Source organism: Phodopus roborovskii, unplaced genomic scaffold (genome assembly GCF_943737965.1).
Source record: "Phodopus roborovskii unplaced genomic scaffold, PHOROB, whole genome shotgun sequence".
Classification (NCBI taxonomy): domain Eukaryota; kingdom Metazoa; phylum Chordata; class Mammalia; order Rodentia; family Cricetidae; genus Phodopus; species Phodopus roborovskii.
This window is the reverse complement of record NW_026126541.1, coordinates 18,079,299-18,350,883: the sequence shown is the minus strand read 5'-3', so window position 1 is coordinate 18,350,883 and position 271,585 is coordinate 18,079,299. Positions and strand designations below refer to the sequence as shown.

The window sequence follows — 271,585 nt, the reverse complement described above, 5'->3', positions numbered from 1 at the left end:
TCCTCAAAACCAAATGTTCCAATACCATGATTTTTGATTGAGAGTAACTATCACTATTAAGGGCTGTGGTCCACACTTGGCTGATCCCCTGGTCAGCTATAAGGCCATCCTTATAGCTGATAAGTATGCTTGTCCAGCAGAGATTTGTGACAACTTGTACAAGCACCTGAGCTAAACGAAAGGCCATAAATGTCCTCAGCCCTCATTGAGTTCACAATATGAGAAGACAAAATGAACACAAGGAAGTCGCACACAGTGCTGGGTGGGGGGAGGGGGTGGGAAGCTCAGCTGGTAAAGTGCAAACATGACGGCTTCAGAACCCATGTTTTTAAATGCCAGGCAAAAGCCAGTCAGTGGTGGCTCACACCTTTAATCCCAGCACTTGGGAGGCAGAGGCAGGCAGATCTCAGTGAATTCCAGGACAGCCTGGTCTACAAAGCAAGTTCCAGGACAGCCAGGACTGTTACACAGTTAACCCTGTCTCAAAAAACAAACAAACAAACTGGCAACTGCTGTCATCCCGTCTCTGGGGAAGCAGCAACTGGAGGATACCTGGAGTTGGCTGGCCAGCCAGCCTCGCCTTATTGGTGGACTCCAAGCCAATGGGAGATGCTCTTTCAAAGAAACAGAATGTATGACCTGAAACTGTCCTTTGGCCTCCACATGTACACACACACACACACACACACACACACACACACACACACACGCGCGCGCGCGCGCGCCCAGAGAAAGCCATATGTAGCAGAATGTGCTCAGAACTGTGGCATACTAAACATCAAAGCAGAAAACGGTCTCACAGAAGTACAGAAACGTGTCGAGGGGAAGGCCAGCCTGCTGGGGAGAGTCCTACAGGCCTTAGGTCTGCCTGAATGGCATATCCAGTCCATCCAACCACGCTTTAGACTGTTGTGAGGGAAAGGTACTGCTCTGATCCTCTTCATGTTTCTAGGCTCAGCCTTGATGGAGGGGAAGGAAGCAGAGGACTGAGCTGGAGGGATTTGCCACCACCTCTGTTTTTGCTTTCACCCCCAAAAATGTGACCACCTACAGCCCAAGGGGTCTTCCTCGTTAAATCCTCTACTGTGCAGTTTTTGTTTTGTTCTCAACATGGTCTCCTGTTTAGCCCTGACTGGCTTAGAACTCACAACCCTCCTGTTATTTGGGATTACAGACTTGCTCTACTATACTTACTATCCAACTTTGTCTTACATGTCTTGTTACTCTTATTCCTCAAGAAAACAACACAAGCAAACAAGAGCTACAACTGCAATGCTGTATTGCTTATTGTTTGTTTTTGGCTTTTTGTTTTGTTTTTCGAGACAGTTTCTCTGTTTAATCCACTCGCTGTCCTGTAACTTGCTTTGTAGACCAGGCTGCTCTAAGACCCGCCTGCCTCTAACTCCCAAGCGCTAGGATTAAAGGTGTGCGTGTACCACCACCACCTGGCATGACAAACTCTTTGACATATCATTCTAAGGGTTTCTTATTTCTCATTGTACATTGTCCAGCTATACAGATAACACACAAAAGTATGTTATTGCTAAAATATCCCTTGGTATATGAGTGTAATTCCAGCATTTGGGAAGTAGAGGCAGGAAAATCGGGAATTCCAGGCTATCTTTGGCTACAGGATACCTTATCTCAAAAATGAAATTAAAATAATAAAAATTTAAGGAAACTGGACACCATGGTGAAGTCTTGTAGTCCATCACTTGGAAGATAGCACCAGGAGGCCCAGGAACTTCAAGTCATCTTTGGTTACATGTAGAGTTTGAAACCAGCCTGGGCTATCAAAAAAAAAAAAAAAAAAATAAGTTATAAGTTAGACATGATAGCATATACTTGTAACCTCAGCACTTGGGAAGTGGGTCTGGATGATCAGGAATTCTAGGTCATTCTAGCCTACAAAGTGAGTTTGAGGCTACATGAGCCCCTGCCTCGATAATAAAACAACAAAATCCTGTTTTACATTTAGAAAGAGTTGTATTTATCTCTGTGTCTTAAAGATCAGACAATGAGTCTAAGGGGGAAAGAGCCAATCCTTTACAATTACAAATGACCTAAAGCAGGGCTGGAACACCAGGAGGCCACTTCAGGGGTCATTCCCCTGTCACAGTAGGGAACAGCCAGGTCCTAGGCAAAGGCCAGCAGAGACAAGCAAGGTCTGGAAGCCCTGGGCACTTCCCAGGGCTGAGCTCAGGGTTGACACTAGGAGCCAAGTGAGCCCTGCCTCTTGCCCCAGAAAGCTCACACTGACCCCAGGCTGGGGCATCCTGCCATTAGGGCTGTCACAGCAGAGGTAAGACAGCCAGAGCTCTGCCAAGCGGCCAGGCCTAGCACAGGGGCCAGATCTGAGGGAGGATGGGGTGATGGGCACTGTCCTAGATTGCTTTCTATTGTTATGATAAAGGCTGTGATGTGACCAAAAGTAACTCTGGGAGGAAAGAGTTTATTTGGCTTAGGTATCCTAGGTCACAGTCCATTGAGAGAAGCCAATACAGGAACTCAGGGCAGGAACTGAAGCAGAAACCAGGGACCAACCCTGCTTACTGGCTTGCTCCTTGGGTCAAGTTTCTTTAACCTCCCATGAACACCTGCCCGGGAGTGACATCGCCCACGATGTCTGTGCCCTCCCACATCAATCACTGATTAAGAAAACACCACAGAGACTTGATATGATGGAGGCATTTTCTCAATTAAGGTTTCTGTCCCAGTAACTCTAGCTTGTGTTGACAAAAACAAACTAACAACTAACATGGCACCTTTCAGTGGCTGCAAAAGACCAGACCCTTTGAAGTGGATGTCTGTGTTCTCCCATCAAAAGCAGACAGTGGGCCCATCATGTTGCTGGTGACTTCCAAGGTAGTAACACACATTCCAGGCTCCAGAATGGACTGAGCTATGGTGAAACCACTAGAGGTGTGTCTTTGAAAGGTAGATCTTGTCCCTGGACCCTCCCTGCCCCTTCTCTCCCTCTCGACTTCCCTCCTTGTTTCCTTCTCACCTCCTTGTTCTATCAGGTACTCCCTTGCCAGGACCTCCTGCCCCACCTAGGCCCAGCTCTTTGGAAGTATGAGCCAAGATCAGGCCCTTTCCCTTTAAGTCATTTCCTCGGTGTCTTAGGAGACAAACATAGCTCAGTGGTGGAATGTCTTAGTTACTGTTCTGTTGCTGTGGGAGACACCAGGACCAAGGCAACTTACAGAAGGAGGCATTTCATTTGGGAGGTTTGCTAACAGTTTCAGGGGGTTAAATCTGTGAGCATCGTGGCAGGGGGCAGCCATGGAGCTGGAGCGGTAGCTGAGAGCTCACATCTGATCCGTAAGTTGCAGGCAGAGAAAGAGAGGCTGGCCTTTTAAAATCCCAAAGCCCACACCCTAGTAACAAACCTCCACCAACAAGGCCACACCTCCTAATCCTCCCTAAACAGTTTCTACCACTGGGACTCCAACAGTCAAATACATGAGCCAGTAGAGGCTATTCTCATTCCAACTTTGCCAAGCACATGCAAGCCTTTGGCTATGACCCTCCAACATCACAAAACTACAGAGAAGAGAAGGAGAGATGACTCAGTGGGTAAGAATGTTTGCCACAAAGGAAAGAGAATCTGGATTTAAATCCTGGAAGGCCACACATGCTGGTAACCCCAGTGTCGAGGGACAAAGAAAGGAAGATACTGAGAGCTCATTGGCTAGCCAGCCTAGCTGCAATGGTGACCTTCAGATTTAACAAGAAACCCTATCTTTAAAAAAAAGAGGGGGGTGGGGAAGCAGTGCAGGAAGATGTCTGACTTATTGCTCTGGCTTGTGTGTGTGTGTGTGTGTGTGTGTGTGTGTGTGTGTAAAGGAAGAGGAAGGAGAAAGGGAGAGGGACTAAAGCCACCCCCCATTCACCCCATGCACTGGGAGTTTGTCCTCCAGTCCCCTAGGCTTGTACATCCCCATTCATGGGATTTATCTTCTTTCAAAGTGCTAAGAGAGAAAGTGGCCTAACTCCTTTGTTTACACTTCAGTATAAATGAAGCCCAAAGGCACCTCTTCTGGAACTTGTGAATTTAAAGGAACACCCTAATTATGAAGTAAAAACCTTGTCCTGGTTACAGTCATTCCCACTAGGAAGCAGAACACTTTCCCACCACTCCATCTTTGAGTCCCAGGTTTGCATTTTACATTTGCTGTACTTCTAGATCTTTCTACATGACTGTCTGATTGATGTTACTGTCTCCCTAGGTTAAAGACCAAGTTATGTTTGGCTCACACAACTTTTTTTCTTTTTCTTTCTTTCTTTCTTTCTTTTTTTTTTTTTTTTTTTTTTTTTTTTTTTTGGTTGAACAAGTGAATTAAATCAAAGAATTTAATAAAAGTTAGGGACATAACTCAAAGCAGAACACATTGATGAGACCCTGGGTTGGATCTCAGCAATGAAGAAAAAAAAAAAGTTAACAAAATGAAACAATGCTTTTACTCAGGCCTTATGGAAAAACATCCTCCCATTCACCATGTTAGACATGGTTCTGTTTTGATGCACCCAGCATCTGTCTGGGGATCCTCTCTTCCTCTGACCTCAGTGCATGTATTTTGCACAGGAGCGGAGCAAATGACCCAAGCTGGGCCAATCATAAGCAGTCACCATAAGAGAAGCCAGAGTCACTAGGCAAAAGAAGTGAGCCTGGGGAAGTAAAGGGGGCGGGGGCGGGGAAGCAGAGGTCCGGGAAATGATTGGCTGCTGGCAAGAGCAGAGCCAGCTTCATGGAGAATTTGTAGCCAGAATGGGTAGGATTTCATTCTCTAGAGACTGGGCAAAGGCATTTTCAACACAAGGAACAAGGCCATGCACAGAGGGACAGGAGCATGTCAGACACATTTGGAAGCTGGCATGGGCCCAGCATGACATGAGCAAAGGAATGATGTGGGAGTGGAAGATAAGATAGGTCCAAAGCTATGGGATGCCATGCGAAGGATCTAAGGGGCGCCCGGGAAACAGTCTAAACCTATCCTGCATGGGAGTGGTGGGTAACCTGAGCAGGCCTGGGCAGCTTGAGTTGATCTGTCAGCACTGGATTAAAGGAAAAGTCTGGGCTTGGACACAAATGGCACAGGGCTGGCCAAGGAAATGCAAAGGGCATAGGCAACTGGACAGAAGGGGCATGACTGCTGGCCAGGGCACTGGAGGAAGCCATCATCAGGCCTTGGCAAGTAAGAACAAGGCAGAGAGCTCTGCCCAGCTTGCAAGACCCTGGGCTAGATGTCCAGCACAGACAGAGGGAGAGAAGGAGAGGGGGAGGGAGGGAAAGAAAAAGGAAAGAAGGAAGGAGGGAAGGAAGGAAGAAAACTCTTTTGGTGACTTCCAATCATCTGGGTTCTGGGTAGTGGCTTGAAAAGGCCAGGCTTTGGCACGGGTTCAATCTGAGTTTAAACTGGGCATGAGATGGTACATGCCTATAATATCGGCACTTAGGAAGTGGAAGACAGAAGGATCAGGAGTTCAAGGTCATCTCATCTTCAACCACACACAGAGTTCAAGGCCAGCCTGAAAGATGAGAGACTCTGTCTAAAAAATAAAAAAATTGAAAAAGCCAGGCTGGGTAGTGGTGGCGCTCACCTTTAATCCCAGCACTCAGAAGGTAGAAGCAGGTGGATCTCTGTGAGATCAAGGCCAGCTTGGTCTACAGACCTACACAGAGAAACACTGTTTCAAAAAATAAATAAATAAAATAAAATAAAATAAATAAAAAAATAAAAAGGCAGGTGGTGGCCCATGCTTTTAATTCTAGCACTAGCACTAAGGAGAAAGAGGTAGGCAGATCTCTGCATTCTAGACCAACTTGGTCTACAGAGTGAGTTCCAGGACAGCCAAGGCTATGCAGAGAAACCCTATCTCGAAAAATCAAAAGAAGAAGAATACTGGAGAGGTGACTCAGGGGTTAAAAGCACTTACCACTCTTCCAGAGGACCTAGATTCAGTTCCTAGCACCCATACAGAGACTCAGAACCTTCAATAACTCCAGCTCCAAAGAATCCTATGCCTCTTCTAACCTGTATGGGCACCAGACACATACATGGTAAACAGACATACAAGCAAGCAATATACCCATATACATTAAACAAAAATGTAAAGAAGAAGTATATAAAATAAAATACAATCTGAGTTTGAATCCTAGCTCCAGCACTGAGTTCTGTGGGGACTAGAAAGATGGTTCAGTTCAAACGGTTAAGAATATTTACATTTTTTTTTTTTTACAGATGACTTGGGTTCTGTTCCCAGCCATGACATGGTAGCTCCATTCATCCATAACTTCAGTTCAAAGGGGTTCGGTTCCCAAAACCTACACTATGCAGTTCACAACTTGCTTGCAACTCCAGCTCCAGAAGATCCAATGTACTCCTTAAATATCTGCACTGGTGTTCATAAACCCACACAGACATGCATCCATACCCAGAATTCACTACTTTAAAAACTGAATCTTTTAAAAAAGAAAGAAAAGAGATAACAGTACCAAACTCAAAGGTTACTGAAAGGTTACTCAAAGGAAATGATTGAGGTAAAGCACTTTCCAGGGTGTCAGGAAGAGAATAAATACATACCTAATATAGCTAAATGGGTAAAAAGTTTCCTTTTGGGGAAGTGCAAATGTCCTAAAATTAGGTTACAGCAATGGCCACATAACTTTAAACATCTAACAGCCACTGAACTGCAGACTTTTAAATAAGGGAAATTTCTAGTATGTAAATTATATCTCAAGAAATCTCCTAAAAATAATGTGTTTTGTCATGACAGTTCTTGTCTGTTTCCTACTCGGGAACTCTGCAGGTGATTTCAAACCACTCTGCAAATGTCCTGATAATGGCATTTTCTTTTAAAAGGTCCTGGTCAGCCAAAGCAAATGGGTTGCTTTGTTCTCACATAGACGAGACCCACAAGCGTCAGTGTACACTGTGTTGTCCAGACTTCATTGCCATTTCATCTTAGCCTCAGAGCTCAACATGCCTTCGAGAGTTTACCATCACATCCACATTCCAGACAACAAAATGAAAGAAGAAACCTGGGTGGTGTCACCTGTAATAGAAAGACTCTGACCGCAGGATGCAAAGTCCAACACCAGCCTGAGCAATTAGTGAGACACTCTCTTAACGACAAGCAAAACGATAAAGGAAAAGAAAAGGCACCAGGGGGTGTGGTAGGGTGGAGGGTTGGGAAGGTGGGGGATGGCGCAAGGTGGCTCATGCCTTTAATCCCAGCACTCAGAAGGCAGAGACAGTGGATCTCTGAGAGTTCAAGGCCAGCCTGGTCCACAGAGCAAGTTCCAGGACAGCCACTAATGTTACACAGAGAAACCTTGTCTTGAAAAACCAAAAGAAAAAAGGAGAGAGAGAAGGCTTGCCTCTTAGAGGGAGATGTTCCTAAGGGATATTATATTTCATTGTCCAGTACTTAATCACACGGCCACATCTGTTTGCAAAAGGAATTGATATATACTGTCTTTTTACTCTTTTGTCTTAAATTTGTATTTATTTTTATGCATGTGAATATTTTTCCTGTATATATGTGCAGTACTTGTGTGTGTGGTGCCCACAGAGGCCAGAAATGGCCATTAAATCCCTTGGAACTGGGAGCCACCCTGTGGGCAATGGGGAGCTCTTAACCACATAGCTATCTCTCCAGCCCTGATACATGCAGTCTTGTAGCTCAGATGTGACTACAGTTCAGTTTATTAAAGGCAGAAATGGTTATTGGAGATGAACAACAGTCCCTGCTATACCTGCTGCTTATCTGACAGAGAGGCAGCATACAAACAAACACAAAAGTAAATAAGTGAACGAGCAAAGTTCATAAACTCTTTGAAAGAAATAGGCAACAAATACTACAGCTGCTCTTTGTGAGTCATGTTGTGGTATTACCTATTCAAATTAATATAACTGGAGTTTGAAAATAGATACTGAGCTGGTGGTGGTGCACGCCTTTAATCCCAGCATTTGGGAGATAGAGGCAGGTGGATCTCTGTGAGTTAGAGGCCAGCCTGATCTTCATAGCGAGTTCCGGGATAGCCAAAACTGTTACACAGAGAAACCCTGTCTCGAAACCCAAAGACTAAAGTAGATACTGAACCATGCGGACTGTGTGTTTCCTATCTTACAGACCTGTCTATACCGAAACCAGTCAGGGTATCCAGACAGGCACTAAACCTCTGCACACTGAGACCACCTCCCCTCAACAGCGACAGCCAATCACGATGCTGCACGTCACAGCCTTGGCTTCCTGGCTGCTCCTTTAGCAATGCAGTACAATCCCATGCACTTCAGCCTGTCTGTTATCTTCATGATCACTGAGCCAGAATCCTCACATGGCTAAAATGGGCATGCCGACAGAGATGTACCTCTTTCTCTTGTCATCCTGATCCCTGTTCTAAGGGGACACCTGACCGGCCTGGTGTGATCCAATGCCCACTATCAAAGCTGTGGAACCCTGCCTGAGCTGCCGATCTGAGATTTTAGCCCTGAAAATAATCCAGTGTCTGGGCTACTGTTTGTGTGTGCCTATCCACATTTTTCTTATTCTATAAACACGCCAGTCACAGTAGTAGGGCCCACATTCGCCCAGGGAGAAGGTCAAGTGTACACAATCTTGGTTTTAAGAATTTGGAGAGGCACTGTTCACTCCAGTTCCACTACGTTTCCCACCCCAGATAGCATCCCTCTAGACCTCCCCACCCGAGTGCTTTCTCCTTGTATTAATAAGGAAATGTTCTACACCGAGGTAGCTGTGTCAGCCTGAAGCCATATGGCCATTTTAACCTCTGTGCTCGAGATCCAGGGGCTCAGGCACCTGTTTGCCCAGTGGCTCTTGCTCTTTCCCAGCCTAACAGCCTCTTGAAGTCGCAGCGACTTCAGCTTCCTCAGCAGCTCCCCTGAGAGGCCTTTAAAACCTCCTTCAGACCTCCTAGCAAGTGCTTGATTCCCCGGATCTTTTGCCTTGCTGCTTCTCATGCAATTCAGGAACCCCGCTGGCTTTTGCAACAGTCTCACCTCATCTTCTGGAATGACCACGCAGTTGAGAAGAATTTGGTCAACTCACAGCAGGCCAGGGTAGTCCTTTCATCCTTGAAATGCAAACTTACACATTCCCCGTGTGCTTGCCCACCTTGTAGTAGGTGTTGGAGTGCCCCTCCCCTCTACTCCCTTCCCTCAAACCCCCCCCCCTTCCTATCCTTGCCTGCACTGGGCACACAATTCTCTCCGCTTTTCTGAGGTTGACCGATCCTAAAGTTCTTTTTTGTTTGTTTGGAGGTTGTTTTGTTTTGTTTTGTTTGTTATTGGATTTTTTGTTTGTTTGTTTGTTTTTTGTTTTTCTAACATTTGTTATCATAGCTTTATCTTTTCCTTTTTCTTAGACAGCTTTTTCACTATGTCGCTCAGGATGGCCTTGAACTCATAGAGATCAGCCTGCCTCTTCTTTCCGAATGCTTTTTAAATTTTGAGTCCGAGGCTAGATTCACATTAGAAATCATTTAACACAGCATATGCGAGGCCTTGGAGTTCAGAGCAGTCACAAAAGTAGAGGAGAGAAGGATAAGAAAGAGGCTGACTTCCCATAACATAGAAGCCACCATTCGAAAATAGGCACTTCTATGTTTCTGAGGGTTTGTTTACTCAGCTTAGTCCTGGAGATGGCACCCATGGTCTCAAGCATGCTAGACAAACCTTTTGCTAACAGAGCCACATCCTCAGCCTCCTCCATGGCCCTCTCCTTGCTACTTTGTTTGTGGTGGGTTTATTTGAGTGGGGAAGTTGTTTGTTTTTTTCAGACAGGCTTTTGCATAGACCAGGCTGGCCTTACATTTACTATGTAGAGGACCTTCAGTCTTCCTACCTCCACCTCCCAAGCTCAGGAACTTTAGGCAATTACCACCATGTCCATCTCTCCAGTGATTTTAGGTGTATTGTATTTTACAAATATCACCACTAATTCCAGAACATTTTCATGACCTAATTAGTCCTATTTCCCTTCTCCTCACATGGCCTGACAACAGTCAATCACTACTCTTCTTTGTCTCTCTATGGGGTCTGGAATTCCCAATGTAGACCAGGACAGGCTGGCCCCAAACTCAAGAGCTCTGCCTGCCTCTGCCTCCCAAGTGCTGGGATTTCAGTAAATCCCTCCATTTTCCCAGCCTCCTCAGCTTCTTTCACTGGACATCACATTTTTAAGTCTCACCTGTGTTGTATCAAATTGTCATTCCTTCATAGTGATAATAACCCAAATTATGGCTATGCATTTCATTCATCAGTTACTGAACATGTGAGAGGTACTGCTATTGATGTCTGTATACAAGTTTTTGTGTGGACATCATTTTTTTCATTATTTTAAGTACATGCCTGAGAGCATCTCACCCACATGTGGGTCATATGATAACTAACAGTTTCTGCTGTTTTATCATACACCTACCTGCCTAGCAGACCCTCTGTCTTAACATTAATCCATCTCGAATTTTAGTGCACTGCAGAACAAAGTGTATGCCTCAACTCGAAACTCAATAGCATGCTTGTTAGTAACCAAAATCTGGTATTTTTTTTAGATTTTAACCTATTGTGTAGAATTTTCAGTGAGTCCTGAAATACACCATTTGTTGAATTACTACAGAAGCCTATGAAATCCAGAACAAAGACTAGAGATACAGAGTGTTATGAGCAGTTTTACCGACAACCTGGTCCCACAGCTGTGTCTGCCCCAAATAACACACAGAGATGCTGTATTAGATATAAACCTGTTGGCCAGTTACTAGTGTTTCTTATTGGCAAGCTCTGTATTAAATATTAATCCATTTCTATTAATCTGAGTGTTTCCACATGGTCTTATCTTACTGGAGAGAGGGTCCAGACATTCTTCTCTCAAATCCCTACATCTTGACTCTTCTCCACTACAACTCCCAGAATCCTCCTTGTCTCCTAGTCCCGCATATCTTGCCTTCCTATTGGCCAACAGTGCTTTATTTGTTAACCAATAAAAGAAACATATTTACAGAATGACATCTCCCATCACCAGAGTATTACCCCTCCCACCAGGTTCCCTCATGCCTCTACAGACCCTCTCCAAAAATACCAGTCCTCTCTTTTGTCCCCATTGAAAATTACTTTGTTTGGTGTCCATAATGATGCATGACTTTAATGCCAGCACTTGGGTATAGGAGGATTTTTCTGTCCCAACAGCCAGCTCCCAGATAACTACACAGAGACATTATTATTAATTATAAATGCTTGGCAGGTAGCTTAGACGTGTACTCAGTAGCTCTTACAACTTGAATTAACCCATATTTCTTACCTGTGCTCTACCATGGGGTGGCACCTTGTTTCAGTAGGGCAAATTCATCTCCTGTTTCCTCAGCATCTTCTGACAACTTGACCCTCCTTCTTCTCAGCGTTCTCTTGGTTTGGTTCTCCCACCTAACCTCTTCCTGCCTAGCTATTGACCAGTTGACTCTTTATTAAACCATATTCACAGTGTACAAAAGGATTATTCCACAGCACTTGGGAGGCAGGGGCAGGCTGATCTCTGTGAGTTTGAGGCCAATCTGGTCTATTTAATGACTGAGGACAGCCAAAGCTACACAGTTAGACCCTGTCTCAAAAAAGGAAAGAGAGTTACTTTGTCTAGTCCAACACTTCACTATGGCATGACTCTTTTCTCTGGCCCTTTCACTTAGTATACTGTTTGGAAACCTCTATCTGCCACCATTATGATATGAATATACCTGAGGTTGGTTTTCCATTTCCTGTAGAGGACCACTTGGGTGGGCCAAGTTTGGGACTGTGATCTATAAGGCTGACCTTGATGTGGCCTGGGTATTTGTTTCTTTTGGGTAAACACTGACTGGAATTGAGCTACATCTGTATGTCTTTAGTTGTACAAGAAACTAACTGCCAGACTTTTTACCAAAACAGCTGTACCATTTTTCATTTTCATACCTACAATAATGTACCAGGCTTATATATTTTATATATTTATTCATTCTATTTTATGTGTGACTGTTTTGTCTTCATGTATGTATGTGTACCACATGCATGCTTGGTGCCATGGAGGACAGATTGCCATTGGATCCCCTGGTACTGGATCATCGATGTTATAAACCACTATGTAGGTGCTGGGAATTGAATTCAGGATCTCTGGAGGAGCAACAAGTACTCTTAAGCACTGAGCCATTTATTCAGCCCTGTGAGCTTATATATTTTGAGCTGGGAAAAAAGCCTATAAATTATAAACTGCTACTATTTAAATCGTTTCATATTCCCTGCCTCGTCTTATTTTACTTTTGTTTTTTGAGACAGTATCTCATATAGTCCAGGCTGATCTCTCACTTACTCTGTAGCAGAAGCTGCCCTTGAACTCCTGACCTTCTACCTGTCTCCCAGGTGCCAGGACTATGAGCTTGTATACCACACCTGGTTCCCTATCTCACCTTAAAACTTTAAATAATCAGGCGTATGAATAACACAGTTGGTAAAGAGCTACCTTGACCATACTTTCATATGAACACTGAGTAAAAATGAGGAGGAAACTTACTCAATAAACTAATTAAATAAAATTACTTTTCCGTGATTCAAACCAATTTCCAACAAACCAGGAATACAAAGGAATGTCCTCAGCTTATAGCAGACATCAGTTCAAAACCCACAGCTAGGGCTGAAGAGGTGGCTCAGCGGTTAAGACCACTGGCTGCTCTTCCAGAGGTCCCAAGTTCAATTTCCAGCAACCACACGGTGGCTCACAACCATCTGTAATGAGATCTTGTTTCCTGCTCTGGCATATATAATAAATCTTTTTAAAAAATATAAAAAATAGCCAACATCACACCTACCATCAAAGACAATTACTTCCCTGACTGCTCTCATCATTTCTAAGTAGAGCAGTAAATAAACATAAAATAAATGGCATCTAAATCACAAGGGGAAAAAATGTTGGGAGTGTGCCAAATGCTTGCAATCCCATTACTCAGGAGGCCAAGAGAGGAGGGTTATCAGAGATTCTAGGCCAGTCTGGACTACAGAGTGAGATCCTGCCTGGTGGAGAGGTGGAGGGTGGCAAACAGATGCCCTGCCAACAATCAATTTTAATGTTATAACACTGTAGAAGTCCAGATAACCTAGATTTAGAAGTTCAATGACTTTCTCCAAACTGGCTCTATTACAAGCAGGGAGCTGTGACAAGAACTTGGGGCAGAGGCAGGAGGATCAGGAGGTCGATACCATCTTCAGCTTCAGAGTGAATTTCAGGCCAGCTGAGGCTACAGGAGACCTTGTCTCAAAAATCAAAATGGGGGGGAAAAGGAAACTGACTTTTCCTCTGTTCTGATATTCTCTCCTCTACACTTAACAAAAATGAACCTAACTCTCTTTAAAAATGTTTAAAGCTACATTTATTCATTTAGTGGGGGGGGGGGGTTGAAGAACAATGTAGGCAGATTTTTCTGTCCTGACAGCCCACCCCCAAATAACTACACAGACTTATTATTAATTGTAAATGCTCAGCCAGTAACTTTGGGTTGTTTCTAATTAGCTCTTACAACTTAAATTAACCCATTTCTTATTTACATGCTGCTACGTGGCTCATGGCTTGTTACCTCCTTTTCTACACACACACACACACACACACACACACACACACACACACACACACACACACACACACACACACACACACTGTCTGGCTGGCGACTCTGCCTTTCTTCCCAGTGTTCTGTCAGTCTGGTTCTCCAGCCTAACCTCTTCCAGCCTAGCTATTGGTCAGTTGGCTCTTTATTAAACCAATGAGAGCAAAGGATCTTCACAGTATACAAAAGGACTATTACATAGCAGGACAACCCGTGGGAAACAGTTCTTTCCTTCCGTTCCCGGGTCCTGAGGAATGAACTCAGGCACTCAGTCTTCATGGCAAGCAACTCTCCCCCTTAGCCATCTCACCAGCCCCCAATTCTTTAAAAACTGTTTTAAATGTATATGGGTGTTTTGCAGGCATGTATGCCTATGTGCCACTTGCTTCCCTGATGCACATGGGGGGCAGAAGAGGGTATGATAGCCCCTGGAACTGGAATTACAGATGGTTGTGAGCTACCATCTGAGTGCGCAGAACGAGACCCAGGTCCTCTAGAAGAGCAGCCAGGGCTCTCAACTGATGAGCCATCTTTCTCATTTATTTTCTTTTGAGTTCAGTCTCAGTAATCTTCAAACCTCTGCCTACCCAACCACGTGTGAGCCATTGTGCTTGGCTCTGGGTGAATACTAGAAAGTACCTGCCTGCACACTGTCAGACTCTCCATTGGTCTCTGTGTGTCGGTGTGCAATGCTTTATGGCTAATTAAAAAACAAAAACAAAACAAAACTTTATATTGTACAATTTACACATTACAAAATTCACTGGTTTTAAGTTTATACTTTTTTTTCCGCCCCAGTGGTGGACCAGAAACCAGGGCTATTCAGTGACAGGGACACAGAGTTTCATGCAAACAGGCTGGCTTCAAATTTCCTGTTTAGCACGGAATGATTTTGAACTTGTGATACTCCTGCCTCCACCTTCCCAGTGTTGGGAGCACAGATGTGTCTCACCACACGGATGTCTGTTGCAGTCAATTTGAAGGTTATCGATTTTCTAATGGCTCAGAAGTAAATCACCCCTATCATGTGCAAGGCCTTGGATGTAATCCCCAACACTTTAAAGTAAATCATTGAACAAACTCGACCTAGTGCCGCACAACTGCAAGGTGGAAGCAAGAGGATCGAGAGTTCAAGGTTATCCTCGGCTACACAGCAAAGCCAAGTAGAAGCACAAGGTTCTGTCGCAAAATAAATAAGTATTAAAAATAAATAAAGACTTGGTTAACTATTAATTCAACAATGAAATAGTTAAGATGGCCGGGACTCTGTTTTCATATAAACAGTTCACTATGTGCCTTCCTTGCTACTATTGTCCATTTGGCTGGTGAATTCCTTTAACACACACACACACACACACACACACACACACACACACCCTTTGCATATTACAGTTCCTCCAAAAAGGCCATAAGTCGAGGCAGTGCCTACACTCCCTGGCGAGCCCAGCCAAGAAACACTCATCTGTGGCTGTTTTGCGCAGTTTCCAACCCAGCCATCCACGTCAGAAAAGCGCTTTTCCATCTTTGACAACATCCTTTCCCTAATCACCACACCAATTCCTAGCCTCTGCCCCTCTCAGTCCTCGCCAGAGGCTGGCACCTAGACCTTTAAAAAAAAAATTCCACAGCCTAAACCAAGGCACTTGACGTGCTGAGGGGAGTGTGTGGAGGTGTAAATGTGTGGAAGTGACTGTGTGTGGAAGAAACCAATCGCGTCCCCCAAGGTGTCCATCTTGTGGAATGCCAATTAGCCCCGGCTGAACGAACCAGAATTAGCTTTCTAGTACATAAGTGCACACCGTAGACACTACAATGAGGCTCGGGGGCAACTAGGCTCCACTCTGTCCCCTGGCCCAGCAGGCTCCCCGCTGCCAAGGACACAGCATCCCCCGGCCGCGCGCAGTGGTAGGAGCCGCGCGACGTCACCCATTGTTTACAAATCAACCCGAGCCGGCAGCGTTCCGGCTCCCGCGGCTGGAAGGCGCGCGGTGCCACTGCCCGGTGGCCCCCGGCTTCCGCGTCTCAGGCCCGGCCCCGGCCCCGGCCCCCGCCCCGCTCCCTCTCCCTCCCCAGCCGCGGCCCGCCGAGCCCGCGGGCAACCGAGCCGCCAGCGACGCCCGCACAGCCGCAGGGGCCCGGGCGGGGGGCCATGCCGTGCCGGAGGGAGGAGGAGGAGGAAGCCGGCGACGAGGCGGAGGGGGAGGACGACGACGACAGCTTCCTCCTGCTGCAGCAGTCGGTGACCCTGGGCGGCTCGGCCGACGTGGACCGGCTCATCGCCCAGATCGGCGAGACGCTGCAGCTGGACGCGGCGCACGACGGCCCGGCCTCGCCGTGTGCTGCCCCGGGGCCCCCTCCCCCGCGGGTCGTGGCGGCGCTGCCGGCGGACAAGGCCCGGGCCCCGGCGAGGCGTCTGCTGCGGCCGGCCGCGCCTGCGGAGGCCGGGGACCCGGCGCCCCCGGGAGCCGTGCGCTGCGTGCTGGGAGAGCGCGGGCGCGTGCGGGGCCGGGCGGCTCCCTACTGCGTGGCGGAGCTCTCCTCGGGCGCCAGCACGCTGTGCCCTCTGCCCCCGCAGCCTGGCCTTGAGGGGCCCCCGGTGACGGGCAAGCCCAGCATCCCGCAGCCTCTCTCGGGCCCGTGCCGGCGGGGTTGGCTCCGGAGCGCAGCCGCGTCCCGCCGCCTACAACAGCGACGCGGATCTCAGCCCGAGACCCGCACCGGCGACGACGATCCGCACCGGCTCCTGCAGCAGCTCGTGCTCTCGGGAAACCTCATCAAGGAGGCGGTGCGGCGGCTACATTCGCGACGGCTACAGCTACACGCAAAGCTTCCCGCACACGCGTTCCTCGGGCCTCTGTCGGCCCCGGTGCACGAGCCACCTTCGCCCCGGAGCCCTCGAGCGGCCTGCAGCGACCCTGGCGCTTGCGCGAGGAGGGCGCGGCTCAGAACTGGGGACGACTTTCTTGTCCCTGGCAGCTAACAACCAGGGTGGCCATCGCACCAGCCTGTACCTGGGGACCAAGGGATTCACCCAGGACTGCACCGGGTTGGTGGAGGACTCGAGCCTTTGAAAACGGGATAATTAGCAAAGGAATACAGCAGAAAAATCGCAAATATTTTCATGGGGTAGCTGAAGTTGAGAGCCCCAAACTATTTGAAATCCAGGACTTAGGCTTGTTTAAAGCAGATTTTATAGAGCGCACCGCAGGCTGTCAGCAGGACTCCTTTTTTGGCGTAATTCAGCCAGGTCGCTGCAATTCCGCGCAGACTCTACTGTGGCAATCCGGCGACCACGTGGCCATGGTGCATGCTCTCAGGATCAGCCAGCCATGGAACGAAGGACGATGATCACAGTTACTTGCTGTACTTTTCAGGGCTGCTTCCTGATCCACTTTGGGGGAGGGGGGAACAAGAATGGATATAATTTTGGGGAGCACCCCAAAATACTACACTTGAACATTTTATGGCAGTTAAAAGACCGTCTCATTTCTTTGAGGTGCTGGCTTTATGTAAAACATGCGGTACCACGACAGGACCCTCTTGGGACTAAATAGAAGTAACATTTTTAGCCCCTGTGTGTACCCTTCTTTGCAACTGGTTGCTGTTACCGGAGTGTTGAGGAAATGTTGTAACATAAGTGGGGGTAGGAGGCGACAGTGAGTGGCAATGGAAGGACATAGCAAAGCACGGATTGAACTCTCCCGCCTTCCTAAAGTGTTTTTAAAGGCGACCGGTGCCTGCTTGGGTTCAAGGTCGCTGTTTCCTGGGTGTGCACCGTGTTATGGGGCACCGGCACAAAGACTAGCCTAGTTCCCTTGCTGGGAGAAGAGAGCACTGTTTTGCAAATGTTGGAGTCCCTTAAGGACACGCGCGCGCGCGCTACCTCCCAGAGGAGGGGTGAGGGGAGCGAGGTTGCCGGGTGTCTGTGCTTCCCGCCTGGGGCCACCGCCCCTGCCCATTCTCTCAACTTGCACAGACACTGCTTTGAGACAGTGGCCCCGAGTACCACCTTTCCCCCTTGGCTCTGCTGCCCTACTCAAGCGGAGGGGCGCTGAGCATCCTAGGGGCCAGGGAGGGGACTAGGGGAGGCTCCATACAAGGGGCACTCCTGAGACACAGTCTCACACAGCCGCCTATAATGGGCTCTCGGGGCCATTTGTAATAACAGCTGCAATTCCCTGGATAGAGGGAGTTGATTTCCTCCTTCTGACCCTCCCCCAGCTGTGCCAGCTCGCCTTTGTAAGTGAAGGAAACCGAGTAGAAAATGTGACCCTCCAAATGGAAAAGCTGCAGGCTTTTTGCTATTGTGACTGTGAAGTGCTTGGAAATACTGTTCACTCTGAGCGACCGTTTCGTTTTAGTTTTATGGAGTCAGTGGCTTGTTCAGCATCCAGATGTGGCTATTGACAAATCTACACTTCGCACCGAAGTGACTGGAATTGTGGCTGTCCTGATTATAGGATTTTAACTTAACTGAAATAACTGTTTTTGAATAAATGTGTTGGGTTTTTTTTTTTTTTTCGCTTTTATTTTGTACTTTCCTCCAGTGGGAAAAATGTACAGAACACATTTCTCTGATCTCCATAAACATGAAAACACTTGAAATCCCTGTCAGCCTGGCTTGCGGATGGTAATTAGAGGCCTTTGTGTCTGAGCAGCTCACTAGTTAGACGAGGTCTGTGCAGCTGGGTGTGTATCGTTGCTGGCATGAAATTAAATGAAAGTGAGGTCAGGTTTTGGATCAATCCCATTCACCAAACCTCAGAGCCTTTTGGGTGTCCGAGACAGCAGTCTTGGGAAGACGCCTGGCAGTGAAGAACATCAGGTTCTCAGGGCTGCAGTCTGAGACGCTTACTGCCCCTCCCCCTCCCATACTGGTGCCATTCAGTGGGCCGCTGGTCAGGGGCTACTCAAGATAAGGACCTGACCCTAGGAACACTGGTTGAGATCTTATTAAATAGCTCCTCCTCTTTTGCTCTTACTGCATTTGCTGCCGTTCTGACCCAGCCATGACACAACCACCCATCTCTGTTGCTGAAATACATAAGTCTGCTCCCTCAAGGAAGGAGCTGAGTTGAGTGACAGGGTGGAAGTGTTGGGGTTCTGTGTGGGGTTTTTTTTGTTTGTTTTGTTTTCCTTTAATCTGGGCAGCAGATTTGATATATGTGATTGATGGTAGGTGGCCCTTAGTCCTTCCTTTCCAGAACTGGCTATAAGTAGCCAAGTGACTGGGGTCCTCAATTTTTGACTCAATGTGCCATTACCTCTTAAATACATAAGACACAGTCTCAGGGGTATCTGCAGAACTCCAGCAAGGGGAGAGCGATTATAGAGGTTCACAGACAAGGGAGGGGCAGTGCTGAGCATGTGTAGACACTGGTCCAGGGCTCTCATGTGTGCATAGCCCTGAGCTGCTCAGCCAGAGCTCATAGTCATGATGGACTTCTCAGAGATTGAGGTCTGAGCATTCCAGAGCTTTCTGTCCAACCCCAAACTGGCCAGGATTGAATGCTGATACACTGAAGAGCTGGATTTTTTTTTTTTTTTTTAAATTGGTTTTTTGAGACAAGGTTTCTCTTTGTAGCCCCAGCTGTCCTGGAACTCAAGTTTTAGACCAGGCTGGCCTTGAGCTCACAAAGACCTATCTGTCTCTGCCTCTGGAGTGCTGGGACTAAAGATGTGCGCCACCACCAGCCAGTAAGAGCTGAATTCTTATAGTAAGAGTGCTGCCAAGCATGGTAGCTCATGTTTACATCCCAGCACCTGGAAAGCTGAGGCAGAAGAATTGCTACAAGTTCCAGGCCAACCTGGCCTATAGAATGAGACCATGCTTATAAGTAAGCAGTCCAAGCTCACCCTGGAAAAATGAAACAGAAACTAGACTTGGTACATGCTCATAATTCCAGCTCGGGAGGCACAGACAGGGGTTCAAGGTCATCTTTGTCAGTTACAGATTGGGACCAGCTTGGGCTCCATAGGACCCTTTATTTCTAAATGGGTATTAAGGAAACTAATAGATACTATACTAAAGTACTTAAAATGCAGAATAGTTCTACAAACCTTTCTATAAAAATCCTGTCAAGGACTGAGGACCTAACTCAGTGGTAGAGCTCCTGCCTAGGATATACATGGCTCTGAATTACACATCACACACACACACACACACACACACCTGCCAAAGTAAGCACAATGGCATGCAGGTAATTCCATCTACCCAGGAGGTTGACGCAGAACAGGTGAGTCAGCCCTGGAGTTTGTTTATATCCTTAAGATTTACTCTGTTTTATAGCCTTAATGTATATATGTGTTGTACATCCATGCCTGGTGTTCTCAGAGGTCAGAACAGGGGTTCAGATCTCCTGGAACTGAAGTTACAGATGGTTTTGAGCCACTGTGTGGGTGCTGGGAATAGAATTCAGGTCCTCTACAAGAGCAACAATTGTTCTCAGCCACTGAGACACCTCTTCTGTACCAAGCCCTACAGTTTGAGACTGCAGCCCATTTTTCTCTCTCCTAAAATTCTTCAAAAGGTACTATACTTAATAGAAGGCAAGTAAGTAAAAATTACAATCCTTGCCAAGTTCTACTACTCACCCTTAAATCCTTTTTTAGACTAGAATAAGTCAGAATCTGTTATCAATGATTAATGGTGTTAGAACTGCATTGTCTAGAAGATTGAACCCCAGAGTTTCATGAAAATTAAGCAAATACTCTACTACTGGAATACACCCAATCATATCAGAGCATTCTTTAAACAGAACAACAGCCCAGGAGCATGGGCAGGAAAGAGCGATTCTCTAACAGTCATTGATGAAGTCTATCGTCTAGAAGCCAGATTTCTGGGCTCTCAACTCAGGCCTCTTTTCAGGTACTCCATGCCACCATAAAGGGACCAACTTTATTTACTGGGCAAGCCTATATGTAAATGGTACCTCGGTGGTTGTCCAAATTGGCAACCTTGACATCAGAACCCTGGAAAATTCTGTCCCAACTATCCAGATTGATCTATGGAGTGCAAGGCATACTATCAGGATTTGATTTTCTGAGATAGGGTCTCATGTAGCCCAGGCTGGCCTTCCACTTGCTTCATAAGAGAGGATGACCTTGAACTCTCAACTTCCTAAGTCCTGGGATAACAGGTATTATTGAGTCCTGGGGGTTGAACCCAGAGCTGCATGCCTGCTAGGCAAGCACTTGACCAACTGGGTTCCCTCCCTTGCCCTTTGTAGCCACTCTTTTTATAAACATATTCTGCAAACTATGAAGACAGCTAGCTACAGAAGACGCCCAGGTGAAATAAAAGACCAAAGCTACAAACTGAAACAAAAAAAAAAAAATCTAAAATTAATCAATGGGAAAATAAATGGTTTGGATAAAAGACAGGCACACTCCAAAGCCTGCTACCCTAAGATCATCCTAAACCAGACTTAAATGCTCTTTGAATTCAATTTTTATCTCCACACACCACCACCCTCCCCCAGTTCTTTTTCGAGCTTAGAAGCAGGAACATGGAGTGAAGATCAGACACTTTCCTATCCAGCAAAGTCTGTGTTGAACCCTGTGATCCCTTCCTTCCAATCAGAAAAGAGTTACCTTGGCAACCAAATTACTAACTCACTCAATTAGCGCTTTCCCCTTTCCACCAATGCTAGGTAATCACAGAACGTCAGCCCCAGAGAGCTTGCTCGGGCTTTGCCTCATCTAGAGATGGAGGTGCCCTCCACTTGATGCTGTGAAAGCTGGGACAGGCAAAGAAGGAAAACTCTTCCTGGCAGTGCTTCCATCCATAGTTAAAGGGAGTACAAATGACCTGCCCTTGACTGTCTCCCAGACACAGGGAGAGTTGGGCTCAGCAAGCAGTTCTCGGAGGCTAGCTGTGTGCTTCAGGGCAGGGTCCACAAGCTCATTACGTCAATAATTCATCTGCAAAACGGGATAAGCATGGCGCCTAGCTTGCTAGATGGTGGGAGAGAAGGATCTTGTGCAGCCCAGGTTGACCCTTGCTCATTCTCCAACCAAAGCTCACCCTGAATTCCTAATCCGCTTGCCTCTGCCTCCTAAATCCCAGGATTCTAAGCATGTACTACTTCTGGCTCAGGAAGCTATTCTACAAAATTACCAATTCTGTCTCTTTGGTATAAAAGTCTGTCTTAGTGACTTCTTTTCTTTTCTCTTCCTCTCCCTTTTCCTCCCTCCCTCTTCCCCCCTCTTCCTTGTGAGGCCTCATGCATAGATTGCATCAGAGAACCATACACTCTGATCTCTCTTAGAAGGACAGGGAATGGAGGGCTGGCAGGATGTCCCAGTGAGGAAAGGTGCCTACTGCCACACCTGAAACTTGAGTTCAGTCCCTTGGACCCACATGGTGGAAAGAGAAACCAAGTCCCATTAGTTGTGTACCGTGGCATGTGCACACATACCACTCACATATAACATAAAGTATAGGGAAGAAAAAAAAAGTATAGGGAAGCCAATGAGGGGATTCACACCTGTAATCCCAATACTTGGTGAGGTAGAAGTGGAAGAATGACAAGTTTGAGGTCATCTTTATTTACTTGTTTGTCAATGTATTTATTTGGATTTTCAAGACAGGGTTTCTCTGTATAACAGCCCTGGCTGTCCTAGAACTTGCTTTTCAGACCAGACTGACATCGAACTCACAGAGATCTGCCTGTCTCTGGGATTTAGGGTGTGTGCCACCACTGCAGAGCTCAACCTTATTTATATAGCAAGATTGAGGCCAGCTGGTGTTACATGAGGTGCTGTCTCAAAACACAAACCAAAAAGGCACAGAGACTGTCTATGTGTTATAGCTCAGGGGTAGCATGCCCAAAACTGTCCCCTCTGAGGTCAGACCACTGGATCTCAAACCTAGTTGCAACTTCACCGGAAAAGTGTTAAAGGTAGCTGAGATCAAAGAAATCATCTAAATGTTCACTAAGGATAAGGTAGGGGTCACCTGGCCAAGCCAAGGGAACAGCTTGAGGTTAGAACTTGTAGATCTGGGGCAGTAGAAATATCACAAGTGAGGGGTAGAGTGTATGATGAAGCCAGCCTGAGACCCCGCTCTTACGACCCCCTCCTTCCTTATTAGAAAACCCGCCCTCATCTAATTCAATTTCTATGCTCAGCTGAAGTTCAGCTTGCCTGCCCTCTGCACTGCTGTCTCTAATTTGTGCTGAGAAAAATCCTGCAATTGTGTCCTAGGAATTGTGTTCCAGTTCATTTTGTTCCCCTGTTCATCTTATTTACTGTCATTACAGAGTTATCTCAGGGACTCACATGTGAGTGCCTCCTTCCCAAAGAGATTATGTATTTTTTGATGGCAGCGAAATTACAAAATGAAGAGGATGTTTTAGGCAGATTGTTGAGCCTCGTGGCATAGGAAATGGACTGGTGCTGAAGGGGACTATTTATGGCCTTCCAAAACCATGGCTGGCTATTATAGCATCCAGGCACCAGGCGATAAAGGCCCCGGATGGGTATCAAGAGGATAAGACAAGACATTTCGAAAAGAAAACCCACAGGCTTGAGTACAGTACTGTGTGGCCATAAAAATGCTGTGTTGGAGGCAGACTGCCTGGCTCCTGCCTATAACCCTGGGTGGGTTTCTCACCTCTCTAGTAATGACAAGAGTTCCCACCTGATATGATTGCTGTGAGAATTCCTTGAGCTAATACTAGTAAAACCACTCAGGCCCCTGCCTGAGACATGGCTGCATTTAGGACTACCACTTGGTATTGACATTCAGTAAATATTTACAGAGCAAACAAACGGGAATGATGTCAACTTCCTGACACAATCTTAGGGTGCCTGGGAAGGAGATGATGAGCTGAGTCACCTACAAGTCTGAAGATGGTGGAGAGACAGGAGTTGAAAATGGAGGCTGGGAATGGGGCTGAGGGGCAGTGTCTTGGTCTAGTAAATGTGAGGCTCTGAGTTTAAAACCTGGCATTGTAAAACAAAACTCATAAAAGAGAAAATGGTCAAGAGAAGGATTCCTCAGCCAGGAGAAAACCACGCAGATTGGAAGGTAAATAGAGGATGGGGAGAGAGCAATTATGATCTACCTTCCTTCCTTCCTTCCTTCCTTTCTTCTTTCCTTCCTTCCTTCCTTTAATTTAAATGGGTCTCATTATGTAGCCTTGGATGGCCTGGAGCTCACTGTATACACCAGGCTGGCCTTGAACTCACAGAGATCTACCCAGTGCTGGGATTAAACCATGTGCCACCACATCCTGGCTGGGGAGAGAGCAATTAAAGGGAGCCACAGTAAAGGATCACGCTCCTGGAAGAGGTAGAAAGAATGGGCTTCCCATGTGGGCAGGGCTCAGAAGGATTATATGTGTGGATAGTTCATATGGCAGCACCCTGGGTCAGAAACTGACCTACTAGAGAGAATCCCAGAATCTGACAAGGGGTTAAATCAACTTTGTTTATAACCTTTCAGCCTGAAAGGCTGGGTGTTTCTGTGAATGAACTGCCAGTACCTGATGCTACAAAGAATACAAACTAAAATTGATACCAAGGAGTTCAGTAACTGTTTCTCCTTATCAGCTGCTAACTGACTCACAGGAGGTAACATGCATAAGGCCAGCTGATAGGCTGGCCAGTGTGTTTGACTTATTGATTTGGGTGGGTTAAAAAGGCACAAGCTGGCTATCATCCTGTCACCTTGGACTGCCTCTGCCTGTTTCTGTTTAACTGTTGGAATTAGATCTCAAAGCCTAAGAACGAACAAGACTTCCCTGGATTTCTCCTTACCCAAACATGGAAGCCACGTTTGCAAGCCCTTTTCTTCTCTCCTTTTCTTTTTAAAAATAAATTTGCTCTTTTATGTGAGCAGTACACATGGCCTATTCTTCCTATGTACCTTAAATAGTCCTTTTTTTTCAGCTGGGGTGAAGATGGGAGGAACTCAGTGCAGGTGTTCAAAACACACTAACTGGGCCTTCAAGATGGCTAAGTTGGTAAGGAACCTTGTTCCCAAGGCTGACAATATTAAGTATAATCCCTGGGACCCACATGGTGAGAGGAAAGAGCTCTACATGTTGTTCTCTGATTTATATACACAGGAACATGCACACACACACACACACACACACACACACACACACACACAATAAATAAATGTAATGGAAAAAAATATTTTTAAAAGGGCTGGTGAGATGGTTCAATAGGTAAAGGTGGCTGCTGCCAAGCTTGAGAGTCTAAGTCTGATTCCTGAAACTTGCATAGCAGAGGAGGATCACTGACTCGCACAAGTTGTCTTCACACACACACACACACACACACACATCCAGAGAGAAAGATGCGCATGCACACACACACAATGACACTACTTAGCTGGTTATAATGGTGTGTGTCTGTATTCCCGGTACTAGGGAGGCAAAAACAAGAGGATCAAGATATCAAGACTGGAACTGGCCAGATGGCTCAGTGGTTAAAGGCACTTACTGTTCTTGCAAAGGACCCAGGTTCAATTCCCAGCACCCTCATTATGTCTTATAACCATCTGTCACCTCAGTTCTATGACTTCAGAGTCAATGCCCTCTCCTAACCTCTGTGGGTACCAGTTCCACACATAGTGTACAGACATACATGCAAGGGAAACACCTATAAAATTAAAAAAAAAATCTAAAAAAGAGAGTCAAGATTATGTTCAAAAGCATGTGGTGGTGGTATAAGTCTTTAATCTCAGCACTCAGGAAGCAGAGGCAGGTTGATCTCTGAGTTCAAGGCCAGTTAGTGGTCTACAGAGTGAGCTCCATAGCAGTTGTCTTGAAAACAACAAAGACAAAAACAAGGGCTGGAGAGATGGCTCAGCGTTTAAGAGCACTAGTCACTTTTCCAGAGGATCCAGGTTCAATTCCCAGCACCAGGTGGCAGCTCACATGGCAGCTCAAGTTCCAGTGGACTGACTCCCTTACAAAGACATGCAGATCAAACACCAAAGCACATAAAAATTAAAAAATCAAAACAAAAGAGATCATGTTCAAAACAAAGGAATCAAAAGATACTACTTAATGGTGCTAGTCAAGGGGAATTGAACTTCAGTGTTCAAAGATTATCAGTGCAAGTCACTGACCAAGATCTAGTTCCAATTGCCTGGACATCTGTAGCCTCAGGGCACGTGCATAGAGGTAACATGAACACAGCTTCTAGGCCAATGTGTTCCTCAGTCCAGCAGCTCTTCCTTCAGTGTTCTGGCTTCCTGCCCTTGGTTCTGCTGTTTTCTGTCTGCTTCTGAGTGTATTCTTGTCTTGCTCCCAGAAACTGATGACCTGCTCATCAGGCTTGGGACAGAGCCTGGCTCTTGGTGAGCACTTTGTACATTAGCTAGTGTTTTTATTCTTCCTGACACCATTTTCCAGGCTTTAGCAAGACATCTTAAGTTCAACTGCCAAATCTTTATCACCATCCCTTGTCATTCAAGTCATGTCCTGTGAGACCCGGGGCTGCTGTCCCTGTAACTTCTCTCCTGAGTCTCCTAACCATCCCCACCAACAACCCGAGTCACCAGACACAACCCAGCTTCTCCTTGTCACTTCCCTAGAGCTGCGGTCCCCTGGCTCAGCATTGCCAAATATTATCAGGGGAACTTAAGACACCAGTCCTTTCAGAAGATAAGGGCCATTTCAACTCCGCCTCTCCTCACCATTCTTTGGCCACCCACTCTAAAGGGTGAGTGTCCCTGCCCAAGTCGTTCCTGGGCTGAGTACTAGGAATGGGCCATTCTGAGAGGCAGTATTTTTAGAAATGGCCTTGGCTTGCTCAGGTGACCTCACTGAGACACTTCCAGGCCAGAGGCTGGGTCTAGGCATTTCTAGCTTTTACAAATGGCTGGATCAGTACTAGTGACTGGAGAGCTCGGGTCAAAGCTCAAGCAGCTGTGAAGACCAGTGCCAATAGTGAGCACTTTGTCATCAAACCCAGAGAAGTCTAAGGGGTTTTCTGGGGGAAGGCATCAAGCACTCTAAGAAGAAGGGATTGTCCCTTAGTAAAAATCATGCAGGTTTTTAAAGGCCTTCTTGAACACACATAAACCTGAGATTGTCTATTCTGTGCTGGCCTAAATGAAACCCATGCTCCCAGGGTTACTGGTGTCACAGAATGAGGAGGACTAATTGTTGGGGAGACAAGCTATAGGGTGTTCAGGGAAAGCAACCCTCTGGACCCCAGGCCTGGAACCATCTGGAAGAATTTTGTATCCAAGTTAGCAGGACATTTTTCACAGCATGTGGTGTGTTGCAAAAGTGGCTTTTGAGAGCTGCGTTCAGGACTGAATCCACAAGTAACAGAAAAGCGCCTATAATTCTTTCCTGCCTCCCCTCCTGCCATTGCGGAGGATCAGCCTAGAAAATCTAGTTATTTCTAGAGCTTTCTTAGATTCTAGAGGGAAATTGTTGAAGCTGTAGAGTTCCCTGAACAATGTTAGGTGCTATCATTATGAAAATGTGTCAGTCAGGCATCGTGGTCCAGGCACTTAATCCCAGGATTCCAGCAACAAGAGACCTCTATGAGTTCCAGGCCAGCCTGGTCTACATAGAGAGTGCTCTATGTAGGAAACACAGACTATCTGAAACAGGGTATGCTTCTTTTCTTAGTCTGTAGGGTCCTGTAGATGTCTTTGGCAGAAGTCACCATTCCAACTTCATCCCCATTCTGTTCTAGTCAGGCTGTCAACCCTAGGATGTCTGCACAGTACAAAACCTTTGTCATGGGTCCTGGGCTCATTTTACAGAGATGCTTATGGCAGGTCTCAGCTATCAGACTGGATGTTCTTCAGGGGCATCTCAAACTGTCTCATCCTCAATCCCCAGCAAATTGTACCTATGTAGCTGATGTACCAAAAAAAAAAAAAAAAAAAAAAAAAAAAAAGGTGTGAGAAAGGGGTGATCCTGTGTATACCTGGTTAGCCAAGGCTTGCAGGACTTACTAAACTTTATTAATCCAATTTGGAAAAATATGGTGTCAAGAAAGTGCATGCCTAGAATCCCACTGTGGAGGTTGAGACAGGGAGATTCCAAGTTTGAACAGATAAGCCTTGGCAATTTAGCCAATCCCTGTATCAAAATAAAAAGCTAAGTGTGATGCCATATACCTATAAACCCAGCATTTAGGAGGTTGAAGCAGGAGGATGGCAAATCCAAAGCCAGGCAGGGGGTGGGGGAATGGGGCTGAGGGGATGTCTCAATAATTAAAGTACTTGTTGCACAAACATGGGGAATTGAGTTTGCATCCTTGGCACCCATACTAAAAATAAAAAAGTCAGACAGAGTGGTACACGCCTTTGACCCCAGCACTCAGGAGGCAGAGGCAGGAGGATCTCTGTGAGTTTGAGGGCAGCCCTGTCTACAGAGCGAGTTCCAGGACAGGCTCCAAAGCTACACAAAGAAATCCTGTCTGGAAAAACCAAAATAAAGCAATCAATAAAAATAAATAAATAAATCGGGGGAGATGGGAGGACACACTTGTAATCCCAGGACTTGAGTACTTTCGAGGCTGTGACAGGAGGATCCTGGGAGGTGGCTGACAAACCAGTTAGCTGAATTAGGGAGCTCCAGCTTCAATCCCAAAGATAAAGTGGAGAGCTATCAAAGAAGATACCTGTTCACCTCTGGCCTTCAGATGCATGAATACATCTACTCATGTTCAACTGCGTGCGTCACACAGACACACACACACACACACACACACACACACACACACACACACACACAATTTTTTAATATAAAAGGGACAGGAAAGACAGCTTATTAACCAAGTGCTTGCACTTGTCTGGCATCTGTGAAGCCCTGAGTTCAGCCTACAGCAATACACACACAGTCACAACCTCAAGCAAAATGGATTTTTTGTTTTTTGTTTTGTCTTGTTTGAAATTGTTTTTTCTCTGCATAGTCCTGACTGTCCTGAAACTAGCTCTGTAACCAGGCTGGCCTTGAACTCACAGAGATCCACCAGTCTCTGCTGGGGTTAAAGGTGTGCACCATCACCAAAGGCTCAAGCAAAATGTTTTATGGCCTGGACTTAAACATCCTCATAAACCCCTGTGGTAGAACCAAGTGTGAGCAGTTATGAACACTGATTCTCCCTAACACTTAAGAGCTACACAGATGAGAGAAGGGAGCGTGTGTGCCTGCCTGTGTGACTTGCTCATCATAAATCGTGGGAGGCAGTAGTGGGCCTGCAGGCAAGTGAGCTAGAGGCTGGAGTCCTTCAGCACTTAGTAGCTGGGAGTGGCACCCAGCAGGAGAGAGTTAAGCTGTGGCAGGCCAAGTGGTTTATGTCTATAACCCCAGCATGGGGAAAGCTGAGGTAGGATAGCTACAAATTTGAGGCCAGCCTGGGCTAAAGAAACAGTCTTTTTATTTTGTTTGTTCGAGACAGGGTTTCTCTGTGGCTTTGGAGGCTGTCCTGGAACTCACAGAGATCCGACTGCCTCTGCCTCCTCCTGAGTGCTGGGACTAAAGGCTTGCGCCACCACTGCCTGGCTAGAAACAGTCTTAAAACAAACAGAAACAACTCCCACCCCCAGGCAAAAAAATGTTAGGCCCGATGGCCGGAACCTGTAATACCAACATTGGGGTGCAGAGGCAGAAATATAATATTCAAGGTAAGCCTGGAATGAATACAGAGATCCTGCCTCAAAAAGGAGAATCAAAAGGGTGAGACAGGGTACAAGCCCAGTGTGGACCCTGCCCAGACAATATGGGGCTGAGAAGACAGGGACTGTCAAGAATTTCAGTCTGATCCTTTTGACTCACAAGCTTTTTTTTTTGGTTTTGTTTTTTGAGACAGGGTTTCTCTGTGTAACAGTCCTGGAACCCAACTCTGTAGATCAGACTGGCCTCAAGGTGACAGAAATCTGCCTGCCACTGCCTCCTGAGTGCTGGGATTAAAGGTATTAGCTACCCAGTTTGGCTCTCCCAAGCTATTTTACAACTGCCAAGTGCAATAAATAGTACAGGTCTTTAATCCTAGCACCCAGCACCTGTGAGCTCAAGGCACCAGCCTGGTCTACACAGTGAGCTACAGAGAGCCAGGGATACTTAGACCCTGTTTAAAAAAATAAATCTTGTTTTTCTTTCTGTAGACTATAGCTCAAGGCTGGGCAGTCTCAAAGAGAAAAACAGGCTATATACACTCCGATTCTTAGAAAAAGATCACAAGAAAAAAAATCTCAGGTCGGGACCTGGAGAGATGGCTCAGAGGTTAAGAGCACTGGCTGCTCCTCCAGAGGTTTTGAGTTCAATTCCCAGCAACCACATGATGGCTCACAACCATCTGTAATGAGATTTGATGGCCTCTTCTGGCATGCAGACACATGTAGGCAGAATACTATATTCATAATAAATAATCTTTAAAAAAAAAGAAAAAAGAAAAAGAAAACCTCAGGTCTCTCCCTCTTACCAGTATCCTCCTTGCCGCTAAGCCCAAAGAGCATTCTTACTACATGATTGACAGGAAAGCCCATGGAGCAGCTTCTCAAATCCCAGAAAAGGGGCAATGATGGTCCCAGGTAATAAGGGCATTTGCCACCAACCCAGACCACCCAAGTTTGATATCCAGGACCCAAATAGTAGTTATCACCGAATTTCCATAGGCTTTTCCAATCCATGTGTGAACCCTCCACACATACTGACTAAATAAATGTAAAATAAAAACACCTAAATAGCTCGGTGAAGGGTGCATGATTTTAATGCCAGCACTCAGGAAGTAGAGAGAGAGGAGCTCTGTGTGAGTTTGAGGCAAGCCAGATCAACACACACTGAGTTTTAGGTCAGTGAGAACCTGCCTCAAAATGTGTGTAAAATAAAAATAAAGCCACAGGCACTCAAGCACAATGCTCTAAGAGTTCAACTAAGCATGTCTATGGCCCCAGTCCTAATGACCCCAAATATACACTTCGCTTTTGAGGGTGCACCCCATATGGCCTTTCTTCCCTTCCACATCCAATCAAAAATCCAGATCATGTTCCAAAACAAAAACCAAATTTATTCAGCAGACATTTTAATTGAAATCCTATAAATCAGGACCACCACAATTTCAGACACTCCGTTGCGAAGTGTACGTCAATAGCTACATCTGGAGGATGAACAAGCCATTGAATCTTTAAAAAAAATGGTTTAGCTACCATAAAGTTCGGGGGTGGCACCTCAAAGGGCACCGTCAAGTTTCACAAGGGTTTTAAAAGCCTGCAGTTTCTCCTCCTGGAGTCACGTTTTAAAAACGGTTCCACTCACTCACAAAGAACCAGCAGGTGAGGGAACAGGAGAGGGCCCCTCAGATTCAGCAGAGGGTCAAAACCGGGCAGAAAAGTGTGTCCAAGGCTTCCACCCAACCCCACACACCACAAACAACGGTGGCTGCAGAGGGCGGGGGGTTGTTTATGGCTACTTCTGAGAAAAGGTTGGTGACATGGCCAAGAGTGGTCTAGCAGGAGTTCTGGAAACAGAAAAGCACGAAAAGTGCAAATAACTCTCCCTTCAAGGCCCTATCGGCCTGCGTGTCCTCAGGAGACTCCAAGCGGTGGCAAAGCAGACAGGTCTGCACTTGGATCAAGAAAAAGATTCTTTAAAAAAAGACACTGCGGTTAGCTCTCCCAAGAATCCCACAACACCCCACTAACAAGCAACCTGACCTTGAGTCAAAGTTGGCAAGGTCAAGTCATTTACAAATACACATTTAAACTCAACTCTCCCCACTCGGAGAATTCACCAACTGGGTCCCCCTTCGCTGTCACATATTAAGTAGGAGAAAGCGGGTGTCGCCATGACACTCAACTGCCAAGTTTTAACATTCTTCACCCCAGAACCTCTTCGATCTGCAATTGTAGCACCATATTCAGGAAGCTTCTCCACGCGAAAATAACGACACCGTGTATGCCTACTATTCGTTTTCAAGTTATTGTTAGAAAGCCCTCCCGATTCCCGCCCCTGCGAGCCACATCTATAAACAATCCAAAATAAACGACGTCCCCACAAGGGCTAAGTCAGGTCCAAGTCGATCAAGTAGCTGCCACAGTTCTCCCAGTAAATCCCAGACCTCGGCTGCCGGTGCTGCTCAGTCGAGTCCGTTTTCTCTTAACAGCCCTGCGCGACCGGTAACTTTGGGGCTATGACGGACGAGGCTTCAGCTCCGTACTGTCTGAGCCGGACACTGCTGGGTCGGTGTAGCTGCGTCCTCTTCTTCCCCCGGGACCCCGAGTCAGAGCCAGGCACCCGAGGGCTGCAGGGTGACTGAGTCCGTTCCGCCTCGGCTACCCAAGGACCCCGGGGCACTTGCGGGGCTCGTGGCTGCGACCGCCGCAACTGCTCGCTGGAGCCTGCGCACCGCCTCTTTGATGAGGTTTCCCGAGAGCACGAGCTGCTGCAGGAGCCGGTGCGGATCGTCGTCGCCCGCGCGCGCTCCACCTGGGGCCCATCGCCGCTGCTGGATTCGCCGAGATGCCACCGCACCCGGGAACCACCCCCGCCGCCCTGGCCCGGGCAGCGTGCTGGCGCCCGAGGAGAGCTCCGCCACGCAGTAGGGAGCCGCCCGGCCCCGCACGCGCCCGCGCTCTCCCAGCACGCAGCGCACGGCTCCCGGGGGCGCCGGGTCCCCGGCCTCCGCAGGCGCGGCCGGCCGCAGCAGACGCCTCGCCGGGGCCCGGGCCTTGTCCGCCGGCAGCGCCGCCACGACCCGCGGGGGAGGGGGCCCCGGGGCAGCACACGGCGAGGCCGGGCCGTCGTGCGCCGCGTCCAGCTGCAGCGTCTCGCCGATCTGGGCGATGAGCCGGTCCACGTCGGCCGAGCCGCCCAGGGTCACCGACTGCTGCAGCAGGAGGAAGCTGTCGTCGTCGTCCTCCCCCTCCGCCTCGTCGCCGGCTTCCTCCTCCTCCTCCCTCCGGCACGGCATGGCCCCCCGCCCGGGCCCCTGCGGCTGTGCGGGCGTCGCTGGCGGCTCGGTTGCCCGCGGGCTCGGCGGGCCGCGGCTGGGGAGGGAGAGGGAGCGGGGCGGAGGCCGGGGCCGGGGCCGGGCCTGAGACGCGGAAGCCGGGGGCCACCGGGCAGTGGCACCGCGCGCCTTCCAGCCGCGGGAGCCGGAACGCTGCCGGCTCGGGTTGATTTGTAAACAATGGGTGACGTCGCGCGGCTCCTACCACTGCGCGCGGCCGGTAGGGGAGGGACGTCCGCGAGAAGACATCGGGGCACCGGACGGTGCGCAGCGTGCGTGATCGCGGCCCGCGGCCCCCGCCCGATGCTACCGTATCCGTCTGTGAGCAACCCCAGAGGTGGGCATCGCTTTTGTCAAGCCCAGGTCCCACTAGCGGTCGGAGAAGAGGCACACTCGAAGACTGCCAGTTGGCTTCTCCCACTCGCAGACACACCCCCACACACCCGCCCCTCCCCCGCCGCGCCCGCTCCCTCCCCACGTGTCGGCAACGCCTGCGCTGGCCGGGCTCCACTCTGCGCACCCGCATTGGCCCGCGCGGCCCCGGGGGAGGGGCGGCCCCAGGGGAGGGGCGACCCTGACGGTGGGGGTGGGGGTGGGGGGGAAGGAGGAACCGACGCTTCTGGGGCGCATATCCTGTGGTCGGAGTATCCCAGACTTCCTCCCCTCCAGGCCACTTCTCTGAGCCACAGGGTGGCTAGAGTTGACTTTTAATGTAGCTCAAAAGCTACAGTTGACTTTTTTTGTAGTTGAAATTTTCTCGTAACCATAGGACTCAAACAGGATTAGAAGATTTTCTTTACTTTTCAGCCTTTTCTCTGTACTTTATACAAACAGCCACGCACGAAAACATTACACTTTGTTACACATTAAATTATAAACGCTTTTCCAGTGATTGCACGCGCTTTGAAAACATTGTAATGATTACGTAAGTTTCCATTGAGTGCTTGTAATTGTTTAAATTCCTTAAGCCATTCTTGCCATCTGTGCCCACCCCACATTTTACAGTTGTGTGTGACTAATGATTTTTCCCATCAAATTTTCCCAAACCTATGGTTTATTTTTCAGATCACTACATCCCTAAGTGTGTAGTTTTATGCCAAAGGGTAAGAGTATTTTTTAAGTTTGGCCTTTTAGTATTGTTATTATTGTAAATGTAGGGAATCGCCTAGAATTTGGTAAATATAATATTAATTCATTAAAACCACTAGATTATAGTATTATTGAAAACCTTATTTTGTGCGTGTTCCTATTTTACAGGTGAAATTGACATTTTTCAATTTGCCTGTGGTTTTTAGTTTTATCTTCTGTTTTTGTTTGTTTGATTTTTGAGGCATTTTCTAATTTGTTAAGAAGACTTATTTGCCTTTTTTGTAAATCATTTCCTAATAAGCTCCTCCTACTAAGGGGTTTTTATATATTTTTGTGACTTACTGGCATATCAGACGTTGTTAACCTTTTCTCATATTTTACCACAAACATTTTTTTTTCTGGGCTTTGTGTGGCCATCCCCACTGCACACACCCCCAGTAAAGCAATTTTTTAAATTGTTGTTTTTGTTTTTGTCAGGGTTTCTCTCTGTAGTCCTGGCTCTGCCTCCCAAATGCTGGGATTAAATGAAGTTTTGCACCACCTGCCTTCCTTTGAGACCTCTAACATAGAGATAGGTCTAGTCTCCCTGCCTCCAAAAGGTTATCAAAGAGCTCCATTTCTCCCCTAATGCCTTGTTGCTTTTATTTGTAGTTTTTTGTTTGTTTCTTTAATCCATTTGGAGTATTTGGGTCAGGGAAATGAGATGAAATTAATTTCTTCCTCTCTCTTCCTCTTCATCGGGGCTATATCTCCTGGCTGACATAGAGGACCGCCAGTTGGCTTCCTCTATGAATTGGATCCTCAGTGGATTGGGCGCACACAGAGCCTCTATCCTGAGTTCCCAGATGCTGGGAACTGGTGGCTGTGAGGAATGGGTGGGGCTGGGAATAGTCTGATCAGTCTCGTGGGAGTCAAAAGGGCTTTAAACAGGTAGTACAAAGACCTAGATTCAAGTCTCAGTCCTGCTATAAGCTGGGTGTGGGACTCCCCACAAATCAGTTTACAAGTGTTTTCCCTTGTAAAATGGAAAAAAATAATCCCTACCCTACTCCTTTGGAGATTGTTTTCAGGATCAAGTGAGATGATTCGAGCAGGCTTTGTCAAGCATTACGCAAATGCACTGTGGGATTAGGTCCAGTGGTTTACTGACAGCCTCTGGGCTCTCTTCCAGCAATTCCCTGGGGAAAGAGCTAATATCTCAGTAATAAAGGGTATCCCCTATGCCCATAAGTGAAGTAGACCCTGAAGGCCATACTTCCTAGGACTGGGCTGTCCCTTAGAATTCTGCCTCCTGTCGACTTTGCCCTGGGATTGTTTAGGGCCATCCTGAAAGTACCCAAGGTCTCCCAAATATCAAGGTGTGCCATAACTACAGCTAGTTCTGCGGGTTTGGGTGAGGGCACCTTTCCCAGGAGGCAGCTCCCTCCTCCATCTCTTCACACACTTTACTGCCAAAGACAGGAAGACATTCTCCCCGGAGAGCAAGTCTCATTTTCATTGTGGTGGTACTTACTGGAGAACTTCAAGGAGAATGAAAATTAGGAGAGGGCTTATGGATTTCAGCAGAGTTAAAACGGCAATTTCCCTCCCTCCACTCTGTAAGATGATGCCCGGCTGTAAGCAGAGAAAAGCAGTTTTATGCTCCATTGACTTTAAACATTAATGGGTCTGGCAAAGCTATTGTTTCTAACCCAGCATCCCTGGAAGTTGTTTTGTCTTCCTGTCAGAGTAATTCCAATAGTGTTCTTACTACTGTAGGAAATGGAACTGTGAGACAGCATTAAAAAAGAAAGGAAGAGAGGAAAAAAAAAAGCGTCCTTCCCTTTCTAATGTTGCTTTTGTGCGCAGATTTCTATGTAAATATGCTGGGATGTGGACATTAGACTGTTCATTACAGAGATGAATGCCTTTGCAGGAGCCCTGCTCCATTTTCCCGGGGCACCTCTCGGGAGACCTCAGAAAAAGATGTGCTGTGCTGGGCCAGTGGGAGGTGGAGAGCAGTGCCCTGGATAAGGAAGCGGAATACAAGACGTGAGAGTGGCCCAGATGCAATTAAAAGTAATGAGAGGGTATCAGAAAGGGAAGCAGTGACGATCGTGTGCCTGGCACACTGGCTGCCAGCCTGCAAAGAGACATTGCAGGAATGAACTCAGAGGCTTGCTTCAGCATTCAGTTAGACCCCATAGCCTGGAGTTGAACTGGACCCCCTTTTAACATAACTGTCCTCAGGGTAATGGGGAACGAACAAGACAAGACTTGAGACCCCACCGGGTGGGGTCACTTCGTTTTTTTGGTACCTCTGATTCCTGCTCTGTAAGATAGGGATGCTATATTCTGGAAGGCTTATCTCATAGGTAGTACTAGAGTCCTAGGGAGCAGAAATACTTCTAGGCATGTTCAAATGCAAAAACCCAGTTCTGTGCTGTGGCCCCTTAGTAGATAGAGTGAATAAACAAGTGGCAATATACCCTGGAATCTTATTCTGTCATAGAAAAAGAGTGAAGCCCTGGTGTCTCCACTCATGGTTAGAGATATAATTCAGAGCCCATTCTTTTGAACAAAACTCATGCTACTGATTAGGTTAAAAAGAATTGAAGGGCTGGGTGGTGATAGCACAGGCCTTTAATCCCAGCACTTAGGAGGCAGAGGCAGATGGATCTCTGTAAATGGTCTACAAGGCAAGTTCCAAGACAGCCAGGGCCGTTACACAGAGAAACTTGTCTCAAAGCAAACAAGCAAACAAATAAAAAGTAAAGTGCTTCCCATGTGAGCATTAAGGCCCTGAGTGCCCAATCCTCTCCCTACACTTAAAAAGTTAAGCATAGTTGCTGGGCAGTAGAAGTGCACGCCTTTAATCCCAGCACTCGGGAGGCAGAGGCAGAGGCAGGCAGATCTGTGAGTTCTAGGCAAGCCTGGAACTATAGAGTGAATTCCAGGACAGCCAGAGGTACACAGAGAAACCCTGTCTTAAAAAAACAAAACAAAAAAAGATGGAGAATTATTGAGGAAGATACCCAACATACTCTGGCTTCCACAAATGCATGCATTAATGGGTGCATACCTGTAAATACATATGCATGTACACATCAATGGCACAGAAAGAAACAAATTGTAAAGAATGATGTCCTGACACATGCTGCAACATGAGTATAAGTGAAAGAAGCCCCCCCCCCAAAAGGTCACATTGTATGGTTCAAGTGCCTGCCATTAAGTTTCACTCTAGGCTAAAATGGCTAATATTATGGCAAGTGAAGTTTGTATCAATAAAAACATTACATGCTGTATCAGACATTTGGTTCCCTGTTTTATTATGTAATTGGAGCCACAGTCTATTTGCTGACATGAAATAATCTCATTACCATGTTTCTAGCACAGATCTGCTGCTTTTCTTCAATTTTGAGGGTACACTGAGTGTAATACATAGAAAATGCCATATAAAGGCCAGTGAGATGGCTCAGTGAGTAAGGGTGCTTGCAGCCAAGCCTGACAACCTGAGTTCAATTCCCAGGGCCCAAATGATGGAAGGAGAGAAGGTGATGGGGTGTCTTCTGTACATATGTTTTTCTTATTGGTTAATGAATAAAGCACTGTTTAGCTAGTGGCCAGGCAGGAAGGATAGGCAGAGCTACTAGAGGAGGATTCTGGGAAGTATAGGCAGAGATGAGTCTCTATGTGATCCCAGGAAGAGGGGACAAGTCAGGCGTCCTCTGATAAGATAAGATGACGTAAAAACACTTAGATTAATAGAAATGGGTTAATAATTAAGACAGAGCTAGCCAATAAGAAGCCCTAGTGACTGCCAACAGTATTATAAATGTGTTCATTTGGGGCTGACGAGGCTGTGGGACCAGCCTGGTGGGAAAGAGTGCTCATTACAAGAAGAGACTCTGACATCTGCATATGTGCTGTGACATTCTCATATCATGCTGCAGAAATGGCTCAGTGTAAGACTGGCTGCCCTTCCAGAGAATACTGGTTCAACTCCCAGCACCCACATGGAAGTTCAAAACTGTCTCTCACTCTAGTCCCAGGGAATCTGATGCCCTCTTCTGACCTCCAAGGACATCAGGCACGTATGTGCTATACATGCATACATGCAGACAAGACATTCATACACATAAAATATACAAGACATTAAAAAAATAACTTGGCAAGAAGGTGGTGTAGAACCAGAACCCTTGCCCACCCTCAGAGGGTGTGAGATATGATGCTTCTACTAAACAGTTCAAACTAGCCATTCCTTAAAAACTTAAACACAGGCCTGGGCAGCGGTGGCGCACGCCTTAATCCTTAATCTGCTCAGGAGGCAGAGGCATGAAGATCTCTGAGTTCAAGGTCAGCCTGGTCCACAGAGAGATTTCCAAGACAGTCAGGGCTACACAGAGAAACCATCTGCTAAAAAAAAAAAAAATTTAAACACAAACTCTCCACATGACACTGAGTCCACCCTTGGGACGATACTCAAAGGAACCAGAGACCTGCCCACGCAGACAGGGGCATAGATCTTCATAGCAGCATTAGTCATGGCTCTGAAGCCGAAAACAGTCCAAATGTCCTTCAAATGGTGAGTGGATAAACAAAATGTGTGTGTGTCCATACAATGGAGCATTATTCAGCAATGTGAAAAAACAAACTACCAGCAGGTGTGGCAATGCCTGCCTGTAATGCATTTGGGAGGCTGGAGTGGAAGGAGGGTTTGACGCACACCTGAGCTACGGAGTAAGCCTTGTTCCAAAATGAAAACAAAGCAGACACGAGGAATCTTTCCTGAGACGACCAGAGTGTTCTTTAACTACAAGCTGGTAGTGGCTACACAGTCTACAGCTTTACTAAAAGCTGCAGAAGTACATACAGTGATAATTTTACAGCAGGTAAACCATACAAACATAAAACTTAAATATTGTTTAAAAGGAATTCATTGCTTCAATAAAGGAAGAGTCAAGAGTTGTAATGTCCATTTGTAAGCCTCCATCCCTAATCATTATTGAGTAGTTGAAACACAGCTAGTCTGAGCTGAGATAACACATCACATTTAAATATAAACTGTACTGCATAGAGACTGTCAAAACTGAATTTATAATATATTATGTTACACATTGAAATATCCTGGATATAACACTTTTAAAAATGGTTTACCTCCTGCCTCCAGGTGGTGGCCCATGCCTTTAATCCCAGCACTCAGGAGGCAGAGGAAGGCAGAGCTCTGTGAGTTGAGACCAGCCTGGTCTACAAGAGCTAGCTCCAGAATAGGCTCCAAAGCTACACAGAGAAACCCTGTCTCGAAAAACAAACCAAAAAAAAAAAAAAAAAAAAAAAAAAATGGTTTACCTCCTTTTTGCTTTTATGTATGTATGCATTTATGTATTTATTTTTGAGAGTGTCTCATGTACATCTGGCAATCCGAAAACTCACTATGTAGCAAGGATAACCTAGGACTTCTGACTCTCTCTCCTCTACACAATAGGATTATAGGAAAGGGTTAGATGGTACTGGGGATTGAACCCAAGGCTTTATGCTTGTTAGGCAAGCATTCTACCAACTAAACCACACACACACACACACACACACACACACACACCACACACCCTTATACCCACATAATTTTAAAAATAATAAATAGGGAGTTGGAGGGTTGGCTTAGCAGTTAAGAGTACTGGCTACTCTTACAGAGGACCCAAGTTCCATTCCCACCACCCATATGGTCTCTAACAACCATCCGTATTCTAGCTCCAGGGGAGCTGATGCCTTCTTGTGACCATATTCAGACACCAATCACACACCTGGTGCACACACACACACAGAGATACACACACAGCCACATGTAGGCACATTCGCGCAGGCAAAACATTTATACACATTTAATAAATAAGTAAATACACATTTAATAAATAAATAATGGGGACATAAACTAGAAATGGAGAAACAGGGATTTGGACAAGAAAATCTCAGAAGCAAGCTGAGGAAGAAGCGAGAAGCGCTTAGAGGAGCCGTGTGCCTTTGAGGACGTGAGGAGGCATGAGGTAAATGAGGGACATGGAATCCAAGACACAGAGAAAGGTCTTAGAGAGTTCCTCCCTGGAAAACTCAAACTCAGGTTTGGAGACCTAGAAAGGCAAAGGAGAGAAGATGGAAAAAGAAAAGCCGAGGAGGAGGCCCGGAGGAGAATCGAGAGGAGAGACAATCTGCCGAAGCCAGAAGCACGGCATTAGATGCTGATTCCCCAGAGATACAAAAACAGTTTCTCAAGAATCTCTGGTGCCTGAGAAACGGGAATTTTGAAGAATTATTAAAACAAAAGATAGAAGTAGTCATGCCATACAACAGAGCTCACATAGGAGGTTTATTGGAAGAGGAAAAAGAAGGGGCAGACAAGGGGCAGAGAGGGGAGGACAGAGAGGGGGAAGGTAGTGGGGCGGGGCGGGGCAGATACCAGTTCCTGGGGATAAGAGTGGTGGAAGAGAAAGAGAGGCCCACCTTTTACAAGGGACGTAGTGAATGTGCACAGAGGATGCTCTTAGTGGCTGCAGCTGAGGACGGTTCCTGTCAGGACCCAAAGGGCAGGCCAGTACAGATACAAGACTACTCAGAGTTCTCGTTCCCAGCAGCCTGGGAATGAAACCCAAGGCCTTGTGTCTACCAGACAAAGGGTTTTCTACCAAGCTACATCCTCAACACTAAGCTTGTCCTTTCAGTCAGACAGAGCCTGAACTGAATTCTCTCCCAATCCTTCTCTACTCATCTTTCTGACCTGGAGCAGGCTCCTGATAAGCCTTGTCCTTGATATGTGACCTTCACTTAGCCTCCAAGGTACCATGTTCTCCTGGTTGATTGTTTTGTTATTTTAATAAAAAGATTATTTAGTTAGTTAGGTTTTTTTTTTTTTTTTTTGAGGCAGGGTTTCTCTGTGTAACTCTGGCCATCCTGGAACTCACTCTGTAGACCAGGCTGGCCTCAAACTTAAGAGCTATGACTGCCTCTGCCTCTCAAGTGCTGGGATTACAGGTATGAGCCACTCTGACCAGCTTTTTTTTTTAATATTTAATTTTGGGAAGGTTGGACACTAAACCCTGTCATCCTTCAGATCTTAGCCAGTAGACCTTCCTATGACAGCCATCATCCAAGTCAGTCCCCTCAAAGCATTCCTGCTTTCCTCCACAGCCCTCTTCCAATCATGCGTGTTTCACTGCTCTGTTTTTATAAACTTATTTTATGCATATGGGTATTTGGGTTATGTGTATGTGTATGTGTGTATATGCATGAGCGCGCTTGGGAAGCATGTTGATGCCTGTTGCCCTAAGAGGACAGAAGGCAGTTGGCATTACAGATGGTTGTGAGCTGCCATGTGGGTGCTAGGAACCAAACACAAATCCCCTTGAAGAGCAGCCAGTGCTCTGAGACACGTCTTTGCCCCATTTATTTCTTTAAATTTTAGATTTATTTATGAGAGTGTTTTGTTTGTGTGTATGTCTGAGCACCGTGTGCATGCCAGGCCATAAGTGGGTGTTGATACCAATGAACTGGAGTTATTCGAGCCACTACATGGGTGCTGGGAGTTGAACCCAGGTCCTCTGCAAGAGCAACAATGCTCTAAATCTCTCCGCCCCCTTTCATTGTTCTATATTCTGCCTTACCTTATCAACTTAAAAAACTTGTGTATGTATTTGGGTGTTTTGTCTGCATGTACACCTGGAGAGGGCATCAGATCTCACGGGACTACAGTAACAGATGGCTGTGAGCACCATGTGGGTGCCAGGAATTGAACCTCTGGTAGAACAGCGATTGCTCTTAACCTCTGAGCCATCTGTCCAGCCCAACCTCATCAACTCCGCGACAGCAAGGACCCTGCGTGCATAGCAGCTTATTATGCCCCATGGCCTCCAAACTTTTGTTGGAACTGCTTTACTTGGAATAGCTGCAGAAGTGTGTAAGGAAGTAAGGGAGAGTGGGGAGGAGGGACAAATAAGGTGACAGAAGACAGTGATATGAAGACTCAATCTGCTTCCCAGAAGGTGGATGAGAAAAGAACACCCAGTCCCGCCCTTGGCTGGCCTGCCCTGCCCTTCACCTCAGCCAAGTCCACGCTGACACCACTCCACCCTCCTCACCTGGGGCAGTTCAGTAATTGGTCCCTGTCCCAGAGATGCTTTTGGTGAGTCGAGCCCCCTAGGTAACTATGGCAAAGAAGACACTGTTGTGGCAACCTCAGGTGGCATTTGCAAACTCACAGCCAAACCGCTTGGTGCCACCATATTCTCCTGGGCTGAGTGTAGCAGGCTGTGAAGGTATCACCTTGACCTTCCCAGGCCTGGCCACTAGGCACTCAAAGCACCCAGACTTGGGTGGAAGCTGTAGCATTTGGGAAGGGTGGGGGTGAGGTCAGCTGCTAGGAGGGGATCACAAGCCTCAACCAGAATATAATGGACTAAAGGAATCACAGAGACGGAGGGTATGTGAATGCCTCGGGCAAAGCCTCCCAACCTGGACTGTACCTGTGGATGGCCCCCACAGAGCCAGACACAAGGATCAGGTGTGTCCGAGTGTGCATGTCCGGCCCTGGAGGAAGTGTAAGGGAAGGGACACACGAGGCCCATGTGGCAGTCAGAATACTAGTTGCCACTTGCTGACTGCAATGTTTGCTTTGGGTGGGCCCCACCTCCTTGAGAGGGGCAGAACTTGCAGTTGGAATGATTAAGAGGGCATGTTTACATAAGAATTATTGTACAATGATGCAATCAACATGCATGCTGTTTAATTCTGCTCAGGCTGATAACCATGCTTGTCGTTGATGAGCGTATTTGCTCTGTGGCCTCAAGTCCAGGAGCTCTATTATAGTAGCAGTTCTGGTTAAAAGCAAGGGTTCAAAGACTCACACAACCTGCAGAGGGTCTGTGAAGATGCACAGGCCACTCCTGGATCCATTCACAGATCCATTGCCTGATGGCTGGGCTTCAAATGCTGTTTGGAATTGTGACTTTGAACAATCAGGTTTAGAGGGTACCTGTGGGTCTTCAGGATAACATCACAGGAATCTAAACTGCCCTCTGGACATTGCCCTGCATGATGATGAAGGCTCAGTTGTCTGTACCAGGCCCTAGAAGGAACAGACTGTCTCCCTTGCAAAAGCCAAAAGAGCCGGGCTTAGAAATCTGATCTAGACATGCCATGTGTGAAGGGGCTGGAGCCCAATTAAATCTCAGAAACGCTGTGTGGTGGCAGGGAACAGACTGAGTCTGGTTGACACAGGACAGAGTGATCTTTCCTGCTCATTTGCAGGGGTCCTGGGCCCCAACAGGCTACTAGAAGGGATGGGCCACAACCTGTAGGTGTGTCCCCCCCACAAGGGCAACACTACCAATGTATCATTCAGAGGGTTCCCTTCTTTCCTGTTTCATAGTTGCTTTAACCACTGATTTTAACTTAATGCAAAGCAGAGTATGTTCTGGCCAATCATTGTATCTTGGGTGGTTACATTTCTCATTACAAAATAGTAATCGCACTTCTGACTAGACTCGCTCCTGAGCCAGGGATTTGTCTTGAACCTGTTCAATTCTGGTTTGAGACTTGCAGAGCTGAGCTTACAGCCCAGCTCTGGTATGAGAACTTAGCACTAAGCTACTACTACTATTACTTTTTAATTTTTCAATTTTTGGAGACAGGTCCCACTAAGCATTCTATACTTACTTCAAACACTCAGAACTCAGGCTGCCTCTGCCTCCAGAGTGATAGGATTAAAGGCATGTGCCACCATGTTCGAACTGTATGTCATAGCCAGTGTTCTATTGCTGTGAAGAGGCACCATGACCACAGCAACTCTTACAAAAGAAAGCATTTAAATGGGGCTGGCTCAGTTTCAGAGGTTTAGTCCATTATTGTCATGGCAGAGAGCAGGTGGCCCACAGGCAGAGAGAAGTTGAGAGTCCTACATCCAGATCCACAGGTGCGGCGAGAGACACTGGGCCTGACAGTTTTTAAGACCTCAAAGCCCCCAGCGGCACACTTCCTCCAAGGCCACACCTCCTAAGCCTCTCAAACAGCACCACTCCCTAATGTATGAGCCTATGGGGGCCATTCTTGTTCAACCGCCACCACTACACATTTATCATGACCTCACCGATGATTGGCCACAGCCTTGAAAACCCATTCTAGAGGGTTGGGATGCAGCTCAGTTGATAGGCAGCTTGTCTAGCATGCATAAAGTCCTGGGTTCAATCCCCTGCACCACATAAACCAGCTGTGAAGGTGCACACTGATAATCCCAGGCAAGAGGGTTCCAAATTCCACGTCGTCCTCAAGTATATACCGAATTCAAGGCCAGCCTGTAGAAAAGAAAAAAATAAAACAACCCACTGCTGGGTATGGTGATGCATACCTTTAATTCCAGCTACAGGAAAACAGAAACGGGGTCACTAGGAGTTCAAGGCCAGCCTAGGCCATCCATATATTCCAGGCTACCCGGCATTAAGTAGTAAGACTTTCTCAACAGGGCCAAAAGGGGGGTCTGAGTATTTGGTAAAGGGTGGGAGTACTTGTTCTTGGAGAGGACCCACTGAGCATTTCCATGGCAATCAAAGGAAGGGGTGGGAGGAACCAAACTGCTGTGCAGCCCTGGCCTTCAGTTCTTTAGTCAGCTAACAGCCTGGTAAGTGTTTCTAATGACAGCAGCTACATTAGGCATAATTTCAGGAAATGGCAAACAGGCTTACATTGTCCCAAATCAGGGTTATTTTCTGGAATAGTCATCTATCCGATCATAATGATGTATATCAAAAATAGAACAAAGCGTTTTCATCATGTCATTTTCTAAATATTACACACAATCTAGCATGCACTGTTGGCTTTAGTCCTGCGTAAGCAATGAGCAACATACTTAGGGGCTCCAAAAGCCTTTATAAATAAGCTGAGCTTTGTCCACTGGGCAGGTGTTCTAAACTGCCCCACTGAGCCTATTTACTCAGTTAAGGCAAAACCTTGTTATGTAGTCAAGTGTAAATGTATAATTATATGTGCTTATATTTAAAAATGGTTCCTTTGGAGCTGGAGAGATGGCTCACAGGTCAAGAGCACTTGTTGCTCTTCAGAGGACCCGAGCTCAGTTCCCAGCACCCACAAGGTGACTCACAACCAACCAGGGAATCCTATACCTTCTTCCAACCTCCATGGGCATCAGGCACACACACAGTGCACAAACATACATGTAGGCATAATACATACATATCTTAATAAAAATTAAATTAACTTAAAAAGAAACAAGAACTAGCTGAACTAGTACTTTGACTATAATCCCAGGATTCAGGAGGAGGAGGGTGGAGTATTGTGAATTTGAGGCTGGTTTAGGCTTATACAGTGAGACTCTCGTTACAACAAAGTGGCCAGATGTGGTTATACACACCTGTAACATCTGTAAGCACCTGGGAGACAGAGGCAGACAGATATCTGTGAATTGAAAAAACACCCTGCCAGGGTTACACAGTGAGGCTGTCTCAAAGAAAGACCAACAACAAAATTCCAAAACAAAATATTAGGGGTGGGGATAAAGCTGGATGGTAGAGCACTAACTAGCCTACCATGCATGGCTTCTGTTTGTTCCCAAGAACTACCTAAGTACTATATCTTTGTCAAAAGAAAAGTGGGCCCTGAGTGTAGGAAAAAAAGGGGGGGGGGACTATGAATGAAGTACATATGGGTTACATGAGCATGTGGTGAAATATTCTAGCTCCTGCTTTTACTTTTCTGTGTTTTCTAAATGTTCGGTGAAGCTTTCCTCTGAAATAAAATACAATATATATTTTAATTTGGATTTCTCTTTGAAAGAACTTAACCAAGAAAAACAATGCGGAAAGGACTCAGGACTCAAGACAGTGGCTTATAGAATATCAGAAAGTTTCCCACACTGTTAACCAAACCAAAATCACCTTTTCAAGGCTCATCAGACTATTAACTTAGTGAGAACAGCCTCTGCAGACAATGAACCACCAAGGATAGTCACCATCAAGCCTTTGCCACAGTCATGAGAAGGAAAATTGGGTGAGGGAAGGGTGGCCTAGCCTGGCTCTTCCTCGTCCAGATGTCTCAGGACAGTTACTTGATTAGAGTGTCTTTGTAAGGTTCAGACACACCAGCTACAGGAAGAGCTGCCTTTTTGTAGCATGTGATAAGGTGGGTATGGTTTTCCTTCAGTTTCTATGACTGAATGCAAGATGGATCAGAAGAGGAAACTGGAAACGACTCAGATTCTGACATCAACAAAACCCTAACAAGCTCAGTTGTGAACATGGGCCTTGGAGGAAGCTTGCAACATTTCCAGTAGCCCTGTGATGGAACAGATCTTGTGTGAAGAATACTGTTGTGGTCCTGTTGCACATGGCCCCTGTAGACAGAAAAGCAGCGCTGTCTTCCCTGACTTCTTTCAAACACTGAGTTCCAAGGCAGAAGACTAACACTTGTCTTTTCCCCAGAAAATAAATAAAAGCGCCAAACTTGAAATCTAAGAACAGAGTTTAGCACTTCTCTATTACCAGCCTTTCCCAGTCACCTTCCCCTCCCTTCTCGAAAGGAAGCAGAACTTCTTGGAAGATATGCTATAATAAGCAGGCTGCCTTCAGGCTTCTTTGTAAAGACATCAATACCAGGCCATTGGCTCAGACCCATCCCTCCTTTATACAGGGCTCCCTAATGTGTGTGTTCCACTTCCTGAGAGAGGAGGGGCCAGGAAGGGCCTGGGCTAAGATAAATGTGATGCTGAGTGATGAATAATGGTGTCACGATTGGAAAACCTTTGCAAATCTTAATAAATCTTGTGGCTACCTTTCTAGCTTGATCTCCCAGTCTCAGCTTCTGTAAGCAAGGCCTGTAAACAGTGCCACCTCTTGGCAAACTCTAGTTCCCCTCAGATTTTCAACCCAAGGTCATGGTGGAAATGGCACAGCTTGGGAGACAGTCAGAAATCTTGGAGAATGAAAGGCACAGGCACAGTGTTAAGAGACAGGCTACCAAAGAAAACTGCATGGGATCTGCCAGAAGCATCATTAGTGCTGAGGAAATTAAACCAAAACAGAAACTACGTAAGAATGTGTATGTTAAAATTAAAAAAAAAAAAAAAAAAAAAAGAATGTGTATGTTAGCCTATGCCTTTAGCCCTAGCATTTGGGAGACAGAGACAGGAGGATCTCTGTGAGTTTGAGGCCAGCCTGGTCTACAGAGTGAGTTCCAGGACAGGCTTCCAAGCTACAGAGAAACCCTGTCTTGAACCCTCCCCCCGCAAAAAAAGAAAAGAATGTGCATGTTATGGCTCAGCTGCTAAAGGCTAGGCTCAAAACCAAAAATAAGAATGTGTATGTTGTAGCTGGGCAGTGGTTGTGTACAACTTTAATCCCAGCACTCGGGAGGTAGAGGCAGGAGGATCTCTGTGAGTCTGAGGCCAGCCTGGTCCACAGAGTGAGTTCCAGGACAGCCTGGTCTACACATAGAATACGTGTGTGCGCGTGTGTGTGTTTGTGTGTGGTTTTGTGTGGGGGGGATATGGGTATGTTGGTTTCATATCACAAGATATGAGCCAGAACTCACTAATCAAGATAAGGTATACTCTATACACTAAGGCATGGAGACAGCCCTAGCTATGGCCTCTTGTTTCCCTTTTTTGGTTTTGTTTGTTTTTTGAGATGGTTTATCTGTATAACTTTGGAACCTGTCCTGGAACTCTGTAGATTAGGCTGGCCTAGAACTTACAGCTCCACCTGCCTCTGCCTCCCAGGTGCTAGGATTAAAGGTGTGTGCCACCACTGCCCAGTGAGTCCTCCAATTCTGGCTGCCTGCTGGGAAAACACACCCAAAGCAAATGCTGGTCTGATGGGTCAAGTGACCTTACCAGCACTTAAAAGGCCCAGCGGGAATCACACTGCACTAGACCCAGGAAAAAAGAGTAATGGGAAGGTAAGTGTGCTGCTTAATTTTTGTCTACTAGACACAGCTAGAGTCGTCTTCAGGAGGGAATTTTGATTGAGAACATGCTTGCATCAGAAAGGCCTGTACTCTGTGGGGGCATTTTCTCAGTTACTGACTGATATGGGGAAATACACCCACATCAGGCCCTGCCCTAGGCCACCCCTGGGCAAGGTGGTCCTTGAAGGTGTAAGAAAACAAGCTGAGCAAGCAGGTAAGCAGCATTCCTCTATGTTCTCTGCTTTGGTTCCTGGCTTGGTTCCTTCCATTGTTGGAGCCAGGAAGGGCTCAGTAACTCTGTTGAATCAATGGACAGAGATGCTGATAGAGGCTTGGGAATAGGGGCAGTTGGAGATGCAGATCTGAGAATTGTCAGCCACTGTCTCCTGTTCTAGGTTCCTAGTGCTCAACCCTGTGGCCCAGAGATAGCCATGGGAGACAGCCATGGAGTATTCACTACCCCTTCTCCGTCCTAATGTCACTATGGGCCAGATTGCTGGGAGTTGGGTAGGAAGAGGTCAAGTCACCATTTGGTGGTATTCCCATCACTGGAGGGGCAGAGATAAAACTCTTCTCTCGATGTTGATGCATGGCCATGTACATTTATTCTACACCCGGTTACAGAAGCTCTTACACATGCAGACCATGGTTACCACTCTGCTCTCATGGCCATTTTGGGCAGAAAGAGTGCTCCTAGGGGCTTCTCAGAGGTAGCAATGTCACATGATTCCACCCCCAGATATAAACAACGTTTCTAAGGACATTTGGACTTTCCAAAATCCTGTGTATTTCTCTGGGAACAGAGTCCTAGTTCCAATGAGTCATTCTTTGTCCAGGTTTGCAAGGCTCACACCTAGAGCTGGTGTTAAGCATCTTGGGGGCTCCAAAAGGGCCTTGGACTATGGCAAAGAACAGCTCCATCCCCCAAGGACTCAGGGCCTGGGATCCTTCCTTCGAAGTCTGTGTCCACGCTGGGATCCCCGCTGGGCAGCCTTCACCAGACCTTTGAACTGTCCCTGTAGTTTTACCTTTTTCCTGCAAGAAGAAGGGCTATATTTTACTGAGAACAGACAGCTTTCTCCTCCCAGTGTTAATGTGTGCTGGTTCATGCCTAATCTCAGCTCTTGAAAGGCTAAGGATGGCAAGTTCAATGCCAGCCTGAGATCCTACATAGGAAACCTGGTCTCAATAGAAAAACAAAATCAAATGATGGACACACACCTGGCAGAAACAGAGTGACAGGCAGACCTGGCTACTGCACAAATTCCCTGGAGAGAGCACCCCCTTCCTCTAACAAACTAAGATAAGGTCAAGGCTTGCTCTATCCAATCAGCCTTTCCTCATCTGCAGATGCCTCCCTGTGAGTTCTATTTGGAATCCATTTCCCTAGGAACATAACAGTTGTAAGTATTCCTACACACCTCATTATAGTCCCCACACCTATACCAAAAAAACCCAACCAACCAACCAAACAACAACAAAAATCAATAAATAATATAAATAAAATAAATAATCTAAGGGGCTTGCCTAATGGCTCAGCTGGTAAAGGAATTTGCTGTCAAGCTGGATATTAGTTTAATCACTGGAACCCACATGGTGGGAAGAAAGAACTGGCTCACATAAGTTGTGTACACACACACACACACACACACACACACACACACACACACACACACACACACACACACACACGACTACAAAAATAAGAACAGGGCTGGGTAGTATTTGGTGGGTAAAGTGTTTACTGCACTCATCTAAAAAGCCAGGTGTAGTAGCAAGCACCTGCAACCTCAGGGAATGCTGGGCACTTGACAGCTTGTCAGTTTAGACAGTCACTGCGCTCCAGGTCCAGTGAGAAGAACTGCCTCGACAAAGGACAAGGTAAAGAACAATAGAAACATTCACATTCATACACAAGAGGTACAGGCAACTCACATATACACATAACAAAAATAAATAGCCACAAGAGACCTGAGCATCCTAGCGAGAGCTGAGTAAGAAGGACCCTGCTCTGTGTGGAGCGTGCAGCTCCTACTAACCCACATCACCATACCTGCGGTTGAGTTTGGTTCTGTTGAGCGGGATGTAAGCATAGGGATCAAGCCGACCCTTCTTCTTCACATCACCCTTTGCTTTCTGCTCATCCAGAGAAACAATAACAGCAAAACAAATGAAAAGCAAAAGCCCAGAGTCAGAGTCAACCAGAGTGTGGGGTCCCTTCCCTGTCGTGACTTCAACTAGCCTACTGTTCTCTCTGCCCTTTATTTTGTCCTTCGCATGACATCAATAGGCTACTCTGGCTCTGAAAGGCCATTTGTCAATGTTCCAGCTTCAAATGTCTATGCCCTAAGAGCCCCTTTTCTGACCTATTTGACTCCAAAAAGCACCCAAGATGATGATGGGCACAGATCTTCCTTGCCCTTCATCCTCCTCCTAGTACCAGGAAGCCCCACACTCTGCCCACAGCTCTCACCTTGGCCTTGTATTCAGCTCCAGGTGTAGCTTTCTTGCCCACAGGGCGATGGATGCCAGAGCCCCCAGCTACAGAGAAGCACAAAGACCATGAGTCAGGCAGAGCCAGAGTGGGCCCGCTCTGGGAGGCAGGAGGTACTTCTCTCAAAGGGCCTCTGGGGAGATGATGGACAAAAGACCAAGAGCGTGGTCCCATTTCCTGGCAAGGAATGACCCAAGTGTTACTTTGAAAAGACACTGCCCAGTGGCTCCTGGGAACACATATGCTCTGCATGGATACAAATGACCCACATTCTTCAAAGTTACACAGGATCTGATCTACCTACCCCTACTGTGGACAGGAAATTTCCCATGCTCCACCCTGTTCTGACTCTGGAACACAAGCAACTATTTATCCCATTGTGCAGGTAAGAACTAGAGATAACTGAGGCAAGCTTGCCCACGGTTAGCTACTCACTTTTGGCCTGGACTTCAAAAGTCATAAATGGGACCCTGCAATGCATCTCAGAAAGCCCCTCCAAGAGATGAAAGGAGACCTGGGGCAGTGTGGCAGATCGAGGTCACACAGCTAAGTAACAGCTGGGCAACTTGTCCTGAGCCTAGGCTTCTTCTTGTCCACAGATTATAATGACCTCTGCCCACAATATCATCTTAGTGCAGGAGGCAGCCAAGCTCTGGATACAGGGGCAAAAGTTGTAGGTCCTGCAGCGGAGTTACGATGACCTGGAGGTCATACAGTATGCCTGGAGGACATGCTGCTACGAGAATGAGAGAGTGCCCCCATAGCTCTGGATCTCTCAGTGCACCAATATACAGTGAGCTTTACGGCAGACACCCAGGGTAGAGCCCCGTAGTGCACCCAGGGAGCTGAGGAGCCACCCTGCTGCTCGAGAGGAACCCTTTGACCAGGGTCCTAATCTTGGAGCATACAAGAGAGGCTAACACTTCACAAGCCGCGTGGAAAGACAGCTAGGTAAGGAGGAGCTAAATCAAGGAGCTCGCCAAAAGGGCTAGATTTATCATGCAAAAACCTAACCCTTATGTTCTGTCAGGCCCAGATCTTCTCATCTCCCAGCCTAGTCCTGAGTGCTAAATCAGCCAATCTGTGTAGCTGAGTTGTTTATTGAGTACAATTTCATGGCTCTGCCTCCCCTTCTATAACTCCCCAGCCTGACCCAGGTGAAGGAAAACTGTCCGTTCCTTGAAAATAAAGGATACCTCACCTTGGTACCGAGGCGGGATCTCTAGCTCATCCTCCTCATCCTCCCTCTGCCGCTTAAGCTTCTTTTTCTTTAGAAAGAGGCAACAAGTAGAAAGTCAGTAAGCAAAGGGGTGTCCCTACATCCTTTAGACTATATGATAACGAGGGTAGGAACAGTAGCAGTGACCTGCCTTGATGACAAGGCCTTCTGCCAAGTTCATATCCTCAGTTGCATACATAGGAAATGCAGTCCCACAAAGGGAGTGATTATCTCACATCACACAATCGGGGTGTCTCGCCTACATTCTGACAACTGGACTTCCCTGAGCTTCACACCCTGGAACTATTAAAGGAAGCTGGAAATCTGCTGTCAGGTCTCTGCCTTCTCACAGGCAAGGAAGGTTCTGGGCATCCCTGGAGAGAAAGCCCTGACTACCTCTTTCCCTCTCTAGTACCTGGGTAGGTGGGAAACCCTGCTATTCATTACAGTCCCTCAACAGAGAGTAGGCTCACAGAAGTTCTAAGTCAGTGGGACACGTGAACTCATCCAACTATGCCTGGTGCCAATATTAGAGATGCACAGGAAGGAAAGAGGACCTGTCTGCCACAAGGCAGCCCACGGGGATATTTGGCCTTAGGCATTAGCAATCAAGTAAGCATACTATACAGTGGGTAGAGGAGTGGTGACCTAGCTCCCAAGGCTCACTCCTATCTTATGGTTTGTGACACCAGCCTGGAAGCCATGTGAATCTGTAGGTAAGTTGAGAGGGCCAGGGATGCCAGGATAAGAGATCAAGTTAAACATGCATCCAGGAATATGGATGCCAGATCCACTGTGGATATCTAGTGAGTACCAGACACTGCACATGTGTGCCTTCGGGTGTACAACAGAGGATGATGGCTGAGCTTTATCCTAGCTCCACTGGTACACAGGCAAAGCTAGCCTCTCTTCCATGAGAATGTCTTATCCCCTAGTACCTCATGCTCCCAGAACCATGTACACAAGAGGACTCAGCAACTACCGACAGAGAGCCTTGGGTTTTGGTGGCAGGGGCTGACTTGTCAGGAGCCAGCTACCGATGTGGTCACCCGTAGAGTCCTCTTGATGCCTCAAGGAAAGATGTCTAATCTTGCCTGTTCTGAGCTGAGGGTCATCTACAGAGGACTGTGGTCAGTCCTTACTGGTCAGAAATAAATAGCAGCTGCCAAGAGATCACCAGCCCCTCATGGAAGATTCCAGAAAAGCCAGGGAGGCCTCAACCAGAATAATTTCCTGGAAAAATGGTCACAAAGAACAGCTATGGCTCAGTGAGCATCACTAAGTACCAAGCTCTGTCCACAGTAAGGCCTGCCTCTACACAGAACCCTGAGTCCTGTGACAGGCAGACTTATTCAGCTTCTTACTGGAACATGGAAAGTGAGACTAGACTAAGACTGAAGGTAGGCCTGGGAAAGGGTAGAACCCAGGCCAGGGAAAGAGCCACAATGCAATGTGTCACACAGGTGTGCAACAGGGGTCACACCTGACTAACCCAGGGCACCCTTGGGACGCCTCTTACTCCTCACATTTTCACTCCACATGACTTTCCCACATGGTTCTCACTCAGGCCAGAGGAGGGTATTGTATGCATAGTTGTAAGCCAACATGTGGGGTGCTGGGAACCAAATCCATGTCCTCTGCAAGAGTGAAAAGTCCTCTAACCACTAAGCCACCATGGAGGCCTCTGATACATTCTGAACAATAAACTAGCTCCTAGGGCCTGGTTTGCCAGAAGGCTTGTGGGGCAGTTTATTACATGCCAGGCTCTAAGCTGACTCACTTTACACACCCATCCAGACTGCCCCAGTAACCCTGACCACGGAGGGAGGTGGGCAGATGCAGGGTTTGCATGTGTGTAGGGACTGGGGTGTGGGGCTATGGGCAAGCATAAGGCCACAAATTACTCACACTTCTGACACCAGCGTCTTCCAATGGGTCAGCCATCTCTTCATCTTCACCTGGAGTCAGAAGAAAACAGGCTCATGAGCACCTGGGCATTCCTAACCGACTTTACCTCCTGCTCCCTTGTTGTGAGATATCCGATCATGCTGTGAACCCCAAGTCTTCCTTTGAGTTAATTAAATAAAATCATCGTTCAGTCAGGAGGCAAAGCCAGCAACTAGTTGACAGAAAGTAACCATAGAGAGACACACAGGAAGCAACAGGGAGGGACTTTGAGTGTGGTGGTCTTTTTTGGTTTGGTGGAGTGGAAGGATGCTTTCTTTCTGAGACACTGGAGAAGGACGATCAGCTTGTTGCTCTTCAACCTCTCTGAGCTAGTAGGCTTTCACCCCAGCCTCTAACTTCTGAGTCGTTTTATCAATAATATCATAAACAGAACAATAGAGATTAAGGTAAAAACTACATTTGGTGGCAGCAGGGGGAGGTCGATCCAACAGGACGTAAAAGCCCCATGTGCCTGGACCACAGCCTGAGAAGCAGGTCAGTAACTGCAGAGCTGCAATTACTGGCTGAAACAGCAGGAGCTTCAGGTACAGCCGCTGTGCCAACAGAAAGACAACATCCCCTCCTGGAATAGCAGGAAGAAGGGACATCAAACTGCTGCCCTCCACTTCCAGATCATACGGCCCCTTCAAGATGTGAGTGACCCAAAGAAAGGCCTACACTCCTGCAGCCACACCCCACACACGTCCCCACTCAGCAAAAGGACAGTGTTACCCTCCTACTCCAAAACTTTTTGCTCACTCTGTGTACCTTTACCCTCCTACTCCAAAACTTTCTTCCCACTCTGTGTACTAGCACCAAGTGGCATTAAGAGAAAGAGTATGAAGCTGACCATCTGCAGGGAAGAGAGATTCCAGCAAAGCAAAGCAACAGCCAGAGGACAATAAAGACAGCACTTGTAGGGGCTGGGAAAGTAGCTCAGTGGAGCACTATCGGAGCATGTACCAAGTACTGTGAGAAAATAAACCAGCCTGTGTTAATCATAGGCTGACAGAAGAAAGACAGCTGGCTCGTAGGAGTTCTGTGGGGATGAGGTCTACTGGCTAAGGAACCCTAGAGAAGCTACAAAGGATCAGTGTGGGATCCTACAGAATAGAGGAGCTTGGACAGGCAGGGAGAGGGGGAGGGGCATCCCTGCCTGGCACAGTCAATGGGGGTACCAAGTCCAGAAGAACCTGGAGAGTAGATGGGTGGGAGGGGAACAGAGAAGAGACAGCAGAAGGAATGGCATAAGCCAGTTACATCAAGCATAGACAGGAGCTAGACTGACAAGCAGCTGACAAGCGATGGGTGGAGGAGCTGTGTGAGCAACAGCCAGCCAAGCCGGTGAGTCAAAGGCCCAGAGCAGAGCAATGAGATCCAAAAGAACCAGGAGCCAGACAGCTGCCCCACAGTATAAGGGACAGAATCCAGGGCGTTACACATTCTAGACAAGTGCTCTATTACTGAGGGGCATGCACAGTTGGGGAAGGCTGACACTTTTAGAAGATGGGGGTGTTCTTTAACTCACTGACGGTATGTGGAGAGGACATGGAGAAACTAAATGTGCTGAGAGGTCCCGCCTAAGGGACAGATGCATGACACAGATGTTATGAAGTTAGATGTACCCCATAGGCTGGATCTTCCTGCCTCTAAATCAGCTATAGGGCTCATCCAGTCTCCATCAAAAACCAATCCACACCGAGCAACAAAAAAAGGAAGAAAGAAGTAATAGCAGAAGAGATGATCACATCTCGAAGTGAGGGCAGATTACCTCAAGTTTTCTTTAAATTATATGTATGTATACTGTATACAAAAATCATAGATAAAATATGAAATAAAAATGTTCAGCATGGTCAAGAAAAATCTGAGGAGTCAGAATGTTCAGGAATGTTCAGTGCTTCTTATGCTTCCTCAATTACTGGTCAATTGTATGAACAGGCCAAGAGCCCTCAAGTGAACAAATGAATATCAAGTCAGCATAGCCCTAGACATCAAAGCAGTGGTTTCTCTGGGGGGGGGAGACCTCTACCTTTAGTGCCACCTTCTTCTTCGACCTTGTCTCCATCTTCCTCCTCCCGTATGATCAGTCGGCCATCAGCGCTCACCTTGAAGCCATGATCCTTCTTCTTGCCCTGCCTGGACCCAGGCTGGGTGGCTAATGAAGGTGATGGTAGGTCAGTCCTAACCAACTCACACCTTCCTCCCTCAGAGTCCACACACACCAAAGCTCCCAACTAGGGGCCTTTTTGGCCTTGCCCACAGGCTTGCCACTGAAGCCAAGCCAATCCCTGCCTACCATCCATGAACCCAGCAAGGCAAGTCTACTCTGGGCTCCTATGGCAGCTGCTTCTTGCTCACCAAGGACTCGCTGGGCCACCTTGGGATCCAGGAAATTGAGGGGCTCATCCCCACCACCTTCCTTTAGCCATGCCCGGCTCCTGTGTCGTGTCAGCTTCCGCTGCTCCTTGCTCTGGCCTCTTTCCTCTTCCTCATCTTCATCCTCAGAGTCAGCCAAAAGCTCCTCAATGCTGAATTAGAGAAGTCGGACATCAAAGCCCTTCCAGGAGAGGTGGGGACATAAGGTGCTGCCAGGACAGGCTTTGGGCTAGGGTAGACAAGGGCCTCAGGGCTGCACCACGGTCTCACCTGTCGCCTTTGCTCTGGACAGGCTCCTCCTCCTCCTCGTCCTCCTCTTCCTCCTCTGTAGCATCCTGGCTCAGGGCACGATGCTTCTTGGCACGGGTCTCAGCTTTCCGGATGTTGACCAGAACTTTGTGGTATTCTGTAGGTAGCAGATCCTTCACCAGCTCAAACCTGAGTGGGACAGAGGGCTGTCTGGAGGTACTTGCCAGGGACCACTCCCCAGGGACAGGAGCTGCTCAGGAACCTGTAAGCTTTCTTTGTGGCCCCTGAGACTTAGAATCCCATACCCCAACTCTACCCCATTCAAGTGCACAGACCCAAACTTGCGGATGAACTTGATGAATAGGTTCCGGAGTTTCATGCGGAAGTGCCGTCGCATGTCATCTGACAACTTTCCTATGGCTTCCATCTAGCAGGCAGAGAGCAGCAGGTGTCAGGGGGAAAAGCATGGTGTGTCTTCCACCCTGTCCACATTTCCTTCTTGTCCAGACCAATGCACAATACAGTAGGGCCCAGCTAAGAGGGGAGGTTCAGGCTTCCCTGTTCTCGGCTTACCCCTTCCTTGGCTCAACTATGCTTGCCTAATTTGGAATTCCACCTTTCCTCTAGGCCTTCCTTCATAACACAGCTGTGGCCATACTCTCAAGGTGACAATATTTCCCATATGTCCTTCCAAAGGGTCTTTACAGAAACTCAATGGAACATATACTACCAATACCAAGGCACAGACTACCAGTTGAGGCACAGGCTCGCCTGACTGCTGAGTAGTCATAAAGGTGCCACCTCATTCTATTTGCCAGCTACTCTCCAGCATCCTGTAGGCTCATGTTTCTTTTCTATCATGCAGTCATGTATTCATCCTGCTTAGTGTGGGTGACACCTATGGGTGGCAGACCTCATTATTAGTAAGATTTCCAGTGTGGCCACAGAAAAAGGTCCCCACCTATCCTTAGAAGGGGTTTTTATAAGTTCTAAATATAAGTAGATATAACAGATCTCCACTCTGGCCATTTCTTTGATCTTTGGTTCCCAGTTAGGATGTAGGCTTTCGGAAGACACCTATCCCTGTTCCCTTCCTTGAGGCCAAGGCTTGACTCAGAAAAGTCATGCAGGAGGGATCTCAACCTGGATAACTCAACCAGCTGGGAGTGGGAAATGAAGGCAGCACATTAGCAAATGTGCAGCTTGCAAGGAGTGTGGGGTAGGCTCCCCTGGGCAGAAGAAGTCCAGAGACACAACCCAAAGGTGCTTTACAGACCCTTCTGTGCTCTGGCAGGGCGTGTGAAGAGGCGTCCTACAAAGGGGATGAGTCCTGAGACTGGACCTTGAAATAAATATCAGGCCTCAGTTTCTCTATCTGTACAATGTGGGAGGAGCTCAGTCCCTTGGGCTTTGGTCTGGCTCCTTTGAAAGGGGCACAGCGTAATATGAGACACTGGCATCGAGCCTTCTTTGTCAGTCAGTCTTTTCCTACAATCCCCTCCAGGGCTACTTTATATCCTCAAATGACAGTGATAATGAAAAAGTTCTAAACAAATTTCACCGCATCCCATGGAGTCCACACTGGCACCTAGGAGCTTCCATCATGCAGGGAGGAAAATGGAGCCTCACCACTAGCTGCACATGCTTGGCAAGGTGCACCACGTCCATGACCACCACGGCCACCTTGATGAAGCCCAGTGCAGATTTGACCACATCACGGGTACGGGAAGCCAGCAGCAGGCAGACATTCTCCAGAAGCTGCTCTACTGTACTTGTCCCCATCAGCCCTGCGCAAAGGAACCACTGTCAGATACCAGACCCACCCAAACCCAAGACCCACCCATGAGTCAGGCATGGCCTTTCTGTGGGTCTCACACAGTTCAAATCACCACCCATAAAGAGGCCAAAGGTTCTAGAAGGTTAGTGAAGTTGCTCAAAGTTTCAGGTGATTGGTAAGAGCAGAGACCAGAACCAAGACCCAGGGACTGCTCAACCTCCTTCTGACCAATCTGACAAAAGGCCCAGGAGACTGGGGCCCAACACTGCTGGGGTACAGGTGTAAGGAAGGGGGCAGACCTCTGTGGGGAAAGACCCCGGGAAGCAGATGGGGCTGGGTTTTGGGTCTCCCTGTCCCCTCCCTGATACTTTTCCCCATTCCCCCTGTTCCCAGGCCTTCAGGTGAACACTTACCTTTAAACTCGAACAAGAGGTGGGTCAGAGCCAAGATGCTGCAGCTCACCGTGGTAACCGCACCCAGAAGGCCAGGGTAGATCAGGACCAGGTATCGCTGCAGAGCCTCTGGGGGCAGAGCGGATAGTGACTTGAAGACAGGGTGCCCAGGGATGGGCACTGCAGGCCTATAGCAGCAGCCTACTTAGAGCCACGGCCAGAACAGAATAAGGAGCGCCCTCCACCTTTCCAGTGGCTTTAAGAGTCTTCTAGTCTGCAAGCAGTGTGTCCACCCCAGCTTACGTCCCACAGCCTCACCTTCCTGGTTGGAGCCAAATCGCAGGAAAGCATGGCCCATCTCCACCAGCAGAGTGAATGCATTCTTCCTTGCACCCACAGACACCTCCTTGGTGCACAGGATCACCTGGCCAAACAGCCTTGTTAGCACGCTACCTAGTGGCAGCCTGGGTGAGCTACACATGTCTAGGCAGTGAATGTAGCATACCCTCACCACTGTTCCCAGCTCCCACTTCACGACCATCTCTTACACCATACTCTGAGAAATGAGGGCTGGAGGGATTGCTCAGAGGTGAAGAGCACTGACTGCTCTTCCAGAACACCCCAGGTTCAATTCCCAGCACCCACGTGGCATAACTCTCTGTAACTACAGTTCCAGGGGACCCAATACCCTCACAGAGAAATACAAGCAGGCAAAACACCAATGTACATAAAAATTAAGAAAAAAAAAATTCTTAATAGAAAGAATAAAAGAAAGAGGAAGGAAGGGAGGAAGGGAGGAAAGGAGGAAGGAAGGAAGGAGGGAAGGAGGGAGGGAGGGGGAAGGGAGGAAAGAAGGAAGGAAGAAAGAAGGGAGGAAAGAAGGAAGGAAGAAAGAAGGGAAGGAGGGAGGGGGAGGGAGGAAAGAAGGAAGGAAGGAGGGAGGGAAGGAGGCAGGGGGGAGGGAGGGAGGGAGGGAGGAAGGAAGGAAGGAAGGAAGGAAGGAGGGAGCTGCAAGCCATGCATGCATGAATCCTCCTCATCCTTACCTCTGGGATGAGAGCAGCGATGAAGTCCTCATGTTCAGCTGACAACTTTTTCACAATATGTATGAGGCACTTCAAACGGGGCTGTGGGCAGAAAGGCAACATCGGGGCCCTTCAGTCACGCCTCCCTGGGTCTGCTTGCATGTTGACACCCTTCCTCCCTTGCAGGGAAGGCAGCCCTGGAGCCCACCCTTTTCGCAGGCGAGGATGTGCTCCGCAGTGAGTCTAGCAGAGTCTTCTTCAGATCTTCCAAGTGGCTTTGCACAAAGCGGTCGGCAGGGCCCTGGGAGCTGGCACACACTTCCTCCAGCACTCGGTAGGCCTTCTTCTGAACCCCATGGACCTTACTCTGAGAGGGCAAATAAATAAAGCAGAGATAATAAGGAAGGGGACTGGGTTCCACCCCATGTGTGATATTCCCTAAGCATCTATCTACTGTGGCTACTAGCACTATAGGGGTTCTGAGAGCAGCTGGCCTGTCTCTCAGGGACAAGGCCAGACTGGCTTTCCAGACCATTCTTCTTCCCACCACTAAACAACAGATATTGGGGCTGAGGCAATGGCTCAGAACTTAAAATCACCTGTTCTTAAAAGGGCCCAGTTCTCACACTGCCTGTAACTCCATTTTCAAATCACAACTCTCAGGGGATTTGCTGCCCTATTCTGATCTACACGACACCAAAATATACATGGTGTACATAAATACATGTAGGCAAAACATATACATAAAATAAAAATGAATAAACATAAAAAAATAAAATGAACAAGAGACAGATGCTGGTGGCAGCAGAATGTGCCAGGGCACTCCCCTCTCTACCCCCACTGACTCCATGTCATTCTGAAGGAATCCCCAGCACTCTTCCTGAGACGCCCTCCTGAAGTAAGGCCGTCTGTCCTGGACATGGTGTCCACCTGCACAGTCTTCCTCAAAGCAAATTTCCTCTAGCTGGTATACAAACTGGCAGGGTAACAAGGGAACTGGAGTCCAAGAGAGCTCTGCACAGCTGTAAGCCACAGCATGACTTCAGACAGGGCCAGCATGAGCAAAGACCTAGGCAGGCTCACTTTATACAAGACTGTGGGGATGGTGGGTATGACTCATAGAGTGTGTGCCTAGCATCCATGAGAATCTGGGCCCACCCAGTAAAAACAGAAAAGGAGAGAGAGAGAGGGAGGGAGGGAGGGAGGGAAGGAGGAAGAGAGAGCAAGAGAGAGAAATGAACCATCTAAATGTACTTGTTACCTGATGGTGAGCCCTAACCCTGAGTTAGATTTGATACCCATATAAGACAGGAGAGAGCTGATTATACAAAACTACTCAGACATCCACCTACCCTCATCATCACATACAAATAATAAAGGAAATAAAACATTTTTAAAAAGAGATAAAAAATAAAGGATTTTGCGGGGCATCGGTGGTGCATGCCTTTAATCCCAGCACTCAGGAGGCAAATCTCTGTGAGTTCCAGGCCAGCCTGGTCTACAACAGAGCGAGGTCCAGGACAGGCTTCAAAGCAATACAGAGAAACTGTTTCAAAAAACTAAAAGAAAAAAGAAAAGCTGGCATGAAACAAGCCAAGCTAAGGCCACACATTCTTCAGAAGGAGTAAGTCTCTGTATGTAATTATTTGGGAGCTAGGTGGCAGGCCCCATAAAAGTGTTAAGAAACAAGCAACAACAGAAGATAGGAGATGCAATTTGTAAGGGGCTTACCTCAAGGTAGGGCCGGATGGTAGAGTACAGCTTACTGATGGCAGCTTCATCCGAGTGAGGAGCCAAAGCCACAACCAGGTCCAGGACAGACAATCTGCCAGAGTGGGAAACAGGAAGGGGCTTAAAGGACTAGAGGGGGCAGAGGCCACACCCACTCAGGGTTGGGACCACAGCCTCCGAAGGGTTTGTGAATGGTAATGTAAACAGAACACTCAGCACCAAGCAGTGTTCCAGGCCCTTTACACAGCTAGTTCTCTGTCCTCATAGGGCCATGTTGCATGTGCTATTATCACACCCATTTTACAGATGAGGACTCAGAGGCAGAGTATGTAACTTGTCCAATGCCACATGAGCTGGAAAGTGGTGGAATTGGGATTTGAACCAGTCATTTATCTCCAGGTCCTCTTTCATCCCCTAATAAAACTAATCAGAACTCTCAGAACTGCTGGACATTTGCTTCCTCAAGACTTCCAGAGTGAATCCAAAGGCCTTTGCTAGGGACCCTCTGGCTTCCAAACTCAAGTGAGGAAGCCCTTTACCTGGTGAAGTCAGAGCTGGCAGGGTCCAGGACCTTCTCGGTGGCTTTTTCCAGGAAGCTGTTCACCAACTGACAGCCACCAGTGGAGAGAGAAACAGAGTGATAGTAACAGTATGATCCTCAGGGTTTAAGAGCTCCCCAGTCCCATTCTTCATGGCTTGGGACTTGCCCTTTCCAACACCCAACAGCATCCCTGCCTTTACAGCATTCACCTGAGAGTCGGTTATGGTGAGGTAAGTTTTGATGGTTTCCAACACAGCACGGCGAGGGACTGCCACCTCCCCAGCTGCAACAGGCTGTCCATACAAGTTGAAGAGGATTGGCAGGAAGTTCTTAGCAAAGCGGCTCACTTCAGCACGGTCAGCCTCTGGCAAGAGGACCCAAGTTTGCATTGAAAAGACGGGGCTAATAGTAAGTCAGTGGTCACTGGGTGGCAGGCCAACAGGTCCTTTAAGGGGACCCTGTGGCAGGAAAGGCTGAGAGCAGGGTACACAGGAAACGAGCCTCCAGGTTTGGATGCTGACTATACAATCCACAGCAGCTGCCAGCACACATGGGGGAAAGGTACGAGGCAAGGACTAGGGTTAGACTCCTGGATCACAATAGCAGCAGCGATGGTAGCAGCACAGATGGCTGCCTAGCAGTGTGATCCACAGCAGGCAGTACCCCAAGTCACCTAACTAGGTCCCACACTTACCTGCTTCACAGCCCTTGGTGATGAGAGTGCGTAGGGCCTGGCACACAGTGACCCTCAGGTCTGGGCGCTCATTAATGGCTGTGCCCAGTGTCCGTGCCAAGCCTTTGAAGGAGGCAGCCACATCTGTGGGCCTTGTGCAGAACCCAGGCAGGAGGGTCCAGATCTGGGAGGGGGAATTTGGAAATTAGAGCGTCACCAGTGACTTACTTGTGTCCTGCATGCCCCATCCCTCTCCCTTCCCCAGCTGACTCTCACCTGCCACTGGAGTGTGTCATAAATCTTGGACTCCACTGTGCTGCCAGCCTGGGCCAGGTCCATTGCTGGAGGTTGTAACAAAGACAAGATGTGACCCTAGCCACCCTCGTGGCCAACTGGCCCCATTATACCAAAATCATAAGTCCTACAATGAGGATACAGACATAGGTAATACCCCCATAAATTGATAGTAACAATAATATTCTAAATAATTAAAACAAATCTATGAATCTGGGCATCAGAGTTGAGAACTATGATCCTAGTACTCAGAAAGCTAAGACAGGAACCCAAGGTAATCCTCAATTATTTACCAAATTCAAGGCTACATGAGATCCTGTCTCAAAAGAACAAACTAACATCCCCACTGCTTACAGGTAATGGGAATGAGCCATTTTAGTGACTTTATTTATTTATTTATTTATTTATTTGATAGGTTTTCTCTGTGTTGTCCTAGCTGCCCTGAAACTACTCTGTAGACCAGGGGTTTTTAAGTATATTAAAATGATTATTGCTGGGTATTCAACCTCTACTCATTCCCCATTCAAGTCACTTTTAGACATCTTACCAAACCCAACATTGAAATGAAATGCCAAGTGAAGAACTGTTACACATTAGTGTTCGGGGAATTTTTTCCCCTGCATATTTTCAGTTTGTAGTTGATTGAATCTGTAAAACAGAACCTGGGGATACAGATGGCAGCTGTCCACTTAGAAACCACAGGGGACGGCTACCTAAAGTGCTACTATAACAAAGGCCTGCACTCTCTCTTTTGACTTAAGAGGGAAGAACAAGACCCAGGGGGTGGGGGCTCCCTAGGGAGTGCCCTTGCTGGCCAATTCCCTGCTTTGCAGAGGAAGTCTGCCAAATGCAGGTGCCAGACTCAGTCCTCTGACTTCTTCAGCTGGGGCTTCCAGATGTATGGAGCAGGGGCCTCCGACGGCACAGTCAAGGGTGCCATACCTTTACTCTTAAGAGTGGTGGCCAGGGGCAAGAAATAGGTGGTGAAGAAGCCAAGTCGTGTCTCTCGAACGTGGTCCCGGATGACAGGCAGCAGCCAGCTCCGTGGGAAATCCAGAGTCTCCCTGTGAGGAAGGACTCAGTGAGAAGAGGGGGGGGGGAGGTGCAATGCCTTCTGCATAGAAAGCTGAGTAGACACCCTTCCAGAAGAGAATAAGTTGCATGAGTCTCTTCGACTCCTAAAGACCGAGCAGGGCCACACTTACTCAGAGCCATCGATTTCCAAAGGCACAGCCTGCAGCACCACCTCGGGTCCCATGCTGGTCACTGCAGCCCCCACGGCCTGGTCAAGAGCTGCTGTGTGGGGGAAGTGAGGGGAGAGGCGCAAGTCACACAGGGACTGGAGGCACTGGAACAAAGAGAGGGTACACAGAGGGGCATGATGGCAGGGTTCAGGGTCCAGCAAAGCAACTGCCTACACATTTAAGGTCTGGGATCCAACAACAAAAATGCAACTTTTCTGCTGACCAGAGAATAGGAGCTGAATTATCAAGACTCCTTACTCTCTATTGATTTCATTTCAGATCCATCTTTGGGAGGGGATCCACAGACAAGACCAGGTCCAGCTTCATCCAAAGAATGGAGCCAGATTCTGGGCACAGGTAGAGCTCCACAGAGACACACACTGATAACCCAATTGATTCAATGGTATGGTCAATTCCTTTCCAAGGCCCAGGACTTTCAAAAAGCTCTGCTTATTTAACATGAAAAACATAAAAATCTAGATTGCAGCTGGTAGTGGTGTACACCTTTAATCCCAGCACCTAGGAAGCAGAGGCAGATCTCTATGAGTTCAAGACCAGCTTGGTCTACAAAGCTACACAGATATACCCTGTCTCAAAAAACAACAACAAAAAATCTAGATTGGAAGGCGTGACCAAGGCTGGCCTACAGCCAGGAGGCAGAGTGGCACCCTCCAATGCCCCTCAGTACTAACCCCCTTGCTTCTTATAGCCCTGCCTGGTTGTCAGGGAGCCATGACTGCCAACCATTTAGGGCCCTGGCCTGGCTCCCATTACCCTGACAGCAAGGGGAAGAAGAAACAACGAGAAAGACCCAGGAGCTGATCCACCAGCTGCTTCTTGTCCTGCAGTCTGCTCAGGATTCCCAGTACTGAGACATTTAACCCTGAGGCCTAAGGCTACTTAAACATCAACACTACACTCACTGGTGACACAGCATTTAGAGAATTAAAATTTGAGGGGCTGGAGACATGGCTTAGCAGTTAAGAGCACTGCTATTCTTGCAGAGGACTGGAGTTTAGTTCTTAGTACCAATACAGTAGCTCACATCAATCTATAACTCCAGTTCCAACCAAGGAATCCGAGGCCCCTTTCTCATCTCCCAGGGTACCAGGCACATACGTGGTGCGCATACATACACACAAACAAAAACACACATAATATAAATAAACCTTTAAAAAAATGTCAAAGGGGGGCTGGAGAGATGGCCTCTTCCAGAGGACCTGGGTTCAATTCCCAGCACCACACAGCAGCTCATAACTGCCTGTAAATCTAAAAGGGCCAGAGCTTCCCGGGATTCTAAATCAGCTTCAGCAAAGGTGACTGGCTGGACGGTGGCCCCTTCCACCCTCCTTGCTTGCACAGTTACCTTCCTGGAGTACCAGGCACCTGCTGTGCGCATTATCAACATTGGGATGTCATAGAGTGTAGGCATGCTCTTCCTGGCAAGGAGCCTCAGACTGGGGACCCAAGTGGCACCAGTGCCCTGGCCCAGCAGCCCCATCTCACCTTTTTCATCACGGGGTGGGCCTGCTTCCCACAGGCCTCAAAGAAGACAGCCAGCAGCTGCAGCACAGAGCGCCAGGCCGCATGGAACTTGTATGTCAGGCCCTCTTCCACCGCCCTGCCAAGGAGCAGCACAGTCAGGGACACAGTCACATCATCCCAGGAAATAGCAGGTGCTGGTGAGTGATCCACAGAGCCCAGCTAGCTTGTACAGGGGAGGGGGCCCAGAAGGACAAAGGGGACAGCTAGTGCTCAGAAAGTACTCATGCGGAGTTTAGTTCCACATTCCCAGGTCCCATTTTTAGACGGGCTCCTCAGCCTGTGTGCTGCTGCTGGCCTACACTTGCTCCACCTGACCCGAGGAGGGAAGATGGCTGGGAGTGGTGGCCTGGGCAGAAAGGAAAGTCTTCAGGCCCTGCCTGTGTAACCCTGGATGGACTCACGTGCCCCACAATAGCTGAGCTGCTGGAGACTTTAGGTAGAAAGGGTGAACATGGGGCAGTGTGCACAAGGGGCAGCTGAGGCCAAGAGCCTTACTCTCTAAGAGCTCCTGAAACATCATGCCATATGTACAGGAACTGGCCTCTGTCCCTCCGAATTAGTCACCAGAGCACCAAACCAAGACGGAGAACAAACAGAACCAGGAGAGACACCCAAGACCCCAGCCCCTTTCCAGGGACTGCTTAGCCCCTCATTGGTGCTGAGGGCCGCTCAGCATACTCGGTGGCTGGCTTTTTACAAGCAGGATGACCCCCCTTTCCCAGCTCTAAGAGGTCAGCCGCTCTCCCACTGATGAGGATCCAGGGGAACATGCTCCAGATACCCAGGGCTTGCAAGCAGCAGAGCTGGATTCAAACCCTGCTCCAGGGTCTAGCAGCTCTGAGGCTGAGATCCACAAGTCACACTCACATCCCACAGTATGCCTCTGAGACACAACACACCCCAATTGGCAGGAGCTGCTCAGACAGAGGGTTGGCACTTACCCCATCCTATAGAACACCCGGTACTGGGTACACTGCCCAAGGTGGTAAGTGGAGCCCATGTTATCATACTTCCAACAAGGTCCCCTTTGTACCCTCCTAACAGGGACAGCACATTCTCACCTAAACATCTTAGCGATGTACTGGGGAGGACCTGACGCAGAAGAGGTCACAGAGCCAATGTCTGCAATGTGTGGGGCCACACACTCCTTCAGGATCTCCTACAAAGAGAGGCCCCAGGCTGACTAGTCCAAGGCGGCACCCCCAATTCCAATTACCCTCCCAGACAGCTGCTTTCAAAGCTCCCAAAGCCTGACTCCCATTGGGAGAAGCTCCCCCAGGACCAAGCTGCGCATCCAGGGTGGCCTGGGAGACAGGGCGGCAGGCAGAACCAGCTAAGGCTGGGCTGAGGAGGTTGCGGTACCTTGAGAGTCTGGGTAGCGGCAGCTACCACTTGTGAATGAGGGGATAGGAGACAGGTCACTGCTGTTCCAAAAAACCGAGCAAGATGGCCCAGCCCCAGGTCTCGCTGCATCCTGTCAAGACAAAAGGTTTCTGTGGAGCCTGGCCCCGCGACACCTCAGGTGACAACATCTACTGGCAGTCCTCCCAAGGCAGCCCATTCCAAAAAAGCACAGTGCATGGGGTGAAAAGTGCAAGCTGCCTGTAAGTAGCACACAGAATGAAAGCCTGCCTTCATTAGCATCTCCTTCTGGCCTGGCCCTCGCACTTTCCAGAGTCAAATTAAGACAATGATACTATTAACATTTGCATAACTACACAGCAGCTACTGACACAACCACAGACATCTCAGCCCAACCTTGCAGCAATTACTAAGTCCTAGTCCCATTTTGTAGATGAGGAAACTGAGACAGGAAAGTTGGCTGAGGCCACACAGTGGAGCATAATGAGAAGGGATTCACATACCCAGGCAATCTGATCCTAGAGCACACAATAAAAATCATCACACTTGGGGGGGTCAGCAACATAGCTCAGTGGTAAGGATGCCCCACCCCGCACCCCAGCAGCCAAGCCTCAAGAGTGATCCCTGGAGGCCATCCAGAAAGAGAGACACCCATTCCTTTTCTGAGAGTCACCTTCTGATTTCCACGTTTCTCTGTTTCTCTCTCCCCACCCCACGCCCCAGGCTGGGGGGCTGAAGTGGCTCAGGAGGCCACTCATGAAGACCTATGCTTGAACCCCTAACTCTTACAAAGCTGGGCACAGCACTGACCCCAGTACTCCTACACCAAGGCAGGAGGTGGAGACAGGAGAGCCCTAGCAACGAGGCCAGTCAGCCTGGCACACACCCCAGCAAACAACAAAGAGACCATGTCTCACAGGAGGAAGGTGAGGGCTGACTAGAGTCTTTCTTCTGATCTCCACAAGGGCAGTGTTGGCATGTGTGTACCTATACTAAACAACTATGAACTCATACACACCACACACATATATGCAAAAGATTAAAAATAAAGATCACATCAGAACTAGGCACGATGGCTCACAACTATAATCTTAGAAATTATGACACTAAAGCAGGAGGACCAAGATGTCAGGGCCAGGCCAGGCACATTGGCACATGTGTCAGGGCCAGGCCAGGCACATTGGCACATGTGTTTAATCCCAGCACTCAGGAGGCAAAGGCATGCAGATATGTGCAGCCTAGTATATATACTATACAGTCAGAGCTATGCAATGAGACCCCCATCTTCAAACAAACAAAAACCCAACAACTAGCTGAGTGGTGGTGGTGCACGCCTTTAGTCCCAGCCCTCGGGAGGCATAGGTAAGTGGATCTCTGTGAGTTCGAGACCAGCCTGGTGTACAAGAGCTAGTTCCAGGACAGCCTCCAAAGCCTCAGAGAAACCCTGTCTGAAAAACCAAGGAGAATGATATTCCTTCCATGAAAACACACAGAGCAAGTTGAGAATCAGCTTCAAACTGGGCTCCAGCCCAAAAGGCCCTGTCCTCAGTGTGCCTTGTTGCTCACAGCTAGCTGGTAGATGCTCCGGCAAGGAAGGAACTGGACAGGACAAAACGGCTGCCCCACCCTTGCTTTTTCTAAAACAAGAGCTGAGCCTCATCCAGGCAACACAAGCCTTGGAGCTGAATGGCTTCTGCAGCTTCTGGCCCATGGCTCTCCCATCTGCATGCATAGTAAGCAGCCTAAAGGGAGAACCTGGGCTGACTTCCACCACATTCCTACCTGACCAGGTTGATGTGGGCTTTCTCCATAACCTTTAGCCAGGCTAGCAAGGGCTGTAAATCATTCTCACTGGGAACGTAGTCGTACAAGGCCTAGAGGTGAGACAGGAATCAGCATGTGAGTCTCAGTCAGCAGCAGCCCCAAGGATGATGACCCTTTTTCCTATACCCCTGGTGAAGGCACTGTTATGAACGATCAGAACTCCCAGCCACCTGGCTTCCTCTGCTCCATACAACCTTTCCAGACCCAACATTCCAGAAATATAAGGCTCTAGGAGTGAGATGCCTCACATACCTTCTGGGAGTCAACTGAAGCCAGAGCCCTTCTCTGAGGAAATGCATTTCAGTGAACATTTTACAAACAATTTGGGGAGGATTTATGCAACAGGCTTTCTTGGACTGCCAGACCTCAAATCATGGCATGGAGACTTGTTATTAATTATGAATGTCTGGCCTTAGCTTAGGCTGTTTTCTAGCTAGTTCTTTTAACTTAAATTAACCCATTTCTATTAATCTATGTGCTGCCCCGAGGCTTGTTTCCCTCATTTATGTACTGTTCATCCTGCCTTCCTGCCTCCTCCATGTCTGGCTGGCTGGCCCACAGTTGGGCAGTCCTCAGCTGCCTGGCTCCCCATTTTTCTCTGCTTGCCAGCCCTGCTTATCCCTCCTATTGGCTGCTCAGCTTTTGATAAGACCACTCAGGTGCCTTAGGCAGGCAAGGTGAAATAGCAACACATCTTTACATAGTTAAACAAATGCAGCAACACATCTTTACATAATTAAATTATTCTGCAACAAAAACAAATGCAACATCTTTGCATAGTTAAACTAATATTCTTTCCACAACAGACTTATGTCTGCCTCCAAGAGTCCACCCACAAATATCTGCAGTTAAAAGCCCTCCTCAAGCGGAAATCATTTATGTTAACTAGGTTAGGAAAAAGTCAGCCCATCTCCCATGCCACTGATGCAATTTCAGTGGTCTTTCTCTTGTCTGCAAGACTGACTCTTCTCTGCTGGGACAGCTTAAACCAGGCCAGTCCCACTGTTAAAGCAAGGCAGCAGAGTGACACCTCCTACAGTGCCTTCCAAAGACTTACCCTACAGTCTACCCTCCCCCAGATCAGGCCTCACCGTGATGATCTGAGCGTTGAGCTCTGCAGACAGGGTGCTAGTGCTGGGCTTGGCATGGAAGAGGCTATGGAAGGCCTGCATGGCACAGGCTGTCACGAGCTGCAGAAGACACACAGACTTAGAAAGGAAGCACACATCCACAGCTGCCCTGGAGCTCTCGAACATCTACTCCATCATATGAGCTAAAGGGAGCCAGTAATCCCCTGGACTCCACACACCCTGAGGACCGGCATTCTAATAAGACATGCAACCTGGCAACCTTGGGTTCAAATCCCAGCAGCTCACAACTGTTTGTAACTCCAGTTCCAGGGGATCTAAAACACTCACACAGACATACATGCAGGCAAAATACCACTGCACAGAAAAAATAAAAATGAATAAATCATTAAAAAAAACTAATGATTTATGAACTGAGATATGGCTCAGTGCTAGAACCCTTATATAGTATGCACAGAGGCCCTGAATTCAATCCCAAGTACCACCAGAAAACAAAAATTAGGGTTCAGGAGGTAATGTGCCACCCAAGCCTGATGACCTGAGCACAATCGCTCAATCACTGAATCCCATGTAAGGGGAAGAGAGAGTACACACACATACATACACTCACACATATGTACACATACATGAATGTGTACACACGTACACACACACACACACACACACACGAACGAGAATCTAAAGTCAGCTTCCAAATGGACTTGAGATGACCTGGCCCATTCTGACATCATGGATGATTTGGTGTCCTGCGCTTATGGCAAAAGCAGGGTCAGGAAAGAGAGCCTCAGTCTCGTAACAGCAGGGATTATAGACACATACCTCGAATGGAACCAGGCACTGGCATTTTTGGTGTTGGTTGTTTTTTTTTTTTTTTTTTTTTTTTTTTGCTTACTCGATGAATTCCCTACATTGGCCCCATTCTTCCTGTGTCCTGAGCTTACCACATGATTCAAGGTCATGACCCGAAGCAGAGTCTCACTGCAGCTCTTCACCAGGCCTTCTGGGCAGCAGGGCAGCATGTCCTTCAGCAGGGTTAACATATGCAACATGGTGGTAGCCTCCTTGGAGCCTGGCAGACAAGAGGAGTTTTAGTCCCAATCTTCCTGTACTGCCCACACTTCCCCTCCACCTGTCCCGGGCCTGGCTACCTCACCTCCAGACTTCTCAATCTCCTGGATGCAGAATTTGGCAGTGGAGACAGCAGCAGGGTGGTGGGTGGGGGCCTTCTCACCAAACATAAAGTCGCTGCCCTTGAGAACTGAGCACACTCCATGCTGAGCAGCCTTACGGATCTGAAGGGAAAGAAAAGGGCACAAGGTCAGCATCTTGGGGGCTTGGTACAGCTACCACTAGTAGCTGATGGATACCCACTATATAATACTGCTATGTCAGGGTCATACCACTGTTGAGTCCTAAGCCTGCTAACTAGCCAAATGGCTCTGAGGCAGCCCGGACACTCAATCTCTGGGCAGCGGTGTCCTCACCTTCAAGATAGGGATATAGTCATTTATTTACCCAGTAATGCCAGCGCCACCAAACCAGGCACTGCTTAGGTGTTAACAAAGTGACAGTGAGAGTAGATAACACCCGCCTGAGGCAAAAAAAAAAAGCAAATATAAAACAGAATGCAAAAGATACTTTTGCAAGGGCTAGACAGATGGTTCAGAGGTTAAAAGCACTGACTGTTCTTGCAGAGGATACAGGTTCAGTTTCTAAGACCCACATGAAAACTTACAACAACTTCTAGCTCCTGGGCATCTGGTGCTCTTGTCTGGCCTCTATAGGCAACATACATGCATGCAATACACATATATATACACAGGAAAAACACTTATACACGATGGGAGATGTCATTCTGTAAATATGTTTCTCTTATTGGTTAATGAATAAAGCCCTGTTGTCCAATAGGAAAGCAAGATAGGTAGGATGAGGCGACAACGAGGATTCTGGGAGATGTAGTAGAGGACAGTCAAGACACAGAGACTTGAGAGAGAAGAAAGTCCGGACCCTCTCTCCGGTAAGACAAGACCATGTGAAAACATTTAAGATTAATTAATAGAAATGGGTTAATATTTAGACAAAGCTAGCCAATAAGAAACACTAGTAACATATACACTTCTGGGTGTGATGGTATACACCTTTAATTTCAACACTAAGAAGCAAAGGCAAGCAGATCACTGTGAGTTTTGGGGCAGCAATCACACCTATCTCAAAACAAAACAAAAAACAAGCAACAAAAATATTTATACGCAAATAAGTATTTTTTTTTTAAAAAAGAGACTTAGCTGGCAAAGTGCAATGTCACTCTAATGAAGTGACATTGCAACACAGATCTAAAGTAGGCGAGTTAATGACCACATGAATACACAAGGAAGGAGGCAGGAGACTTCCAGGTTACAAGTACTTCACATGGGAGTGGGACTCATCAGATGCTCCTAAATTTCTTAGGAAGCAGCATGGATTCACTTACTGAAAGTCTGCTATAAAACTGGGACTGTATTAGGCCTGAGACTGATTCCACACAACCCTGCAGCAAGACTGCATTAAGCTTAGACATTAAGTAAATTGCCCAAGGTGATACTGCAATATGAATTAAGAATCCAGCTCAAGGCGGGCAGTAGTAGCACATGCCTTTATTCCCAGCACTCGGGAGGCAGAGGCAGGCGGATCTCTGTGAGTTCGAGGCCAGCCTGGTCTACAGAAAGGGTTCCAGGACAGCCTCCAAAGACACAGAGAAACCCTGTCTGGGAAGGGGGAGCAAAATTCAGCTAAGCTGGGTGGCACACACCTTTAATCCCAACACTCAGGCTCAGGAAGAAGAGGCAGGAGTTTGAGGCCAGCCTGGTCTACAGATTGAGTTCCAGGATAGCCAAGGCTACATACACAGAGAAACCCTGTCTCGAAAAACAAAACAAAAAAAGGCAGTGTTCAGCTCAGACCTGGGACTGGTGCTACGGGCGGAGGTTAGAGTTCAAGGCCTGCCTACAACACAGATAAATTCAAAGCTAATTTAGGGAGCTTAGTGAAGACCCTCTCTCAAAACAAAAAAACCAAAACTGGGCTGAGGATATAGGTCAATGGTAGGGTGCTTGTGTAGTATGTATAGGGTCATAGGTTCACTCCCCAACATTGCAACAGCAAAGGAAGGGGGCGGGGAATCCAAGTTAGGTCTCTGACTGCAGATCCCCGTCAAGACTGCCGTCTCCCTACCAAGGGAGAAAGGAGGGCTGGGAGGCTGCGGGGACCCTGAAGCACTGGACTGAGGCTCTCCTGCTCAGGAACGCTTACCCCTCCTTGTCTAGATTGAAGAGGACAAGGCCCAGAAACAGAGAACAGAATCTCAGGACTTGGGCAGGGAATGGTGGAGTAGGCCTTTAATCGCAGGCAGGTGGACCTCCGAGTTCAAGTCAGCCTATTGTACACAGCAAGTTCCCAGATATCCAGGGGCCGTTAAGTGAGACCTTGTCTCAAATAACAACAAGAAAATGCAACACCTCAGGAAATAGGATTGGGGAAGTGGCTTAGCAGGTAAGGGTGCCTGTGCAAACATGAGAACCCGAGTGAGGACCCGAGTTCATCTTGTGGCCTCTGTAAACATCTGCCCACAGGTCTTTTTCACACACTCTCACACATACGCACATACACACAAATAAAAATGAATCTGAAGAAAATAAAGTCAGGCACAGGTTACAGCATGCACTTGTAAACCCTGGCAACACAAGGGGTATAAACAGGAGGACCACTAGGGCTTACTGGCCTCTAGCCTTGCCCCAGACTTAATGAGAGTCCGGGAATAAAGGGCTAAGGCTGAGAATGGTAAGGGCAGGATACTTTTGTGTGCATGTGTGAGTATGTGTATCTACACACATGTGCATATCCTACTTACATGCACACTCAACAAACAAAACAAAAAACAAAAATCAAGACCCTAAAGTCACCTTCCCAACCTGGCTCAGACAAGCCGACTCACCCTGGGGCAGCCTGACAGTCTCACCTTGGGTTTGGCATGCACGGTGAAGCTCAGCAGCCCATGGTACACCTGAAGGGTTATAGGATAGCCCCAGGCCTCAAGGTCTTGTTTCCGCAGGAGGGTGGCCAGGCAGGAGAGGACCTTAAAGAAAAATGTCAGGAAGCCCCTCAGCTCTACCAGCCTCAGGCAAAGAGTACACGGTCTCACCTATCCTAGGAAAGCCCCAAGAGATCTGTTTGAGGACCCATGGAATGCCTAGACGACTCCCAAGGAAGGAAGGGTCCATGCTTTAACCACATCCACGGAACTCAGCAATCAGCAGGCACTGACCCATCTGAGTGTAGAGGTGGAGCCACTGCTCGCCTGGGCAGACATGATGCTCATGAAGGCTTTGGAGGTATCGGAGAACTTCTTAACAAGCACAGGACTGGGCACGCTGTAGGGAGAATAGAGAGTCAATCCAGAGAAGCCAAAGAAAAGCAACTGAGACGGGCCCTGGTGTCAAGGGGGGAGCACCGCTGGCCCAGCTACTCAGCGAGCCACCAGTCAGCACAGGCTCATCTTTCTGCCACTCAGATCGGTGTGCTCTCCATGCCCGAGCCCTGGGCCTCTCATCTTCCCCACCAGTCAGCCTCTGTACTCACTACCTAGTAAGGGGACCACAGGGTCCATAACCTCATACAAGCCCTCTCCTCCCCTGTGCAGCCCCACTGCCCTTCCCCAGGAACCAACATTCATCCCAGGGTACCATAGCTGGAGTCACTTCCAGGGGGCTGTGGACACTCAAATACCTTCTTTTGACTTTTTTTACACCAGGGGTTTTTGTTTGGTTAGTTGGTTTTGTTTTGTTCTTTCAGATTTTTTAAAAATTGTGTGTGTCTGTATGTGGATACACATGAGTGCAAGTGCCTGTGGAAACCAGAGGCATTCATTGATTGAGTCCCCTGAAGCTGGAGTTCTGAGCTGCCCAGCATGGGTACTGGGAACTGAGCTCTTCATCCTCTGCAGTATGAACTCTTAGCTGATGAGATAGTGCTGTAGCCAGTCTCTTCGTTCACTTTTGTTTGTTGTTTTTTTTCAAGATAGAGTTTCTTTGTACCTTAGGAGACTGTCCTGGAACTCACTCTACAGACTAGGCTGACCTTGAACTCAGAGATCCGCCTGCCTCTGCCTCCCCAGTGCTGGGATTAAAGGCGTGCGCCACTACCTTGCCAGGCCCTTTGTTCATTTTTGAGACAAGGTTTCATGTAGCTCAGTCTGGCTTCAAACTTACTGTATAGCCAAGGATAACCCTGAACTGATACATCTGCCCTTACCTTCCAAATACTAGGATTACAGGTATGTCTCACTATAACTGGTGCTCAAGTATCTTCTTAAGATATTTATTTTTTGATTGCTAATTGTGTAGAATATACATTCATAAAATTTACCATTTCAGCTGGGTGGTGGTGTCGCACGCCTTTAATCCCAGCACTTGGGAGGCAGAGGCAGGCGGATCTCTGTGAATTCGAGGCCAGCTGGGTGTACAGAGCAAGTTCCAGAACAGGCTCCAAAATTACACAGAGAAACCCTGTCTTGAAAAACAAACAAACAAAAATTACCATCATAAATTATGAAAGTTAGCTTTAAAACTCAACTTGGCACAACCAAGAATCACTGGGAAGTGAGACTCAGTGAGGCCTTGTCTATATTGGCTGGCCGGCGGGCATGTCTATAGGGTTTACATTACAGATCCAGGGGATTTGACTCCCTTTCCAAGTCTCCCTGGTACCTGCACACTCATGGCACACATAAATACTCAAGCTCACACACAGGAATCAGAAGACTGAGAAATGCGTCTGTACCCATCCACTGTGCTCTGCTCCTGACTGCGGATGCGGTGTGACCAGCCATTTTAGCTCCCGCGGCCTTGACTACTCTGCTATGATGGAATGTGACCTGGAGCTGCAAGTTAAAAAAACATTTTCTCCCCCCAGCTACTTTTTGTCAGGGTATTTTATCACAGCATAACAATGAAACTAAAGCATATATTCTGAAGCTGTACATCTCCAGACCATTTTACTATTTAAAATATATTTAATCATTAGGCAGTGGTGGCTCATGCCTTTAATCCCAGCACTTGGGAGGCAGAGGCAGGTGAATCTCTGTGAGTTCAAGGCCAGCCTGGTTTACAGAGTGAGTTCCAGGACAGCCAAGGCTACACAGAGAAACCCTGTCTTGAATGTGTGTGCGCGCACACACACACACGCATATATATTTATGTGTGTATAATCATGTCCGTGTGTGTGCATGTGTATGTATGTATTTGTATTTATGTGTGTATAATCATGTCTGGGTGTGTGTCCATGTATTTGTATTCAGTGTGTATAATCATGTCTGGGTGTGTGTCCATGTACTTGTATTCATGTGTGTATAATCATGTCTGTGTGTGTTCATGTGTGTGTGTGTCCGTGTGTGTGTATGTATGTATTTGTATTCATGTGTGTATAATCATGTCAGTGTGTGGCAGTAGAGGGCATGAACCCTTCAGAGCTGGAGTCCTGGGCATTTGTGAGCTGTCTGAACAGGGGTACCCTGGTCTCATGACCAAGCAGCAAGTGTTCTTAAGTGTTAAGTGGTCTCTCCAGCCCAAACATTTTCATCTTAAAAACCAAATATGTAGGGCTGGGAGGCACCCTCCCCTCCCCTCCTAACCCCCCCCCCAATGAAAAACCAGGTATCTTGTCAGCTGGACTCACCGCTTTAAGACGAGGTTCAGTAAGTAAGCAACGGCGGCCAGTGACTCTGAGGGTCCCACTGCCTCCACTGTTGTCATCTGAGGGGCAGAGTGAGGGCATGAATAGATAAAATAACACACTGTACACAGGCATGAAAATAACACACTGTACACAGGCATGAATAGATAAAATAACACTGTACACAGGCACGAATAGATAAAATAACACACTGTACACAGGCATGAAAATAACACACTGCACACAGGCATGAATAGATAAAATAACACTGTACACAGGCATGAATAGATAAAATAACACTGTACACAGGCATGAATAGATAAAATAACACACTGCACACACAGGAGAGCATGGGTGGTAGGAGGGGACCCATGTGTTGTGCTGAGAGTTATGACTAAGAATTGTTTTCATGGTAAAAAGGTTCAAAATTGAGCTCTACTACTTTGTAATTTTAGCCTTATGTTGTATTATTTTATTTATTTATTCTTTGAGATAGTATCTCTTCGTTGCTGTGGCTGACCTTGAACTCACTGAGATCCTGTCTCCCAAGTGCCCTAATAATCTTTTGTGACCCAGGTTTTTCTTTTTTATTTATTTTAGTATTTTTTCTTATTTTACATATCCATCCCAGTTCCCTCTCCCTCCCATCGTCCCATGCCCCCACGAAGCCCCCCATCCTATCCCCCAACCACTCCCCAGGGAGGATGAGGCCTTCAATGAGGGATCATCATAGTCTGTCAAATCATTTGGGACAGGGTCTAGGCCCTCCCCTGTGCCTCTAGGCTAAGGGAGTGTCCCTCCATGGGGAATGGGCTCCTGAAGTCCGTTCCTGCACTAGGGATACATTCTGGTTCCATTGTCAGAGGCCCCATATCTCAGGCCTCCTAACTGAGACCCAAGTTCAGGGGGTCTGAGTGGGTCTCATGCTGGCATCCCAGCTATCAGTCTGGGGTCCATGAGCTCCCCCTTGAACAGGTGACAGGTTTGTTTTGTTTTTTGTTTTTTTTTATAAAATAAGGATAAGGGTATTTCGTCTTGGGTGATGGTGGCGCATGCCTTTATTCCTGGCAGGGGCAGGCAGATCTCTGAGTTCTAAGTTCGAGGCCAGTCTGGTCTACAGAGTTAGTTACAGGATATCCAGACTACACAGAGAATTCCTGTCTTTACAAAAAAAAAAAAAAAAAAAAAAAAAAGTAAGACTGCATCTTGTACAGCTGGGGATGCAACTGAGTAACCTAAAGCACCTTCTTAGTATATGAAAGTCCTGAATACATTTCCCAGTTCTGCAAAAGTAAACAAAAGCCACAGCGAAATGATGCTGTACACATAGTCACAGCACTTGGAGGCTAAGGTAGGAAGGCTGACATCAGTTCAAGACCAGCCTGAGTTACACAGTGAAAATATAACTACTCCAAACTGTCCTCTACTATCAGGTAACTTCTAGAAAACTTTATGATACCTTCATGAGAATAAAAACAGTAAATGGGATTTTAGTATCATTATGGAAATAATCTTGTTCTGTTTGGCCCTAAAAGGGCCACAGGGACCCTGAGATCACTCGTTGGAAGTAATTTTTTCTAAAGATCTCCCATTTCTAATACATCTTCATAAAGCAGTGGGCTTTCGTCTTACAAGGCTGAAATGGCAAATCCCACCAGCCTTACTTACCAAGTCCCAGAGAATAGATGCACGTTTACCTACGGGAAGGTGCCCACCCTGACAGGTACCCACTTTCTCTTGATAGCCTTGACTGACCTGATGCTCTGACCTGATGCTCTGAACACCTAGCCCCATATCACACTCACTCACCAGAGCAGCAAAGTACTCAGTCTCCGTCTCCTTGCCCCCCTGGGATCGAATCACCTCGGTGACAGCAGCCAGGACAGCACAGATCTGCACAGAAGGAAGGACCCATTATGTATCTTTTGTTTTTGGTTTTTTGATTGGTTTGTTTGTTTTTGTATTTTCAAGACAGGGTTTCTCTGTGTAGCTTTGGAGCCTGTCCTGGAACTAGCTCTGTAGACCAGACTGACCTCAAACTCACAGAGACCTACCTACCTCTGTCTCCCCAGTGCTGGGATCAAAGGCATGCAAAACCAATGCCCAGCCACCCATGATGTATCTTAAACCCAGCCCTGGCCTGTGTGATCCCTTTCCCTTTTTTCTTCAAACTAATGTCCTGATAAAACCCAAGGCAGACAAGGCAGAGCCAGCACCAAGAGAGGAACACACACCACAGGGCCCAGCCAACAGGAGCCCAAACACAACTGCCCCGGGACCACCTCAAGGACACCATTTCTCGCCTTTCTTTCTTTCGTTTGGTGCAGGCTTCCCCAGACCTGGAGCTCACAGAGATTTGCCTGTTTCTGCTTCCTGGGTGCTGGGATTACAACTGCCCAGATGAAGGACACTATTTCCTACAGGAATATCTTGAGTCTGCAGACTTTTTTACTTTCTTTTTATTTATCTGATGTCTCTTACCCCATGTATCTTGATCCCATTCATTTCTCCAATCCTTCTCCCTGCCCCCTGCCCTTGCAATGGCCCCCAATAAAACAAAATTTAAGAGAGAAAAAAAGGAAAAAATTAAAAATTTCATTAAGAAAGCTGCAGTGTGACACAGTCCATATAACTTTTTTTTGTTCATATAACTTTACTCACAAATGTTCATTGCAAAGAGTCACTGGTCTGGCTCAAGGCCTCTGGCTTCTGCTACCCCACTGTTGCTGGGCCCTCACTAGGACCCCTCTTGGATACCCTGTTGTTGCCCTGTGTAGTGGAAACCCTGTAGCTTTGGGTCTGTCGGTCAGGCCTCTTCATGTGCTCTAGCAGATCACAGATGGGTGGATGTTGGGGTGGGCCAAGTCATGGTCTGGGCCTGGGCAGCTCCAGGGTTGGTCTCCCTTCATCCTCTCACCAGGGTGAGCTCTCCAGCACTGACCCAGCTCACTCATCATTACAGCAACAAGCAAGGGGTGGGTAGTTCTACTTTCACACCCTCAGGTTCGGCTCTCCCTGACACACGCCATGAGGGTCAGCTCTACTGTGTTGACTAAGCAAAGTACAAGGGCCACTCTCCTGAGTGCTGCAGCTGGTGAGGGGTAGGGCCAGCCCTCCTCCTCTTATGACCCCAGGGCCAGCTCCTCCACCTGTCTCAGGGGTTAATGGGAGGGGCATCTCTCCTCTATTCATGCCGCATGTCAGGTGAGTAATGGGGACAGCTCTCCCTTGCTTGCAACATCAGGGCTGGGTCCCCCACACCTGCACCGACAAGGTTGGCTCTATTGTGCTGCCTAGGCTAGGCAGCCTGCCGATTTATACAGTGCAGCCACAAACCGGAACAGACAAGCAGTCAGTAACCAGGGACTGGTAATATACTATTATTATTTAAGAGTTTCTCTGTGTAGCCCTGGCTATCTTGGATCTTGGTCTGGTAGATCAGGCTGGTCTTAAACTCAGAGAGATCTGGCTGCCTCTGCCTTGTGAGGGCTGGGATACCACCTGGCCTTGCTTTTTGTTTTTAGTTGTTTATCTTGTTTTATTGAGATAAGGCCTAACTATATAGCCCAGGCTAGCTGCAAAACTAACAATCCTCGGGCTGGAGAGATGGCTTAGAGAGGTTAAGAGCATTGACTGCTCTTCCAGAGGACCTGGGTTCAATTCCCAGCACCCACATGACAGCTCACAACTGTCTGTAACTCCTGTTTCAGGGGACCCGACACCCATGGCAAAACACCAGTGCACATAAAATAGAAGTATATAAGTTTTTTTAAAAAAAAGTTTAATCCAACACAATCCTGACTCAGCCTTCTAAATGCTGAGATTATAGGCATGTACCACTATGCTCAGAAAATGGTAGATTTAAATATTATATGACTATTGAAAGAAATTAAAATCAGCAGTGAGGGGGAGAATAATTAGATACAATAACTTAGAAATACTGTTTGGTGGAGGACAAAGTTGGAGAGCAATGGATATAAAATATAATCACATTTTAGTAAACCTAGTAAAAAATATACAAAAACTCGGGCAGCATCAGGCATGGCGGTGTACATCTGTAATCCCAGTATTCACAAGGCTGTGTGTAGCAAGAGGACTACAGTGAGTTTGAGGCCAACTTGGGCTGGACTAAAAGACCTTATTGTCAGGCCCAGTGACAAAAATCTTTAATCCCAACAACTGGGAAACAGCTATTCGGATCTCTTGAGATCAAGGCCAGCCTGGTCTACACAGCAAGGCACAGGCCAGCCAGAGGGACAGAGGGAGACCCTAGTCAAAAACAACAGCCCCTGACTGGGGTTGGACATCGAGATGGCTCAATGGTTAAGAATTCTTGCTGCTTTTGCACAGGACTGGAGTTTGGATCCACACTAGGTAGCTCACAACCACTTCTAACTCTAGCTCCAGGGGATATGCTCTCCATGGGCACTAACACACACACACACACACACACACTAAATAGAATGTAAAAAAGTAACAAAAAACTTGACCATATATGTTGAAATGCTAATATTTTTATATATAATTTCACCTATTTCTTTTTATCTTTAAATGTAGCTTATAGAAAATTCAAAATTATACATATGGCTCACTTTATATCACCACTAGGCAGTGCTAGTCTAAAAATATATGAAATGACCCATTAACACTGGAAGGAATCAAATTAGGAGACTAATTATAACATTTTACTCTATTTATATCACTTTGTATCATTTAGTATTTTTATATTCCTTTTTTAAACACCGAAAATATAAGCATATTCACTTTTAAATGTAAATTAAGTAAAGTACTTCTTGTTAACTACAACATAGTCTAACCATGATTATTCACCATGAACTTGCTGCACATTGGTGTCCTTGGAAATGTATAGAAAAATTCCTGTATGCAGTAGAGTTGGAGAAGTGTCAATGATTTCTTATCCCCAAGGATTTTACTCAGCAAAGATGTTCTTTAAAAAATGGAATCTAGTAGCCTGGCATTGGTGGCACATGCCTTTAATCCCAGCAGATCTCTGTGAGGTCAAGGCCAGCCTGGTCTACAGAGTGAGTTACACAGTGAGGGCTACACAGAGAAAACCTGTCTCAAAAAGACACACCACACACACACACACACACACAGAGAGAGAGAGAGAGAGAGAGAGACAGACAGACAGACAGACAGACAGACAGAGAGGGCATTCCAGATGACTCAGCCAGTAAAGGCACTTGCCTCCAAGACTGACACCTGAATTTGATCCCTGAGCCCTACATGATAGAGAGAAAGGACTCCTAAAAGCTGTCTTCTGACCCCCCCCACACAAGCCTGGCACACACATACACATACACAAACACAAAAGATATAATTTGTTCAACATAGTGACACACACTTTAGCCCCTGCACTTGAGAGGCAAAGGTAGGTTGATCTCTATGAATATGAGGCCAGTCTGGTCTATGTAGGGAAACCTTGTCTCAAAAAATAAGCAAAAATTGCCTGGCGGTGGTGATAGCACACGCCTTTAATCCCAGTATTCAGGAGGCAGAGGCAGGTGGATCTCTGTGAGTTGGAGACCAGCCTGATCTACAAGAGCTAGTTCCAGCACAGCCTCCAAAGCCACAGAGAAAGACTGTCTCAAAAAACTGAATAAATAAATAAATAAATAAAGATACCTATGTACATTTACCACACACCCTCTGCCCAGGGAGGGTACTATGTAAAGAGCACAAATGGTAAGAGCATCCAGCATCCAGAAATACCAGTTGCTGTCACCAGAGCTGGAAGAAAATAAGTCCTGAATGTGCCCCTCCTTCTATCCTCAAACCGCCAGAGCCGATCTCCTACCTCTTTGTGAGCAGCTGAGTTTGACTCCCAGAAGCGCTGCACTTTGCTGAAGGTGACGTTTGTACAGTCGGACAAGCCACTCAGGAATGTGCCCGAGGACTTCTCACTGAAAGGCACCTCCAGGTCTTGGTCCATGGCCGTCTCAGGGGCTTGGCTTTTGCCCAGGCTCAGGGTCCCCGACTGCAGCTCATTATGCAACTTCACAGCATCCACTGTCAGGTCGCTCTTCCCTGAGAACCGGAGTTACAAGGTAATGGCCCCATTCCCACCCAACTTTCCTCTGGTTAAAATACCAGGGCCAAGAAACAAACCAATACGGATCATATCCCCAACCCCAACGACTGCATTCCGAGCCCAGTCTGCCTGCACGATAGCCTCGGGTGCGCTTGCAACTTTCAAAGCCAAGAGAAAAAAACACCGGGATCCGTTTCTGCTTCCTAGTATTAAAAGCACAGCATCCAGAGCCGGAGATGTATGTGGCTTAATTGAGTGTTAGCTCAGCGTGCACAAGGCCCTGGCTTCGATCCCTAACAACGCCCCCACCCCAACACACACACAAAACTCTAAAGAGCCACCCAAGGGTAGTGACGGTCATGTATCCCAACCCTGACGTCGAGGTGCCCCAGGCAAATCATTTCCCTTCAGGGGACAGTTTCCGCATCTGTCAAACTCGAGGGGCGGGCCTTCGAAGCGAGCTCCAGGCTGACATTCTACCCAGGCCCGGCCCAGAAGCCCGTGGAACCCCGTGGAACTCCGTGGAACCCTCGGATCCCCGCACCCGGCCGGGCTACCTGACGGACGGCTGAAGAAGCGGCTGCGAGCGGCCTGGCGGTGGCGGCAGGTGACCGGGTTGCTGTCGCTGCTGTGGCCTTTCTTCCAGCGCTTCAGCTTGGCCGAGACACCGGAGGGCAACTTCCCCGAGCGACCCATGTCGACCAAACTGTGGCCCGGGCTCCCTCGGAGAAACCGCGTCCAGCCACGCCGAGGAGACAGCAGAACCCACGTGTGTCCTCTGCCGGCTTCGCGGCCTCTTCCTGTGACGTCACTTTCACACGCCCGTCCGTTACTACGGCAGAAGCAATCAACATCCGGCTTGGGGATTCCTCTTTGCTCTGAGGTCTCAGACCACTAGGAAAAGAGTTCTGGTGTTCCGGATGCAGGGGGCTCCTCCTGCAAAGCCTTATAAAACGGGAATTTCTTTGCAATTAAAAAACAAAAGCAAACGTACATTTATATTATTCTCAAGAAAATCACTTGTTAAAGAGGAGCGTGGCGGCGGCACGCCTGTTAATCCTAACTGGAGGATCGTCTCGAGTTTGAAGCCAGCCTAGTCTACACACTGCGAGACTGGCAAATTCCTGTCTAAAAACAAAGTAACACCACTTCTAGAATCCTAGAGCCTAGGCAGCCCAGGCAAGTTGAGTTCAAGCCCTGTGAGTTCAAGGCCAGGCTGGTCTACAGAGTGAAAAGTTGTCTCAAAGCCCCAATAAAGTTAAGCCAAAAGGAAAAATAAATGCCGGACAATGGTGGTGCACACCTTTATGCCTGGCACTCGGGAGACAAAAGCAGGGGGAATCTCTGTGAATTCAAGGCCAACCCGATCTATGGAGCAAGTTCCAGGACAACCAGGATTTCTACCTTGTCTCCGAAAACACAACAACAAAAACAAAAAGGAAATTGACAGTTGTAGGGTAAAAAGGATCAAGGATAGAACATCCAGCCCCTGACTTGATCCCAGGGCCAGGGTTTGAAATCCCATCAATCCCTAAGTTTGCCCCAGAGTAAGGTTGCAGAACCCTAGGAGTCTGAAACCTCCCTGGAAAAACTCTCCCCCTCAAGAAACCCCACGATGAGCTCTATTCTGTTCAGTTTGATGCTGCTCTTCACTTTAGAGGCAGCCACCCCTCCCCCACATTGTTCCTTCATGATAAATCTCTTGGTTTGTTATACAGTGTGACACTTTTACAGCAAAGGAGCCCAGCTGTCACAACTTTGGCTAGAGACAGAGTGGGGGCAGAATTGTGACACTTTCACTAGGAAACAGAGCTGTAACACTTTCACTTAGAGAAATACTCCACTAGCCCAACAGAACTATAACACTCCTCCAGACCTAAGCTGAGCTGTAACAACTTCACCAGGAAAACCCTTCCCTGTGGGAGCAGAGCCATTAGTTACACTTGCATCCTGGTAACCTTTCCCTGGAGCCAGGTTTACAGTGGCTTTGTGGTATTACTTGGCTCATGACTGCCAGAACACTCTTTCCATTGAGCTGCAATACTTACAAGAGTAAAAAAAAAAAAAAAAAGATAAACAAAATGAAAAATATTTTATCCTGCAGAAAGAAAAAAGCAACTGGTGGTGTGCTAGTCTTGCTTTGCAAGTTGAAACCACAAGGAAATGCACATACCCACCGGACAGGCAAAACTGAAAAAGAGTAGTTGTGCAAATGTTGGTAAGGGTGCATACAGCACTGTCCACATGCTAGTGTGAGCCACCACAAACCAATAAGAAATACGTCTTAAAAAACTAAGACCGGATTGGGCGGTGATGGCACACATCTTTAATCTCAGCACTCGGAGGCAGAGGCAGGTGTGTTCGAGGTTAGCCTGGTCTACAAAGTGAGTTCCAAGACAGCCAGGGCTGCTGCTACACAAAGAAGCTCTGTCTTAAAAAAGAAAAAAAGAAAAAAGAAAGAAAGAAAGAAAAGAAAAGAAGGGGAGGGGGCAGCTGGAGAGATGGCTCAGAGGTTAAGAGCACTGTCTGCTCTTTCAGAGGTCCTGAGTTCAATTCCCAGCCACCACCACATGGTGGCTCCCAACCATCTGTAATGAGATCTGATGCCCTCTTCTGGCCTGCAGAGAGATACATGTATGCAGAATAAATAAATAAATCTTAAAAAAAAAAAGAAAAGAAAAGAAAAGAAAAGAATGAAAGAAAGAAAGAAAAGAGAAAAGAGAAAGCAAAAAAAAAGAAGAAGAATGAATGAATGAAAAGAAAAAGTATACTGCTATGCTCAGGAGGCAGAGGCCAGCAGATCTTTGATTGAGTTTGAAGCCAGCCTGGTCTACATAGCAAGTTCCAGGACAACCAGGGTGACACAGAGGAAACCATCTCGCAAAAAAATATTTATTTCTTAAATAATGTGTCTGTGCAACTGTGTGATGGAATGTGCACCTAAGTTCAGGTACGTGTGGAAGCTAGAAGCATCAGATCCCCAGGAACTGGAGTTATAGGCAGTTAACTTAGGTCTTGGCAAGAACGGTACGAACTCTTAACTGCTAAGCCATCTACCCAGCCCCTGTTTCCTGTGTATTTTTTGAGACAAAATCTCATGCAACCCATGCTGGCCTCAAACTCAGAGCAATCCTGCCTCTGCTTCTTATGTGATAGGATTACAGGGATGAGACATGATATCCATTTTGTCTAGTAGTATCTACTAAAACAAGATGTATGCCTATTTCACTCAACAATTCATTCCTAGATATACATCCAACAGAGATGTTTACTTACATACTAAAAAAGAGATAGAGGAGTACTAGAAATGATCAAATGCCCATCAGCAGAATGGATTAGCTTAACTGAAATAACATTATGCAATGGGATATTTCAGCATTTATATACAGTTTCTGCACAGTGCATGCAAATATGATCTAAGTTAAATGAAATACTCCAGGCATAAAAGAATGCATATTGTATGCTTCTATATAAATTCATTTTAAAAACAAACAAAATCTACCACATTGAGACTTCAGAGCATTGGAATATGCATGAAGCATGTAGCTATATTCTAGTATTTTAGCTTACATGGTTGTATTCACTGAGTTGAATATTTTTCTACTTACCTGCATGTATTTGTTTGTTTGTTTGTTTGTTTGTTTTTCAAAATGTGGCTTCTCTGTATAGTTATGGTTGTCTAGGAACTTTCTCTGTAGACAGGCTGGCCTCAAACTCAGAGAGCTGCCTGCCTCTGCTTCTTGAGCACTGGGATTAAAGGCATGAGCCACCACCAAAGCCCAGCCACACAGATCTTAAAATGTAGTAAATCGGTGCATTTAGATCAGAGTTTAAGTACCACCTGCTGTTTAAAAATAAGACAGGTAATATTGACAAGGCATCACTGCAGAGAACACAGAAGACAGCACAGATTTTGAACCTCTGTTTCCCCATCCTCTGGGGACAGTTCCACCACTCTCCCGTGGCCCTGATCCTGGATCACAGGCTGAGACCTGGTGGTAAGTCTGAGAAAAGAAAACTGCGAAGAAAAAGGAAAGAGCATGCTGAAACTCAGAGGCTAGAAAGCTGAAGGGAAGAGACCCGTCAGGTTCAACCCAGAGCCCCTCCCTTCTATGCAAATGTCTATTACCAAGCCACGCCCCCATCCCTTGGCATAGTCTTCAGTTTTTTTTTTTTTTTCTTTTCTGTTGTTTTTTGTGGGGTGGGGTGGTAATCATGTCCTGGCCAAGTACCATAGTCTTGCTTGGGATTCATGGCAATCCTCCTGCCTCAGCATGTTGAGTTCTGGAATTACAGGTGTACACTTCTATGTTTGGCTCATATTATATTTTTAAATAATTGATTTTTAATTTCTTGTACATGGGTGTAGCATGTCTCTGTGAGGATATTGGATCCCCTGGAAATGAAGTTACAGACAGTTGTGAGCTGCCATGTGAGTGCTGGGAATTGAACCCTGGTCCTCTGGAAGAAGATCTTAACCATTGAGCCATCTCTCCAGCCCCACATATCTTATTCTTTACATTTTAATTAATACTGAAGCCATTGAACCATTACTAGGAGTTAATGTGGAAATTTGTGTATGTTGTTTCTTTTTCTCACTGCTGTGACAAAATGCCTGGCAAAAGCCATTTAAAGAAGGAGGAGTTTATTTTGCTCACAGTTTGAGGGTACAGTAGTAGGGAAGGTATGGCGCTAAGAGTGTTAGGCAGCTGAACACTGTGCCTGCAATCAGGAAGCAGAGAAAAAGACGGAGACAGAAAGAGTAGAGAGAGGAGAGGGGAGACTGGGGGTGTTTGCTTTCTTCATATCAAGTCTGGGACCGCTGTCCACATTCAGGATAGGTCTTCACATCTCACTTGAACATCTCTGGAAATGCAATTAGACAAACCACACATACCCCACTGGAGATTTGTCTTCTAGGTGATTCTAAATTCTGTCAAATTTACAATTAAAATTAACCACCATGTGGTTGCTGGGAATTGAACTCAGGTCTCTAGAAGAGCAGCCAGTGCTCTCAATCTCTGAGCATCTCTCCAGCCCTGCAATCAGACTTTTTATACCTTTACCAGAAACAGAATACAGTGGCAATTTCCAGAGTCAGTACAGCTGCAGTTGCCAGGACATAGTGAAGTTTGCAAGTCATACACACAAGATGAATGTCTAAGACCAATTGTCCTGATTCCTTGATTTCCAAGGGAAAATACAGAGAAACACAAAGAGCAGCCTGAACGCCTCACTGCTTGAGGGAGTGTTTTGGTCTCTCGGGAACTGGAAGGCACACTGTGCCCCAGGAGCCATGGACTCTAACCAGAAAAACCTATGATGAATGCCTCTCAAAGGCAGCTAGGCCAGGCCAGTTCCATGACTCCCTGAAAGCCTATATAGGGGACATGGAAGAGAGAAGCTTGACCTCTCTCTACCTGCTTGCTCTCACTCCTGCTAGCAAGTCCATTCCTTCACTGGCATTAGAATCTACTTCTTTGGGATTCTAGCATAAACTGAAGACCAGCTGAGACATCCAGCTGAGTGTACTCAACAACTACTGGATTCTTGGACCTTCCATTGTTAAATAGCCATTGTTGTAGTAGTTAAACCACAGCCTGCAAGCCATTCTAATAACTCCCATATGTGTGTGTGTATGTTTGTGTGTGTGTGTGTGTGTATGTATATATACATATATATACACAGCATATATATCACAATATCTAAGTATCATATATTTATATATAAAGATTTATGTGTATTTGTTAAGATATATGTTTGTCAGGGTTTTCTAGAGGGATAGAACTCATAGAATGAATAATAAATATATACTCTGAGCCTCAGGTTTTTGAATCTGTAAAATAGGGATGATAAAATAAAAATGCCCACTCATAGGCTTCACAAAAATCTAAATAGGAACACACTGTGGTGATATTTTGTTTATGATCTAACAAATAAAGCTTGCCTGAAGACCAGAGTGCAAAGCTAGATACACAGAGGGCAGGCAGTGGTGGCACACACCTTTAATCCCAGCACTCGAGAGACAGAGGCAGCTGGATCTCTGTTAGTTCAAGGCTACCCTGGGCTACCCAAACTTGATCCAGTCTAAAAGAGAAACAGAGCTCACACAAAGGTGATCTCGGCACTTGGGATCCCACGCCTTTAATCCCAGCACTAGAGAGGGATATAAGGCCGGAGGAGACAGGAGCTGAGGGCAGTCTGAGGTTTCCTTGAGACAGATGCTGTCTAGGCAGGCAGTCTGAGGAGTAGTGCAGTTTGGAGATGCGATCTGAGGACAGGATCCCCTTTCTGTCTGAGCATTAGTAGAGGTGAGAACTCTCTAGTGGCTGGCTGCTTTGCTTTCCTGATCTTCAGCTTTAACCCCAATATCTGTCTCTGGGTTTCATTAGTAATATCAACTAGAATTTGCAGTACAGAGCACACCACTGGGACATGATAAGCAGGTGTGTTTCTGTCAAAAAGCTGGTCTTGAGTCCCAGAATGCCTGTTTATAATTTAAGCTTAAGAGGGCACAGCCACTCTCCTCATTTCACAAATGAAAAACATGGTCTCAAAGGGTTCAGTGACTCCCCAAGGGGGCAAGACCTGACTGCTGAGCAGAAGCCCAGAGAGACAACTCCTCATTAGAGACTCCTGTAAAAAACCACCTGTGAGGCTTCAATGGCTAGAAATGACCTACCACACCCAGAGGGCTAAAGCCAGAAGATGCAGGAAGATCCTCTATAGGTCAGTGGTTTTGTAATCTGTTAGGACACGGGACAGTAGGAAAGGGAAATTGAAGGTTAGCCTCTTGTCCCAAACAAAAAGGAAGTCTATGGCCTGGGTGTTTAACTTAGGGCTCTAGCTCTGGGGCTGAAGAAAGCCTTTATTGCCCTAAGCTGCTCATCAGGACAACCTGGGTGGGGCACAGCCCTTACTGAGTACTTGGAAGCTTGGGTTTGAAGCCGCATCCTGGTGTGTGACATGGGACAGGAGACTGAATTTCTAAGTCTCAGTTTGCTGTTCTGTGACTACAGTAAGGCAATGCATGTACTTAGCATTCCTTTGCACACAGCCCCTGCAGAAGGCCAGCATGATGGAAAGCTGCTGTAGGACGTCAGAGCCGTGCCTCTCAAGTCCAGTGGCCTTGAGTGGAGCAGGGAAGTGAGCTTCAGCAGATGAGGAAATACGAGGCTAGTCCATGGTCACCCGGGCAGGAGGAGTTATGCCACTCTACTCATTAGTCAATAGTTGGGTGGCTGTTGCTAGTAGAGTACCCTTGTCCAACTACTCAGAGATGAGCTGTCTTTGATTAAGTAGTTCAAAGCTTGTGCAGGCAAGTTTTGGTTATGGCAACAGAACAATCTTTCCCAGTGATACAAACCTTTCCCCGCTCCTCCTCCTTTTTTCTTTTTGTTGTTGTATTTAGAGACAAGATTTCTCAGTATAACCCTGACTGTCCTGGAACTCATTCCTTGAAATCAGAGATCTGCCTGTCTCTGACTCCCTAGTGCTGGGATTAAAATGTGTGCACCATATTTTAATAATAATTTAATAAACATTTTAATAATAAAGGCATGATACATCATCATTATTATTATTTTATCAGGTTTTCAAGACAGGGACTCTCTGTGTAACAGCTAGAGCTGTTCTGGAACTCAGAATGTAGACCAGGCTGGCCTTGAACTCACCAAGATCCACTTTCCTCTGCTTGTGGGGTGCTGGAATTAAAGGCGAGTGCCACCACTGTCTCAAACCTAATAAGCTTTTTGGAAAGATTTATTTAGTTTTGATTTAGTGTATGCTTGTGTTTATCAGTGGTTAAGTACACAGGAATACAGATGCCCCGAAACTGTTGCAGGTGGTTTTGAGTTGCCCAACATGTGTGATGAAAACCAACCTCTACAAGAGCGGTGCAGGCTCTTAAAACACGGACCCATCTCTCCAGTTCCAAGAGTCCTTTCTCTCCCCGTTCAATTGGCTTCTTTTTCCCAACAGTCATCCTTCCAGGGCTTGCCTTATTTTAGTGTAGAACCTTTTATTGGGGCTTTTCTGGGCTGTCCTGGTTGAGCCCAGGCTATAACTAGGAGGTCCATCCTGGAAATCCATCTTGCATCCTGGACCTAGGGAGTTTCCCAACAGAGGGATAGGTAGATGGACCTGTCCAATAAGAAATGGGACCAGGGAGCCCAGCTTCTAGTCTCTTATCTTATAGGGTAGATGTGGGGTATGAAGGTGGAGATAATCATTCCTGGTCACACCTCCCAGATGAAAGGTCTTGATGTGGGTTCAAGGAAGACACTGAAATGAACTGTTAGGGGCTAAGCTGTGTGTCAGAAGAGTCACTAATGCCAGGCGAAGTGGTGAACATCTTTAATCCCAGCACTTTGGAAGCAGAGGAGGGTGGGCTCTTGTGAGTTTGAGGCCAGCCTTGCCTTCACTGAGATCCCCCCTCCCCCCCTTTCTCTCTCTCTCATCTCTTGGTTTGTTTTTAGAGACACGGTTTCTCTGTGTATCCTTGGCTGTCCTGGAACTTGATATGTAGACCAGGCTGGTCTCAAACTCACAAGAGATCTGCCTGCCTCTGCCTCCCGAGTGCTTGGATTAAAGGTGTGTGTCACTATGGCCTAGCAGAAAGCCATCTTATAACAGAGAAAAACTACATTTATTCCCGTTTATGATTAAGTCTGTTTTTCAAAGATCAAACTATGTCGCACTTTAACTACAAATGCCCTGTACTGCCAGTTCCGGGAAACAGCAACCATGCTTTGGTTTCAAAAGGTTGCTCTGACCATGTTGCTGTGACTACCCTGTTATTACTGCCTTGTTATGACCACATTGGTATGACCCTGGGCGACTTTTTCTCAGAGATTCCGGACTAGTACATTGCTAGCTCCCAGGCATTCAGTAAACTTCGCAAATTATCTCAAATGTTTTCTGGTGCTTGTGTGGACACAGGCATGCATGTGGGGGCCTGAGGTTGATGAGACACCAGGAATGTCAGGGTTCTCCATGACCCTCCTAACCCAGAGCTGATATAGAAATGGCAGCTCTGGCCAGCCACTTTGTTCCAGGGAGGCCTCTCTGCCTTCTCAGTGCTGCCATGCCCAGTGTTTAAGGGGCTCTGGAGATTCCAGCTCTGGTCCTCTGTCTTCTCTTTAACTACTGACAAACAGCCTCAGCCCTTGTTATAACAGTTTGTTTTGTTTTGTCTTGGTTTTTTCTTTTTCTTTCTTTTTTTTTTTTTTTTTTTTTTTTTTTTTTTGATGTTGTTTGTCTGATAGTGTACAAGTGGATGTCAAAACTTGTGCAAGCCAGCTGGGTGGTGTTGGCGCATGCCTTTAATTCTAGCATTCAGGATGCAGAGAGGCAGGCAGATTTCTGTGAGTTTGAAGCCAGCTTGGTCTACAAAGTGAACTCTTGGACAGCCAGGGCTACACCACACAGTGAAGCCCTGTCTCGAAAAAACAAAACAAGGAAACCCAAACCAACCAACCAACCAAATTTGTGGAAGTCATTTCTCTCCTTCCACTATGTCGGTTCCCCTAGTAAACTCAAGATGGTCAGGTTTGGTGGCAAGTGTCCACTGAGCCATATTGCTGGCTTAGGTTTTTTGAGGCAGAACCTCACTACACAGGTCAGGCTAGACTTGAATTTGCTGTGATCCCTCTGCCTCCCCCTCATCAGTGTTGTGGTGATGTGTGTGCACCGCCATGCCTGGCTCTGCCTGTTTTGAACTCCAAATTTAATCACTATAGGTTGGGAAAGCAGTTTTGTGTGAATAAGAACAGAAGGGTTGGTAAAGTTCGTGTACTACCATGCTTTGAGTGTTGTTATTGTGGGGGAGGGGGAGGAGTGGAGAGATGGCTCAGAGAGTAAGAGTATTGTTATTGTGGGCTCACACATGGCCCAGTAGCAGAGGACTTGTCCCAAAGCTGGGCAAGCATTACAGGTTGAAGCCAGGGACTTTTTTGTGGATTGATTTATTGATTTGGTACTTTTATTTTAGAGAAAACGTCACCCTGCGTAGTCTCGGATGGCCTGGAACTCACTATGTAGATCAGCCTGGCTTGAACTCATAGATCACAGACCTGCCTGCTTCTTCCTGTAGAATGCTAGGATTAAAGGCCTGCATCACTATGTCTGGCTAAGGCCAGGGTCTGAGGCCAGGGGAGTCCTTGGAAGCTTCTCTTTTCCAGCTTCTTCTTGTATCAGCTCAGCTTTGGTCACCTTCGATGATGACATATTTTGTAGAGCTGGTGGGACTTTCTTCTCATGGGAAAGCATAGCTCCTTCACGGAGAAGCTCAGAGACGTTGAACACCGGTCTGGCTCTTTCCCTTCCTCCCACTGTGGCAGAAGTTTTCTCCCCAGCCAGCGCAAAGCTGAACATTTGGTGATGGGTGTGCGAGATGGTTCCACAGGCAGAGACATGTGGCGTCTTTACAGGGAGTCTTCACAGGCGTCTTCACAGGGCTGAGCAGCAGCCACTTCTTGCACGACTCAGATACCTTGCTTTGCCCCACTCCTTCTAAATCAGGCTCTCACTGGATGTTCAGTACTTGTCAAGGCAAGACTTGCTGGGAAATATAAACGGGGAAGGCAGGCTGGAGGAGGCTCTGTTGTACTGCAGGAACAGGGCTGAAGCTCCTATCTATGTCCCTGAGTTTTCTAGTCCACCGGAGCATTGTTTAAACGCTGTCAGAAGCCAGGTAGTGGTGGCACACACCTTTAGTCCCAGCACTCGGGAGGCAGAGGCAGGTGGAGCTCTGTGAGTTCGAGACCAGCCTGATCTACAAGAGCTAGTTCCAGGACAGCCTCCAAAGCCACAGAGAAACACTGTCTTGAAAAACCAAAAAAAAAAAAAAAAAGCTGTCAGAGTTCTGGAACTTGCCCTGAACTGAAGGAATCAAACCCTGCTCTAAAAGAGGAGCTTTGGTCCAGAATTTCAAGTGTGGCCGGAGTTCAGACTTTGGAATGAAGGCAAAGGACACAAGGCACGATGATCCTTCATGGCCATCCCCCAGAAGGGGAACTGTATTAGTCAGACCTGCCTGATAATGACTTAAATGCAGGGTGGGTGTGGCGAGTAGTTTGAGTCAGTGTCTATCCAAGCTCACACAGCACACCATGGCAGCAAGCGCTTACCTTATAGGGAGGAAGCAGAGCAAGTATGAAGAAAGGGCCTTGGTGCAGAGCATTTCCTTCCAGGACACACTCCGCCAAGGGATTCACTTGTCCCAACTAAGTGCCACCTTCCATAGATCTGCTCTTCAACAGTCTATTCCATTTCTTTTTAACGTTCCTCCTCTCTTTTTGGTTCCTTTCTTTTACTTTTATTCTTTCTTTTCTGTTCAAATTTTAAATCCATTTGTGGATTAGATACTGAGGGAGGCAGAACTCTCCATATCCAATGACGTCTCCCAAGTCCTACTTCCAACTCCACTGTAGAGGACAGGATCCTTGTGGGGAGGACACTTTCTGTGGTGTGGCCCACATGCCTTCTGGTGGAAGCAGGACAGTGCTCTGCCAGAGCTGAACAAATGACCTCTCAGAAGGAGCAGGAGGATGAAGGTCTCATCACAGCCAAGCCGTGGCCAGTGGCATCTATCTACCTGCTTGTTTCTCAAAACTGTAAACTTCTCTACTTAGAACCTGGGCTTTAGAGGGCAGAACAGTCATTAGAGATAAGATTTAAAAAAAAAAAAAAGCACTGAAGAGAAAATACATGGATTTATTCTTGATTTTTTTTTTTTTTTGGTAGAGTTTAAGAAATCTCCCTGATTTGGGGCCCAGTGATTAAGAACACTTGCTGCTGCAGAACACCCAGGTTCAGTTCCCAGAACTCACATGGTTCCTTATAACATCTATAACTCCAGTTCCAGGGTATTTAATGCCCTCTTCTGGACTCTGAGGGCATTAGACATGCTTATGGTATGTATAGATACACAGAGGTAAAACATTCATGCACATAAAAAAAAAAAAAAAAAAGTCTGGGCAGTGGTAGCACATGCCTTTGGTCCCAGAGCTTGGGAGGCAGAGGCAGGCAGATCTCTGTGAGTTCAAGGCCAGCCTGGTCTACAGATGGAGTTCCTGGACAGCCAAGGCTACACAGAAACCCTGTCTTGAAAAAACCAAACAAAGAAACAAACAAAACAACAACAAAAACGTCAAAAGAGAAGAAGAAACAGCCTCCCTGATTTGATCAGTTTAAGCTTCTCAGATCCGAGATGCTGTAATACACAGAGATGGTTTACCATCTCTGCCCAGGAACTCTGCATTCAGGCTGCACAACCTTTAAAAGTCCTGGTCACTAGGACAAGAAAGGCGGCAGCCCCCTCCTTCTCCAGATCTCTCTGGGCACTTGACTGTTGCCTGAAGCAGCAAGACCCAACCTCTCCACAGGACAGCTCTGATTTGTTACTGATGAATCTGATTGTTTGATCATCTCCTACTCTTTTATTTTAAGACTTACTTTTTTCAGTGGTTCTTAGTCATTTTCTATTACTGTGAAGAGATACCTTGACCATGGGAACTCTTATTAAATACATATTATACATCTTTTTTTTTTTTTTTTTTTTTTCCAAAACCAGTTTCTCTGTGTAGCCCTGGCTGTCCTGGAACTTTCTCTGTAGATTAGGCTGGCCTAGAATTCAGAGATCTTCCTGCTTCTGCATCAAGCATGCTGGGATTAAATGCATGTGCCACCACTGTCTGGCTGGCATGGGCTTTTGAAACCTCAAAGCCCATCCCCAGTGGTACACTTCCTCCAACAAGGCCACATCTCCTAATTCTTCTAATCCTTCTCAAGTAGTTTAGTTCTGCTTCCTGAGGACTAAGCATTCAAATATATGAACCTATGGGGCCATTTTTATTCAAACCATTCCATATGGGTTTGGTAGGGCACACCTTCAGTCCCAGCACTCTGGAAGCAGAAGCAGGAGAATCTCTGAGTTCAAGGCCAGGATGGTCTACAGAGCAATTCCAGGACAGCCAGGGCTGTCCCATTTCAAAACAAAACAATCATAAGACTCCAAATGGTAACAAAAAATAAAAAGACTGACAGTCCCAGATACAGATGATGAAATGCTAAAATCAAAGCCTAAAGGTACTAGAGTCACCAGAATCACAGGGGAGGGAGGCTCCATGCTGAGGCTGAACAGCCAGTGCTTTCCCAAGTTGGTGGCACAGAGACCTTTGACCTACTGCCCAAAGAATTCTATCTGCCTGTACTGGAGAAGTCCATGTGTACTCCTATAATATCAGCACTCTGGAGGCTGAGGCAGGGGGATTGGGAGTTTGAATCCAGCATGGGTTATACAGCAAGACAAGACCATGACTCCAAAAAATAAATAAATAAAAAAAAGAAACAGCAAAAGAAAACACAGAGAGAGAGAGAACAGAATAAAACAATATTCTAGTTGTTTGTTTAGTTTTCATCCTGCTAGACAAGCGTATCTTACTGGGCATCCTACTCAAGGTAAGCTTGGAGGTACTCCCAGGGTATCCTCATTAATTATTATTTTTTTTTTTTTTTGTCTTCCTGGTAACAGTGTAACACTGTTACTAATATTCATGAGTGCAATGTTGCTAACATTTATTTCACTTAGGACTGATTGCTGGACACAGCACTGAGTCCATCTCAGGGGTCCTCTCATTTATTTCTCCCAACAGTGCTCTAAGCAGGGGCATGTGTGGTTGTTGTCCTAGTTCCCAAAACTGAGGAAGGGGAGTGACACAATCTAAGTCCCAGGGCAAGCCACCTCAGAGGCATATTTGAGATCAGCCTTCAAGGGAACCTTCCTCTTACCTGGCTCACTTGTTGCAGAATGGAAAGCCCTAATCAGGTTAAGAGCACAATTCTTGAGTTTTGTGAGGTGGGAAGAGAATTTGGTGGAAGTCACTAATGGGACATAGATTAGGGTCAAAGCAAAGGAACACCTCAGACACAGCTACCTTAGGACTGATAAGCACAGCGCTCCAGGGGAGAGAGCAGGGCTCCCAGGAACCAAACCTTTGGAGGAGCAGGCTCCAGTTCCCGACTGGGCCTTGCCAAGTCTGCTCCTGGACAAGGCCACTCTACTCATGGTCCCTTTGTCCCTTCACCAGGCCCTGTGAGAGCTTTGGATTGGTCTGCAACTGAGAGACCGTGGAGGCTGTGCCCACACTCCTCTACAGAGTGGGCCCAGCCTGGAGACACTGGGTTGTGGGAAGTCCCGAGTGAAGATTTGCCCCCAAACTGAATTCCATCTTCTCCAGGGGCAGAGATGTGGTGGGTGCTAGTTAAGAGCGCAGGGGAGGCCCCTGAACAGTTTGGGTTTGGGTTCTGATTTCTAATCCACAGTTTTTTGGATCTCTTGAGCTCCTGATCCTCTTGCCTAAGCCGCTGGATCACTGCACCCAGATCTATTATATTCTTTAAAGTCTGCCTGAGAGCTACAATAAAAAGTGGAAGAATGGACTGGAGAGAAGGCTCAGCAGGTTGCTCTTCTAGGGGTCCTAGGTTCAATTCCCAACAACCGCATGGTGGCTCACAAGCATCTGTTAAGGAGATCTGATGCTTTCTTCTGGTGTGCAGACAGGCATGCAAGCAGAACACTGTATTAATAATAAATAAATCTTTTAAAAAATACTAGGAAAACCACACACAAAAAAGCAGAAGAGTAGCGCATACCTTTATTCCCAGCACTTGGGAAGGAAAGACGGGTAAATCTCTGTAAATTCGAGGTCAGCCAGATCTACAGCCTTCCAGCCTTCCAGTCCAGGAGCCGAACTACACAAGAAACCCTGTCCTTTAAAAACAAAACAAAACAAACAAACAAACAAACAAACAAAAAAAAAAAAACGGGGCAGTGGCACAGGTCTTTCATCCCAGCAGAGGCAGGGATATCTCTGTAAGTTTGAGGTTTGAGGCCAGCCTGGTTTACAGAGTTCCAGGACAGCCAGGGCTATAAAGAGAAATCCTGTCTCAAAAAACAAAAACAAACAAACAAAACCAAACAAAACGAAACAAAACAAAATAAAAAGTGTTCTGAGCTGAGTGATGGCGCAGGCCTCTAATGCAACTCTTGGGAGGCAGAGGCAGGCAAAATCTGAGTTCTAGGCTAACCTGACCTGATCTACAGAGCTTGTTCCAGGACAGCCAGGGCTACACAGACAAACTCTGTCTCGAAAATCAAACACTTCTATTGAAGAGAAATAGCAACGATCCATTTACGTTTATAGAGCGCTTTCAGGAAGACAAATGAGGTTGAGGGGGGTTTTGCGACGTACACAAGTTCAAACGGAAAGGGCAAGAGTGAATAATCGAACTGCGCAGGGATGGGAGTGTGGTGCCGCTGGGGCAAGCAGCTGTTCAAAGGATAAGCGATCACGCCTAAGGAGGAAGCAGTGAGGATAAGCGATCACGCCTCCGAGGCTGGCACCCTGGGCGGCAGGCACGCCGCGGGGATCCTCCGCCCTCCCTGCTTACGTGCGCTCCGTGACCGCCGGGACGCACGCGGGTACCGCTATACAAAACGCATGCGCATTGCCGCCCCGCGCACTCCTTGCCCCCCCCTTCGCGGGCCGCAGAAGTTGCTTGGGGCGCATGCGCACACCTGATGGGCGGAGGTCTGTAGAGCGAGTGGAAAGATTTCGGGGAGAAAGTGCGCGGGAGCTGGGCGGGGGAGCGCAAGTGCGCAGGCGCGGTCGTGGGACGGGCTGCGAGCGGAATCTCAGCGATCCTCAGTCTCTGCCGCATCCTCCTGCCTGTCGCCATGGCCGCCTACAAGCTAGTGCTGATCCGGCACGGCGAGAGCGCCTGGAACCTAGAGAACCGCTTCAGCGGCTGGTATGACGCCGACCTGAGCCCGGCGGGCCACGAGGAAGCGAAGCGCGGCGGACAGGCGTTGCGAGGTACGAGCCGGACGCGGTGTGGCGTGCGGGGTCCGCACCGGTCCCGAGGCCGACCGAGCCCCCGCGCGCCCTCGAGAGGCGGGCGCCTCTGGAGACCTCTCCAGCTGAGTTTGCATCTGGGGAGGTGAACGCAGGGTGGGAAGCCCGCTCGTCAAGGTCACACCGTTGGAGAGTGAGGGGATGTGCCAAAAAGAGGGCGCAGACGATGCTAGGCGAAAATCTCCCTTTCTAGTCTGAGCACCCCCACCTGTGGCAGCCAAGGACCCTTTAGGGTACCACGAGGGCCTGGGTGGCTTCCGGAGGATGCCCCCTGACATCAGTTGCGGTACCCAAGTTTACCTAAGAGGCGCCTGCGAGTCAAGGCAAAGCAGCAGGCCATAGGCTCCCGGGCAGTGGGGGGAGTTAGGTGAGGATGCCTGATGGCCTCAGAGACATCTCGAAACCCTCTTGCTTCTGAGAGCTCTGTACCTCAGCATCATACCACAAATGCGGTGACCAAAACGAGTCCAGAGATGTGAGTGGGCGATTTCAGTTGCTGTTCTCTACAGGCGTATAGATTTTATTTTATTTCCCTCCTTTTTAATCTCTGCCCCCGTTAATAGTTTAGAAAAGTGGCTGGAAAGATTCACCCAAGGTCATACCTACTTAGCTCTTCTAATCCAGTGTCCTTGCCCCGTTTCTGGGTGGAGTAAACGAGTAAGTGAGGAACTGGTGGGCCGGTAGCCAAGGACAGAGGCTGGGCAAAGGGTGGCAGTGTCCAGGAGATAAAGCTTGCTTTTGCCTATCCAGGCTTGGCGCCCCACACCCCCTACTGTTCTCTGTGATTTTGGAATGCTAATAAGGAAGCAATTCCTGCTGCCTGCTACCAGGAGAATCCCTGGTGCTTCTCCATGGCTGGTTAGAGCAGATCCTGCCCTGCATCTTTCTAACTTGGACTTAGCAGCAGCCATGTAAAAGGGTTGCAGACGCGTACTTGAAGTGATCTTGGTGTTTGTGTCCTGGCTCTCCTCTCTAGTTTGGACAGTCTTTTCAAGAGAAGGACGGCTTTGGACATGAAGTCCTAATGCAAGGAAATGAGAATGCTTTGATATGGGTGATGGCCTGTTGTACACTCGCATTTTGTAGGAGAGGCTAGAAAAAGGAAAGTGCTGGTAAAGGAAGCCATTTTCTTCAGCTCTGTGGCATGAAGTACTTACTGTACAGGTCTGCGGTAGGTAGTTGGTTGGCTGATGCCTAGCTCCGGACTAAGTTAACTGCCTCTGTTCTCTGGGTAAGATGATTATACATTGAACTTGTACTCACTGAAAAATAACAGACCCCCTTTCAGTCTTAAATATTGGTAGCATTGTTTTAGAAAATCAGATAAGACTGCACACAGTGTGCTGCACACCTGTAATTTTTCAGCATCCAGGGAGCTGAGACGGGAGGATCTAGACCCTGGGCCAGTTATAACCACAGCAAGGCCGGTGCAAAGAGAAAAGCCGGATGGTGGTAGCGCATGCCTTTGAGGACAGCCAAGGCTACACAGAGAAACCCTCTGAAAAACAGAGAGGGAGAGAGCAATGTAAAAATTTAGCATCTCCCAAAGGTATCACAAATGATTAAAGAATGAAAGACTAAAAACAAAAACAGAACAAAGAGGACTGTGGTAATATAGTAACACAAAAGTGTACAGTCTTTTTGTTTTGTTTTTTTCGTGACAGGTTTCTCTGTGTACAGCCCTAGCCGTCCTGGAACTAGCTCTGTAGACTGGGATGGCCTTGAACTCACAGAAATCCTCCTGCCTCTGCCTCCCGAGTGCTGGCATTAGCCACCACTGCCCGGCTGATGTATACAGTCTTGAATCCGATTTCAGACGAAAGCTAGTGAGTCTTCCTCTCAGTCTCCTGCTGGGAGAGAATGGTGTCCACACTTATGTCCATTGTACCCCTGACTATCATTTGGTTCAAATGGCAAGCTAAAGGACGTGTATATGCTTCCGATCCTGAGGCATTCCTATCAGTGCTATGTGGGGACCACTTTGGCCTTGGGGACTATTTGTATCCAGAGTGTGAGGCCCTTGTTGCAAGAGGAAATAATTGCAGTGAAATAGCCTGTAGCTTTTCATCACTGGGGATGAGGCTTCTGTGGGTATATCTCAGTGACTCAGCCTTTTGTTGGGGAGACCTTCCTCTTCTGGATGGGTAAGGAGGTGGTAAAGGATGTGACCATAGTCAGTTTTCAGGGCCTTGTCCAGAGGCTAAGGGGGAGGTCTTTCTCTTTTGGGTGATGGTGGTTTTCCTGGTGATAATCTTCCCTTCCCCCCAGTAGTTGATCTCAGTAGCCTCATTGTCATTTGGGTGACTAGCAGGAAAATTTACTTCACATTTTATTACTTAATATGAAACAATGCCCAGAGAAGTTTGTGGTTGATTTTGAAGGAGACCTTGTGTGCTAGAGAAAATAAAAGTGTTTCTTGGCATACGGAAAGAGACAGCTCCTTAATTCACAAGATGGGCCAAACTGGCCTTGAACTCAAGATCACTCTGGCTCCATCTACTGAGTACATGTGCAACCATGCCCAGCTCCTATTTTTTTTTTTTTTTTTTTTAACCTGGTAAAAATGGGTTCAGAGGATTGAAACCTAGTAGGATTCTAGTGAAGGCTAAATCATAGTTTGCTGTAGGACCAATGGTGAACCCTCTAAAAGGGTAGCTAGGAAGAGTTAAAGTTTTATGTTCATTTCTTTTCTTTTTTTTTTTTCTCCAAAATATGGTTTCTGTGTGTAGCCCTGGCTGTCCTGGAACTCCCTCTGTAGACCAGGCTGGCCTCAAACTCAGAGATCTATCTGCCTTTGCCTCCCAAGTGCTGGGATTAAAAGTGTGCAGCCACCAACTGGTCTTTTAAGTTTTGTAAAAATCATTCATTTATTGTGTGTGTGTGTGTTAGCACATGTCACAGGGAGTCAGGAGTCAGGGCAACTTGTGGTCAGCACACTTTCACTCTGGATTCTAGGAATTGAACTTGGATGACCAAGCCTATGATCTCTTTCTCTCAAATGAAACATTCAAAGTATGTTTCAGGGTAACATTCTAGGTATTAGAATAAGCAGCACAGTCCTCAGACTAGTTAGTCAACAATATAGTTAGGAATTATTACAGAAACCCACTGGTCCTGCCTCCCTAGTCCTGGGATTAAAGTCATGCACCACCGTAACCTTGCTCATTTGGTACTTCTTATTTTCTAGATGCTGGCTATGAATTTGACATCTGTTTCACCTCCGTGCAGAAGAGAGCAATCCGGACCCTCTGGACAGTCCTGGATGCCATTGACCAGATGTGGCTGCCAGTGGTCAGGACCTGGCGCCTCAATGAGCGACACTACGGGGGTCTGACTGGTCTCAATAAAGCAGAAACTGCTGCTAAGCATGGTGAGGCGCAGGTAAAGATCTGGAGGCGATCTTACGATGTCCCACCGCCTCCAATGGAGCCCGATCATCCCTTCTACAGCAACATCAGTAAGGTATGGTTACTCTCCATCAGCGTCGGGTTTATGTGAATGGGTGCCTAGCCTGTGTGAATTCTGTGTGCACTCCATGCCTGCCCGGTGCATTTGGAGGTCAGAAGAGGACGTTGGTCCCTCTAACTGGTGCTAGAGATGATTGTGTGAGTCTCCATATGACCGCTGAGAACCAAACCTGAGTCCTGGAAGAGTAATAAGTGCTCTTCATTGCTGAGCTATCTCCAGCCCCTGGGCCTCCTTTGTGTGTCTCCCCAATGTCATTAACCTTGTAATTTATGATAGAATAACATAATTCCCCATTGCTAAGTAATGACCCTCACTTGTTAGACTTAGTTGGAAGTTATTGGTCCTTCCTTGACAAGAATGCCTCTTTCACATCTCCATGTGGAAAAGAAATCAACTGCAAACTAAAGTGAATTGGGAAGTGTTTGCTTTGTTAGACCTCCTCCCTTCTCATTTACATGTGCTTTGGACTGGGGAGTGGGGGTGCAGGGTAATGACTGGGGACCCTTTCTCAAGTTCTTACATTCTGGGCCCCTGAGAAACCTTCACTAGTCACTTAATCACATGAAAGCTCTTTTGGTGCAACTTACTGAAATAAGTCTTTGTGCTTAGGATCGCAGGTACGCAGACCTTACTGAGGACCAGCTGCCCTCCTGTGAGAGCCTCAAGGACACTATTGCCAGAGCACTGCCCTTCTGGAATGAAGAAATTGTCCCCCAGATCAAGGAGGGTAAAAGAGTTCTGATTGCAGCCCATGGCAACAGCCTTCGGGGGATCGTCAAGCATCTGGAGGGTATGGCATTTTCTTATAGGGGTCCTTAAGGATGATAAGGTGGTGGCCTACCTTAGTGTCTGAGCAGAATTGTCACCCATCAAGCTGATTGAGCAAGGAGACCTTTGGGAAAGATATGTCAGTGCAGATGGATTTAAGGAAAAAGTTGTTTTTTCCTTTCTCAAACTATGGTTTGCCAGCTGGATGTGGCTTATACTCCAATCCCAGTACCAGGGAACTGAAGCAAGGCAGTCACTATTAGTTCTGTGTCAGCCAGGGCTATATAGTGAGACCTTGATTCCAAGTCAGTAGGAAGTGTGGTTGTGGAACAGTGACACGGTGGGCCTCTCACACGCTGCTATACACACAGGGTGATACCCAATTCAGAACTGGTGCGTGCTAAGTGATTTGATATGCATTAAAGTTGTAGGTGACTACCTGTTCTAGGAGTGCCAGTCGAAACGTGACTCAATATAAGTCTCAATTGCTCTTCCCTGGGATCTAGGGACCCAGAATGATGGATATTTTTGGTAGATGAATGGACTGACTATATGATGTCTGGAGCACACAGTCCTGCTCCACTGTGGGTTGCTGTATCCCACTTTTGTAGTGATAACTGTAGTGTAAATGTCTGCAGTTTGTTGGTGGCCGCCTTAGAATCTTTGTATACTTTCTCATGACCTTTGGAGGCTTGAGAAGTAACTGGGGGCTGTTCCTTGTGGGGAATGGATCCACTAATACTCGAGATCAGAGAAGATGTCTTCTTCCCACATAATTGCTTTTCCAGTTGTAGATGAAGAGTAAAGCTGAAGGGATTTGTGTGTGGGCTCTTGTCTGTGGCTAAACATGGATGGTGACTCTTTTAGGGCTCTCAGAAGAGGCCATCATGGAGCTGAACCTGCCAACTGGCATTCCTATTGTCTATGAATTGGACAAGAACTTGAAGCCTATTAAACCCATGCAGTTCCTGGGAGATGAAGAGACCGTGCGGAAAGCTATGGAAGCTGTGGCTGCTCAGGGCAAGGTCAAGAAGTGAGGCGAGCAGGCAGACTCCTACCCTAATACCCTCCTCCCTGCCTGTTTACACTTCCTGCACCCTTCCCCAACTCCTGCCACACTGACCACATCTTTAGGACCTTAAATTTAAGTTGTAGCTGCAGATGGGGACTCGTGGCTCCCATTTTGATTTAGTCTCTTATCCCCTGCACCCACTCCCTTCATAGAACCCAGTCAGGAAAACACCTGGGGTGCAGGTTCTTGGTTCACCATCCAGGGACGGCTCCTCTTACCAGGAGGGTTGAGAGTAGTAATTAGTTTTTCTTAGTCCTCTGTTTACTAAGGGTCTGCTTTAGGAAGAGGTCAGGAAGGAACCAGTAGAATGACCAATGAGAAGCTGCAGCCAGGCTTTGTCCTGGAGCTTGTCCTGCACTCTCCTGCAGTTAGGTAACTGGGGGCTGTAGCCATTTCCAGTGGAAGGTGAAAGTAACTCGAATGGTGATTAGAACCTTCTACCTTCTTCTGAGCCTAAAGGAGCTGCTGGCCCCGGAAGGTTGGGATCAATCCTGTCAAGTCTGTGTTACATTTACTTTTACAAAAAAAGGGTACGTGTATATTTATCAGCAGAAAAAAAGCCCCTCTGCTGTTTCTAGCGGTGATTGAAATAGTTCCATGTGCTCACCAGAAAATAAGCCATTCCTGTCAGATGGGATAAACTGCTTGTCCTCCCGGGGCAGGAGTGCTTGCTGTGTGTTGGTTACCTCTGCCGTGTCTTGTAGAGGTGAAGTGCCCCTTGATCATGTCCAGATTTTGTCTTTCACTGTCTGAATCATGTTCCAGCTGCTTGGCCCTACCATGTGGGTTCAGAATTCGTTTGGGCGTAACTACTAAATCTTTCCAGATCAGTATAATAAAGGAGTGATGTGCAATATTTTATGGTCTGATGTGTTTGAAGTGCACACTAAGACATAAGGAGGGTTTGGCTTAGTGGGTAAAAGCACTGGCTTCTCTTTGAGAGGATACAACACTTCTGGCTTTGCGTACAATGCACAGACATGTAGGGAAAACACCCATTTATAAAAAGCATCTTTCACCCAGTCTTAAATACAGCATGAGTCATAACTAAAATTTGAGCCTTTTAAATTGGTAAACAAAACCAGTATCGGTTGGATTTTCAGGATGGCGTCACAGTATAGAGCATAACAGAGCCTGTGGGGTTCAAGAATGGTTAAGAGCACTTGTCCCTGCATAAGATTTGTGTTCCAGTGTTCACAAGGTGCACATACATATACAGGCAAACACACAGAAAAAAACTGTTGGTGGGGCTGGCAAATGGCTCAGTAAGCAGGTAAAGCACTTGCCATTAGAGCCTATGCGAACCGACTACACAAAGTTGTACCACGACGCCTACATGCCACATGTATGCCATATACAAGAGAAAGCAAAAGTGTGGTTTGACTGAAAATGCCCCCCTAGGTTCATGTTTGAATACTTAGTCTGTGGGATTATTTGGGAAGGGTTACATCAGGGAGTCAATTCTGCGAATCAGCCATGCACAAAGGTTCTTTTAGTACGAAGCCTGATACTTTTGTAGATGTAGATACACAACAAATAACAATGAACTGCCATGTTAGCATGCTCCAACAATTTTATGTACTTGTTCAAAATAACCTCGGGATTCTAATGAAGAAACAGGTAAAACCACTGATGGTTATCAGTGTCAACACCTGAATGTTCTGTCATCCAGGCTGGCCCTGAATCTACTTTAGCTGAGGATAACCTTAAAACTCCTGCTCCTTATTTTTTCTTTTTATGAGGCAAAGTCATGTATAGCTCAGATTGACCTAGTATCGTTTTAAAAAATATTTAATGTGTATGGCTGTTTTGCTTCATGTACATATGTATACCATATGCATGCCTGGTGCCCACAGCAGTCAGAAGAGGGCTTTGGATCTCCTAGAACTAGAGTCTCAGATGGTTGTGAGCCACCATGTGGTGCTGGGAACTGACCTCGGGTCCTCTGTAAGAGCAGCAAGTGCTGAGCCATCTCTGCAGCCCATTCCCACCCCCTAGTCTCATGATACAGAGGTTAGCTTCAATTTCCAAGATCTGTCTGTCTCTGCCTCCTGAGTACTGAGATTAAAGCCTTGTAGCACCATGCCTGGTCATGTTTCCTTTTTTCCTTATTTACCACCAAGCCTCTAGCCCAAAATATTAAAAATTTGCAAGTGTCACCAATGTGGGAAACTAGAACAAAGGTACAAAAGATCTATTTCCAATTCTGGGCTTCAATCCTAGGACCCTGAATGCGTTGTTGGGTCAAGCCCAGCAGCAAAGCAAAGCTAAGCGTGTGTGAGGGCTTGAGTCTGATCTTTAGCACAGCAAAAAAAAAAAAAAAAAAAAAAAAAAAAAAAAAAACCAACTGCATGTGGTTCTGTCCTGTCTAGTTTTATGCCGACTTGACACAAGCTGAAAGGAGGGAATCTCAATTGAGAAAAATGCCTTTAGAAGACCCAGCTGTAGGGTATTTTCTTAATTAGTGATGGATGGAAGAGTGGCCAGTACATTGAGGAGCCATCCCTGGGCTGGAGGTCCTGGCTTCTATAAGGAAGTAGGCCATGATGAGCAAGCCAGTAAGCAGCACCCTTCATGGCCTCTGCATCAGCTCCTGCCTCCAGGACCCTGCCCGGCTTGAGTTCTGTCCTGACTTCCTTCAATGATGCCCAGTGCTGTGGAAGGAAGTGTAAGCTGAATACACTCTTTCCTCCCCAACTTGTTTTTTGGTCATGGTCTTTTGTCACAGCAATAGAAACCATGAGACAGGCCCTATCATTAGTTCACTAAAAAATACTATTTTTGAGATGATTTTTCTGTTGTAGCCTAGATTGGCCTTAAGCTGTGTTTCTCCTGCCCAAGTCTCCTGAATGTTAGAATTGTGCCACATTGTGCATAATAAACATTTCAATTAGGTAAACAAAAATGGGCTGGTGAGACGGCTGAGCAGGTGAAAGGTTCTTAAGGCCAAACCTGACAACCCAAGTGTGATGACTGGGGCTGACCACTGCCACACTGACCTCTGACCTCCACACGCACGCACACGTACAAAATAGAGCAATATCCATTTTTTTTTTTTTTTTTAAAGGAGGAAACAAAAATGCCCGGACAGTGGTGGCACACACCTCTAATCCCAGCACTCAGGAGGCAGAAGCAGAAGGATCTCTAGAAAGTGAGTTCCAGAACAGCCAGGGTTGTTACATACACAAACTGTTTTGAGAAACAAACAAAAACGGACTGGCTGGACGGCTCAGTGTGTAAAGGGGCTTGCCACACAGGCTAACCGGAGTTTGGTCCTTAGAACCCATGTAAGAAGCTGAGCGCAGCGGCATGCACCTACAATGCCAGCAGTCTTACAGTGTGATGCCTGCAAGCCCACAGCTTAGTCAGCCTGGAGCACACATACACAGCAGAAACAAAGACTGATCCCCAAACAAAGTGGGGGCCAGTGAGATGGCTCGGCAGGGAGAGGTGTTTGCTGTACAAGCCTGGGGCCCTGAATTTGATCTCTGCACCCACAGAGAGGTGGAAGGAGAGAACTGACTCTACGAGGTTGCCCTTTGACCTCCATACACACGCTGTGCCATATGTGCCATGGCAGGTACATACTTTGCATACATAATGTAATTAGAAAAAAGAGTTAATGGCCATCTAATCAAAAAACAAAAACTAAGATTAGGTAACACAGAACTGATTCCCAAAAGCTGTCTTGTAAATCCAGTTCCAGGGGATCCAATGCACACACACACACACACACACACACACATAAATCCAGTTCCAGGGGATCCAATGCACTCCCTGGCCTCCAGGGGCACTACATATGTGGTGCACACAAACACACACATATACATACACACAAAGCGAAAAACAATGAGAAAGTTCACTCACTGCAAGTTATCTTTTAAACAGTGAGGACAAGGACTGTGGTAAGTTCAATTGCTACCCAACCAGGAACACCTGGGTTAAAATCCCAAGTGTCCAACATGAAAAAATGGGCCTGGTCTCATCTCTCTCTCTCTCTCTCTCTCTCACACACACACACACACACACACACAAGAAAACTATACCAGTAACAAGTGAAAAGCATATTTTTTCCCAGTCATAGCAAAATACATATAAATACATATTTGTAAAGAAGGCATAAGGTTCTGTTTGCTAAATGCCTTTAAATGAGATTCATCAGCCAAGAGAATAAAAAATCAGCTTCCCAAGAATAGTGTTTCAAATAGAATACATTTTCTTTTTTTATAATTTTGGTTGAAAGTCTGGACCCAAACTTGGGAACTAACAATCTTCCTGTCTTGGCTGCATGGGCCTTGGTGTTCATTACCACACAAATGTATTTCTGGCAGATTTTTCAAGAGGTAACTGCTAGCTTAATAAAGACCACGGCATCTTGATGTTCTTTTCATACTCGTACTCTTGGAAATAGTTAACTCTGTCTTTGGGAAGTGTACTTAGGTTTGTAAGAACTCAGGCTGCACTCTGGCCACTTTGCGGAATTCTTTAGTGTGGGTCTTAGGGCACTGCATCTCACACCAGCTTATGGGAACCATCTGGACCCCTGGTGGAAAAAGAGAAAAAGCTAGAGTTAGAGGTGTGACTCTACATACTCGGCTGATGGTTTTTCAGCTAGACTCAAAGATGTGGTACAGCTGTACAATCTTGCTTAGCATATATGAAATGCACAGGTTTCATCCCCAGCATTACGGGAAAAAGAAAGAATCCTATTCTCTGACATTTAGGGGAATCGAGCTATGCTTCCTAAACTGAGCTCCATGCTGTTCGACAATGGGGACATGCTCTGAGAAATAAGATTCCAACACTGGAACATCCGTGTGTACTCACACATACCAAGATGGCTACACCACTAGGTGACATTACCTTGTGATTTCTTTAGGGAGGGGGAAGGACGGGCAGGGGATTGGACCCAGGGCTGCACGAATGCTAAGGAAGTACTCTCCCACCGAGCTCCATCTTTAGCACTAGGTGATACAATCCTATGGGGCCCACCATGGTATGTGGTACCTGCAATTGGTCAAAATACTGATTTCCATCTCACCTGTATGAGTACTCCTATTGCTTCCTAGACAACCATGGTTCCCAAGAAAGTGGACTTGGGAGCAAGACCAGCTTACCTGATTCACTGTGGGCCACTACTACCCCTAACTCATTTTCAGCAGTGGTCAGCAGGTAATTGGATTGTGCATCACCCAGGGAGATCTAGTCAGACAGACCCAGTGAAGGAAAATGAGAGGCTTTACGTGACGTTTCACTCCACCTTCACTTCCCCTTTTTATACTTTTTTTCAAGGCAGGATTTCTCCACGTAGCCCTCGATGTCCTGGAATTAACTCTGTAGACCAGGCTGTTCCCAAACTCAGAGAAGGGCCTGCCTGTCTTCAGAGTGCTGGGATTAAAGGCGTGAGCCTCCACTGCCTTCTGTTTTCTTTTTGATACCAGGTCTTAAGTATCCCAGGCGGGCCTTGAACTGATGATCCTCCTGCCTTCCCCCTCAAGTGCTAGGATCACATAATGTGTCATTGTGCCTGGCCCCACTTCTTCTTTTGACAGAACTAGAACTCTGATGGAATAAAGGATACAACTTTGGCCAAAACTATGTCACCCGGGCGGAAACTCTTGTAAATTTCAACCTGTAAGACACAACCAGGAATAAAAGGTATGAATAAGGTCTACGTGAAGTTACCAACCGCCCTAGAGTCAGGCTACTTTCTAATCCCAGCGGAGAGGTGGCATCATTACGTCACTTCAAATGTATATTGTTTCAGTGTCATCGTATAAATGAAAGATTTGACTTTAGAAACTTGATCAGGAATCTGACTTAGACAAAGGTAGTATAAGTGGACGGGGAAGGCTGAGGAGTAACTGAAAAGTAGTGAATAAACACCCAGCTTCAAAGGCCAGGCTGGACAATATGGCAAGATCCTACCTCACAAAATAAAGTTTGTATGTGTGGAGCAAATTGTGTTGAGGTGAGAGCTGACACCTGGTTGTCTCCCTTGGTGGCTCCCGCCTTATTTTATCTTTTGATATGATCTCTCGCTATGGCACTGTCCTGAATTTCCTATGTAGACCTTGAACTCACAGAGCTCTGCCTGCCTCTGCCTCTCGAGAGCTAGGATTAATGGCACACCCCAGTATGCCCCGTTCCACCCAATCTTTTCAGACAGGGTCTCTTACTGAAATGAACCTGAGCTCTAGGGAGATTCCTGCTCCGTATCCTCCACCCTAGCACTTGGGTTATTTGGGCCACTTTCTTTTTCTTTTTAGATGTATTTATTTAGTATACAGTGTTCTGTCTGCATGTATGTTTACAGGCCCGAAGTGGACACCAGGTCTCATTACAGATGGCTGTGAGCGGCTGGTGGGAATTGAACTCAGGACCTCTGGAAGAGTAGTCAGTGCTCTTAACCACTGAGCCATCTCTCCAGCCTGGGCCCCCACTTTCTACATAGTGGCTAGGGATCTAAACTCAGGTCCTTATGTACCCAGCAGACACTCGACCAACTTTCTAGCCTAGTAACACCTTTTATTTATTTATTATTTTTTTGACAGGATCTTTCTATGCAGCCTTAGTTAGCACAGAACTTATTACATGGATCAGGCTGGCCTTAAATATACACAGGTTCATCTATACCTGCCTCTGTATCCTCAGTGCTGAAACTAATGTCAAACTGAAAGGTCTACCTGTCTCTGCCTCCTGAGTGCTTGAGTTAAAGGTGAGTAGGTACCACCCCTCCTGGCTATCATTATCTATCCATCTATCTCCTATCTATCTATCTATCTATCTATCTATCTATCTATCTATCTATCTTCCATCTATCTATCTATCTTCCATCTATCTATCTATCTTCCATCTATCATCCATCTATCTATCTATCTTCCTTTCTTTCCCTTAGATTTATTTATCATAAATGTATGTATGCAGGTATTAGTGCAGGACAGACTAGGGTATCAGATCCCCTAAACCTGGAATTGCAGGGGTTTGTGAGCCACTTCATGAATGCTGGGAACAGAACTTGGTGCTCTTAAATGCCCAAATCATTTACCCAGTCCCAGGGATAATAATTTCAAAGGAAAAAGACTGTTTTCGTTTTTCGAGACAAGGTTTCTCTGTATTGCTTTGGAGACTGTCCTGGAACTAGCTCTGTATACCAGGCTGGCCTCGAACTCACAGAGATCCATCTGCCTCTGCCTCCTGAGTTCTGGGATTGATTAAAGGCGTGCACCACCAATGCCCGTTTTTTTTTTTTTTTTTTTTGTTTGTTTGTTTGTTTGTTTGTGTTTGTTTTTGAGACAGGGTTTCTCCGAGTAAGTCCTGGCTGTCATGAAACTCACTTTGTAGACCTTAATCTCAAAGAGATTCGCCTGCCTTTACCTCTTAAGTGCTGGAATTAAAGGAATGCACCACCACCGCCTAGCTAAAGCACAATTATCTTAAAGTCATAGAAAAAAAAAAAAAAACCCACAAAAACAAACATGCAAACCACCAATCATCAACCTTGTCTTTTTCAGTTGCTCGGATATCTTCCTTGCTATATTAAAGGAAAAAAAAAAAAAAAAAAAAAAAAAAAAAAAAAGATGATTAGTTATCTGTGGGAAAGAATTACCCAGATTCCTAGTAAAGAACAATAAAAGCACACAGAAATGCCTCCAGGACAGAAGGTCATCTTTAGCATGTATAGTAAAACACACCCTTTCTTGGACAAAACAGATAACTCTTGACAATGGAAAACATACCAAAAATTCAAAGGTCATTCTTGGCTACATATGGAATGTAAGGATAGGCTGACTATAGGATTTCTGTCCAAAACAAAACAAAACCACACCACCTATCCTATAACAATTTCATAACCATTTCTTTTATAGTTTTAGTAGTGAGTCTATCCTTTAACAGCTGAGCCATCTCTCTAGCCCAATCATTTTTCAAAGAAGTCATATAACAATCTACCATTTCACCCACACTTTTTCTTTCTTTTTTTAGATTTATTTTACTTTTTGTGTATGAATGGTTTGCCTGTGGCCATATATGTGCACCACATGCATGTCTGTTTAGTCCCCCAGAACTGGAGTTACCATTTGGGTGCTGGGAATTGAAACTGGGTCTTCTGCAAGAGCAACAAGTACTCTTAACTGCTGAGCTCACTCCCCAGCCTTGCCACAAAATTTTCTCACTACGTTTGGGTTCAATCAATATTACAGGTTAAGAATTCTGTCGCAGTGCATGTATTTAATCCTAGCAAAAGGAAAGCAGAGGCAGGCAAACTTTTGAGTTCGATGCTAGCCAGGACTAAATATTAAAATAAAAACAAAGGCGGGTGGTAGTGGTGCAAGCCTTTAATCCCAGCATTCAGGATGCAGAGGCATGAGGATCTCTGTGAGTTCAAGGCCAGCCTGGTCTACAGAGTGAGTTCCAGGACAGAAGGCAAAACTATATGGAGAAATTCTGTCTCGAAAAACAAAACAAAAACAACAAAAAGAAAAAGAAAAAGAAAAAGAAAAGAAGAAAGAAGAAAGAAAATGGGGGGTGGGGTTGGGCAAGATGGCTCAGGGGCTAAAGATGCTTGATGTCTAAGTCTGATGACCAGTTGAGTTTCTGGAACCCACTTTAAGGTGGAAAGAGAGAATGGACTTCATAAAGTTACCCTGACCTTTATGCTTGCTGTAGTATGTGGGTCAGCACATACACACTGAACAAAATAGTAAGAAGAAAGAACAGGAAGGCACCTCCAAAGGGGCTTCTACTTTGTCTGGTCTGGCTCACCCTGACACTGCTGGTCCACAGCTTTATTTAGTTCTTTTTGAGACAGGATCTCATACAGCCCAGCTGGCCTTGGACTTGCTATATATAGACAACAATTATCTTCAACTTCTCATCCTCCTGCCTCGATCTCTGAGTGGTGTGATTACATGCAAGTGCCACCACATCTGAATTATATCATTCTTGAGAATCTAATCTAGGGCTTCTCCGTCCATCACCAGCTGAGATACAGCAGCCCCCCCCTTATTTAAAAATGCTCTTTTCTTGTAGCTCATATAACATTTTCTCTGGATGTACTGCGGGGCAAGGAGCAAACACCACGGAGAGACTAACGTGGGCAGGAGAAGGAACTGTAATTGTTCCACAAATTCCAGTCCTGCCCACTATCCCTGCCTCACTGGTGCCTAGGCAAACGTAAACCCAAGAACCCCTCTTACCGGATAGTTCCTCGAAAAGCATTTTTCAGTGGCGTGGACCCCACATACAGGATGTGGACTTTGGCAAAACGTGAGTTGATGCTAGAGACCTAGGGGACAGAGACAGGATCAGCATCAGAGGACCAGCAGCACCAGCAGCTGGACATTCAAAGAACTACAGCCTCTTGATGCAGGCGTTAGAGGCGTGTGCCACCAAATCTGACTTCCCTCCACCTCTTCTTTGGGGCAGAGTATCACCATGTACTCAGCTTTGCTCTGGGATCCTTAGTTTCTCAAGCAACATTAGAGGTATGTACTCTTACACCCTCCCAGTAAAAACTTTCTGTGATGACAGAAATGTCATTTCCTGGGGCTGGACAATGGTTCAGCAGTTAAGAGCACTGGCTGCTCTTCTAGAAGACCTGGATTCAATTCCTAGCACCCACATGACCGCTTATAATCATTTGTACCCTCCAGTCCCAGGGATGCAACACCTCTTTCTCGCCTCTGGAGCACCAGGCATGCATATGACAAAGACAAAATATCTATACACATAAAACGGAAACAAACAAAACTAAAAAGGCACCCCCAAAACCAAAACAAATCAAAAAAATTTCCTAAAATTGAGGCTGTACTTTAGGGGAAGAGCCTAACATATTTAAGGCCCTGGGTTCCATCACTTCTCCAAATATCCCAAAAGTCATGTGCCAACCAATAGGGCAGTTACTAACCACAGTTTGAACCGAATAAAAATGTGGTTAGTGTTGTGTTGGGAGCTAGGATACATGGTCTCTCTCGCTCTGCAGCCCATTCTGTTCTGGTTCACTTCTGTTGAGTTTTCCAAATACTGAGATTATAGATATGAATCATCACACCTGGCTGTAAATGAATTTCTCTTTGTTTCTTTCTTTATTTTTTTTTTTTTTTAAGTTTTGGAGACAGGGTTTCTTTTTGTAGCCCTGGCTGTCCTGGAACTCAATATGTAGACCAGGTTGGCTTCAAGTATCTACCTGTCTCTACCTCTTAAAGTCTAGAGCCATCCCTGAAAATGAACTTTTAACACTTAGAAACTTAAATAGCCCCATATAGCTCCTGACTATTGTATTAAATAGTAGAACACAGCAGTTGTAGAATTTTGGCCTAAGCACAAAGATTAGGACCAACTTACCTTACAGGTGACAACAGCTCCTACATCTGGCAGTAACTGGGACTCTGTTTCTCTCATCACAGATACCACAGGAAGCTATGAAGAGAATAAAAAAGTCATGTACTGGTTAAGTGTTGGGTACCGAAACAACGGTGACTGACAGGAGGCAGAAGCATGAGGCTCTCTGTGCGTTCTAGGCCAGCCTGGTCTACAAGAGTTAGTTTCAGGACAGCCTCCAAAGTCACGGAGAATCCCTGTCTCGGAAAAGACAAACAAACAAACAAACAAACAAAAAACCCACCAAAAACAACAACAACAAAACCCCAGTAGTAATTTGAGAGTAACAGCACTGACTTAGAACAGTGGATGTACAGGGGCAGGCAGACTATAGATGCACTTGCAACCCACAGAAAAGGACACTGGTGATTTTAGGAAGTCAAAACAAACAAACAAAAGGAAACAAATATAAGAGACCATTTGAGTTAGGTTGCCATATTTAATATGAACATTTGATTAGTTGTAAATTTTTGAAGGTGCTCTTGAAATTCTTAGTATACCATCATATGGCTTATAATTATGGTTATCTTGACTCCTCCAAAGTTATTCCTGGCCTGCATTCTTTCCCTCCTCCCCATCCTTCAGATGATTCCGCTGAAAAACTATTTTCACTATCTAGAATAACAGACATAAAGCCTGTGACATGCTCTCACTGCACTGTGCAATTACTTGGAAGACATCCGATTTCCAAAAACACACATTTGTGCATTTGTTTATGCTTTGTGTCTGTGCCTCTCCAGTAGCAAAAGCTAAGTGTTTTTGGCTCTCGACTGCATCCCCAGTAGCCAATAAAGGCAGCACCATGCAGGACACATGAAAGTGTTCAAGAGAAATCTGTGTAGTGAATAAACAGATTAAGTTTATTTCCAAAACCAGCTGACTGGAACCTGTTTTTACAAATACGCAAGAACCCAAAAGGTTTGGCCAGTCACTAAAGAATTTTGATTCTTTCTAATTTTCTCAAGCAGTGCTGGAGATTGGATCTATGTTCCCAAGCTTGGCATGCTGGGCAGGCATTGTACTAAGACCAGACTAAGGTTTTAATTGTTACTATCTTCTATCATTTTACAGTTATCAATAACTTCTTTATCTGCAACTGTTGGTAGCTTGGAATAGAGCGGTGTATATGCATGGCTACACTTAAAAGTCTAGATGAGCAAGAATCTACTCAGGTAAATGTAAACATCAGTAACATATTTAAATAAGTCCTCTGGAGGAAGATTCTTGCACATAACAATCTTACTCCCACCAAAACCACGTTTTTTCAATCAGTGGGTCCAGAAGGGCGTCTATGGAAATACAAAAACAAAAACTGACTAACTACCGGGGCTATTTAAAAGAGGTTATAGTTTCGGGGGCTGAGCAGGAGTGAGTTCCAGATGGTTTGCATCTGCACGCGCATAGGATTCCAGGCAGGAGAGCGCTTAGGACATTTAGGACGCTGAGAACCTCCAGCATTACACTGATGTCACTGAGGTGGGGACAGTAGAGCCACTTCAAGGTGTAGGGATAGTCGACATTCCTGGCCGGAAGAAGCTCTCTGCTAACTGGGCTATTCTTAATTTGCACCTGCTCCCTGCAACCCATGTCCTTCTGCGAGTGCATCCACAAACAAGCCACATTAACATAACGGGTGTGCGGCGGCTGTGCTTCGGAACAGCATGCGGATCACAGCTGGGAGAAATCGAGAGACCGAAGCGTTCTGTTGCTGAGGCGCCAATGACGCGTCTGCAGTGCCTGTGCGCAAGGACCAGAACCCAGTGACTGCCCGAGGGAGAACGCGCGCTCGGGAGCCGCTTCCTTTACCGCGCCATTCTCGCTGGTCTTCGTCAGGCAGCCCGCCAGCGACGAAAAGATGTAGCCGTGCCGTGTGTAGGTGCCGCTACCGGGGCTGCCTTCCTCCAAGTTACACAGACGCTCGCCTGCAGAAGAAATGCCGTATCAAGCCAGGCGTTGGTGGCACACGCCTTTAAGCCCAGCACTCGGGAGGCAGAGGCAGGGAGATCTCTGTGAGTTTGAGGCCAGCCTGGTCTACAGAGCTAGTTCCAGGACAGGCTCCAAAGCAATACAGGGAAACCCTGTCTCGAAAAATCAAAAAAAAAAAAAAAAAGAAAGAAAGAAATGCCGTATCAGCCACGGGCACTCAGAAGTTGGTTGTCACACAGCAAGGGACTGCGTGCGGAGACAGATCACTTACCAGGGATGCAGTATCTCACAGGTGGTGCCATGCTTGCCCCGGTCCAAAACCCGGATGGAAACGAAGCCGCGTGTTCATTGGTCAGCTAGATGAGCTGCCCCGTCGTAACACGTGCAGCAATTGGCGCCTTTGACCGTGCGAGGTGGGGCGAGGCCTGACTCCATTTCCCAGGATGCCCCGGTACAGTTCTCTGGGCTGGTCTTTGCGGGCTCCGGGACTCGCGCCTGCGCAGCTGGGTGATGGTGGGCGGGCGGTGGGACCCGGTCGGCTGGCTGACGCTCAGGGATGAGGGTAATGGTGGGTCAGCCTGAGATCGGACCAGCCCGGGTCCCGAGCTGGAGCGGGAGGCACTGAGACGCGCAGGGCTATTGAGCTGAACTTGGCTGATTGAGAAGCTGGCAGGAGGTAGGTAAGGGCGAAGCGCGATGCTTGCTTCCCACTTGAGTGTCAGGTGTCCAGGCCTTTAAGTTCAAGTTCCTGTCTTCTGCACTCAAGTTCCTGTTCTCTGCACTCCCCATCCTGCGTGGCTGTGTCCTCCCGAGTCCTAGCGCATCTCAGCCCCAATCTGTTGCTCAAACTTACCCATTTCATGGGTTTGGAGGCTCCGACACAGAGACGAGGTTTAGGTTGTTCAAAGTCTCGAAGATAATTCGAGAGACAGCCGAAGCCTAAGCCTGTTTTTTTTTTAACCTGAGCCCATCATAGTCGGACTCCGCTGCTCATGAAGACACCCTTTTTCTGGTTTTGTGAAACCACAGATTATTCTCTTGCAGATACTTTAGAGTGTGAGCCTCTCAACTGTGAATGAAGCAGCACACCGTTAGCATTACCACTGTTTTTGCTCTCCTCCTTCCTTTTTAGCATGTTAGCCGGGAAAGCAGCGTTCATAAATAGAATAATGTGTTTTAATTGGTGTCTTACATCAGCTTGAGGGACAAAGGTTAGGGGAGCCGCATTCGTGCAGATGAGAATTGCCATGATTTTGATCGCAGTTTCATCTGTTGGCTTTGGAATTTATTCCTTTCTCCCCTTCCCTTTCTGCCAGTCGGGCTTCTTTGGGACACAAATGGTGACTTAGGGGAGTGCTGTTGCCTGCTAATCTCTAATCTAGGAGCAGATGGCCACTGTGGCCTTTGGGTACCACTGAGGGGTAGCGCTACTAAGGGTTTGAAGGAACTGTGTTTGCCTCTTCATACCTGCTCCATGCCCTCGTGCCACACTTAGATTTAAATTTTTTGTCTTTTCTGTATGTATTTCCTGAGGTGAAACTTCTGTTTCATTTGTGGCCTTTCACCCCACGCCCCCTATCACCCTCGTATCCACACGTCCCGCTGGCTAAAGTGAGGATGAGGCCTGGTCTCACATTTTGTTACTCGAGTTGATCAGCGTCTGCAGGCTTTCAGTTTTACATGTTTGGTATCTGGTTTGGCTTGCTCTCTAAAATGTATTACTGTTCTTTAGTGCTATGGTCCTAATGATGGTTCTATTTCTTTGCTAATCAGGAAGAATGAGAGCAGCAAATACTTTGGTGTTATCACATTGGCAAGAGTGTCATTGCTGGTTTCTGTAGAGCTGGCCAGCTTTCCAGTTTTGTGTCTTTCATTCAGCAACAGGTATGTATTGATTGCTTTATAAGCATCTGATTTAAACCTTGACCACATACATGTAAGTGTATATGTATGTTTGTGCAGACATGCATTGTATGTATAAAAAAATTAAGGTTTGGGCCGGGCACAGTGGTGCACACTTTTAATCCCAGGCTTGGGAGGCAAAGACGGGTAGATCTCTGAGTTCCAGATCAACTAGGAAAAGTTAGGGTTGTTACACAAAGAAACCCTGCCTTGAAAAGTAAAACAAAACAAAACAAAACAAAAAAAAAAAAATTAAGATTTAGAGAAGCAGGGTAATAGACTACTTAGGGAAAGAATTGAACCCTAAATAGGGTATAAATAGATGAGATTGGTCAATTGAACCTTTGGAGTAGGCATTTCATACATAATCAAGAATGCATTGGTGGTGCATGCCTTTAATCCCAGTGCTGGGGAGGCAGAGGCAGGCGGATCTCTGATTTTGAAGCCAGCCTGGTCTACATATTGAGTTCCAAGACAGGATCCAGAGCAATGCGGAGAAATATTGTCTCCAGAGGGGGGGGGGGGGAAAAAAGAACACAGAAGACTAACAACCTGATTTTTAAAAAGTTTTTTAAAAAATCTTTTTTTTAAAAGATTTTTTTAAAATTATGTAAATAGTGTTCTGCCTGAATGCCTGCACACCAGAAGAAGGCACCCAGCTCTTATAGGTAGTTGTGAGCCACCATGTGGTTGCTGGGAATTGAATACAGGTTCTCTGGAAGAACAGCTGGTGCTCTTACCCTCTGAGCCATCTCTCCAGCCCTGATGTTTTGTTTGCTTAATATCTCTTGCTGGTACCTCATTGGCTGTGTAGCCAAGAATGATTTTGACCTTCTGATCCTTTTGCTTCCAGGTAGATACACACCATCATACTCAGTTTTGAGGACTTTTATGTTTTTAGACAGGGTCTCACAATATAGCTCTGGCTGTCCTGGAACTCACTATGTGGACTAGGCTGGCCTTGAACTCACAGATATCAGCCTGCTTTTGCCTTCTGAGTGCTGGGATTAAAGGCGTGCACTACCATGTTCAGCTTTTTGAGGATTTTCTAAGACTAATCGCTCTGTGGTGACATAATTTGCATTTGTTACAAATTAGGAAAGAATCAGAGTTTTGCACACTATTGCTATAAAAAGTGTTTCAGCAATTAGAACACTCTCCATTGCTCCTAATGAGGATAGCATTGGTATATTGCTGTGGGGCAATTAGCTCCATCTTACTCTTCACTTGGTTGTGGCTAGCCACAAAATTCATGATTTTCCAAATCCTGATTCTAAGTAATAGTAATAGCAGTGCAGTCCAACAGATAGTTTGTGATGTTTTCAGCTTTTCTTCCTTTTTTTTTTTTTTTTTTTTTTTTTTTTTTTTTGAGACAGGGTTCTTCTTTGTGGCCCTGTAGGCTGGCCTCTGCCTCCTGAGTGCTGGTATTAAAGGTCTGCACCACCACCACCGCCAGCCTGCCTTTCTACATTTCCTGTTAATTTTTTCAGCTTCTTAGGAAGTAATGGAAAGGCTAGTTTCTTACCCTGGTGCAGTGTCTATAGGTCTGTCCCACTAAGTTTCAATATTCTTGTGGGCCTTTTTGCAGGGTTTCCTTTACCTTTTGGTTTCTAACTGGTGGAAAGAGCTAATTATTTTCTTTGAAAAGCCTTTTGTGGAGATGAACCAGGGTGCAAAGAGAGCACATTACTCCAGTTACTGAACTGAAAGCCATCTCCCGAAGAGTAACAGCGTCCAGTTTCTGCTGGGTTATGAGCCACCTGTTAAATAAGTTAGTGGGGTTGCTGAAGACAAAGCAGTATTCCATGTCCAGTGTTAATACATTTCTACGCACCTGATGAGACCACCATGGAAAGTCTGTTGGAGTCTCTGTGTCCACAGTTGTGTTCATTGCTTGGGTGTGCAGAGATGGTGGAGCGATGAGAGCCAGAATGCTTGGGAAGCTCGGGGCCAGATCATCAGCCACAGAAGTGGTGCTGAATCAGAGAAGACCTGGAAAAACTCCCCGGGAATACCTGAAGTTTCCTTGGCTGCTATAACCCTGGGTTAGGGCTGTGAGTGGAACTGGAGACAAAAGTATCCAATGTCATTCAAGTGATGGCTGACCGTCCTAACAGGGAACAAGGCATCATGCCATCTGGCTGGCCTAAAACCTCAGCCCAGATGGAGTAGGAAAACTTGGAGAAGGCCAGGAGAGTTGTAGATGCAGGATCCTGTGTGTTACAGAGCAAGCAGGAGATCCTGGGCACCCCCAGCCTCAGTGTCTTGGTTAAGATAGAGTGGCAGCTTTGTTTATGTTGGTTAAGCTTTACTCCATGATCTGTCTAGACAGATAACTCAAAAGAAGAACAAGAACACAACCCCTCAGGGAGCTGGGGCAATGGCTTAGCTGTTGAAGTATTTGCTCCACAAGCATGGTGAACTAAGTTTGATTCCATAGAACTCATGTAAAAAGACAAGTCTGTGTGTCTCTAACCCTGGTGCCGAGAGGAAGAGACAGTGGATCTCTGAAGCTTGCTTAGCCAGATTGGTTTAGTGAAAAATCCTGTCTCAAAAAATTAAAATTTCCACACCCCAGAAGTGCCCACAGATGGGTGCTCGCTCACCTGCCTTACTGGGATTCCCTGTGTAGTTAGTATTTAATGTCCAGCAGAACGTATTCATGTTAGGAGCACATGACTATTATTTTTAAGTATTTTTGGCTATTTTAACTATCTTTTGGTTCAGACTATTTCCAAGCTAATACAATCATATTGCACAGGGGGAAAAAAAAAAAGCTGTGTATGTTTGTGCCAGGGATGGGTGTAGCAGATAGCTGAAGAGATGTCTCAGCAGTTAAGAAGTTTTGCTGTTTATTGTTACTATTACTATTATTATTTTTGTCTTATGGGACAGGGTTTCTCTGTGTAGCCCTGTCTGTCCTGGAACTCGACCTGTAGACTAGGTTAGCCTTGAACTTAGAGATTACTTACTTCTGTCTCCCGAGTGCTAGGGCTAAAGGCACATGTCACCATGCCCAGCTGAACACTTGTTCTTACAGAAGGCTCAGCACATGCATAACTCACAGCCATCTGTAACTTTAGCTCCAAGGGGTGTGACACTCTCTTCTGGCCTCTGGGCACCAGGCACATACATACATACATTCAGGCAATAAAAATTTTAAAAAGCTGGGCATTGGTGGCACACGCCTTTAATCCCAGGAGGCAGAGGCAGGTGGATCTCTGTGTGTTTGAGGCCAGCCTGGTCTACAGAGCTAGTTCCAGGACAGGCTCCAAAGCAATACAGAGAAACCCTGCCTTGAGAAACAAAACAAAACAAAAATAAATAAAACTACATGGAGAGTGACTAGAGAAGAAATACCCGATATCCACACATGTGATGCACATACACCAAATTATTCCTTTGACAACTGTTTGCTGTGGCTCTTCAGGTGTAAATTACCAGGGATTCATTGCATAATGGTACAGTATAATGTAAACACTACTTTTGTAGGCTCAAACTTTCAGTCCCTACCTCCTGTACTATGGTTGGAACAGTGACACTGGAAATTCTGTAGGAAAGTGACCTTTTTCTTTCTACAGCTGATGACCAGCCTAATTAGGCCTTAGTCTTGAGAAGTCCTCTAAATTGATGCTTTGGGCTTTCTCACTGATGGGGTAGGGTGGGACAAGGCTCAGGCTGTATTCTTATGTTAGTATATTCTCCTAGGAGCCATGCGGGGCCAGCGGAGTTTGCTTTTGGGTCCAGCCCGCCTCTGCCTGCGTCTCCTTCTACTTCTGGGTTACAGGCGTCGCTGCCCTCCTCTGCTCCGGGGCCTGGTACAGCGCTGGCGTTATGGCAAGGTTTGCCTGCGCTCCCTGCTTTACAACTCCTTTGGAAGCAGTGACACTGCTGTTGATGCTGCCTTTGAGCCTATCTACTGGCTAGTGGACAATGTGATCCGCTGGTTCGGAGTGGTAAGTGATGATGCTCAGGGAGCCCAGGAGAGGGGATTTTGCGGGGGAAGAGGGTATGTTTCCGATGGGCTCATACTAAGCTTTGGAAGCCAGGGAATTTCTTGAGTCTTGATGGGTATAGGTCTCTCATGGTGTCCTCTTGACCTCACTGGTGTTGGCAGGTGTTTGTGGTGCTGGTGATCGTGCTGACTGGGTCCATTGTGGCCATTGCTTATCTGTGTGTCCTGCCCCTCATCCTTCGAACCTACTCAGTACCGCGACTCTGCTGGCATTTCTTCTATAGTCACTGGAATCTGATCCTCATCGTCTTCCATTACTACCAGGCCATCACCACGCCTCCTGGATACCCACCCCAGGTGGGACCCCACAGGGGCATGGGGATGAGCAGAGTTGCACACTGTGGTAGCCAGTTTCATTAATGGGAGGGAGAATGACTGGGAATCTTTTGAGACAAGTCTTGTGGTGCTACAGTGATCAAGATATTCTTTTCAATTTGCACAGGGCAGAAATGACATTGCTACTGTCTCCATCTGTAAGAAGTGCATTTACCCTAAACCAGCCCGAACACACCACTGCAGCATCTGTAATAGGTGGGTCTTGGCTTCGCTCTTGCTGTAACCCTAGGGCAAAACCTGGTCCTGGAATTAGTTAATTGTGTATCAGAGTACCTGTTAAGATCAGGCACTGTGCTTCTCCTCTGCTAGTCTTCAGTATGATCCTGTGAGTGAGCCATTATTGCTACTTGTACAAACTGAGGTGATGAGATGTTTCCTTGTCACCTAGCCAATAAACAACAGAACTGGGTTTGAAGGAAGTCCTGGCTGTCTTCAGAGTCTGTACCCTTCCCACCTCAGCAGGATGCTGGTCCTAGTAGGAAAGAATTGTCACTGACATCTCAAGGTCCTTGGCCACTGTAACAGAGCCTGTGTCCCTCCCTCACAGGTGTGTGCTGAAGATGGATCATCACTGCCGTATCCTTTTTCTCTCTTCAGCCTGAGGCCCAGCAGAGACCGTCTGTGTCCCCCAGAGCACTCACTGCACAGGGTTCATAGTCACATGCTCAAGGCTTTCCAACTAGCTTCAATCTCCTGAGAATCCTGGCTTATGAGAAGTTAGTAGAAGAGGCATTGTTGGGGACTTACCATCTTTTGTGGGGAGTAGAATGTTTATAGGCTTTCTAAAATGGAACCTGTAGGAGAAAGGAATTTTCTGGCAGGTCTTTTGTGGAGAATTAAGTGTCTGGGCCTCTGATTGGAGGCCCTGGTACTATTATGGGTCCTGTTCTGTCTTTCCATACAGATGTCTGGCTAACCTGAGTTAGCCAGTTGAATATTTGCAGGTGGTTAAGATTTCTTGGTGGAGCAGGGCAGTGGTGACACACGCCTTTTATCCCAACACTCAGGAGGCAGAGGCAGGCAGATGTCTGTGAGTTTGAGGCTAGCCTGGTCTACAGATCAAGTTCTAGGACAGGCTCCAAAGCCACACACACACACACACACACACACACACGAAAAACAAACAAAGATTGCTTGGTGGAATCTGAAAGCTCTGAAAAGCTTCGACAACTTTTTTCTTTGGGAAACTGTCCTCTATTTTCTTGCCTTTGTGCTTGGGTGATGCCTTGAACTAAGGATGAGCTGTAGGGGCATGGGTACCCCCAAATTATATTTGATTTTGTCCTTAATCATTCCTTCATCAGCCTGGCTAAACAATTGTGTAGGCCACTATAACCATCGCTACTTCTTCTCTTTCTGCTTTTTCATGACTCTGGGCTGTGTCTACTGTAGCTACGGAAGTTGGGACCTTTTCCGGGAGGCTTATGCTGCCATCGAGGTGAGCCCATGGCTAGGAAGAGAGTAACTCAACAGAACGCAAACTGTTCCCCAATGATTGGGTTGGTGGCTCCCTGTCTTAGTAGCCCAAAAGTATAATAACCAGCACTGTTTTCCACCCCCTTAGAAAATGAAACAGCTTGACAAGAACAAACTACAGGCCATTGCCAACCAGGTGGGCAGTCCCTATGCCACTGCCTCCTGCTGCTCAGGCCTAGGGGTTTAAGAGTTAAGTGAAAGGACCTGCTAGTTTACGTACATAGGCTAGCTGCCAGACCAGGTCAGAAGTTTCTAAGGAAGCTGTCATAATAGACTAAGTAGCCTGGGGCAAGCTGGAGGTCTCTGGTATGGAAGTTTTAAGTAATCCCATCATCACTTTGGGCTGAGCCTGGACTCTGCCTTCATGATGGCCTGAGCAGCAAGGGGTCTATGTTAGTCTGTGTGATGGGGTTCCAGGGGATAGACACCATGCTGGGCCAGCAGCTTTAGGATCATCCCCCCCCCCCATTCCTGTTCTTTAGGACCCCTTGTTCTGCATACATCTTGGACTTGTATATTGCTCCCCTGTGGCTTTTTCACAGCAACCCCCCCCCCATTAGTCCATGGCAGGTATAGATCTATCTCTTGTGGATGTAGCTGCACTGTGAAAGAATTGTGGTTGGCTAGAGATTGGATTGGCTTCCTTCCCCTGGAGTCCCATTACTGCTGTCAACTACAAGCTCAGTTAGCCCCTTTGTGCTTTGCTATCCTGTCCAGATCTGCTCTACCCACTGTCTGTTTGTTCATGTGATGGTACCACCGGGCTTGGTCCACCCATCTGGCTGCTGGTCTGATTTCCTCTGTGGCTTTAATCCCCATTTTTATCTGCCTGGTTTTTTTTTTATTAATTCCTGCCTGTAGGTGCTTGGGGCTCTGGTGACAGTTGCTAGAAACTGGCAGAGCAAGGGAGTCAGGCTTTACTGTTTTCTTTTTGTAGACTTACCACCAGACTCCACCACCTACCTTCTCCTTTCGAGAAAGAATAACTCACAAGAGTCTTGTCTACCTCTGGTTCCTGTGCAGGTATTTAACTCAGTTTTCATAGTTTTAAGGGAGGGAAACATTAAGAGAGCCTTCATAGGTGCCCACATACAGGGAGGACTCATCTCTGAGTAACCTGCCTTTGTCCTTTGTCCTAGTCTGAGGCTGGCAAAGAGTGTGGTTTCTCAATATTTTGGAGCAGAGAACAATAATTGTTAATGCAGTCACACTTGTGATATGCCATCGCTAAGTTAAGCTTATGTTTTATTGACTTCAAACCACAGAACAGGTGACTCTATTTACTGAGAAGGGAAACTGAGAGTAAAGGTATTTGTCCTACAATGTATAGCTAGAAGTTAAAGAGTTGAAATATGATTTCTGTCAACCACCAGTCCAACCGCTCATGTTTGTATGATCTTGGACCACTTTTTCTGTTTTCGAGACAAGGTTTCTCTGTGTAGCCCTGGCTGTCTTTGAACTCATAGGGATATGTCTTCATCTGCCTCCCAAGTGCTGGGATTAAAGATAAGCATCACCTTACCTACCCGCTACTATTTTTTTTAACTTTTATTTTTTAAATGTGCATTCATGTTTTGCCATGGGTGTCACATCCTCTAGAACCTGAGTTAGACAGCTGTGAGCTGCCTTGTGGGTACTGGGAATTGAACCTGGGACCTCTGGAAGAGCAGTGCTCTTAACCACTCAGCCATCTCTCTAGCCCTAAATATTTCTCTTTTCTTTTCTTTCTTCCTTTCCTTTTTTTTTTTAAATCTACATTGGTGTTTTGGTATGGGTGTTGGCTCCCATGGAACTAGTGTTAGAGTTACAGTTGTAAGCTGCCATATGGGTTCTGGGAACTGAACCCAGGTCCTCTGGAAGAGCAGTCAGTGCTCTTAACTCAGCCATTTCTCCAGCCTCCTCCACTGTTTTCTAAGCATGGGCATTTTACGAGCATCTGCATTTTTCTCAGAGGTAGACTTATTTCTCCATCTTCTTTAATAGAACTTTAAGAGACAGAATACATGTTCACCCAGGCCATATGAGTACTTCTAATTCCTGTGCATTTTTGCCTTTTTTCTTAGTTCGGTGGCACTGGCTCTGGGTGCCCTAACCATATGGCATGCTGTTCTCATCAGTCGGGGTGAGACTAGCATCGAAAGGCATATCAACAAGAAGGAGAGACGTCGGTTACAGGCCAAGGGCAGAGTGAGTGGGGAAGAGGGGACTTGGGTGAACAGGTGGGTAACTGATTCTACATCTAATAAACAGATCATGACCAGGGCTGACTAGACAAGTTTCTAGGTTCTTTTGTTATTTTTTAAGCTGGCCTCATGTAATCCTGACATAGACAGTCTGGCCTTGTACTCACAGTAGTCCATCTGCCTCCTGAGTGCTAGGATCAAAGGCAAGTGCAACCAAAACCATCTGACAGATGGCTTAAAAAGCTAGAATTTTGATTACTGGCATTCTATCTTTATCTCTAAGATGAGGAGATTAAGTAGAAGAGGTTTATAGAAATATATTTTTCTTGTTTCTAGGTATTTAGGAATCCTTACAACTATGGCTGCTTAGACAACTGGAAGGTGTTCCTAGGTGTGGACACAGGAAGGTAAAGTAAAGACAGAGAGCAGTGCTGTGCAACAGAGCTTTGTGATGAGGAAGATGGTCCATACCCAGAACCAGAAAGATGATGCTGTGGTACAGGGTGGAACCAAACTCTCATGACAGGGAAAATGGTCTATCCACACAAGCAGAGAATGTGGCTAGTGCCATTGAGGAGTGTATAATTAGGCTTCATCCTCAGGAGTAGGAATAACCTTTTCTAAGAAGCACTGGGGCCTGAGGCTAAAACTCTAAATACAAGCAGCATGTGCATGCCTGGTGCCTGAGGTCAGGGGAGGCCGCTGGATGGATTCCTTCGGACTGGAATTGTAGAGGTTATAAGTGCCATGTGGGTGCTAGGAATCCAAACCTCTGCAAGAGCAACAAGTACTCTTAACTGCTGAGCCATCTCTACCGTCCATAAAACCGGTTAAGAGATGTTCAGTACAACTACAGAAGAGTAGAGAAAGCATTCTTAGGAAGGGCATACAGGTAGAATGTAGTAGTCATTATCTGGAGTTAGAGATATGAGACTAAGGTAACCTACATGTTGCAGAGGTCCTACAGCAGTATGAAGCTAGCTCTGTTCAGTCCAAGAGACAAGATAAAACCATTTATCCAACTGCAAATTTACGAGGCCAGGCACGACTGCAGGAACATGAGGAGTTTGATGACCTTGTAACAATGAGATGAATGAAGTACTTTCCTTTCTCTTTGCTTCATCCACATTACATTCCCACCCACCACTGTGCTTGCAGTGCCCTCTTAAAAGACTAGGGCCAGGCACAGCAGCCCACACCTGTAATTCCAGCACTGAGGAGACCAGGGTAACAGGATCAGTAATTCAAGGCCAACCTGGGTTATAGTGACACTTTTGAAACAAAAGAGCATATGCAAATTGTTCTTAAGCTCCACCCCATAGAAACAACTTCCCTAACATCACCTGCTCCTTTTGTGATTAAACGCTCATTAAAACTTTTTCTTTTCACCTTTCCTCTTTTTTTGTTGTTGCTGTTTTTTGTTTTTGGAGACAGGGTTTGTTTGTGTAGCCTTGGCTGTCCTGGAACTCACGAGATCTGCCTGCCTCTGCCTCCCAAGTGCTGCGATTAAAGGTGTGCACCACCACCTCCCAGCAAACTTTTCCTTAATAAACCCCAAATTTGCTTCATTATATATAAAAGAGCATGCTCAAGATGCCTTTAGTGCCCCAAGGAATACAGTTCCCAGATTCAGACAGAGGTAGAGCTCCCTCATCATCTATGTTTGATTCTTGCTTGCACAGGAAGGACAACCAAGAACATAGAACTAAACAGACTTTTTTTTGGTTATTTCTCACAGGCATTGGCTGACCCGGGTGCTGTTGCCTTCTAGTCACCTACCCCACGGTAATGGAATGAGCTGGGACCCTCCTCCTTGGGTGACTGCTCACTCAGCCTCTGTGATGGCTGTGTGAGCCACAACTTGAACATTGTTCAATGCTTACATCTCTCTCAAGAGCTTCCAAGGGCAGCTTTTCTTGGAATCCATGACCATAAAGAGCCACTAGGTCCGCCTTAGAGTACTACTTAGGGACAACTCAAGAGCAACCTTCTGGCCACTGCAAAACAAGACACAGCCAGGCAGTGGTGGCACCTGCCTTTAATCCCAGCACTTGGGAGGCAGAGGTAGGTGGATCTCTGTGAGTTCCAGGACAGCCAGGACAGATAAACCCTGTCTCGACAAACCAAAAGAAGAAGATAATGTGGAGAAATCCTAGGACTGATGTCCCTTTACTCAGGCAAACAAGTTTTAGCCCCATACTAGGGGTCAGGCAACTAGCTACCTTGTCCAGTGCTGACTCTGATGTCCTCTGGGTCACAGCACTGGGGCTAGCCACCATCTCTTTCACTTTGGGAAAAGATTCATCAGGTATGTTGAAATTCTGGCTTCTGAATGGGACAAAGACATTAAGCCTATTGCCAAGGTCACTGCCATTTCTCATGTGCTGTGGAAGGAGTGAAAATAAAGGTATTTGATTTGTAAAGATAAGCACCTTCTATGTTTGCCTTAGTGATGGGGGAGATCAGGCTCAAAAAAGCCTGCAGAGTCTAATGTCTCCTATGCCCTTATTTTGAAGCTCATTGGAATTCTCTATGTGCTAGTACAGCATTTGTAGGATAAAGAGAATACATGTCAATCAACACATTACCAAAAAAAAGTCTTTATTCTCTGGCAGGTGCACACACACACACCACCACCCCTGACCCCCCCCCCCCCCAGGTCACACTCAACTGCATTCATTCACCCTTCAGCAGGACAATTCCATTTTCCTGACATGGGATATAGGAAAGCTCGAAATCCAAAGTCTCATTCAGTTTCTTCAACAACCCATTAGAAATCAGGACCGTGTCTTGCACAGCCACGCAAGAGAGGCCCAGCATTTGTACTGCATCTATAGGGAAGACAGGCCAGTGGTCTCCTTGCCTTGTAGGATGGCTCAATAGTTAGTACTTGCAGGTTAGATTGTCAGAAGAGTCTAGGCCAGGACCAAGGGCTCAGCTACCTGGGCTCCCCAGGAGAAACCTGTGGGCACAAACAGTGTTGTAACACTATGACTTTTTCCTTGGTACCAACACTCCTTTCAGCCTACAACTTACCATTCTCCCCTCGCAGACACTGCTTCCTTGCGCACAAGTCTCTTCTTGTCATCCAGAGGCTTGGCTAAGGCCCGGATCACCTGTGATTTGTATGGCAGTAGCTGTGAAGTCAGAGGACACTGTCTTACTCTTGCTGAACTGAGCAATAGGGAATGCTACTTCTCAACACCAGTTTTTGTTTTTTTCAAAAATATTTATTTTATGTACACCGGAGCTTTGCCTGTAAGTATGTCTGTAGGAGGGCATCAGGTCCTTCCTACAGGAGGAGCAGGAGTTAGTTGTGAGCTGCCATGTGGGTGCTAAGAATTGAACTCAAGTACTCTGGATAAGCGGCCAGTGCTGTTAACTGCTGAGCCATCTCTCCAGCCCCCTGACACCACTTTTAAGAATTGTTTTTTATGTGTATAGGTGGTTTTGTCTGCACCATGTGCTCAGCTGGTGCCATGAAACCAGAAAAGCCCCTAGGACTGGCATTACAAAGGGCTGTGAGCTGGCATGTGGGTGTTGGGAATCAAACCTGGGTCCTCTAGAATAGCCATTGGCTTTTGAGTGTTTCTCTGTAGTTTTGGAGCTTGTCCTGGAACTCGCTCTGTAGACCAGGCTGGCCTTGAACTCACAGAGATCGACCTGCCTTTGTCTCCCAAGAGTGCTGGGATTAAAGGTGTGTAACACTACCACCTGGCTAACCAGCGCTCTTAAGTAATGAGCCATGTCCTGAGCCCCATGCCCCTGCCTTTTAATTTGTGGTTTGAACACCATGTGCCCTATTCAATGATTACAAATCCTATCTTCTCACATGCAAATTGTGTGCTAATCTCATCTGAAAGCAAGCAAGTACTCAGCCAGGTGTAGCAGTGCACACTTGTAACTCCAACACTGAATTGGGATGGGAAGATCATAGCCAGTCAGGCCAGCTTGGACAATAGAGACCACCCTGTCTCAAACAAGCACTTTTGACTCCTCAGACTTACCACAGGAGCAGGTAGGCGAGTGAGAGCATGCATACACTGCAGAGCAGCAATCCGGACAGCCTGGAACACAAATGAGGTCAGGACAGACAAAAGGAGAAAGGTAATAAAGGATGTGCTGGGGCTCCACCCACCATTGAATGACTGGAGCTGAGGGCCAGGAATTTGGTGACCAGAGTATCAACATGAAGACTCATGATTTGGGGTGATTCCAGTAGGAGGGGCTGGAGACAGCTGAGAGTGGAAAGCTGGACCACAGAGTCATGGCAGGACAGTGCCTCCAGTAGCAAGGAAAGGAGCTAAGAACCAATGAAAAATGGGATGCACATTATGGTCTTGGACTTCCCTCTAGCAGCCCTAGCCATGGGAGGACAGCCCTCTCCCTTCCTGAAGGGTGACTTACTGTGGGCAGCTCTGGTAAAAGCACAGGCTTGGGCAGCCTGTTGAGTACATGAGACAGACCCTTGAGATAGTTTGGCTTCACATCTGGGGTTAAAAGAAAAAGATGTTTAGGGAAAAAAATAGGTTAGTCATAAAGTTTGAGAGTTCAACTCCAATCTCTAAAATCTGGGTATATCAGTCTATAATAAGGAGTAGTGAGTGTGGTAGTCTATAGTTACAGCACTCAGCAGGCTGAGGCAGGGGTATTCAAGGCCAGTCCAAGCTGCAGTGTCAGACCTGTCCAATGGAAAGTGGGGTTGAGGCTAGGGCAGACAGCTCAGGTGGTAAAGTGTTTTCTGTACAATGTGTGGACATGAGTTTGAGTCCCACTGAACCATGTAACTAGAAAGTGCGGTAGTGCACGCCTGTAATGCCAGTGTGGAGACAGAGTACCTGGGGCTTGCTGGCTAGCTAATCTAGCAAAGCAGCAAAATCCAGGTTCACTCAACTCTTGCCTTTGTGACTTGAGCTCAACCCCTGGAACTCATTTTGTACAACTACTGTAAGTTGTTCTTTGAGCACCAAGGTAATGGCACCTGCTGTTAAGAGCCTGATGATTTGAGTTCAGTCCTTGGGACCTATCGTGGAATGAGAGATCTCCACAGACATACTGTGGCATGCAATTAATAAACAACATATAAAAAAGTTATCTGATGTTAACTTTTGGCTTTCACATGAACATGTATATATATACACAGTTTAACAACAAGCCTCCTGAGCTCACAATAGTCAAAGGAAAAAGTGGGATGGAAATGTGGCTTTGTAGGTGCAGACCACTCTGAGCTTCTGGGTCCTAAATTACTGTAGGGACTGGCCTAGAGGAAAGGTTCATGTATTTGGGGACCAGCTTTCAGACACCTTGGGGAGCAGCATGGAAGCCTTGGACCAAAGCAGGCACATTGTCTGTGAAGAACCGCTGGCGGAACATGATTCGAACATCGGCATGGCCGGCACGAGTCAACACATCAGTGCAGTCAGACATGAGCAGGGAGAAGCCGTCAGCTGCTGCAGGGCCTAGTTCTGGATCACTGAGGAGGCCCATGAGCTGGTAGGACAAACAAAACAGCCTTCTAAGTATGCTAGAAAGAAAACTCAAATACTAAAGAGGATGAAAGCCTTACAAGAATAAAAGATGAGCGCAAGAGATAGATGAGTGGTCGAAAGCACTTGCTATTCATTGAGAGAACTTGGGTGTGGGTCCCAGCACCCACCAGGTGTCTTAAAACCACCACAACCCCATCTTTAGGGTATCTGGTTATATCTCCTCTGCCCTCCTTGGGCAGCAGGCATGAATGTGGTACATGGCTGTACAAACAAGCAAAATAGACACATAAAAAGAAATCTCTATTTTTTGAGACAGGGTCTATGCAGCCCTGGCTATCCTGGAATTCTCTACATAGACCAGATTGGCCTCCAACTCAGAGATCTACCTAACTCTCTGCCTGAGTGCTAAGATTAAAAGCCATGCGCTACCATGCCTGGTGAAAATAAATAAATCTTTAAAAAAAGAGCAGTTAAGAGGGTGATAGGATCAAAAGGGAGTTCTTGTTTAGATCCCAGTTATGTGCCAGTAAGGACTTACCTGGCTGGTAAGGCAGGCGCTGAGAGGATGGTACCTGAGGACCAAAGCCTTGGTTACCTGTAGCCAGAGAAAAGAGGAGTCAGAGTCTGACATTCTAACTCCAGAATTCCAAGGCACACCGGTTACAAGTGGTGGCTTGGGGCTTTCATGGTTTGAATGAGATGTCTCCCTTAAGTCACAGCATCTGAACATTTGGTACCCAGTTGCTGGCTGTTCAGAGATTAGAAGGTGTGGCCTTGCTAGAGGAAGTATGTCACTAGGGGTGGGCTTTGAAGTTACAAAGGACTCAAGCCCTCCCAGTGTCTCTCTGCCTCCTAATTTTGGATCAAGATGTGAGCTCTCAGCTGTTCCCTGCTGTCGTTCCTTTGCTCTGCCATCCATCATGGATTCTGACCCCGAAACCAGTTGTAAAACCCAATTAAATGCTTTCTTTTGTAAGCTATCTCAGTCATGGTATTCTAACACAGCAGTAGGAAAGTAACGACTACATGGGCAAACAGGATTTTTTTTTTAACTTGAAACATTATTATGTATCTAGCCAGCACCTATGCTACCTCCTTACCCAGAGCAGCAGAACAAAAGCCTGATTACGAGACGATCCAGAGGCCAGGCCAGTCTCCACCGTGTCCACAGCAAGCTGGAGGAACTCATCCAACCGCTGCCCTAAAAAGGAATGTGTATAATGTTACAATGGCAATGTAGTTTTTTCCTTTAATGACAAAGGATGTAAATCATATACGTGTACTGCATTTGAGAAGATATTAGAAAAAGGCAATCAAAATGACAGAATGCCAGCAGCAGAGTCTGGTGCAGTACTCTCAACACCAAGGTGCTGGTCCTTGAGGAGAGAGTTGTCTACTCTAATACAAACTTACTCCATGGAAGCTGGAGAGACTGCTCAGTAGTTGAAAGTACTAGCTGCTCTGGCAGAAGACCAAGATTTGTCTTCCAGGACCCACAGGGCAGTTCACAACCATATGTAACTTCAGTTCCAGGGGCTCCAATGCCCTCCTCTGGTTTCCAAGAACATTAGGCATTCATATGGCACACGTATGTTCACACAAAAGATAAGCATCTTTTAAAAATATTTTTATTGTCTTAAGTATGTGTATGCATGAGTCTCTGTGTGGCTATGTACACTTGAGTGTGTGTGTGGCTATGTACACTTGAGTGTAGGTGCTCATGGAGCCCAAAAGAGGGCGTCATCTTCTGGAGCTGAACTTAGAAACAGCTGTGAGATTTCTGACATGGTTGTTGAGAAATGCTCCAAGAACCCAGGACATATTCCTAACCACTGAACGATCTCTTCTGCTCCACAAACAAATCTTTTAAAAAAAATTATTCTTGATAAGATTAAGATGGCAGAAGTGAGTTAAACCTTTTCCTTCTAGTTTCTTCTTGAACCCCGAAACGCTCTGTCAAATTCTAGTCTTTGACATGACTGTCTGAGGACAACAGATGAGGTCACCGTGAGTTCCTTTAAGGAGACCAAGGATCAAGGCATACATTTCATCAGTAGCTGACTAAGGGAGGCTCCTGTCCCAGGCCCGGTCCAGTACCTGGAGGCTGCTTGTTGAGGAGTCCTGCGAAGCACTTGGCGGCGGCAGTGGAAGCAAAGGGGCAGCTGTGGCAGCAGCTCTGCTCTAGAAGCTCCCGCATGAGCCGGTGCAGCTCTGGGATTTCCACCTATAGAAAACCTGGCCATGTAATGGACCCAGAAGACACTTGAACTCCAAGAAATACTTAATAGAAATCGACAGCAGAGATCAGTATGGAAGAGAACTTCTTTATACAGGGAAGCAAAAGACAGCTTAGCCTGTGGCCAAGCTCAGCCCAAGGTCATCTGAGTTCCGCAGTCTCAAATGTGCCCACTTACATTTCGTGGCAGAGAGCAGACAAAAGCCATAAGCAGTGAAACCAGTCGCCTCTGCAAAGAGGAGCCATCCTGTGAAGGAAGAAGAGCTCTGCTGAGCCTGCCTTTCCAGTAGCAGGCACACGTGTCCCTATGCCCATCCTAGAATAGTCCTAAAGTTAAGTCTGAAGGATGTAAACTCCAAGGTTCACGCCATCAGAGCTATTAGACTATTACCTGGAACGGCTGGAATCGGCTTGGGAAGCTGTTTTCAGGTAGAAAGGAGGTGTTGCCATCTAAGAAGAGAGGCACGATGCATGTGACACTCTGGGAAGCTAGCCTGGAGACAAAGTACCAGATGTCATTAAGGAGACAGGGTATGTGCACATTTGTGTGCAGGTGCCATGGTCATTCACATATTCAACATGTTAATTTGGCATAAGTATTTGCACAATCAAAGCCTATCCTCTTAGCCTACAATTTTGTGAGGAATTCAATGTATTAAAAAAACAAAACAAAACAACAACAACACAAAAAAACAGTTCACTGGTGATCTTCATCTTAAAACAAAACAAAAAAAAAAAAAAAAAAAAAAAACCCAACCAAACAAAACCAAACCCATTGATCCCAGGATTGGAAAGAAGGCTTTGTGGACAAGAGCGCTTGTCCTTGCAACCCACATGGAGGCTAACAGTTGTAACTAAGTTCCAAAGGATCTGACACCTTCTTCTATCTTCATTAGGCATCAAATACACATGGTGCAGCACACATACATATGCAGGAAAAAAGCTATAATACATATACATATAATATATATGAAACAAAAATAAACCTAAAAAAACCCTAACAGCATAAACCATCAACAAAATTCATTAATCCCAACAGTCTGTGGTGTTCTTAAAAGGTCCTTCCTTTTCTTTCATCATTGAAACTTATAATATCACCTATTCCTCCTGCCCAAGAATGCTCCCTCCCTCCCTGGGGTTCAGATCACTCCTTTATACTCACTCAGGGTTCAGGTGGGTAGTGGCAGTTCCAATGACAGATGCCAAGGCAGCCAAGACCTCATCTTCCAACAGTACTTTTCTCAGAACTGATGATTCCTTCTCTGCAAAAACAAAACACCTGTACGTATACATCCACAGAACCACAAGTCCACTACTGTGGCTCAGAAACCCAAATTTGGCCAGGAGGTGGTGGCACACACCTTTTAATCTCAGCACTTGGAAGGTATAGTTAGGTGGATCTCTCTAGCCCTGAATATTTCAGGCCCACCATCCCTCCCACCCCACCCCCCGACAGGGTATCATTATGTAGCATTAGCTAGCAGGAAACTTGCTATATAGAGCAGGTTGGCTTCAAACTCAGAGTCCACTTGCTTTTGCCTCTTGAGTGCTGAGATTAAAGGCGTACACCACTATGTTGTTTGTTGTTGTTTTTTTTTTTTTTTAAATAAGGTTCATGTAGCCCAGGCTATACTTGAACTCCTATTCTGCATACCTCCACTTTCCAGTGGTATTACAAGAACATTCAACCATACCTGGTGAAAGTCAACAAGTCAATGTATCCTGCAGAAATGTTATGGGCTTAAAACCTCAAAAGGAGGCAGAAGTTGCACTGGTTTAACCTAGGGGCACAAGCTTCCCAGGAACATTGTGTATTGTGCTTACACTAGTCAATTGTGGAAAAGGAACCTTTCCAATAAGGACATTTCTGACATTGCAAGTAGAAATGTCAATTTTCTAAAAAAAATTTAAGGCATGTGCTTATCTTCATGGGGGTCTTATTTATACTATCATATAATGAACACTATTTTCACACAGTACCTTTAATATTTACCAATGACTCTGTGATCCTATCTAGCTATCTGTCTATACACACATATACATATATGTGCACACACACGTTACCCATATAGACATGTTATATATGTATACATATAAATACAAGATAAGGTATCTGAAGATAAAACTCAACCAAGCCTACTGGACTCCAGAGCTCAAACCTAATAAAGTAATAGTACTATATTTAAAATGTGCATTTCTTTTATTGCTGCTATCACCACTGGATTATGGTTACTGTCACTGGCCATCTATGTCTTCAGTGGAAATTTGTTCTTGACAGTACAACAGGCAGTGCCAGCAAGACCCAGGAGGTGGTAGTGCTGTCTAACACCAGTAGAAAGCCAACTTCCTGAAAGATGAAGCACCGAAAATTACCTGGCATGGAAGCCTGCACAGCCAAACCAAACAAGCAGGGTACAGCTGTCTCGTGGAAATACCAGTAGCTCTCAGGGTCCTGCTGGCATTTTTCTGCCACCTGCTGGAGACTCTGACAGACAGCAATAACTTCACTGGACTCTATAACCACATTCCCTGCATGGAGACAAAAGCCAGTATTTTCTGTAGGGTTTTCATTCAAGCACTTCCAGGTATTTTCTTTTTTTAAATTACAAAACAAAACAAAAAAGTCTGGGCATTTTGCCCATATGTCTGTCTATATAGCACATACATGCTTAGTACCCACAGAAGCCAGAAGAGGGCATCAGGGTCCCCTATGACTGGAGTGATAGTTGTGAACCTTCATGTGGGTGCTAGGATAGAACCAGGGTCCTCTGAAAGAGTCATCCTAGGATGACCTTGCATTTCTGATTTTCCTGCCTCCATCTCTGAGTGTTGGTTTACAGGTAGGGAAGACAACTTCTAATTTGATGTAGTACTATGGATGCCAACCAGTGGTGTTTCATACACACTAGGCAAGTGCTCTATCAACTGAGCCACATCCCCAGCTCACGGTACAATTTTCATACATATAAATTAACAGGATTCCCTAAAAACAGAATTCCTGGACCAAAGAATGTGTATATATATAATTCAGGAAGAGCAGTTCGTTTGAAGATGAGACTGACAGTGCTGGACTGAGATTCAAGTATTGTTTTTTTCCCCTTTCATTTAAGTTTACCATCCACAGGAAAGAAAAATACCAGAGCTCAGAAAGGAAATGAAAGGGAGAACACAAAGGACAGACACTGGGCCCCACACTGCAGTGGAAGAGCTCTCTGTGGGTGTGCCCATTAAGGCTGGAGGCTGGATCTTCTGTGATCACACTGTTTCTGAGCAAGGATCCTTCTGTCTCTGATCCCTCAGAGCTGGTACTGAGGCAGTGTGCCTGACTCCTTATGTGGGTGCTCAGGATAGAACTCAGGTCCCTGTGCTTGGTAGCAAGCACTTTATTGACCAACCCTTCTTCCCAGGCCCAGGAGACAATAAGGTAACCATGGATGACAAGTTTTTTGAATATTGCAAAATATCTAGTAGATATGATTCTGAACACACCCAGGACACAAAAAAGGAAGATATGTGAGCTGATAGATGCACTTTCTTTCTTCTGGTGTGTTTGTTTTGAAACATCATATTGTACAACCATAAACATATATCCACTTATGGTTTACTACATTAATATTACTGTAATTACTAGGTAGATTTTTAAAGAGCTTACCATGTCACTGTTATGTACAACTACAATCAGAACTTTACAGTCCCTAGCCCAGGGATCCATCTAGCCCTGACTAGGCTAGTAGACTAGGTAAGTACTGCTGGCAGTTACCTTTGTTTACTTGACACAGATGCTGCAGCAGCAGAGGCAGTGTCTCCTTGACAATGCTGGGATGTGTTGAAATGGCCGACAAAGCTTGCAGACAGCAGAAATGCCGGGAACATTTCATGAGACCATCCTCCCCAGGCACATCTGACTCCCCTGAAAGCAGTTGGTGAGGTAAGTTTTCACTGAGGCCCTCCTCAGAAAGCCTTGCTGGAAGGGTTGGGCGACAGATTAGCACATATACCTTTATGCAGCTCTTCAGCAAGCTTGGGCAGCAGGTGGCTGCTGAAGGCTCCAGGATAGAGTGTAGTCAGAGTTCCTGATGCCTCCAGTGCTGCCACCCTACTGGGGACAAAGAGAGTATTTGCTGAGCCTTGGCCCATCATTCTCTTCCCAAGGCCTGCCAGCAGTTAAAAGTCAGAATGGGCTCTTGTGGCTACTTGACTGAAGAGCAAGACCCAAGTCCTACAGTATTTAGTGGATAGTCGTCTCTGTCTCTCTCTCTCTCTCTCTCTCTCTTTTTTTTTTTTTTTAAAAAGACAGTGTTTCTCTAAGTAGCTTTGGATGTCCTGGAACACTCTATGTAGACCAGGTTGAGTGCAAACTCACAGAGATCTGCCTGTCATCTCTGTCTGTCTGAATAGATCTTTTTGTTTTGTTTTTTGAAGGGCATTTCTGTGTAGCTCTGTTGACCAGGCTGGACTCACAGAGTTCTGCCTGGCTCTGCCTCCCAAGTGCTGGGATTAAAGGCATGCACCACCACCACCCAGCTGGATAAGTCTTCTTAATGCCCAAGAAAAGAGAGAGAGAAGTCCCACATCTTCCCAACCACTCAGTATACACTCTGGCCCTTGCTGCAGCTACTGATACAAAGGTAGGGAAAAATTCGCTCTTCCTCACTGCTTTAGATTCTCACCAACTCTGGGAATCTTTTTCCAGGAAGCTCAGCCGGTACAGATGACCTACTGCCAGCTCCAAGTCCCCAGAAGATAGGAGATCTGTGGTTAGAAAGAACATAAACTTCATCTTTCCTTCCTTGCAGCCACCACCCTTCCAAGAAATCCTATCAGAAATCCACTTCATCCAGTGCTGCAGTGATAATGAGGGAATGACTGCTCTTCATTTCAGACAGATAATACAAGGAGGGATCAATACCCTTCCTTATCTTTTCTCATTCAAGATATACCTGGCTGAGAACCCAAAACTGCGAGTGTCCGGATGCCAACAAGCTGAAGCTGGGTGTTGGGGTCTGTTAGAGCCATGAATACTAATGAGCACAGCTGGTCCTTGAATCGAGTCAGAGGCCTTTCATCTAGGAGAGACAGAGGCCAGGTGAGAAGGGCTAACAGCCCATCCCTGACTTCAGTGCTGCAGACAACTTAGGGCAGATTTTAAGAATTCAAACCACTGGACTTCCAGGACACACTGGAAATTGGCAATCCAGTCAGTATAGGCTTGTGCTGCAACCTCTGAACAGGTCTGCTCTCCTAGACTACTCTGTAGCACAGTGCTGCTGTACTCCCGGGCAATAGGACTCAACAACTGCCCAGGGCAACTCAACTTCAAAGTGATCTCACCTTTGTCTTCATAGCTCCATTTCTGCTGTAGCTTTAAGAAACCCAGGATCATTTCAAGGATTGTTCGCCGCTGGTTGCTCTGTAATGTTTCAAGGAGTACTGGGGTCAAAGAATATTTTAAAGGATTTTAGTTCTGATACGCTAAGAATTAACTTTTTATGTAAGACTGAGACTATGAGAGAGTAAACAAGTGAACAAGCAGGCGCTAATAGGAGAAAACCACAAATCTATCCGGGCCCAAACTAGAGCTTCAATCTCTCCAAGAAAAGGACCACAGCACCAAGTCCCACTTGTCCCCTTACCTGGCTGTGCTTCTGGAACTGTTCTAGCAGCAAGGGAAGCACTTTGCCAGTGATGTACTCACAGGCCCGGGCAGATGCACCTGCAGCGGCCTGCAACAGCTTGGCGCTAGGCCATACCAGTTTCATGTCTGGTTCACACAGATGGTGCCTGCAGTCTAGAGAGGCAGCAATCACAGACCTGGGGAGTAGGTCAAATATTGCCTGATTCCCCTTTATCCATAGAGATTGCTGACTGACACCTGGAATTGTTTGCTAGCAGTTACCATCTCATTGTCTTAAATACAAAGTAGGGCTGCAGCCCCCATATCACTGAACACGGGGAGCCACCCATAAAGGCACACTGGCACTAAAGGAATGCTAGCTCTAAGGTGCTCTCAGTCCCTTTGCTGGCAGGCTCCATGGTCCCATTACCCTGTAGAATGTTGCTGAGGAAGGAGTCAAGGAGGTCCTCGGCATCAGCCCTCAGCACAGAGCAAGACAAACACGCAGTCAGGGAGTGGAGAGCTGCCAGGCCCTCTGCCTCTACTCGCTCACTTGCTGTCTGGAACACCTGTCAGGGAGGGATCCCATGGCTACTGAGGTGAGCTTGTACCAGAAGAGGCCCCACCCATCCACTGCCTTTTTTTCTGGGGTCAGAAGGATATGTGCCTGAGAAAGTTTGGGGCACAGCAATGACAACTAAAACTCCTGACCTAGTTAGTATCTTCTTCCTTGGTTATATGTTCAACAAGTCTTTGTCCCACTAGGAATGATACACCTCTGAACAGAGGTTATTGTAACCCTTCTTTTAAGTCCTTTTCTCTATCTTTACATTCAGATGGGGCCAGATGCACCATGACCTAGGCTCCTTGCCATGAGAGGACAAGAAGTGGGTTTTGGGCAAAGATGGTCATGTACTATCACCAACAGGTAGCCGTCACAAGGGAGCTGTCTTCCTTGCCAGTCAACTGGAAGTCTATCTATCCCCTTGCCTGTTCACTGAAATAACAAACATAGCACCCTGACCCTGGGGAAATAGGGACGAGGACAGAGAAGGTACATTACTTCTCATGCCTGACATCTGTCAGTTAACAGTAAAGAGTTTACCTAACACTCACCTCTCTACGGATAGAGGCCCAAAGGCTGGGGAGGAAGTCCTTCAGTTCCTTCTGTCCATACACAGAACAGCAAGCATTCTGCCAAGAGAACCACAGGCATCAGCAAGCTCACACTCAAGATGCTCTGTGATAAATGGTGGACTCTGAATGAGGTAGACTCTAGCAGAGTGTCCTAACCATCATACCCAGGGCACAGAAAACAACTTACCCTGACTCTTAAGAAAGCACAAGGCTGACGTAACACAGTGGAAGAGTGTCTACCAAAGATATATGAAGCTCTGGGCTCAATTTCCAGTATACCTTCCCTTAAAACAAAGTCTGGAGTAGCAACACAGGAATATCTCAGTACTTGGGAGGTAGAGGCAAAAAGATCAGGAATTCAAGGCTAAGAGACCCTTTCTCAATAATCCAAAAACAGAAAGATGAACACTGACCAGATCTTAGCTATACAGACTAAGACAATATGAATGCAACACCAATAATACCAGCAAGCCCAAGTCCTGGCCCAGGAAGTTCATGAACTGGCTCTAGCTGCCCAAGAACCTGTAATACTTCTAACCTGTGTAAAGCAGCTAGATCCTACTCACCAGAGTTTGCAAAGAATCCAGCTTGGCACTTAAAATCTCAGAATCCACTTTCTCAATCAGCAGAGGTAGTAAGAACTGTGGGAAAGAAGGAAAAACTTAAGCCTGAGATAGTATCTTAGCTATCAGGACTACCCATGTCCATATTGTCATCAGTCCTAACAGCCATATCAAGAAGAGAGACTCAGGTCAGGAGTTACAACTGTAAGCTAACGTTCCTGCCCTGCTGTAGTACCTGAGAAACAGGCAATCAGCAAAGCGACAGATGGCAAGTACACTGCCTACAGAAGAGATGAGTATTTTATGGGATGAGATGGTGAAGTTTTCTATACTGAAAGTCTGAAAATATTTGACACACAACACACCAAACCCTAAAATATGTAATAGAGAAAGCATTCTTTCTCCCTATGCTTTCATTGCTTTACGTGTTTGAGTGTTGCCTGCATGTACGTCTGTGTACCACGTGCATGCCTGCTACCATGGAGGCCAGGTACCACGGAGGTAATGGATCATCTGAAACTAGAGTGACAGATGGTTATGAGCCACCATGTGAATGCAGGGAATTGAAAGCGGGTCCTCTACAACAGCAGCCAGTGCTCTTAACTACTAAGGCATCAGTCCAGACCCCATGCTGCTCTTTTTTTAGAGCTTTCTCTGGGCAAAGATTCTTCATTACCTGAACCTAGACCAGACCAACCTCAGCAAAACGTGGTGTAGAAGCCAGTACAGCACGGAGACTCAGGATGAGATCATCTCTCTGGATGCCATAGGGATCATTAGGTGGCTGAAAATGAGAAGGAACCATGGAGTACAGAACAGGTGACACACAGACCCAATCTAGCAATCATACACCATGAGGCCCCAGCAAAAAGCATGCTCACTCACACATATTTTTATCTTCCAGGCATTATTTATTTATTTTTGTTTCTTGAGATAGGGTCTTTCTATGTAACCCTGGCTGTCTTAGAACCATGTAGACAATGATAGCCTTGAACTCAGATCCATTTGCCTCTGCCTCCCAAGTGCTAGGATTTAAGGCATGCACTGAGTGGTGACATTAAGCAAGGCATTTATCTTTCACAGCACCAGAATTAAATACTTCTTTTCCATATGACCTCACATGGTTCAGGCTAACTTTAACACTCTATGTAGCCAATGCTGGTCTTGAAATTCAGATTGTCTTGCACCTCTTAAATGTCAGGGTTATAGGTATGTCCACCAAACTTGTATTTGATACTGGAATTGAACCCAGGACTTAGAGCATGCTAGGCAAGTTACATTTTCAGCTACATTAAGAATATTTTTAGGCAGGAGTGGTGCACACCACTTTAATCCCAGTGCTCAGGAAGCAAAGACAGGAGGATTTCTGGAGTTTGAGGCAGCCTGATTTATAGATCAACTTCTAGGACAGCCAGGACTATACCAAGGAACCCCATCTCAAAATAAACAAATAAATATAAAAAAAGCAATATTTTCAAATGGTATTATCCTTCTACAACATTAGTTTTATTGGGTGGTTAAGCCAGCTTATTTCAATAACTTCTCTTTGATGGACATTCCCATTTTTTCACCTGTATAAAAAGCAGCAACTATGACAGCATAAAAAGCATTGATAATTTGTGTCAAACTAGCAGACTGAAAATATCAGACCTAGTTAGACTTAGGGGTAGCTGAATGACTCCCCAAGTGAACCATCCCTAGAAGGCATTGGAATGGGTAATCCTAAAGGAAACTGGAATTGGGAATGTGGACAGAGAAACAATCCGAGCTCTTCTTATTCCTCATTAATCACAGCAGATCCTTGAGGTTTAACTTACTGACTGAACTGATGTAGTAGAGGGCCTCAGAACTGCACCCAGAATCAGAGTAATATGGTACCAGTATTAGTATTCTCAACTTTCTTCTACTTGGCAGACATAAGGTCTTTTTCTGGAGATGATTACCCAAACAAAGAGTATTTTGGGAATTTACTATCCATTTAAATCACTCTAAAATGAAGCTAAGCAAGGTGATGGTAGCACACACCTTTAAACCCAGCACTTGGGAAGCAGAGGCAAAGTTATACAGAGAAACCCTGTCTTGAAAAAACAAAACAAAACCCAAAAACAAGCCCCTAATACAACAACAAAAAATAAAGTGAAGCTCACATATCACTCCTATCACATGTACTTAGTATTTCCCCTCAAAAAACTAGGAGTCAACAAAGAACATGAATATATATGTCTACATACACAGAGAAAAGAGATTTAATGATGGCTCAGCAAGTAAAGGCCCTTGCTGCATTAAACTAGAGATCTAGGATGGGTATTGGTGGCGCACACCTTTAACCCCAGCACTCAGGAGGCAGAGGCAGGCAGATCTCTTTGAGTTTGAAGCCAGCCTGGTCTACAGAGCAAGATCCAGGACTGGCTCCAAAGCAATAGAGAAACTGTCTCAAAAAACCATTAAAAAAAAAAAAAAAAAAAAAAAAAAAAAAAGGCCAGAGATCTGAGTTCAATCCACGGAACCCATGTAAAAGTGTTAAGAGAAAATTGAATTTGTAAAGTTGTCTTCTGATATCTACCTGTATCCCACTGCAAATATGTACCAGCTATCATCATACACTCTCAAAATTTATTTTAGAGTAACACAAGCCAAATAGGCTTTGTAAAGAGCTGCCACGAAGGCTGATGACCTGAGTTCAACCCTGAGGACCCACATGATGGAACATGAGAACTATCTCTTGCGAGCTGTCCTCTGACCTACACATGTGCCATGGCATGTGTTGTGAAGCTATTTCCTCAGAGGGTAAAGCCTTCCATTTTGGAAAAACATAAAACATAGGGATGGAAAACAGGATTTTTAAAATAAATTTTTATTTTATGTGCATTTGGTATTTGAACTACATGTAGTTCTATAAGGGTATTGAACCCTCTGGAACTGGAATTACAGACAATTGTGAACTGCCATGTGGGTGTTGGGAATGGAACCCAAGCCCTCTGAATGGGCAGCCAGTGCTTGTATCAAAATAGTGCCAACCCAAAATAGAATATTTTCAAGAGAGGATGTTTACAGGGAGATGAAACACCCCATCATTCAAGCAAGCTAGTTAAGATAGGAAACAACTCAAAACAGCTTTAAGAAGTTCCTGAAATTGACCAGATCCACTAAACTCTTCCCTCCCCAAGTATATATAAGCAGTAAAAACTGCTCTTCAGAGGAGCCAAGCAGCCTGGAAAAAACAAAGATCAGCTAAGCTGCCTAGAAGAGGCTCACACCAAATAAGACACCAGAAAAGGACAGTTTGCTAGTCTGCAGGCTGTGCAGGATGCACCAAGTTTTTTTTTTTGTGAGCTGTCTTTGGTGATGCAGCTGTCTTTAGCCATTTCTGTTCCTATAAGAAACCCTTTACCCACATTCCTGTTTAAAAAAACCCCAATAAAATTAATTGCTTCACCAAATCAGAATTTGGCAATATCTATACAAGTAAATGTAATAAAAAGGACTTAATGGCTGGAAAGATGGCTCAATGGGTAAGAGCACATAATGCTCTCACAAAGAACCTGAATTCAGTTCTTAGCACCCTTGGCCTGCTGCTCACAAGGACCTGTAATTATAGCTCCAGGAAACCCGATACCCTCTTATGGTATCTGTGGCACCTGTACACATAAGGTACTTATACTTAGTCAGACACACACCATTAAAAAAAAATCCTTAAAAGTTGGGGATGACTCAGGCTGCTCTGGTAGAATTTTGGGGGTCATTTATGTAAACTATATCATCAGCAAATAGTGAGAGTTTGACTCCTTTTGTCTTGTTGCTATAGCTAGAACTATGAGTACTATGATTTCAGTGGAACTGCTTTGAGTTTCTTTCCATTTAGTTTGATGTTGGCTGTTGGGTTACTGTCTATTGCCTTTACAATATTTAGGTATGTTCCTTGTATCCCTATTCTCTCCAAGACCTTTATCATGGTGTTTTTTTCTTTTTTCTTTTAGTTTGTTTATATGGTGGATTACATTGATGGATTTTCATATGGTGAACCATCACTACATCTCTGGGATGAATCCTACTTGGGTCATGGTGGATGATCTTTCTAATATGTTCTTGAATTCAGTGTGATAGTATTTTATTAAGTATTTTTTTTGCCATCTATATTCATGAAGGAAACTGGTCTGCAATTCTCTTAGTTGTGTCTTTGTATGGTTTTGTATCAGAGTAACTATAGCTTCATAAAGAGTTTGGCAATGTTCCTTTTGTTTCTACTGTGTGGAATAATTTGAGTAGTATTGATATTAGATCTTCTTTGAACATCTGGTAGAATTCTGCACTGAATTCATCTGGGCCTGGGCTTTATTTGGTTGGAAGACTACTGATAACTGTTTCTATTTCCTCTAGGGCTATAGGTGTATATAAGTTGTTTATCTGCTCTTGATTTAATTTTGGTATGTGGTACTTATCTAGAAAACTGTCCATCTCCTTAAAGTTTTCCAATTTTGTGGAGTACAGGTTTTTGAAGTATGACCTGATGATTCTCTGGATTTCCTCAGTGTCTGTTGTTATGTCCCTTTCATTTCTGATTTTGTTAATTTGGATATTCTCTCTCTGCCTTTTGGTTAGTTTGGATAAAAGTTTATTTTATTGAATTTCTCAAGGCACCAACTCTTTGCCTCACCGATTCTTTGTACTATTTTTTTTGTTTTTTTTTTTTTTTTTTTGTTTTGTTTCTATTTTATTGATTTCAGCCCTCAATTTGAATATTTCTTGCTGTCTACTCCTTCTGGGGTTGAGTTTGCTTCCTTTTGTCCTAGAGCTTTCAGTTGTTCTGTTAATTCACTAGTGTGGGATTTTCCCTGCTTCTTTATGTAGGCATTTAGTGCTATGAACTTTCTTCTTAGCATTGTTATCATTGTGTCTCATAAGTTTGGGTATGTTGTGCGGTCAATTCCATTAAATTTTTAGGAAGCTTTTTTATTTCTTCCTTGACCCAGTGGTGATTCAGTTAATCACTGTTCAATTTCCATGTGTTTGTGGGCTTTCTGAAATTAATGCTGCTGTTGAATTCTAACTTTAAGCTGTGGTGATCTGATATGGTACAGGGGTTTATTCCTTTTTTTTTTTTTTTTTTTTTTTTGTTTCCTTTGTTACCGACTATGTGGTCAATTTTTGAGAAGGTTCCATGATTTGCTGAAAAGTATAATCTTTTGTGTTTCTGTGGAATATTTTATAGATGTCTGCTAAGTCCATTTGAGTCACAACCTCTGCTAGTTCCCTTATTTCTCTGTTAAGCTTCTGTCTGGCAGATATGTCCAGTGGTGAGAGTGTGGTGTTGAAGTTTCCCACTATTAGTGTGTGTTTGTGATTTAAGCTTTAGTAATGCTTCTTTTACAAATGCAGGAACGCTTGTATTTGGGTCATAGATGTTCAGAATTGAGATTTTTCTCTTGACGGATTTTTCCTGTGATGAATATGAAATCAGTTTTGATTGATTTTAGTTTGAAGTATATTTTTGTTAGATACTAGGATAGCTACACCAGCTTGTTTCTTAGGTCCATTGATTGGAAAAATTTTCCCCAACCCTTTATTCTGAGGTAATATTTGTAAGGTTGAGGTGTGTTTCTTGTATGCAGCATTAGGATGGGCTCTGTTTTTGTATTCAATCTGTCAGCCTGTGTCTTTTTATAGGTGAATTGAGAGCATTTATATTAATGGATATTAATGACCAGTGATTGCTAGTTCCTGTTATTTTTGGTTTTTTTGTTGATGATGTCATTGTGTGTTCAATTCTCTTCTTTGGGATTTGCTGCTGTAAACTCATCTATTTTCTGTGAACATAGGTGATCTCCTTGGGTTGGTGTTTCCTTCTAGGACTTTCTGTAGGGCTTGGGTTTATAGGTAAGTATTGTTTTAATTTATTTTTATCATGGACTATCTTGTTTTTTCCATCTATGGTTTTTGAAAACTCTGCTGGATAAAGCAGTCTGGGCTGGAATCTGCCCAGTGTCTGCATAATATCTGACCAGGACCTTCTGGCTTTGTTTCTATTGAGAAGTCAGGTGTAATTTTGATAATTTTGACTTTATATATAGTTACCTGGCCTTTCTCTCTTGCAGTTCTTTTTTTTTTTTTTTTTTGGCCAGCCTATATGGAGTTCTGTAAGCCTCTTGTATTTTCATAGGCATGTCCTTCTTTACGCTGGGGAAAGTTTTCTTCTAGGATTTTGTTGAATATATTTTCTGTGTCTTTGGGAGTTAGACTTCTCCCTCTATCCCTATTCTTAGTTTGGTCTTTTCATGGTGTCTCTGATTTCCTGCATTTTTGTGTTAAGGATTTGATGGATTTAAATTTTTCTTTAACCACTGACTGTTGCGAAGGTTCTTTCCTGGCCAGTCCAGTGGCCCTTGAGCCCCAAATAAACACACAGGTATTATATTAGTTACAAAGCTGTTGGCCAATGACTAGGGCTTCCTATTGGCTAGCTCTGTCTTAATTATTAACCCATTTCTAATAATCTATGGATTTTCACATGGTCTCGGCTTACTAGAGAACACCTGGCGCCTCCTCTCTTCCTGGGCTCTACACGATGACTCTTCTGGCGGACCCTCTGCCTACCTTTTCCAGAATTCTCCTCAGCCCACCTATCTTCCTTATTGGTCGGACAGTGTTTTATTCACCAACCAATAAGAGAAACATAAATACAGAAAGACATTCCCCCATTAGATGAATCTATTCCCTCTATCTTATCTTCAATGTCTGAAATTCTCTTCCATCTCTTGCATTCTGTTGTTTGTGCTTGCATTTGTGGTTCCTGATCTTTTACCCAGATTTTCCATTTCCAGATTTCCCTTGGTTTGTGTTTTCTTTATTGCCTCTATTTCAGATTTCATGTCTTGAATCATTTCCTTCACTTGATTGGTGTTTTTTTGGTTTTTTTTTTCCCCCCCTTTTTCTTTTGGTTTTCTTTAAGGGATTTGTTGATTATCTTCCAATTTTTTGTTTTTCTTTCCTCTTTAAGGGCCTCAATCATCCTCATAAAGTTATTTTTTAGGTTGTTTTCTTCTGCTTCATCTTTGTTAGGATGTTCAGGTCTTGCTGTTGTTGTACCATCAACTTCTAGTGGTACTGTATTGCTCTTTATATTGTTGAGTATGTTCTTACCTTGTTTAAACATCTCTTCCTCTAACTGGTATAGGTGGAGCTTATGTTTCAGGGGTTCTCTCTTTCTCCAATTGGTATAGTTGGGGGGCTTTGGCTCCACTGACAGCTCCTCCCATTGGAGGTGTAGGTGGGGCTGAGGGTCCAGTGGTTGATGTAGTAGCAGGTATCTCCAACCGAGAAATGGCAATGGATCCTGGCTGGGACATAGGCGCTCTTTCCCAGAGGAACTTTTTGTGATTGTTTTTGGAAGCTACTGATAGAAACTGCTGCTGTCCTTTTACCCAGTGATCACTCCTCACTCCTGGCCCTGAGCCTGGGATTTCCCTCTGACACTGTTCCAGGTCTGGGGCTCGTGGCTCCCTTGATGCCACTCTGAGCCTGAAGCTTAGGTGTTCCTCTCAGTAGTTCAGTTCTAACCAACTATAGCTCACAATAAACTCATCTTTCAGAATGACTATGGCATCACTCATTTTGACACTTAATTTTATATTGTCACCTCAGTGTTGCAGCCTTCAATGGCAGGAACCACAGCTTAGAACCCTGCTCAGCACTGAATGTCTTGTTAGGGAACTTAAGGAACCCTCTCAAGTACCTGCTAAGTTGAACCCTCCTTCTGTGTGGGATCCTTCTCCATTTTGCAGCTTACTAAAATATGAATCCATGAGGACTTTAAAATATCTGTCAGTCTGAGAAATACTCAGCGGAAGAAGTGACAGCAGGAGCTACAGATCTCCAGTACCAATGGTGGGTCTGTCTGTAACCCAACACTGCAAGTGGGTGGTGGTATGCACGTAATGGCCAGTTCAGCCAAAATGGTGAGTTCCAGATTCAATGGCACACCCTGGAGACAGGAGGGTCTGTCAGGAGCAAGTAAATAGGGATAAAAGAAGATAACATCTTCCTCTGGCCTCCACACATAGGCACCAACACTACACAGAAATGTAACACACACACACACACACACACACACACACACACACACACGAACGAAAATTGTCTGTTTTGTTCACTTGTTTAGAATAATGTGTCCATACACATATACTCTTATTATCTGATGAAGAATAAAGATGTACTTACAGGGGTAAAGTCAATAGGGAAATAGCAAGATGTCACTTCAAATAACTCCTCCACAAAAGGTCCTATAAGAACAGAGAAAGAATAATGTTGACTTATGTTCACTCTGTCTGACCAGCTTCAACCACCTAATCACCACTACAAAAAACATACCCAGACTGTAGTCCTTGGAGATGAGGTCATGGACAATGCGGAAAGCCACCAAAAGATTACGGGGATCCTTTTCTCCATCCATCACCTGAATGAAGCCAAATGTGAAGTCAGCTCCTAGGCCCTTCAGCTCTGGGAAGGAGAGAACAAGGTCACTGCTGTCCCAGGGGATAGAAAGCCTAGGAATTCTCCTCCTGCTGTCTCTTGTTCTCCTTTCTGGCCTAGCAGAGCACTCCCCCTCCCCCAAGTATTCAGTGAAGATATGTGCAAGTCTGTGTGTGCATGCTTGTGTATTCTTCCTACAATGGGAGAAGACTGGACCCCACATCTTTATCATTCCTCAGAGTCCTGGCCTTACTACACATCCCCTAGATGACCACACCCTTCTTACAGAAGGAGATAGCAACCACTTGCTTCTCAGACCTCTCAGACAGCCCTGCTTGTTACCTTCTTCCCGTGATCGCATGAAGTTAGTGATGATACTGAACACTGTATGGCGATCCACTTGTAGCAGGGACTTGAGGGTGGGAAGACAGGAAATAAGTGAAGAAAGAAAACAATGACTACTTCAAACAGCATAACTATTTTGGGCTTCACAATCTCTAGTGGATAGTTTTCAGAGAACCACAATAAGATCAAGTTAAGAGGAGCTGCAGAGAAAGGCCTGGCTAGTGACCTAGCAGCACAACCACAAGAGTGACACCAGTAACCCAAACTTGTTTCATGAATGTCTTAGGTTCTTAGCAAGACAGGTCAGATAAAATGCCATGTCTTCCTCTCCTTACCCACTATAAAGGAATACCATTTAAAATGAGGTCACCAGGCCTCAGTGCTCAGACAATCTGTGTTATCACCTAATTCTAATGACATCAAGATCTACACAAGAAAGACTAGCAACAAAGGAAGCTAGCAACTATTAATACTCACCTGAACATGTACCTCCTGAAAGATGGCTTTAAGAACAGAGACAGCCAGCCCAGGGGGCAGGGCCACAGACAGACTCTGAGGGAGATGACAAGATATGAGAACAGTCTCTAAGATACAGCTCTACAATGTGGTTCACTAGGTATTTGGGCATCCCAACATTCTGCTTCAGGAGGAAGCATGCACAGAGAGAAACTTTCTCTAGCTGTGTATTTCTCCACAGCTCCTTTCAAACCAGCCAAATTGCGGTTCTTCAGATATTATTTTTTTTATTTATTTTTTCTTAAGTGTAGGTTATAGGTGAAGTTTATTACAAGGTAAAGTGAACATCTCAAGGGTGCCACTGCCACACAGGGTGACTTATTCTCTATAGGAACCATAGAGCTGGCTAACAGTAATTTACCCCTACATTTGGGCCTTAGTCCTTCAGCATGTGAAGGTTCATCCCCAAAAAGCCAGGAGAGCTGTACAAGGGTTCCCACAAACACAGTTATGTAATGAAAAGTACTCACCAGTGCCCTCAGGCCCTGCAGGACAGATGGGATCACAAGATGATGATCCTTTAGCCGGTTCTCATAGAACAGGATCAGATGTACCACTGCACAAAGTAGATCCAGCCTTCAGCTTAGCGTGTGTGAGGAAGGCCCAGCTGTTTGTCTGCTTCCTAACACCATTCCATTTTGCTTTCCCTACAAATGTTCTCCTGCATCAAGAAATGGCCTCCCACTTAATGGGGCTGTACTTTGTGAGTTACAGAGACAAGAAAGCCTCTTACTATTCATTTTCCTACAAGCTCACAGTGAACCCCTCAGAATTGCTTCCTTAACTTCACTACTTTATGTGCATGTGATGGTTTAAATAAGAATGGCCCCCACAGGTTCATATATTTGAATACTTAGTCATCGGGGAGGGGCACTACTTGAGAGGGTTAGGAGGTGTGGCCTTGACGGAGGAAGTGTGTCACTAGAAGCATTTCAAAAGCCCAAGCCAGGACCAGTAGTGTCTTTCTCTCCTTGCTGCCTGCGGATCTGGATACAGAACTCTTAGCTACTTCTCTAGTATCCTGTCTGCACCCATGCACCCATGCCCCCATTCTCCCACCATGACAACAACGGACTAACCCTCTGAAACTGTAAGCGAGCCCCAGTTCAATGCTTTCTTTTCTAGGACTTGCCCTGGTCAGTGTCTCTTCACAGCAATAGAACAGTGACTAAGATAGTGCAGTTACACAGCATGTAGAAAACCTACAGGGGCCAGTTCTCTCCTTCCAGCTTCATGTGGCATAAGACTCAGGCCTCCAGGGTTTTCTAGAGCACCTTTACCTCTGAGCCATGTCATCAACCCCAGTCTCTCTGCATGGAACTTCTCCTCTTCTTCGGCACTGGGGATTGAAAGCACTTTCCTGGGCTGCACCACTAAGCTTTCTTTCTGTGATTTTTTTATTTTTAGAGGTTCTAACTAAGGATAACTTCCAAGAATTTGTTTTCTCCTCCCACTGTGAGTTACAGGGATCAAACCCTGATTGTCAGGCTTGCACGGTAAGTGCTTTATCCAAAGCCCTCTGCCTTCTGTTTAAGTGCTGGGGGTTGAATATAGGGCCTACAAACCTTTCCTTAAAGGGTCAGACAGTAGATATTATATGCTTACAAGATGTGGACACTTGAGATACACTGAAAAATTATCAAAGACTGTATTTGAAATCCAAGTGTAGAGTAATTTAATTTTGATCATCTCTGCCTTAAATGCCATTAAGTAAGGAAGACCCTGAATTAGTTGTTCATAGATACATTATACCCCCTTCCCTGTGCACATCATGTAGGCCATGGCTTAGCGATGTGGAAAGGCATTCATTCCTACTAGCAATAAAAGTACCTTCCTTCTCCAGGAGCAAGGAGTGACACTGAAGCAGCACCTGTGACAAAAGCTGGATTCCTCGTGCCCGAGTTCGAGGTTCAGGGTTCTCCAGAGATGACCTGGGAGATAGAAAGCATCTGTGATTAACCAGTTCAAATTATAAAGGGAACATTCTACATTTAGTCACACTTATTCCCTTGGAAATAGAGAGCCACACCTTCCTAAAAGAGTTTTTAAAAGTCCATGAAAGGTAGTCCTGGCTGGGTGGGAGGTGGTAGCACACACCTTTAACCTCAGCACTTGGGAGGCAGCTGGATCTCAGTGAGTTCAAAGCTAGCCTGGTCTACAAAGAGAGTTCCAGGGCAGTCAGAGCTGTTACACAGAGAGACCCTGTCTCAAAAAACCCAAATAAGTAAATAAAATAAAAAATAGAAAAAGTGCTCCTGAGCTAATAACATTAGTGTCCAATAAATATGAAACTCCAGCTGGGTGGTGGCATACACCTTTAATCCCAGCACTTGGGAGTCAGGCAGATATCTAAGTTAGAGACCAGCCTGGTCTACACACTGAATTCTAGGACAGGCAGGGAGACTCAGGAAACTCTGTCTGAAAGGGAAAAATAAGTAGACTAAAGCCCCAAACGTATCCCCAGATTAATCTAGCAGCATCAGAGGCTCATGTGACATCAGAGTCTGTCTTGGCATCCCTTATTTGGCATTCAATGGGCATTGTGCTTACTCTCTCTTCCCAAAGGTATGATCAGTACCCATAGGGCTTCAGAAATGTCTGGCAGCTCTAGCTTCTCCTAAAAACAGGCAGAAGATTTTTGCAAACTAAAACTTTTTGTGTGTGCAGAGACACACACACAGGTAAACATGTGTATGTAGTATGTACATGGAATCCAGAGGTCAATGTTAGGTGTCAATCCTCAGGAGTTGTCCACCTTATGCTTACTGAGATAGGGTTTCTCAGTGGTTGGCCTAGAGCTGTCTGATTAGGCTGGCTGCTGCATCTGCTGGTCTCTACCTACCCAGCATCAGAATTAAGAATGTGTCACCATATCTGGCTGTTTACATGGGTACTGGGATAGAACTCACCAATTAAGAAATCTCCTCAGTCCCCCTTTCTGTTCTGCTTTTTGAAGACAAGATTTCATTCTAAGTCCAGGATGCATTCAACTTGTTGCTATCCTCTTGCCTTAACTCCCAAAGTGTTGGGATTATAGATATGAGCTGTTACACTAGGCTATTTGTAAAGTCTTGCTAAGGGGAAAACAATGCTGAGTAACCAAGGTCCTAGGTGGTATGCTTACACACACCCACACCCTTTAATAAATGGAAGGTTACAAAGATGAATGAAATAAAAGTTTGTTTTTTTAGAGACGGGAGTTAGCTCAGGCTAGCCTCAAAGTCTATAACTGAGAACAGCCTGGAATTCACTCTTCAGCCTTCACATCATGAGTGCTGGGATCATAGATGTATATTGCCTGTATGTCTGATTTTTCTGTTCTGGGAACTGAACCCAGGGCTCTGTGCATGTCTGACAAGGTCTACTGCAGCAGTTCTAACTAGGAAGGACTACTGATATGGGAATAGCTGAACTGGAGCAACAAGATGATTAATATTCAGATAGCTCTCCTGAGATTACACTTAAACATAACCTGAACAAGAAGCAGATTTCTGGAAGGCTGATCCTGAGTTTTAAATTAAACTTCAAATATAAAGGAACATACACTGGTACAGAAATAAAACTACTCCTGATTGTATTCTAAGGACGGGAACTCATAGAAAAGTTTCTGCTTAGCAGGTAGGATATCATGCATTTGCAGCACTTAAAAGAGGGCCAAGGCACACAAATACTCATAACAGCACAAAAGTGAAAAAAACCCAGATGTCCATCATAACTCATGAATAGTTAAACAAAATGGGGATCACTGGCACAATGGAATGTTTAGTGAGCAAAGAACTGTAGAACTGACATACTACAACATAAAAGAACACTTTTAAACATGCTGTAATGTTAATATGATCTAGGCTCACCCAGGAGACTAGTTTCCAGCCTTATTTGTGAGGGATCACCTATAATAAATATCCTTGTGAAGGATTCTCTGGATGAAACTGAGTTGGGAAGCCTAACCCTAAATGTGGGAAACCAAATTTCCTGGGCTAGGATCCTGGACTATATAGACGAAGAGACCTCTACTTCCTGACTTTAGATGCAATGTGACCTTATTTATGCCTCAAACTTCTGCTACTAGAATTTCCCTGACACAGTATATTTTACCCTTAACTGTGAGCCCTTTCTCCCTGAAGGCACTCTTGTCAAGAGTATTTTATGACAGCAATAGGAAAAGCAAAATACATGCTCAGTGAGAGAAACCAGACACAAAGGTCACACGGTTCTACATATCTAAAATTCCCACAACAGGTAAACCCAGACTGCCAGGGGCTGGGAAGAAGAGGGATAAGGGATTGGATGCTCACGAGTTCAAGTTTCATTCTGGAATAATAAATATGTTCAAATGGAAGAATGCACAGATCCATGAATGTACTGAAAGGCACAGAATTACACACTTTAAAGTGGTGAATTTTGCTGGGTGATGGTGATGGCCGACGCCTTTAATCCCAGCACTCAGGAGGCAGACGCAGGAGTATCTCTGTGAGTTTAAGGCCAGCCTGGTCTACAGAGTGAGTTCCAAGACAGCCAGGGCTACACAGAGAAACTGTCCCGAAAACCCTCTCCAAAAAAAAAAAAAAGTGAACTTTGTGGTATGTCAGTTTTACACACAAAGAGAGAGAGAGAGAAAGAGAGAGAGAGAGAGGGGCACACTCAAACGAAGATTTATTTATGTGTATATGGGTGCTCTGCCTGCATGTTTGCTGTTACAGACAGTTGTGAGTAGCCACAGGGGTACTGGGAATGGAGCCCAGGTCCTTTGAAGAACAGACACAGTGCTTTTAACCACTGAGCCAGCTCTCTAGCCCTGTGCCAGTTATATTTTCAATAAAACTATCACAAAAAACCCAAAACACTAACAACAACAAAACACTGCCAGTGGTGGTGGCCCAAGCCTTTAATCCCAACATTCCAGAGGCAGAGGCAATAGGATCTCTGAGTTTGAGGCCAGTCTAATCCAGAGTAAGCTTCAGGACATTTAGGGCTATAAAGAGAAACCAAGAAAAACAAAAACAAAAAACCTAAGGCCATAAGAAGGTAAGAAGAAAAGCCAAATGATCTGCTGTGTGAAACATGCTAGTTTTAAAATTTTCCTTCATTTTTCAGAAGACAAGACTGACTATTACAATACTTTATTAATAAGACTTGTCAACTTAAGTGGTCTGCCACATATGAGATTTGGGGAAAACAAGCCCTAGATTACAGGCATGTGTTTTATCTGATTCTGAGAACCCTGGGCTATAACACTGTTCTTTAAAAAAAAAAAAAAAAAAAAAAAAAATTAGTTTTACTTTATGTGCATTGGTGTTTTGCCATGGATGTCAGATGCCCTGGAACTGGAGTTACAGACAGTTGTAAGCTGCCATGTAGGAGCTGGGAATTGAACTCAGGTCCTATGGACGAGACAAGCAACCAGTGCTCTTAACCACTGAGCCATCTCTTTATCCCCCACAATACTGCTCTTTTAGCTATTTCCAAGCCTCTTTCACTAGTGGGGATCTGGCACTGTCCATGTCCTGAGGACTCTCCAGACAGGGTGACAGGGCCTACAATATGTCTGAACCATCTGGGGCAACTAGGCTCCAAGGGGATTAGCTGGATCTAAGGAAGCACAAGAGAAATTCTAGTTCCAATGAGAAAACAGGGGAAGGCCTTAGCTGCCCACTTCACCCAAACCTGCAGGCTGAGTCAGAACCTGATGTGGCTTTCCCTTTTAGGGAAAACAATTCCAAGACCAGCTTATACTGAGGTGCTGATGTGGACAGAAGGCTGGTTCCAGGGAAGCAGTAACTAGTAAAAGTACCCAGGCAAGACTGGAGAAATATCCTAGAACAGAGATTCTTACCCAAGGGCTTCTACCACTTGTAACACTGTATAGCCACCGGATTTCACATCTAGAAGAAACAAAAGAAATACAAAAAGATTAAAACAGGACTCAGTGGTTGAGTATTTCCTGTTTACACTAGACTCTATACTAGACCATACCCTGAAGATGCCTCCTAGATAAGAAGCTGTCACATTTCAGATATGCACTGAATATATGAAAACAAACATCATCTATGACTGAAATGTAGAAAATCCAAGAGAAATAAATAAGCTGACTATGTACAAATTAATATTATAAAAAAAAAAACCCTTCATGTATATACACACAATAGCCTATAGAACAATATAAAGGATAAAAGGGGACAAATGGCATAAGGGCAAAAAAAAAAAAAAAAAAAAAAAAAAAGGACTAAAGGTATAGCTCATTAATAGAGTGATTATCCAGCATGCACTGAGCTCTGAGCTCAATTCCTAACACTGAATAACCACATGGAGTGTAGAGGAGGAAGAACAGGAAGCAAGACAGAAAATACCTAGCTACAAATTTAGCAAACCTATACATGTAAAAGATCTGACTCATTAAAGCCCTAGAGGTTCTGGCCTCATAACTGTTAGGATGCTACTTAAAGAAGACAAGTGACAAGTGCCAGTAAGGACAGAGAGAAGAATGAATCGTGTGCAAACATCCTTGGTGAGATTGCAAACTGGCACAACTGCTATGGTAAACAGTATGGAGGTTCCTTGTAAAGTAAAACAACAACAAAAGAATATCCTATGACCCAGCTATAACACTCCTGGTTTTATACCAAAGGAAATGAATTGCTATCTAAGATGGTCATATGCCCATATTCCCCGAAGCTTATTCATAATAGCCCAAATGTGGAAACAAGACTGAAGCAGCTATATACACATTGAAAACTGGAAAAGATCTCAATGCAGAACAGTATTATACAATCCATGTTTACAGTTATTATTGTTATTATTGTTGTTATTATTGTTATTATTATTGTTATTATCAACACCATTGTATTTGGAGACAAAATTTTTGCTATGTAGCCCAGGCTGGTAGATTTCACAGAGATTCACATGCCTCTGCTTCCAGAGTTCTAGGATTAAAGGCTTGTACCATTACACCTGGCCTTGGGATGATTTTAGATTAATAGAAAATTGCCAAGACAATGCAAAAGTTTCTCAATTTTCCCAACTTTATCACCTTACATAGGACAATTACATTTGTTAAAACTAAAAGAGTAACATTGGCCTAAATTCTAGACATTATTCAGGTCTCACCAGTCTTCCCACTAATGCATGGTTCTGTTAAAAGATCCAATTAAATATATCACTTTATAATTAGGGTGAAGAACTCAGTCTCCTCCATAAGTTTCTCAGTTTTTCTTGCTTTGCACAACCTCAATATACCGGTTCCTTTCTTTCTCTTCTTCTTTTTATTTTTTAATTTTTTGAGCCAGGGTTTCTCTATGTATCTGTGCAGATCAGGCAGGCCTCACAGAGATTTGCCTGTTTCTGCCTCCAGAGTGCTGGTATTGGAGGCTTGCGCTACCATTGCCTGGCCTCTGTTGAGCCATCTTGCTGACCCCCACTAAGTTTTTTGTGCCCCTCTCCCAAGACAGGGTTTTTCTGAATAGCTTTCACTGTCCTGGAACTCATTTTGTAGACCAGGCTGGCCTCAAACTCACAGAGATCTGCTGGCCTCTGCCTCTAAGTGCTGGGACTAAATAAAGACATGCGTCACCAACGCCCAGAGTTTATTTTATTTTATTTTTAATTTTTTGAGACAGTGTCTCACTAGGTAACTTTGGCTGTCCTAGAAATCACTATGTAGACAAGGTTAGTATCAAACTCACATAGATTCACCTGCCTCTCTGTATTCCGTATTCTGGAATTACCGGAAAATACCACTATACCCAATCCTCGTGGCATTGAGTTTTCCACTGTTGGAGGCCAAGCTAATCTACACAGGAAACTCTATCTCAAATAAATTAGCCAGATAGCTAGATAGCATGATCTGGGTGTGGATGTGCTATTCGAATGACACAGCTTTTAGACTCCCTCAGTTGAAAGACCTGGGAAATGGGCATACATACATGTTATACAAACATCTGTCATTATTTCTGTATTTATGTATGTCAAACTAAACATAAAATCATATTGAAGTTTCGGGCTAGAGAGACGGTTTATTGGTTAAGAGCACTGGCTGCTCTTCTAGAAGACCCAGGTTTTATTCCTAGCACTCACATGCTAGCTTGTGGTTGTAATTCCAGTTCCATGGGATCTGATGCCCTCTTTTGAGCTCTGTAGGTACCAAGCAGGAAAATGGTTCACATACATCCCTAATTTTAAAAAAAGGTCTGAGCATTGACAACTGAGCCATCTCTCCAGTCCCATAAATTATCTTCAGAATTGTCAACCTCCTTCAGAAAAAAAGTTTATGAGCACAAGACATCATTTTTTGTAGTTTTATCTTTGGCTATACCGCTTCTAGACAAACTTGTTCTCTGAAACAACTAAGGTCAGATCTTTCCCCTACCAATTCAGCTGAGGTTATGTCACACAGTATTAGCAAAGATCGTCTGTCAGATACATCCTTTCGCACCTTCAGTGTTCTGTCTGGTAAATAGTTAGCAATATTAACAGCATGAGTAACATGTAACAGAAACTGCTATCACATGTTCAAGAGGGAAGAAAGACTGACAGGTTATCTCGGAAGGAGTGGGTTAAGATGGATGAAGGAGCTTTACTAATGAAGATATAGGAACTGGGGAAATATTTCCAAAGTCTGTTCAGGGTTCCAGACCCAGACACCTCTAAATGCAGAGCCTTAACCTCTGTCAACAGGAGAAAAAGGCGGAAAAGGCTTCAGAACACTCTCCCAAATCTCCAATTCCCTATGTCTGCTGGTCTTATAGCAACAAATGTGAGCTGGGTTGGGCAGAAGCTCAGTCTGGTACTAGAGTGAGAAATCCAACCAGATAGAGGAAAAGGGAGCTCTAGTCAGGATTCATAGCTCGTGACTGGCACCAATTTAGCCATCAAGCACTCTTAGCTCTACTTGTGCCAGCATGTGGAAGGCCCAGCTGCTGCCCAAGCGCTTGAGAAAAAGGCCAAGGAAAAAAATGAGCAAGCTGTACAGTGGGGGTAGGGGCAACAAGTCAGTCTCACAGGACAAACAAACCAAGGAACCCCCTACCAGTCAAGTCCCTCAGATTTTCTAACTGAAAACTCCTTCAGCATTCAGAAAGCAGCACCAGGAAGCTGGCTGACTGCTACAGGGAAGCATCCATTATAATGCATTCTGATTCCTAGGGGAGACCAGAGTTTTAGAGTTTTTACAGGATCCAGGGTTTGAATGAAAGTACTTCAAAAATAAAGACCCAATAGAGCTATTCTGAGAATGCTTTCACATAGCATCTTAGGATTTATCCTGGTTCTGATGAGTCTGCTTCAGACATGTCTTTTGTCAGTTATGAAGCCTCCTTTTCACACCTTCTAAACCTACTTTTTGGTGTGATGCCCTGAGTGAATGTGCATCACTGAACAAAGACCAGTGCCTGGGACCCATGGGAACTGTCAAAGCCTTCCCCCAGTCTATGTAAGTTAACACAGGGTACAAAAAGCATGAGTGCAGTTTGTTTACAGCCTGAGACTGCTCCCCTACAAAGACCACCCACAAAGACTAGCTGCCCCCTCTTTCACCAGCTATAAATGATTAAGGGGTATTGGTACCCCAGAGCATGTCTGTGTGTCTGTCCTTTCTTCTCTCATTGCCCCAGTCAGGTTTCCAGGACCAAGCCATGCTGGGTGCAATGGAAAAAAAAATGTTCTGAAACTATTCACTACGTTTTCATCTCTTTTGTGTTGGGAGCATGTGGTAGGGTACACACGCAGAGCTCAGAGGACAATTTGCAGGACTTCCTGCTCAGTGTCCACCACGTGGATTCCTGGGATTGAACTCAGGAGAGTCTGACCTGGCGGCAGATAACTTCTAACTTTTAGACCGTGGCAATGACTGTGGAACACTGTGGATAGGCGAAACAGCTCAACTGTTCACTTAAAAGTTATATTTTACCTTAGTTAAAAAAAAGTTTTTGGGTTCACTCTGGCAACACATATGCTAAAATTAGAATGATACAGAGATTCTACACAAGGGTGACACAAACTCACAAAGTCTTCCATATTTTAAAGTTTGAAAAAGTTAAAAGTTAAAAGTCTTCCATTCTACTGTACTTCAAAATTATCTTCCTGAAATATAGAATTATTTTTATTTACTATCCTCACTGTCTCCTTATTGCCTTGAAGGCCTTTATAATTTAGCTCCCCAGCCCTCTATTTACTCCGTTCACCAGGATTCCTCTCATTCTTGTCCCTTGGAATGCTCCATTTAGCCCTTGTTGAAGGAATTTACATGCTTCCTTTGAAATACAGCTAGCTTAAGCATCAACACTTAGGACACCTTCCTTAGATACCCCAAACAAAATTATTCTCTTCCTCTTTGCTGTTCCTTACATACATCTCAAAAAGTGGTTTGTTTTCCTTTAATATAGTTATCTGTCATAAAGCAGGTGCTGTGTTTGGCCTTAAGACAGGATACAGACAGGGTCTTCCTGTGTGGCTCTGGCTGGCTTAGAATTCACTTTGTAGACCAAGCTGGCCCCAAATTCACAGACATCTACCTGCCTTTGCTTCCAGAGCTCTGAGCTTAAAGGAGTGTGTCTCCACACCCAGCTAGACAGAGTTCTTAAGGAAACCCAGTCTATTGGGGTAGAAAGACTTTTAAATGAAGCATCCACAATTCAATGTCACCCAGTAATATCAACAAGGTTAACAGAAGGAGTACACATACATTCTGGGTTATGGAAATGCATTAGTAAGTTGAGCTGACCTAAAACTATCTGTCCCAGGCTGGCCTCTATAAGTCGTGGTGACCTTCCTGGTAGTCTCCTGAAAGATGGGACTACAAATGTGAGCCACCTGCAGACCTGGACTACAAATTTTAAGTCACTAAGTTTTCCAAATGAAAACAACCAAGAAATAATATAAATGACGCCTTTGTACTCCTGGGGTAAGAGAACCAATAACAAATAGTTGTGATAGTTATTTTTCCCAAGGGCAGTTTTCCTGGGACAAAGGAAAATATGAGTTCCCTTCCCTTTATAGGAGGCCCACGTTTCTCCAATGTGTCCAGGATTTCCTGTCTAGCAATGGACTTACTAACACTTCCTAACTTTCCATGCTTTCCTCAGCTAGTTCATGGGGCACAGAGAAGGAATCAAAGCAGTATTTGTGTGGTCACTGACCTAAAAGGCACAATCAAATCTCTGTCTCATGGAGATGCAGCCTCTTAAGAATCTGGAGTGGCAGCCCAAGGCAATGAGGGCCAGGGCTGGGGTGGTCCAGAAGGAAGTGCAGGGGCAGAATGGAGGGAAATCCCTCAGGAATAGCTTCCCATCAGGCTCTCAAAAAGGCCATTTCTGAGTTCAGTTGGGCTCTGGGGTCAATTTCCAGCACTGTATGGTATATGCCTGTAATCCCAGCACTTGGATCAGAAGTTCAAGCTCATCCTTAAATATATAAGCAGTTTGAGGACAGCCTACTTACATAAGGCCCTATGCAAACTCAAAACAACAAAAACCTTTCTGATGATGCCACAGTCATTTCATAATGCCACTTCAGGAATAGTACTTTCTTCTGGCAATAAAAAAAATGTGGCAAAATAGAATATAAATAAGATTGAAATGAAGGGAAACCCTAATGATGGGGGGGGGAGTATGTAAAAATGTAAAAGTATTTAAAAATGCAGCAGGTCCAAAAATCACTCCATCTATGGTCCCTTCCCTGCCTGTTTTTAGATAAAGCTACTTCTGTTTCCTGGCCCCCAGGCTCGAACCTCTGGGTCCATTTAGGATAGTCATTTCCTGTCCTTTGAGTCTTAAGAGCTAATTGTGCTACAAATTCCAAACATTCTTCCAGTATCTTCAATTCTAGTCACATAAACTTCTTTTTACATCTTGTGTATGCACGTGTCAGAGGACAACTCTGAGCATCTGTTCTCTCTTTGTGTCCAGAGGATTGAACTCAAGTACCCTTTACTCACTGAGCCACATCCTAAGCAGTTTTATGGTGTTGATGGGAGATGTCATTCTGACAAATATTTCTCTTATTGGGTAACGAATAAAGCACTGTTGGCCAATAGGAAAGCAAGATAGGTGGGACTAAGAAACTAGGAGCAGAGAGGAAGGAGTAGACAGAAGATTCAAGATGGAAGACCTACAGTGTAATATGCCAGGCCTCTCTCCAGTAAGATAAGACCACGTGGAAATACTTAGATTAATAGAAATGGGTTAGCATTTAAGACAGAGCTAGCCAATAAGAAATGCTAGTAACAAGCTAACAGCTTTGTATCTAATACAGTGCCTCTGTGTGTTATTTGGGGCTGTCGTGGTGATGGGATCAGACCAGCAGGGAAAAACTACTCTTAACATGGTGTGTCTACTAAGGTCCAGGAGACTGTGGGTAGAAACTGGAGGGTCAGATGTGGTTACGTATATACCTGTGAACCAAACCTGCTAGAGAGTGCATGAGTGGGTGAGAAGTGTTGTCTGGCCAGGGTAATAAGGAAATACTGAGGTACCAGAACTTGAACTGGGCCTTGAGTATGAGGGCTAATTTGGATTAGATATAGCCAGAACTGGAAGGAAAACACTCAGGAAATGGAAAATGAAGGTGGGTGCCCAGAACTAAGGGTCCAAGAAGTCAATGTTGAGAATAAAGGCTGGGACCAACTACTGGCTGTCTTTGAACACCTGTTTGCGAGGCCTTTTGGGCTGCCAAGTCATTTCCTTACTAGTACTTGGATATTCTTGGTAGCTGACCACTATTTCCACCAAAAACCACCAGGTACAAAACAAGGTTGCAGTTCCTTTGTCATCACAGGTCATTCCTTCTGTGTTTGTAACTTGCAGAAGAGCTGTGGCTTCCAAGGCTCATGTGTTCAGTATGAACACAGAATGATTTAGGCTGTAGAAAGTGCATCATACTCTGGGAATAGCCCAAAACTGTCAGCTTCCATAACCTAACAACTATGATTGAAGAATACTAACTTAATCCTTCCTAAATTTCTTTTCATTTAAAGGCTCGTGCTCAAAGAGCTAAACTCCTATTACCTACATGAGGTCATTCAGATCCAAAGTTAAATATAATCCAACTCCATCAAACCTTTCCACCTTGCCAGTTACTGTGCCTCTGCAACAACCTTCTTTATTTTAAAACGAGTACATTACAACAGGGTTCACTTACACACACACACTACAGAGTTCATTTTAAACCATATGATAGTTTAGGCTTTTTTAAAAAGGCAAAAAAAAAATACATTTTACAAAGATGTAAAAATGTGGTAAGTTATTTAGATCATCTTTTCAAGATGTGTTATGAATCCACAAAATCCCAAATTATTGTCTGAGTGTATGAATGTGGAAAAACAGTTACAGATTAACATTAATATAGTAATACCCTCTATCTTGAAATGGGGTGGTATTAAGTATATAGCTCTATGAAAAACAACGTTTCCAATATAATTCATTGGATATGTTTTACCCCCAACTAAACCATAAACAAACATTAGTCAATGATACCCATGCCAAAGTACTTAAGAGATAAACGTATTGACCTCTGCAGTTTAAATGAGTATGTAATAATTCAAAATACAGAAAAAAATGTTAATGATCGGCTCTAAGTACTGGTGGATGTGTAGTCCTTACAGGGACATGCAATAGTGTTGCATGTCTTTAATCCCAGCACTCAGGACAGCAGGGGCATGAAGACCTCTGAGTTCAAGGCCAGCCTGGTCTACAGAGTGAGTTCCAGGACAGCACAAAGAAACTTCATCTCAAGCAAACAAACAAAAATAATAAATAAATAAAAATTCTTTAGATTTTGTTAAATGATAGTAAATTTCCATAGTAAAATACCAGGGGAAATGGCATTGATAATACCCCATAACAGACTATACTTGATATATGCTGGGTGAAAAATATGTGCTCAATAACAACAGAATTGCAGAACAAAAGGGGAATACTGCTAAGGACCAGCATATATTTCTAGTTGGAGCTCATTTCTGGTATATTATGTCCAATCTGCAGAAGAGACTTCTCCTTCTCCCAAACACACAAACATCCAAAAATAATTTAGGAAAACTCGCATCTATATCCATTTTGTATTCTATTTCTTAAACCTGACTCTGAAGGCATCCTAACATTCAACATTTGGAAAGAATTCCAAGAAATTTTATTTGCTCAAATCCCAGATAAACTCAGAACTAAGAGACTACTCAAATTGGAAGCTAACTTACCAAAAACCCCATTAAGACATTAAGTGAAGCCTAAATAGTAACACTAGTCACCTACAAGCCGACCGACCAGGACCCACACTGGCTCCTCCCCTCCTCCCTCTAATTACAACCACATATGTGAGCTGTGGCGCATGCTACTTCCAGGATGGCAAGAGAGCGGGGCGTAACCCTTCGAACCCGCACCTCTTTGCGTTAACACTCCACAAACAACGCGGTCCCGGAGTGCGAGCATCTGGTTTGGAGGAGAAAACCGAGTCCAAGTCCCAGCTCCACTTCCGGGCTGGTTTGTGTCCTACACAATCTCTTGCTCTCGCTGGGCCCGGAGGGTCCTCGTGGGAGAATGCAACGACTCTTTATCGACTACAGCGAGATGCGACTCTCCAACTTGTTAGTGCGGCAGCGCTCGCAGTGCGGGCCGAGCAACCAGAAGACCAATCACAATCGCCTCTCCCTTCACTCCCTTCCCGCCGCGCGCCGGGGCTGAGGCCGCTCCCTCCGGCCCGGCCCCTGCAGAAGCCTCTCGGCTCTGCCTGCCATACCTGCAGCCACCTGGTCAGCGGGCCCCTCCTGCTGACCCATGACGAAGTCTTGCACGAGGCCACACAGGGCGCCCATAGGCGCCGCCGCCTCCTCTAGAGCGGTGGCGGCAGCCATGACGCGAGCCTGAGACTGTGGGGGGGGGAAGTGGGTGTTGCCACGAGATGAGCCTCTCCGCGCACGCGCCTCCACGGCCAATAGTTAGGCGCAGGCCTAGGGGGCGGGGCGCTCGCAGGTCACGTGCCTGCCAGCTCTGAGCCTGGCGGTTTCTTGAGGGACCTGACGGCCCCACCCCTAAAGGGCGGGGCCTGGGCCGGGGCGCGGCACGAGGAGGGGAAGCGCCTGCTGGGCACGCAGCCGGGGCGGTTGAGGGCGCATAATTCCCGGTCGCTCTCCCCGGGAGACAGACGGCAGGGCGGGCACCTGGCTGGGTGGGGCTGAGGGGCGGTACGCATCCAGGGAGTAGCCAATGAGAAAACCAGGCCCGGCCCGAGGGGCGGTGCCGTCGGTCACATGCGCACCTGGGACGGCTGGCGGCGGTGGCACGGGCACCCCGAACGGGAGGAAGGGAACGGGGCCGGGCAGGGGCGGGGTTAGGCAGGTGACTGACAGGCTCCGGGGGGCCGGCCCCAGCTGGGAGCCGCGAGCGATCCAGGAGTAGCTGCGGCGGTGTCCGCCCCCTCCCTCCGCCCCTCCAGCCGGCTGGTCTCTGGCCGGGCACTGTCGCGGGCCCCCCTGGCCTGGCCACCTCCCTCTCCCCCTGGCCCGCAAAGTTTGTGGCGAAGCCGGCGTCGGGCAGAGCGCGCCCCAGGGGAGATCCAGGATCTCCCGATGTCGGGCTGCGGGAGCCGTTGACCCGGGAACGCCGCGGTTCGGGGCAGCAGCGTGGAGCAGCCGGCCGGCCGCCGTCTCCGGTGCATGGGGACCGGCTGAGAAGCCAGCATGGGCAACTGCGTGGGGAGACAGCGCCGGGAGAGGCCGGCTGCTCCGGGACACCCCCGCAAGCGAGCAGGTAACGCCAGGAAAGGCAGCGGGGTCCCGGCGCGCCGCCAGTTGGTCCCTGCCTTGGCCGAACCCTGGGGTTCCCGAGCGACCTCGCTCAGCGCCTGGGTTCCCCTTGGTTTTTCGGAGCCAGACGGGGCCCTCCCCGGAGAGGGTTGGCTGGGAAGCGAGTTGGGGTAACTGCGAGCGCTGACCCGGCTTCGAGGCCAACTCGCTCCCACCGGGAAGCTGGGGGTGGGGGCGGGGGCAGGAAATGTTTCCAGACCGCGACGAGGCCGGCGGAGGGGGCCGGACGAGTGCGCCGCTGGTCTGGCAGCCCCGGCCGGGGTCGGCCGGCGGCCGGCCGTGGCGCGGCGTGGGCAGCCTGCGTCCCCAGAAGTCGGAGTCGCTCTTTCCAGAGAGGCACAGTGTCATTATCAGTCTGCAGATCGTGTCTACGAGAATCCGACTTGCAAAAGCAGTGCAGGGCCATGGGATAGAAATCTTTATTCTTCCCCACCCCTCCGCAGGGCTTTTTAGAGCCTCCTGGTCTGGGAGTCTAGAGAGGTGGGGTGCGGGGTGAGCGTAGTCAAGCCTTCTCAGCCCCTGGAATGGGATCCCTCTCAGCCATGAGAATGGGATCTGCTCTCTGGCTGTGTGCGAAGCGCCAGCAGCGCTGTCTTCACTTTCTTGGTACCCTTCTGTCCTGGCGCTGCTGCGTCTGAGGGTCATTTTCCTAGGTCTTGTATACCCTTCTCTGAGGGTGTTGCAAGGAACTTATGCAAATGATAAACTGTGGCGCACAAAGGGACCTTCAACCCTGGTCTGAATTTCCAGATGTACCTCCCTTCTGTGGAACAAGGCAGATCCAGAGTGGTTGATCAGCTTCTCCGAAGTCACACAGCTTGTTAGTAGTGCAACCGGGTTTGGAATCCAGTGTCTTCTTCCTCTTTGTTACCACACACCCCTTTATGTAAGAGGAGCCACAGGGGCAGTTGTTAATGAAGTGGAAACTCTGGTTGGAGTTTCCTGTCTACTTTGACACTGGAGGTGTGTTGTTTTGCTTGTAGAAACTGGGAAGGAGGATGGGGAGAACTGTGGGGGAAGCAGGAAAGGCTGTGTGTGCAGGCAGAATGACTTGTGCAGGTAGAAACGTTTTCATAGGAGGATGGGGTAAAACTTATCCAAATTCTCTTGAAAGCAACCCTGGCCATTCTTCTGACCAAGGACTTGTTCATTCATGTATTCATTCAGTCAGTCAGTCACTCAGTCAACAACTATTTCTTATTTATATGCTCTGTCCTTGATTTTCATCACATTTCCATGGTTGACTACTCTTCCCTATCTCAAACTCCCACCACCTTTCTTTGTCCACTTATCCTTTTCCTGGTTTCCTTTTGGATTATTCTTGCCCACCCTCACTTGCTAGATCGATGTTCTGGTTTCTCTCCCAGAGATAGCTTATTTAGTTGCACAACTAACTCTTTGTCCATCAGAGAGACTCCTGTCTACCAGTTACTGGCTTGATTCCCAGACCCCCATGTCTACTAGGCAGTCGTAGGTACTGTGGACATTCTTTGGTCCAACCCCTCTAAATCAAGTCCTGCACTTCCTTACTCGTCTTACTTGTCAGCTAGTCGCAGAGGCCAGCCACTTCTTCCATCAGCAGGCCTGACAGACAAGCCCCTTCCCACTTGATTTGTTTCCATGTCATCTCAAGCCCATCTGTTCCCCCAAGCTGCAGTGACTTCTCCTGGGAGGGCTCCGGCAGTCGCCCATCTAATACCTGCACGCAGTGTTTATCTGAAGCCACTTGTGTGTCTAGGCTGTGGTTTTTAGGTCCAAAAAAATGTTCTGGTTGGACAGTGGTGGTTCATGCCTTTAATCCCAGTGCTTAGAAGACAGAGGCAGGTGAATTTCTGTGAGTTCCAGGTCAACCTGGTCCACAGAGTGAGTTGTAGGAAGGCTAGGTCTTCAGAGAAACCATCTCTCCAAAGACCAAAACCAAACAAATAAAAACATAAAAAAATTTTCTGTATCTTCTACCTCTATGAGACCTTTACCTTCCAAGACCATACACGTCTGGCCTGATCCTTTTAGAACCGGCATACTTCCTCTTCCCTGACAGTAAAGCCAGCAATGTTTGCATATAGCACGTCTCCTTTATGAGAGCCTGCCTTATTCACCCATCGTCTTCTTTGTTTTCATTTCTTTTCTTTCAAGACAGGGCTTTGCAATATAGCACAAGCCTGGCCTGGAACTCCCTATGTAGCTGGTGTAGCCTTGGTGCCTAGATTTTCCTTGAACTCTCTAGTGTCCAGAGTGCCGGGGTTATAGGAGCGTACCAGTACATCCTCTCTCTGTGTGTGTGTGTGTGTGTGTATCTGTGTCACACTTTGCTCATATCCATATCCCTTGAAGCACCCAGCCTTGCAGCACCACCATCCCCAGCAGAATGGTTGCTTCTGAGAACTCCTGCAGACACATTACCTATGCCACTTACTTAACAATTATCTGTTCTGTATTATTAGTGATGTCTTTGAAGTTCACAGTCTTCTATCAGCAGCCAGCACTGTAAGCCTGGAGACCTGGACTTGCCTTTTCCCTGTATGTTGGTCTGCTTCTGTCACTCACTCATACAGCCACGTGTAAACAGTCAGCACTTAGCACAGCGGCTTGTACAGAAGAAGCACTCAGTGTTTGTTACTGTAGAAAGCTAACTTGACTTCACTCTGCCACTGTAATCTTTTATGCAAACATTTTGCTGAAGTATATCTCTAGTTTTTTTTTTTTTAACCTGCTAGTAAAAGGTTCTTTTAATTCTGTGGACCCTACTATGAATAGTTTTATTCATAAAGTTGAAAGCCAAGGGCTAGGCTACTCTGGAGGGTGGCAGTTTTGGTACAAGGGAAGGAATCCCTCTTAACTTCATACTATGTACTTGGCATCCTGAAACATCTGAAGCTTACCTTTTTACAGGGACAGAGTATCATATTGTAAGACGAATGCTTGAACCTGGGGGGTAGCTCAAAGGTAAAACCCTGGCCCAGAATGTGAAGAGCCCTCCATTGAATCTCCATCACTGGATGTGAGGTGTGCCTGGCCCTCCCCATAACTGAAGCATACTTTGCTTTCCTTTTTTCTGAATGGGAAGAACCCTGAACAGAGACCTGGAACTGGAGGGCCAATATGATGGCTCAGCAGGTAAAGGTACGTGGTGCCAAGCCTGACCACTCGAGTTTAATCATTGAGACCCACATGGTAGGAGATCTCCTCCTGAACGTTGTTCTCTGACTTCTGTACTTGTGTCCTAGACAATGCATACAGGCAAGAATACATGCCAATTTTTTTTTTAAAAAAACAGATTGGGCATGGTGGTGCACACCTTGAAGCCCAGCACTCTGGATGCAGAGGCAGGAGAATCTGAATTTGAGGCCAACCTGGTCTATATTTTTAGTATAGGGCCAAACCAGGATTACATGGTAAAATCCTGTCTCAAAAAAAACCAACCAAAAATTGAAAAGATCCTGAAGTCTAGTCCTAGGCCTTTGATCCTAGGCATGTCAACAAGTCTCTCTGAGCCACATTTCTAATGTGTCAGAAAGGGACAGAGTTATTCAAGGTCATTATTGCTGCTTTATCATCTTCCTCAAGGTGATTGTTCCAAACTGGAGTTACTGGGGTGAAATGTACCTTCCAATGCTACCCTTCGTCCTTAACTCTGTCTTCTCAGTCGTTTGACAAGTGAAACAGACCCAGTGCCCCAGTCCAGGGGGTGGGTTCTCTGCTTCCGCCATGCTTCTGGCAGTCAAACTCAGGTGCTCAGTAGTGGTAGCAAGACCCTTCACCCACCTAGCAATCTCGCTAACCTAGCAGTTGTTTCTTAAAATAGAAATAAATACTGTTTTTAAGGTTTATTTTTATTTCATTTGTGTGTGTTGTGTTTGTGTCTACGGGTACCTGCAGAGGCCAGAAGACTGTGGGATCTCCTAGAGCTAGAGATACTAGCAGTTGTGAGCCATCCAGTGTGGGTGCTGGCACTAAACTCAGGTTCTTTGGGATGTAGATGGGGTAGCCATCTCTCCAGCCCCAAGTAAGTATTATTTACTGGCCACATTTGTTTCGATTCCCATTTGGAACTCATCTGAATGCTAATGACCTGGGAAAGGAATATCATGCATTTATAGTATTGTTCTTTGTTTAGTGACATTTTAAGTTTTCCTTTGGTAATAATTACAGATGTCAAAGAAACTAATGTATTTTTAAATATTTTTTGAGACATAGTCATTAATATTTCTTACTATGGAGCCTCTTTTAAATGTGTTTTTTAGCCAGGTGTGGCAGCACATGCCTTTAATCTCAACACTCAGGAGGCAGACACAGTCAGATATCTATCTGTGTGTTCGAGGCCAGCTGGTCTAAAGAGCAAATTCCAGGGCAGCCAGAGCTCCACAGAGAAACCCTGTCTCAAAACAACCAAAAAACGAAACAAAACAGTACTTTTTAATTGTTTCTCTGGATGCACCCTTTCTCTAGGTGTTGGCTATCCTGGATGCTCCCAAGACTACCTGAGGATTTATTCATATGGAGGATGCTTCACACACAGTCAATCAGTATCCTGTCCAGGAACTAACTGGGTGAAGCAATTGGGTCCTCAGCCATGGTAGAGAGAAATTGAGGTGGCAGTACAGGCAAGTCTGTTGTGTGGCTCTACCCTGTGAGACTGTGGCAGGGCTGAAACCCAAAAAGTCTGACCCTGTGATAGGCCTGTGGCTCCACTTTTATTCTGGACTCTAGCTCACAGGGGAGAGCCCCAGACCCTGTTTCATCCCGGCTGGGCTTGGCTCTATGGTTGCAAGGAGTCTGCTACTGTGGGGGCTGTGGCTAGTCTGAAAGGAATAGTTGAACAGCTTCTCCTTTGCTCAGTAAAGGCCACACAGAGCTTATAGTCTTGAGGGTACAGATAATAATCACACAAAATTAAATATGATCACCCATGTGATTCCTGTGTAATATGCATATATGTATTGTATATGCTAGTGACTCCTATGTTTATAATCAATCCATCCTTTCCAACTCCAGCCTTGAAGATTTTTCTGTTTGTTCTGTACCTCTACATCCAAAAGGTTTCTCACATTTACACATCCAAACCACACTGAGTCCCTGCCTCGCTCGCTGTTATCGCCCCCACCCCAAGTTGTTCTTGCCTCAGTTATTGCTGACTTCATTCTTCAGTTGTTGATGCCCCAAAACTCTCAGGTTTCCCTGTCTCAGGCTCTATATCCATTTAATCAATAAACCCTTCTGGCTTTGCCCTCACTGTATTCTGAACCCGATTCTCCCTGCTGGTACCATTTTCACCCAGCTAAGCAAGCCTTCATCAGCCTCCTGACCTTCCCTCCTCTTCCTTTGCCTCCTAGTAGACTATTTCTATCGCACCAGCCAGTGATGCTGTGAACTGTAAGTCAGATTTTGTTACTGGCCCAGCCCTTCCTGTAACTCGCCAGCTCATTCATTGTCCGTTCGGTGGCCTATGAGGCATTTACCTTAGGCGTCTATTATCTTCATTTCTCTTCCCACTCCCCTGAAATCTGAAACAGTCCTGTCCTCTCCTTAGCCTCTCCCACATCATCCTTTTTGAGTATCAGTTCCCTTCCCCTTGCTCTTGGCATCATCCGCTTTCCTTCCCTGTTCTATTTTCCTCCATAATCCATAGCGTCACCTAATATTGACTGGGTACCCTAACATGGAAGGTGTTTAATATTTCTTGGATAAAATTGGTATGTAACAGAGTTAGTGGGATCTGTAGACTATCTAAATGAACCTACCTGTGTTAGAGGAGGTATCCTGAGAAAATGACTTGGGCAACAACCTCAGAGTGGCCTAAGACCAGCATGCTCCTTGTCCAGGAATAGGTAAGCCTTCTAGTGCCTGGGTGTGATTCCCAGGGGGAGCCTCATGCTGGGAGGTAGAAGTACTGGTGCTAGAGTGCTTCCTAGAGCAAAGCCAGGAGCACTCTTGTTTGATGTTTGTATGCTCACCTGGTGTTCAAGTCCTTAACTCACAAGGCAGGGAAGAGGTGGCCCAGTAGAATGTGAGACAGGAAGTCAAGTGATGTGGATTCCAGGCCTCTTCACCATTGATTTGTTAGAGCATTTTTTAGAATCATAGAATTTTAGCGCTGAAAAGAAATCTAGAGAGTTCTTTAACCTCTTTTTTCTTATCCAGCTATTAAAAAGGAGAACAAAGGTATATCTGCTTCCTGCCTAGTTCACAGAAATGTGGTGCAACTTGTATCAAAACTGCGTGGGCTCTGTCAAGTATCGATTGTGGTCAGGTCAAGAAGCACGGAGTAATCAAGGTCAAATGTGTTCAAAACGGAGGGAGCGTTTAGTCTCTGCTACGCTCAGATTGCTTTTATAGGGCAGGTCGTTTGTTTCATGCTTGGTTGATCCTCTCTTTCTGTATAGATGTTTGTCTAAGCTGTATACATATATGTATGTACATATAAGACAGTGCTCCTACTTTACTGCCACAGGAAGTTATGAGGATAAAGTTAGCAAAAGAATTTTAAATTCTGTTCATGGCTGCATGGTCTCCATCCAGGTTCTCATCTAGCATTGGTGGGAAATGAAGCTTTGGTTCTTTTCTCCATTCTAGTTTTTTGTGTGGCTTTGGGTAATAAGCCTCTTGATCTCTCTAAGCCTCAGTTTCCCTGTTAGTAATGGAGAGACTGTCTCTCTGTTGACCTCTGAGAGAGGTTATAAGACAGGAGTGAGACCCTGGATGAGAAAGAGACTTTGTGAACTGGGAAGGTTTCTATTCAGAGTTAGAGGATCTTTACAAAGACACTTTCCCCCTTTTAGATCACTGAAGCTTACTCTTCTTAAGGTGCAAAACTGTAAAAGCTGTAGTTAAGACTATTTCTGCATGGAATCCCTGAAATGATTGCGATTGTCCTGGAGGAAGACAGATGCAGCATAAAGACAGTTTTGTAACTTTGGGTTGTTGAAGTCACATCTTGCATGTGTAAATACCTGCTAGGGCGTGGGGACCACAGCAGGCCTTGGAAGCTTCACGTCAGCAAGAAGAGAGTTCTGGGTGGGGAGAGAAATGATGGGGCAGAAGGAAACTGCTAGCCGTCCTGCCTGGTCAGTTACAGCCCCACTAGTAATGTGAGTGTCCTGGCTGTAGGGCTGAGGACTCCCACCCGAGAGGTCCCACCGGTGAGCTGTGTCCACCTGTGAACCTTTCTCGGTCTTCCTGGAAATTAGCAGTCCCATTTCCCTCCTTTCCAATAAACAAAAACAAAAAATAAGCAATGTAGTTAAGACAGGCCACCTAGGGAGTAGAGACACCTGGATCAGGAGTTCAAGGTCATTTTAGGCTACATAGCAAATCTAAGGCCAGCCTAGGCTATACTGAGACCCTGCCTCAACAAGACAAATGAAACCCCCATGGCTAAGCATACACAAAACATAAAATGTACTTTAGTCTTTCATGGTACTAAGGATGGCATCCAGGACCTTACATAGGCTAAGCAAGTGCTGTACCACTGAGCTACACTCTGCCTTGGTTTTTAGAGGTGGTCTCACTCTGTAGTTCAGACTGAGCTAAAAGTTGCTGTGTAGCCCAGGTTGGCTAGGAACTCCTATTTGATCAGTGCCTTGCCTCTTACCTTCTGAGTGTTGGGATTATAGGAGTGTGGCAACGTGCCTGACTAGAATATTTTCAGTATTTATCTATACTGTAGCATGTGTCAAGGTGTCTTTTCAAAAAGAGAAATAATACCTCATTGTCCTACTATTTCACTTCTGTCTTTAAAATACCCAGACTAATGGTTTATCATGTAGTGGACATATCTGGTGGGCTCATATAGCTCCTCCAAATCTTCTTAGGTCTAGAGAAAGAGCAGTAGTTCCAAACTTGAACCCTGGGAGTATTCCAGAGGGTACAATGCATGGGTTTGGGTGTTTGCCAACATCTCTTCTGGTCAGTCAGAGTCTGACTTGCTTCTGGATTTCTAACTCCATGGGCAGCAGTTGGATAAGTTTCTGTGTTCTCATAATTAATCTGGCTTCTAAAGTGTCATCTTACTCAGGCCTAGAGAGCCACTTGTCTTCTGCTCCTTTTGTAGGCAAGAGGGGGAAACCTGTGGGGGAAGGTATATGTCCCAGAGCTTTGGCTACTTGGTAAGCTGCTTGTCCACCCAAGCCCCACCTAACAAGGATAGCACCTCCCATGCTTTCAGAGTGTTGAGGAGGGAGACCTAGCTCTTTGTACATCACACTTGCACCATCCTCAAACCCAATTTTTATTGCCCTCAGGACAGCCCATCAGGAAAGGGGCTGGATCCTCTGCAGTACTGTGTCTGTGTGGGGCCTACAGCAATGGAATGGCTCCTTATTTGTTCCTGTGTCTCCTGAGAACCTTGTTCTAGGAGCCTAGAGTGAGTAGTGTATTTTTCCAGAGCCTAAGCCTAGGTGCCTGAGAGTCAGCAAGCAGCAGGTACCTGACAGGTGAGCCCAAACTGTAAGTTTGTTATTTTTGAGCACTAAGAGATGCAGCTAATAGGAGATCATCTGGGGCACACCATGTTCCAGGAGCATCAGGTGCAGAATCCCAGTGACTCCTCATAACCAAAGGTAAAGAAACAGTCCCCAAGAGACAGCCTTGCTTGTCTAAGGCCACACAGCTTGTTGCAGTACTGTAATGAAACCCTGATGAGCTGAGATGTCAGAGCTCAGGCTCCTGGACACCATTGTTTGTTGTCGTTGAATAGCAGAACAAAAACCATTTTTTTCTTTTGTTGTTGTTTCTGGTTTTAATGTTATTTTTAAACTCTTGAGACAGGGCCTCAAAGTGGCCTCAAACTCACTAGGTAGCCCAGGCTGGACTGGAATTTGCAGTCTTCCAGCCTCTAGTTTATCTGTTAACAATCATGGAGGCCTGTCACTAGGGAGGCAGAGGCAAGAGGAGGCTCATGAACATGAAACCATCCTAGTCTACATGAGTTCCAGACCAGTCAGGGCTACATATTGAGATCCTATGTCAACAAAACAAAACAGAAACTTGGCTTTGTTTTGTTGGTGGTGGATTTTCTATGTGTAGCCCTGGCTGTCCTAGAACTCCCTCTGTAGACCATGCTGGCCTTAAACTCAGATATCCAACTGCCTCTGCCTCCTGAGTACTAGGATTAAAGTTGGCGCCACCACACATATCTCCAAGTGTTTGCTAGGACCCTTCATAGGCCTTATGTCATTTTGTCTTTTTTAACCTATGGGAACAGCTTTCTCTGTGGATATTGATGGCCAGGAAGACAAAGTTGTTGTTGGTTACAATAATGAGAAGAGTTAGAAGCAGAACCCAGCCTGAGGCCTTGAACTCTTTTGTTTGTATGTTTTTGTTTTTCGAGACAGCATTTCTCTGTGTATCCCTGACTGTCCTAGATCGATCTGTAGACCAGGCTAGCCTCGAACTTAAGAGATCTGACTGCCTCTGTCTCCCGAGTGCTGGGATTAAAGGTGTGTACCACCACCACCTGGCAAGGCCCTGAACTCTGGATTCCATGCTCACAGAGCATGTGTGTTGCTGCAGCCCTATCTAGCCCATGGGAAGCAACCAGGCTGACAGCTATGAGGTCTACACAACTCCATGATGGAGAGGTCATGTTCCTCTCCCCATTCTACCTTGTCTAGTTTCCTGGTCCCAGACCATACCTTCATAGGCAGAAACACCCAGCCATCATCCTCTTGGCACATAGTAGGTACTTGATAGATGTGCCAGGACTGTTGTTTGAGGGCTTAGTGCTGGAGGTGATGGAATCCCAGCCAAGATCCTGATCCGAAAGAGAAAAACCATCAATAGAATGAATGCAAACGCACTTACTTCCTCCTCCTTCCCCCAGAGCGAACCCCCACTTTGCAACTCCCAGGTGCCAGGGCCTTGAAGAAAGGAGTTGCCCACGCTTTGCAGCCTTTGAATTATTCTCCTACTCCCAAGGGGAAAGAAGCAAGGGAGAGTCACATTAGCAAAGTGCTTGCAGAGTCAGGTGTCACTCTTTGTGATTAGTAAGATGAATGATCCCTTGCTTTGCTCAGCATTTTGTAGTTTTCAAAGTGCTTTCTCAACCACTGTGTACTGTTTGATCCTCACTGCCTTCCTGAGCACTGAGACTTGATCAGGGTCCTAGGCAGCCCCAGGTGTTTTTGTTTTTGTTTTTTGTTTTTTTTTTTTTTTAACTAGCAAACAAGGAAGAGGAGGGAGGCAGGGAGGAAGTTACTCCATGGCTTGCTTTTTTGTTTTGTTTTAATGTGTATGGGTGTTTTGCCTGCATGCATTTCTGTGTACTGGTGTTCAGGGAAGCCAGAAGGTGTAGGATCCTCTGGAATTGGAGTTATAGACCATGAGCTGTCATATGAGTGCTGGGAATTGAACCTGGGACCTCTGGAAGAGCAGCCAATTCTCTTAATTGCTGAGCCATCTCTCCAGCCCCTCCACTGCTTTCTGACTGTGTGAAAAACTCAGGGTCGAGCTTCAGTTTCTGCATCAGTAAAGTGGGGGGCCAGAGCTATTTAGAGTAAGAATGGTGCTGCTGGGTTTTTACTGAAGGTAATCAAGGCAAAGCACCGGCTTCCTTTGAAGACTCTCTTCCCCAGTGTCGAGAGGAACCGAGGGTAGCTCGTCCGTCCTCTAACCAGGGCAGTCTGCCTGTGGTCTCCCTCTGACCCTTTCTGTATAGTAGGACTGGCCATGAGTTTCCTTTCATTCACAAATACTAGAGTTCTTTCAGAGGAAGATTATGAGATAATTTTCTTTTGGCCACAGGAAACTATGGTAATTATGGTAAATATTTTATTCATTTGGTGTCTGTATTATCCCAGATCCTCTAGCTCATTAGCTATGTAATCTTAGGCAAGTTAATTTGAAATTTTTTGGCTCTCAGTTTGTTCATCTGTAAAATGGAGAAGCAGTACCTACTTCAAAGGGTTGTAATGAGGATTAAAAGAGATTTTCTGGGTAAAGGATTGTGCCCAGGGCATAATTAAACATACAGTAATGTTAGTTATTATTTACTGTTACTTCTGTGCCTGGCAGCTGTCTTCCACCTATCCCTCCCCCAGTTGAGACAACCAGCTGATGTCCAAATGCAAGAATCCTCAGTTATTCCCTGGGTTAGCTACCATTCTTTTTAATTCCACTTATTCAGGAAGGCAGATTGTAAGCAAGTTGCCAGACAGTGATATTATTATGGAGATGGCCTTGAATTCAGCTTCATTTTTTTTAAAAAAAATGTGAATCATTCACAAAAACTTGAGAACTTCAGCCCTCATTAGTAGCAGATACTGGCAGCGCTCCCGGCTGGCCGCTCCTGCTGAGGATGCCGGCGGCTGTCTTAGGCTAGCTCCACACAGGCGAAGACACTTCTTGTTCAGTAGGTCAAAGCTGGGGAGCATGCTCAGTTTGCTGGGGTCTCCCTCCAGGTTGGCTGGCCTCCAGTCTCTTTGGGGTTTCCTTCCCGGAGCTCTGCATACTTGTCTGATGTGGGTCAGCTTCCCTCACCCCTCTGACCTTTCAGTTGTTAACGTCCTCCATCACCAGAACCACTTTCCACACCTGATAAGCGGCACCTGGACTTAGGCTCCAATGCTGTTGCTTTACATGTAGTGAGCATTCACACCTGCCCTCTGGGACTGACCATCCATCCATCCATCTGGCACATGTAGGCGTGCCCCCCACCACACCAGGCCAGGGTTGACTTTAGGGGAGAGGTTTTATGACAGTAACTACTGCGTGAGACATAGTTCACATAGTAGGGAATGGAAGAATTTGGACTGGAGACTATTGTTCTGATGCTCTCAGCCTTGGGTTCCTTCTCTGCCCTACATGCTTACCTTCCATTTCAGCAAAGGGCTCACTGGTCTCTAAACAGGTATAGCTGGTTTGCTGACATCATTGCCACTTGTGACTAACACTACCCTACTTGGGCCAGTGCTCGTGCTGTGCCTCCTGAATGTTCCAGAAAGTACCTTTATAACAATGTTCCTAGGTCTGTCCTCCCACGGCCACCACCCCAGCATCTGGGGCAGGCCACACTTAACCTCCATAATATGGGATATGACACACAACGGTGATGTTTTATTTTTTTTTTTTCTAGCAAAAGCTCCCTGTCCTCTTGCAATAGAGTCATACACTGTGTTTTATTCCCCAAGCCCTGCTGCCCCCAGGCTGCAGGAACCCTTGTCACTGAAGTCAGTACAGTTGATTAATCTCCTACCATACTTATGGTAAGTCCCTTCTCGGGTGTTTAACACACTCTTCAGCTTTCACATTGGTCTCTCAGTGTCAGCCCTATCGAGTCCACTTTAATAAAGCTCTAACAGATGAGGATTGGGATTGATCCACAGCTTTGAGCATGTTAAGCAAACACTCTACCAGCGAGTTACATCCGCAGCTGGAAGATACCCGTAAGTGGAAGAGTTCCTGTGTGAGAGCTAAACCTAACTCTGCAGGACTGCTTCTCTATATTCTGTCTTGCTAGAAGTGAGGGACACACAGCACAAAGGGTTAGCTCCAATTCTTCAAGGAGCTCACAGTGTGATAGGCTAGATGACACTGAGGTTCTGTGATTTGTCCATTTCTCCTACCCACTCCTACCGCTCCTGGCACATCCATAATTCACAGTGCCAAGATGCCAAAGGGACCTAGGAGGTAGCGCCCGAGGCAGCCCACAGTGCTCTGCACAGCCAGTTGATGCCCCAGGCCACCTCCTCTTTACTTTCTGTCCTCTGAACGCTCATACTGGTCCACAGAACCCAGAACTTATTTGAGTCTGGTTCACTCTGCTATTCCTAGCATGGCCTGGTTCAGGTTTGGTTGCTCAGGAGATGGGAGACATAATTTGGCTTGAAACTTTCTGCTCCTGTGAATGTTTACATGGTCCACTAGAATCCTTTGAAAATTTCTTCTTATTCACCCTGTTATTTGGGGTCTCTCCCCAAGGACAGGATGGACCAGCCTCTGGAGTCAATAGGCAAAAGGACAGCCACATTCTCTGGGGAGTTTCTGTAACCTGAGCCTGGCCCTTTCTGTTGAAACTGAGCTCAGCTTTGTCCTACTGTTGAAGGTGCTGGGTGGAAGAGGCAGGGCTGGGTGGCTGGTCCCTGACCATCAGACACTTCTTCTGAAGGCCTGGTTGGAGAATCCCGCCTGCCAAAGTTGACAGCACTTTTCCTTTGGCATGAGGACCATGGCCCAGAGGCTGCTGCAGCCGTAGGTCCCATTCTTCATGTTTCTACCCACTGTACTATGCCAGGTTGGGTATAGTCGATGGGGAGCCAGTTAGTTATAGAGGTGAAGTGATAGTTTCCCAAAACCTGTAAGGTTAATGCATCCATCAAGGGGAAGGAGACTGTTTTATGGGGGGATTCAGTGAGAATAACTTGGAGTTCTGAGGGTCAAGCCATTGGTCAGTGCAGATGTGGTGTCAACTGGATGTTCTGGTACCTGATAGGAAATTTGGCCCTGCTTCCTGTGTTCTTTGTGATAGCTCACCCTGCTTCACAAACAGATGTACAGCACATGGCATACTTGGCATCACATCATCTGTGATGGGTTATGGACTGCCTCGAGGAGGGCACAAAGGCAAAGGCAGGGTCCAGCAACTGTGTGGACAATCGTTGAATGACACAGTATAGATAAGTTGAGACGAAGGCAATGCATAGACATTTAAGAACGAGTTGAGGTGGGAAGGTCCTTGTAGACTTCAGGTATTATGGGAAGGAACTAAGTTGCTCCTTGTGAGGTAGGAGTTGGGGGTAGGATTAGAACAGAGCAGAGAGCAGGCATAAATGGGCATAGTTTGTAGAAAAGTGACGACTTGAAAAGGTGTAAGTAGTAGAGAATCAAACGATAAAATTTTCTTTATTGAAAAAACAAAGCTTATTCACATAAACAATGTGAATTACAATGCTGGAAGCCCAAAGCCAAAGTGTTTGTAGTCCCTCCAATGAGGAAATCTTTGTATGCCCACCGTGTGGTGAGTGTGCGCTCTCCTGTGACGTTTATCCGGCCTCTAACCCCCACTACACCTTCCTGTCCCTCTACGCCAAGGGTTAGATCTTGCACAGTGATCAGGGTGTTTGGATAAACGGGAGCCCCTGTTGGATTTTGTACAAGGGAAGCATGCATATACGCAAAGTGACTTGAGAATAAGCACCTAGGCATGGTGAGCAGGCAGGATTGGAGCCTGTCTGTCATACGCAGTGGTTTTACCACTTCAGGTTCGGGACTTAGGAATGGGGATATGGCTTGTTGATTAGCAGTACTTGTTCTTGAAGAGGACTTGGAATCTTGCAGATTCCCAGTGCCCACCTGCAGCTAGCTCACAGCCATCCGAAACTCCAGTGTCAGTGTCTTTTTCTGACCTCTGAGGGCACTAGGTGTGAATGTGATGGGCAGACATATATGTGGACAGAACAGTCAAACACATAAGTAAATCTTTAAAAAGTTTAAAAAAATATCTGGGGCTCATTTCATCACTTACCCACCTCATAAGAGTGTTAGATTGACACCGCTGATCCTCCAGGGGTCAGGGGTCAGTCAAGGACAAGAATTTTACTGGAGATGTCTGAAACATTTGCTGCCACCTTCTGGCCCCCCTCTCCCCTTCCCAAGGACTCTTTCCCCCATTTGCCGCCTGCTTTCTCCAGAAACCCTTCTCTGAACTCACAGACGCAGAGCCAGTTTTGTTACACCACAGACCTTCCTACCGTGTGAGGTCATTTCAGGGGAGAAACTATATATAGCAGAGGACCAGCATCAGGACAGCTCCACATTGTCAGGCCATTTAGCATCACCCTTCCTCTGATGCTGACAGGGTCACCTTAGACTGAGCTGTCTGGTGGGAGTGGAACATGATAGACACAACCCGGTACAAGTCCCCCTCCATGTAAGGAATGGGTCTCTGAGGACTGTGGATGATGGAGTTTTGGTCTGGACCAGGATGATGATGATGATGATGATGATTTGTTGTTGTTTTGGTTTTTTGTTTGTTTGTTTTTGTTTTTGTTTTTTTGAGACAGGGTTTCTCTGTGTAGACCTAGCTGTCCTGGAATTAGCTCTTGTAGATCAGGCAGGCCTCGAACTCACAGAGATCCACCTGCCTCTGCCTCCCAAGTGCTGGGATCAAAGGCGTGTGCCACACAGAGCAGGTGCCAGGATAGATTTCAAAGCTACACAGAGAAACCTTGTCTTGGGGTGGGGGGAGGTGTGTGCTGCCATCCCCTGGCAGGGTGTTTCTGTAGTAGGGACAGTCAGAGAATGGCACAGTTTGCAGCTTTAGTTTGGCCTGCTGGCCTGTACTTTGAAGGCTCGTTATTTCTCACCTGCTCCTGCCTGTCTTTCCTTTTAGTGCTGATTTGCTCCAAGAAGAGATGAAAATGAGGATGTGATGCACTTTAGGCAAGGAAAGTGCATTTAATTTGAGAAGCCTGGGGCTGACTGAGTTCCTCACATTATGTAGTGTATTTGTGGAGTACAATGGTGCCTTTGGCAGAAATAGGAAAGCCCAAATCTGAGGCCAGTTTTCCTTCATTCAACAAGCATTTGTGGAACACCTGCTTTGTATTCTTGGAAAAGCTTAAAAAGGAGACCCTGGCTATATTAGCCGCCCCCCCCCCCCGATCATGAGTAATGGAAACCGACTGAATCTAGCTTAATTTGGCAAGAATACAGGCAGTATTGGTGCCTGGGGAAAGCCCCTCTACGGCTCAGCTTTGTTGGCTTCTTTCTCTGCTCTCTGGCTGCTTCTGTCCAGGGCTCACAGGCCCTGTGTGTTCCTGCACAGTTCCAGCCATGCTCAGATAGACCCAGGTCATGCACTTCAGAGTCTGCATACCTGGAGGGTCAGGTTGATCCTGCTCAGGTCCAGTCTCTACCCTTGGTCTACTTAACTCCAGTCAGGAGATGCAGTCACACAAGCAGCAAGTCTGGCATCCACCACTCCTAACACTGTGCAGACTGGGGACAGTTCCAGAGAAGGTGAGCTGGGAGCCGCGCAACTCTAAAGACCCTCATGAGGGACTCTGGCCCTGGGAAGGACACCAAGTGTGTGGGGAACATGTCGTAGCCACACAAGGAGGCAATGGAACAGTCCCCTGGCAGTGCCTGCTTGCTGCCTAGTAGCAGCTCGCCCAGCAGGGGCTGTTGGACCAAAGAACAGGGCTCCCTGAGCTCTGTGCCCACAGAGCTCTACAGGGCAGCAGGAACCAACCAGGTCCACTCATGAAAGGGTGCTCTGAGGCTTCTGGTCCCTAGAACAAGCTTGAAGATGGTCAGGAATGGAGGTAGCTCTGTCTTTGGGGCCTGTGAACATTTCTTTTTTTCTAACATCTGCTCTTGACTTTCCCCTTGGCCGTCCCAGCCTTCTTACACATCAGCTTGTTTCATGACCTATCATACCACTACCAACATCCTTGGGACCCCAGTGTAGCCAGCCCCTGAATCCCTGTAGGGCCTTGGGCAAGGCAAACATTAAAGAACACATGCCCTCATGTCTCGTCCACTCAGAAGACTGTGCATGTTAGAGAATGGAACCTTGCATGAAGGAACAGAGAGAAGGGCTAGGAAGGAGGGCAAAACTAAGGTAGAGCAAGGGTACAGAGAGGGACTAGCAAGTGTGTGTTTTGACTGTTAAGGCCTGAAGGGTACCTTGACTGCAGTACTTAGGGGCAGAGCTATGGAACTGAAAGGGAGCCACTGGGAAAGCAGCCAGCTGGATGCCAGAGACCTGGGAGGACACTTCTGGAATGGGATGAAAAGGAAGGGTTAGGGAAAGATGGAGGCCCACCTAGAAGAAGAGGGTGCTCCTGACAGAGAAGGATGGGTTGGAACTAACAGTGCAAGGGCTATAGAAACCCACTGAGAAAGTCCATAGGACCTGAGGACAACCGTGAGAGGGCTAGAGGTGTGGAAGCAGATAGATGTAGGAGACTTGGGGAAGGTTTGGTTCAAAAAGGGTGTGTGTGTGTGTGTGTGTGTGTGTGTGTGTGTGTGTGTGTGTTTACATACATGTTGTGCTGGAGCTGGAAACTGGTGCACTAAGCAAGTGTTCTACCCCTGAGCTACATCCCAAGCCTGGATAGTTCCCTCAAAGGAGCAGGAGCACTGCTGGAAAGTTTATAGTCTCTGGCTAGGCTGGGGAGAAGTTACCTCTGCAAAGCAGAGAAGGAAGCTCTGGGTGAAGGGGAGACAGCCGGAGAATAGATTTTGCCTCCAGCAGCTCTACTTATTAGGAAGTGTGACCTCGGCCAAGTGACCCTAGCTTCCTCTTCAAAATAGGAACAATATCTGCCCAGGCCATCACAGAGTTGGGGGAGAGTCAAAGGTTATGTACGTGACAAAGCTTTGTACATGCAAACCCTGTGGCTATAGGCATCTTTTTAGCATGGCCTTTGATGTGATGCTACTACACAGTGACTGCCTGCAGGATCAAGGAGACCCAATGTGCCTAAGATGTGACTTGACACTGACTCCACCTAAGCTCCTCCCTACTCCCGTTCAGATGACACACTGCTGAGTGTTACTGAGGCTCCGTGAGGAGCCCTGACTGAGTGGCCTTATAGGTCTTCATTCTAGGTGACTTCTATTGGTCCCCCATGGCTGTTCACTGTGTAGTCAGGGCAGAACTGGGTCAGGAGGGAGATGGCTGAGCTCATCTTCCAAGAGAAAAAGGCAGTATAGAAGGACCTGTGGGCAGGCAAGCTTACCCTTGATGTCCTGGTGTGGAACTGCGAGGGCCACTTGATGGTCATGGCCACTCCGCTGTCCATCCATGTTGGCCTCCGTGACATGCTCCCCATTAAGAAAACCACAGTGCTTCCATTCTCAAGATCCCAAGAAAGGGAGGGGAAATGATGAAATGTTGCATCTGGTTTTGCCACCAGCATCGGCAGAGGACCCAGGTGGAGACAGTGAGTGGTGGTGGCAAGCAGAATATGGACTAAAGTCTGGGGAGGCTAGGGAGGTAGAACAGGCTTCAGGAAAGGGCCAGGGTCAGGCCAAGGAGAGGCTGTGGTGGTATTCCCATCTTACTCTTCTCTCTCCATCCAGGCTGGTTGTTCCTCCCCTGCAGCATGGGGCCCAGCTCCCCTGTTTTCAGGGTCCTCTCTTCCTCTGTATCTCCCGCAGCTTCCTTTAACCAGGCAAGCCTAGCCTTCCATGCCCCCACTGCGTTTGGTGTGTGTCTTCCTCACCCAATAGCTTCTTTAGCTATTTCTGTTCATTTTCCCCTCCCAGATCTTCTGTGGGAGCTGCCTGCTCTCCCCCCCCACCACCACAGGCCTAACTTTAAATTCCCATGCCAGCCCGTTCTCAGACTAGGCCCCTTGGCATATTACTTTTCCTAAAACGCAGCTGCTATGTGTTCCCTTGACCTGCCCAGCTGTTCTTGTCCTCAACCAGAGTCATCACTTGTGACAGTAAATAGGAAATGAAAAGCAGAGGGTTGCCAGGTGCCTGTTGACTGTCCTTCCAGCTGCCCAAATTCCTCGTTGGAAACAACCTTAGTGTTAGACATAATAAAGCTAACACCAACACTTCCTGTATTCACTTAGGATATTTCAGGCAACGTTTTACATGTATTATTTTATCTTCATGTAAGCCACTGAGCTAACTTGTATATTTACCCTCTCACAGGTGAGGGAGATTAAGGTTCAGAGATGTTATACAATTTCACCAACACCATCAGTAAATTGAGTCAGACTAGAGTGTGTATTGGTCTGACGCCCATGGCCATTCTCCTCGCCTTGGCGGTGTCCTTGCCACCCACTGGAGGAGGAGAGTTAAAAGGAGAGCAAAGCAGATGTCTCCTAAGCCCATTTAAACCCCAGCTTCTCCTGTTCCCCAGTTGGCTGGCAAAAACTGTTGCTGGCACAGTTGAAGAAACCCAACATTGTCATTCTCAGAGCTGAATGTTGTGTTCTTCATACGCTGGTCAACACAGAGAAGATGTGAGAGTGGCCTAAGTATTTCTCTTTACTGTGGCTCATTTCACAGTTAGGAGAAAGCCTTCCTGAAGCCCTAGACCAGTGGTTGTCACCCTTCCTAACACTGTGATCCTGGAGGTTGGGACCCCCAAACATAAAAGTATTTGTTACTTAATAACTAACTTTGCTAGTGTTTTGAATTGTAGTGTAAATATCCCATATGCATTTGCTAGTGTTTTGAATTGTAGTGTAAATATCCCATATGCAGGATGGTCTTGGGTGATCCCTGTGAAAGGGTTGTGCAACCCCCAAGGGGATGTGATGCACAGGTTGAGAGCCACTGCCCTAGACCTTTATTTGATGTTATCTTGACAGAGAGACTTCCAAAGGAGAAACAGCTGTTGAGCCCCTTCTCTCCTCTCTGCATTGCAATCTTCCCACTGAAAGTCTGGTGTCACCCTTTCTGAAATGCCCACAGTGTGGCCTCTGATCCACATTCTCTAACTTGGACCACTCCTGCTCTTGGACATAGGCCCTTTTTTCTGAGAAGCATATTCAATATCCTAGTCACATTTTAAGTTTTGAAAATATATTGTTTTAAAATAGAACTATTGTCTAGATGGTTGAGGCAGAGGCAGGTGGACCTCTGTGAGTTAGAGGCCAGCCTGCTCTGCAGAGTGAGTTCTGGGACAGCCAAGGCTACACAGAGAAACCCTGTTTGGGGGGGAAAAAATAGAACTATTGAAAGAAGAGTTTATAACAAGTGAAACATGGCTAGGTACCACAGTGTGTGTGTATGTATGTAAGTCTGCATGTTTATCAAAAAGAGAAGTGTGCTCTGAAACTTCATCTCTTATCTCTCTTACAGCCCTGAAGGATGTGCTGAAGGTCTTTGGGGATGGTACCCATTTTAGGGGGCTCAAGAAAAGGCCCTAAGCTTAAGCAGGTCCAGTAAACACTGGATTGCCACCATCAGGATACAAACGGAGACCTTGAAGCTTAATGGCTAGGAACACTGATTTTGCTCAAACTAAAGCACAGTTTAAATCCAAAGTATACTACTTAATGATTGTATTGCTTAGTTTATGTGCTACTGTTTTAGACAAGGTCTTATACTGTACAGCCCAGGGTGGTCCGGAAAACTGCATAGCCCAGCTGGCCTTAAATAATAATCCTTTTGGCTTAGCCTCCCAACTTCTGGGATTGTGTTAAGATATAGTTGGGTGCTATTATGCCCAACTTGTATTCCTTAACTCTTAATTACTCAGTTCTTTCATATCTTAAACAGTGGTGATTGGCACCGAGCTCATAGCATAACCGTGAGGGTTAAGTGAGAAATCCCACTGCCTGGCACATAGCTGTACTCAGTCACTTACTGTTCTTATCTACCCAGCCTGTCTTGTCTTCATTGGATCAAATGTCCTGGGGCCCTGGGTAGCCCACCTGTGGCTTGTGCCTCTTAGCTGTATGTGTGGATAAAGACATCATCTGCTTCTCTCTGAATCATATGCAGATGTTCCTAACTCACATTGGGGTTGTATCCTGATTTAAAATAAACAAACAAACTCATTAAGTCAAATAGGATTTTGTTTTGTTTTGTTTTTTCAAAACTGGGTTTCTCTGTGTAGCTCTGGCTGTCCTGGAACTAGACCAGGCTGGCCTCAAACTCAGAGTTCCACTTGCCTTTGCCATTGCCCAGCTAAGTAAAAAACTCTTAACTAAGCCAGGTTTTGGGGGTGTTTATGTAGTCCCAGCTTCTCAGAAGGCCTCTATTTCTGGGGGATTGCTTGAGCCCAAAGATTTTGAACCATATTGGAAAATATAGTGAGAGCCCCATCTCAAATTTATAAATTAGTTATATATTTTTTAATTTTTTATATTATATATTTATTTTTTTATTATTCCCTCTCCCTCCCTCTGACCCCTCCCATGCCCCCTGACCCCCTCATCTCATTCCCCCCCAGTTATATATTAGTTTAACAATATTTATTGTATATCTATTGGGCCCCATAACTTGGGGTAGTCTAACATAAGTATACTCAGAATACTTAGCATTAATCTATAGTTGGGCAAAATTATCTAACAAAGCCTACTTCTTAAGGAAGTCCTGAATAATTGTATCATCTGTTGACTGTTGTATTAGAAATAAAAAACAAAACGGTTCTGTGGGTGTTCTGGTAAATGGGAGCACCCTCAGTGAAAGGCTGAACCCACAACTCAGATGTGCGTTGAATTTGCACATGCTGGGCCCTGTGCTTGATCCTGGGCCTGCAGTTAAACAAAACAGATAGGCTCCTACCCTCAGAGAACCCCCCCCCAAATTCAAATAATTAAAATTAACAAATGCCATAGTGATGTGGGGACAGCATTATGAGATCAGAGAAATGCTTCCCCGAAGCAGAGACACAGTTAAGTGGGAGGTTGACGCACGCCGATGGAGCCATGTTCATTTCATGTGGCCCCAGCCCCACCTTTGAATAAATTAAAAACAGCCTCCTCGGAGCAGGGGCATCTCTGCTAGCACGGTGTGTACTTTATTTCTGCCTCTCCGGACAATCCAGTTCTTGTGTGACCAACACAACCAAAGGGGGCTCTGGGCAGGGAACTGCATGAGGAAGGCTCTTGGGCAGCAACGATCTTGACATGTACTGAGGGACAAGTGAGTGGCTGTGTCAGGTTTTGTCCTCCTAATGAGAATACTTTGTCAGGGGGCTGGAGGGCAGCTGTGTCCTAAGTACTTCTCAGTACCACTGCGCTGATCAGCAGGTACCTGGAGCCTGGCTTCCTTGGAATGCAGTTGGTGACTGTCGCCTTTGGTTTTTCCCATGGCACATGTCTCTTCCACAGTGTCCTATGGAGAAAGGCCATTAGGCAGAAGGGGGGGGGGGATTTTTATGCAGCAGACAGGCCAGGCTCAGCGGTCCAAAGCCTAGCGCAACTCCCCTCCCCCAGAACAGGTGTCTGTCCTGAGTTTTGTGTTCTTGTTATTTGATCTGGAAGATCATGACCTGTCTTAGAGTTTCTGTTGCTGCAATGAAACACCATGACCAAAACGCAAGTTGGGGAGCAAAGGGTTCATTTGGCTCACACTTCCACACTGTAGTCCATCGTTTATGGAAGCCAGGACAGGGACTCAAACGGAACCTGTGTCATCATTATTTCTTGTCCCTCCGGCCGCTTCAGCCCCAAATTAACACAGCTAGGTCCCGACATCCTTCTCAGCCCCAAATAAGCACATAGATGCTATATTAGTTATAAGCTGTTGGCCGATGGCTAGGGCTTCTTACTGGCTAGCTCTGTCTTAATTATTAATCCATAAATACTAACCTATGTATTTCTACACGGCATTATCTTACCAGAGAACACCTGGCGTGTCCTATCCTCCCCGGTCTCTACATGGCGACCTTCTGGCAGGCTCCCTCTGCCTACCTTTCCCAGAATTGTCTCCTAGTCAGGCCTATTTTCCTGCCTCTATTGGCTATTGGCCAAACAGTATTTTATTCATCAATCAATAAGAGAAATATATACACATAAGGACATCCCCCCCCCCATCAAACCTGGAGACAGGAGCTGATGCAGAAGCCATGAAGGGGTGCTACTTACTGGCTTTCTCCCCTTAGCTTGCTGAGGTTGCTTTCTTTTGGAATTCTGGACCATTAGCCTAGGGATGGCACCACACACAATGGGCTGGGCCCTCCCCATCAATCATTAATTTTTTAAAAAATGCCTATAAGCTTGTCTATAATCCACTCTTATGGAGCCTTCTTTCTTTCTTTTTCTTTCTTTTTTGTTTGTTTTTCAAGACAGGGTTTTTCTGTAGCTTTGGAGCCTGTCCTGGAACTCACTCAGTAGACCAGGCTGGCCTTGAAACAGAGATCCTCTTGTTTCTGCCTCCTGAGTGCTGGGATTAAAGACGTGAGCCACCACCGCCTGGCTAGAAGTATTTTCTTAATTGAGGTTCCCTCCTCTCAGATGACTTTAACTTGTGTAAAGTTGACATAAAACTATCCAGCATGTGGCCCTTTTTACTTTTTTCCTTGTCTTTTTATCTAAAATATACACTCCATAGGAAGAGATAGTGGACTCAAATACAAGTGAAGGTTTAAGGTCATTCTATGTGGGATGCTGAACCCTAGAGCCTGTGTGAGGAGGCAGAATTGAGTTCACCATAGCATCAGTTTATGGAGGAGCTAGGGAAGTTTTAATCTAGTTCAACAGTGACCCTGTAGGGTTTGGTGTGGTACCTGGCTCAACGAAAGTACTTAACACTACTAACCCTTCTGGCACGTCACAAATTCTAACACAGGCTTTTAGCTCCTACCCCAGGACCTGGCATTTATACATTAGCTACCTAGTGACAGAGCAACTAGGGGATGTTTGAGGAACTTGAAATGATGCCATCAGGAGCTGGGGACTGCTTAGCCAGAAAACACAAATGTTTAGAGCAATCAGATGGGCTCTCTTAAATCCCCCTAAACCATCATTGTGACTCTCTTACCATTTAACCTGGCACAGAGTGCATGCAGCACTGTGTCCAAGCTGGACACCTTCCTGAGGAACTCTCAGGGTAAGCCCTGAGGTGGATTATCATCTCTCTTCAATAAGGGAGGAGATTGGGGCTTTGGTAAAATGTTCTTTTCTTGGTTTTGAGTGGATTTGCCCTACTCCATGGCCCCAAGTTACGGTGAGATATGGACCCTACACAGGGCTTTGTGCCTGGAGATTTGTTGTCTGAGTTTTGTAGAGTCAACACGCGTGAATGGAACTTCCTGGAAGTTGAGTTTTCTGTTCCCCATAAGAGAGATCTTAAGAAAGCAGTCTAAAATAGGAACAAACAGCCCCTGAGAGCACTGCCTCCCCCGGAGAGCTCAGGTCTGACCAGGGGGATGTGGGGGATGTGGTGAGCTTTCGTCAGCTGCGGCTTATACTACATGGCATCTAGGATCTCTCCAGCTCCAATGGATCTGATTCTGCAAAAGCTAAGCCCTGTTGCATTGGCCTGGTAGAGGCTCTTTCTGAATGCTGCAAGGAGGGTCATCCTCAGCCAGGCATGAGCAGTAGGCTCCAGACTTTGCTGTAGTGGCTCATTCTGGATTTCCTATTTCCTTTTGTCTCTGAGGATTGGACTAGCTCCCCTCCAACAGAAGCTGGACATCACTGTGTCCCTGCTCCCCTTTGGAGTGGATTATACAACCACCTGGCCAGATGTCTGGACTTGGCAGGGAAGCTGGCACTGGGCTGGGGCTGGGAGCAGGGCACACCTACTCTGTGCTGCTGTTGTTAATCAGCTATTTCTGGAATTTGTGGGGCTTCAGACTTACATAACTGAGCTGGTTATCCTTTGACCTTTGCTCGGCCTCATTGACTTTCTGTGGGTACATCATTGGTTTGGGGGTGCACAAAGGTATGGTGTGATTCCAGAGTGCCTCTCAAAGTACCAAATAGGACGAGCATTATCTGGCATGGTGGGAATTGATCCTGCCGGATGCAGATGAGTCTGCCTTTTCAGTGCCAGTGCCCTGGGGCGGGATACCAAAGTGGGAAAACCCCTGCAGGTCGTGCTGCCCAGCTGTGTATCCAGTGTGCAGTTGCTCCACTTAACGGCCTGCTGAGGTCAGCCAGACTTCCCTTGAGCAAGGCTAGCTATTGAATGCACCAGTGAATAGAAGCCCTTCCTCATGTCATCCTGACCCTCTACAGCAGTGAGTGGTTCCTTAACCTGTGGGGTTTGACCCCTTTGAGGATCAAATGACCCCTTTCACAGGGGTCACATCAGATACCCTGAATATCAGATATTTGCATTGCAGGTCATAACAGTAGCAAAACTACAGTTAATGCAGTAGCAATGAAAATAATTTTATGGTTGGGGGTCACCACAATATGTAGAACTGTATTAAAGGTTGATAACCACTGCTCTATAGACTGTTTCGATGCTGCCTTATTGCTCAGGGCTGTGTCCCTGTGAGGACAGTCGCTGTTGTTCATTGAATTTGCATGAGCCTGAGTATGCCTGACTAAGTCCTGAGATAATTTCCTTAAGATGAAGAAAGCTTTGATTTTGGTCATAGCTTCAGAGGTTTCAGTCCGTGCTCTTTTGGCTCTGCCACTTTGAGCCTGTGGCAGCATAGTGCCTGTGGCAGAAGCCCATGGCAGAGGAGTCCTGCTCATAGCAGCCAGGGAACAAAAACATGGAAGGGCCAGGGAGTAGTCCCTGCAGTTAAGCTCCTCCTCTTAAAGGCTCTGCCAAATTCCAGGGGGGCGCAGGCTGGTCAAGCCATTGGGAGCCATTTCAGGTCTCAACTTCCACATCCTTCCACCACCATGAGTCAGGCCTTTCACCCTGATGCTGCCTGCCCTTCCCACCTCTGCCCTTGCCTGGCTCGGGAGCTTTTGCCATGGCTTAGCTACCTCCTCCTCCTCCTTGCCTCTTCAGACCCTCCTAAATCTTAGTGGATTGGCTGGAAATCAAGACTCACTGTTTCCCCAACTAGCTAGACACTAAGAAAGGTTTGTTTAAAGATTTATTCTTTTTTTATTTGTGTGTGTGTGTGTGTGTGTGTGTGTGTGTGTGTGTGTGTGTGTGTGTACTGTTGGAGATCAGAAGAGGGCTTTGGATCCCTGAGAGTTGGGGTCAAAGGTTGTTGTGAGCCACCTGATGTGGGTGCCGAGCCTGAACTTGATCCCTTGGAAGAGCAGCAGGTACTCTTATCCGCTGAGCTATTTCTTTGGTCCACTAAGAGAATGGTAGTGGTGACCTCTTTTCTTCAGTCTTCACCCCGCTCTCTGGAGGCAGATGTGTGTGTTAGCCCCACCGCTGTGTCAGGAGCCCAGGGACATAGTGGTTAGTGGAGGGGAAACCTGCTTTCTATAATGTAACTTCCCTGACTTGAACATACCAGGAGCAGGGGACCTCAACTGCCAGCACTCACCCAGGATCCACTTTCTCTTCAACAGACTTGTTCACACCCTCCCTTGTTGAACATCTGGGTGGCAGAGTGGGCCACAAAATGTAGTGAACCAGAGCTCACTAAAGTAACTTCTGCTCTTTAGAAACTTGCTGTGTCATCTGGAGAGGCCCTGTGTGGAGGCACTCTGTTCTAGAGACTCTCTTGCATGCTGGGCATTGCAGACACGATGTGTAGATCACATGCGTGTGGGTCTTTGAACCACAGAGGACATAAAGTGCTGGGAGCAGGCCAGACCCAGGGAGCTAGGACCTGGAGGGCTTCATAACATGTGAGATGGGTACAGAGGCATTCAGGGTCAACAGCTTGAGAAGGGGTCTTCAGGAGGGAGACACTGAGGCCTGGAGATCTGGGAGAGCATGAAGATCAGTGCTGGCTGTGGTCTGAGCACAGAATATGGGAGTTATAGAAGACTGTGTCCTAGATGTCCACAAAGCTCATTCTTCCCTCCATCTTGGCCTCTACACCTTTTGGGAGCCTTCCTATGCCACTGTTTATAAGATCATGTCCCTCATGTCACACTCTGGTTTTCTCCTTTATTTTTAGTGTAATACTTGTAAATTCCTGCTTATGTGTAGAGTGTGTGCTCCATGTGAATAGATAGTAGATATTGGAAATACTTATTAAAAATGAAAGAGGAGGGCTGGAGAGATGGCTCGGAGGTTAAGAGCACTGGCTGTTCTTCCAGAGGTTGTGAGTTCAATTCCCAGCAACCACATAGTGGCTCACAACCATTTGTAGTGAGATCTGATGCCCTGGCTGTCCTGGAACTCACTTTGTGACCAGGTTGGCCTCGAAGTCACAGAGATCCTCTTGCATCTCTGCCTCCCGAATGCTGGGATTAAAGCTGTGTACCACCACACATCTATTTTTTGTTTTGTTTTATCTTAGAATTTTAAAAACATATCTGTCTGTGAGTGTACAGTGTGTGTGCGTGTGCGTGTACGTGCGCATGTCTGTGAAGATCAAAAAAGGGCATTGAATTCTCTGGGGCTGGAGTTACAGACACTTGTGATCTGCCTGAAGTGGATCCTGGGAACCTTGCTAGGGTCTTCAGGAAGAGGATTGTACTCTAACCACTGAGCCATCTCTCCAGCCTTTGGCTTTTACCTCACAGGCATCCGAGAGCCATGGAATGTTTTTGAGCCAGGGAGTGACATATGGTTATTACTAAGGAAGATGGGATAGAGCAAGAAGCATGCCTCTTCTTTGGCCCAGCCTGTTTGCAAAGATGTTAGCTCCTTGGCCCCAGGGCTGCTGGTGGAGCGTATAACCTATCCCTGATGACAATGATCCTTTCTTTCAGAGTCACATAAACGAGCTTCCTCCAACATCGGAGGGAACATGAGCTGACCTCAGCCTCTTGTGGGCCTGAGCACTCCTGCACTCCTGGACACTACTGGGAGAAATCAGAATTCAGAATCTTTCTGGAAAGCAGTTTAGCAAAGGGACCAAGAACCCTAAAAATATCCCCGCTCTTTGACCTAGAAATTCCCCAGTGAGGATTTTATCACAGGGAACCAAGTTGAAATGTGCTCAACGCTTTATGTGTGAAGACTTTCATCTCAGTGTAAGAAATTAGTAACGTGCTAGGGATAGAGCGTGTGCCTGCCCTTGGTTATATCCCCAGCCCTGAATTTAGAAACTGAGTTTCTGAAGGGTAATTCCGGCACCTCCCAGCCCCACTCCCTTCATCCCCATCACTACCCAAACTCTGCCAGGCGCTTTCACTCCGTGTCCATCACAACAGCTTAGAACCCCACGTCCTCTACACGGGGCCCAGACTGAGCCATTGGACCAGGTCCTCCTGCTTCCCATCCTCAGAAGTCCTCCATCTCTTGGTGATGTCTAAACAGTGTCACTGGACCAACAGTCCTTCCTGCCCTGCTCTAGCGTCTGTCTATATTCTCTGCACATGTAACTTCATCTCTCACTGTCTTCTTGCGAGTCTGTCTCCTTGACTAGTTCTGCTCTGACCCTGCTCCCTGGCCTGGGGCCTAATGCATAGTCAGTGCTTCGTATATAGGTTTAAATGAGTGAGTGAATGAATGAATGGAAGATATTGGAAGGCTTCTCTTTGGAGAAAGGCATTCAATGCAGTACCCAGCACACAACATGGTAAACACTGAACAATTATTTGCTGGATAAACCTATGTGAAATAAGAACAGCGGGATTTAAAAAAAAATTTTTTTTTTTTATTTATAATAGATTTCATTTAGTTCCTGAATCACTACTAGGCAGATGCCAACCAGGCATCTGAATTAGTACTGAGCTGCCACAGGTGACTCTGGCTAACAGCAAGGGGTTGACACTAACTGAGCCAGAAGCTGGCATCAGGGTGAGGCTGTTATAATGCTACAGGTTTCAGGTGTGTACACCATGTGATCCCAGCAGTATGTGTGTGAATTGAGAAGAGGAAGAAAATACCTCAATGTGTTATCGCTAGTTATTTTTAGGTGCTAGGATTTGGGTGACTTACATTTTTTATTTTTATGTTTCTATTATGTAATTTCTGTGTGGCATATGCCATCTTTTAAACATAAGAAATGCGAGGGAGGTGTTTGAGGAAGGGGTTCCTAAGTGTCCCTGGCATCGCAGACTGAAGGTTCTGTTTCCATTCTGCTGATCCTGGGCATTGGGTCTGTAACTCAACCTCTGGTGCTGGGAAGTGTAGAGCTAGTTCCTAGTTCAGAGCAGGCTGCCTGTGGCTTGGGGGCCTCAGGAAGAAAGGGGCATGGGTAATTTGACAGACCCTGGTGTGATGGGATTTTGTTTACAGATTTGCCAGTGATGGTGCTGGAGAGATGGCTTAGTGGTTAGGGTGCTGGCGGCTCCTGTGGAGGATCTGGTTTGATTCCTGGCATCCACATGGTGGCTCACAACCATCTGTAGCTCCAGTTTGACGTCCACAGGCACCAGGCATTCACATGGGGCACAGACACACATGCAGGCAGAATACTCACACATAAAAATAGAGAAAAAAGCCTTCAGTGATGCTGGCCTGGAGTGCAGTGGGGGTGGAGCCTAGGACTAGATGGGGCTTAGACAGGGGAGACTTGTGTCACTGGGGTCTAGGTAGTTGGCTAGCTTAGCAGATAGTTTGAAGGCAGAAGGTCAGCCAAATGGGATGCCATTATGTAGAAAGGTGAGACAGTTGGGAGACATATCATGCGAGCTGACTGGGTTGGAGAAGGCAACTCCAGACCCAGGCGTCCTCAACTTTACTTTGGAGCAGCCAGCGGTGAGGCTGTCTCCCACAGGGAGCGCTAGCTTGTTTGTTACTTAATACCATCCTCCTCTCTTGGAAAGGCCTGTCCATCTTTGCTCCTGCCTCCTTGAGCAGTCCATTTCCTTGCTTCTGGAGGTATTTTGGGCCCTCTTGAGGCCCATCTTTGTACATCTTTGAGGTCTTCACAGGCGCATGTGGTTCCTGGCCCACAGTCAGAGCTCACGGAGGGAGGGGTGTTGGCATTTATACTTGGTCAGTGTAGCACAGAGGGCCCTGCCATGACTTTGTGACTGGCTCCTGCCTTGGTGCTTCCCTGGGTCACCAAGGCGACAAAATGCTCACTTGCAAGCAAACAGCATTGCTGATCAGGGCTGCCAGCCTTAGCCGTTCCTGGCCTCCAGCTGAGCTGAAACCAGAAGGGTGCCTTTCCCACCAGCCCTGAGCTATGCACACGGAGCTCCTGCTGCCTGGTGCTCTCAGCCCCTCCCCCTCCTCCTCTACTTTTCCACCACACTCTTGAGCTTGCCTGGCATCTATGGCAGGAAGAAGGTTGGGGACATGTGGTCCCCTAGTGCACAGACACCAGCTGCAACCTGTCTGCAGAGGCGCCTTCTTCTCCGGGCCTGACCTTCTCCTGAAGGCCTCGTTTTCTCATGGGTTTGACAGAGGGAGGCTGCCTCTCTTCTAAGCCACCCCCACAGGGAAGGGCATAGTGAGGCTGCTCTGGCCAGTGTGGGACTGGTGGGGACTCCTGAGGGAATGAGGCCTGACATGTCTGCCCCGCCCTGCATAGCCCCACCCCATCCCCAAATTGACTCAGCTCTTGCTTGACATAGATCTTAAGCCCTTGTCAGACTAGTCTCAGGTGATATGGGTCATGACCAACAGCCCCAGGCCAGCCAGGCTCTACAGCCATGAAACCTTAAGGCAGGAGCAGCTTTGACTCCTCTGGCCACCCAGTTGTCAGCCTACCTTCTCCTGAGAGTTCGGGAACTTTCTGCCTTTGTCAGATCCTCTCTGTTGTTCCCCTCTCCATTCTCCTCACTGCCAGGACAATCAATCAGCAAGTCTTTCCTTAAAAAGTAGAAGGCAGCCACCGGCAAACCAAGGGGGGCTGTGGCAGCCTTGTCAGGACAGAGGTTTTCTGTTGAGCTCACACACAGTTACTAGTTTTCTTGGGAAGCACAGAACCCTGGCAGGACCACTAAGTGACACTGACAGTTACTCCAGTGCTGACTTCTGCCAAGTAGAGATGGCTTCAAACTCACAGTCACTGCCCGTTTCCCTGCGGTAATTTCTCCATGTCAGTGCCTTAATACCTAGGTTAGCCAAGCTAGGACCACCCCCACTTTAAGGAAGACTCAACCGTAGGCAATTAGGTGTTGTGGAATATTTGTACATTGTGTGAAGATACATTTCTGTGATTGGTTTAATAAAGAGCTAAAAGCAGGGCAGTGGTGATGAACGCCTTTAATCCCAGCACTCAGTAGGCAGGGGCAGGCAGATCTCTGTGAGTTCAAGGCCAGCCTGGTCTACAAAGCTACAAAGAGAAACCCTGATTAAGGGGAAAAAAAGAAGAAGAAAGAAAAAGAGCTGAATGGCCAATAGCTAGGAGGTATAGTGGGGCCTCCAGGCAGAGGGGAAGGAAGTAGAAGAATCTAGACACATCAGACACCAACAACACATAGGGGAGTAGCACATACAGAGTGAAAGAGAGGTAAAAAGTCCTGAGGGGGAAACGTACATTAATATAAATGGGTTAATTTAAGTTACAAGAGGGAGTGGGACATAGCCAGTTAGGACTAGAGCTGGTCAAGAGGGGCACAGACACTGAAAACAATAAACCAGGGGAATCCAGTGAGGGCCATAGCTAGAGTTAAGTCTGGAAATGACCCTGATTGCCTTCCACAGGCATGAGTTCGGATACTTATGGAGTCCTCATTTATCCATGAAGAACGATATAAGTAGGAGGACTGTGGGATGTGGGCAGGTCACCCATTAGACCATCCAAGGTGCAGGTCAACTCATCAGATGCCCAGCTGGTCCTGCTGGTTTTGTTAGCTATCCCATATGACTGAAGGCCTTGGCTTCTCCCATACCTGCCACTTGAAACACTTCCATCAAAATCAAGGTCACAAGGTCCTGTCTCCTCCAGGAAGTCTTACCAGACATACCCCATTCCCTCCTTTGTTTCTCCACAGCCCGAGTCTCCCACCTACTGCTTGTCTGATGTTCTAGTCATCCATCCATCCACCCACCCACCCACCCACCCAAGGGATACCAGAAACTCATTCTGGGCCAGGGACCTAACAGCTATGAGAGACCCGGGTCCTGCCCTAGCCGTGCTGTCTTCCAGTAGTCCAGTAGGGGAGATGGGACCAAGGTGTCAGTAGCTGAGGTGGGGACTAGGGAGCCCACTTTGTCAGGTTCCTCTCTGAGGAAGCAGTCCTTAAGTCTTGGATAGTCTTAAGTTAATTAAAATATCAACCCTTAAGCCCAGAGGGTGCCCAGGGATCAGGTGTTGAAATGAGTCTGGGCTGTGACCCTTTTGTCTGGGCCTGCACACCCTAGCACCCATTAGTCACCCCCCACCCCACCACCATGCTTCCTGACTCCACGCCCCAGTTGTCATTTGAGCACAGAGAATTGGGTTATCTTGCCGGTGGGGTAGCAGGGTCCTGTGAACTAGAGTATGGCTCAGCATGGCGCTCAAAGCTGACCCTATCAGCATCAGATACAGGACAGCTGCAGAGCAGGCACTGCCCACTCACGTGCTTCTGAGGAGCTCCTGGGATTGGTCTTTTACATAGGGTCTTCCATCAGACACTTTCCCTCTCTGTTACCATCTTTACCCCTAAGGGAAACTGAGGCCCAGAGCTTGCTCTTCTAGCAGCAGCAGAGGCCAAAGTAGGGCAATCCACTATGCTGTAAGGAGAGTGAATGAGTGTAAAATGCAGCACAGGATGAGGTTTGCTCCCACCCAGGCCCTCCCTGCCAGAGTGCTTGTCACACAGGGTCTGGTCTAGAGGCTTTAGGGATGAGCAGCCCTAGGTTCCAGCCACTGCTTCATCAGATGTGGAGGAGGCAGTAGGTCAGGGTGTGTTTCCTGGAGACTGGCTGAATGCCTCCACTCTCGCACCTACCTATTTGGTTGCTTGTTTCAGTTTTTAATTTACATATTTATTTATTGTATGTTTGTATATTTGAAAAATGTGCCAGAGTACACATTCCAAGGATTTCCCAATTATTCAGATATTCTCGTAACAAGTGGGAGCATAGTGTGTTATGAAACATTGTGTATCATTTGTTTGTGTGATTCAGTCTCAGCTGAGACAAGGAGATAGCTTCTCTGGTCAGAGACTTACTCTCATCTGGGCGTCTACTGTGCCTGGCCTCACCAGAATGCCAGTGAGCGTTTCATGAATGGCTGTGAGCGAGCTGAGCAGTTTCCACTTTAAATGCTTTCAGGCTAGGGCTGGGGCTGCAAAGTCCAAGGACTAGGGAGACCCTCCTTGGTCTTTCTTAGAGGGAGTGGCAAAGAATCTCTCTCTCTCTCCCTCTGTCTGTCTGTCTCTCCTGTGTGTGTGTGTGTGTCTGTCTGTCTGTCTGTCTGTCTATAATACATACATTGCAGCACCGATGGCTGCCTTGTAGCTTGGACAAGGGCTGTGTTTTGGAGGGCCAGGAGTCCTCACAGGCTTTCCATTGAATGGATTGGAGCTGAGTGGTAAGCTAGAAGCAGCTCTGTGAGCTGTAGTGCAGAGGGGCCTGATGCCAAGCAGATCTGCCCCAGATCTACCAGGCAATCTCCTGCTCTCTGAGATGTCCCAGTTCACACAGAGCTGAGTTAAATGATGCCCAGGTGAGTGGTGGTGGCACATACCTTTAATCCCAGCACTGGGGAGGCAGAGGCAGGAGGATCTCTGGGAGTTCAAGGCCAGCCTGGCTGGTCTACAGAGTGAGTTCCAGGACAGGCTCCATAGCTACCGAGAAACCCTGTCTTAACAAAGCAAAAAAATAAAAATGATGCCTAGGTGGAAGGCTTTCCTACTCCACCTGTGTCTCCCATTGAGAAGCCAGGGTAGGTCTTGCCAGTAAGAGCTGAGGGCATATGTCTTCTGGAGCCTGCAGTGTTCATGGAGATATCCGGAGGAATGGGTGTGTATTCACTCTATCCCAGTTATCCCAAATCACTCCGATTTGCCTGTCTTAGAGAACAGGGTCTGTGAAAGCCTTCTAAGCCTTCTCTGTGGTGGGGAAGGGGACTGATGGTGGTGGTGGTGGGTATGGGTAGGGATAAGAGTTTACTGTTTCTTAGAAACAAAAGTTCAGTCTGAGATTTGCTTATACCAGGCCTCGCCTGCCAACACCATCAGCCCATTCTGTAGGGAAAGTAGATGGAGGCTAGGGCAGTGGGGTGGGGATGGAGACCTTCCCATGGTTCATTTTGGAGCCCCTACTTTGTGGCGTGGCTGGAGGCCTGGGATGTGCTTTACGGGAAGCATCTGGAGATCTGGGTCCTGTTCTCCTTCTGTGAAAGCGTAGAAGGCTCTGCTGGCTGAGGCTCCAGCTTTTGACATTGTTTCTGATTGCTTTGACATGCAGTCTTGCTATGTAGCCCAGGCTGGCCTGAAATTCAAGCTCCCCTGCACCAGCCTCACAAGTGCTTGGGTTATAGGACTGTACCACCACACTGTCTTGTCACTCCCAGTTTACAGATGTGGAGGTCCAGAGGTTTGGCAGTCCTGGGTCACACCTGTAAAGGTGGCATCAAGAGGTAAAATTAGGTCCTCTGATCCCAAAGCTTCCTCTTGATGTTCCAAACCCTTTAGATTTCCCACCTTCCCAGCCCAGCTAGTTACGTCCTGAACCAGCCAGCCCCTGGAGCCCGTGGCTCTTGGGGGCCCTAGCAGAGCTAGGTGCTCTTGCCAGAACAGCCACGCGGGCCTAGCAGCTAGTGGCCAGATGTGTCCAGGAAGAGCCATGGGGTTAGAAGGATGCACTCTATTTGTGCACAGTTCCAGTCGGGAGCCCCCTGGACCGCCCACCCAGTTCTGGCAAGTGAGCTGCCTGCCTGTGAGTCACACAGACACTGATGAGTCAGGCTTTTCTCTTCGTTCTGGAGCAGCTGGGGAGGAGTGGGGTTTTCTTAGGAAACAGATCCCTCTCTTTGCTCTTCTACTCATTCCCCTTGTCTTAGAGCTGACTGTTTTCTATGCACACAACCACAACTTGGCCCTGGAAGAAGAGTCCTTTATGTCCCCACAGGAGAAGATATCTGAGTTCTGGTCACACTGGTCGGAACTCGGGCCTCAGGCTGAGTGGAATCAAATAGAGGGAGAGGTGACAGGGCCTGCCATCCTTATTAGTAAGGCACTCAGGGAGCCAGTCCAAGGCTGTCTGCCTCCCAAGCCACACACCTCTGCAAAGAGCTGACTGCCCTCTGGACATGCATGTAGGTTCCCCCAAGCACAGGGTCTCCCCTGAGCTGTCCCTTACTGCTGTTTAGTCAGCGTGACTGTGCAGATGGTCAGCCTCAACCAGACACAGGGTTCTCCCAGAGCGCCCCTTGCAAGGCCATCACAGAGGCCTGATTAAACAGAGAAAGCAGCCAGCTTGGCCGGGTAGCAAATTCCTGATCAGTGCTGCTTGGCATGACTGTGTATTGGAACCATCTGGAGAGTGTCTAAACCCCTGTGGTATTGGGATTGAGGAGCAGACTCCAGAGCAATTAAGTCAGAGCTGACCCCTCAAGGAGGGAGGGTGCATTTATCTGGTGGGCCATGCGGCATCAGTTCTCAAGGGCCTGTCCTCCGGTAGTTGACAGTCACATTTACTAGGACAGCATCACCCAGAGCTGGTTTGGGGCTTCAGGCCTGGATTATGGTGGTTGGAGGCTACAAGTCTGGACCCTTAGTGCTAAGGAAGGAAAGCAGCAGGGACAGGGTCTGCCAGGGCTGGTGAGTCAGGCTGTAGAGGAGGAAGGGGAAGGGATGAGTCAGGCACAGCTGCCTGCAAGGCCCAAACTTGGATTTGGAGCATAAATGTACTCCATGAGTTCTCTGTCAATCTGCAAACTAAATGTTGTGCGCCACAAGCTGTGCCGCCTGAGGAAATGGGTGATGATCCTTGAGAAGATGGGGCGCCAGATCTCAGAAATGTTGGACATGGCTGTGCATACTTTGAACAGCCCACAGAAACTCTAGGTAAATAAAAGAGTGGTGTTCAGGTGTGGAAAATGTGCCTGGAGGATCATGCAGGGTGTCATGATGGAAGGGACTTAGACTTCTGATTCCAGGTTCACTCTACTAAGAATGCCAACCAGAAAGAACTCCTTACTGGCTTCTGGGAAAAGCATAGATTAAATTAACGGAGGGCTTGAGAGAAACTGGAGCCTCACCAGGGAAAGCCATAATCTTTTTAGCTCTGATCATAGTAGATGGGGCTTGTTTGTTTTTAGTTTTGTATAGTTCAGGCTGGTCTTGAACTCATTGTGTAGCCAAGGATGATCCTGAGCTCTTGATCTTTCTGCCTTCCTGTTGTGATTACAGACGTGTGCCACATGCCGAGCTTGACCTCAGGAGTTCTAAACATACTTGGTGTGGTATTTGCTGTGGGGCAAGATCTAATTACACAGGAGCCAGTGATACTTGGTGCTATGCCTCACCTGGGCTGCTCAGTCTTCTCACTTAACCTAACTAGACCAAAGCCTAAGGGCTTTTCCTGGTTGAGATTTTTTTTTTTTTTTTCCAGACACCAGGCTCTATCCTGGTATCGTTCTCCTTGGGCATTTCCTTTCTTCCAATTAGGGCTGGGTAAGTTGTATGTGTCTAGGAGTTATCTGACTCAACACCAATGGGAGAAGTAGCGGGAAGTAGGGATTGTCAATGTGGAGAATAGTGAAGTGCGGAGCTCCACTACAGAGATGGAGGAGAGTGGCAGGTTCAGATAGTAGTGTTATGACAGAAACAGAGGGATGGCTCAGCAGTCAGGAATACTGGAGGACCCAAGCTTGGTCCTTGGTACCCACTTCAGGGGGCTCACAACAGCCTGTAACTCCAGCTCCAGGGGACCGCTATGAACCCACACCCCCCACACAAATAAAAATAAATCTTTAAAAAAAGCAATTAGAAAAACAACCACAGTAACAGTAACCATTGCTTCCACTAGAGCAAACGTGTGCGGTTTGTGTGTGTGTGCACACATTAAGGGAGCAAGAGCCTGCAGATCCCAGTGTCAAGGAACCTCCCGTGGGGTTTAGGATTGTATATACACATACATACATCTAGCTTCATGCAGTCTTCCAACCCCCTTCAAAACATGAGCAGATGTCGTCCAGTGCCTTACTGAGGCATGCAGATAGTAGGTAGCAGATCTCATACTCAAGCCCTTGGCCTGACTTACCATTTTGAACTCCGCAGTGGCACAGACGCATCTTTTGCGCTGTTCTGTTGCTTGCCTTCTGCATGGTGCTAGATGAATACCTTGAGCTGCTCAGCACTTCATCATCAAATAGGCGTTGGTGACTTTGCCCAGCTGCAGGCTAATAGAGGAGTTTGGGCATGTGTACAGTAGGTGCTGTGGTGTGCCTGTGGTCTGTGTTTGAGAGAACAAGGTTTTGAGTGGTGGCGGGCCCTGTGAGGAATCTGTCTTACAAGTGGCTTGATGTCTTCTTCCATGTTTGGCCCCCTTTTCCTTTCCTGAATGCATACTCACTTGTGTTTTGGCTTTTCTGCTATGCCCGTCGCAAGCACACGGCCTCCTGATTTTTACCCCTACTTTTCTCCTGCCCTTTGTGGAAAAGAACAACAGTTTTCAAGGTTTTGAAAACAACTTCATGAAAACGAAGGTAGCCTTAACTACATTGTGCTAATGCACAGTATTGACTTAGCTTGACTATTAAGAGGCCATTACTGGTACCCTGCATGGTTTGTACTTTCAGAACTGTGAGCCAAAATAGGCATCTTTCTTCCTCGGTCACCTACACTCTTTTCTTCTGGACAGTAAGCCAGGCCAAGCTGTGCTGTTCAGTAAGTTAGGTGTATTTAATGTGTTTTCTCTTATGCTGTTTTCAGCTTACAGGAAGCTTGTCAAAATGATTTCAGTGGGGGAATGAGTATCTGAACTCTCAGGTCTGAGTATCTATGTTCCAGTCCCACCACATAACCCAGTGAGGAACAACTAGAATTAGTGTTTGCTTTCTACCTCCATCCACAGTGGAAGGAGGTTTCCTCATGGTCTGGCGATTTTCCCAAGCAGGGTTGTTATATGAGATGGAGAGACTGGTCTCCACTTCTGAGCCCCAAGCCAACTGTACTTAGTTGGGGTCTAGCTGGTTCCTGCGCCTGTGTCTCTTGAAGCCTGCAAAGGACCTGGGCACCCCAGGCGTGCCCTGGGATCCAGGATCCAGAGGCTCGGGTGAGCCTCTGGCTCCTGTCTTCTTGCTCATTTTCTGTCTTACTTGCAGCCTTTCCCACCATAACCCCTGTGTTCAGCTCCAGATATTTCCCTATTCCATTAGAACTTAGCCTGCTCTGATGGTGGAATAGCTTGACAGAAGGAATTTATGCCACACACACTTGGAAAACAGAAACCTCTTAGCCCCGGTTTCATCAGTAAAAAGTGCTAAGGCTGTATGACGTTAAGGTGTCACTCCCAGCTTCAAGACTCTGCCCTCCCTTCAGCGCTGTGTGTTAATGGAAGGGCATGTCTGATACCAGGTAATACCGAGTCCGGAGTGGCAGTGTCCTGGCTGGTACTCACTGGGTTTTTCCCCTTGGTGGCAGTGGAGACACCTGGGCCGCCAATGTGGAAACAGTGGAGAGAGCTCTTCCCTCCCTCTCTTTCCTCTTTCCCCCTCTACAGTCCCAAGGTAGCAAAGGGAGCTGGCCAGATACAGGAGACCTTTCTAGCAACCCCCAAGGAGCTCCTGACTTATTTATTAGCCGCTGTCTCCCTCTTCTCCCCTAGGGAAAATGCTGACCCTGTGCTGTGAGCCCTGCACAGGAGTGCAGGCAGCATCCATCAAGCCGTTCTTTGTCCCCGTTAAACTTGACCTCATTTAACCCCTGTGTTCTCCTGCACTTGGGAGTAAAGAGAGGAGTGCTCAACTTTTTCAGTATCACAGCAACTTCACCAAGAAGATGCTGGCCTCTGACTGCATTGTAGTAATGCACAGTATTGGCTTGGCTTGATTATTAGTCTTCCATTTCAGTGCTAGGCCGAGTGGTTACACTTAGCCTTTACCGCAACCCCATGACATGGCCTTTCTACACATGGGAACATCGAGGCACAGGGTGGTGAGGTCATCTGCTGGCATTCACACAGGTGCTCACTAGCCAGAGAGAGCCCCACTGCCCATCTCTGAAGGCCCTGGGGAGTAACCAGACAGCAGAGAAAGGTGTCTCCTTACTCAGTCATCCGTGGCCGGGAAATCCATGTTCAGGGCCAGACCCCAGTTGCACAAGGTGAAGACAAGGAAGGAGCAGCTGGGATTTCAAAAGTTCACATGGCCTTAAGTGTGGGAACGTTGTCAACACATGCTGTTTAACTGCATTTGTGCCCCCTTCCCTCCAGACTAGCTTCAGCTAAGGAGCTCTTGGCCATATGGCATGTTAGACCATGTTAGAGCCCCTCCTGGGATGTGGGGGCTCTGTTTGTACCCAAGCTCACATGAACCGTTTTTTTCTTCAGGAAGTGGGTCAGGGTGCTTAGTGCCCGCTCTGGGTACTACCTGCCCCTGCTTGACTTCACAGGGCCATGCTGGGGGCTCAGGCCAGAGGGCGGGTAACAGCCTCTTCCCCAGTATGCTCAGGGTGGCCTGCCTGCAAATATGTACATTGCTTCAGAGCAGTGAAAGCACAGGCTGTCTTTGCTCGTGTGAGCCCCCTTGTCCTTTTCCATAGCTGCCCCTGAGACTTCTGGGTAAGGCTGTTTCCCTTGGCCACACTTGGAGCTAGCTCCCTTAACCGCAGAGGTTCCGGCCCTCGCTGGGTTTGGTTTCTGGCATCCAGTGCTTGTCCTTCTGCAGTCACCTCACTGAGCACTCTGTAACTGGCTTTGGCCCCCTCAGGCTCTCCTCTGTTCCCCTCCCTGCCTTCTTACCCACACACAGTCCTGTAGTCGTTCGTGTGTGTGTGTGTGTGTGTGTGTGTGTGTGTGTGTGTGTGCGCGTGTGCGTGTGCGAGCGTGCATGTCCATTGCAGGGCTTTCTTCCTAGTGATTCCGCCGGTCCCATCCTGTCTGCTCACTTCATTTGCACCAGATGCTGAGCTGCCCCTGGGATCAGGAAGATAAACTGCAGGGGCTCTTAGCTTCAGGCCACTGACTAAGATGGTGGCAGAGATGTGCAGTGCTCCATGCCTGATGCCATGCTAGAGCAGACATGGAGTCCCAGAGGACATGACCCTTCCTGACTTGATCCTTCTGCCCCTGCCCAGGACCACTTGAGACCTCTGTATCTGGAGGAGATACAGTTTAGGATGTCACTTAGCAACCATCTCTACCCTTTCCCCTCCCTAAGCCCTGGAGGTGGACCCCAGGGAATGGGAAGGCAAGGCCCACAGCCTGCTGGGAGCCCCAGATGAGTACAGCTGGGCCAGCATGTCCCTCTCTCTTCTTTTCTAACAAAGGTTACTCTGGGGGTCATCTCAGGCTGTGTCTGGCTATAAATACTATGTTTCCTGGGGATTACCTAGGCTCTTCTAGCTACACCTTCTTAGGCTGGACTGATCCTTCCGGGGCCAGTGGTTCTCTCTGACCGCTTATCTCCTTAGCCTGGTGGGTCACTGCAGACTTGTGCGTTCAGCTGTGACTGCTGGGGACAGTGGGAAGAGCAAAGGGAGATTCAAGAATTTGTCCTAGGCTAATGGCCCTTGCATCTCAAACTGCTGACACCATGACTGATTTTTGCTTTCTTCTGTGTGGAGCGTCATCTCTTTTAGCTAGCACAAGCCCAGGCTTGTCCATAATCAGTACTTCAGGGCAGGACACTTTTGGCCCCATCTCTGGAACCAGGCCTGGGGTGGAGCTTGGTAACTGAGCATGGAAATAGCTAAGGGATTTCTGTAGGCATAAATAGGGCCAGCTCATTGCTTGGGAGGATTGCCTTGGGAAGTCTCTGCTCCCTTTTGTTGGTCTCCAGCTCAGTATCACATCTCAGAGGCTCTGTTACTCTAGTCCCTGAACCACAGGCAGAATCTCCTGGGGTCTGAAATCAAGACTCAGAGGGAAGGCAGGTGTGATGGCACAGGCCCGTAATCCCAGCACTCAAGAAGCTTAAGCAGAAAGAGATGAGTTGTAGGGCAGCCTGGCTAAACAGCAAGACTCTGTGTGTGTGTGTCTGTCTGTCTGTGTGTGTGTGTGTCTGTGTTTATGTGTGTGTATGTCTCTCTCTGTGTATGTGTATCTCTATGTCTGTGTATCTGTGTCTGTGTTTGTCTCTCTCTCTCTTTGTGTATGTGTATCTATATGTCTCTGTGTGTGTGTATGTGTATCTGTGTCTGTGTTTATGTGTGTGTGTGTCTGTGTCTGTGTGTGTGTCTGTGTGTGTGTGTCTGTGTGTGTATCTGTGTCTGTGTGTGTATCTGTGTCTGTGTGTGTCTGTGTGTGTGTCTGTGTGTGTGTGTGTCTGTGTCTGTGTGTGTGTCTGTGTGTGTATCTGTCTGTGTGTGTATCTGTGTCTGTGTGTGTCTGTGTGTGTATCTGTGTCTGTGTGTGTGTGTCTGTGTGTGTATGTATCTGTGTCTGTGTGTGTGTATCTGTGTCTGTGTGTGTGTGCATCTGTGTCTGTGTGTGTCTGTGTGTGTGTGTCTGTGTGTGTGTGTGTGTGTCCCCGTCCCTGCTCTGTCAGTTCATTCTCAGTTGAGCAGATGTCTCTGAGAATCTGCATTGTGCTTGACACCCTCAAGGCAATGGGCTATTGAGAGCAAAGCCAGGAAGTCTGTGCTGTGCCTTTCTGTGTTTCTGAGAACTCCTGTTATGTGTAGTCATTTTGACTTAAGCAGTCTGAGTCAGCTGTTGGGAGTGAGCACACACACACACACACACACACACACACACACACACACACACACGCACGCACACGCGCACAGCACCGCCACCACCAGGCAAGTTGGAAAGGACCTATAGTGTTCTTTTCCCTGCTTTCCTCTCACTGCCCTCCCTCGGGTGGTAGTGCCAGACACTGCTCATTATCCAGGCCAAGCCACAGCAGCCACCATCATTATCCTCTCCCAACCCAGACACTGTGCCCTCTTGCTCCCTCCGTCCCTCCCCAAGTCAGCTTGGCAGCCATTTCATGTGTTGAGCATTTTCACTGTTTTGTGTTTACAACTAGGGTTTTATTTGGAGGGGGGTTGGTTTTTGAAACAGGGTTTGATATAGGCTAGGTTGGCTTTGAACTCCACATGCAGCAGAGAATGACCTTGAACTCTAGCTCATCCTGTCTCCACCTCCCAAGTCTCAGATTGGTTTCCCACACTGGGGCTCAAATACAGGGCGTTGTACATGCTTGCTAGATAAGCAGTTTGCTACTGAGCTATACCCTCATGCCTGTCCTCTGAAATCCACACATGCACTGTGACCCATGCCCACACACATACCTATACGTGTGCATGTGCCATGTGTGTACACACACACACACTGGTCTCAGGAATCAGACTCATGTCATGACCAGTGGAACCTTCTGAGCTTTGTCAGCCTGTGGCTGTACTCTTAACCAGCACCCCAGAAGCTCCAGAGCAGGGGCTATGTGATCACTCTCTGAGGCTTGGCCATTCCAGTCCCTCAGACTTGCTGCCCAATCTCAGGTGTCTTTTGCTCTTACCTGCCCATTTCCACCATGGGAACCCAGGGTTCTGCAGATCTTCACCTTCCCCCTCCTATGGGGATGTGCCTTAACTACTACATTGTTGTGTTTGGAGTCTTTTGTGGGCTGCATCCAGAGCAGAGAGCATTTCCTTTACCCCATCTTTGCCTGGAGAAGTGGATGCCTAAGTAGCTGCCAGTGGATGCTTTTGCTGTTGAACCCAGCAGAGCCCGCCCTGGCCCTGAACAAAGCTGCTGGTGCCTGCCAGGCCTGAAACCCTAGAGCTGTGGCTCTCAGCTTCCTGGCTCACCGCTATCCTCAGCCCCACTCACTGGTTTCCTGAGTTCTTCCAGCTTTCCTTTGGCTGCTCCCCAAAACACCATGTGTCCTCTGTGCTTATTAACAACTTTCATGGTAATCTTACTACAAAAGCAATTAATTCTCATTGTAGAAAACTTGGAGAACATAAGCAAAAAAAAAAAAAAAAAAAAAAATCACTGGTAACTGCCATTCAGTTAGTCACTGTTCACATTTCAGTATCTTAATACTTATATAATTATGACTACTTTCAATAGCCAAAGCTGGAGCATAGAGCCCTTGCTATTCTAGAAGCTTCCCTCCTTGTTACAAAGTGGCTACCATTGATGGCCTGACACATTTTATTCCCTCTTTTCCTGGTCATATGAATTCCGTTTGTCCCAGCCCTCCCTGCTAAAACCATGCTGTGTTAAATAGCTTTGTCTTAGTGCTCCTTTCTTAGAATAAATTCCTAGAAAGCCAAAAGTCAAGCCAGAGGGATGTACTTTGTAGTTCTTTTGATATCCTATCAATAAAGTGGGCTTATGGATTTATAACAATTTATGTGGCATATGAGTTTTCATATCCTTTTGAGACAAAATCTCATGTGGCCCAGCCTGGCCCCACACTCACTCTGTAGCCTCTGACCTTCCTGCCTGCCTCCACTCTATGAGTCCTGGGAATACAGGCCTGTGCCCATTTATGTGACACCGGTCAAAGCAGCGCTTTATGTATGCCGAGCAAGCACTCTGCCGACCGATCTGCAATGTCAGCTATTTTTTATTTTATTATTTTTTACTTTTCTTTTGAGGAAAGGGCCTCATGCTGTAGCCCTAAGTAGCCTTGCATTTGATATAAAACAGACTGGCCTCAAACTCCTGGCAATCCTTCTGCCTCAGAAACCTGAGTAGTATTGTTACAGGCAGCTATCCAGTTTGATATTAGTGTGTGTATGTGTGTGTGTGTTTGTGTTTGTGTGCACTCAAGAGTATGTGTGTTGGTATACACACGCATAAGTGCCAGAGCACGCTAATAGAAGTCGCAGGATCAGGCCGTGGCCCTCCCCTTCTGCTTTGAAGCAGACTCTGTGGTCTGCTGCTACCCACGGGGGAGGGATGGGAGTCTTCTTCTCACTGTAGATGAAGCACATGGGTTCCCAGGCCCTGCACTACTTGACCTGCCAGAACATGGGTTCTGGGAGTTTGAGCTGAGTTGCTTACATTCATGTGACAGGTGCTTTACTCACCAAGTCATTTTTCCCCAGCCCGTTTTTTGTTGCTTTGTTTGATTCAGCTGCCTACAAAATATCTTGAAAGTAAAATTTAAAAGCCATCATCAAAGCCAGGTGTGGTGACACATGACTTTAACCCCAGCAGAGGCATATGAGGCCAGCCTGGTCTAAAGAGCTAGTTCCAGAATAGCAAGGGCTATACAGAGAAGCCCTGTTTTGAAAAAAAAATAAATCCATCATTAATTAACTTCCATGCTTAGATGAAAAGCTTCCTTTCTGTTTTGGATTTTTCCGATCGTGCACACTGGTATGTAAGGCTCAGACATCCAGGCATGTGTCCTGTGTGTGTTCACATTTGTGTCTGGAGAGCTGATATTTTTACTCTGTTTGACCACTGATGTGAAGGCACCAAGCCGGCCCAGAGATGCTGCTACTGCCCTCTGCTGCCGCAAAGGAAAACAACACTGAAGCCACCTCCTGGGGTCCTGCTTCTGTGTGTTAACTCTGTCTGTCCTTTGCTCTGCCCAGTTCTGCTACTGTTTCATGTCAAGGGGACCCTCCGTGGATGAGGGACGCTTGTAAGGCCTTGTGTCCTGGGTCACTGTGGATGCTGTGGATACTTGGAGAGGTTAATGTGTAGTGTCAATCCCTGGGTGAGAGATATGAATGACTAGAAAGTAGCTGCTGTCTGAGTGGAGGAGAAATAACCCTGGAGCTCTAAGAGGTTTATGAGCAAAGCAGCATCCCCTAAGAGGCTGTGAACAAACACAGCTTCCAAGGTGATATAGAAGCACTCAGATTATAGACACCATACTGCCATGCCTTGTGCTTACGTGGGTTCTAGAGATTTGAACTTGGGTCCTCACAGTTTTACAGCAAACCACCACAGAGATGTTATTGTGAAGTACAGTCCATTACACAGAGACTACCCAGGAGAGAGGCATGTGTGCATAATTATGGTTCCGAGTTCCTTGGTTCAGGGTCACAACTCAGTAACCTCAGTGTTGGGCTCAGCTGAGATAATGTTGAAAATGTTCCAGAGCTCACCTGTCTTGCCTGTAGGAAATCTATGCTTAGTGAACATAAGGACACATTCCTGTAATTGTGCATGAGGAGGTTAGAACAAGACGGTTAGGGTTAGGAGTTCAGGGCCAGATTCTCATCTACACTGCAGATTCAAGACCACCCCAGACTGCCTGAGACCCTGTCTTTTTTGGGGGCGGGGGCATCTAGACAGGTTTCTCTGTATAGCCCTGGCTGTCGTGGAATTTGCTTTGTAGACCAGGCCTGCCTGCCTCTGCATCCCAGCTCCCAAGTGCTGGGACAAAAGGTGTGCCACTATACCCGGCGAGACCCAGTCTTATGGCAAAGGCAGAAAGGACAAAAGACAGTGCTGACACTCAGTTGTATCTGTTTTTTCTCAGTCCCCAGCAGGTTAGGAGTGGCCCTTGCACCAAACCTGACCTCTGCCCAAGCTAGAAGCAGCAGCAGACAGAGAGACCAGAAAGAAATGACATTTAGCAATAGAGGAGGCAGGAAAACCACAGAAAGGCTCAAGAAGCTAGAACATTGAGCAGAGGGCAGAAGCGCATGCTCCAGGATCCCCAAGGCCATCCCTGCTACTAGCAGTGTCTCCTGATGAATCACCACCCATCACCTCTGATCACGGAGTAATCACCAAGACCAAAGAAACAGGAGCAAAGGGTGCAGGAGCCACAGGGGCGCTACCTCCCTGCTCAGAGCTGAAACAGCTTCAAACCAAGGTTCATCCCAGAAATGCGCCACAACGTGCTCCTGTTTCCTTGGCGCCTCCTTTCTTCCCATTGATCTTGTTTCGATTTTCATGGTTGGTAGAGGATGTAGGGACTATTTTGTTTTTCTAAATGGAAAACCGGTAACCCGAACACAATTACCAAGTAGCCTGTCTTCTACCCGGTGCCCCGACAGCAAAGCTCTTTCTTACTGTAATCAAGGTGTTAAGTGCACCTGAGTCCATTTCTGGGCTCAGTTTTTCATTCTATTGGCCTGGTCTGTCCTGTTGTAATGACTGCAGAATTATACCACGCCTCAATAATGGCAGTGCAGGCTGTCCCACTGTATTCTCGTGCAAAAGCAGCTTGTTCTTCTACACAAATATTCCTTTCCTTTGTCCCCCTTTCTTGTTTTATTTATTTATTTATTTATTTGTGGATTTTCGAGACAGTGTTTCTCTGTGGCTTTGGAGGTTCTTTTAGACCAGGCTGGTCTTGAACTCACAGAAACCTTCCTGCCTCGGCCTCCCAAGTGCTGGGATTAAAGTCATGTGCCGCCACCACTCGGCCCTTTCTTGTTTTATGGGTGTGGATGTATATGTGCATGCCCATTCTCAGAGGCCAGCAAAGGAGAATGCAGGGCGTTTGCCTATCTCCCTCCACCTTTCCCACTTAGGACAGGGCTGTCATTGATCTCAAGAACTAAGCTCCTGTCTCTGTGCCCTGCTGTACCAAACTTACGGCACTTTCTCATGCACCTGTCTTTTTACATGAACTCAGGTCTTCATGCCCGCAGAGTGAGCGCCCCTACCCACAGAGCCTTTCTCCAGACATTCTATAAAAATTTTAGAATTAGCTTTCCATTTCCTTGGAGAAAACTCCCAGTTTAGAAGTTTATTGAGAGTCAGGAGTGGTGGCACATGCCTTTAATCACAACACTCTGAGGCTGAGGCAGGTGGACCTCTGAATTCCAGGCCAGCTTGGTCTACAAAGTGGATTCTAGGACAGCCAGGGCTACCCAGAGAAACTCTGTCTTTAAAAACAAGACAACAGCAACAAAACTTTATTGGAAGTCTGGAGAAATGACTATGTTGCTAAAACATACTGCTTTCTCGGAGGATCTGAGTTGGGTTCCCAGTATCCACATCTGGTAGCTCATGGCTGCCTGAAACTTCAGCTCCAGGGGATCTAACACCTTCTCCTGAGCTCTTCATAAGCACCTGCACTCACATGTATTTACAGAGACATAAGCATAGCCACACAATTCAATATAAATCTTTTTAAGAGGAAACTTCATGGCAGTCCTTATGAACCAAGCTGCCATGAAGTTGTCAGAAAATTGCTATTTTCCTTCAGAAACTGGCAGGAACTTAATTAAGTGGGCTTTCCCCATACTTTGGGCTGCCCCACTTCTGTGATGCCCCCTCCCCGCCTTGCTGCTGCCTGCCCGCTGCCATGTGGGGGCCCTCCATGCTGGTGACTCAGACAGCATGGTTTCTTTCCTCCCCCGTCCATTCTCCTCCTCCAGGCAGCTGCTGAGATTTCCAGCTTGCCTGATCTAGGGTAATTCCCTTGTCATCACTAATAAAACTGTCCTCAAGCTTAAAAAACAACTTTACTAGGACTGAACTAAATGTATGGATCAGGTTAGGAAACAGACAACCAGATGATGTGTGTGCAGAGGCCAGTGCGGGGTGGCATCTGTCACCCTTCACCTTGCTTTAAAACAGGATTTCAGTGACAAGGAGCTCACTGGGCTACACTAGCTGGCTTCTAGGTCTGACATTTACACGGGACTGAGAATCTAAACTCAGGTCATGCTTGCATGGAAAGACCTTTACCCACTGAGCCATTCCCCAACTCCTGGATAATTTCCTTAATGCTTGCCTCCTCCACCAGTTCTGATGTAAAACATCCTTGCGGCCTTTTTATTTTTGTTGTTGTTGTTTGTTGTTGTTGTTGTTTTTTTTAAGAAGTCCTAGGTGGCTCTTAATAAAGTCTATGAGGTCTTTATAATCCCCTTTCGTTGGCTGTTTTAAAGACTTACTTCTTAACTTTGCTATTTGATAACCTGCTGTAAATCCCAGTCTAAAGTACTGGTAAGCCTGATTCTTCTGCTGCCCGCTGGCTCTGACTCATACCAATTTATTTATTGCATCTTGTGACCTTCATTTTTGTGGACTTTTTGTTTGTTAGTATGTTTGTTTTTTTGAGACATGGTTTCACCGAGAACCTAGGTTGACTTGTGATCTTCCTACCTCCACCTTTTGAGGGGGTCTTATTGGTAGCTCTGACTGTCCTGGAACTCACTGTAACTCACAGACTGGCCTTAAACTCAAAGATCTGCCAGCCTCTTCCTCCCAGGTGCTGGGTGCCACTACATCGGCCTCCTGTTGAGTATTTTCAAGGTCTGGTTTGAAGTTGTTTTCTTCCAGAGAGGATTTGTGTTTCTCAGGAACACTTTCTATTGCATGTTGGCCACAGTTTTCTGCTCACACACAAGGAACTGTGTGTTTCAGAGTGCAAGCCACAGATTTAGTAAAACCTCTCACTCTAGCCTCGGGCAGGCCATTTAATCCCTCTGCATCTGCCCTGTCATCTGTGAAATCACATCCTGGTACCTACTGCCTAAGGCCGCAAGACTGGAATGGGATAGTGTACATAAATAAGAAGCATCAGTGGTGGTCAGTGAGTGGCATGCTCTTTTGCACTGAATAGCTGTCCCTGCCAAAGGGAGCAAACCAGTGCACCCTTGGCCACGGCTAATAGCATGACCCTATGAGAGCACAGCCTTGAGCTTGCTATGTAGGTGAGGATGGCCTTTAACTTGCTGTGTAGTTAAGGTGAATTTTAGTCCTTCACTTAGCTCCTGTGAGTTCTCAGCTCTCAGCTTTGAGATAGCAGAGCATCCAGATGCCTTTGAGAGACAGAAGCCTTTGCCCTCAGTCTTGACCAAAGTCTGGAGTTGTCTTAGAGATCATTTGGAACCAGATAACAAGAAAAATTACAGTTAATAGAAATAACTTTCTTCAGATGCTGTAGGAACTGGTTGGCTATTATTTAATTACTGAATCATGGATGCACTTCAAAAATAGAACAATTATCTGTACGTACAAGGGCCTGGGCTCAATTCTAGCACTACAAAAAAGAAGAGAAAACTTGTCACTATGTGGTACAGTAATAAGTTATTAATAACGTTATGTGTATGAGTGTTTGCTTACATGTAAGTCTGTGCATGCGTTCATGCCTGGTACCTGTGGAGGCCAGAAGAGGGCATTAGTTTTCCTAAGCCTCCAGTTACAGACAGTTGTGTGCTGACCTGTGGGAGCTGGGAAGCAGTCATCTGGAAATGCAGCTAGTGCTCTTTGTTACACCTTGTTCATTGTGCTCCACAGGGGAGATGGGAGATGACACTTACGGGCCTTTAATAAATCACCACAGCCACCTTGGAGGAGGTGGTGTGGTACACACACTGGGATGACATCATAACGTGCTTCCAGATCATAGTGTTCAGTGTCATCTGAAGTAACTGCCTGCTGCCTCTGCTGCCCTCTGAACCAGTGTATGGTCGCCAGATAGGGACCAGAGAGCTCCCAGTTCCAAACCCGCAGAGTGGGAGTCTCGCCTTCTGTGTAATTGCCAAACGTCTAAAGCTTAATGTGCTGTGCTGTGTAAATATTTTATGGATTTAACACTGGTAACTGTCATATTTTGATGCCAACAAAATTTTAGGGATAAAATGGTACCTTGCCAACATCAAGTGACTTTAGCTGCAAGAAATGTGTGAGAAGTTCTGTATGTGAGGAGGAAAGAGAAAATAAAAGTTGATCTGAAAGTAAAACAAATCAATCAATCAATCAATCAATCACCACAGAAGGAGGTCACTGATAGACCCAGGCTGCAGGACCAGGACTCAAGAGCCTTGTTTCTCCTGACATCCCCAAGCAGTGGCAGAAGCAGGTTTATAAGCACAAAAACCACAACTACCTGTCACGGTTCAAATTTTCCATCAGTCAGGATTCGGAGAATAGGGACTTTCCTTGTGTGTTCCATCGTTGTCAACAGATACAGAATGTAAGCTTTCCAGTCCAGCCAATCAGATTCATTTGTTCTCTCTGTTGTTAGGAACAGCCATGGTGTTTTAGAGGACTAGGAACATAACTGACAATTTCTATTGTCTGAGGGGGAGGCTGGTCAGCCATCGGAAGGTTCCCAGCTCCCCTAAGGCTTGGGAAACTGAGCTTTGTTTCTCTCTAGAGGTAAAATGGAGTCTGAAGCCAAAGTGGCTGTACTTAGGACAAGACGCTTTGCCTGCCCCTTCACTCTTAACGTGGAGCCATCTCTCCAACCTCAAATTGTTCATGATTTTTAATCTTGTGGAAAGTTGACAATAATATAAAATGAAGTAAAAGTAAAACTGAAATTGCATATTGGCATGAAAATATCTTAACTCCTTTCTGGGAAAAGGAATGTAAAGAAGTGTATTTAATAGCATGACTCTAGTTCATAGTACAGAAGGATGCCCTCCTGTACTCAGGAGAAACAAATAAGTAAAGAGACTTTCTGTTTGTTTTTGAGGGTGGAAAAAATAGCTCAAATTTGCTATGTAGGCAAGATGACCTTGAGCCCTGATCCTCCTGCCCTAACGTCTAAATGTTGGTATTATAGGTGAACACAATCCTGCCTGACTTGTTAGCAATCATTCTTTTTTTGTTTTGTTTTTGTTTTGCTTTGGGGTGTGTGTGTGTGTGTGTGTGTGTGTGTGTGTGTGTGAGTGTGTGTATGTGTGTGTGTGTGTGTGTGTTTGGGTTTTTGAGATAAGGTTTCTCCATATAGCAATCATTCTTTTTTTGTTTTGTTTTTGTTTTGCTTTGGGTGTGTGTGTGTGTGTGTGTGTGTGTGTGTGTGTGTGTTTGGGTTTTTGAGATAAGGTTTCTCCATATAGCCCTGGCTGTCCTGGAACTCATTCTTTAGCCCAGGCTGTCTTTGAACTCAGAGCTCAGTCTGTCTCTGCCTCCCAAGTGCTGGGATGAAGGTAATGTATTACCACTGTCCTGACATTCATTCCTTTTGAATGATGGGATTCTCTGTAATTTCCTCCCAGTGACAGTATAGTACAGTGGTAAAAGGCTGGGCTTGGATTCAAAGTCATGCATTTAGTCTCTGTTTGGCTTTTGACAAGTGACAAACTTTTGGTTTTCCCATCTGTTGGATTGTTTTGAGCTGTTGCTCTGTGGCAGAGTGCTTGCCTAACATGCAGGAAGCTATTTTTTAAAGGGGGGCAGGGGGAGGAGGGATCGATCGATCTAGAGTCCCAAGAACTTAGCTGTATTCTGGTATACTTGTCTGCAAATGGTTGGTGTTACTGGGTTTATCCTTGGTTTACAGTTTTATTTATAGCAAAAAGGCAAAGGAGACCAATGGCAGCCTGTTGGGTTCTGCTTTTTGGACTTTTAAGGATTGTTTTGGCTATTTATAAGGTAGGTAGCATATTCATGGGCATAGGATGACCTTTTTTCCCTCCAAATCATGGGGGCTGGATCTTCTAGTAAGGTAATTCTTACCATAGTCCTCTTCAAAAGCTTAAAAGTGGGGGCCATAATCACAATTCAGGGTTTTATAAAGAAGCTGGGCTGCTTTGAGGATGCAGACCTGTCATTAGTGTGCACGTGTGTGAATGGGAAAAGTCCACCAGCACCATAGTTTCTGATATAGTGGGAAGAGCCTAACTGCAGCTTCAAGGATGTTCAACCACAAAGGGCATCCTGGCCATTAGGACATAGCTACCAGCATACAGTTGTGCTTCCCTTGTTAACCCACCCAGTCTTGCTGTCTTATTTTGTTATTTTTACATATATGTATTGTTTCCAATTTCTTTCATGATAAACATAAACTTTTTTTTAAAATGTGCATTGGTGTTTTGCCATGGGTGTTGGGTCCCTTGGAACTGGAATTACAGACAGTTGTGAACTGCCATGTGGGTGCTGGGACTTGAACCCAAGACCTCTGGAAGAGTAGTCAATGCTCTTAACCACTGAGCTATCTCTCCAACCACCATATACTTCTTTGTAATCAAAGGGCAAGATAAAAATGTCCAATGACAACCCACTCTCCATGGAGGTATACCATGCTCAGCCTAGATGTAGTGGGCAGGCCTTGGTCCTGCCTCAAAGTAATATGCCAGACTTCATTGACTCCCCATGGGGCAGCCTTACCCTCTCTGAGGAGTAGATGCAGGATGGAGTAGGGGAAGATGTGGGGAGCAGGAGGAGGGGAGGGGTGGGAATTGGCATTGATAATGTAAAATGAGAAAAAGTTGTTTTAAAATAAAAAAGTAATTTAAAAATGTTCATTAATGCCAGGCAGTGGTGATGCACACCTTTAATCCCAGCACTTACGAGGCAGAGGCAGGCAGATCTCTGTGAGTTCGAGGCCAGTCTGGTCTACAGAGCTAGTTCCAGGATAGCCAGAGCTGCTATATAGAGAAACTGTGTCTCAAAACAAAGCAAAACAAAACAAATTACATTGTGAAGGTCAGAGAGATGCTCAGTGGTTAAGAGTGCTGCTGCTCTTGCAGAGGACCCCGGTTCACAACCATTTGTAAGTCCAGTTCTAGGGGCTCAGATGCCTTCTTCTGATGTGTTTGTGCACACGCGTGTGCATGAGCACCAACAGCCACACCAAATGGAAATAGAGGACAGTTTGTAAGAGTTGGTTCTCTCTTCCCACTATGTGGGGCCCAGGAAACACACTCAGGTCATGGGCTTAGCAGCAAGTGCCTTTACTCTCCTAGCCCTCATTAGCCCAAGATCTTTTGATTTTAGAAGATGCAGAAGTGACCAACAATCAGTAGAAACCACACCTCAGCTTTTGGGCTTGATCTTTTCTTGTGCTAGCAACGTCCAGTCTATATGTCCCCATACTGGGTGGCAGCTGTCCCCACCACTGTGGAAGCATCTGACACTCAGACTCTAGACTGTGTCGCCAAGCTGTGATGGTCTGTAGATTATAGACTGTGTGTGTGTGTTTGCCTCAGAATATTTTCAGTTTATGATGGATTTAGAGGTACGTTGTAAAATGAGGTACAGTACATCTGTATAGAACACGCTTAGCACAGAGGCTGGAGAGACGGCTCAGTGGTTAAGAGTACGGCTGCTCTAACAGAGGACCCAGATTCAGTCCCAGTGCCCACGTGGCAACTCACAGCCATCCATAACTCCAATCTCTACTGGTTTCCTTGGGCATCAGGAATGCACACGGTACGCACATATAAAAATAATAAATAAGAGACAAGAACATGCTTGGCTGAAAGGTTTATTTTGTATCCCTAACTTGGGTTTCCAGACTCATCCTTGCTATTAAGAGAGTGTCCTAGTGCCCTGGATATGTAGGAAGCAGTGCAGTAAAGTGCCTGATAGGCTGGGTCAGAGGGAGGGCAAATTACAGCTTAAGTGGCTTCAGAGATGCTCAGCCTCTGCATCTTCCTGCCCAGGACGAAATGAGCCCTTGAAGAAGGAGCGACTCAAGTGGAAGAGTGACTACCCCATGACAGATGGGCAGTTGCGGAGCAAGCGAGATGAGTTCTGGGACACAGCACCTGCCTTTGAGGGTCGCAAGGAGATCTGGGATGCTCTCAAGGCTGCTGCTTATGCTGCTGAAGCTAACGACCATGAGCTGGCTCAAGCCATCCTGGATGGAGCTAGCATCACCTTGCCTCATGGTAAGCAGGCAGGGCCCAGACTCTATCCTTGCAGGGGCTGGGGGTACCAGGGGTCAGTAGCACAGAGGTGGAGGAAAGCCACCATGTGTCAGTAGTTTTTGTTTAGCTGGTGGTGATGGAGGAATATACATATATGCATGCATGCATACATACGTACATAAATACACACCCACATACATACATACATACATACATACATACATACATACATACTCTTGTTCACTGAAACAACTCTTTCTGGTGTGAACAATTAAAGACACAAAACCAGTCATGATAGCAAAATTCCAGTGATCCCAGCACACGGGAGGTAGGCACAGTGGGATCTGAAGTTGAAGTTCAAGGCCAGTCTGGGTTATATGAGACTGTTGAGGACAGGGAGGGAGGGATGGAGGGATGGATGAACAGGATCCCTCTTTGCCTAATGAGAAGACAGAATGTCATCAATAAAACCTACAAGCGAAAGGCTTGCTGGAGGTACTTAGAGTCTCAGAACATTTGAGGCACTATCTAGAGCCTTCTGCTGCTTTGTCTCGTTTCAATTCCTAACACCCTCATTAGGCTGTGAAAGGAAAGCAATAGTAGAGCTCCAGTCACAGACCTAGGTCTTGACTGTCCCTTTTCCAGCTTGTGGCCTTTCCTAGTTTTGTGGCCCTGAACATGGCATGTCTCACATTAAAGCCTGAGCCCTTGCCACCAAAAAGGATCGATCAGAATGTGCATAGCATCACCTAGTCAAGTACCAGCACTTAAGGGGTGTTCAAGACTCTGTAAATGCAATCCTACTTGCGCTACATTATCCCAGTAGGGAAACTGGGGCTCAGTCCAGCACCTAGCTGAAATGTTGAATAAACAAAAGTAACACGCCATGGCTGATGGAGCCAGCCGGGTGTCCCAGAGAGCCCTGACTGTGGGTTAGACTGGGAACTGCTAGCTTAGTGAGTAAGTTAATCTGCTGAGACTGTTGTCACAAAGTGCCACACACAGGTTCCTTAAACACTGGAAATCTGTTTCTCACAATTCTAGAAGCTGGAAAGTCCAAGGACAAAGTGTTAGCCGTTTAGTTCTGGTGAGGGTTCTCACCTCTGCTGTTTTCTCATGGCAGGCAGGCAGGCAGGCAGGCAGAGAGGGAGGGAGGTGGGGAGAGTTCCCTGGGGCCTTTCCTTGTAAGAAAACTGATCCCATCAGATTATTCCAGCATTATCGTTTACTCATATAACCTTATTATTTCCAAGAATGCTTCAACATAGGAATTTGGGGGACATGGTATTCAGTGCATGATAGCAGGTCCCCAGACTACCCTGATTGCCCTGCCTTTCCCACAGGAACCCTTTGTGAATGCTATGATGAGCTGGGCAATCGATACCAACTGCCCATCTATTGCCTGTCACCACCTGTGAACCTGCTGCTGGAGCACACCGAGGAGGAGAGCCTGGAACCCCCCGAGCCCACCCCCAGTGTGCGCCGTGAATTCCCACTCAAAGTGCGCCTCTCCACGGGCAAGGACGTGAGGCTCAGCGCCAGCTTGCCTGACACAGTGGGGCAGCTCAAGAGGCAGCTGCACAGCCAGGAGGGCATCGAGCCATCCTGGCAGAGATGGTTCTTCTCTGGGAAGCTGCTTACAGACCGCACACGGCTCCAGGAAACCAAGATTCAGAAAGACTTTGTCATCCAGGTCATCATCAACCAGCCCCCACCACCCCAGGACTGACAGGCAGCTGATTCCTGGGGAGAGAGGCCATGGAGGCCCCCTGCAGGCTGTGGGGCCTTGGCCTGGAGCAGAAGGCCCCCTGCCTGTCGCTGCCTTCCAGTGCTGTTGTCTTCTTCAGGGGCGCCTCCTGCCACCCTGCTATATGGCTCTTAGTGAGCTGTGAAGGGACTCGCCTTCCAGAGCACTGGGCCCACCAGCGCTCGGCACCCAGGGGGCAGTGCTGCCCACCACACACAGGCCTTGCCAACCTTGTCAGAGAAAAAGCACCTGGCACTGTCCACCACAGGTTGGAACCACAGGGGCTGGCCTGCAGACCCTGGAACCCAGATCTGTCATCTGGTGCCACCACTGTGCTCATTCCAGTTTTCTGCTCAGGGTTGGAAGCAATTGCTGTCTCCTTTCCCTCACCATGACTCTGCCCTGGGCACAGTGCCAGTCCCCTGGAGGGGAGGGAATCACCAGTGAGCCCCAGGGCTTGCTTGGAGAGCTTGAGGCAAGCCTCCCTGCCTCTCCCTGCACCCAGCACAATCAGCAGAGATGAGGCAGGTGGCCAGATAGCCAGGCTTTATGGCAGGGCTCTGCACAGGGGCGTCCCCAACTGTAACCCAAGCAGGATGGGGTCTGTAGCCTGGTTATGGCCCCGCAGGGCCCTGTGTACAGACACATCTAAATTTTATCAATAAAGCCTTTTGCTCCTCTCTTGCCTAGTCCTTAACTTGCAGTTCACAGCATGGTGGAGCCCAGAGCGCCTACTGGTTCAGGAACAGATGGGCACAGTAGAGCATCCAACCTGAGCTGTTCCTCTTGTGGACCCTAATCTCTTCCAACCCTCTGTGGTCCCATGGGTCCTGAACAAAGCCACTTTACCTCCAAAGGCATTTTGCTTTTCTTTAAAGCAAATGGCCCCGCCTGCCCTGCCTCCCGCAGCAGCTGCTGGGCCGGTTAAGTGGGAGGTGCCTGTGAAAGAGTAAAGGAAGGTTACAGAAGGCCGGAGCCGCGTGCCTGCTGCCCTACAGGGCCAGCCTGGAGATGTGGAGATACAGTGTCCATGTTGTATCACAGCAAAGCTCTCAGAAATACGTGAGCCAGAAACCAAAGGGGTCAGTTCCCTGGGTTTCCTCTGGGGAACTGTGCACATCACCAGAAGGGAATCTCAGAGAAGGTGTCACCACGGGTGTCCCTTGCACTTATAGAAGGGCAGAGCTGGGGCATCTGAAGTCCACTGGCAGGTTAAACCTGGGTCACAATGACCCAGGGCTCCAGGCTGAGAGTTCCAGGTGTGGAGCTCAGTGAGGACAGGTCTGCCTTTCCTCCATGAACTCTTTGTCCTCCCAGAGTGCGGCCAGCTTTGCCCAAGGCAGCCTGGCATTGCCTTGTACTCTTTGTCAGCTGGCCTTGGCTCTGCACTCTGGCTTCTCGAGACTCGTAAAGCAACGTTGTGAGATCTGCTGAGGGTCCTGGGAAGAGGAGGCAAACAGATGGACAGGATCTGGTTATGGCTAATGGACGTGCCATTCAGCATAGCAATGCCACCAGTGAGCAGCAGCTGCTCGAGCTCCTTCCTGGAGAAGACCCCCAAAGCCTTTAGAAACACACAGGGTCCATATCTGCTTTTTCAGACACTCTGTCTGGCACTAGCTGGACAGGATTTCTTGGTGTCCAGCAGGTGGCACTGCCATCCAGGCCAGTGGCAGCATGTCAGTCCTTTGCACGGCTAGCTAAGACTTAGCTGGTTCCCAGCACTGAGGATAAACTGGGCCCCTTCCTGCAGCTGTCCTTCGGGGCCCTATGCCTTCTGGCTCCGGTATGCCAGAGGTTAGGGGCGGGGCAACCTCCCTGGCCTAGGCCGTGGTTTCCCATGCTCCTTGGGGCTGTCCGAGGTGAAGGTGACAGGTGGGGGAGGCAGGTGGAGAATTGAGCCAGTGAGCTCATGACAAAGGCGCCCAGTGGGCGTGGTGGGTGCTCTGGCCTATAAAGACCCTATGCCCTGTGGCTTGCTGAGGCAGTCATGGAGGGCACCATGGAGGGTCCCGAGGCAGTGCAGAGAGCCACCGAGCTCATCGAGCAGCGGCTTGCCCAGGAGGAAGAAACTGAGGTGTGAGCCAGGGTGAAGGGTGTTGGGGGTGGGGGGGAGGACTCCAAGTTAAGGAGTCTATCTGTGTAGTCAGAGGGAGGGAAAGACCGGCTGCTATGAGGGTGCAGGCAACATGCTGGACAGGCATCTCCTGGGGCCCAGCCAGGCCCATTTCCACACCAGGATGCTCCTGATGGGGTTGTGGGTAGTGAAAGATAGGCCTTCAGCCTATCAAACAGGCATCTGGAGAGGGCAGACCCTTCCCAAGACCCTGCCCACTCACCTGGACTGTACAGGGAAAGCCAGGAAGGTCCTGAAACACCACCCCTCAACTGTCCACCGGACGCCAGGACAGGAACATCTCCATGGTTTAGTTGCTACACAAGAAGAAACTGGTAAGAGCAGGGAAGGGAGATGGGGAAGGCCCGCTGGGACTTATCCAGGACTTTGGGCAGTGCTTGCAGAAGCCTAAGAAGCAGGTGCTTTTTCTCTTGGATAGGTAAATGGGGCCAGAGCACTGGCTTGTCCTGCTCTAAACTCTAATCAGAACAATTGAGCCAGGTGTGGTGGTACGTACCCATAAGTTAGAGGTAGGCTACAAGGTGAGATTATCCCTCCCCCAACAACCCAAAAAGAGCCTAGAGTCCAATGCACAGGGAGCAGGTGGGAATTAATTTTAACCAACACTTCTTATTTGCTTCATAAATAAGAAGGCAGAGGGCAGAAATGGCTAAATAGAAAATGGACAATTGTGATGAGCAGGGTGGGTGTCATTCCAGCCCTCTGGGACTGTTCTGAGCAGGATGGCATGTGAGCTGAGCCTTTAGGAGTGCTAAGTGCAGTCAGAATACAGTATGGTGAGAGTATTTCATGCTAAAGAGCAGGAGCTGGTCTCCATGGTGAAGTATAGCAGTAATGAATGTGGGATATTATGGGATATTAGTAAGTGCGGAGGTTGGAAAGGAGGCAAAGGACAAACTAGAGAAGGCCAGGTAGGAGGTGCATGTTCTGTGGGCAGTGGGGAGCCCCACTAAATGTTAGAGTTGGGGAGGGTTGTGCCATCTGACCTGTCTCTGATATCGATAAAAACAATGTTTTGCAGTGGGTGGATGGGGGGGGGGCGTCTACAGGAACTCAGCATAGAGGCAGCGGTCATTTAAGAGAAGAGATGACTCAGATGTATCAAAGAGGAGTGTGGACAGCACCTGGGCATCCCTGGATCTCCAGGAATCTCTACCCTCCCCCACCACCACCACCGAGGCCCTAGTGTGTGTGCATGGCTGTTGCTGCTGGCCAGAAGAGTCATGCTGCTGTGACATTTCTGAACTGCTGCCACAATACACTGGAACCTTCTACAAGGGGACACAGAACAGTCCTCTCCCAATTCATTTACCCAACAAATATAGCCTCAGGGCTGCAAAGACACAGGTGCTCACAGAGCCAGCCTTCTTCTCACCCAGCTCCTCTGCAGGGCAGCCTCTGGGCTGAGCTCTTCACAGCCTTTCTCTATAATCTGAAAGCAGTGTGGCCTTCGGCAGTTGGGAGTTTCGTTTTGATTCACAAACCTGCATCCAATTTCACAAACATTCATTGAGTGCAGACTCTGCCAGCCCACAAACACAAATCCAAAGGGAGTCTGAATAAGAAATGGGTGGTGCTAGAACCCATAGGTAATCCCTCTGCCTCACGGGAAGCCTGTGGCCCCTCATGTTGGTAGAAACAGGAGGCACAGAGGCCACCCAGGGTTTCAGCTTACCAGATAAGGCCATCCCAGAACTACCAGATGTCAGAGATGCTGAGTCCGTATGCCGTTACTCATTCACTCATCTGTTGTCCCTGCATTTAACAAGCACTAGGTGAGCAGGCCAGGCCTGCAGGCCAGGCCCTGTTGCTGTGGATGCTGGAGATGGCAGGTGATTGAGCCAAAAGTCCTCCCTCCAGATGCTTCCTCAGTCATCAAGTCAGGGTTCCATAAAGCAGCAGCATTTTAGCCAGCGGTCATGTCTCTTTTCCCAGAGGTCATGTCTTTTCCTGGAGGAAGATGCTTTGTTTCGGGTGAGACCAGCACAGGGAGACCCCAAATCAAAACAAACACTGAAGAGGGGTGTAGCTCAGTTGGTAGAGCACTCGATGAATGAAGCTGGCGTTTCATGCTCAGTACCACAAAATAAATGAATGAATAAATAAAAGTGAATGGGAGGCATCAGAAGTAAAACCTAGTGCTGGGCAGTGGTGGCCCACATCTTTAATCCCAGCACTCAAGAGGTAGAGGCAAGCAGAGCTCTGAGTTTGAAGCTAGCATGGTGTACGGAATGAGTTCCTGGACAATCAGGACTGCCTACACAGAAACCCTGTCTCAAAAAGAAAAAAAAAATGAGTACAGGACTGTGTGTGCAGGTTATAAAAAAAAATATGACATCATTTTATACAAAAGACTTACATATGCTAGAATTTGTTGTGGTTTTTGTTGTTTTAAGACGGGGTCCCACTATGTAGCCCCAGCTGGCCTGAAGTCACTGTTGGAACCAGATAAGTGTGAGCTACCACATCCTGAGAAAGTTCTCATAACCTTCCACTTGGCTGAGAACCATACCAATAGCCATCACAAATAATCTTACGCTTTCAATGACTTTCCAGAAACTTAAAAAAGCCAATCCTGGGAAGCTGTCCATGGACATGCTGGTACTGGAGGAAGAGAAGCGGCTAGGGATGCAGAGTCCCGCTTTACAAAAGGTGAAGGTAAGTGGGGAGCCGGTAAGGGGCAGCTAGAACCCTTACCCTCCTCATCCTCCTGCCAGCTCAGCTCCTGTCTCATCCCAGTTCCCCACACTCTATACCTCAGTGTGGACTCGGTGAGCCTTCTCCATGCAGGGCCAAGAGCGCGTGCGCAAAACATCCCTGGACCTGCGACGTGAGATCATTGACGTGGGTGGGATCCAGAACCTCATAGAACTGAGGAAAAAACGCAAGCAGAAGAAGCGAGATGCCCTGGCTGCAGCCCAGGAGCCACCTCCAGAGCCCGAGGAGATCGTAAGGGTCCTGGGATGGGCAAATGTGGGCAGAGGGAGCCTGGGGAGCCCTGAAGCTCCCTACTGTTCTCTGTGAGTGGATGCTCTTCCTGCAGACCGGCCCTGTGGACGAGGAGACATTCCTGAAAGCTGCAGTGGAGGGGAAAATGAAAGTCATTGACAAGTACCTGGCAGACGGAGGCTCAGCAGACACCTGTGATGAGGTGATGGCCCCCTCCCGTGCACCTGTCCCCACCATAACCGGGTCAGCTCCCATCCAGGAGCTCACAGATCCTCTCTCCACAACTTCCCCAAATCCTTTCTGTGTCTTTCCTCAGCTGAGACCACACCCATAACAAATGTCACATGTTTCTATATGGGACTTAAAGGAATATAATCCAATTAAGAGACCTCAGGCCCGGGAGATTTGAGCCAAAGTCCTATGTCTCCACTCCCAAGCTATGGGTCCTGTGACTGGGATGTTGCCTCTCCAAGACTCAGACTCTGCTACAGTGAACATGGTCTCATTATGTTATGATCAAATGGACAACAATAAGCATTGAGTGGGTGGAAAGATTATAAAGCATGTCCTGAGATAGGATTCTTTCTCATGGCCTATGCTCATGCTTTTTTTTTTTACAATTACATTTATTTACCTTGAGACAGGGCCTCACTGTGTAGCTCTGGCTCTCCTGGAGCTCACCATGTGGACCAGGAGCTCGCAGAGATATGCCTGCCTCTCTGTGTTGTGGGATTGAAGCCATGCACCATTATTTACTAATTATTTATTAATATTGTTAGTATTACTTGCAGTGCCAAGGCATTGCGTGTGCTAGGCAAGTGCTCTACCACTGAGCCTCATCCCAGCCCCTATTTTCATTATTCTACTATGGAAACACATAACATGAAATATGTCATTTTAACCATGCTGATCCAGAGTGGCACTAATTATATCACAATGTTGTATGGCTATGGCCGCCATCTGCTTTGTAAATTTTCCTGTCAACCTGTGGTACTTTGTTTTGAAATTGCCTCATGGTACTTGCCACATGCTCCTTGCTCTCTCCTCTCTCATGGGACCAAGCCTACCAATGGCCACCCACCACCCTTGGGCCTGTTCTGCGTTATAGTAGACTACAACTTTTCTGTTCTCCAGGGTCTTAAACCTTTTTTCTCCCATTCCCTGTAAACTAAGAGTACAAAACCGGGGGGACCGAGAGGAAGGCCATGAAAGACTGCCCATAACCAGATGATTAGCATATAGAAAGACTTGCATAATGGCACAAGGGTTCCCTGAATCCAAAGCAGAAAGTGGCCTTGAGAGAAGGAAGTTTGTTCCTTCCTCGAATCAGGTATGACCTGTGCATCTGGGTCCTGCCTGGCACTAGGGGAAATGGAGTTCAGCCTGCCAATGCTCCCTTATACTCAGGAATCACCTGGGAGCAGCTTGGCATAAAGGTCTCAATGAAATCATGGCCAACCGCTAAGCATCATAGCATATGAGGGCAGAATCGCCGTGCCCAGCAGCAGAGTCAGCTGCACCAGCTGTATGAAGGCATGGCTGGCTGCCTGGGGAATAGTAAAGAGGCTGGAACGCCAGGGCAGGGCTCCAAGGCCAATCTGAGTAAGATCTGACTGAACTTGGAGCACTTGGCAAGGCCAAGACCTCAGTTTGATGGGATACAGGCTCAGGCCTGGGACTCAGGCCTGACAGTCTCTCTGGGGACAGTTTCGTCGGACAGCGCTGCATCGAGCTTCCCTGGAGGGTCACATGGAGATATTGCAGAAACTCCTGGAGAATGGGGCCACTGTGGACTTCCAGGATCGGGTGAGAGGGCAGGTGTTGGGTGGGAGGTTAGCAGTAGACCTAGTATCAGTAGAATTCTACTTCCTGTCAGATCTGCCAGTAGGGGCAGGCCCTACCTCTGTGTGTTCTGTGACATTGTGTAAGCCCCAACTCCCCCGTGAGTTGCCTCTGTGACTCTCACTTGGACCTGGGTTGTCTGTCCTACTCTCTGTTGCTTTCTTTTTCTGTGCCTTGCCTTCTTGGCTTCGTTCCTTTTCCCAGAGGCCTTTCTTCCCCACAGTTCTGCCATTAAGTGTCACCCATCCCTTCTAGCTGGACTGCACAGCCATGCACTGGGCCTGCCGTGGAGGCCACCTGGAGGTGGTGAAACTCCTGCAAAGCCGAGGAGCCAACACCAACCTGAGAGACAAGGTGAAGCTGCCTTGCTCGGCGCAGTACACATTGGGGTGCTGCAGGGAGGGAAGGGGACAGCAAATGGCCAATAAGCGCGAGTGACCCGTAAGCAGTAGACTAGCCTGGTTTCTAGAGTGGCTGTGGAGAGTCTTTGGGTCCTTCAGGGAGCTTGGGAACAAGTGCTGAGAGGAGAGAAAAACAAAAGACCCACTGTCATGGAGGTATGGTCCACGGGAACGTTGTAGGATTTGTATGTCCCTGCCATCCTTCATCATCCACTCCGCCCATCCACCAATTTATTCATTAACTTACGAATCTATCATCCTTCCATCCGCCCATTTCTTTACATGCAACCCTGACCTCTGAGACACTGTTCTTCAACTGTAAAACTTGTGGGTTCTTACGTAGAGTAGGAGGGGAATGTTTGTAAATAAATTACTTTTTTCCCATATCACAGCCTTCCCTCAATTAATGGCATCTGATATAATTATTAAAAAGAAGCTGGGCATGGTAGCTTTTAATTCCAGTACTCAGGAGGCAGAGGCAGGAGGATTTCTAAGTAAGCCTGGTCTGCACTGTGAGATTTTGTCTCATTAAAAAAAAGAATGGGTGGGGTTGGGGGGTGGTAGTGGTGGTGATGATGATTCAGTAGTAGCATCCTTGCTTAGCATATGCAAGACTGTGGGCTCAATCCTCAGCATCCCAATGAATAATTTAGTCAATTAATTAAAAAAGAACCTTTACAATCTCCGCACTCGGGAGACAGAGGCAGGAGAATTGAGAGTTTGTAGGCACCCGGGCTACACAGTGAGACCCTATCTGAAGAATAGTAGAGGGGTGGACAGTAGTAGCTCACTGCTAGGCAAGAGGGGAACCACGATAGGCTAGGAGCAGGTGGTACTTAAAGCTGTGTAAGTAGACCACTGGGAATGATAGTGGCTGCACCATGGCCTCCTGTCCAAGGCTCTGGCCTTGGCACTTACACTTGGAAGTACGAATAAGCTAGAGATAAGATAGGTTCCCTACCCCAGAACACCATATTCCAGGCCCATGCGCCAACTGCCCTGCTTCCTCCCCCCACACACAGCTCCTGAGCACTCCCCTGCATGTGGCTGTCCGTACTGGACACGTGGAGATTGTGGAACACTTTCTTTCCCTGGGCTTGGATATCAATGCCAAAGACAGGGTGAGTGCTTGCTTCCTCCCCTGCTCAGCTATCATGGGTGTTAGGGCAGCTCCCAGGCTGCCATGGGTGAGTAGCCCTTCCCAACAGGACCCTAGGGCTGCCGCTTCTGAGCAATGCCCATCGCTTATAACCCTACTCACCCACTGACCCTATGGTCATGCTGTGTGCTACCCCACCTCTAGGAAGGGGACAGTGCCCTACACGACGCAGTGAGACTCAACCGCTACAAAATCATCAAACTGCTGCTCCTGCATGGGGCTGACATGATGGCTAAGAACCTGGTGAGTTTATTTCTCCGGCTTGGTGGTAGGGTGAGCACTTAGAGCTGCGGCTGCACAGTGGATGGTCTGCAGAGGCAATGGGACAGTCACAGCCCAGGTACACATTGTCATTGGCTCTTGGCCATGCCGCCCTAATCACCTACCTCCCCAGATCTCTCTGTCAAGGACCAGACCACAAGTTTGGAGAAACAGTAGGAGAGGTGGCGAGAGGACTTTGCCAAGGTCCCCATATAGGGCAGAGGGGCCTCCAGTGTTGAGGCCCAATCATGGAGGTCCAGCTGGAAGAGAATCAAAGGCCTGGGTTGGTGTGACCATTCTAGGACATCATGTGGTTACGTGGTGGGCCTCAGGTTTTCCAACAATGGATGTCCTCTGATCCAAGCCTATCTTTTGGTTCACAGAACAATCACAAAAGAGGGGCATAGCAAGGTTCTTCTGGCACAAGAAAGGCTAAGAGACACTGAGGAAAGCAAGGAGCATGTGGAGAAGGTGTGGGTGGTCACAGCTTCAGCAAGCACTGTGGGCATTGGTGCTGGGCAATTCACAATGAAGAGACTTTCCTGTACATTGTAGGAGGGTTATGCAGCATCACCGCAGGCCTCTGCCCACTAGATACCAGTAGCACCCACAACCTCTAGTTGTGAAATGCAAGATGTCTTTACCCCTGACCGAGAGCAGTTGTTGGTGGGCAGCTGAAGCCTGAATAGTCTCCTTTTTTTTTTTTTTTTTTTTTTTTTCCAGGCAGGAAAGACCCCCACGGACCTTGTCCAGCTATGGCAAGCAGACACCCTTCATGCCCTGGAGCATCCTGAACCAGAATCAGAACAGAACGGACTGGAGAGGCCTGGAAGTGGGCGTGAGACCCCCCAGCCTGTACAAGCCCAGTAAATACCTACCCCCAGCTGGGCGGGGTATTATGAGCTGCCTGCAGCCAGTCTGGCAGGAACACCCACAGACTCAACACAATAAAGTGCTGTCTTTGCTATTTGTGATGTTTGGGTCCATTTGTGCTCACGTAGGAAGACTGGATGTGAACTTGGGAACCAGGGGAATGACTCCGGAGTTAGGCTGTTTCCCTACTCTGGTCTGGCCTTGCTTTGTCCACATCATCCTACTTTTCTTCCCTAATGCCTAGGGCCAGGATTGTGATATATTATTCCACTTTGGTATACCGTCCTCTGTCCACCCCCCCTCTCCCCCCCATCCCCAAGACTAGTCTATGGAGGTATGTGTCTGTGTGTGTCCTACCGGAGGGATAACACAGCTCCGGCCAGGCAGAACAGGCAGAAGACTGGTAGAAAGTGGGCGTGGTTTTTCACAGCTGCTTTTTGAGCAGCGGGTTACTGTGGGGCGGAGCCAGGTGAGCTTAGCCGCCAATCACTGACAGGCTCAGACCAGCCTGAGAGGGGACGGGGGGGGGGGGGGGTGTGGGGGGGACAGAGAGAGAGAGAGAGAGAGAGAGAGAGAGAGAGAGAGAGAGAGAGAGAGAGAGAGAGAGAGAGAGAGAGAGAGAGAGAGAGAGAGAGAGAGAGAGAGAGAGAGAGAGAGAGAGAGCGCACACGCTAGGGTGGGGGTGGCTCCAAACTTTGGGGCTATCGGAAGAGGGCCCAAGTACTGTGTAATCCCCAGGAGCCAGCTCTCTTTCCAGCCTGAGTTGTGGCATTTCTCTGAGCAGCCAAGAAGGCCTGCCTGGAGCTTCTAGGCCCGCCCTTAGGCTGCACTCCCCCGTGTCCACAGGTTGTGGCTTGAGGACACAGGTTTTTAACTAGGTCCGTTGATCATTAACAGTGGGAGAAGGAGTCCAAACTCAGCTCCCCTGTGGCCGTAGACAGCTGGGCCTCAGCCCTCCTGCAGAAATGCTAGGCCCCCAGATGTGGGCCTCCATGAGGCAGGGGTTGAGCAGGAGCTTGTCTAGGAATATGAAAGGGAAGAAGATAGACATTGCCGGCATCTACCCACCCGTGACCACCCCGTTCACCGCCACCGCAGAAGTAGACTATGGAAAACTGGAAGAGAACCTGAATAAACTGGGCACTTTCCCCTTCCGAGGTAAGAGGGCAGTTGAGGAGCCAGATCCAGGGAGGGGGGCACAGGTCTGACACTGTGGACGGAGCGTCACCTGCCTTTGATTCCCCAGCTGTGGAGGGCTGAGGCACCTTAGCTCCCGGGGTTTTTGTGGGGATCACGTGGGACAGTGAATGAGGACAGGCTAAGACCTGATTTCCTTAAAGTATGACAATTCTTAGCTTCAGAGAACACTTCAGTTTAAGGATCAAGAACACTCTAGTGCAGGGGCTACCGTGTTTCTGCCATCCGGGAGTTCACAGGGACTTCCAGAATTATCTCTGGACCTTCCTTTTACCTTCCTAACTCCCCCAACCAGCATGATCCCCCAACCAGCATGATGTACCCTGGACAGTTTGGGGGAGATTTGCTTTATGAGTTCCTGGTGGTGTTTGATTCCTCCATTCAGCGCATACCAGAAAGTTGGGGCCTATGGGAGGAAGAGCCCAGTGTACAAAACTCCTGCTCTGGCTATCATAGCGACTATTACAGCCCCTCTGTAATCCAGTTTCCTCTCTTGAGAACAGGAACTAAGTCCTCAGGCTCTCAGGCATGGAGCGCAACATAATTTCCCCAAGCTGGTCAACCGTGCAGCTGGCATAGAGGACATAGAGTCAGGGTTCTAGTCATGGCTCCAGCATGCAGCCAAAACATTAAATCTGTTTCTCTTGCTTTCTGGAATAGACTACGCAGTCCAAGGGGCAGATGAAGACAGCTGTCACATGCTACTTTGTATCAGTGTGGACAGCATGTCCTCTAAAGAGGAGATGGGAGCCTGGCCTTGGTGCTTCCATGAGCACAGCTTCCTTCCTTCCTTTCTTTTTCTTCCTTCCTTCCCTCCCTCCCTCCTTTTTTCTTTTTTCCTTTTTCTTCCTTTCCTCCCTCCCTCCTTTCTTTTTTTCCTTCCTCCTTTCTTTCCTTTTTGTTTTTTGAGACAGGGTGTCGCTGTGTAGCCCTAGCTGTCCTGGAACTTGTTCTGTAGGCCAGGCTGGCCTCAAACTCACAGAGATCACCTTGCCTCTGATTCCTGAGTACTAGGTGTGTGCCACCACAGTCCAGCTAGTTCATTTTATCTTTACTGTTAAAGTATTGCTAATTTGTGCTGGTTATTTGAATGAAGAGTATTCATGTAAAACAAAAGTTAAGGGGCTGGTGAGATGACACATTGGGTAAGGGTTCTTTCTGCCAAGCCTGATGACTTAAATTCAATCTCCAGAACCTACGTAAGGTAGAAGAGAACCAACTTCTGCAAGTCATCTCCTGACCTCCACATTCACTCCATGATACCTGTACCCCCCAAAAGAAAATGTATAATGAGTTTTACTTTTTTACACAAATTAGTTAATGCCTTATCAAGTAATATATAAAACCCTACAATAGCCAAGCAGTTAGTCATAACATATGCCTATAATCCCAGCACTTGGGAGCTAGAGACAGGCAGATCTCTATGAATTCAAGGCCAGCTTGGTCCACAGAGGGAGTTCCAGGACAGCCAAGGCTACACAGAGAAACCCTGTCTCAAAAAACCAAACAAACAAAATGGACAATAAATAATGAAAAGAATGCCAGGCATTGGTGGCCCATACCTTTAATCCCAGCACTTGGGAGGCAGAGGCAGGTGAATCTCTGTGAGTTTAAGGCCAGCCTGGTCTACCGAGCTAGGTTCAGGACAGGCTCCAAAGCAATACAGAGAAACCCTGTCTCGAAAAGAATGTGCAAAATCTTTAGCCCGTTTGCAATAATACATGTCAGTTCTAAACCAAAATAGTTCCATTGAAGTACAAATGCCAAATGATAAGTAAGATTTAAAAGCTATGCAGTGGCAGCTTTTGGTGGTCAGCAAAACAAACCAACCACCATTAGCTGTATGGGAAAGAGAAAGTAGGTCCTAATTTGCAGATAAGAGATGTCTTTGGTAGTTAAGAGAATTACAAACTCTGCAAAAGCTTGTCAATAACATACAGAAGCAGCTCTCTGAGACCAAGAGAATGAGAAATGGTGTTAGTACCACAGCAAGCATAGGCTCTTGTGCACAATGCAGACGAGTGTGGTGCACAGGGCTTTATAGTTACAAAAGTGGGCCTTGAATAAGAGTTTCTGTAACCTTAAGCTTTTAAATTTTATTAAGTAATATAAAAGTTCTGTGTGTGTGCCTAAACAAGACCCAAACGATGACAGTATCGATAGATGGGTGCTAACTGGGGAAATCACATAGGAGTCCCACCCTTGGAAAGAGAATTAACTAACTGGTGACTGCTGAGAGAGGGAGATTTAGCTTCTCCCAGGGATGAGCCCCTAATTAGTTATACAGTACAAAGTGGTCAGCCCCAAAAGCATGTACACATGGAGTCCGCAGGTTGTATGTATTATATTCATGCATATGTATGTAACAAAGAAAAAGGAGCCATCAATTTGAGAAGGAGTGACTCAGGGAGACATAGGGAAGGTTGGACAGAGGAAAGGGAAGACAGAAGTAATGTAATTATATTTCAATTTAGTTCTTTGGTTTGTTTTTGTTTTTTTCTGAGTCAGGGTTTCTCTACCTATCTCTGGCTGTCCTGGCAGTCTCTGTAGACCAGGCTGGCAACAAACTCAGAGATCCACCCACTGCCTCTGCCTCCTGAGTGCTGGGATTAAAGGTGTGTACTACCACGCCCAGCATTCATTTCAAATTTTTAGTAAAAATAAAACTTTTAAAAGGTTACAGCCGAGGACTGGAGGGAGGGGTTGTTCGGAAGAGCCAGTGGCCCTGGGCCCATCCCTGTAAACAGCCTCAGAAATGGACTTTGAGTTGTTATTTCCTGTGAGGCGAGTAGACACACTCACAGGGATAGTTCAACAAGGCTAGAGCGATGAGGTTCCCTCAAGCTTTGTGTAGATGTGTGTGCTTGCATGTGGGCATGGGCATGTTGAGTACAGGCACCAGAGGAGGCCAGGGGTGTCAGATCCATTGGAACTGGAGTTACAGTTTGACAAGTGCTGGGAACAGAGCTCGGGTCTTCATCTAGAAGGTAACAAGTGCTTTTGACCCATCTCTCCAGCCCCTCAAATAAATTAAAGATTTATTTATGTATATAAATGCTCTGTTATACATGTATGCTTGCATGCCACATCATAAGATCCCATTATAGATGGTTGTGATCCACCAAGTGATTGCTGGGAATTGAACTCAGGACCTCTGGAAGACCAGCTAGTGTTCTTAACCTCTGAGCTATCTCTCCAGCCCATAACACATTTTTTTTTACAAGGACCATCTGGGCATTTCTGAGTGTGCTACATGTCTTGAGGGAAACAAGCCCAGGTCTTTTTCTAATCTCAAATACATAGGAATTACTCAGAATTGTACAGGAATTTGTGGCAAACCTGGTTAGCCAGCCCACCTGCTCAAAACTCATGATGTGTATTTACCGGGACAAAAAAACCTGGATCTTAGCTGAGCATGGGGGTGCACACCTTGAATCCTAGCACTTGGGAAGCAGAAGCAAGTGGATCTCTGTGGGTCTGAGTTCCAGCACAGCCAAGGCTGTTACAGAGAAACACTATCTCAAAAAGCAAACAAACAAAAAAAAAATCTGGATCTTCAGGCTGTTATTCAGGCAGGATGTAGTTTACCCTGGACTGGCCCCAGGCCCTGAGGCCTGATGTACTCTGCCTTCTCAGCCCGCTCTGTCTGCTCGTGATTGTGACTTCGTATTGTTCCAGAGTGAGCTTCTTCCTGGGCCCTTTCCTTTCTGGACCCTTCCCTGTAACTGAGCTATGGCTGTAGACGATGGGTATATTGTACTGACAGCAGACATGGGTCCTTCAGGAGATATTGATCAGAGATAGATGCCAGATAGATGCCAGTTCGGCTAAGGGGGTCCCAGGTTGTCATGGCCAAACTGAATCACTGTCCTCCGTGCTCTGGGGGCCACTAAATGAGGAACAGTGAGGGAAACCGGAGACTGGAAAGTAAGTTGGACAGAGCGGAAGAATGTCCTGCAAGCAGAAGGCAGAAGCATCTCATAGCTAAATGACACTGTTCCCAGTAAGGGCAGGAAAGGAGACAAGACCCAACCCTTACATAAGGCTTGACAGACTAGGTTTGAGTGATGGGATGGCCTCACCTCACCTCCCCCACCCTCAAAGCCACCCCCTCCCCCGCTGCCTTCCTCACAATGGGGTTCATTGCTGAGGTGTCAGGGCATACTAGGGAGGGTGAGGGAGGTGCCTACCTGCCAGACACCCATGGGACCGGAGCCCTTTCAAGCATGAACCATACCATCTGGGCTCCGCCACTCCCAGCGTGCTCTTAGCTCTGCGTGAGGCCTAGGGCCCTGGCCCTGGAGGACTTCTTAGCGTTCCTCCAGCAACCATCATGCAAGGTGGTGCTGGGGACTGCCCTCGCTGTGCTAGGAGGTGGAGGCCTCATGCTGTGGGCTCAGAGGAAGAAAAGGAAGACAGTCATAGAGTCTTCTGGGGACAGGTCTCCTGAATCCTGCCGAGCAAATGACAGCTGGATCAAATCTCACTTTAGCCGCCTCTCCGACGAGAGGTTGCCCACCCATCACTATGTCGGCTTCAGTGACCCCTCATATGAAAATAAGCATGGGGAGGCCAACACCACCATCCACATGGAGACACTAACCTCCACTCATGGGGAAGGAGGTGTGGCTCTACACCGAGATTCCTTTGCCAGCAAACAGAAGGTATCTGGGACCTCAGTGACCAAAGAGACCCAGAGGGAGTCGGGAAAGACCTCGTCAATAGAGGATGAAACGTGGGCTGCTGTAGCTGCATGTGCCAAGGAGATCGATGCCAAGGGACATCACCTGGCTAATTCTATGCTGCAACGTGCCTCGACTTACCGGCGTGCAGGCCATGTGGAATCCAGAGACATCAGCCCAGAAGAGCTGAAGGCTCTGGAGGAGGTGGAGATAAAACTGAAAAGGAATTTCCTCACTCAGCGGGAAACCACCGTAGCTGGTTCCAACCAAACACACACGGTCTATAGCCAGAGTCGCCATGGTCACCAAAGCCAGCACAGCCATCCAAACCACCAGAACAACCAGAATCATCCTGTTTACTCCAGCCACCAGGGTCATCATCCAGGTCACTTGAGCCACCAGGGTTATCCAAGTTACTCAACCCACCAGAGTCATCCGGGTCACTCAAGCCACCAGACTCATCTGGGCCACTCAAGCCACCAGAGTCACCAGGGTCAGCCAGGTCACGCAAGCCACCAGAGCCATAGTCTGCCCAACCGCAGCCACCAAATCTATGACTCTTGAAGCCACTTAACCATGTACCCCTCCCCCCAGCAGGGCTGGCTCACATACACAGGCCTGCTTTCTCTTCTATGGGGAAACCTATGTGGTCCAGGGTGAGAGGCTGCCACCCAAATCCCTACTTCTGGCCCCAGCTGGTGTCATGAGGGAGGGAGGAAGGGATGCAGCTACAACACCCCGAGGGCCCTGAAGACCCACGAGAGAAGACATGAGGCAGATTACAGGAGCAGCCACGAGCCCCACACTGACTCCACATGCCTGGATGGAGCCAATAAAACCCTGCATGCCCTCCTTCTGTGTCCAGGGGCTCTGTGACCAGCTCAGCTCTGGGCAGGGTTGGAGGAGTGGGTGTGTCCCCAGCAGTCCTGCAAGTGGTCCTTGGCTGGGGACCTCTCACTGCACCAGAGCAATTTCCCTTGGCCAGAGGCCTCAAACCCGCTTGCCTACTCCTGTGGAAGAGGGGGCCAGGGTCAAGCTTTCAGCAGAGAGTAAGCCAAAAGTGGGGCTTCAGGCCCCATCCTCTTGGCACCTTCTCAAGTCCCTGGGGGTCCATGAGGGTCCCTGTGTCCACTGGTCTAAAGCCATAAGAGACACATGTGGGGTCATGTCTCCATTGTTTGAGTCTGTGACAGTGGCTATTGCATCTGCCACCAAATTCGGACTATTTGGAGCTTTCACTTGTATCTTTTGTTTTTTTGAGACAGAGTCTCACTATGTAGCCCAGGCTGTCCTGGAACTCACCACATAGACCAGGCTAACCCTGAGCTCACAAAGCTCTGCCTGCCTCTGCCTCCAGAGTGCCGGGATTAAAGGTTTTTGAAGTAGATGTTTTGCTTCATGTCAAGCCATAGCCATAAGGAATGTATTCTACCCTATGAGGTCCCCGTGGTTCAGAGATAAAATTCCTCTGAGGTGACATAGTAAGAGATCTTAGATCCAGCATGCCCCCAAATCCATGAAGCCCCAGGTGTCTGCTCAGTGATGTGTCCTTGTCCTCTTCCACTCTCGAGGTCCGCCTCTCTGCTTACCCCTGACATCTTCATGCACACCCTACCTTTCTTCTGTCCTATAAGTCTAGCTTTCTCCCTGAGTCTTCCTCCTGGGTCTCAGAGTATGAAATGACCCCAAAATCAAGCAGCCACTTCTATGAGTCCTTAGCCAGATCAACAAGTCACTGCCTGACTCCGAGTAAATCTTTGGCATAGATTTGAGTCTGTTAATGGATTTACCAGGGGTTACCTTGTGGACCTTAGATCTCTCGGGCAAATTACTAAGGATAGCTAAGGTCATAAACACATTAAAGGTGGCCAGTTGGGAAGTATTTTTATTTTCTGGACATTGCTAGTATAAATATGTATGAATTAAATTTTAAATGTTTTAAATTTACTGTTGGCTTCTGATATGTGCATGGAGATCGGAGGGCAATTTTGTGGGGTCATTTCTCCCCACCTTTACATGGGTTCCAAAGATTTAATGCAGGTCATCAGGCTTGCACCATCAAGGTGGCAAGAGCTTTTGAACCACTGGACCATCTCACTGCCCCAAATATATATGAATTTTTATTTACATAATTTTCAGCAGAATAAAGGTAAACGTAAGGAAAACAGGAAGAATTCCTCTGAATGGGAGGGGTCCCACTGGAGGAATGTGCTATATTTGTACATTTTAAATATTTCATAAAATTTTGTACCAGGAAGTGATGATACACACCTTTAATCCCAGCACGTGGGAGGCAGAGACAGGCGGATCCCTATGAGTTTGAGGCCAGTCTGGTTTATAGAGAGTTCCAGGACAGCCAAGGCTGTCTCAAAAAACAAAAACCAACAGCAACAAATTGAATCAGATGTAATGAGGAGGCAGAGACAGGTGGATCTGGGGCTTCTGGCCAGCCTAACTCATTCAGTGTGCTCCAGGCCACAGATACAGCCTCAGGGCCGTAAAGACACAGGTGCTGACAGAGCCAGCCTTCTCACCCAGCTCCTCTACAGGGCAGCCTCTGGGCTGAGCTCTTCCCAACCTTTCTCTATAATCTGAAGGAAGTGTGGCGCATGCTTTTAATCCCAGCACTCAGGAGGCAGAGGCAGGCAGATCTCTGAGTTCGAAATCATCCTGGTCTACAAGCGCTAGTTCCAGGCCAGCCTCCAAAAAGCCACAGAGGAACCCTGTCTTAAAAAAACACAACAAAAAACACCAAAAATTCAATCTGACAAAATTGTGTTTCTCCAACATGCATGTTAATTCCCAGTTCTGTTTCTTGTGCTTATAAGGAAGATTTTGCCGGCGTTCCTCATAGCCCATTTTCATCTTCAAAATTCAGAGCTTGTAGATAATCCATGAGTGCGTGTCAAAGTTTTATTACAGTATCATTGTAAGCAAAATAGCCCAGAGCAAAATAGTCCACTTAAATATAGATTTTGGTGTGGACATTCATTTTTTTATTATGGAAAGAAAAAAGACTATCAGGTGACTATTAAGACTCACAAAAAGAGCAGCTAAGTAGCCACCAGGGTCTGGCCTGAGTCATCTGGGAAGTGGCTGGCCTCCCAGATCTAGACCCAATTCCATTAAAGTTCATTGGGAAATTGCTTAAGCATTTTGTCAGGCATTTCTTCCCAGAGGGAGAAATTATAAATTAGATCACGTTAAAAAAAGAAAAAGTTTGCTCTGCCTCAGGCCTGCTAGTGCAGAGTGGTTGCTTTATACAGCAGACTGACAATTAGCACCTCAGTGAGTCTGTGTTGGTCATCATGTCCCTGTCCCTGACTGAGTGATTCCAGACCAAGCAAGAAGAGCACGTAGTAGGACAGCAAGATGCAGGACCCAGAGGGACAGGGATTTGAGACACCTGCTTTAGGGATTTGAGATGTCCTGGCTGGCTTCAAAGCCCTCTGCAAGCAACTGTGCAGAGGTAGAATGACAGTGGTTGTGGATGGGGAAGAACCTTGCTTACCAGTCCAACCAGGGCCTTGGACAACCAAGCAAGTAGTGTCCAAGACACACCCCCAGTCTGCACGGATGGAGAACACTAGTAGATGGGTGAAGGCTGAGGAGGAAGCCAGAAGAATGGCTGTGGAACTTAGAACGAAGGAGTCCATCTGTTCTCGGTTCTCATCTTGTAGAAGATGCCAGGGAGAGAAAGCTTCCTGATCCCTTCTAAGCAGGGAAGGGCAGCTCAGAGGAGAAAGGCTCAGTGCTCAGACCCTCACACCGGGACTCCAGAGTGACACCTTAGAGAAGGAAGCAATAATGAGGCACCAAGGGGCCATGGTGCCCTTCTGTGAGACACTGCTTCCTTTTGGCCACAGTAAATCCCCAGGTGGCCCGTGCAGCCCGCTCAGCACCCTCCCTACTCAGGCCCACCTGAGCAACTTCCACAGTGAGAAGGGACTTTTGGGGACGGGAGTTGAGCGGTTTTCCCATCTGGCCCAGCCACACTCCTGCTTTAAAGTGAACTTTCTTCCAACTCCTGCACCTACCCACTAGGCTCCAGTATAGGTACTTTACAAAGTATCCCATTTTAACTTCACTGTTGGAGGAAATACCAGTGTCTCCATTTCTCAGTTAAGAAAGCTAAGGTTTTGTTAAGCCATTTTTCTTTTACCTTTTTTTTTTTTAAATAATTTATACACATCTGTGTATGTGTGCCTGTTGTGTGTGTGTGTGTGTGTGTGTGTGTGTGTGTAGACGAGAAGAGGGCACAGGAAATATGAATTGCCCCACATGGGCCCTGGGAACTGAGCTCAGGTATTCAAGAAGGGTGGCAAGGGATTTTAACCACTGAGCCATCTCTCCACCACCCTCCCTTTTCCTTGTAAATTATTATTTTGAGATAGGACCTCCCGATATACCCCAAACTGAACTTGTAGTCAGGAGCCTCCCGCCTTGGCTTGAGTACCAGGGTCACACATGTGTGCCTCCAAGCTTGGTGGCTAAGCCACTTTCTCAAGACCTCTCAGTTGGTGAGAGGACCACCCTGAGAGCTGGTCCTGGCTTTTCTGACAAGGGCCTGTGCCCCAGCCATCCCACCTACTGCTCAGTCCGCTGTTTTCCTCGCCCTCGGTACTGGGGGACCTTTTATGTGATAGATGCAAATGTTTCAGACCTGCAATTAGACAGAAGCCAGGGTGAAGGAGGGGGCCTTTCTGCAGATGGCAGTGCTTTGTGGGACATTTTCCCAGCTGAGCCTTTAGAATGACTCTGCCGTGTAGGGCTGGAATGATCTGTCACTTCACAGAAAAGGAAATGGACACTTGAAGGTCTGACAACTTCCCAGCCTGCATGCTTAGGAGTTGGGCACAGGCCTAGTGCCTGGTTCTGGAGGTGGTGGTGTGAGGGAGTGGAGGGGTCGGAGGGTTAGGGGGCGAGAGGGAGAGTATGACATTAAGAGTGACTTGGGAGTGACTGTAGCTGGGTTAGGGATCACAGTATAAGCCTGTCATAGCCTGAGGTAGCAGATAATTTTGGCAACTAAATAGAAGAGGCAAGATCTTGGTCTTGAAATAGCGGAGGGTTGGTCCAGTGTTGGCTAAATGGGAGCCCTCACTGGGCAAGCAGCTTCTTCAAAGGGGTCGGACATTCCCAGGAAGTAGCGAAACCTCCCGTGCCAGAACAAGAGACTGTACTTTCCCTCTACTGGCAGTGGAACCTAATGCTTCAGTGAACGACACGGAAAAGGGTGTGGTATGAAGTTGAGTGGACATCACATTGTGTCCCCTGAGCGGTGACTCACAGGCATACTTTCTCCTGGTTTCAGTGCCAGGAAACTCTGTGTTTCTCCAGGGCAGCTGCTTTGCTCTTATCATCCAGGTTCTGCATACTGTTAGGGACCACATTTACCTTTTAGCAGTGACTCCTGGGAAAGCTCCCCCATTAAATGTATGGCTTGCTACACACAGCTGTATGGCATGGATTTTGTATGCTAATGCTCTCCTGTTTTATTGCCTTTTTCTTTTCCCACATTCTTATTTCTAAGCCTAGTGTAATAGGCATTGTAATTCTTCACTACTTGCAATTCTCTTTCTCTCTGATTTTTTAAGACAGAGTTTCTCTGTGTAGCACTGGCTGGCCTTGAACTCAGAGACCCACCTGCCTCTGTCTACCAAGTACTGAATTAAGAGGAATACACCGCCACTGCTTGGCTAGCTACTGTAGTGATGTATTTATGATTTATTAAAGTTTGCCTGAGGATTCAGAAAGCAAAGTCAGCCACAGACCATAGAAGTCAGTCACACACCTTTAATCCCAGCATCTTGTGGCTAGAAGGTGGTGGTACACATCTTTAATCCTAGGACTCAGGATTAAGAGAGACTCTACACAAGAGTGAATCAGTCTAAAAGAGAATTATAGCTCATATCTTTAACCCCAGGACTCATGAGAGGTATGTATACAAGACAGGAAGAGCCAAGACTCACTATCAGGCATTGATTCTCCAGCCACTCTGAAGAGAGGCAGCAGGATCCGCCCATTCAGCCGGAAGTAGTCGCAAGATCCAGTGGCCACTGCTTTGCTTCCCTGATCTTCAGCTTGAACCCAGATATCTGTCCCTAGGTCTTTTTAATTGTGTTACAAACTACTTATGGTTTTTATTGCTTGAGACAGGGTCTCATATCCTCCAGGCTGGCCTTGAACTCTTGACACTCTAACTTCCACCTCCCAAATGCTGGGGTTACAGATGTGGTTTGTTTTTTGGGTTTTTTTTTTTTTTTTTAACAGACTTAATTCACTTTATTTTTCTTGTATAAAACCCCTTATGTGGTGGCAACAGCTGGAGCCTGGGTCCTCTGAACAGAGACTCTGATATGGGCTTTCACAAGATGGTCAGTGAATTCCTGATAAGGAGACTTGGTGAACACAGAGATGGCATTAAAGGTGGCCTTGGCAAAGTTGCCCAGGGTGGCAGTGCAGCCCCTGGCTGATGTGTAGCAGTCATCAATACCGGCCATCATCAGTAGCTTCTTGGGCACAGGAGCAGAGACGATGCCTGTGCCTCTGGGGGCAGGGATGAGACGCACCAACACAGAGCCACAGCGGCCTGTCACTCACTTTGCATGGAACAGTGTGGGGCTTGCCAATCTTGTTCCCTCAGTAGCCTCTCCTCACAGGGACAATGGAAAGTTTGGCCAAGATGATGGCCCCTCGGATAGCTGTGGCTACCTCCTTGGAGCATTTAACACCAAGACCAACATGACCATTGTAGTCCCCAATAGCGACAAAAGCCTTGAACCTGGTCCGCTGGCCAGCCGTTGTCTGTTTCTGTACTGGCATGATCTTTAGAACCTCATCCTTAAGAGATGCCCCCAAGAAAAAGTCAATAATCTCGGATTCCTTAATGGGCAGAGAGAAAAGGTAGATCTCCTCCAGGGACTTGATCTTCATGTCCTTAACCAGGCGGCCCAGCTTGGTGACAAGGACCCACTCCTTGTCTTAGGCTTTACCTCCACGAGTCCCACGGCCTCGACCACGGCCGCAGCCCCTGAGACCGCTGCCCAAGCCTCCTCGGAAGCTGCCGCAGCCTCCTAATCCTGAGCCCCCGGGTCCTCAGGGCCCTCCCGCTGCACTGGCGTCATCCACCATTTGGTGTTTTCCCGAAGTAGCTGTTTTTTGGGTTTTTTTGTTTGCGTGTTTTGTTTTTGAGACAGGGTTTCTCTGTGGCTTTGGAGCTGGCTGGCTTCAAACTCACAAAGATCCACCTGCCTCTGCCTCCTGAGTGCTGGCATTAAAGGCGTGCGCCACTACCACCACCACCCTGCACAAATGTGGGTTTTTGTTGTTGTTGTTTGTTTTGTCTTCTTGTTTGTTTGTTTTAATGGAAGGACTTTGTCTTTGTTACCTTTCCTGACACTGATAAAATACCCTGACTGAATGCAAAAAGGAAGTAGAAAGGAAAGGCGATGACTGCTCCCAGGTAGGAGAGGAGAATGTATTGTAGATTAGAGGGAGAACAAAGCCAGAGGTAGGGACATCTGGGAGAGTTCAGCGTGGATGTGACCCTGAGCCGAGTGAGGAGAGAAGGGAAGGGGAGACAGGGAAACAGAAGCAGCAGTTAAGGTGAAAGGTGCAAGTGACAGGTAACCAGAACCGCTAGCCAGAACCACGGCAGGGGCAGGCCGGATTCTCCTGGGAAGAGCCTGGGGTGAGGGTGGGGCAGCTCAATCCCTGGGCTGGAGAGGGAAGTGGGGGGGGGGGTTCACATACCCAGTGACTGGTAGTGACTGGGGGATGCTGGCTGGGTGGCCAGGTCTGCTTTGATATGCTAAATAGGCACCTCAGCAGTTTGTCCCAGGGTTTGAGACTTAACAACTTAAGGGGCAAAGGGCTCATTTAGACTCAATTCCTGAGGTCACATTGCATCCTGGAGGGGTGGACATCACAGAAGCAGGAACTTGAGGCAGCTGGTCACTTTGCACCCACAGAGAGCAGAAAGCAATGGCTGCCCAGCTCTCTTTCTCCCCTTTGGGATTCTCCAGAATCCAACCCAGGGAATTGTGGTGCCCACAGTGGGCTGATCATCTCTCTTCAGAGAACCTAATCAAAACAACCCCCCCACAGGCACTCCCAGAGGCCTGGCTCCTGGGTGATTCCAGAGCTCATCAAATTGACAATTGAGGTTAACCAGCACAGGCATGGAGAGGAGAAAGGAAAGGAAAAGGAAGTAAATGGGAAAACGAGTCTGCTAACACTCATTTCCCTCAAGTTCTGCCAAGCAGTCGCTTCTGCTAGGCTTTCAGAGAATTAAAAAAGTTGGCACAGTTAACTGATATGGGTTAGAAATTTCTCAAACAAATGGTTGATAAAACAGGAAGGTAAGCTGGTAGCACATACCTTTAATACCAGAGGCAGATGGATCTTTATGAGTTCAGAACCAGTCAATGCTACAAACAAAACCAAAACCAGCAGGGAGACAAAAAAGAAAAAAAAGACAATGAGATACCACCTTTGACACAGAAAAATGACAAGCGTTAGTTCTGGGGATATCGAGAGTCGGCATGGATGAACACTAGCAGCCTTCCTGCTGTGGGCTGTGTGTTGACCAATGGGAAGCCTGGCACCCAGGAAGCTACACACAGACGACTGTCACACCTAACTATGGGAATGTGAAAGGAATTCCTAGGCATAACCAAAGATCTTTCCAGAAAATGTTCGTTTTAGCATCATTTGCAGCAGCAAAAAAGTCTTAATGTCGTCTAGGAGAGACTGTAAAGCATGGTCTAACCGTGCAGTTGAACAGTGTAGAGAAATCGGGCAAAGGAATCAGCTTTGCATTCTGTTCTGCTGCAGACAAACTCAAAACAACACTAAACAAAAAGCAAACTACAGATTACATATGATATGCCTGGTTCCATTTCTCTGAAGTATAAATCGCCTTATTCATGGATCCTTATATATGTTGCATGTGTATAAAGACACAAAAGAGCAATAAACACCAGAGTTGGAGCAGAAAGCCCAAGTGAGAGGTAATGGGGAGGGTTGTCATGGATGCAGGGACCATGGGTGCAGGTCATGTTATAGACTGTTCTTTCTGGTATGCTTAAAAGTTTCACACAAAGGAAAATGGTGGATACACTGCTGTGCATCTGTTGAGAACCCTCTATGTCAGGACCGGGATGGGAAGGGTGGGTGGAAAGCCATGGTGGAAAGATAACCCTGGGGACTGTTCCTGAGAGAGGGGGTGGGTGGGTTGCAGTGATGGGGGCTCTGTTGTAGGCTTCGTGGTCCAGGGCTCTACTGGAGAGTTTCCGTTCCTGACCAGCAGCGAGCGCCTGGAGGTGGTGAGCCGCGTGCGCCAGGCCATACCCAAGGACAAGCTCCTGATAGCCGGCTCTGGCTGCGAGTGTGAGAATACAATGCCTTGGGACCTGGGGTTGCTGGGCTGTGGGGGATCCAGGCTCCTGGGCCCTGGGGTTGGGTTCTGTCTATTGTTTTGCCCCTGCCGTGGGACCCATTGAGGCCCTTTTGCTCGCCTTCTCCCCTGTCCCTCACTGCAGCCACTCAAGCCACAGTAGAGATGACGGTCAGCATGGCTCAGGTCGGTGCTGATGCCGCCATGGTGGTGACTCCCTGTTACTATCGTGGCCGCATGAGCAGCGCTGCCCTCATTCACCACTACACGAAGGTAGGTGGGAGGGGTGGGTGTGGATTAGAGGCCTGGGACCAAGAGGAGGTTGCAGAGAAGGAGGCCATGCCTAAGGAAAAGCTAGGAATGGAGTACAGAGCCTATATCGTGTTAATAGTCACTCGAGGACCTAGGTATAATGCCATCATGTACCAACTGTGTGACATTAGACCACTTACCTAACCTCTCTGTATCCGTGTCCCTTAAAACAGGAAGAATAAGGGATGGAGAGACAGCTCCATGGTTAAGAGCTCTTACAGATGGCCTAAGTTCAATTCCCAGCACCCATGTTGGGTGGCTTGCAACCATATCCAACTCCAGCTTTAGGGGATCGGACACCTCTGCTTCTGCAGGGCTATACAAGCTCTGCAGCATGCATAGCTTCTAGCTGTGTCTGATGTGCAGACGGCACTCAGAAACTTCCCATCATTGCTACCCACACTTCAGGAGGCAGACCTGTCACACCGCCCTGTGGTGACATGTCCAGGGCCCGTGAAGGTAAGCCTCCAGCCCTTCAGACCCAGCCACTTGTCATCTCCTCTTCTCTGGGTCCCACAGGTTGCCGATCTTTCTCCAATCCCTGTGGTGCTGTACAGTGTCCCAGCCAACACTGGGCTAGACCTGCCTGTGGATGCAGTCGTTACGTTGTCTCAGCACCCGAATATCATTGGCATAAAGGACAGTGGTGGCGATGTGAGTGGCAGCAGCTCCCAGACTGGGATCTCCTCCTCTTTCTCTGCTTTCAGCATGGTAGTTTCTAACCCAGAGTAGCTCTGAGACCTGTGTCAGCCCCATGCTTGTTGGGTGGGCTCCCTGTGGCATTGCCTGAACTTTAGGGCATCTCTCTGGACATTGGGCTGTATTTTGACAGCACAGGCCCAGCCTGACCAGGCTGGTTGTTGAGTTCTGGGACCAGCTCTCACACTTCCTTTACTGCAATAGGTGACAAGGATCGGGCTAATGGTTCACAAGACTAGCAAGCAGGATTTCCAGGTGTTGGCTGGGTCAGTTGGCTTCCTCCTGGCCAGCTATGCTGTGGGTAAGCCTCCTGCTGCACTCAAATGGTCCTGACCAACCAAGATGCACCCAGTTGCTGGGACTACTGGGAGAGACAGGGAGGTAGGGAGAGGGGGCAGGCCTGGGTCTGCACGGAGCAGCTGTCTCAACTCTGGGTGCTTGGCCTTGACGGTTTTGAGTGGGGGGGGGGAGGCATAAGAGTACAGTGCTAGCCCATAGAGATAGATGCCTGCAGTTGGTAAAGACCCAAATCCATGCTTAGACTACAAAATTAGCTCCTCTGTAAATCAATCTCTGGGAACAGAGGTCTCAGGCCTCTGTTCTAGGCCAGGAGTCCACCTTCCTCTGCCTCTGACCATGGGACAGAATGAACTGTCAGACCTGGGGGTTGGGATGGGCTCTCTGGCTGACTTGTCAGATTCTCTTGCAGTCCAGCATCCTAGCAACGCCACGTAGACCAACTGTGTGAGACAGTAGTGGTCTCCATTACCTCCAGGCTCTGTGACCTCAGCTTTGGCCCATCTCCCTTTACCATCGTCCTGCACCTAATGTGCAAGATGCAGGGAGGGGCGTTTGTAGCGCTTTCCTGAGATACAGGTGGGGAAGGCCCAGGGTCTGGAGGTGGAGGCAGCTGAGCTGTGGTTTCAGCCACTTATACCCCAAGTAACCCAAGTGAAGACACCAGCCCTCACTGGGCCGGCATTTTACCCTGAAAAATAAAGTGATCAGAAGATTAGAGGCCCAGCCCCATCAGTCACAGTGCCTAACACATAATATGTAATTTTTTTTTTTTTGAGACAAGGTCTTTCTATGTAGTCCTGATTATCCTAGAACTTGCTATGTAGTCTAGGCTGGCCTTTGCATTACCTGCCCCTGCTCCCTGAGTGCTGCTGGGATTAAAGGCATGCATCACCATGCCTGGCTATGAGTATTTTTTGTTTTAAAATAAATTTGTTCTTGTTAAATTTTTAAAATTATATCTGACCTATTTTGTATACATATGTGTATGGGGGGTGCATATGTAATGGCACACATGTGGAGGTCAAAGGACAACTTTGGGAAGTTGTTCTCTCCTACCACATAAGTCCTGGGTATTGAACTTGGGTCATCAGGCTTAATTGTAAACCCCTTTTACCCACTGAGCCATCTCACTGGCCCCATAGTAGGTGTCTTTTTTCTAGTCTAGAACTACCATGCTTAGGGTTACTCCCAACTCATCTCAGAATCACATTCAGAGGCTGAGTTTCACATCATGAAGCCAAGGGAAGGAAATGCCCAAGCTCCTGACCCCACATCCAGGCTGCTTTTCCACTCCATACGAGTAGTGGGCCAGTTAATAGAGGAATACGATTTCAGAATCTCCGTTCCTATTTTCCTAGTCCCTAAGGTGTCAAGATCCTGTTGGGGGAACATGGTAGGAGAAGGGACTGTCCTGTATGTAGGCTGTTCCCTGCCCTGCCACTGGCTCAGAGCAGTACCTGACACACACACAGGCAGCCTTTGCCTCTGGAAGTACACACTCTGGACACACAGAGCATGCCTGTGACATGGCCCAAGGAGTACAGACATCTACATCCTGTGTTCCCAAAATGAAAAAGCGCGGGGCCCAGGCTTTGGGATTCTCTGTAGTAAGTGGCCCTGACTGACGTTCTGTGTCTCCTTTGGGCAGGAGCTGTTGGGGGCATATGCGGCCTGGCTAATGTCTTAGGGGCCCAGGTGTGCCAGCTGGAGAGACTCTGCCTCACGGGGCAGTGGGAAGCTGCCCAGACACTTCAGCACCGCCTCATCGAGCCCAACACTGCGGTGAGCTCCCAGCCTGGGTTGGCACGGGGTCCCTGCTCAATCCTTCCTTTTCAGAATGTCCATTTAGAGAGTGTTCCCACTGTGGGAGCCCCTGCTGCCTCCAATTGCAGAAAGAGTGAGGCCTGTTGGCTCTCAAGCTTCAGAGTTCATTGGAACTCCCATGTGGGCCAGTTTAATGTCCAACCCTTTGAACATGCACTGAAACAGTGTCCCGAGTGGCAGCAACCTCAGTGACTTGAGACCATACCTAGAGGCTCAAAGCCTAGAGACAGTACACCATGGCTTTACAGGAACCTCACAGGGTACAGAAACCATCAGTCGGGATGACTACAGCAGGGGAGAACTGGGGGTACAGATACTGACAGAGTGACTAGGACAAGGCAGAACTCGGGATATGGATACCAACAGTCCGAGAACTGGAGATCTTCCAGAACAGTCCTCAGTCATGTGTTCTGCAGTTCAGACCTTATGCTCCAGCTCTTTTGGGGACAGGCAGGTCAAGGAGAACTCAGCAGGAAAGCTGGCCAAGATCAAGGCTATTTTGACATCTGAAGACAACTGAAAAAAATGTACATCCTTATTTTATTTTATTTATTTTGTGTGAATGGAAGTTTCTGTCCCACCCCATCCTGCAGCCTTTTAATCCCAAACAAACACAAAGAGCGTTATATTAATTATAAACTGTTTGGCTGATAGCGAAGGCCTCTCTTTAATTATTATCCATTTCTATTTATCTATACATCTCCACATGGTCTTGGCTTACCGGAGAATGCCCAGATGTCGTGCCTTCCCAGTAGCTACATGGCATCTCTCTGGTGACTCACTCTCCAGTCCTCTTCCCAGCATTCTCCTAGTCTGGTAGCCCCGCCTGTATTTCCTGCCTGGCTACATCCATTGGCTGAAAAGGTTTTATTCATCAATCAATAAGAGAAACATATATTCACAGCATACAGAAGGACATCCCCATCAATTCTGAAAGAATCTTACTATGTTGCCAAAGCTGGATTTGAACTTGTTGGCTCTTGAGATCCTCCTGCCTCAGACTCCTGAGTAGCTGGGTCTGTCCTGATTTTGCATTTGGATTAATGTGAATGTTTGCTGATCACCTTCTCTGTATCCTCACCAGCATACCTGTTAGGCTGTCTTATTTCAGCTCTTTTGACATTTGGGAAGTAACATGTATTTCTAGTGGCTGAGGATGCTGAACATCTTTTCAGGCATTTGCTTGTCACAGCCTTGTCAGGCAAATATCTGTCTATGTCCCGTGCTCATTTTATTTCTGGTGCTGGAAGTTGTATGCAGGCCTCACACACAGCCAGACATGTGCTTTGCCATCCACCTTCAGTCCTGACTGGTTGCTTTCTCTATCTCTCTCTCTCTCTCTCTCTCTTTTTTTTTTTTTTTTTTTTTTTTTTTTTTTTTGGTAATAGCCCTAGCTGTCCTGGAACTCACTTTGTAGACCAGGCTGCACTCAGACTCACAGAGATCTGCCTGTCTCTGCCTCTTGAGTGCTGAGATCAAAGGCATATGCCATCACACCTGACATCTTGCCCATTTTCTAAGTGAATGTCTTTCTTAATTGTTAAGTTTGGAAGAACTACATGATGGGAGATGTCATTATGTTTATATGTTTTTTATACTGGTTAATAATAAAGCACTGTTGGCCAATAGGAAAGGAAGATAGGAGGGACTAGGAGACAAGGAGGAAATAGGAAGTAGTAAGGAGGAGTCAAGATGGAGAGTCTGGAGAGAGCTGGACGCCAGCCGCCTCCCCGGTAAGAGAAGGCCCTGTGAAAATACATAAATCAACAAAAATGGGTTAATAATTAAAGACAGAGCTAGCCAATAAAAAACAAATAACCGGGCCAACAGTATTGTACCAAATACAGAGTCTCTGTATTATTTGGGGCTGGCGCGGTAGCAGGACAAGACTGGGTGGCGGGCAAAAAAACTGTACACCTTACAGATGGCGCCCAACGTGGTTAATAACTTACAACTACACACTAATCCTTTGCTGGATGTGTGCTTTAAATATTTTCCCCTAGTCTGTAGCTTGGTTTTTTGTTTTTGGTTTTTTTCATTTTACTTATATGCTTTTGGTCAATCAAATTTTAAATTTTGCAGAAAAAAATTAAAATTTGTTGAAGTCAAATTTATCAATTTTCTTTCTTGAATCATACTATTAATGTCAAGCCTAATGATCAGCACTAGTTGCTAAATATATTTTCCTATTTTGCTTCCTAAAAGTTTTATAGTTGCATTCTAAAAGTTTGTGACCCATTTTGAGTTAATTTTTGTGTAAAGCCTGAGACTTTGGTCAAGGTTCCTTTTTTTGCCTATGGATATCCCCTGCCTCCAAAACCGTTAGTTGAGAAAGCTTTCTTTCCTCTGTTGGACTACCTTTCTGCCTTTGTCAAAAGTCAGTGGGGCAGATTTGTGAGAGTCTATTTCTGGGTTCTCTAGTCTTTCCATTGATCTGTGTGTCTGTACCTCCACTGTGCCACAGTCTGGATTGTTAGCTGCAGCATAAGAGTTCAAATAAGTCTTGCAAGAGGCTGCTTCCTTCTATTTGATTCTTTTTATCTTCCTTAAAATCACCTGAGGTAATTGATTCATTTGTCTTTCTGTATTAATTTTAGAATAATTTTGTCTACATCTACATAAAAACAAATCTTACTAGGAATTGTCATTGTCAACCTGTAGACCACTCTGGGATGGCAACATCTTCCCTGTGTCATTGTTCAATATTTTTTATTCTTGAGACAGGGTTTCTCTGTGTCGTTTTGGAGCCTGTCCTGGAACTTGCTTTGTAGACCAGGCTGGCCTCAAACTCACAGAGATCTATCTGCTTCTGCCTCCTGAGTGCTGGGATTAAAGGCATGGATTACTACATCCAGCTACTTCATGTTTTTTTAGGTAAGCGAAAATGGTATTTTAATTTCACTATCTATATTCATTGCTAGTATTTAGAAACACAGTTCTCTCTCTCTTTCATCTTCTCTCTCTGTCTCTGTTTGTATGTGTGTGTAATGCAGATGACACCCAGGGCCTCAAGCATTCTAGGCAAATTACTATATCACCCATCGAGCTACATTTCCAGTTCTACAGCTGATTTTTAAATATGTCTCTTACATCCTGTAGTTTTGCTGAACCCAGTAGTTCTAGGAGGGCTTTCTTGTTCATAGACTCCTTGGGATTGTCTACGTCGACAATCATATCATCTACACACAAGGGGAGTTCATCATATCCATTTCCACTCTACGTCTTTCATTTGCTTTTCTTAATGTTTCTGCACTGACTAGGACTTCCTATCTAGGGTGAATAAAATTCCTGGTTCCTGATCTTAAAGAGAAAGCACTCGGTCTTTCACACAAGTATAATGCTTGCTCTAGGTTGTTGCAGATGCTTTTTATTAATCGAGGATACCACTCTCTATTCCCACTTGTCTATGAATTTTTACAAATCATCAATGAGTCAAATGCGTTTTCACTTTGACTTATATGATCATGTGACTGTTCTTTAGCTTGCTAACATGGCGAACTATATAATCAATTGAAAAAAAGAGTTGAGTTATTTATTTTTTTAATTTATGTGTATAGTTGTTTTGCCTACACATATGTACACCACGCGCATGCCTGGTGGCCATGGAGGCCGACTGAAGTTACAGGTGGTTGTGAGCTACCCACATAGGTGCCGGGAACCGAACCTGGATCCTCTTGACCACTGAGCCATCTCTTCAGCCCCAAATCACTTGTTTTGTTTTTGTTTGTTTGTTTGTTTTTTGAGATAGATAGAATATCTCTACATAGCTCTGACCTGGAACTTACTATGCAGACCAAGTTGGCCTCAAACTCACAGAGATCTGCTTGCTTCTACCCCTCGAGGGCTGGGATTAAAGGCAGGTGCCAGGCTAATCACTTTTCAAATATCAACACCTAAGTGCATCCCTGGGAAAACCTCATGTAGTCATAGTATGCGTTTGTTTTGCTATAATGCTGACATTTCATTTAGTGATATTTTGCTAAAAATGTTTGTCTGTATTCATGATAAGTGATTTTTTTCTCCTTCCTTTCCCTCCTCTCCCTCCCTCCTTCTCCTTTTCTCTCTCCCAACCATCCTTCTTTCCTCAGTGAGTCTGATTCATCAAACGAACTAGGGGATTTCCTTTGCTCTTAAGTTTCCTGGTACACATGATTTGGAATTGATATGAATTCTTCTTCAAACATTTCGTGGAATTCTCCAGTTGAAACCATGGTGATTTAATGGGATAATTGGACTACAGTTTTATAAGGTCGTGAGCCACCATGTGGGTGCTGGGAACTGAACTCAGGACTCTCAACTGCTGAGCTGTCTCTCCTCCAGCCCTTTTGTTGGAACTTTTATTTTAAAAGTTTATTATTATTATTATTATTATTTGGGGTTGCACATGCATGTCTCACTGCACATTTGAAAGTCAGAAGACAACTTTGTGGAGTTGGTTCTCCTACTTTTTTGTTTGTTTGTTCTTCAAGACAGGGTTTCTCTGTATTATTTTGGAGCCTGTCCTGGCTCTCACTCTGTAGACCGGGCTGGCCTGGAACTCACAGAGATCTGCCTGCCTCTGCCTCCCCAGTGCTGGGATTAAAGGTGTGCGCCACCAACCCCCGGCGGTTCCAGGGATGAAACATTAGGCTTGCCTGGCCAGTTCTTTGCCTCCTGAGCCGTCTCCCCAGCTCCTGTATGGTGGCTATCCTCAGTCCCAAATCTGAGCTAGAGAACTCACCATTGTGTTGATCCCTGGTGTGTGAAAAGGGCACAGGTCCATCTTTCCTCTTCAATCTATCTTTCAGAGTTTTCTTACTTGGTTTTTGAGACAGGGTCTCACTGTACAGCTCTGACTGGCCTGGAATTTGCTTTGTAGACCAGACTAAACAGCTCCTAGAGGTTTACCTGTCTCTACCTTCCAAGTGCCGAGATTAAAGACTCATATCCCACACAGAACAGATTGTACTGCCGGTTTTCTGTAATGTCCAGAGTGTTCGTCCGTGGTTGCAGAAGAACAAGCACAAATGTCTCTGTCTTCTCAAACATGAAAGGTTTAAGTAGTTTCCCAAGTTGAGACTCTTCCCACCCTGAATATTCAAGTAGTTGAAAATAATATTTAGAAAAGTGGGTATATAAAACCGAGAACATTACTTACCTTAGGTTTGAATATCTTATATATACTTAAACAATTTATAATCATTGTACTCTTCTGGCTTTAATGGGAACGAACTTATTAAGACATTTTTTTCCTTAAATTTATTTCCAGAAACAAAATCAAACCAACAAACAAAACATTGCCCAGGCTGCCCTTGAAGTTTCTCTATAACCCAGGCAAGCCATGAAGTAATGATCCTCCTGCCTCTGCCCCCAAGTAGCTGCCACTAGGCCCACCTTACCTTGATTGTGTTTTTGCTTTTAAGTTTTACATCAGAGGCAAGTATCTAAGTTTGTTCCAAGCCACTATCTGTTCACCAACTACATAGCGGCAGACACTCTGTAGCAAGGGGTGAGTGTGTCTAGGTTCCTGCCTAGCTTGGGTCCTCTCTTCAGTTTTAGAGCTGAGAAGGAAGGGGTCTTCTTCCTGGATGTGGAGCTTCCCCACGGAGTGACTCTCAATAGTTCTAAGAACTTGCAGAAATGAAACCTAGCTAAGGAAGCCCGGGCTGCCCTCAACACTCTGGCCTTTCCCCTGGGGAGGAGTCCTGGCTTTCTCACTGTCATCTACCTGCAGAAGAGAAGGGTCCCACACCTGCACCCTGCCAGGACAGGAGGAGGTAGTGTCTCCAGCAGTCTTGGGAGCTGCTGTGATTTTAATGGTGTTTTGTCATCCGATGCTTGAGTCATCTCTATGAGTAGGTGTTGATATAATCTCACTTTACAGAGGAAGTGGTGTTGGCTGCCCCCATGGGGAGATGGGAAGCCCCTCCCTTCAGGCTGTGCCCTCCTGTGCCAGCCCTGGGCACACACTCAGGAATGCCTGGAACACCTTGTTGCTGCTGCCTGAGCTGTAGGCTCAGACACTCCAACAGCAGCCTGATGTCACTTTATTGCCCTGTTCTTGTCCAAGGCATGCTCTTCTGCTGCCTGCCCCCTCCAGCCAGCCTCCTGCCCCAGGCTATATTTAGGACTTTCTAAGGTCTTTCTCACCCAAATGGCTAGCCTTTCTCCAGGCCTGAGAAGGAAGCACACAGGCTGTCTTCAGCACCCACGGTAGGAACAAAGTTTTCTCCAGGTCCTACATGGTCCATCTTCTTCTAGAGGTTTTGGCCAAGTACAAAAAGCTTCAGGCTTTTAAAAGCCAGGCTGTTAAGACACCATGGGTGGGGGAAACATTCATTTGCTGATGACGGCTGACCTCTAGTGGTGGATAGTGGAGACAGTTATTCAACATCCACCCAGCGTTTCTGCACTGAACATTTACCCTTAAGGAAACCCAGACCCAGAAGTTTCCCTTCTCCCCAAATGGAGCTTTATTAAGTAATGAGTTCTTTCCTGGTTTTTAGGTCATCGAAGATCCATTCCCATATTTCCGATATAACAAAAGGATAGAAACTGGATGCTTTATTTATGCTGTAAAATTCCTTGTATGATTTTAAACTGTGGCAGTAGCTGTAGGAGCCTGACTGTAATATGCAAGCTTTTAGAAATCATTTTTCTAGGGAAGAGAGGATTCTCAGATAATAGTACAATTATACAACAAACCTCCTTTGGCTAATCCTGTATTATTTTCTGTGAAAGCATTTAAATAGGCCCAGGGAGGAGCTATGGGTGTGTGTGGGACCCTGATGCTGGAGACTAAGGATCTGGACTATGACCAAGGCTGTCATGGAGCCATCTCCTTCCTTGCTAAACAGGTCTTCTGTGCTGCAGGGACCCAGCACAGGTGGGACTCTGGTGCCCAAGCTTTGCTGACTTCTAGGACAGCCTTCTATCCCAGCACTAGGGCTGGGTGCTCGGCTTCTTCTGGAGTAGTTTTCATGAAAGGGGGGAGTGGGAAGGAAAGATAAAGAGGTAAAGAGACAGAGAGAGGACAGAAAAGAAGAGGGAGACAGGAAAAGTCCTGTCTGCCCCAAGGGGAACAGCAAGAAAGAGAGCGTAGTGGGCAGGGGTCTGCCTTTTAAAGGGGACCTTTGCACCTGCATACTGACCAGGGTACTGCCTGAGTGCGTTCTGCCATGTGACAGGGGCAGACCAGCATTATGCCTGAATCCTTAAAGTAGTTTTTCTCGAAACTCCCAAAGGGAACCTTCCTATTCAGGCTGAGTTTCTCTATGACTGACCCACTTCTGGTATCCCGATCTGGATTCTCAATGCAACCTGCACCACAGATTAAAGCTCTTTACCAGAGGGTGGGGATCCCAACTTTATGAAGCAATGGATGCCAAGGTTCAGGTTAGGTGTGTCTGAGGTGTGGGGGTTCCACCACAGTCTCTTCTAATCAGTACTTTTCCTCAGGTGACACGGCGCTTTGGAATCCCGGGGCTGAAGAAAACCATGGACTGGTTTGGCTACTATGGAGGCCCCTGTCGTGCCCCCTTACAGGAGCTGAGCCCTACTGAGGAGGAGGCCCTGCGCTTGGATTTCAGCAACAATGGCTGGCTCTGATGACAAACTGGAGACACCTCGCCTGAGCCTTGGGACTTCTGTTCCCAAAGCCTGAAGAGGAGCAGAGCATTCATTAGGAATTAGGGTTTGTCTTAGTCACTGTTCTATTGCTGGGAAGAGACACTGAGACCTTGGTAGTTCTTATAAAGGAAAGCATTTAATTGGGGCTGGCTTACAGTTTCAGGTGTTTAGTTCATTATCATCATGGAGGGAAGCATGGTGGCATGCAGGTAGACATAGTGTTGGAGAAGGAGCTGAGAGCCCTACATCTGGATCCACAGGCAGGAGGAAGAGAAAGCCATTGGGCCTGGCTTTTTTTTTTTTGAAAACTTCAAAGCCCGCCCCCAGTGACACACTTCCTCCAATGAGGCCACACCTCCTAATTCTTTCAAATAGTGCCACTCCCTAAGCATTTAAATGTATGAGCTTATGGGGCCAATCTTATTCAAACCACCACATTCCACTCCCTGGGCCCCCTAGACTTATCACCATATTATAATACAAAATGCATTTAGTCCGCTCTCAAAAGTTCCCATAGTCCATCACAGTCTCAAGACTGCTAAAAAGTGCAAAGTTCAAAATCTCTTCTGAGATTCATGGCATTCTCTTAACTGTAACCCTCTGTCAAATCAAAATCAAAAAGCAGATCACATACTTCCAACACACAGGATATTCAGTACCATTCCAAAAGGGTGGAAAGGGAGCTTAGTGAGGAAATACTGGGCCAAAGCAAGTCCGAAAATCAGATGGATAAACCCCAAACTTTGCGCCTCCATGTCTGATGCCAAAGCATGCTTCAGATCTCCAACTCCTTTCAGCTTTGTTGACTGCAACACAGTTCTCTCTCTTGGACTGGTTCTGCCCCCTTAGCAGCTCTCCTCAGCAGGTAACCCATGACTCACCCAGACTTCACTTTCACAGCTCCATGCAATGGCCTCTCTGACACAGGTCTGGCCCTAGTGGCTTTCCTTGGGTGAGGAGGGAGAGTCCACAATGCCTTTCTTGTATCCTTGATTCTAAAGTCAGAACTATGTGGCTGAAGCTGCCAAGCTCTGCTGCTTGATGGGGCTGGAACTTGTCCTCCTCGTTCAAATACATTTTCATTAACATTCTGTTTTTGATGGGTTTCTTCGCTGTGTCAGCTTTTCTTTAATTATGTCTCACAAGTTGAAAGCTTAGGAGGGTGGGACAATTTCTTGTTCCTTCTGTGGGCATTTCTCTTCTGCCCTAAGGTGGGTGAACCAGGGAACCTAGTGAAAGGGTAGGGAGTGTATCTAGAAATCAAGGAAGTTGGTTACTGAAGGGACCGTTACATTACTTCTGACTTGTGCATGATGCGGCTGGGGAGTTGGGGATGACCCTAACTGTCTACATTCTGACTCCTTCCAGAGGAAGCAGTCACATGGGAAACCTGATCAGAATGTGTCCCTTGTTTTTGAAAAGCCTCCAAGCAGCATTCCAGCCACAAGGCCCTCTCTTAACACACATGTCATACAGTCTTATCTCTAGCTTTGATCTCCACCATTTAGTGACCAAGATAGCCTAGTGCCTTGTCACATTAGAAAATAATGACACTTGGTGGATAGACACCTGTCTACACTTTAGAAGACTTCTGACCAGCACAGGTATGAATCTTGGGGACTTGGACTGAGAGGGATCATGCTTTTCTCTTGTCTAAAGACACTCTACTTTTATTATTGAAATGGATTACTTTGTTACTATAATAAAACATAACAAGTGAAACTTAAATGCTTCTGCAGTAGATTTCCTGGCCAGATGCCAAGGACCTTGCTAAAGGCAGCAGAGCCTGAAGGATGGTCCTTTTCTCACCACTGAGAGAAGCCTTAGTAATTCCAATCAAACAGCCTACTATTAGAGGGTTAGCCTAGGAAAGCTTAATGATTATTTTTATTGTGTATGCATGTGTAATTACTCATGCAGGCAGTGTGGTGACCAGTGACTGATCTCAGGGAGTCCTCTATCACTCACTGTAATTTTTTCAGACATGGCTCTGTCGTTGAATCTGAAGTTTGTCATTTTGGTCATACTGGCTGGATGCAGGTATCTGGGCTCTGCTTGTTTTTATTCATAGTGCTGGGTTACAGGCATGCGCCACTTCATCTGGGTTTTGTTTTGTTTTTGAGACAGGGTTTCTCTGTAGCTTTGGAGCCTGTCCTGGAACTAACTCTGTAGACCAGGCTGGCCTGGAACTCACAGAGATCTGCCTGCCTTTGCCTCCTGAGTGCTGGGATTAAAGGCATGTGCCACCAATGCCAGGTCCTCATGGTTTCACAAGTTGGCTCTTGGGCTTCTTTTATACTCACCTTCCAGAGCAGTGGGGCTTATAGACTACATTTAGGCCCGATGGGAAAAAATCTAGGCCTGAGACAGGCAGCCTAGAAAGCTGTCTGAGAGCTCAGACTCCAAGCTTCAAAAGCCCCAATCCCTGATGTCTATGGGGCCTTAGGGTAGCTCCCTAATTTTCCTGAGTCTCAGCTGTAATAAACCTTTTCCCCAGACCTATGGGGGAGACTGAGATAAGAACTGTAAATAAATGAGCTAGCAGGGTGGGAATGTTCTGCTACCGGGTGCAGAAAAAGGGAAACATGGGCAGCAGTTGGTCTTGGGGCTTGTATACACTGATGCTCAATCAAGTGGAAGAAGGGAGCTGGACTCACAAAGAGTAGGCTCGAGAAATCCTCTGTGTGTGTGTGTGTGTGTGTGTGTGTGTGTGTAGCCATAGGTCAACTTTCTGTGTTCTTCAAAAGCTATTCGTTTTGGTGCCTGGGCCTGCTAATTAGGCTAGGCTAGGCTGGCTGGATAGTTCTGCCCCAGGGATGTTCTTTTGTCTCTGAATCCCTATATTTGGGAGGAGAAGCATACACAGCCATGCCCAGCTTCTCACATGGGTGCTGAGGATCAAATCAGGTCCTTATGCTTGCATAGCAAACGTCACTCACTGGCCGCTTTCTCCAGCTTACCACAGGGGTACTGAGAATCAGGCATGCAGCAAAGTGCCAGTGTTAGCTCCAAGCATCTCTGTTTAGTGATATTCATGAGGCCCCAAATCCAGAAAGTCATGAACACTAAGTGCAGGCAGTTGTAGTGAATGGTTTATTCCTATGAACACTTGTTTCTACAGTACAGTTCAGGGAATAGAGGCACACAGCTATGATTTCCACCAGTCTGCTGTTGAGGGAGATCTGAGGATGGGAGCTGGGCCAACTGGAGACCTGGGATTATTTTGGCAGGAAGATCTGTCCCGGGCCTGAGGGCCAAGACTCCTGCTTGAGTGAAATGGAGGAGCCAGTCAGTTCACATGAGAATGGAGCCAAGTCTTCCAACACCCAAGGGGCTGAGAGTCTGATTCATTGATGCACTGGGAAGGAACTCTCAGTGCAAGCCTTCCCTGGGATTCAGGTCATCCCATAGGAGGCCTGGATAGGTCCACCCCTTGCCCTGGGCTGAATAATGAGTGTAGGTCATAGATACTCTTACACTGGTTTCTTATTTGGCTAGTCTATGACGGGATCTTGTCTGACATCTAAGGGAGAGAGGCACAGATGGGAACTGGGCTATCTGCTGTAACTCAGGTAAGGAAGACAGTTTACTGTAAAGTTGAGCGGGAAGAAAGTCACACTCTTACACTGAGGGGGTTAAGAAGACACAGAGACTAGCCTGGAGCCAGGCCTCCAAATGCAGAGAATGAGGGGGTAAACACAGACAAGCTCTGGCCTGGGCTTTACAGAGCTGCTGCGGTCTTAGACACCCCTGTCTTTTTCCTGATTTCTCCATGGCAGCACACAGGACTGGCCCTAAGCTGAAGCCAGGATCATCTGCCATAAGGGTAGGTGGATTGAAGAGATTCTATACAGTTTGACAGCAGATAGAGAGAAGACCACATCACCGGGTGTATCAAGGTTCTAGAAACGGAATAACAGCAAGGAAGAAAGGGTGGTCCCTGTTCTTGAGCAAATAAGGGTCAGGGAAGGACAGAACTGCTTCAGGGTCTTGGGGCCAAAATCCTCCACGCTTTTCTGCGACCAGACTCCTGATGGACAGGTGACAGCGCCTCACAGGCTGTGGTGTCACAGTCATCATCTCATATCCGGTTCATTGGTTCACCCCCCATGAGCGAGGGATGTTTCCAGCCGTGCTCAGAGCTCCATCAGGCAGCGAGATTCCTGGCTGACTTGGAGGCACTCTGCGCCCGCTGAACCACAGCAGAGCATTTCTCACGCCGCCGAAGCTTGTTGTTCTCAAAGAGACCTTCGTTTCGGGGTATTCCGTGAGAACCGTCGGGGAAAGTCAGCAAGCCTTTGAGGAGGGCAGAGAGAACGAGAAGGCATTAATGTTTCGGGCCAGCTCCATGTGGAAGAAGAGAAAAGGGACAGACATGGTCACCACAGATTGCTGGAGAGTCACAGAGAATTCAGGATAAGGAGGAGTGCTCTGGCCACGTTACACTAAATTGCCATCCTACCAAGTTGAAACTTACCAAAACCGTCTACTCTGCCATTTTTAAATTCCCCCTCAAAGGTCATGTTGTCATAGCGAATGAAAACTCCGACGCCATTAAACTTGCCCTGGGCAAACTCCCCCTCATACCTGCCGAGACACCAAGATGTTAGTTAGCTTTAGTGGGTGGGTTAGCTGTCCAGGGTAACTGAGGCACACTGTTAACAGTGTGTGTGAGTCAAGGCACAGAGCAAAGCTTATTCCGCCCATCCCCCAGCTCTACCTGTGCCTCTTTATACCATCCCCCAGCAGAGAGAGGAGTCACAAAGGCTGATACATGAGGGCTTAATTACAGGAAAAGAACTGAAGTGAACGGAGGTAAAGTAGAAGCTCACTCACCTTTCTGTCATTTCCAGTTTCACAGCTATTTGATGTGATACATTTGTTTAGAGCCAGAGTGTTGCTGTGTAGCCCAGGTTGGCCTCAAACCCAAGATACTCTTGCCGTTGCCTCCCCAGGGCTGAGATTACAGACATAGGTCACCATACTTGGCTCCTATATCTATTTTAACATGAAAAGGGCTGGCAAGATGGCTTGTAGGCAGAAAAAAACCTGTCTCCATGCCTGGTGACCTGCATTAAGTCCCGGGGACCCACATGGTGGAAAGGGAAAACTGTGACTTTTACATGTGCTATGGTGCACCTTTTGCAAATAAATAGATAGATAAAAATAAAAGAAAAAGCAAGGTAACCAATCAAAGAACCCCTCGTCTGTTCTCTTTAGGGCCTGGGCAAGCTCAGGGCTGAACAGACTGTCACCCATGCCGTACTTTTTTTCCCTTTAAATCAGAGTCTCACTGTTTCAAAAGACTGAGAAAGGAAATGACCTAATACTTACCTTGAGCCATCCGAGAAGGTCAGTACCCCAAAGCCATTAAAGAGCCCATTCTCAAAGTGACCCAGGTAGGTGCCACCATCTGCAAACATCAGTTGACCAAAACCATGTCTTCGGCCTGAGCAAAGAGAAGGACAGGGACCAGACTGGAATGGGGCGGCTTTTTTCCCACTGGCTCAGCAGTCCACACTTGACAGTGTTACCCACCAAAACACCACCCTTGGCCTGTGTGTGTGGACAGCCTGGACTCCTCGGGGCCCAGGCCTGGCCACAGTGTGAACTGCCCTTGGCCTCCGTGTGTGTGGACAGCCTGATCTCCTTGGCCATCTCATGGTTGGCTAGGACTGGGGCTGTGAGACTCTAAAGTGTCCAGGCTGAGTTTCCAAACTGAACCATTAAACTTCTGGCGTGGTTTCTAGCATACTTCACAGCTCCAAAGAATGTTTGCTATTCCTAAGAATAGATTACTTCCAAGCATAAAAAGCTGTCACAGGAGACTCAAGGCAAGGATTGTCACTTGCTGTTGAGTGTCTTTGCTAATTCCCAGATCCTCCTCAACTTCCGAAGACTCACTGCAATGAAGACGCTGCAGTGAACCTTAAGCTCTCCAATTTGCACCAGAAGAATTAATTTGCTCTTCTGGGTCCATTCACATTTACGGCAATAGACCGTGTTAAAGCGCTATAAATCCAGAAGGGGGAGACTGAACTCATTTCATCAAGCTCATTTTGCATCTCCTATGTGGAGATGAGTCCTGCAGCAAGGGATGAAGATGCGCGAAGTAGGCTGCCCCAGGGGCCCGTCTCTTCTCACCCTCCTTCCACTCGCCGCGGTATTCCTCCCCACTGGAGTAGGTAAAGGAACCTTTTGTCAGGGTCATGGTGGTAGCTTACAGAAGGGAAGGATGGCAACTGTAAGAAACAGAGAAACAAGCATCACACCACGGCTTGAGGACTCAAGGCTGTGCTCTGAAGGGCACACTACCTTAGGTGCACTTAAGAAAACACTCTCCTTGCCTCCCACCACATCTGCTAAAGCAGGCTTAGGTCTGCTTCTCTTAAGTTTTCAGCCAGCTTCTGTTCCTTCGACCTGGGATGGAAATGGAAGGTAAATATGCAAATATTTACTGATGTCTACTATGTGCTTGGATGTCTAAAACAGAGTCCCCGCAATGAAGTTAAAATATAGTTGATAAGCTCAGCAGGTGAAACACCAAACTATAGTAGAGACAGTGTAATTCCATGCCTGCTCAGATGGCAGATATTAGCAATTACAGGGGTGAACAGCCCTCAACACAACCACCGTTCATGGCTGTGATCCCAGCACTTGGAAAGCAGAGGCAGGTGGGTCATATGTTCAAGGTCATCCTCAGCTACAAGAAACCAGTCTGGAAGTAAGAAACAGGAAAACCAAAATTGCACAGCACAGAAAGTAAAAGAGTAACAGGGGGGCTAGCGGAGACAGCTTATTTAGGGAGCGATAGATACAGATGACCTGGTGTTTTTAAAGAACCTCACAGATGTAGTACCAACTCCCTTACAATTATAGGTGAAGAGACAGAAGCTCGGAGTGGTTAAGTTTTTTGGTGGTGCTGGGGAGATGGCTCAGTGGTTAAGAGCACCTGTTGCTCTTGTAGAAGACCCAGCCTTCATTCCCAGTTTCACATGGTGTTTTACAGCCATCCAAACATCAGTTCCAGGAGATCAGACACCTCCTTCTGACTTCTGTGGATATCAGGCAAGCACATGGTGCATGTACATACCCACAGGCAAGTATTTATACATATAAAAAAATCTAAACAACATTAAACCAAAATTTTGTTGGTTGTTGAGCAGGGACAAGCACACAGCAGGAACTGATGATGCTGGCCCTCCTCCTTCCTTCATGTTGAGCCTCTGGTTTTAGGTCAGACCAGTTCATGGCACTCTCCGAGGACTATAGCAGCTAAGTTAGGGAAAGAGAGGGTCTGGCATGCAACAAGGATTGTAATAGGATGAAAGCTTATGGAAAAGGAATGTGACACCAGGAGGGGTTGGAGGAGCCGAATCCAGTCGGAGAAGCCTGCAAGGAAGGGATAGCTTCTTACCAGGAGACAGACTTGCCTCAGTCTGGGTTAGCTGTGTGCAGTACTCCATCAACGGAGTGTTACAAAGATGGTAATGCAGATGTGTCAATGCAGAGGTTTGAGAAGCACCAGACTTGCCCTGGGCTGCACATAGCCTTGTTCTGCTTCCAGGGCATGAGTTCAGACCAACATTCTAGATGAGGCAGGTCATGTGGAGCGATTGTCCCAGCTGACCACAGAAATATGAACTCAGCAAGGCCTAGGGGGCTGCCCTCTGAGCCTAGCCCCATGGTAATGACTCACAGTTTCATTGGGAAAAGAAATAATAGTTGTTTCAAGCCACAGTGTTTTAGAGGTGTGTTTATCACCCAGTAAAAACTGATATATTCATGTGAGTGGATGATGGTGGGCATATAATATAGTGAGAGCAGAAGACATGCTATGATAAATATATCAAAAAGCATTGGGGACTAGTGGGTGGTAAAAAAAAAATTGTATTCAGGGGTATCTCATTTGAAGAGCAGATGAGCAGGGCATTCCTGGCACACACCTTTGATCCCAGCACTTGGGAGGAAGAGGCAGGTGGATCTCTGTGAGTTTGAAACCAGCCTGATCTACAAGAGCTAGTTCCAGGATAGGCTCCAATGCAATACAGAGAAACCCTGTCTCAAAAAACAAAACGAAACAAAAACAAACCAGGACAAAACAAAGAAGAGACAGATGTTCAAGATATTAAGCATAAATGGAGACAAACAGAATCAATAAACAATAGAAATATTTTTCAATTTTCTAGATCTTCTTATTCACCCCTTCATCTTTCTGTGTTTAAGCAATACAATGTTTTCTCAAATGATAAAATGCAGATTCATAGGCACAAACAAACCTATTGAGTCAGAGTCTGATGTCAACAGGACAAGTGCATCTTTTCTTGGGAATACAGGGACTAGGTCTACTGCACAGAGCTGGAGAGGACCCTTAAATGCTTGTGAGCCTGGTGCCAGTGACCAGTTTCCTTTCCTTTCAGGTCACAAAGAAACTGAAACTCTTATCATCAGTCTAGTATCAAGGCAGGCTTGGGTAGAGGTCAATGCAGCGTCTCAGCAAATACAACATTAATGAGAGGAAGATAAGAAGTGTTTCATAAGAATTTCAAGAGAGAACTCTTTACAGCAGAGCTAAGGTATTCTGATAGCTATAGATCATCAGTAGCTCTTTCTAGAACTAAATGAGTTAATGGTAGTCAAAGTCAAAGGATGATAAACATGCTGGGCATGGTGTCACATGTCTTTGATCCCAGCATTCTATAGACACAGGCCAGCTAGGGCTATATATGAGACCTAGTGGTAAAAACAAAACCCCCAAATTGCAACATAACTTTTCAAATCACACCCACAAGAATCTAAAGAACTCTCTCTCTCTCTCTCTCTCTCTCTCTCTCTCTGTGTGTGTGTGTGTGTGTGTGTGTGTGTGTGTGTGTAGTGTGTATTTGTTGTTCTGAGACAGGGTCTCTTAATGAAGTCCTGGCTAGCCTGGAGCTTACTATGTAGACCAGACTGGCCTTGCATTCAGAGAGATCCTCCTGCCTCCTGAATACGGGGTTTATGACATGTACTACCAAGCTTGGCTGAAGAACTTATCTTTGAATCTGTCACTAGACTTAGAAGATCTTAGGACGAGGGCATTTTCTTTAGTGGTGGTTAACCGATTCCTCTTCACTTTGCTGAATGGGTACACAGGGCTTCAGAGGGACAATACTTTTGCACCTATTCACTTTTCCTAAAAGCTACATGGAACTTCCAGAGTGGCATCTCACCTTGTTCCACAGGGATCAGGGGAAAAAAAAGAAATATTTGAGGATTATCTATGAACAAAATAATAGCTATGAACTTAAGTTGAAAATTTACCTATTCGTCGTCGTCTTATTATTTTTTTTGTATGCTGTTATTCTCTTGGGTCGATATCTTAACTATTTTAAGGAAAGTGATAGAATTTGAGATTTTACTTTATTTTTAAAAAGGTTTTATTTATTTATTTATTTATTTTATGAGTGCTCTATCTGTATATTTGCCTGTATGCCTGAAGATGACCTTGGAGTCCATTATAGGTGTTTATGAGCCACCATGTGGTTGATGGGATTTGAACTCAGGACCTCTGGAAGAAAAACCCAACACTCTTAACCGCTGAGCCATTTCTATAGCCCCTGAAAACTTTTTTTTTTTTTTAAATTACCAAATGTGGTAAAGCACTTTTTTAAAAGTGCTTTAAATTTATGTGTATGTGTGTGAACCTGCAGGAGTGTATGTATATTACATGTATGCAAGAGCCCATGAGTCCAAAGGAGGGCTTTATATCCCCTGGAACTGGAGTTACAGACTGCATTTTCATTTTCTAAAGACATTTGCAAAGTCTCCCTAAGTTTGATCAGACTTGGACTGCTTTAAATATAGCACCGTGGAAGTGATGTTCATCATAAATGTTCATTCTGCTTATTGATAGACCCATATCTCGAACCCTGAGCCACATTCTAATAACACCTGACTGGAGACAGTGAACAGCGAGGTGGTTCAGCAGGTAAAGGTGCCGGCCCCCAAGACTGACAACCAGAGTTTGATCACTAAACCCACAGAGTGGGAGGAGGGAACTTTCTTCAGCACGTTGTCCTCTGACTTCCATAAGCATACCATGGCATGCACACATACACACAAACAAATAAGAAGGTGCATAAATTAAAAATGTTACTTTAAAAATACTATCTGGAGGGGCTGGAGAGATGGCTCAGAGGTTAAGAACACTAGCTGTTCTTCCAGAGGGCCTGAGTTCAATTCCCAGCAACCACATGGTGGCTCATAACCATCTGTGATGAGATCTGGTGCCCTCTTCTGGTGTGTAGATATACATGCAGGCAGAACATTGTATACATAATAAATAATAAATCTTTAAAAAAAATACTATCTGGAGGTTCCCAAGTAACAAGGAAGCCAAGTCAGTTACAGGTCATGTGTTGTTGCTCTAGTTGGCATCCTCATTTTTTAACCATCTTGGATTAGGCAGGCACGAGGCATCAGCGAAGGAGATGACAAATGATTCCAGCTCCCAGACACTGAACCCACATCTCATCTGAGAAACTATGGAACAAAGAGAAGACATTTCCATGATGTTAGGCCCAGATTCTTGGCCCACAGAACGTCATGGGGTAGTTTTAAGTTGCCAAGTGTTGGGTTAATTTGTTATTTAGTGATAGCAAACTACACACCATCTGTCAACTGCTCCTGCCAACATTCTGTGCTGTTTTTCAAGAGTATGTATTACCAATTTCCATTCCTATTTATCTAGAGAGATTTGGTAAGTTCAGGAGTTGTTTGTCAAAACCATATCCAGTCTCAAGAAGCAAATCAGAAATGCTAATCAAAAGGAACATATGTAGAATTTATGGGTCTCAGGTTATAGCTGGATACATTTGGCTAGAAACTGCTACATGTGTCCAAATAGTTGTTACAGTCACTACCTGGGACAGTGTTTGAATTAACTTAACTCTCCAGGGTAACAGTCAACTGCACAGCCACAAGGAGGAGAGGGGATTTCATCAATAACCATGATTATCTATAGTCATTGGGACAAATCTAGTTTAGAAAGGTGCATGCAATAGTAAAAAAGATGGAAAAGCCCGACGCTTTCATAAGGGATGAAAATAGTGTTTACATTACTTGTGCATATAATCTTGTGGAGAGTAGCTCTAGGCTTTAGATATGCACAAGGAATCGAGTCACAAACCGATAAGATTCACATTCCTACAGACACTTACCCTTTCTGTACTCATGATAGACAAGCTGCAAAAGAACAAGTCAAACATAACCTAAAATTACTATTTTGTGTCTGTAATCCACTATCCTATTTCTCTGCAAAAGAAAACATAATCTTTGCTGTATTAATTTTTTTTCTACCATAGACAATTCCAAACAGTTTTAAGACAGTGACAAGAATTTTTTTTTCTGTTTGTTTTTGTTTTTCTTGAGACAGGTTTTCTCTGTGTAGCCTTGGCTGTCCTGTAACTCACTTTGTAGACCAGGCTGACTTCACACTCACATAGCTCTGCCTGCCTCTGCCTCCCGAGTGTTGGGATTAAAGGTGTGTGCTGCCACCATTCAGCTGCTTTCATTTCTTTTAAAAATGTTTTACATTTATGCATATGTGAGTGAACTTTCATGAGTGTATCATACTCATACTACATGTATGCAAGAGGCAATGGAAGCCAAAGGAAGGCTCATACCCTCTGAAACTGGAGTTGCAGGAGGCTGTGAGCCACCGTGTGGGTGCTGGGGACTGAATCCTGGCCCTCTCAACTGCTGAGCCATCTCTCCAGCTTCTCATTTGTTTCTCTCTCTCTAAATCAAGCTTATGAAAGACCATTTATGTATTTATCACAGTAACTTTTGTCTAAATTAAAAAGTTTTGTTTGTTTCTTTTTTGAAAGAGGGTATCTCTATGTAGTCATGGCTGACCTGTAACTTGCTCTGTAGACCAGGCTGGCAAGAGAGATCCACCTGCCTCTGCCTCCTGAGTTCTGGCATGCTCCATCATGTCCATCTTAAATTAAGAAGTTTTAAAACAAAATAACAGCAACCCCTTTCCCAACCTAAGAACATTTATTTCCCAGTTAGAGACGATTTGTTTGGGAGCAGCCACCTTCATGACCCACACATCTCCAAAGGACAAAGCCACCTTTCTTAAGTAGGCAGTCTTACACAAGTTCTTTTAGTTATTATAAAGAAAGCAACCATGGGGTTTTAGAGCCCTAAGAGGAGAAAGCTGTGATGAACAAAGATTATGAAACCGGGATACTGTTTGAAGTGAAAATGAAATAATTAGGTTTTTAAACTTATAATTATAATCTCCCTTCAATTTAGAAAGTAAGCAATGGCATTGTTAGTGCAAACAGGTCTTACTTGGGAAGAATGTGGGATACTTAGATTCAAGAAGGTAAGAAGAGAACACTGATACCAGAAAGGGTTTTTTGTTTGTTTTTTGAGATAGACTTTATCCTGGAAGTTGCTCACTCTGTGGACCTTGAACTCACGGAGATCCTCCTGCTCCTGCCTCCTGAGCGCTGAGATTAAAAGTGTGGACCACCACCACCAGGCCAAAATGGGTTCTAAAAAGATGATGGGGCCACAGAGAGTCATGGGCTCTTGGGAGTAATATTGTCACAACACTATTCTATGTCAGAGAATGCCTGGGACAGGCTCTAATTAAACGAAGTTACTTTGGTTGGTACCTAAGCAGTTCGTGGATGCTGGATGCTTAGAAGACACCAGCCAAGTAACCGAAACAACCCATTCCCCAAGCCTCAGTCCGTGGGTCCTTTTTCTACCTGTGGCACAGACATCCCAGATCAAGCAAAGCCCTAGACCTTCACCAGACAACCCAGTGCACCCCCACGCTGCATTTCCCCCCTTCATTTCAGTCTGGTTCCATACTTCCTGGGGTCGGCTCCCACCCCACAGTCTCTTCAGCTCTCACAGGTCTGACATTCCCTCCAGACACAGCACGGCACACCCCTCTCCATAACCAGTGCCCTGTGTTTTCCAGAGCTACGATGTCGGGGTCGAAACTCCAAACCCAGGCTTGGGACCCCACCCGCAGCCACCTTCTGGTCAGTACAGCCTGGACAGAGGCGCACTCCTCAGCCCGGGTCACCTGCTTGACGCCTCTGTTTCCACTTTGTGGACCACACTCCCGCATCCTCCTCCCACCCGCGCCACGGGCCAACCTGAGCTTAGCCTCTTGGGGACGACCGTCACGCCCCGACGCGACGCGGGGCTCCAGTGGCCAGGATCTTTGCTCTTCTGGGCTCCCCACTGACAATTTCCCCTCCACCACCTCCACCCGCCTCAGTCCCACTGGACGCCGCCATCCCTGATGCCGCACTGGGCACAATTCCCGCTGTTCATTGGCTGTTACCTAGGCAACCGCGAGCAACGCCACTCTCCATTGGTCCACTCTTCTTCCGTGCCATCTTTGTGAGGGGACGAGTGTTTTGGGAGCCTGGGCCAAATATCTGAAAGAGGGGTGGGGCTGAGCCTTCTGTCTCATCTCAATCAGCCAAACAGAAAAGGAGGATCCAGGTTTCATCTCTCTAGAGACTTCCAGGCCGAAACTTTAATCCCATGTAAGGCCGAAGGTGTGTCCAAATGGCCACCAGCTCAAGAGGTTCTTATCTTTATATTCATAAACAGCTCCACCGCTAAATAAGAAGAGAGGACCTAAATCTAGCTTTAGAAGTCAGCTTTATAATTAGCAAGACGCTGCACTTTAGCATTCATAGGGACTCATTATGACCCACATCCTTTGTATTTAAAATATATTGCCATTATTGGAGCAAATCTGTCAAAATACTGTTCCCAAATATACAAGTGGCCATATGTTTGTTTACTGAATCATGTGCAGCATGATGTCAAGTTCTGACAGGCTTGGAAAGCCGCGGTCATTGTTGTTTCTCTCATGGGACTTCTTATTGCGAGACAAAGCAAATTGCTTCAAATTGCTTTTTGGATTGGGATTTCTTCATCCACAGGTTAGAAAACGATAATGATGACAATAATAATGCCTTTTCAGGACTTGTATGAGAACACAATGTAAAAGGAATAGTGGTTTGAAGTTATTTTTTTAAAGATTTGTATTCTGTGTTCAAATTCCATCTCTGCTATTAATTGTATATGTTTTTGAGTAACTTATTAAGCTCTCCAGCCTGTAAAATGTGATTGGACCAATAGATTTAATATGGTACTAACACTCAATTGATAATATCAGCTAAGTGTGGAATCAATTGTAGATTAAACTGTAGTCACTGAGGGAAGGAATGTAAGAAAAGAGAGATTATTAGAATTCATGTTAGAAATATGAAGAAATTAGATAAAATCATAGCCTGTATGAGGCTGATTCATGGAAAGACTTGTAAATTAGCAAGAATTTTGCAAATGTAGTTTCTTTGATCAGCAAGATGGCTTGTTAAGTACAGGCAAACTAATTTGTCTCCTTAGGATGCAGCATCCAACATCATAGCAGTTATATTGGCATTTAAATGAGTTCATCCATGTAAAGTACTTAAAACAATGCCCAGTACATAATTAGCACTGGGTAAGTGCTAGCTCTCCATATGTATTAGGACATGCTTTGACATGTTTAAGTAAAAGGGCAATCAAGTTCTAAATGGTAGATAAGAAACAGCTGGGTGTTGGTGGCCCACACCTTTAATCCCAGCACTTGGGAGGTAGAGGCAGGCGGATCTCTGTGAGTTTGAGGTTGGCCTGGTCTACAGAGCTAGTTTCAGGACAGGCTCCAAAGCAATACAGAGAATCCCTGTCTTGGAAAACAAAAGAAACAAACAAACGAACAAAGAAAAAATAAAGCCTGAGGGGATTTCTATAGAGAAACCTCAGAATCCTATGGAGAGCTCTGAATCCTGGACCTTTTCTTGCCCATAATTTTAACTCCACAAGCTAAATGAGATAGCGAATACTATACATCGTTTCCATGGTTCTGAGGACACACAAAGCAGACATCACTGCATTAGTTACCACTGAAAGGCCAATGGAACTCTACACAGATCTTTGCCCAGGATTGTTTATTTTATTTCTTATTGTGCTGGAGTTGGACACATGACCTTCCATATGGTAAGTAAACTATCTACCACTGAGCTATTCTCTCAGTCCTAGATGTGTTCGTTAAAAAAAATAAATTCAAGATATTCTCATAATACAACCAAACAATAGGTCTTTCAATTTAATACTTCTAGTGATTTGGAGCAATAATTTGACTCTAGAAAGTAGTGCAAGGTGAGATGGCTCAGTAGGTAGACCCTTACCACTAAGCCTGACAACTTGAGTTTGATCCCTGGAACTCACATAGTAGAAGATGAGAACCAGTCATTGTTCTCTGACCTCCATGTGATACATACACACACAATACATACATACACACAATTAATTAATTAAGGCATGATTATAAAATACTGGTGATCATGTGGTTGGTTGTCTTCTGTGAAAACTCTTTGTTCTACCTGCTGGTGCTTCTGAGGAGAAAACAAAAAATAATGTGAACAATAATCTCAGCAGTGATGAAAGGGACATCTGTGGAGGGCTTTTTTTATCTACCAATGCTTAATGCGTTACTTATAGAG

At 46.7% G+C, this 271,585-nt stretch overlaps 12 protein-coding genes across 17 annotated transcripts; 7 read left to right on the top strand and 5 right to left on the bottom strand.

Annotated features, from left to right (window-relative positions):
* The first annotated feature begins 15,571 nt into the window (after positions 1 to 15,571).
* Positions 15,572 to 18,159, top strand: Frat1 (FRAT regulator of WNT signaling pathway 1). The gene is given in 2 exon segments (XM_051199806.1): positions 15,572 to 16,541; positions 16,543 to 18,159. Coding segments are annotated over 2 exon segments (921 nt in total). The 5' UTR covers positions 15,572 to 15,794; the 3' UTR covers positions 16,717 to 18,159.
* Positions 18,160 to 30,622: 12,463 nt separating this feature from the next.
* Positions 30,623 to 32,761, bottom strand: Frat2 (FRAT regulator of WNT signaling pathway 2). The gene has a single exon (XM_051199804.1). It carries the CDS (start codon positions 32,543 to 32,545, stop codon positions 31,856 to 31,858), a length of 690 nt encoding a protein of 229 aa, XP_051055761.1. The 5' UTR covers positions 32,546 to 32,761; the 3' UTR covers positions 30,623 to 31,855.
* A 15,432-nt stretch (positions 32,762 to 48,193) lies between these two features.
* Positions 48,194 to 82,922, bottom strand: Rrp12 (ribosomal RNA processing 12 homolog). Its single transcript, XM_051199566.1, has 34 exons — positions 82,707 to 82,922; positions 81,916 to 82,145; positions 77,907 to 77,990; positions 76,101 to 76,177; positions 73,693 to 73,798; positions 73,387 to 73,503; positions 70,546 to 70,684; positions 70,334 to 70,461; positions 69,396 to 69,494; positions 68,263 to 68,354; positions 66,481 to 66,592; positions 66,180 to 66,277; positions 65,080 to 65,194; positions 63,535 to 63,677; positions 63,272 to 63,393; positions 62,312 to 62,376; positions 62,057 to 62,219; positions 61,572 to 61,726; positions 61,361 to 61,428; positions 60,822 to 60,915; positions 59,299 to 59,457; positions 59,112 to 59,192; positions 58,384 to 58,489; positions 58,087 to 58,194; positions 57,526 to 57,683; positions 56,232 to 56,323; positions 55,918 to 56,085; positions 55,630 to 55,799; positions 55,301 to 55,426; positions 53,233 to 53,282; positions 51,307 to 51,373; positions 50,085 to 50,152; positions 49,665 to 49,747; positions 48,194 to 48,646 (listed from the first exon to the last, which is right to left on the bottom strand). The coding sequence occupies exons 1-34, from the start codon at positions 82,843 to 82,845 to the stop codon at positions 48,544 to 48,546; spliced, it is 3,885 nt and encodes a 1,294-aa protein (XP_051055523.1). The 5' UTR covers positions 82,846 to 82,922; the 3' UTR covers positions 48,194 to 48,543.
* A 14,840-nt stretch (positions 82,923 to 97,762) lies between these two features.
* On the top strand, positions 97,763 to 103,375 carry Pgam1 (phosphoglycerate mutase 1). The gene is made up of 4 exons (XM_051199742.1): positions 97,763 to 98,027; positions 101,254 to 101,528; positions 102,144 to 102,324; positions 103,170 to 103,375. The coding sequence occupies exons 1-4, from the start codon at positions 97,889 to 97,891 to the stop codon at positions 103,337 to 103,339; spliced, it is 765 nt and encodes a 254-aa protein (XP_051055699.1). The 5' UTR covers positions 97,763 to 97,888; the 3' UTR covers positions 103,340 to 103,375.
* A 4,048-nt stretch (positions 103,376 to 107,423) lies between these two features.
* Exosc1 (exosome component 1) lies at positions 107,424 to 116,030 on the bottom strand. The gene is made up of 8 exons (XM_051199834.1): positions 115,952 to 116,030; positions 115,561 to 115,676; positions 113,719 to 113,793; positions 112,572 to 112,660; positions 110,875 to 110,908; positions 108,956 to 109,006; positions 108,492 to 108,576; positions 107,424 to 107,917 (listed from the first exon to the last, which is right to left on the bottom strand). Exons 1-8 carry the CDS (start codon positions 115,980 to 115,982, stop codon positions 107,811 to 107,813), a joined length of 588 nt encoding a protein of 195 aa, XP_051055791.1. The 5' UTR covers positions 115,983 to 116,030; the 3' UTR covers positions 107,424 to 107,810.
* Positions 116,031 to 116,272: 242 nt separating this feature from the next.
* Zdhhc16 (zinc finger DHHC-type palmitoyltransferase 16) lies at positions 116,273 to 128,020 on the top strand. 3 transcript variants are annotated; one of them, XM_051199703.1, is made up of 12 exons: positions 116,273 to 116,356; positions 117,454 to 117,564; positions 121,291 to 121,538; positions 121,700 to 121,894; positions 122,040 to 122,128; positions 122,481 to 122,509; positions 123,238 to 123,371; positions 123,498 to 123,545; positions 124,347 to 124,432; positions 125,473 to 125,596; positions 125,929 to 125,999; positions 127,331 to 128,020. In XM_051199703.1, the coding sequence occupies exons 3-12, from the start codon at positions 121,296 to 121,298 to the stop codon at positions 127,443 to 127,445; spliced, it is 1,134 nt and encodes a 377-aa protein (XP_051055660.1). In that variant the 5' UTR covers positions 116,273 to 116,356; positions 117,454 to 117,564; positions 121,291 to 121,295; the 3' UTR covers positions 127,446 to 128,020. The 3 variants fall into 3 exon arrangements, with proteins under 3 accessions (XP_051055660.1, XP_051055662.1, XP_051055661.1); XM_051199704.1 differs by having other exon boundaries at positions 116,282 to 116,360; XM_051199705.1 differs by lacking the exon at positions 123,498 to 123,545 and having other exon boundaries at positions 116,274 to 116,356.
* A 229-nt stretch (positions 128,021 to 128,249) lies between these two features.
* Mms19 (MMS19 homolog, cytosolic iron-sulfur assembly component) lies at positions 128,250 to 164,836 on the bottom strand. 4 transcript variants are annotated; one of them, XM_051199932.1, is made up of 31 exons: positions 164,677 to 164,836; positions 155,792 to 155,840; positions 151,789 to 151,889; positions 150,429 to 150,514; positions 149,920 to 149,994; positions 149,440 to 149,509; positions 148,996 to 149,124; positions 148,846 to 148,907; positions 141,329 to 141,415; positions 140,635 to 140,709; positions 140,048 to 140,125; positions 139,362 to 139,500; positions 138,951 to 139,105; positions 138,649 to 138,727; positions 138,258 to 138,383; positions 137,988 to 138,069; positions 137,316 to 137,416; positions 137,078 to 137,227; positions 135,691 to 135,846; positions 134,480 to 134,579; positions 133,709 to 133,811; positions 133,496 to 133,564; positions 133,179 to 133,305; positions 132,182 to 132,282; positions 131,620 to 131,676; positions 130,896 to 131,082; positions 130,000 to 130,082; positions 129,731 to 129,895; positions 129,600 to 129,659; positions 128,629 to 128,729; positions 128,250 to 128,554 (listed from the first exon to the last, which is right to left on the bottom strand). In XM_051199932.1, exons 1-31 carry the CDS (start codon positions 164,789 to 164,791, stop codon positions 128,527 to 128,529), a joined length of 3,096 nt encoding a protein of 1,031 aa, XP_051055889.1. In that variant the 5' UTR covers positions 164,792 to 164,836; the 3' UTR covers positions 128,250 to 128,526. The 4 variants fall into 4 exon arrangements, with proteins under 4 accessions (XP_051055889.1, XP_051055890.1, XP_051055891.1 ...); XM_051199933.1 differs by having other exon boundaries at positions 137,316 to 137,413; XM_051199934.1 differs by lacking the exon at positions 129,731 to 129,895.
* Positions 164,837 to 165,327: 491 nt separating this feature from the next.
* On the top strand, positions 165,328 to 221,049 carry Ubtd1 (ubiquitin domain containing 1). The gene is made up of 3 exons (XM_051199936.1): positions 165,328 to 165,686; positions 218,416 to 218,643; positions 219,966 to 221,049. Exons 1-3 carry the CDS (start codon positions 165,617 to 165,619, stop codon positions 220,349 to 220,351), a joined length of 684 nt encoding a protein of 227 aa, XP_051055893.1. The 5' UTR covers positions 165,328 to 165,616; the 3' UTR covers positions 220,352 to 221,049.
* A 1,217-nt stretch (positions 221,050 to 222,266) lies between these two features.
* Ankrd2 (ankyrin repeat domain 2) lies at positions 222,267 to 230,023 on the top strand. Its single transcript, XM_051199905.1, is given in 9 exon segments — positions 222,267 to 222,446; positions 225,063 to 225,164; positions 225,297 to 225,455; positions 225,550 to 225,657; positions 227,163 to 227,261; positions 227,553 to 227,651; positions 228,721 to 228,819; positions 229,002 to 229,100; positions 229,842 to 230,023. Coding segments are annotated over 9 exon segments (1,077 nt in total). The 5' UTR covers positions 222,267 to 222,281; the 3' UTR covers positions 229,989 to 230,023.
* Positions 230,024 to 230,826: 803 nt separating this feature from the next.
* Positions 230,827 to 257,104, top strand: Hoga1 (4-hydroxy-2-oxoglutarate aldolase 1). The gene is made up of 7 exons (XM_051199754.1): positions 230,827 to 231,149; positions 245,135 to 245,263; positions 245,416 to 245,543; positions 246,102 to 246,236; positions 246,486 to 246,582; positions 248,230 to 248,363; positions 255,843 to 257,104. Exons 1-7 carry the CDS (start codon positions 230,957 to 230,959, stop codon positions 255,990 to 255,992), a joined length of 966 nt encoding a protein of 321 aa, XP_051055711.1. The 5' UTR covers positions 230,827 to 230,956; the 3' UTR covers positions 255,993 to 257,104.
* CUNH10orf62 (chromosome unknown C10orf62 homolog) lies at positions 235,483 to 236,597 on the top strand. The gene has a single exon (XM_051199755.1). It carries the CDS (start codon positions 235,574 to 235,576, stop codon positions 236,432 to 236,434), a length of 861 nt encoding a protein of 286 aa, XP_051055712.1. The 5' UTR covers positions 235,483 to 235,573; the 3' UTR covers positions 236,435 to 236,597.
* A 3,032-nt stretch (positions 257,105 to 260,136) lies between the features above and the next one.
* Positions 260,137 to 269,325, bottom strand: Morn4 (MORN repeat containing 4). The gene is made up of 5 exons (XM_051199906.1): positions 269,177 to 269,325; positions 262,158 to 262,255; positions 261,348 to 261,462; positions 260,491 to 260,600; positions 260,137 to 260,309 (listed from the first exon to the last, which is right to left on the bottom strand). The coding sequence occupies exons 2-5, from the start codon at positions 262,222 to 262,224 to the stop codon at positions 260,161 to 260,163; spliced, it is 441 nt and encodes a 146-aa protein (XP_051055863.1). The 5' UTR covers positions 262,225 to 262,255; positions 269,177 to 269,325; the 3' UTR covers positions 260,137 to 260,160.
* Between the last annotated feature and the right edge of the window lie 2,260 nt (positions 269,326 to 271,585).

What these genes read in the sequence shown, in the direction of transcription:
- Exosc1 (XM_051199834.1), bottom strand. Translation starts at nt 115,982, where the DNA reads ATGGCACCACCTGTGAGATACTGCATCCCTG. An exon ending in GAGCTGTTGTCACCTGTAAG is followed by an intron (nt 112,661 to 113,718) that starts GTAAGTTGGTCC and finishes TCTGTCCCCTAG; the next exon opens with GTCTCTAGCATCAACTCACG. An exon ending in GAGCAACTGAAAAAGACAAG is followed by an intron (nt 109,007 to 110,874) that starts GTTGATGATTGG and finishes TGTGTCTTACAG; the next exon opens with GTTGAAATTTACAAGAGTTT.
- Frat2 (XM_051199804.1), bottom strand. Translation starts at nt 32,545, where the DNA reads ATGCCGTGCCGGAGGGAGGAGGAGGAGGAAGCCGGCGACGAGGCGGAG.
- Ubtd1 (XM_051199936.1), top strand. Translation starts at nt 165,617, where the DNA reads ATGGGCAACTGCGTGGGGAGACAGCGCCGGGAGAGGCCGGCTGCTCCG. An exon ending in ACACCCCCGCAAGCGAGCAG is followed by an intron (nt 165,687 to 218,415) that starts GTAACGCCAGGA and finishes CTTCCTGCCCAG; the next exon opens with GACGAAATGAGCCCTTGAAG. An exon ending in TAGCATCACCTTGCCTCATG is followed by an intron (nt 218,644 to 219,965) that starts GTAAGCAGGCAG and finishes CCTTTCCCACAG; the next exon opens with GAACCCTTTGTGAATGCTAT.
- CUNH10orf62 (XM_051199755.1), top strand. Translation starts at nt 235,574, where the DNA reads ATGCTGTGGGCTCAGAGGAAGAAAAGGAAGACAGTCATAGAGTCTTCT.
- Pgam1 (XM_051199742.1), top strand. Translation starts at nt 97,889, where the DNA reads ATGGCCGCCTACAAGCTAGTGCTGATCCGGCACGGCGAGAGCGCCTGG. An exon ending in CGGCGGACAGGCGTTGCGAG is followed by an intron (nt 98,028 to 101,253) that starts GTACGAGCCGGA and finishes CTTATTTTCTAG; the next exon opens with ATGCTGGCTATGAATTTGAC. An exon ending in TCTACAGCAACATCAGTAAG is followed by an intron (nt 101,529 to 102,143) that starts GTATGGTTACTC and finishes CTTTGTGCTTAG; the next exon opens with GATCGCAGGTACGCAGACCT.
- Morn4 (XM_051199906.1), bottom strand. Translation starts at nt 262,224, where the DNA reads ATGACCCTGACAAAAGGTTCCTTTACCTACTCCAGTGGGGAGGAATAC. An exon ending in CCGCGGCGAGTGGAAGGAGG is followed by an intron (nt 261,463 to 262,157) that starts GTGAGAAGAGAC and finishes CTCTTTGCTCAG; the next exon opens with GCCGAAGACATGGTTTTGGT. An exon ending in TGGCAGAGTAGACGGTTTTG is followed by an intron (nt 260,310 to 260,490) that starts GTAAGTTTCAAC and finishes CCCTCCTCAAAG; the next exon opens with GCTTGCTGACTTTCCCCGAC.
- Rrp12 (XM_051199566.1), bottom strand. Translation starts at nt 82,845, where the DNA reads ATGGGTCGCTCGGGGAAGTTGCCCTCCGGTGTCTCGGCCAAGCTGAAG. An exon ending in TCACCATAACCGACTCTCAG is followed by an intron (nt 61,429 to 61,571) that starts GTGAATGCTGTA and finishes GGTGGCTGTCAG; the next exon opens with TTGGTGAACAGCTTCCTGGA. An exon ending in GTCCAGAGCAAAGGCGACAG is followed by an intron (nt 55,800 to 55,917) that starts GTGAGACCGTGG and finishes TCTCTAATTCAG; the next exon opens with CATTGAGGAGCTTTTGGCTG.
- Hoga1 (XM_051199754.1), top strand. Translation starts at nt 230,957, where the DNA reads ATGCTAGGCCCCCAGATGTGGGCCTCCATGAGGCAGGGGTTGAGCAGG. An exon ending in TAAAGGACAGTGGTGGCGAT is followed by an intron (nt 246,237 to 246,485) that starts GTGAGTGGCAGC and finishes TTACTGCAATAG; the next exon opens with GTGACAAGGATCGGGCTAAT. An exon ending in CCTGGCCAGCTATGCTGTGG is followed by an intron (nt 246,583 to 248,229) that starts GTAAGCCTCCTG and finishes TCCTTTGGGCAG; the next exon opens with GAGCTGTTGGGGGCATATGC.
- Mms19 (XM_051199932.1), bottom strand. Translation starts at nt 164,791, where the DNA reads ATGGCTGCCGCCACCGCTCTAGAGGAGGCGGCGGCGCCTATGGGCGCC. An exon ending in CGCTGACCAGGTGGCTGCAG is followed by an intron (nt 155,841 to 164,676) that starts GTATGGCAGGCA and finishes TGTTTCTTCTAG; the next exon opens with ATGTGAAATCCGGTGGCTAT. An exon ending in AGTTTTGGGTTCTCAGCCAG is followed by an intron (nt 138,070 to 138,257) that starts GTATATCTTGAA and finishes TTCTAACCACAG; the next exon opens with ATCTCCTATCTTCTGGGGAC.
- Zdhhc16 (XM_051199703.1), top strand. Translation starts at nt 121,296, where the DNA reads ATGCGGGGCCAGCGGAGTTTGCTTTTGGGTCCAGCCCGCCTCTGCCTG. An exon ending in TACAGGCCATTGCCAACCAG is followed by an intron (nt 123,546 to 124,346) that starts GTGGGCAGTCCC and finishes TTCTTTTTGTAG; the next exon opens with ACTTACCACCAGACTCCACC. An exon ending in TACCTCTGGTTCCTGTGCAG is followed by an intron (nt 124,433 to 125,472) that starts GTATTTAACTCA and finishes CTTTTTTCTTAG; the next exon opens with TTCGGTGGCACTGGCTCTGG.